The sequence below is a fragment of the Eretmochelys imbricata genome, chromosome 14 (assembly GCF_965152235.1).
Source record: "Eretmochelys imbricata isolate rEreImb1 chromosome 14, rEreImb1.hap1, whole genome shotgun sequence".
NCBI lineage: Eukaryota > Metazoa > Chordata > Testudines > Cheloniidae > Eretmochelys > Eretmochelys imbricata.
The window spans coordinates 27,098,323-27,385,304 of record NC_135585.1 but is presented as its reverse complement, the minus strand read 5'-3'; the positions used below and the strand labels follow the sequence as shown (position 1 = coordinate 27,385,304).

The window sequence follows — 286,982 nt, the reverse complement described above, 5'->3', positions numbered from 1 at the left end:
TTGTAAAGTTGAATGTGATAGTAACTAGACCCATTTTAAACCCTTCACCACACAAGACAAAGCCCGTAGGATTCATCATGAACTATTTATTTCTCCTCCCCTGGCTCCATGCAGCCACCAGCCACCTTGAAGCTTTCTCTCGTCTCTCCCAGGCTGTGCTCACTTGATTGCAGGAGCTCAGTGGAGGGTCCAGCTTTGCTCTTTCGCTTCCATTCTTTACCTCTTTGGGTGGCTGCATTTGCAAGTGAGCAGCCTGATGGAAGCACTGAGTCCTCTGTCTCGGCAGGCAGGCCCAGCCGCCAAAGCCAAAGACTCCCTGAGAACAGGGGGAGGTTCGCCTGAACTCTCAGGAGTGGAGGCTTGGCCCATAGGTTAGCGTTACCATATTTGAACTTTCAAAAAAGAGGACACTCCGAGGGTGGGGGGGGAGTGGTAGCCCTACCACCTATCTAATCCCTCCCACTTCCTGCCCCCTGACTGCCCTCTACAGAACCACCATCCCATCCAACCCCCCCAGCTCCTTGTCCCCTGATCACCCCCTCCCAGGACCCTGCCCTCTATCTAAGTCTTCCTTCTCCCTGTCTCCAACTGCCCCCTCCTTAGACCCCTCCACCCTAACTACCCCCTTGAACTCCACCCCCTACGTGTCCCCTGACTGCCCCGCCCCCTATCCGCACCCCCGCCCCCTGACAGACCCCTGGCTCTCCCACCCCCATCCAACCACTCCCTGTCCCCTGACTGCCCCCGCAGAACCCCCAACCCATCTCATCCCCCCTGCTCCCTGCCCCTGACTCCCCCCCGAACCTCCGCCCCATCCAAAACCTCCCGCTCCCTGTCCCTTGACTCCCCCGACCCCTCTTCATATGCCCACCCCCTGACAGGCTCCCCCCAGAACCCCTCATCCATCCAACCCCTCCTGCTCCCTGTCTCCTGACTGTCCCTTAGGACCCCATGCCCCTTCTCCAGCCCCCCGGCCCCCGTACCCTGCTGCTCAGAGCAGTGTGTCTGGGGTGCGGAGCCAGACACAGTGCTGTGCTCCCCTGCAGAGTGCGCAGCTCCCCCTCCGCCCCCAGAGTGCTGCATTGGGAGGGAAATCCCGGCCCTTTGGAGAGTTTTACAAATTCCTCCCTGAGGGCAATTTAAAAACCAAAACGCCGGACATGTCCGGGAAACTCCGGACACATGGTAACCCGACCACAGGGACTCCAGGATCTGCAGCTGCTACCACCTGTATGGTGAATCCTCCGACTCATCATCAAACAGCTCTTCCCCATTCTGCAACCTGGCCCCATGGTCTGACCGTGCAGGAGAACAGAAACCCTTTGGGACAGCAGGAGAGTCTTCTCAATGCCGCACTCTTTGCATGGCTTCCCGCGGTCATCGTGAAACACGACTACCCTGCCCCCAGGAGTGTCTCAAGGAGCTGCCGGCGCAGTCACTGGGCACCCGCTCCTAATGCTCTCGGGCAGTGGCATTGCAGAGGGAGCTGAGCAGACCATCCCTTCTGTGACTTCCTGAATTGCTGCCAGGATGGATTCTCCTCTGCGCTAGGGAGAGTCCCCGAGGACAAGCAGCTGTGGTGGGGGAGGGGGCAAGACAAACACTCCCCATGAGCCCTTGACTAGCAGGCAAGCAGGACTCTGGGAGCCAAGGCATCGGTGTGTCTTCCTGGGAGAACAGAGCTGGAGAGCAGAAAAGGGCATTGGAGGAATTGTAGAAAAGTCAGTGTCATGGCCGGGTCATGGGCAGCCAGACCTAGTGGTCAGAGGCAGAGTCCACACTCACAAGACAGGAGTCGAGAGTCAGCTGGGTCAGGACACTGGAAGGGCAGAAGCAAAGGACCAAATTGTGTTCAGCACCTCAAGTCAGATGCGTCACCCCGAGACCGGATGCCAGGGAATCAAGCCTGGGGAGTGGGAGCAGGAACAGCCAACACACGGTCCAGAGCCGGGGAGGAGCTCAGCTGTTCAGACAGCTTCTCGTTCCTGCTGCTGGTTTAAGGAGGTCCTGGGGGCCAATTAGCTGCTCTGGGACTCTGCCAATAGGAGCCTCAAAATGGGTCTGGACTTCGTCAGTCCTATGTAAGCAGTTTTTCGTAGGCTTCCAGGTGGCGTGCTGGAGGGTGGCTGCTCCCAGGAACCCTGCAGACCCGGGTTAATGACCCAGGGGTCAGGACAGTGAGTGATCTCTCCCCGCTCAAACCTCCTGCACAAAACAGTCTCCAGGGTCCCGGGCGCATCCTCTGAGAAGAAAGAAACACAGTCATGAGGACAAATAGGCTATAGAACAGGAGTCCCCTCTTTGTTGCAACAGCCCCAAGTGCCCAGAAGAATGGACGGTTCTTACCTCCAGGAAATGCCTGGGATCTTCCATCTAAGCCTCAATGGGACCCCTGTTGCTTGGTCTGACAGGAGGAGATTATGTGTCCCCACTGCTCCCTGCACCGGGCTGGCTGCAGCACACATCTGCGTAAGAGGCTGGGCCAGAGAGATGTTACAATCAGGGTCCAGGCAGCCCAGAAGGAGAACAGAGGGTCTGAAACCAGAAGGCGAAGCAAGCAAATCAGCGGATTCGACAGAGAAGTTTTCTACCCTACAGGGACATCAAAGAAGGTCTGTTAGGAAAGCTGAGATGTTAGTCTGGAAACTGCTTAGGCAAAGATTGTGACTTGTTAAGATTCAGTTTTAGTCACTACAAAGTGTGTTGTGTTTTGTTTCTCTCTTTGAAATGTGTCTCTTTCTCTTGCTTAGTATCACTTAAATCTCTTCTTTGTTACTATGCTTCCCAAACCACCTCAGTGTTGTGTGTTCGAGTGAAGTGTGATTCTCCAGCCTACCCAACAGGCTGAGCTATGCCCTGTCTCTCTGAAGGTAGAGAATAATTTCTGAGCGGTGCTGGGCCCAGAGTCCAAGGGCAGTTCACCAGACATCTCGTGGGAAGCCCAGAGACCAAAGGAGCAGGAGAGAATCCGGCCCCACTGACCCATGGGAACTTCCCACAGAAGAGCCTACACAGGGCTCTAGACACGGCCACTTTGGGTGTGTACCAGAGTTCACTCACCGCTAGATGCTGGCCATGCCTCGTGTCACCGCTTTCTCTCTGGGCTAGCAACCCCGCTGATACTCACTCTTGCAGTTTCTTGGCTGGGAACTCAGCCCTCCAACCAGGTGACTGTCCTTTACTCCACTCCTTCCTGGGTTGTGCTCCTTGCAAACAAAGTCCCAAAATGTCTTGAACAGAAACAAGGCCTTCCACCCTCATGGGGAGTTCTGCCTCAGACTGATTTCGGTTTGGGTTGCCCTTCTTGGGTTTCTCTGGTCTTCTATGTCCCCTTCCTTAGGGACCGTGGGAGAAGCCAGTCCTACCCTGGACTCCAGGGTTTGGCCCAAGGCCGTCTACTGAACAGCTCACTCTGCTTCTGGACTTTTGATGCTGTTTTCCCTTGTTTCCTCTCAGGTGGGGCTCACTTGATCATCAATTTGGCCTAGCCCCAGGCTAGGCAGCCATAGGCCAGGCCACCCTGTTAGACACCTCCTCCTTCAAATCCGGTCCAGCCCGGCTGACAGGTTTGCTGAGGGGAGGGGGAAACCCCATTGCTGATCAGAAGGAGGTCAGAGTCTGTTCTCTAGGAGCTGAAGGTCCGTTTGTCCTGCTGCGGGAAGTGGAGCTGGAGGGCGGAGATGTTAGGTGAAAGAGACTGCATGATGGAGTTGGAGACTGAGGGACGGGAGCCTCCTCCCAGAAACGCTCCCAGGAGAACAGGTTTGAGGAGGAGTTCTCTGGGGAGCCTCTTGCTTGGAAAAAAACAAGGGTGGCACATTGATGGAGATGTCTCTGTCCCAGGGATGGGGGAAGCTCCCAGCCAGGTTATGCAGCAGGGATCCCATTTCTCCCCCAAGAAACCCAGATGCCCAAAGAAGTCAATGGCTCTTACCTCCAAGAGGGAGCGGGGTCTTCCTTCTCAGCCTCTTTGAGAACTACCACTGCTTGGCTTCCTAGGACAAGGGACCTGTCCCCACTGCTCCCTAAGGTGGTTCAGCTTCTGACTGCACCCATCTGGGAGGCTGTCACACACCCCAGGGCCTAGAAGACACGGGCGGAGGAGGCTCCTCTTTATCTCAGACTCAGAGAGCCCAGAGAAGGGCCAAAGGAGGAATAAAGGGCAGGAGATGAAGCTAGCCCTGAGCCTCTGTCCCATCCTCACCTCTTCAAATGTGGAGCTTCCTGAGCTTCAATTGGGCACGCAGTCTGTAGCCTTGACCCAAAGGTCCTTCTGCGCCATATGGGGCAGGAAGATCTCTGCCTGGGAACACGGGGAATGGGATGGGGGTGAGATCAAGGAAAGAGGGGAGGGATGTGGGTGTGAGGGAAAGAGCTCCTGCCCCAGATGAAGGAATTTGGTGGGCCAAGGGAAGGACACAGCTCCACAGAGAGGGGAGAGAGTTTCTGTGAATGCCAGGGCCTCCATTTCCGCTTCCACTAGCTTGGCATTTACAGTGAGACAGAGCAGTACCTGCAGAAGGGAGCGGGACTTGCTGGACAGGGAGGGGAACCTTGAAGAGCGTCAGATGAGCCACAGCCCTTGCAGCGCCTCGGGCATCTGGTGCAAGTGCCGGATGATGTGAAGCTGGCCCATGACCTTGGCTGTGACATCCTCGTGCTGCAGGGGAACGAGAACATGTCAGAGACTGAGACACTCCCCAGGAATCAGGGAGGATGAAGGGCACCTGGAACCAGCACCATCATTTCCACCCAGCAGCTGCTCATGTCTGAGTGGTGGATTCACCCTCCTGACCCCCAGGATGGAGGCTTGCTGTCCTCTCTAGTGACCTCCAGTGCCAACCCCGCTCCTTCTCGGGTGAGCTCCTGCCACCTCCCCATCAGTGCCCGTGACAGCTGTTCCACCTCCAACCCACCTGGGGACACCGCTCAAGTTCGGAGAACCCTCTCCTCCACTGCCACCTCCATCCCCACCCAGGTAGGGCATGGAGGGGGCTCTAGAAGGGTGGCGGGAGGGATTCTGGCAGCAGTGAAGTGGGATGGGGAGAGCTTGAGACCTTTCCCCAACACACCCCAGTGACAAAAGCTGAAACCACAGGATGGCAGCCCTGTTGAACGGGGCAGGTCAGCAGCCCCTGCCAACTGAATCCTCCCAATCTCTCGAGAGCGGGTCCAGCCCTACCAGCAGCAAGACCAGCTTCCCATGCCCATGTGCCTCAGTCAGTCACCATCCCATCAGTCCTTGGCCTCCCAGGCTGCCAGGGATGGGAGCAACTCTCGATGGTGGCTGGGGTGACATGGACACTAGGCCATGGGGAAATGGGTGCAGCTCTGTGGGGCAGGAAAGGTTCCCAGAGGGCACTTAGGAGACTCTCCTGTCCTTCCCAGGAGTGATAGTAGAGCACCACATCCTAAGAACAGAAGTCCATGAAGTCCAGAAGTCCCCACTAGGCTCCTTGCTACTAGGCCAGCGCATGGCGAGAGGATGGGAAGGAGGCTCTGGGCCCCACCCCAAGCTTCTGAGTCGATTGCAGCTGCTTACCGTGTCCCCCATCAGTTGCTGGGCTTCCCCCAGGAGGGAGTAGACGAGCACCAGCCCAGCCTGGCTGACACGCAGCAGGGGGTCGTGGATGGCCAGCAAAGCTGTCTGCACAAAGGATCTTCTCTGCCCGACGGAGAAGAATTTTCCAAAGACCTAAAACCAAGAGGACATGAGGCTCGAGCAGATTGCCCAGAGCCAGCCTCCAAGTCCTGGCGGTACAATGGCGTCTCATGCCCCAAAGGGCGGGGAAGAGAGCTGCCGTGGCCAAGGCACTTCATTCCCCAGGAGGCTTTCAGGCTCCCAGGGCTCAGGGAAGCCCCTTTGTTAAAAGGTTGCAGATGCTGAGGGACCAAAGCCTCCAGTGGCTCTTTTGGGAAGGCAATTTATGGCAGGGGCCAGGATGGGCTGGAAATGGATCTCTAATGTGTGTGAGCAGGCCCAATCTGCTGTGCAGGGCACAGAGATGACAGGGGACCCTGTCTTGCTTCCAGCAGAGAGATCTCCTGCAGTTCAGCGACTAGAGGAGTGTGCATTTGTTCTTACGTGGGGAGGGGGTTGGAGCTGACAGACCAAAGGTCTCTTCCCCGAGCTAAGTGATTTCTCTAGTTGCTGGCTATGGTCTCTGCAACTCCTTGGTTTCTTCAAGGGGAATCCAACCTGCAGCCTGACAAGAACAAGGAGACTCTTGGCCCAGTCCCAGTGTGGGACCTTTAGCACCAGCGTGTCCCACTGGTTGCTGGATGAGGAACTCTGAACTGGAAATAAGGAGCGGGCTCTTTTCCTGTCTCCAGGAGGCATCCACTGCAGGGAACCCAGCCAGCTACACTCCCGGAGCTGTGTCATGCCCTGGCACAGTGCCCTTACCTCCCCCACTCTGGCTGTATTCTTGTAGCCCAACAGCCTGCTGTCCTGGTGCCAGTCGTAGCACCAGAGATCTTCCGCCTCATGTATGGTCAGGCCTGGAAGAGAGAGAGAGAGAGAGAGAGAGAGACTTTTCTCCTCCTTCTGGTTGCAGTTTCTGTGTCCTTCCAATCCCATTGGTGGCTGCACAGTGGAGTGGAGAAGAACAGAGGCAGAGAGAGACTTGTCCTCCAGCTGGGGTCAGTCTGAGAGAAATGGTCTGGGGTCCCATTATCAAACTGTGGTCACTCTCAGTCCCCTATTGGGTTCTGTGTCCCAGCTGGGTTCCTTACCCCTCTGTTGGAGCAGCAGTTGGTAAAGCCGGTAAGTCCCCTCCCTGGCCTGCCGGCTGATGTCCTTGTCTGGATCGCTGACAAATAGAGCCAGCTGGGCCACGTGGTGACCCATCCGAGGGAACTCGGCTGAGATCTAATGGAAGGGAGAGCAGAGGGGACTCCATCAGCATTTTCCTCTCAGCTCCCTGTCCGCCCTGGGCCAGAGGGCTCCTTCCCCTTAGCCCCTCTGCAGGAGATGCTGGGGGAGAGGAGCTTGAGATCGAGCCTTCATTTGCTCTGTTGCCAAGGGAGCCCAGGATACCAAGCAGGGGCTGGAGCATGGTCCCCTTAAAGGCCCAGGGACAACACTGAACCAGGACAAGAAGAACTTGACTCAAGCCTAGCTCAATCCTGCTCTGACTCTGCCTCCCCATGAAGAACCCTCCTAAGCCACAGCCCTGGCAGCAGCAGCAGATCCTGTAGCCCGCTGGAGCCAGCCCACCTCCACCTGGAGCCAGCAAGCTGGGCTCAGAGCTCACTTACGTCAAACTCAGGGAGGGTGACTGTGTATCTCAGCAGGGCTGTGCTGCTCCTGATAGCCCTGCCTCGCTCCTGGGACACCCTGGACACGACCCAGAGGTTGACATGCTGTGGGGAAAGGAGGCAGGTCAGACTCAGTGGCCAGCTGCTCCTGCTTTGCAAATGAGCCCCCCATGCCCCCAGCCCCAGGGGCCTGAGACATTCTGCGCAGGGGGGAATATCTGAGTCCTTGATGGCAGAGCTTTAGAAGGGGATTCTTTCCCCCAGGACGCAGCTTGTACCCTTCAGGTCACAACTTCTCTGCGTCTCTCTAGATGGGGACAATGTTCGGGGTCGGGGCTGGTCCCATCCTCCCAGAATTCCTGATTCCTGAACAGTTCACCAGAAAGAAGACTGAACCCTCGGCCCTTCCCTGCTACGCAAATCCTTGGGGGGATGTAGGGAGTGACTGAGAGTGCAATCCCCCCAGGAATTTCAGAGCAGATCAGAGGGAAGGGCTGATTCCCTGGGGCCCTCCTGTTTCTCTAGGAAGGAGCATGTGCCTCTTCTCTGAGAACTATCTCCCTAATCTCATGGGCTCTGTGTGTTGGAGGGGAGGGGGAAGGGTGGATTTTCAGACTCTCACTCCCCAAGACAGCCAGGAGCCCTGTGCTTAGTGCTCAGCAGAACCAGGCAGAGCTCTGCCTTGGAGTCCCAGCTCCTTCCTCTGTTCCTCAAAAAGGAAGGACCTGACACTACATTGCACTGACCCATCAACCAAGGACGGCCCACTGGGGACCCAGCTAGGAGGACAGAGTAGAAAATGGATCTTCCAGTCTCTCCTTACCAGTCCCCCAAAGAGTTACGGTGAAATGGGGCTCACCTCCAAGATGAAGTGGAGCCTGTCTGTGTCTGGGGACTCTGCCAGCAGGTTCCCCAGCATGGCATCCAGGACCTCTGGGATGACTTTGTGCAGAGTCTGCAAAGCATGGGTCAGACTTAGGGAACCTGGGCCTACACCTGCCACAGGATGGGAAGAGGGGTCTCTGGGAAGCACTGGGGAGACTCCCAAATACATCTCCCGGCCTCTCTCCTTCACATCCCACTGCAGGCAATTCGCAAGAATTGATGACCCCTGGACCTTTAATCCATGAGCTTAGCAGGTCTCTGCAGAGGGCCTTGTAGGGAGAAGAGTAGGAAACAGCCAAGTTGGATGGAAGCTGGGCTTCTGGGCAAAACACGGCTTATGAAAGAAAGAAAGAAAGAAAGAAAGAAAGAAATCCCCAAGGGAGGCGTAATCTCTTCCCTGCTGGAGGGAAGGATCCAAGCCTGCAGCTTGTTCCATCTCCACTACCCCACCCCTAAAGCTGGAGCTCCAGTGAATCAAGAGAGCAGGGACCAAGGACTACTCTGGAAGAGGAGGAGGATGGAGGAGGAGGAGGTACCTGGATGCCGGTGGTGTCCTTCTCCGTGCCCAGGGTGAAGACGGAGTGAAGGGCAGCTCGCAAGAGGTGGGTCTCTAGGGCTGGCTCCAGGGCAGGTTTCATGGTGCTGGCAAGAGAGAGGAGCTGCTATTAGACTGTGCAGTACGGGGGTGGGACTGTCGCCAACACAGACACCAAGCCACAGGGATAGAGGCACAGGCTGGCGAGAATGGAAACTGAGGCACTTAGCTAGGGAATGACAAGGCCAAGGCGTCCCAGACAGACAGTGGCAGGACAGGAATAACTGCTGTTCCCTGGAGCCTGCTGCCCCTCCTGTATCTGATCCCCGGAGTGAGCCCCTCCCCAAGGCCCCTGTCATGTTATGGGAGTGAAAAGAAGAGCCCCGCCAGGAGAGAGTGACCCTTCCCACGCCACCATCTCTGCCAGAGGCGCCACTCTTGGGAGGTGACCTGGGAGGGAGAGTGACGGTGACTCCCAGCTTTGGGCCTGAGCAGCACTGGGGTGAGGGGAGCCGGCGGGGTGGGGGGATGGGGCTGTCTCGGTACCAGAGGTTCCCCACTGCAGCCAGGGAGTGGGCGAGGACGGCGCTGGGTGACGAGTCATCGGGAAGCTCCTCGATGAGCTCCTGTGAGACGCGAAGGAGACAAAGGAGCGTGTGAGATTCAGGCCCGACTGACACCTCCCAATGACGAGATGACACAGCCAGTGCCCCACATGGCCAGCAGGATCCCCCACCACCTCCCGCTCCTCCAATTCCTTCCTGCCCATCAAACTTGTCCTCCTTCCCAGATTCCTGCAAAGCTCACTCCCAATCCCCTTCTCTCCTCCTCCCTGTCAAAACTGCCCCCATTCAGCCCCATCCTGATGACCGAGCTGGGACCATGTGATTCCTTGGCCCCCACTCTCAGCTGTCCTCCAGCCCCACAATTCCCCCCTTGCCCACAACTGACCAGTCTCACAATTTCTCCCTTCTCTTCTCCCAAGTCTTCAGCCCGAGGAATCCTTGTCCTTTGCTGCCCCCTCCAACACCACCCAGTCCCCACCCATGAGCCCGGCCATACCCCTGCCAAACCCATGTCTCTCCTCCCTCCAGCTGCCGTATGGCTTGTCTCACTCACCACAATCCTCTTCACCACAGCCGCCTTGCAGCAGCGCGGCTCCAGCGTGTCCTCCCCTCTCTCCTGTGCAGCCAGACATGCGGGGTAGATGGCCTGAAGGAACAGGAGCTGCTGCCCCTCATCCTGTACCCACCGGGAGTGGGGTATAGCAAGAGAGAACCTGTTAGCTAGGGACCTTCCTACCCCACCCAAACCAGCTCCAGGGCTCAGGCCTCAATGGGGGATTGTGGGGACCCGCCTATTGTCCAAATCCCCCACCACTCCTACACAAGCAGGATCAGGAAGTGGGACAGTGCCTGTGGGGGGAAACGACCTCGGCTGTTGTGGGACAAACACCCCCATCTTGGGGGTCCCACATCATGGGTGCAAAAGGGCCCCATTAGGGGTGGTGGATCATGAGGGACAAGACCGTCGGCAGGGGGTGGGGATGCTGGGAAGGGACAGGGCAATCTTGGTTCCAGCCCAGGTGGGGAACATTTGTACCTTATCTCTGCACTGGAGCTGCTCTCGGATGACCTTGAGAGCAGCTTCGTCTTTGGCCATGTGCACCCCTTCCTCCTGCTCCGAATCCCGGGGGGTCCCTGCACCAGGGAGGGAAGGACAGGGGCGTGGTGGGCAGAGCAGGATTCAAGACCCCCCTTCCCGACTCAGGCACCCAGGGCAGATCGGGCCCCAAACCTCCCTCTCAGGGATGCCTTCAGCCCCCAACAGCTTCAGAAGCCCAGAGCAGAGCCCCCCCTCCACTGGCCAGTACTGCAGGGGAGGTGCCGATTCCCCCGGCCCCGGAGCAGCAAGGACCAAAGTGGCAGCAGCTCTTCACACCCCCACCCCCAGGTCCCCGTGCGGAAGGGGCAGCTGTGTGACGGCTGCTGCTCTCAGTGGGGTTCGCGTGGCTCAGGCCAGACACCTCGGCTGGGGACCCCCCCCCCCCCAATATCACTGGGAGAGTGTCTGGGCCCAGGGTGTTCACATCCCGTCCTCAGCCCTCCCGGAGTCCAGCCTGGCTCCTCACCTGGAACAAAGCAGTGGCCTCCATCGGCCTGGCTGCTGCCAGAGGCCCAGGTGCTGCCGCTGTCCCCTGCTGAGCTGTCGGTGCTGGGACAGGGACCTTCCCCCTCCTGGCCGGCGGGGGCTGGAAGGGCCTCAGAGACCGGGCAGGGCGATGCCTCCTGATGGGAATGAGGGCTGGGCTCCTGGGGCCGCTGCTGCCCACACAACAAGCCCCAGAGCCACCCTGCCCGGCGCCCCTCCTGGGCTGGGTCCTGTCTGCCAAACCGCAGCCTGGGCCAGCTCCACTGGGGCCTGGTCGGGGCCTCTCCCAGCTCGGCGCCTGCGCCGGGAGCCGGGGTCCTTTTCCAGAAGGCCGGGCACTTCCGCCGTCTGGCCTGGACGGGACCTGCTTCCCCACCAGCAGGGATGCAGGGCTTGCTCTGCCCCTTGGGAAGATGGCAGCTGCTTCCCTCAGGCTCTGGGGCCACCTGCAGAGCCTTCCTCCGCAACATCCGCAGGAGCCTGGCCATCCTGGAACCGAGCAGGGAGCAGGGGTGAATCTGGGCTCAAGGCAGCCTTTCACTCATGGGCCTTTTCTGTCCCTCCTCCCCCCTGCTCCAACCACAGCAGCCCCCTCTGCCCCTACAGGAGTGCAGGGAGTGCCATCTACACACACGGGCAGGAGTTCATTGCATGATCTGCTCCCAACGTTCCCCCTCATAATCCCTGCTGCTGCAATATCCAGGAACTCTCATCCTTTTCGAGCAGTGGGGTCAGTCCCAAACACCACTGGTTCCTCAGGACAAGCAGCCCACTCCTCTCGTCCCAGGCCACTCTCCCACCCAGGCTAGAGAAGGAAGAGAACCCAGGAGTCTGGACTTCTCCTGGGAAACCATTCCCCACGTCAAAGTCACAAAGAGCCTAGGCACAGGAAGACCAGGGCCCTCCTCGTTCCCCATTGATTTCCAGGCTCAGCAGCTCACAGGGTCTGGCCCAGCTCCGAGACTCTCAGCCTGGGGAACGGTGTCCCACAAGGGAAGGGCTGGGAGCCCCATTGCTGGAACCTTTCCAAACACACTGGAGATGGCTCTGGAGAAGCCCCTGCCTGGCCTAAGAGTGAGGGGCTCTTGGGGGCTGTTTGCAAAGGAAATCCCCCTTTGGAGATAGTCTCTCCCCGTTTCTGCCTCTCCCCAAACAGAGAGGGGAAGCCACCGAGGAACCCGAATGCCACTCACTTGCTCTCAGTGATGGGATAATGGATGGCGGATGTTCAGGGTCAGCAGACGTCCCTCGCCCTCCTCCTCGCTCTCCAAGCCCAAGGCAGGCTGGAGAGGGTGGTGACCTCAGGAGTTACCCTGCCCAGCCAGCAGGCAGGGTGATGACACTCGGGCGATCGACTGGCTGTGAAAACAAGAGTCTGTCTGACTGCCAAGGGACAGAGAAACTCAGCCAGCAGCAGGGGGGTGCAGAACACGGCCCTAGGGCGGAGGTGACAGTGCCTCCAGGATCCTGACATCCCAGCACTTTACACACCTTCCTGGAGCCTCCCAAACCCACTGGGCTGTAGCCATGGGACCCCAACCCTACTGATGGCAAACGGACCTCAGCTACTAGCTCAGGGTCACACTGAGTGTCAGAGCCATGGATGGACCCCTTCACTAACCACTGCCGCACAATCCCTCCCACAGCTGGCAATTGCAACCAGGCCCTAATGTCTGCTCCCCCTGCCTTTGAGAGGGAGGGTCACTCCTGCTTCCATTGCTGCCTATTGATCTGTGGGACTTTGGGCAAGTTGCTCCCCCTCTCTATGGCTCTCTGGGACTCACATCCCTGAATGGGCTTTAAAAAAGACAATGGTTAAAGTTTGGCCCCAACTAGTTCTTGTTTCTCGAGACTAGCCATTTCAGCAAAGTTTAGAATTCTTGACATTCATCACCTGGAAACATCCCTTTCTCCTTCGCAGACGGCCTTAACATCCCTTATCTCACCCAGGCTCCCTGCTGCCTGGAGTTAGAGAATTGACACTGTTCCCATTGGACCTACCCAAGGTGTCACACAGCAAAGCGGTGACAGAGCCAGAAAGAGAAGAAAACAGTCCTGACTCCTGTTCGAACTAACAGACAACAACCCCCCGGAGGCAGGGATAAAGCCCAGGAAATCAGGTGTGAACATTTTCATGGAAACCGTTTTCTGTCAGAAAATCCATTCAGACGAAACCACTTTGTTTCTTGAAATCATAAGAAGTAGGATGAAATTTCTTTGCAAAAATATTTGTTTGCAAAACAAGAGCATCTCCTGTTTGTCACAGTGCATTCAACTGTCTCGTCGTACACAAAGGGGAGACACTATGATCTAGCAAAAAGAAAAAGGAGTACTTGTGGCACCTTAGACACTAACCAATTTATTTGAGCATAAGCTTTCGTGAGCTCCAGCTCACTTCACCGGATGCATCTGTAGCTGACGACAGCTGTAGCTCACGAAAGCTTATGCTCAAATAAATTGGTTAGTCTCTAAGGTGCCACAAGTCCTCCTGTTCTTTTTGCGAATACAGACTAACACGGCTGCTACTCTGAAACCAACTATGATCTTGAAAATTAGATGAGATGCTTCAGTCTGAGCAAAGTAGTTGCTGCTCTTCACAATTTCAAAAGAATAAAATACAAAACCAATAGAATATTAGGTCATAATCGGATATGGCTCAGTGTGATAGGACACCTCCTAGTCTGCACTGCTCCGAGTGACACTCTTCAGTGGATCCCCAGCATCCACCCATGGCGAGGTAGGTGGGAGAGGATTGTTATTCGTTCTTGAGAGAAGGAGAAACGAAGGCTGAGAAAGGAGCAGGGACTTGTCTTAGCTGATGCAGCCAGTCAGTAGCAGAGTTGCTCTCAAATGAGCTACAGACCAGCAATTGTTCATAGTAATTATTCAGCAAGTATTTGAGAAGAATTGGAATGTTGGAGAGGATCAAGAACTGCTCCGAGACAATGGATGGAGAGCAGCATCCACATTGGTCAAACATTTAAGTGGTTGTGACTTATTTGCTTGGTCATAAAAGAGAACAACAAAGACTAGAGTTTCCTCCCTGTCAATAGCCCCCTCCTCAGTCAATCAAGGTTGAGACTTTGAGGGGTGGGAGGCTAAGGGTTCTCAACAAATAGCCCAAAGAATGGCCCTGGTTACCACCGAGGGGATCACTCTCGGAGCACTATTCCAGTCTCACCTCTCTGTGTGGGCCTCCCACAACCCCCCTCCCATCCGGCCCTCGCTCCACACACAGAGCTCCTGGTGGTGGGAGGAGAGCAGAGGAAAAGGAAAAAGGAAGCAAGAAGAGAAAAGTAGGAGGGACAGAGAAAAAGGGAAAACAAAAAGGAGAAACCCCAATGTCCCCAGTAATTCTGAGGGACAAAGTCCTAGGTCAGAAATAAAATGCTGCCCCCACAATCTAATGTTTTCCTTTCCCAAAAATCAGCCGGCACCTGATGGATCAGACTGAACAGGTTCCAAACCTCTCCGAGGCTCTTACCTTCTATATAGGGACGTCTGCTTTCGAGTAAAACCACTAAAAGAAAAGGAGAAAACTCCGAAGAGGGTCCTCCTTGCTCTCACGAATGTGAAAGTGAATGCTCTCTCAGTCCTCCAGGAGAGACCTCGAGAAGGAGACGTGCTGAAGCAAAGCCACAGGGATCTCCAAGGTTGCCCCTGTCCTGCACCCCTGTCCTGCCTGGCTGATGTCAAGATCTCTCTGTGAGATCATCGCCTCCCCACCACCTTTGTCCAATAGGCTGAGGTCCTGCCAAAGGCCCTTGTGATGTCACTGCCACACCCACCGCTCCCTTGCAGTGCTGATGTCCTGCCCCTGTCCAGCCACACTGGGTGTTTGAGCTGCTTCCTCTGGATCATCCCACTCAATGACTCTTCCTTGTGCGGTGACACCGACTGCACAGTCGAACACAGAGGTTCTTCCCCAGGCCGCAATTAGGTTTTCACAAGTTAGTTGACTTTATGGCCAGAAGGAACCGTTACAGCATTTAATCTGATCCCCTGCGTATCCTAAGGCCTCCTGTATGTCAGAAGAGCTGGGCTTTTCTTTTACTCAGCGTTTTCCAGAAAGGCATCTAGTCTTTATTCAAAGTGATCAAGAGATGGAGAAGCCATCATTTCTCTTGGTTCTTTGTGCCAATGACGAACCACCCTCTTACAAAACTGGGTCTCATTGTCATTATACTTTTTCTGATTTCTGTTTCCATCCATGGGGTCTTGTCATGTCTCTGCTACATAAAAAGAGCCATTTACACTCAACATTTTCTCTCCATGAAGTCAAGCAACTCACTTCTCCTTCTTCTTTTGTATATACTAAACAGATTGAGCTTTTTCAATGTCTCATTAGAAGGAATCATCCCCATCACTCACTTACAAATCTTTTCTGTACCCTCTCCAATTGTTTTAACATAATCTTCAAAATGTGGACACAAGAACTGGATTCAACATTCCAACATCAGTCTCACCAATGCTCTTTCACTTCCCTTTCCATCCTCACTACTCTATCCAGCCAAGAATGGCTTTAACCTTTTTTAACACAGTTTCACACTGACAGATCATGTTGAGGAGCTCGTCCACTATGGCCCCGAAATCCTTTTCAGGGTCACTGCTTTCCATCGGATTGTCCCCCATTCTGTAGGGTGCCACCTGACTCCTTTGTTACTGGAGCTATGGGGTTGCATTTGGCTTTATTAAAACCTAATTCTTTAGTAAGTGTTTTAGAAGAACTAGCCCATTAGAGAGAGAATCGTGAATTACTCCAAGACAATGAATGGAGAAAAGCGGAAAGAGCAATCAAATACATGTTTGGTTACAGCCTATTTCCTTGGTCTTAAAAGAGGGTAACAAAGACCTGAGCCTCCTCCCTCACAATACCCCAAGCTCCCCCAATCAGCATTGAGACTCTGAGAAGCAGAAAGCTGAGAGTTCTCACCAGATGTCCCGGGTCACCACCGGAGGGAGTCACTCTTAGAGCACCATTCCAGCCACATGTCTTTGGGAGGGCCTCCCGCAATGAGAGTTGGAATGCAACCCCCACCCCCCTCCATCCCCAACTCCACATGCACAGACAGCTCCTGGTGGTGAAAGGAAAGCAGGGGAAAGGGACAAAGATGCAAGAGAAGACGAGAAAAGAGGGAGAGACAGGAAAAGGGAAAACAAAAAGGAGAAACCCCAACGTCCCCAGTAATTCTAAGGGACAAAGTCCTGGGTCGGAAATAAAATGCTGCCCCCACAATCGAGTCTTTTCCTTTCCTAAAAATCAGCCGGCACGTGATAGATCAGACTGAAGAGGTTCCAAACCTCTCCGAGGCTCTTACCTTTTCTATAGGGACGTCTGTTTTCGAGCAAAACCACTACAAGAAAAGGAGAAAACTCCGAAGAGGGTCCTCCTTGCGCTGACGAACGTGCAAGTGAATGCTCTCTCAGTCCTCCAGGAGAGACCTCGAGAAGGAGACGTGCTGAAGCAAAGCCACAGGGATCTCCGAGCTTGCCCCTGTCCTGCACCCCTGTCCTGCCTGGCTGATGTCAAGATCTCTCTGTGAGATCATCGCCTCCCCCCCACCTTTATCCAATAGGCTGAGGTCCTGCCAAAGGCCCTTGTGATGTCACTGCCACACCCACCCCTCCCTTGCAGTGCTGATGTCCTGCCCCTGTCCAGCCACACTGGATGTTTCAGCTGCTTCCCCTGGATCACCCCACGCGTTCATTGTGAGCGTTCATTGTTGGCTCAAGCCCAACACAGTAAAACATCGGAGGCTTCTCCCCATGCTACGCTCAGTTTTTCATACATGAGCAGACTTTATGGACAGAAGACACAATTAGTGCATGTCATCTCACCCCCTGCATATCACATGCTTTCTGGAGAGCATAGTAGCTAGTTTTTGACTACACACATTCCAGAAAGGCATCTCGTCTTCATTAGAAGACATCAAGAGGTGGGGAATTCCCACAACTTCCCTTTCTAGTTTGTTCCTTTGGTGATTCATCCTCACCGTTGAATATGTGTGCCCTCTTTCGAATACAAATTGGTCTCTTTTGAGTTTCCAGCCACTGTTATGCTTTTCTCGGCTAGATTAATGAGCCCTTTCATACCCGATATTTTCTCTCCGTGAAGTCACTTCAACACTTCAATGACGTCACCTCCCGATCTTTTTTATCATCTAAACAGGCTGAGCTCTTTCAATTGCTCATTTACAGGCATTTTTCTCCAGCCCACAAAACGTTTCATTGCTTTTTGCTGCCCCATCTCCAATATTTCCAAATCTTTTTTCAAAGGTGGACGCCAAAACTGAAGGCAGGACTCCATGATCCGTCTTCCTCATGGTGTGTCACCTCCCTATGCTCCTCACTGCTCTTTTCATACATCTAATGATGGCTTTAGCCCTGTTCACCACAGCATCCCCCTGGGTGCTCATGTTGAATGGCTTGCCTAGCATGGCCCTAAATCCTCTTCACACTCAGTGCTTTCCTGGATACACTTCCCCACTCTGTAGGTGTGGCCTGCATGCTTTGTCGCTAGCTATAGGACCCTTCCTTTGGTTCTTTTCCAACTTGTTTTCTTTGAATGGCTCCAGCTTCTCAAGGGATCCGATTGCTCTGTGTCACTGCCCTCTCCTCATCATTAATTACCACTCTGCTACTATTTTATCACCCACCAATGTTAGCAGCAGTGATTTTTTATTTGGGTTGCAGTTCTATTTGGGGGGAGGGATAGCTCAGTGGTTTGAGCATTGGCCTGCTAAACCCAGGGTTGTGGGTTCAATCCTTGAGGGGGCCATTTGGGTCAAAAATTGGGGATTGGTCCAGCTTTGAGCAGGGGGTTGGACTAGATGACCTCCTGAGGTCCCTTCCAACCCTGATATTCTAGGATTCATTGATATTTATTTTCAAGAATTAGTCCTTGAATTATTTTCAAGAATTAGTCCTTCGTATCCCTCGTGCTCAGAACCTGCTCCGCACAGCACAGCGAGAAAGGCCGCCCAGCCCAGCTGTGCCCTAGGGGCTAAGCACAGAACAAACGTAGGGAGCTTGTGTCATCCACAGCTTCTGAACAACATGTGGGGGTCATCAGCTTACAAATACACTCTAGACCGGTAGCGTAGACAGGCCCCAAATGTATCTAAATGTCCCGCCTTGAAAAACAGGAGAGAAAAAAACATAACCAGGAAGAGAAAACGGCAGATCTGCTGATAGTCAGTCCTGGGCCCTAGCCGTGTTTGTCCTGGCCTCTCTGCTTCAGCTCCAGTAACATCCCGAGTCGAGGTTTTCTTCTTCTCTGTGTCCTTTAACTTCACGTCACTGGAGAAGAAAGATTTTTTCTGACCAGCTGGCTCTAATGCATGGAGATGTCTTTCCAGAAGTCGTGCTCTGGCTCAGTCCCACGTAGCAGGTTTTCTGGAGGAAGCACTCGGTGACGTTCTAGGGCTTGTGTTACAAAGAAGATGGACAGAATGGTCCTTTCTGACCTTCAATTATTTCTTTCGCTAGGAGGATAACGCTGGACATTTTCTCTCATTCACTTTCCTTTGGAATAATTTCAATCCAGTCCAAAGGATTTCCTCTTCCATTCTGTCTTCAGCACCTTTCCTAGCAAACAGTTACTGTTCAAGCACAGGTTTCCAGTTTCAGGCTGTCCCAGGGTGAGATGGCCATGAAGGGGGTAGTAGCTCAACTGAACCTATCCCCAGGTGAAAGGAATAAGTGCAGGGGTCACATGAGAAGGAGCAGCATGTAACTAGGATCCAAGCCTGTTGGACGATATAAGAACAGCCTGTGCTCGGCCAGGAGAGAGACCCACAATGGGAGCAGGCCTGGGAGGGGCTTGGAATGTCCTTTCAAGTCAGTTTCGGTACACAGTAGGGGATGGAACAGCCAAGCTGCTAGGGTTGGGAGCTGAGCCTATCATTGTCACTACCATTGACCCCATATTAGAGATGTGGAAACTGAGGTCCAGAGAGGGGTCTGGCCTTAAACCTGAATCTGAGCCTGGGTTTAGTATGTGGTGTAGAATCTGTCGACTGTGTGGTTCTTCCATCTTCCTCAGAGACACCTGGTGCCGACTGCTGCTGGAGACAGGATTCTGGTCTAGTTGGGCCCTGGATTTGATCCAGCCTGGATCAGCGTCACTTTGTTGCAGTGACAAAATTGAGGCAGCAGACTGAGTAGCCCCATTATAGACACTAAACCAAAGCAAAATCGGAAGCGGATTTAAGCAACTTTTTACACATCAGTTTCATTTCTCTCCTCAGACAGACAAGGTTTAATTTCTGCCTACGTTCCCCACCCCTCCAAATCACCCAAAACAAGCCAATCTGCTTTGCGTCGGCAACGGTCCATGTCCGTCATGCCAGTGGCCGACCGCTAGTACAGCCGTAATACCACCGGACCCCCAAAAGACCCCCCTCAACAGCGCACCACCCCACCAGAAATGCCCCAAACATCACTGGCCAACAGCGGTGGTGCTGTGCATGCCACTCCCTCCCCCCACAACCCCCAAACCCAGCCTGGCCACTCCCCAGTCCTCCCCGGCCCCAACTTGGCCCAAGCTATGCTGCAGCCCCCCCCAGCTTTGCAACCCCCTGTCACCCACTGCCTGCGTCCCCTCTCCCCCATGCAGGTGCAACACCACCACCAGAAATGCACCAACAGAAAGATCACTGACCACAGCCCACTGTTATCAGCTCACCCAACCCCCCGAGCAGTCCAGGCAGGAGGCAGGCGGTGGGGAGAGAGTAGGCACTGCAGGGCCCGGACACACACACACGCATGCATGCAACACTCTCACCGCGAGGACCTCACTTAGGGAAGACGAACCCAACCCACAGCTGACTGAGCTAGATTCCAGGTTCCCTCCTTCATCTGTAATGCCCTATCGGGCTGACCTGTCGCACTGGCCTCTCCCCCATTGGCCCTGGGCACTGTCAGTCTCAGAGTCCTGGTTTCTTCCCCTCTCCTTGCTTTGGGTGTTGGGAGAGGGATTGGGCAACAGGGAGCCAATCATGTTCTCCGGCAGGACATTTCAAAAAAAAAAAAAAAAGCAGCCAAAAAAGCCCCCAAAGAAGCCACGTGAAAAACGCCCAGTTGGGGTTAAGCCACATCTTAGATCCCTGTGACACTGTCTGCAGGGAGCCATGGCTGCAGTGAATCCTCTGAAAAGCTTCCGAGATGAAGCAACTTGCTCCATCTGTCTGAGTTTTTATAAGGATCCCGTGTTTTTAGATTGCGGGCACAGTTTCTGCCAAGCCTGCATCGCCCAGTGCTGAGAGGGATCGGATACAGCTGTCTCCTGTCCTCAGTGCAGAGAGACCTTTCCCCAGAGGACCCTCAGGCCGAACAGACAACTGGGGAACTTTGTGGAAATAGCCAAGCAGCTGAGTTTCCAAACAGCAGCAGGAGAAGTTGGTGCAAGGCGCACCAGGAGCCTTTCAAACTCTTCTGTAACCAGGACCAAATGCTCATCTGTGTGATCTGCAGAGAGTCCCGGGCTCACCGTACTCACAGGGTGGTCCCCACAGAGGAGGCTTCCCAGGCCTACAAGGTAGGAAACTGCTGTGCAGGGTAATTACTTCGGTTTGGGCATGTTTGCAATTTTTATTACAATAGCTTCTAAAGGCACCGAGATCAGGGCCCTTGTTGTGCGAGGCTCTGTACAAACACACAGACTGTCTAAACCAGTGGTCCCCAAATTTTTCCCCTCAGGCTCTCCCTTACCCTGGCTATGGCCCCCCACCCGCAGCTGCGGTTAGGAGCTGTGAGTGGGGCCACAGTCAGAGGCTGGGGCCACAGCTGTGGGGGTGTCTTGGGGTTGGAAGTGGGGCTGGGCCGGGAGTCGGGGGCTCAAACTGGGTTTGGGAGCAGAGCCAGGGTCAAGACTGGGGCTGGGAGTGGAGCTGGGGTAGGAGCCAGGGCCAAGGGGGCCATAGTAGATCTGAGGGGCACTCCCTTCCTGCCCCTTGTGGGGGCTGGTCTTGGCCCTGCCATGCTCCCTCAAATGTTCCTCCATGCTCCAGTTTGGGGACCACTGATGTAAACAGTCAAGATAGACAAAGGCTGGGGATTCTGAAAGGTACTTAAGGTGTCTATACCCCAGATTTAAGTGGATAAATCTGGAGTTTAGGCACCTAAATGCCAGTTTTCAGCTCCACTGCAATCCCCAGAATTCCTGTAGGAGCCCAAAAAGAAAAGGAGTACTTGTGGCACCTTAGAGACTAACCAATTTATTTGAGCATAAGCTTTCGTGAGCTACAGCTCACTTCATCGGATGCATAAAAGTGGAAAATGCAGTGAGGATGTTTTTATACACACAGAGCATGAAAAAATGGGTGTTTATCACTTCAAAAGGTTTTCTCTCCCCCACCCCACTCTCCTGCTGGTAATAGCTTATCTAAAGTGATCACTCTCCTTACAATGTGTATGATAATCCACTTTTATGCATCCGATGAAGTGAGCTGCAGCTCACGAAAGCTTATGCTCAAATAAATTGGTTAGTCTCTAAGGTGCCACAAGTACTCCTTTTCTTTTTGCGAATACAGACTAACACGGCTGCTACTCTGAAACCTGTCATTATGGAGGAGCCCAGACTCACTCAGTGCCTGTGTATTCAGGGTACAACTTCTTTCAGTGCCTGTGTTTCTGTCTCTGGGCATGTGCACAGCTGCCCCCCATGGCATCTGGCTGCCTGTCTCCTGGCCACACCCAGAGCAATCCATGAGCTGGGGAAAACCAGGCATTCTGCTTCTCTCCTCTACGGGGCCTGATCTGGTGGGCATGCTCGGAGACAAATCAAAGGAGTGGGAGTGAAACAGAGGCACAGACGCGGCAGTGACTTAACCAAGCTCACAAAGCAGCTCAGTAGGAGAGCCAGGAATTAAACCCTGGCCTCCCCATGCCCATCCTAGTACCCTAGCCACTAGACCACACCGCCTCTCATCACTCCTGTCATGCAGTTCTCTACCGTCACATTACCAACATCTCAGCACAGCTGCAGACTGGAGGCGTAGCGCCCCAGCTTGAGCATTTCACAGCTGATGACCGCTGCTTTCAGGCGAGCCACAGGAAAATAACATATGGTCAGCAGTGTTCTCAAGGAGTTTGTTCTCTGCTACTTTCTGATGCATAAGGTGCCCTGAAAGATTTCTGTTTAAGAAACAAAGGTTAATCTGCGTAACTTTTTCCTCAAGGAAAAACCAGGATGATGAATTCCCGTTTTCCCGGGTTTGCTGAAGGATGGTCACTTCGCTGCTCCTGAAGCAGAAATCATGGGCAACGTGTATGACGGGCCAGGGGAGGCACAGCCCTGCGTGGCCCCCTCCACCCCCAGACTCCCTCTTGCTTCCTGCCGGGGATCTGCAGCTCTTCCCCCGTGGCTGGTCTGGGGGGGCCTCTGGCAGAAGGGGCCGGACTCGGGGTTAGCCTCCCTGAACCAGTGGCTCACGTCCTGCCCGTACAACCTTTGAAGTTTTGCAACATTCTAGGGCCCATGAAGTCCACGTGGATTGGAACCGTAAAAAGCCTGTTGGACAGAGCAATCCCCTCGGGGCAGAATCCGCTGTGCTGTACGCCACTCTAGCTGTAAGGACGAAGTGGGCTGTAGTAGTGCCACAATAAGATTAAAGGAAGAAAATGGCTGATTCCCAGGACCATGTTGAACAAGCCCTTTCCCCCATGCCGAACAATCGAGCACAATATTTATGCACCTTGTGAGTGTGTAGGATTTTTAACCAGGAGTCTCTTTCTCCCAAGTGTTTCTTTAGGCACTGGAGTTTAATGTACTATTTTTTTTAAAGTGTGTTAAACATTGTTACCAAAACTCCCTTCCCTTTAAGTTGCTCAGCTTTAACTCTCTGATGTCCAGCTTTCTTCGTATAGTTTTCTCTGTCATTGCCTGGGAGCAGGGCACCCTACCCTACACTGCTGCAAAATGGATACGACTTCAACCCTTTGCCCTGCAGCACTTGGAGGATTCGCTGGAGGCAAAGGGCTGTTCTAGACAGAGTCCCTAAGTCTCTATGTTAGGTCTGGTGCCCCCAAGGCCTCTCTCTTCCCTGGCAGCGTGACATATACAGCATAGAAGGAAAGTAAGCAGGGCTGACAATGGGGCCTGAGATGCCCAGTTGCCATGAAATGAATGGGAGCTGTGTTTTTAAATCCTCTCTGTGGCTCTGCAACACCTCACCCCCGGGGAATTACAGAAGAAGATCCTTCGAGCACATTTTCAAGAGCACCAACTGACTTTAGAGCCGAAGTCCCATTTGCAAAGGAGATTTAGGCCCGAATCCCCAAATGGAATTTAGGCCCGAATCCCCAGTGGAACCACGCCCACAGGAGAGCATGTGGGCACCCCGCAGCCCCGCAATCCTGCAGCCCAGAGATTAGGGCGCTCCTTGAGAGGTGGTAGATCCCATTTCAAATCCCTGCTCCCTCTGCGGCACAGGCTTGACTTGAACCAGGGGTCTCCCAAAGGCCAGCTGAGTGCTCTAACCACAGGGCTAACAGTTATGAGCGAGGTGGGTTTCCTTCCCCCGCCAGGCTTCTTGCAAAAAAAATGGCACAGGTGCTGGTCATCAAGAGAGGGCTCGCAGCTGAGAATCCCATGCCGAGGGAGGCGCCTAGGGTGCTGCCCAGATTCAGTCGCCGAACTCCCTGAGGGGGCCGGGGCTTAGCACACCCCCGGACCTTGGCATTTCCCACTGGCTGGCGTAAGCAGGGAGTCGCCTAGCATGCTGGCTTTTATGAAGCTCATTCCAAGGCGCATCTCTCTCCCCATTCATGGTGCAGATTGCCTGGGAGCCTGACTCTGGCTTTGTGAATCACAGTGACTTTCTAGGTGCCTAAGCGTTGGGTGTTGTGATGCTAAGTGTCAGCTTGCCTAAGTTTCTTTGTGAATCCAGCCCTGTTTTCATGAGGCTATTTTCCTACAAAAAAGGGGCAAATCACCTCTCCTCTGATCTTTTCTTCCTCTAGAGACCCTGCCCTATCAACTGAACTTTCTGATCTCCAAGGCAGAGAAAGAGGGTAAGTTTTCATAAGGATATTTTCCTACAACAATTATTAATTAAAATCTCCGGATTAATTTTTTAGAAGACACTTCTGAATTCAAACAAGAGAGGTTTCCACCAATACAGAGTCATGGATTCCAAGGTTAGAAGGAACCATTGTATCATAACGGCCAGACTGGGTCAGACCAAAGGTCCATCTAGCCCAGTATCCTGTCTTCCGACAGTGGCCAATGCCAGGTGCCCCAGAAGGAATGAACAGAACAGGGAATCATCCAGCCCATCGCCCATTCCCTGGTGGTATATTTGGTAATTAGATTTCACCAAGCCAGTAATAAATGTCAACTCCTGGATCACTATATTAGTATTACCATGGAGTCACAAACAGTCCCCTAGGATCTCCAGCCACTTTTACCAACCAGATAAACTGGACTTTGTGATAAAAGGTTATTAAAACGAAGAATCACATTATATTGGGTTACTCCCAACCCCAATGGGTCAGTCACTTATCCCAGGTCAATGGATACTCTTGATCTCACATCAAAGGCAATGCTGGCAGCAAATTTCTCTAGTAAACTAACTAAAGTTTTATTAGCTAAGAAAAGAAATGAAAGTTATTGAGAGTTTAAAGCAGGTAAAATACATTAACAGGTTTGTCAATCCAAAGTGACAGCAGAGATGTGGTATCTGCTAGTTTTCCATAAGTCTCTCAGGGTTACGCAAGATAACTTTGGGGATCTCTGTCTTGCATCTTTTCAGGTTTCAGAGTAGCAGCCGTGTTAGTCTGTATTCACAAAAAGAAGAGGAGTACTGGTGGCACCTTAGAGACTAACCAATTTATTTGAGCATAAACTTTCGTGAGCTACAGCTCACTTCATTGGATGCATTTAGTGGAAAACACAGTGAGGACATATATATACACACAGAGAACATGAGAAAAAAACCAAACCAAAAAACCAAACCTGTAAGGAGAGTGATCAATTAAGATGAGCTATTACCAGCAGGAGAGCGGGGTGGGGGGAAGGAGGGGGAAACTTTTTGTAGCGATAATCAAGGTGAGCCATTTCCAGCAGTTAACAAGAAGGGGGGAAACTTTTTGTAGTGATAATCTAGGTGGGCCATTTCAAGCAGTTAACAGGAACAACTGAGGAACAGTATGGGGGGGGAGTGGGGGGGAAGAAATAAACAAACATCGGGAAATAGTTTTACTTTGTTTCAGAGTAACAGCCGTGTTAGTCTGTATTCGCAAAAAGAAAAGGAGTACTTGTGGCACCTTAGAGACTAACCAATTTATTTGAGCATGAGCTTTCGTGAGCTACAGCTCACCCATCCATTCTAAGTCTCTATTCAAGCCTAAGTTAATTGTATCCAGTTTGCAAATTAATTCCAATTCGGCAGTTTCTCGTTGGAGTCTGTTTCTGAAGTTTTTTTGTTGTAATATAGCGACTTTCATGTCTGTAATCGCATGACCAGAGAGATTGAAGTGTTCTCCGACTGGTTTATGAATGTTATAATTCTTGACATCTGATTTGTGTTCATTTATTCTTTTACGTAGAGACTGTCCAGTTTGACCAATGTACATGGCAGAGGGGCATTGCTGGCACATTGCTTGCATCTGGAATGTTCTCTGAAAGTGTCCAAACAGCTCAGAGAGACAGAACCATTCCCTGGATCCATTCTCACAGCTGTATTCCCCGGAAAGCAATCTGGCAAGTAAAAAGAAAAGGAGTACTTGTGGCACCTTAGAGACTAACCAATTTATGGTGCCACAAGTACTCCTTTTCTTTTTGCGAATACAGACTAACACGGCTGTTACTCTGAAATCTGGCAAGTGTTTCCATCACAGCATGGGTTTTTCCTCTGATGACTAAACGCAGACTGGGTCTGTGGATTTCCCTTTGTCCAACACAATGACCAGTGCTTTGAAGGTAGCATGTTCTTCATTTACATTTCCAAGGCTCCAATCGCATTTGATGGGCAAACATAATTACCGGGATACATGCGATGTAAATTGCAATGTAACAGCAGACAACAATCCTTCCTTAGTTTTCATGAAGTTCACACATCAAGTAAATTCACAATTTTGATCTAGGTTTAATTAAGTAGAGGGATATACATAATGTAAAGGGATAGCATACAACGGGTTACAGATAAGTGAAGGCAATATCATTCCCATTTCCGTTGAACTAAATTAACTCTTGAGTGAATTAGTACATTTAACATTTCTTTGATAGTCACAAGTTAATGATGGTAATATAGTATGTAGTCCTGTTTATTTGCCTGAGATAGAATTTTGGGTTTTGTTTGCCCACTTGAATTTTGAGGTTTTAAAATAGAATTCAGAGTAACAGCCGTGTTAGTCTGTATTCGCAAAAAGAAAAGGAGTACTTGTGGCACCTTAGAGACTAACCAATTTATTTTAGCATGAGCTTTCGTGAGCTACAGCTCACTCACGAAAGCTCATGCTAAAATAAATAAAATAGAATTGTTTGTGTCTTATACCCTTATCAACATATGTGAACAAGGGGCTGGGGGGACACCACTGTGTGTTGCTTCTGCCTACAGACGGGGGTTTTTCAATACAAAGAGAAAAGATAAGAAATAGGGTTCCAGTGTTGCTGGATATGGCGGGAGTTTGATATACAGTGTATAATTGACGGCTGCCTGACTCCTCTCCCAAGACAAGGTCAAGTAACCAGTTGGGAGGGGCCAGGGAGATGGGGGAAGCTATAAGGAACACTAAAAACCAATGAAAAAGGTAACCCTGACCGGTGCATAACTTCACTCCCTACTCCTCCCACGGGGTACAAAAGAGGTGGTACCGAAGCCCCCAGACTCAAGACCCTCCAAAAAGGAATATGACCATAAATTGCAAGGGTGGTACCAGGGTTCAGGGTACTGGGGCGTACACCTCAGGTATAACTAAGCCCACTACAAAGGAGGAGGGAGAGGAAGCTCTGTTGGTGTAAAGAGCTGTGGTTATGCATTGTTGGCAGTTTGGACACTGGCTACCTGCTTTCTGTCTGCATGACAAGAACCAAGGGAGGGTAGGGGAAGCCCTAATAACACACAAGTGAATCGGCCTTGTCAAGGTTCCTCCCCCACTCTGAACTCTAGGGTACAGATGTGGGGACCTGCATGAAAAACCTTCTAAGCTTATCTTTACCAGCTTAGGTCAAAACTTCCCCAAGGTACAAAATATTCCACCCGTTGTCCTTGGACTGGCCGCTACCACCACCAAACTAATACTAGTTACTGGGGAAGAGCTGTTTGGACGCGTCCTTCCCCCCAAAATACTTCCCAAAACCTTGCACCCCACTTCCTGGACAAGGTTTGGTAAAAAGCCTCACCAATTTGCCTAGGTGACTACAGACCCAGATCCTTGGATCTTAAGAACAATGAATAATCCTCCCAACACTTGCACCCCCCCTTTCCTGGGAAATGTTGGATAAAAAGCCTCACCAATTTGCATAGGTGACCACAGACCCAAACCCTTGGATCTGAGAACAATGAAAAAGCATTCAGTTTCTTACAAGAAGACTTTTAATAAAAATAGAAGTAAATAGAAATGAAGAAATCCCCCCTGTAAAATCAGGATGGTAGATATCTTACAGGGTAATTAGATTCAAAAACATAGAGAACCCCTCTAGGCAAAACCTTAAGTTACAAAAAAGATACACAGACAGAAATAGTTATTCTATTCAGCACAATTCTTTTCTCAGCCATTTAAAGAAATCATAATCTAACACATACCTAGCTAGATTACTTACTAGAAGTTCTAAGACTCCATTCCTGGTCTATCCCCGGCAAAGACCAGCATAAGACAGACACAGACCCTTTGTTTCTCTCCCTCCTCCCAGCTTTTGAAAGTATCTTGTCTCCTCATTGGTCATTTTGGTCAGGTGCCAGCTAGGTTACCTTTAGCTTCTTAACCCTTTACAGGTGAGAGGAGCTTTCCCCTGGCCAGGAGGGATTTCAAAGGGGTTTACCCTTCCCTTTATTTTTATGACAGGCCTATTGCTCTGACCTGAGCTGGCCTGTCAGTGTCACAATTGCTACGTGACCAGAGGGAGTGACATTACTCAGGTATGCCTTCACAGGGATTAATAAACCCATGGCTGGCCTGGATCCGCCGACTCGAGCTCATGGGGCTTGGGCTCCGGGGCTGAAATATTGCTGTGTAGACATTCGGACCCAGGCTGGAGCCCGAGCTCTCGGATCCTACACAGCAATTTTTAGCCCCACAGTCCAAGCTCTGCAACCCCGAGTCAGATGACCCAGGCCTGCCGAAGCCATGCCACAGGGCTTTTATCCCCATGTAGACATACCCGAAGGGACTGGGACTCATGACACCCGGGTTATATACCTCAGAGCTGCTGTGTGACCTCTAGCCAGTCACTTCCCCTCTCTGTACACTCTGAAAAATGAGGATGATGATCCTAACCCAGCTTGATAAATCACTTTGAGATCTACAGCTAAATTGTATTGTAATCTCGATCTACAGGGTAACCAGGCACAGAGCAGGGAAGAATACCTGAAGAATGCAGCTGGGTGGAAAATGGGTTTCCCATCCTGCAAGACTTTTCAAGATTTGAGAGAGACAAAGAAGGTGAGGTATCATTTTTTATTGGACCAACTTCTGTTGGTGGATGGGACAAGCTTTTGTGCTTCACAGAGCTCTTCCTCTGGTCTGGAGAAGAGAACCATAGTGTCCATGATCAGTACAAGGTGGGACAGATTGTTATGCATAAGGGGATCACACATATTGTAGGAGACCACTTAAAATGAAGTGGGCAATTAACATGAAGTGGGCGATTAACACTCTGCAGAATAGGCAGCAGGGCCCATTGACTCCAAAGGAGCTACAGCCAATTTACACCTGCTGGGCGACCAATGTGAATTCAATATTTTTTAAAAGTCTTGCAGCGTTGCATCTGCAGCTCATTGAGCTTTTTGGTTTAGTGCTGTCTGTAGCAAGAGAAAAATTAATGTAATGGCTGAGAAAGAAAGAAAGAAAGAAAGAAAGAAAGAAAGAAAGAAAGAAAGAAAGAAAGAAAGATTTGGGCCATTCATCCCAACAGAAGTTGAAGATGAGATACTTGAAAACTGTGCAACACTGAATTCCTCCAAAGTTCTATCCCTAGAGGGACTGAACCATTCTCCGCCACCAATAAAAGTTACACTTGTAATTAAACCCATGGGGCAAAGAGCTAAGAAAGTGCAAACTGGTTCAGAACTTTTGAATCAGCTTCAGATCACATTGGCAGGCAAAAAATATGGATTTATAACTGTGTAATGGGCTAGATCCCCAGCTGATGTAAATTGACATCGCTCGACGGAAATCCAAGGCCCAGATTCCCAGTTGGCGTAAATAGGCCAAACTACCATGAACTCAATGGAAGTAAAAAGAAAAGGAGGACTTGTGGCACCTTAGAGACTAACCAATTTATTTGAGCATAAGCTTTCGTGAGCTACAGCTCACTTCATCGGATGGAAGTGGAAGTGTAACAATTTACACAAGCCTATGACCTGGCCCTTAGTTTTTAGTCTTCACCTCTGGGTACCTCTTGGTGACTGACTTCAGTCAGACAAGGCAGGCTGAGCTGTGGGTTCCTCTTGCAGAGGCACCCCAAGAGCTGCTGATACAATGCAGGAGGGAAAAAAAGTCTCTGCTCCCCCAGAAGTGATTACGTGATGTTAATAAAGGAACAGGCTATTCCAGGCCAGCTGAGATTCTGCTGCGACAAGGCTCTTCGCTATTGTGGATCATGTGTCTCTGTTAGAAATCGCTGTTTTAGTCCCTTCCAACCCTGAGATTCTATGATTCATTCATTCTATGATTCATTCTACAAACACCTTGGGACATGCTTTGGGCCTCTGCCCTGCCTTGTTTTTAGCCAAGGGTCCTTCCAGGGATGCTGCCATCAAGTGAGATAAAGGGCGGGTACTGTTCTCCCTCTGTGGGGTTAGAGTTGGGCAGGTTGTCAGGGTGGTTTGCTCCAGAGGTGAGATCAGAGCTGGGCGTAAAGCCTTGGAGACCGGATTCAACTGTTTAGCCCCAGAGTAGGGACATCCTGGGCTGTGACAATATCTGAACCCTGCACAAGATAGGATCAGCTCTAGAGCTGGGAGTTTTCAGTCTCTGATCCCATTTAGTCCTTCGTCTCCCAGCCAAGCCTGTCCAAGGAGGGGAGCAGGGAGCACCCCTCTGTGGAGTGGATCCCTGTCTACTAGGAACTTCAGAGAGACTCAGGAAATCCAGCAAAGGGACATGGAAACTGCTGCTGGATAATACAGTGATGGGGGCATGAGAGAGAGATGACCAAAGAATCCTGGTACTGGAGGATCAAAAGCATTGCACGTTGGGAAAAAATCCACAAAGACCAACAGACTACATTTTTGCTTTCAATTCTACATGTGAAGGTATTAATGTACAGACAAATTTAATAATAGAGATATGAATTGTAATTGGAACTTTTAAAGACTTTTATTATCAAACAGCTAGAGCCTGTCAGATTTCTTTTCAGCAGAATGTAAGAACTGAAATATAAGTTACAATTTGAATTCTTTAAGGAATTAAGTCTCAGTCTAGTCAGACATCTAGATCCAGTCAGAGAAAAAGAAGGTGGACAATGACTTTGCATCAGAAATCAGAAATGTTTGCAGGGTTCAGCAAGCAACAACTAATTTCTTTTCAGCTAAGAACTACTGTAAACTGGAAATTGCACATTGCAAACCAAAGAATATTGGGATTTGCAGATTTCAAAAAAATGAAACCAAATATCTGAGTATAGGAGATACTTTCCCTGAACATTTTTGTTTAGTTCAAAAACTCATTTTCCTACAAAAAACTCATTTTCCTACTACTACAAAAAAAATTCTAAATTTCCAAACATCTCTAATTTGGAATGGAGCTTTAAACAAGGAAGGGGAACACTAATACTGTTCAATAATACCATCATTTCAAAACCATTTTTTCTCTTGAAATTGGGTTTGTTTCTGTGTCAAAGGGATAATTACTGGAAGGTCAAAATTGAATAAGCAGCAGAGCTGATAGCCACAGTTGATATGTTATGCACACCAGCACCTTTAGGCTCAGAGTTGGACCACCAGTTAAAGCCAGTCTATCTCAATGTTGCCAAAAGACATACAGGAGGTAAATGGGACTAGAACCCATATTTCCAGGATTTCCTTGGAAGTTAACAAGATAGACACAGGACCAGGATTACAAAGGGTTTAAGCACCTAAAGAAGGAGCAAGGCGCCTTTGGGGATTTACAATAGCATCTGAGCAGGTTAGGTGCTATCTTTTAATGCTGGCCCACAGATAACACAGAAGCTTGGCTGGAATCAGGGAACCCTGGTGGCGATTGTACTCCCTGTGTTATGCTGGGGTCAGACTAGAGGGTCTGAATGGCCCTTTTGGCGTTATCACCTTTGTTTCTGTGCCCTTGCCTCTGAATCTCTGCTTCTGAGCTCTGCAGGGCTCCAGGGCGTGAGTCCTGCTAACCCTCAGGAAATAGATATGGATAAATCACCTTCCCGCAGCATCAGTCCTTTAATGTCAGTGCAGCTCAACGCCAGCTACTCACAGCTCGTCTGCAGAGAGCAATCGGTTTGAGCCTAGTTCAATCGCAGAATGAGGCTGAAAGGATTCTCAGATACCTGTGCCTTTAGCTTCTAGATTCTGCTATATAGATAGATAGTGACCAAAAAAATCCTAGTGCTGGATGACTGAATGTGTCTTCCGTTGGGAAAAAATCCACAAAGGCTAGCACAGGAAGTTTGCTATTTCAATTAAATGTGTTGGGGGATCAACATACAGGGAAGAATTAAGATGATAAATATGAATTACAATACGAACTGGTGAAGACCTTTCCCATCAGTTTAATCAAATACCTACTGCTGACTGGAATTTTTCCTCCCATTAGGAAAATTTTTACTTTTCACTGAAAACCCTAAATCCATTTCCCCCCACCACCACCCCAGTTTTTGGCAAATGAAAACTTTCTGCTGAAAACTGATTTTTTTTATTCCAAAACCAATATAGTTTGTTTTTTTAAGTTTTCATTTTTTTTTTTTTACAAAACAATCCCAAAATGTTTGAGAAAAGCAGACAGATTCTGAGATGTGTTATTTAGCTTAAAAACCAATCTCCATTAAAAAGAACACAGCTGAAAATTTCCAACCAGCCTCTATGCACAGAGCTTGGGGTAGAAAAATGACAGATGAGCTGCTATTTACGATGCTGGGTGAGTCAACATCATATTGCCCTGCAAAGTGAGAATCAGGCTGTGTTAGAATTTTAGTTGATCAGTTTCATACCCAAGTTGTGAGAATTGTTGGGTTTGGAGTGTGCTTTGTTCCATCCTTCATATTGCATTTTATCAAGCCACACCTTGGGCCAAATCCTCAGATGGCATAAAGTGACGAAGCTCCATTGACTTTAAAGGAGCTGACCTAATTTACACTAGTGTGGTAACGTGACTCATTGATTGTCAGAGGCGAGGAGCACTAACAACACCTACTCATTGTAAGTGATGAGTTCTGTGCACCTTTGACATTCATAGAATGAGATATTAGGGAAAGGGGAATCAGGGCCATTCCCTCTGTCGCTCTAATCCTGACCATTGTCTTTCTCATTCCCTCCACAGACATTGCACAGTGTACTGCGGAAGAAAATGTCCAACCAAACTGCCGTGACCGAGTTCCTTCTCCTGGGATTCTCTGACATTCGGGAGCTGCAGATTTTACACTTTGTGGTGTTTCTACTGCTTTACCTGATATCCCTGCTGGGGAACCTTCTCATCGTCACAGCCATAGCCCTTGACCGCCACCTTCACACCCCCATGTACTTCTTCCTGATGAATCTGTCCATCCTAGACCTCGGCTCCATCTCTGTCACCATCCCCAAATCCATGGCCAGTTCCCTCACGAACACCAGATCGATTTCTTATTCTGGATGTGTTGCCCAAGTCTTTCTCTTCTTCTTCTTCGCTTCAGCAGATTTTGCCTTACTGACCATCATGGCGTACGACCGATACGTCGCCATCTGCCAACCACTGCAGTATGAGACAGTGATGAACAGGACAGCATGTGTCCAAATGGCAGCCAGTGCCTGGATCACTGGTATTCTCTCCTCTGCACTGCACACTGGGATCACGTTTGAAATCTCCTTCTGTGGAGGCAACGCGGTGGATCAGTTCTTCTGTGAAATCCCCCAGCTCCTCAATCTCGCCTGCTCTGACTTGTACCTCATTGAAGTTGGGTTTCTCATCTTTAGTTCATTCTTAGGCTTAAGCTGCTTTCTTTTCATCATTGTGTCATATGTTCAGATCTTCAAAGCAGTGCTGAGAATCCCCTCTAAGCAGGGTGAGCATAAAGCCTTCTCCACCTGCCTCCCTCACCTCACCGTGGTGTCCTTGTTCTTTAGTACTGCTGCCTTTGCCTACCTGAAACCCACCTCCAGCTCAACCTCACGTCTGAATCTCATAGTGGCTGTTCTCTATTCTGTGTTGCCACCGATGATGAATCCGATCATCTACAGCATGAGAAACAAAGAGATCAAAGGTGCACTGAGTAAACAGATTGGTTGGAGGTTATTCACTAAGAACAAAATGTCCATATGTCTCCTTCGGTAGCAATTTCATTCTGTATTTCTTTATAAATAAAATCTGATGACATTATTGCCTCCATAAGAAAATACTGTGCACTCTGTTTATGCGGAATTGGGTATTTGCACTAGTACAGATACAGACAAACATGACTCAGGAAAAAAAGGAGTTTCTATAGGTTTACACCAATGTAAATAAGATTGGAATATATCATATACTGCTACCGATCACCATACTACCTGAGACCCTTGCCTATAAAATCAGTAGTCATAGCAGAGTCCCTGGTGAGGTCTTTGGCTCTTCTTATATTTTGGGATAAAAACTCAGATGGAGGTATCGATGCATTTGTTTTTTGTGTTTTTTGTTTGTTTGTTTGTCAGATTTTTAGCTTATTTTTGCTTAACTGGTGGATTGGTGGTTTGTTTTGTTTGTTTGTTTTAGGAGGTTTTGGAGGTGGAAAGGCCTGAGAAGATGGTGAGTGTTTGGTGAGATGGGATTTTCAATGTTTGTCCCTTCTTGGGAGTATCCATATGTCATCTCTTTGATGGGGTTTTCTGAGCGAACTAAAGGTTTGCTCCCCACAATGACAAAAGTGTGCAAAAGAGGATTATGCATGGCTTAGTTCCTACTGACATGATTATGTGTAGATTGTTGGGATATTATTGTATTATTAATGATATGTGTCATAAATATAAAGGGAAGGGTAACCACCTTTTTCTCCACAGTGCTATAAAATCCCTCCTGGCCAGAGGCAAAACCCTTTCACCTGTAAAGGGTTAAGAAGCTAAGATCACCTCGCTGGCACCTGACCAAAATGACCAATGAGGAGACAAGATACTTTCAAAGCTGGAGGGTGGAGGGAACAAAGGGTATGTCTGTCTTTGTGATGCTTTTGCCAGGAAGAGATCAGGAATGCAGCTCAGAACTCCTGTAAAAAGTTAGTAAGTAATCTAGCTAGAAATGCATTAGATTTCTTTTGTTTAATGGCTGGTAAAATAGCTGTGCTGAATGGAATGTATATTCCTGGTTTTGTGTCTTTTTGTAACTTAAGGTTTTGCCTAGAGGGATGCTCTATGTTTTGAATCTGATTACCCTGTAAGGTATTTACCATCCTGATTTTTAGAGAGGTCATTCTTTTACCTTTTCTTTCATTAAAATTCTTCTTTTAAGATCCTGATTTCTTTTTCTTTGTTCTTAAGATCCAAGGGTTTGGGTCTGTGTTCACCTGTATAAATTGGTGAGGATTTTGATCAAGCCTTTCCCAGGAAAGGGTGTGTAGGGCTTGGGGGGATATTTTGGGGGAAGACGTCTCCAAGTGGGCTCTTTCCCTCTTCTTTGTGTATCACGCTTGGTGGTGGCAGCATAGGGTTCAAGGACAAAGGCAAAGTTTGTACCATGAGGAAGTTTTTAACCTAAGCTGGTAAGAATAAGCTTAGGGGGTCTTTCATGCAGGTCCCCACATCTGTATCCTAGAGTTCAGAGTGGGGAAGGAATCTTGACAATATGTAAGGCATCTTTTTATTATTTTAACCTAAATGAGTCTAGCATCATAGAATATTAGGGTTGGAAGAGACCTCAGGAGGTCATCTAGTCCAATCTCCTGCTCAAAGCAGGACCAACGCCGACTAAATCACCCCAGTCAAGGCTTTGTCAAGCCAGGCCTTAAAAACCTCTAAGGATGGAGATTCCACCATCTTCCCAGGTAACCCTCCTAGTGAAATAGTGTTTCCTAATATCCCACCTCTACCTCCCCCACTGTAACTTGAGACCACTGCTCCTTGTTCTGTCATCTGCCACCACTGAGAACAGCCTAGCTCCATCCTCTTTGCAACACCCCTTCAGGTCGTTGAAGGCTGCTATCAAATCCCCCCTCTCTCTTCTCTTCTGCAGACTAAATAACCCCAGTTCCCTCAGTCTTTCCTCATAAGTCATGTGCCCCAGCCCACTAATCATTTTCGTTGCTCTCCAATGGACTCTCTCCAATTTGTCCACATCCGTTCTGTTGTGGGGATGTAAAAACAGTGTCATTCTTGCTATGGTGGAAAGACTGTTTTAAAGTAAGTGACATGAACACTGGTGTCTGGGGTCTTCTTGTCTTCTTGTCTGGGGTCATTTTGTTCTAGCCCTGGTGTAAGTGGACAAGTGCCATCACGTGCACTGATCTGGTGTTCCATACGCCTTCCCGTGTAGATGTACTCACACCCAAGCTGAGAAAGGATCTCAGAAGTTGGCCTGTTAGTAGTATTAGAATATCATCTTTGTGCATGGTTGTGTACACTTCATATATGACAGACAAAAGCAGAGTATGTGATTAGCCAGAGAGACAGACAGACAGGACCATTCCTTGTCCTAACCCACAATCTCATTGAGTGATAATGATAGATTTCTATTTGATTGTAAATTACATGAGCTAGCTAGCTAGTGTGACAAAGTTTCTCCTCTACCTTGGTGGGTCTTGCGCTTATTAGCGGATTTGTTTGCCTTTGAGCTTCATGGCAGCCCTCAGTTTGGCCGTTTTCATGAACCCACAGTCCAGGGCAACTCCTCCTGTGTCTGACCAGGAGTTGGGAGGTTTGGGGGGAACCCGGGCTCACCCTCGACTCCAGGGCCCTGTGGAATGCATCTGTCTAGAGTGCCTCCTGGAACAGCTGTGCGACAGCTACAACTCCCTGGGCTACTTCCCCATGGCCTCCTCCCAACACCTTCTTTATCCTCACCATAGGACCTTCCTCCTGGTGTCTGATAATGCTTGTATTCCTCAGTCCTCCCACAGTCCACATTCTCACTCCTAGCGCCTCTTGCTCCCAGCTCATTACACGTGCACCACAAACTGAAGTGAGCTTCTTTTGAAACCCAGGTGCCCTGATTAGCCTGCCTTAATTGATTCTAGCAGCTTCTTGATTAGAACACCTGCAGCCAATCAGCCTGTCTGTCTTAATTGTCTCCAGAAGGTTCCTGATTGTTCTGGTACCTTCCCTGTTACCTTACCCAGGGGAAAGGGACCTACTTAACCTGGGGCTAAGATATCTGCCTTCTACTACTCTCCTGTAGCCATCTGGCTCGACCCTGTCACACTAGATAATGAATAATCTATGGAAATTATTGTGCAAATTACTGTGCTTCTTTTCCTGCTAATGATTGTCTATGTCCAGATCATGATTTTCTTATAAGTACTCCTTATTACACATTATTTCGCAAAGATTTTGTATGACTATATCTTACTCCATCGCTCATTTACAAACAGCTCATCCTAACGCACTTAGTGTTTGAACTTTGATCTGTTTTGACCGGATATATTTTTAACATACTCTGGTTTGCTTGGAAGTATCACAGACAGGTCGGAAGATTCAGTGACTTTCGGCACCACACCGATGAATGGAGTAGAGAGAGAGAGATCAACATTGACAAGGACTTGCACAGAGAAAGGACGCTGTGCCACTGTCCATGTCATCAGTGTTAGGGGTATTCTGATGTGAGGCTCCCACAGTCACTCCAGTTGAAGCTGTTCCAGTCTGGAAAAATAATTAAAGAGTTATTGGAGCAGGGGGTCTGGACACGGGGTCTCCCAGGTGAGTGCTTTGACCACCAGGCTACAGGGTAATTCTCATGTGCTCTCTCTCCCTCTTTGACCCAATGATTCTTTAATGATTTAATCCAAAGTGGAACAGCTTGAACAGGAGAGGTTGAGGGAGCCCCACATGGGAATATCCCACAACCAAGTGATTAGGATACTCACCCAAAAGGTGGCAGATCCCCCTTCAGATCCCTTCTCCTTCATAGGCAGAGGGGGGACTTGAACTGGGGGTTTCCCCATGGCCAGGTAAGTACCCTAACCACTGGGCTAAAAGTGAAACAGGAGGGCCTTCTCCTTCTCACACAAAACACCGGAGGGGCCTGACCCAAGGAGAGGGTTCCCAGGTATGCATCACAAGCAGGGATAGGCGCCACCCAACAGGTCGACATAGGCAACTATCTCTGTGAGGGGGTGGAGCTTGGCACACCCGAGTCTAGTCATCATCTCCCAGTGGTCAGGTTAGGCACCTCCCCACCGCATCCTGGCAACTGTGGATCCCATTTAGGTGTTTACCTCTCCCCATTCACTGAACAGGGAGCCTGGGCTCCAAACACAGGCTTTAGGAATCATGGGGATTTTCTAAGTGCCTAAATGTTAGGTGCTGCAATGCTCATTGTTAGAATACCTAAAGGCAAGATTTTTAAAGGTATTTAGGTGCCTGGTGGGATTTTCAAAAGCATTTAGGTAGCTAAATCCAATTGAAATCAAAGGGTGTTTTGAAAGTCCTACTAGATGCTTAAATACCTTAAAAAAATCAGGCCCTAATTCCTTCTGTGAATCTAGCCCTGAGTGTCTGATATCCCCGAAGAGGCTTTAATAATATCATCCCAGAAGACTGAAGACAGATCCAAAAACCATATTTTTGAGCCCTTCCTAACACTGAAGGGCTTTGTAAACTGCAGCCGTATCCAGACATGGGTTCTACAAATGGCCCTGTCCCTTTAAAATGAGCCAGACACAGACCCCAGGACCAAAGACTCATGAGTTTGAGGTTTTAAAATATAAGGCTGCTCCCATCTCAGCTGAGATAGGGACCACCTCACCTCTAGATCATGCAGAACAATCTGGTCCCAGCAGGGTACACGAGAAAGGCTGATATTCATTGGATAGCTGACAGTCAGTGGTAACTGGGTAGCTTTGAAAATGAGGCCTCTTTGAAAATGCCAGCTGAGGGCTTTGTCAAGTGGAAAATGATCTTTTGTCAGATTTTACAAATGGCCCCTCTCTTCATCATTGGCCAAACAGAAACATCCATCCCTGAGCTTTGCAGTGTTCAACATCCAGCCTTGCCTTCATCACTGCCTAGGGGTGCACAGGGACCATTCCCCCGCTAGGCCGCTAGTGACTATGTTGGCATAAGCATCAAAGTTTGTGCCTTGTGATGGCTTCATGGTGGCCTTAAGAAATGGACTGGGGGTCTTTGTGTGGTTTCTAGAAGACGTGTCCCCAACACACAAACATCAGCATCACTGGAAATAGATTTGCATCCTTGTGCTCCATTACTATAGAGAGGTCCAGAAGTATGCAGAAAGGAATCCTCTGTCCTATATAGCAAGGGTCCCTCCACGGCAGGGTAGAAGCACATGCCCGGGGAGTGGAAAGTGAGGGAAGATCGCACAGCTGCCACCTGGGCTTCTATATGTACTACTGAAAAATGTCAGACTTCAGAACCTTGGGCTAATCATCTGGCCGCTTAGGGTTAGGGTGGTGCAAAGAAACTTAGGATACAAGGGGACAAGACAGAAATCTCTGTATATTAAGTCTGGGATATTCAAAGGGGTCTAAGGACATTAGTTGCCTAACTCCCATTGTGCAGTCAATGGGAGATGGGCACATAATTCCCTGAAGCCACTCTGAAAATCCCTGTCACAGCTCATGGCCCGCAGTGAAAGTTCACTGTACGGTTCCAGATTCTGCAGCACCCACAGCCCCTTGTGTCTGCTCTAATTGCACAGGATGCTGGAGAGTCGGTCACTGGTTCCTCCAGAGGGCCAAGCCCATTCCTGGGGTCTCTCCAAGGAAATCAGTGATTTTGCACCCAGGATACATTGGGTCCCTTCTGCTGAGCTGTTTTCTACTCTCTCCCCTGCTAATGCCCCCTGGGGATAATCACAGCTCTGTGCTCCTCACAGGGGTTTCCTAGGGGATGCCCCACTTGGCCTGATTGCTTTGGTTGCTCTCAGTAACTGAATCCCTGGGCTGATGTTATGTCCCTGGCACATCATGCTGGGTGCACCACGCTGCAGCAGGGCCTGGGAATAGATTGTGCCCCAATAAGGCAACCTGAGAGAGCAGGACTGTCCCTCGCCTTCAGCCCCTGAACATTTGAGAGGAGCTGAGGTCTCAGTTCACACCCCAGTTCCATGTGGAAGCTACAAACATTGTCGAGCAGGATGGGACAGGCTGGCTCGGGAGATAAGAGATGAAGTTGCTGCTTTCACCTCTAAGTCACCTGTCCAAACCCAGCCCCACTGAGCAGGAGCCCAGGGCTAAATGAGCAAAAGCATTTTGGTGCCTAAGTCCAAAATTTACATCCTCAAAAGCTCTGGAGTTATGGGTGCGTGTGTGCCTGCCTGCTGGCCGGCTGATGTGAGCACTGCGTAAGGGCTCTTGGACACGATTTGACCCTTTCTCTCTCCACTGTGTAATAACAGAGCTGATTACGACTCAATTGAGAGTCTTGTTGCAGACCCATAGAGCTAAAGCCACTAATAACCAGGTCTAAGCATGAGTCTTGCTTTAGGACAGTGTCTCTGGTGCATAAGGCTGCCCAGTCTGCACTATCAGTGAGGCTCCCCCAATAACAGCTGAAATCACTGAGAGCTGTGTTATGTGGCAGGACCTCAAGACATCCCAGAAGGTGCAGGAGGGCTGGCGGAGCAGAGGCAGGGCCAGAGCAAATGCCCGGACAGTGGAGAGAGCAAGGTGCCTTTCTTTCTGTCCAGCAGGGTGGGCGGTGAACGCCACAGATGCACCTCTGAACTCTGGGTCTTCACTGACCAAGGACAACAGCTGTGTGTGGGGTGCGGTGAAGGGATGGGCACGTTACTGGAATCTTTGACTGTGGGACTTAAGAACCTGAGGCAAAAGGACACTGCCCAACATACTCTGGGGTGGGTGTTTTGCTCATGGTTTATGTTATGAATCCTGCTTGCAGTGCTTTCCCAAGTTAATGCCAGGTTCCTTTCCCCCTTTTTACTGTCAGCAGGGTCAGGATGAGCTCCACCCTGACACCTGGTGGTGAGGTGTGGCAAGTTGTGGAAAAGAACTTCAGGGGCTGATCTCATTTGCATCGGCTCACCCACCCCGCCTAGCATGAGCCCATAGCTGCCCAAATGGTCACTTTGGCTGCTGTGGGATCCCCAGTGTTTCTGTTATTGGGGCAGGAAGAATAAATTGTTATTATCTTGATCATGTGAATCAAGGAGAATGGAACTGTACTTGGCCTTTTGTTATGACGGAGGGGTGTGACGCAGCAGGGAGGGGGGAGTGCTGACCTGGGAATGTGGCAGGGGAGTTTCACTGGGGATGGGATACCTGAGCGCCTGTAACCTGAGCCAGGACGGGGCGGGGGAGGTAACACCTCTACCCGGGAAACTGGACAAAGGCTGCAGAAGAGAGACTGCTGGGTGGGGGGGGGGGTTGTTTTCAGTTTGGTGCTGGGTGGTGGAACACAGGGAACCCCAGGGCTGGGGTCTAAGCTCCCTGCCCCCCAGAACGACTTGACTGAGGGGTCCTGGTTGTCCCCACAAGCTCTGTTTTAGACTGTGTTCCTATTGTCCAATAAACCTTCCGTTTTACTGGCTGGCTGAGAGTCACAGTGAATCCCAGGAAGAGGGGTGCAGGCCCCGGACTCCCCCACACTCCGTGACAAGGGGCTCACCATCAACGAAGTAGCACTCGGGACACGGGTAGACAAGGGACATGGGTTCCAAAACTCAGTGAATTGAGAGAGGTTGGGGACAGGTGTTAGTACCTGGTCTTGTGGGCCTTTTGAGAGGGCCTGAAACATCAATTGCACATTCCTCTTTCTCCACTGTGAAATATCAGAGCTACTTTTGGGTCTATTAGGAGTCTAACTACAGGTGCTGAGCTGAATTTGCTTTGGGGTTATGGTGCATCAGCACTGAGGTTCCCACTGCTACAAGATGAGGTCACTAAAGAGCTAAAATTACTGAGCACTGTGTTAAGTAGTGGGGAGCCTGAAGATATTTATTGCTGGACAGTGAGTGGAGTAGGACGGCAGGAGCTGCCTGCAGGATGGCTGGTGGAGTGGGACGGAGCAGAGCAGAGTGGCTCGCGGGACGGCTGGTAGAGCGGAGTGGAGCGAAGCCCTATGGAGCGGCGGAGCAGTCCGCTTCGGATCATGTAAGGTGCCCCTTACCACACACACACACCCCCACCCCAGGCTGGGGAGTAACACTCTGCAGATGACCTTTTGAACTCTAGGGCTGGGCATTTGGGTTCTTGGACTTTGGGTGATCTTTGGGTTGCTGGACTCAAGAGATGTTTGGGTTGTTGGAGTCAAGAACCAGAGGGAAAGGACATGGCCCAATCTGCTGGGGTGGGTCTTTGCTCATGGTTTGGTTGATGAACCCTAGTTGTGGTGTTTTCCCAATTTAATGCTGATGTCGTTTAGCTCATGTTATTAAAGATTTTCCGAGACTACACCGAGACTCTGTGCTTACGAGAGGGGAAGTATTGTCTCTTTGAGGCTCCCAGGGTTGTGTGTTAGATTTTCCCAGGTCACTGGGTGGGGGCTTGAGCCAATTTTGCGTTTGCTTTGTTGAGAGGGAACCCCTGTGTACTGAACCCGGCCCTTGCTGCTACCAACTCGGCCTGGCAGAAGGGTTACATTGTTAAAAGTTTCTTTGCTATACTCGGGCTCTGTGCTTGTGAGAGGGGAAGTGTTACCTCTAGAGGCGCCCAACGGGGGATGTGTAATTGTCCCAGGTTACTGGTTGGGGGCTCAAGCCGGTGTTGTGTTGCATTGTTGAAAAGGACCCCCTAGATATTGAACCCAGCCCTTGTTGCTGCCGACTCCAACTGGCAGAAGGGCTACACAGGTTTCTTAAAGGTGAAGGGAGAGGTTCTCAGTTGGTCTAAATCATTATAGCTGGGTAGGTGCGACCGCGCAGTGCTGCCGGCTGAGAGAGCAGCCTGAGGCAGAAGCCTCCAGCTCGCATGATATTCCAGGCAGGACTGAATCGCCATGAGACGAAACCTAAAGAAGAGAATGACCTGGAGTCTCTGGCTCCCATTTGGTGCTCTAAGAGGAGAAGCGCCATGTCTGTCCGGCCACCCCAATCCACCTCACCGAGGTCTGCCAGAGGCACCCAGGAGATGTACGCCGGCTACCAATCCACCATCTGCCGTGAAGGCAAGGAGCTGCTGCTGTGTAGCAATGCAGTACTGCGTCTGCCAGCAGCACCCAGGAGACGTATGGTGAGCTGAGCGGGCTCCAGGCTTGCCGTGGTATGGCGTCTGCATGGATAACCCAGGGAAAAAGGCGTGAAACGATTGTCTGCTGTTGCTTTCACAGAGGGAGGGAAGGAGGAAGGGGTGTCCTGACGACATGTACCCAGAATCACGTGCGACAATGTTTATGCCCATCAGGCATTGGGAGGTTAACCCAGAATTCCAATGGGCAGCGGAGACTGCGGGAACTATGGGATAGCTATCCACAGTGCACCGCTCTGTAAGTCGACGCAAGCCACGGTATTGACGACGCACTCCGCTGACTTAATGCATTTAGTGTGGATATACACAATCGACTGAATAAAATTAGTTTCTAAAAATTGACTTCTATAAAATCGACCTTATTTCGTAGTGTAGACATACCCTAAGAGAGTTAAGCATCTAACTCCCATTGTGCAGACAATGGGCACTGGGCACCTGTTTCCATGAAACCACTCTGAAAATCCCTGTCATAGCTCACATCCTGGAGCAAGTGTCCACTGTATTGTTCCAGATTCTGCAGCACCCACACCCCCTTGCTTCTGCTCTAATTACACAGGATGCTGCAAAGTCGGTTACAGGTTCCCCCAGAGGGCCAAGCCCATTCCTGGGGCCTCTCCATGGAAATCAGCAATTAGTACCCGGGATGCATGGTGCCCATTCTGTTGAGCTGTTTTCTACTCACTAGATATTACCTCACCCACCTTGTCTCTCTGTTCCCCGAAACAGCATCTTTAGAGAGCAGGACAGTCCCTGGTCTTCGCTTCCAGCACTGGACATATGAAAGGAGAGGAGGTCTCAGTTCACACCCCATGTCCACATGAATGCTATAGCCATCTCGGCGCAGGATGGGACATGCTGGCTTGGGAGATAACCGATGAAGCGGCTGCTTTCATGTCTAGGTCACCTATTCAACCCAGCCCCAGTAAGCAGTGCCCCAGTGTCCTCCCCTTCTGAGCTCCATGAAAAATTGGTTTTGTGCCTCATCTCCTTGGACACGTCATGAAAGCACCCACCAAACATCTCATCCATCCAAACTAGAACGTGTTAATCCCCTGTGAGCAGCCTCAGCAGAGACCATGGACCAGCCCAGACCTGAAGAGATCATCTCAAAATGGGAGAGGGTAGATCGGGCTCCCACTCCCCTTCACTACATGGTCTCTCCATGGAGATTGCGATAGCCATCAAAGGAGCCAATTGTTGCCAGTCAAAGTAAAGGTGGGTTCTGTAGCGATGGGCTTTAGTGTGGAATCAGAACCTCAGATCCTAAGCCCCCTTGCCTGAGCGTTGGGGAAGTGAGGATCCCAAGAAAGAGCCCAGTGTCTGAGCTGGGCTCATCTCAAATTAATTTGCAATTTCCTGATAGCAGGGAAGGCCCGGTCCTGATCCCACTGCAGTCACTAGCAATGCTCTCACTGACTTCAGCAGTTCCAGGGTTTGGTCACAGAGGTGCACGCCATGTGTTCATCAAAGCAAATTTCTCCAAGAAAATTTCTTCACTTCACAGGTTTTTGTTTCATTTTCCCCCATTCCATGGAGAGGTGGCCACATCAAGCAAAGGACATTTGTATGGATGGAAATGTAGGTGGGGAAAGAAATGAAGTGATCGAGTCCAGGGTTGCACAGTTAGGAACGCCGAAAGCTACAAACATGGGCTGCTCTTCCAAGCTGACTTACCCCAGTTCAAACAGAGAGACGTTAATGGCATCCCTGTGTGTTCCCCCACTGGTCATTGGTGCGGATACGCTCCCCCCAGGGAAACCAGGAGTGATTCCACTGGACACAGTGAGACTCATTCTTCTCGCCCTCAGCCTGGTATAAATAAAGAGTAACTCTAGTCAAGGAAATGAAGCTGTTTCTCCTCTTACTCACCCAGTGAGTAACTCAACAGAGTTAGGCCATGTCAACACTATGGACCTTACAGCTTTTACCTTTACCGCTGTGTCTACCCTTCGGATCTTACTACCTTTACCGCTTGTGTCTGTAAAACTTTTGTCGGTCGGGGTGGTTTTTTCACATCCCGACTGACAAGAGTGGTAGTGTAGACAAAGCTTAAGGTGAAGGCTTTTGGTTAACTTATTGTTAGTTATGTTAATTGAAGGATGAATTCACAGCCGTCAATCTCAATGAGGTCTGTGATTGATCCCGTCATTCGTACCTCACAGGTTAACAATACAAGGCAGCAGAAGGAAACTGGAAGTTATGGAGGGGCTTATAACTCCGGAAGCCCTTGGTCAAATGACAACAAATTTGGAACTCGAATGCTACCCCGGGCCTGCCCAAGGCACCCAAATTTCAAAGCTATCCGAGTAACCATTCAGCTTCTAGTGCACTTCCAGAAACTGAGCTTTAAACCATACGAAATGGCGGGAATGGAAATCTGCTAGCCCTCCTTCTGCATTGGCACAAGAGCACAATCCAACACGCAGACTTTCTTAAATTCCATTCTCATTTTGGGTCCCCCAAGATTTAGTGGGGGCCGTGCACTACCTTGGGAAAAATGAGACAGATTGAGACCAGTTTGACCTGCATCAGATCAATAGTTGGATCTCTAGCTTTGAGCAAAATAAACAAACCTAGAATCTTGTAACTGGGCTCATATCTCCACAACCCTTCACTCAAATGACCCCACATTTAGGTCACTAATCCTACCCTGCACCCTCCTAAGGCACACTAAATTTCAAAAGAATCTGATTAAGCATGTCTTCTGTTTTTTCTATTTCTTTTTCTTTTCTTTTTAAGAAAGGAGGACCTTTAAACAGAAGTCATGATGCAACCATAACTAGAAGGGCGTTGCTGTGATGGTAATAATATTCATCAGTTCATTTACTGGTTGGGTACCCATTTTGCAGGTTTCTATGAACCCTGCTATTGGAATATTCCAGGAGCATTGAGATGGGATTGTGATGTTCAGCAATGAGAATCTCAGAGACAGGAACAAAGGAAAAACTAGACATCATGGCACAGATATTTAGCTCATGTAACCTGGCCGAGTTCCATAGCACTCTGCCAATTTACATTCGCTGAGGAACTGGTCTAACTGACTTCAGTGGGGCTGGGGCTGATTTACACAACAGCTGTTTGGGGGTCTGGACCCTCTGAGTCCAAGGCAGCTAGAGGTGATTTACAGAAACTGGGGCACTGACCCATCCACTTCAGTGGAGCTACCCTGATTTGAACTTGCTGAGGATCGGAACCATTGATTCCAACAGGTCTCGGGCTGATTTCTACTCTCTGGCTCTTTGCATTTCATCAGTTTCTCTGACATGAATGTCTTGTGTAAATTACACATTTTTAAACAGTGCATCTGCAGCCAAAGGAGCCTTTTATTTTAATGTTGTCTGCCGGAAGGAAAACAGTGTTACTACTGAGAAAGAAAGAAAGAAAGAAAGAAAGAAAGAAAGAAAAAGACCTGGGCTATTCATCCCAATAAAAGTTGAAGATCAGATGCAGAAAATCTCCACAACACTGTCCCCAGTTCTGTCCCAAGTGGGAATGAATCGCTCTGTCACACTTACAAGTTATACTTGTAATTCATCCCAGTGGACGAAGAGCTAGGAAAGAGGAGCCTGGTTACGAATGTTTGACTCTTCTTTGGTTCAGTTTCACAGGCAAAGGATATGGGTTGGAAACTGCGTCATGGGCCAGATCCTCAGCTGGTGTAAATGGATGTAGCTCCCTGGAAGTCAATGAGTCAGATCCCAAGTGGTGTAAATAGCCCTCGCTACTATGAAGTCAGTGGAAGTGTACCAGTTTACACAAACTCAGGACCTGGTCCTTAGTTTTTAGTGTTTGTCTCTTAGTGAGGAACTTGAAGCAGCCAGGGCAGCCTGAGCTGTGGGTTCCTCTGGTGGCTGCATCCCAAGAGCTGCTGGTGCAATGCAGGAGAAAAACATCTCTGCTCCCCTAGAGGTGACTATGTGGAGTTAATGAAGGAACAGGCTATTCCAGGCCAACTGAGACTCTGGTGCCAAGAGGCTCTTAGCTATTGTAGATCCCATGTCTGTGCTACAAATATATGTTTTATTTTGCCATCCTGTGGGGACCCTCTTTCTCATCCAGCCCTGCCTTGTTTTTAGCTAAAGGTCCTTCAAGAGATGCTGTCATCATGTGAGATGCAGGGCAGGTGCTGTTCCTCCTCTGGGGGGTTAGGGTCAACTAGGGCAGGTTGTCAGGATGATTTGCTCCTGAGGTGAGAGCAGAGCTGGGCTCACAGCCCTGGAGACCAGATTCAGCTATTTAGCCCCAGAGCAGGGATATCTTGGGCTGTGACCTTGTTTGAAGCCGGCACAAACCAGGATCAGCTCGAGAGCTGGGAGTGTCTTTCAGCCCCTGATCCCATTTAGTCCATCACCTTTCACCCAAGCCTGCCCTAGGAGGGAAGCAGGGAGGACCCATCTGTGCTAGGAACTGCAGAGAGACCCCCACAACTCAGGACATCCAGCGAAGGGATGCGACAACAGCTGGTAGATACGACAGTGATGGGGGCATGACAGAGAGAACCAAACAATCCTGGCAGTGGGTGAATAGATAGATAGATAGATAATGACCAATGATTCCTAACACTGTAGGATCAAATGCATCGCAAATTGGAATAAAGACCAACAAAGTAAGTTTTCTATTTCAATTACATATGTTAGAGTATTAATATATGGGGCAAATTTAATATCAGAGATATGAATTGCAATTAGAACTCTTGAAGACTTTTACTATCAAATTATGCAGATATCTAGAGATGATCAGATTTTTTTTCCACCAGAAAAAATTGACTTTTCATTGAGGTTGTGAGAACCAAACAGTTTCAACCGAAAACTGTTGGAACCTGAAAATTTTTAGGCATAATGAAAACAAGTTTTCATTGTTATGGATATCAGAGATTTTCCATGAAAATATATTCAACTGAAAACTGAATTTTCCTTTGAAATAAAGTAGAAATTGTCTGACTACTCCTACCTGGAAACTTAGCTTTTTGCCAGGGTGGGGAACATGAATATTGTCCAATAACACCATAATTTCCAACCCCATTCCCTGTATTGCAACCATGTTTGTCTGTTTCAAAGGGGTAGCTGCAGGATGGTAAAACTGAGTAAGTAGCAAAGTTGGTCGCCCAGAGAATGTGTTTTAAACATACTAACCTCTCTAAACTAAAGCCCTGAGAGTCGAAGCTCCCAGACAAAGCCTGTCTCTCTTTATCATACCCAAGGACAGGCAGGAGGTTGATGGAACTAGAACCCAGATCTCCACTTCTACCATCATAGCCTCTGTCCCACACTGCTGCCTGCTAAACAAAAATACTGTCAACATGTGCACAGAACATGCACATAGGAAGACACAATCCATCCCCAAAAGAGTTCACATTCAAAGTACACAAGACAGACAAAGGGAAGGGGAGGAAAGAGAGGCAGCGGTGACTGCTCCATGGTCACAAAGTGACAGAGGCAAGACTAGAACCAAAGTCTCCTGACTCACACAGCACAGAAATAAAGTCACAGAGGGGAACCACACAACCTAGGAGCAACTGAGCGATGCGACCAGCCCACCATCACCCAGCAATGGGAGTGCAGCTGGGATCTGGTGCCATAAATCAACTTGTAAGTAGGCATCAGGCGGTATGTGGGATGTTGGGGTGGAATCATCACAGAAAAGCTGCCATGCGGGAAGCTGGGTGATTCTGTGCTGTATTTCTCAGTTAAGTGGGAATCAGACTGTGCTGGCATTTTAGTATTTTAGTTGAGTTGGCCAAGTTGTGAGCCTGCTGTCTGTAGCAATAGGGGCATAATTTTGGCTCAAATTGTTGGATTTGGATTGTACTTTGTTCCATCTTTCATCCTGCATTTGATCAAGCCACATCCTCATCTTGGGCCAGACCCTCAGATGGTGTAAACTGACCCAGCTCCAGTGACTTTAAGGGAGCGATGCCAATTTACACTCCTATCATAACGCACCAGAGTAGTGCCCTGGTTGTGAGCGGTGAGGAGCCCTCACTACTCCAGACAATGGAAGTGACAAGTGCTGTGCACCTTTGACATTCACACCATGAGATATCAGGGAGAGGGGAATCAGAGTCATTCCCTCTCTCGCTATAACCCTGACCATTGCTCTTGTCCTTCCCTCCACAGCCATCACACGATGAACTAAGAAAGAAAATGTCCAACCAAACCACCGTGACCGAGTTCCTTCTCCTGGGATTCTCTGATGTTCGAGAGCTGCAGATTTTGCACTTCATGGTGTTTCTAGTGCTTTACCTGGCAGCCCTGACAGGAAATCTTCTCATCATCATAGCCATAGCTCTTGACTACCACCTTCACACCCCCATGTACTTCTTCCTGATGAGTTTGTTCATCCTAGACCTCGGCTCCATCTCTGTCACCATCCCCAAATCTATGGCCAATTCCCTTATGAACACCAGGTCCATTTCCTATTCTGGATGTGTCACCCAAGTCTTTTTCTTCATCTTCTTTGCTGAAACCGACTTTGTCTTACTCACCATCATGGCATACGATCGATACGTCGCCATCTGCAAACCACTGCACTATGAGACTATAATGAACAGGAGAGCTTGTGTCCAAATGGCAGCCAGTGCCTGGATCAGTGTAATTCTCTATTCTTCATTGCATACTGGGTACACGTTTTCGATAACCTTCTGTGGAGGCAACATGGTGGATCAGTTCTTCTGTGAAATCCCCCAGCTACTCAAGCTTGCCTGCTCTAACTCGTACTTCAGTGAAGTTGGGGTTATTGCATTTGGTGTGTGTTTAACCCTAAGTTGTTTTGTTTTTATAATTGTGACATATGTTCAGATCTTGACCACGGTATTGAGAATCCCCTCTGAGCAGGGCCGACATAAAACCTTCTCCACATGCCTTCCTCACCTCATTGTAATTTCCATGTTTCTTTCCACTGCTGTCTTTGCTCACATGAAACCCATCTCCAGCTCTCCGTCAGCTCTGGATCTCGTGGTGGCTGTTCTCTATTCCGTGCTGCCGCCAGTGATGAATCCAATCATCTACAGCATGAGGAACAAGGAAATCAAAGCTTCCCTGAGGAAACTGACTGGGTGGAGGTTATTCAACAAAAATAAAATGTCTGCATTTCTCTGATGAACATGGTTTTATCTGTTTTTTTTACAAATACAATCAACTGATGACATTATTGTCCCCATAAGAATATGGTGTGTGATTTTTTTTTTGCAAAATGCTGTATGTATAGTGGTAAATCCACACTAACTCCTCTAAGTCAGTGGAGTTCTTCTAGGTTTATATCAGTATAAGTAAGATGAAAATCTATCTATCTCATGCTTTTATACTGCCACCCCTCACCATGTTATCTGAGTACCTTCCACATAAAATCAGTAGCCATTAGAAAGTACCCATTGGACTTCATGGACTCTCTGGTTCTTCTCCTTTTTGGGGGTCAAAACTTTGCTTGGAGTATGATGGCTTTTAGGTTTCTGTTTGCTGATGTGACAGAGTGGGATATGGCAGCATCAGATCATGAACTCTGTGTTTTGCTATCTGGGTAAATATTGACATGGTGACTGCAGAAGTCTGGGCTTGCTCAATAGCCGTCTATCATTCTTTGTTCATGGCAGCTCTCCTCCTACCTGAGAAAGGTGCCTGTTACTTTGCTGAAGGACTATCACTCAGAGAAATCAAGACTGAAGTCTGGGGCCTTTGATTTTTGTTGCCTTTCACCTACAGGCCCTGCTGCATGGAACAAGTCTTTTGCTGTATAGGGAGTCTGCAAGTGATGGGGGGGAGGGGGGGAGCATGGCTGGTGGGTCTGGAAGTCTTAATTTTAGCATATGACAAAGAGACAGGGGACCTATTTAAGTGCAGAGTCCTACCCTGTGTCAGGTGCCAGCCATAATCCCATGTAAGAAGGATTTGCAGGAGTTCGTTCTGTCTAATCTAATCTATCCATCTATCGTAGGATTCCACACTGTCACCCATCACCATGCTATCTGAGCACCTTCCACATAAAATCAGGAGCCATAGCAAAGCCCCTAGTAGACCGCGAGGAGCCAGAGACTCCATTCCTTTTTTTGTTCTTCCCCTCAGGGTAAAAAATATGATTGTGGTATCAGTGCAGTTGTTTGGTTCTTGCTTCTTTCTCAGATTTTTTAAATTTTATTTTAGGGGGTTTTTTTTGTTTTTTTTTTACTGGTGGATTGATTTGTTTCTTTATGAGGTGGGAGTGCCTGGGGACAGGAGCACTGGAAGCTCCCTAGAAGTGGGGGGGCCACCGACACCTGAACCAAGGTCCCACCCCCATACGGCCTCTTCCCCCGAGGACCCACCCTCGTGCCGCCTCTTCCCCCCAAGACCCTTCCCCACGCTTGCTCCTCTCTGCCCCCTCCCCACCATCGCTCACCCTTAAGGCCAGTAAAAAGTGGAGAACATAGCCCTCCCACTTTTAAAAGTGATGGGGCCATGGCCCCCTGCCCCTCCACCCCCATCTCCATTCTGGTTCCTCTGCCTGGGGAGATGCTGAGTGTTTGGGTAGACAGTGTTGTCAGTGTTTTCTCATTTATTGGGCGTGCCCGTATGTCATCTCCTTGATGGGGTTTTCCAAGCAACGGGTGAAGTAACATCTGTACTGGCCCAATTTCTGTTGTTGGGAGAGACAAATTTCCAAGCTTACACAGAGCTCTTCTTCAGGTCTGGGGAAGGTGTTCAGAATGTCACAGCTAAATACAAGTTTCAGAGTGGTAGCCGTGTTAGTCTGTATCAGCACGTTTTAAATTTTCATCCAGATTTGGGATAAAAATCAATTTCAAACTATTGGAATTTCCTCTACAATGAAAATTCCAACCAGCTCCAATTATGGCTGGGACTTCCAAAGATGCCAAAGGGACATAGGTGCAAAAATTCTATTAAAACTCTCTCAGGTTCCTTTGTTAAACCCAGCCTACGTCTTTACCTCCTTTGAAATCCCCAGCCTTAATAAGTAAAACACTTTCCAAAAGGTAGGGGGATACAAAGGTAAAAGTTAAAGTTTATTTACACTCCGATGATAAGACTGGTCTAGATACAAATATACAAAAATACAAATAAGTCAGGCATCAAGGGCAAGATATGTAAAGGTATTTAGGAACCTAGTGGGATTCTCAAAAGCATCTAGGTGTCTATCACCCATTAAAATGAACAGTTCCTATCAACAGTTATGTTTTGAGAACAAACAGTTAGCCAGTTTTTAATCAATTTACTATTGTTTTTGTGTAGTGTTATTTTTAAATAGTGTGATGTTACCCTGAATCAAACCTTTAGAAAAATGCAAGTCTATTACGTCAACACCATTGCCTTTAACAATCAGAAATGTCACAGTCAAATCAAGTTCATTTGATAAAAAAGATTCTGTGAAAACATATTGATCACCATTAATTGAACTTCTTTCTCCCTTGTAATTCCTTTTTGTTGAAAAATGACCATTTTCAAAAATGAAAATTTTTGTAAAGAACTGTTGATTTAGTGATTTTTTTACCACATTTAAATGGAAAACTTTATAAAAAAACTTGATTGAATTGTTTCCATTTACCAACATGTAGGACCCCCAAACTTAGAACCCTTAAAAAGGGAAATAAATTTGATTTTTTGAAATTCTTCACTAATAAAAAAAAAATCCACCATCGTTGTTCATCATTCTTTATTTCCTGCATGTTGTTCTTTAGTCTGCTGTTTAATAATTTTTCAGCTATTGAACCAAGGAACAGACACAATGTCGTGTGAGTTGGCCAACCAGTCATACATCACAGATAATGAAAATTCTGGAGTTGCTACAAATTTAAACTTAGGACAAACTTCTGAGTGCAGATTCAGTGTCACTAAGGTCTTGATCCTGCACACGCTTTATGCACAAGCTTTCTTTCCTAGTGTGAGTAGTCCCATTAGAGTCAAGTGGACTACTCAAAATAATATAATTTAGCACTTGAGTAAGGATCTCAGGATGGGGGCCTAAATGTGAATTGCTAAAAGTAATGTCTACATAGGGCCTGATCGAAAGGCCATTTAATTCAGTTGAAAGATGTTCATTCATGCCAATGGGACCTCTCGAGAGATTTTAAGGGACAGATTTTCAAAAGTATTTGTAGCTACCACTGAAATCAATGGGATTTTGGTGCCTCATCTGCTGAAGTGCTTTGGAAAAGCCCACTAAACAACTATCTGCATCTTTAGACACCTAAATATCTTTGAAAATATGCCCCTTAGGAGCTCACGTCCAGTAGATTTTCAATAAAAATTAGGCTCCTAGAAACCACATCTTTCATGGTGTTTAGGGGCCTATCTGAATCTTTAGGTGCCTAAATTCCTTTGCAAATCTGGCCCTTAGGCACTTCTGAACATTTTACCCAAATACAAAAATTGTAAATGTAAAACTGGAACCAGGATTAAAAGAACAACAACAAGGACGGTTACTACCAAAAGGAACATGAGCACAGGCTGAGAATCAGACCCAGTAACATCTAAGCCATTCAAAAACAACTTCATGGCCCACTGAATACCTTCCATAAAGTCTCCTTCACCTCTTTGTTTCTCAGACTGTCAATGAAGAGGTTGAACAGCGGAGTTACAATAGTATTCAAAGTGTTGACAGTCTTGTTCATGTCCAAGGCATTCTGTCTGGAAGGCCTGACATACAGGAAGATGGTGGAGCTGTACCATATAATCACAAGAGTGAGATAGGAAGAGCAAGTGGAAAAGGCTTTTGCTGGCCTTGGGCTGACGGGATTCTCAGTATGGTGGAGAGGGTGTAAATGTAGGAGACCAGAGTTATTGAACATAATCCCAGGATGATGATGATCGAGATGATAAAAGCTGCCATCTCAATCATGTAGGTGTCTGGGCAGGAGAGAATGATGAAGGAATCTATGCTGCAGAAGAAACAAGTAATGACATTAGTGCCACAGAAGGACAATCTAACTCTCAGGGATTCTGGGATAGAAATAGCCAGGAAACTACACACCCAGGAGCCAAGGGCCAGCTGAGCAGACAAGGTGCTGTTCATGATGGTGCTATAGTGCAATGGGTAGCAAATAGCCAGATAGCAGTCATAGGCCATGGCGGACAAGAGGAAATATTCTGTGCAGCCCAGGGAGAAAATGAAGTCCATCTGCAGGATGCAGCTACTAAAGGGGATGGTTCTGCTTTTCCCCAGGAAAATCGCAATGGTCTTGGGAACACAGGCTGTGCTGTATCATATCTCCAGCAAGGAGAGGTAGCAAAGGAAGAAGTACATGGGGGTGCGGAGTTGATGGCTGGCCCTCACTAGGACTAGGATGGCAACATTTCCTGCAACTGTCAGGACATACATCATGGTAAACACCACAGAAAGAGAGATCTGCAAATATTGACTACGGGGGAAGCCCAGAAGGATAAATTCCTATATCCTGGAGTAGATTTCCTTCTCTATTCCAGTCACAGGCTCCATCTGTCAAGATACAAAAGATCATAATTCAGGAGAAGCTTTGTTACATGGATTGTTAGACATCACAGGTACAATTTTCAAGGGTGCCTGTCAAGATTCCTTTCCCACTCTGAACTCTAGGGTACAGATGTGGGGACCTGCATGAAAGATCCCCTAAGCTTATTCTTACCAGCTGAGGTTAAAAAAATTCCACAAGGTACAAACTTTGCCTTGTCCTTGAACCCTATGCTGCCACCACCAAGCGTGTTACACAAACTACAGGGAAAGAGCCCACTTGGAGACTTCTTCCCCCAAAGTATCCCCCCAAGCCCTACACCCCCTTTCCTGGGAAAGGCTTGATCAAATCCTCACCAATTTGTACAGGTGAACACAGACCCAAACCCTTGGAACTTAAGAACAATGAAAAAGCAATCAGGTTCGGTTCTTAAAAGAAGAATTTTAATGAAAGAAAAGGTAAAAGAATCACCTCTGTAAAATCAGGATTGTAAATACCTTACAGGGTAATCAGATTCAAAACATAGAGCATCCCTCTAGGCAAAACCTTAAGTTACAAAAAGACACAAAACCAGGAATATACATTCCATTCAGCACAGCCTATTTTACCAGCCATTAAACAAAAGGAAATCTAACGCATTTCTAGCTAGAGTACTGACTAACTTTTTACAGGAGTTCTGAGCTGCATTCCTGATCTGTTCCCAGCAAAAGCATCACACAGACAGACAGACAGACCCTTTGTTCCTCCCCCTCCAGCTTTGAAAGTATCTTGTCTCCTCATTGGTCATTTTGGTCAGGTGCCAGCGAGGTTATCTTAACTTCTTAGCCCTCTACAGGTGAAAGGGTTTTGCCTCTGTCCAAGAGGGATTTTATAGCACTGAATGCAGAAAGGTGGTTACCCTTCCCTTTATATTTATGACAGTGCTTAAATGATATAGAAGCCTAAATCCCATTACAAAATCATGTAAGTTGCTTAGGAGCCTAAGAGCTAGAGTTTCAAAAGTGTTTAGATGTCAACGGTGCAGACTGTCAAAAATGCTTAAGCAGGTTAGGCACCTAATCTGGTTAGGGGTTTTTGAAAATCCCGCTGAGCATCTATCTGAAGCTTTAGACATCTTCATACTTTTGAAAATCTGGCTCTGAAAGATTAAAGCTCTTTTGAAAATTAGATGTAGGCTCTCAAGTCACCCAGGGCCAGATTTTAAATGGTATTTAGGCATGTAGTGGGATTTTCAAAAACACCAAGGCACCTAAAGTCATTGGTTTCATTGATTCATAGATTCCAAAGCCAGAAGGGACCATTGTGATCATCTAGTCTGACCTTCTGTATAACACAGGACATAGATCTTCTCCAAAATAATTTGTAGAGCAGATCTTTTAGAAAAACATCCAATCTTGATTGAAAAATTCTCAGTGATGGAGAATCCACCATGACCGTTAGTAAATTGCTCCAAAACTTAATTACTCTCACTCTATGTCTTATTTCCAGTCTGATTTTGCCTAGCTTAAACTTCCAGCCATTGTATGGTGTTATCCCTTTCTATGCTAGACTGAAGAGACCATGAAGGAATTTATAGACTGTGGTTTATTCACCCATTAACCTTCTTTTTGTTAAGCTAAATAGATTGAGCTCCTTGGGTCTGTCACTATAAGGCGTGCTTCCTAAACTTTTAATCATTCTCATGGCTCTTCTCTGAACCCTCTCCAATTGATCAACATCCTTTTTGAATTGTTGACACGAGAACTGGACGTAGTCTTTTTCCTCTTTATGCATCCAAGAATTGCATTAGTCCTTTTGGCACAGCATCACACTGGGAGCTCATGTTCAGCTGATTATCCACCATGACCGCCAAATCTTTTTCAGAATCACTGTTACCCACAATAGAGTTCCACATCCTGCAAGTATGTCCTACATGCTTTGTTCCTAGATGTAGACATTCACATTTAGCCATAGTAAAATCATAGTGTTTGCTTGCGCCCAGCTTACCAAGCGATCCAGATCGCTCTGTAACCCTGTCCTCTTCATTATTAACTACTTCCTCATTTTTGTGTCATTTGCAAACTTTATCAGTGATGAGTTTATGTCATCTTCCATGTCATGAAAAAATGTTAAATAGAGTTAGGATATGAACAGAACCCTCTTGGACCCCACTGGAAACATACCTGTTCCAAGACAATTCCCTTTAACAATTACATTTTGAGACCTAACCGTGAGCCAGCTTTTAGTCCATGTATTGTGTGCCATGTTATTTTTGTATCCTTCTAGTTGTTTAGTCAAAATGTCATGCAGCACCAAGTCAGATGCCATAGAGAAGTCTATTATATCAGCACTATTGCCTTTATCAATCACAATTGTAATGTCATCAAAAATGATACCAAGTTAGTTTGACAGGATCTATTTACCATAAACCCATGTTAAATGACATTAATTATATTACTTTATTTCTTTATTAATTGAGTCCCTTATCAGTGTAATGATGCTGGTTCTGGCGGGACCCAACAGAGAGTACCCATTCAGGACAAATTGCTTCAAGCAGGGCAGTTACAGCCCAAGGCTGGGGTTTCTGTGCACACCAACGCAAACCAAACCAGCCAGACAGAGAAGACTTTGCTTTTACCCCACTGGCTAACCACAAGTCACACAAGCAATTCCCTTAGACACCCCAGTTTCCCAGTATCACCACCAGTGCCACTCGTTATGGGGACAAATGGTGATGAAAACCAATAGCCCAGTAAAAGAAAAAAGGTTCTCTCGATCCCAAAGGACCAAGCCTCAAACCCAGGTCAATATACAAATCAGATCTGACCCACAAATCACGCAGTTGCCAATCCTTTAGAATCTAAAATCTAAAGGTTTATTCATAAAAAGAAAAGATATAGACGAGAGCTAGAATTGGTTCAATGGAATCAATGACATACAGTGATGGCAAAGTTCTTGGTTCAGGCTTGCAGCAGTGAGAGAATAAACTGCAGATTCAAATCAAGTCTCAGGAGAACATCCACAGCTGGGATGGATCTTTCAGTCCTTGGTTCAAAGCTTCAGTGTAGCAAAGTCCCTCCAGAGGGATGAAGCAGGACTGAAGACAAGATGGAGGAGCTGCAGCAGCTTTTTATAGTCTCTTGCCATGTGGTCTTTCTTTCTTTGTGCCAAAGAGAAGCTGTCCATCACCTGGCCTGGAAACACCTGAGAGTTCTGTCCATAGGCAGGTCCGTGCATACCTTGCTGAGTCCCAATGCGTGTCTGCCTTCTCTCAATGGGTCAAGTGTATATCTGGTGGTCCTTAATGGGCCACCAAGCAGGCTAGGCAGAGCTGACACCAGCTTGCCTGGGGTGTCACGGAGGAGCGTAGTATAAGTTTGAAATACAGACAGTATAGAGCCAATATTCATAACTTTAACAACAAAAATAATACACACAAATAGACAGCATAATCAGCACCAGCAAACCATAGCCTTGTTTTGACACCTTATTTGACTCCCTTTATACAAGATTTGGTGCCACTACAGGACTGGTTGCAACAATGATCTATACGGTCCCAGCTTATGTCAATAACCTCACAATCAGCCACTCCGTTATCTTGCCTGACAGGCCTATAATTACCTTGGTCCTCCCATTTACCCTTTTTCAATATTGGCACAACATTAGCTTTCTTCCAGTGTTTCAACAGTAAAGGCCCAGTGAGCTCCTCAGCTAGCATTTTTTACACTCCTGGATGCGGGTTATCTGGATCTGCTGATTTAAAAATGTCTAACTTTAGTAGCTTCTGTTTAACATCCTCCTGAGGAACTAGTGGGTTTGAGTGGGTGTTAGCCACCTCGATGCTTTTGAAAATCCCACTAGGTGCCTAAATACCTTTAAAAATCTGGCCCTTAGCTGCTGTGGAAAATTTTACCCCACCCCACACAGTGACCAAATTCATTTGGTCCACAGATTTTCTAACATCTGGAGAAATAAACGATACTTTGTATTGAATTCTGTTCTTCTCAGTCCTCCTGATGAGAAACAATCTCATCATCCATGGGAGTGGACGCTTCCTTCTGTATGCAAATAGCAGCAATAGGGAAATCCAGGACTCAGAGGGTGAAAACCAACACACCGAATCAGTTTTCCATCTCCACCCCAGTCTTGAATTCTGTAGGTTACAAGAGATGCTCAATGCATTAAAATGCATTATTGGATGTTCCTTGAATGTTCAAGTCAGAATCCTAGTGCCTGAATAATTATTACCACCTCCCCATCTCCCTAAGCCTCAATCAGCTACAACTTGCAACTAGAGTTTGTCAAGAAACAGGGCAAGGGAAGGGAAGGGGATCCTGATCATTTCATCATTTTTCCCATTGACATTGGAAATGTTGATGGCACTTTTGATCTACTACTTGTTCATTCAATCTTCAGCCAGTGCTATTCCTTGTCAAAAGTCCCTCCATGCTCTTAGCTGGGATTTTCAAAGGGGCTTAAGAGAGTTTGGTACCCAATACCCATTGAACTCCATTAGGTTATGGACACACGGCATGTAGAATTTCCCTTGATTCTGGATGTCCATATTTAAGGGATGATCTTGACTTGCACTCTGGAGAATCACTGATATGCAAATCCCATTTTAACAGATCTGCGGAATTTAGCATGAAGAAAAATAGGAAGAAAAATATCCCAGTTTCCCTGAAAATTTCCTTTCTTCTAATATTAAGGTAAATGGGTCAGTCTTGTCCTCTGCTATTTTCTCCTTCATGAATCTCTGCTGTGCTCTGCGGCAGGCAGGACTTGTCTTTGTTCCTCATAGGCTCTACGATGAACATTTTACATTGGTATATTCCAAGGCAGAGAATCCTAATCTCTAGTTCCAGCACAACATTGCCAAACTTGAACTCCTAATCTTTTCTCCTGGATCCTCCCTCATTTTCCATTCTCCAGCTCATTTCAGAACTCAGCTACCCTTCCCAATACACACCTTTGGAACGCTGGGGTTATTTATGTGTCTTCTTCTGAGTCCAGGACCATGATTTTTGTCTTTGGTGAAGATTTTCAGAGGCAAAGAGGGCAATTCCATGGCCCAACTCCCATTGAAAATCCTTTGACAATCTCCCCATTTGTATCGAACATTAAAACTGATTTTACATGTAACCCTTCTGCCCGCCAGAGTTGGCAGCAACAAGGGCCGGGTTCAGTATCTAGGGGTTCCATTCCAATAACACAATGCAAACCGGCTCGAGCCCCAACCCAGTGACCTGGGACAAATATATACCACCCCCGCTGGGCGCCTCCAAGAGGCAATACTTCCCCTCTCGCAAGCACATAGTCTGAGTGTAGCAAAAGCCTTTTAATAACAGAGAGAAAAATTGTGGCATTATGTTGGGGAAACACCACCAACAGGATTCATAACACAACCCATGAGCAAAAAAAACCCACCCCAAGCAAATTGGGGCATGCCCTTTTCCCTTTGGTTCTTGAGTCCAGCAACCCCAAATCACCCAAAGTCCCAAAAGTCCAATGCCCCAAAAGTCTCTGTCCCTGGTCAGGGCAGCCCCAGAGTTCGAAAGTTTATCTGCGGAGCTTTACCTCCCAACCTGGGTGGAAATGGGACGGGGTAAGAGGCACCTTACATGATCTGAAGCTGACCGCCCCATAGCTCCATAGCAGCGCTCCGCTCCGCCAGCCGCCCCACAAACTCCTTCACACAGCTGCGCTCCGCTCTGCCAGCCACCCCACGAACTCCTTCGCTCAGCTCCACGGCCCACAAGCAGCTCCTGCCATCCACAAACTGCTACGCATCAAACTGCTTCACCAGCCGGTCCGCAAGGCACTCCAGCTGTCCCACAAACTGCTCCACAATATATCTTCAGGCTCCCCCACTACTTAACACAACACTCAGTGATTTCAGCTCTTAGGTGAATTCAGCTTGTAGTAGGGGAGCCCCAGTGCTGGTGCACTATCAGCCCAAAATGAGCTCAGCAGCCTATAACTACACTTCTAATGAAATCAAAATTAGCTCTGATATTCCACAGTAGAGACAGAAAGAAGTGCAATTAGCATGTAATGCCCTCACCAAAGGACCCATACCACCAAGTACTAATACTTGTCCCCAGCCTCTCTTCATTCACACAGTTTTGGAACCCATGACCCTTGCCTAGCGAGTGCTACTTAGTTGATGGTGAATCCCTCCATCATAACAAAAGGCCACGTACAGTTCCAAGCACAGTTCCCATAATCATGGTAATAACAATTTATTCTTCCTGCCTCAATAACAGAGACACTGGGGATCCCACAGCAGCCAAAGTGACTTTGGGCAGCTATGGTCTCATTTTAGGCATGGTGGGTGTGCCTATGCAAATGAGATCGGCCCCTGAAGTTCTTTTCCACAACTTGCCACACCTCACCACCAGATGTCAGGGTGGAGCTCATCCTGACACTGCTTACATACATTTTGCCCAGGATCAAATTCTAACAACCAAGGGACAGACGTCATGGCTAGGCTTGGAAGGATTAGATTTTTATTGGTTAATGTTGGTAAATGTCGATTTCAACACACACACACACACAAACTGATGAAAATGTATTTCCATCTATAATACTCAAAATTTACAAATAGGCAAAGTAAGAAAAATACTGCGGGAGAACTTATTAGAGTCAAAATCCAGTGATTTAGACTTTTGAATTCGGCTTACAAATGGATTAGTGAATGAATAGTGAAAACAGGTATGATCTGTTGAATTAAGGATATTTACTTTCTATAGTTTAACACGTGATGTTGACAATTTGTGTTTTAATGGTTTATAGAGCTTTCACTTTTTGAATCTCAGTGTTAACTATCATTTGTCTGACAGTCTCCCACGCCCCACCCCCATAATTTTGTACAACTAGGAACACTGAAATAAATAAAAAGTGGAGAAAATGCTTAAAAATAAACAGTGACAGTACCCGTCAAAATTATAAAAAATAAAAATAAAATGCTGCCAAGCCTATCCATGAGATATTAACATACAAGTGAGACCAGAACAAGAATTTCATACAGAATTATGTACCAGACAGTGCTTAATTGACAATGCTCTTTAAGTATAATCCCTAGCTTTTGTGCAATGCTTTTCATTAGTAGATCTCAACGCATTTTACAACCGGAGTCAGGGTCATTGTCCCCATTTTACAAAAGAAGAAATTATAAACCATAATAAATGTATCTGATTTTGCAGTGCCGGACCTTAGAGGCACATTCCATGCTCAGCTGAGACGGAAATAAGACTTTGCCCTGAAGGATAAACGGTTGATTATCACTGTGCAATGGGATTTTCAAAGGAGTTCAAAGCAATTAAAAATTCAAATCTCATTGTGATTCAGTAGAATGTAAATGCCTGATTCCCACAGACTCTTTTAAAAATCGCACCCATAATGATTATCCTCCTTATGCTAATCTGAGCTAGTCTGGCGAAGATAATAATACTTTGTACTTATAAACCTCTTTACATCTTCAAATCAATGTCCAGTCCTAAGCTATTTTATTCTACAACAGGTTGAAAAGAACTCCCTTTGTAGCCATAACTTCAGTGTTGTTTGGAATGGGCCCAATGCCCCTCTGTAGTAAATAATTAATCATTATCAATCCTCTGCCATATGAGGAGAAAGTAGGGCAGAGGGGTAAAGGATCTTGCTTAGGGATGCATTGGAAGTCAGGGGAAAAGCCCGGAACAGAGACCAGGATCTCCTGCCTTCTAATACCCTAAACTTCATAGTTACAGAGGGCCTGATCCAATGACAGAGGAAGTCAAAGTTATTCTATTCATTCACTCTAGTAAACTTGGGAAGAAATTCATGGTGCTTTTTCACCTGTAGATTTCAAACCATTTTACCAAAGTGGGTGAATGGTATTATTTCATTTATTTACAGATGGGGAAACTGAGGCACAGACCGTTAATCTGACTTTCACACAGTAAATGAGTGACAGAGCTGGGACAAACTCCAACTCCTTATTTCCCATCTACCAGACCAGGCTACAGCTGAGATTTCAAAAGCTGCCTAAGGGATTATGGGACAAATTCTTGAAGGCTTGTAGGTGCGTAGTGGGATTTTTCAAAGCAGCTAGGTGTCTAATACCCATTGCAATCAAGGATTTTTAGGTGCCGAGATGCTTCTAAAAATCACATTAGGTGCCTAAAAACCATTAAAAATCTGGTTCTTAAACAAACAAATGCCCGTGAAAATGAATGAGGAGTGGGCATCCATGTGGCATTTGTGGCTATGGAAACCTAAGTCTACCTCTAAGAGAAATATCCAATCCATTTTTACATTCTTATCTATGCGACTCAATAAATTACAGCACCAGCGAGTGCCACAGATCTATCATATAGTTATTTTCTCTTCTGCATTCAAGAGTTGAAAAAGATGAGTGAAATTTAGAAAGTGAGAAAGTAAGTGAGAGAGAAGGAAGTATGTTACAGATGAACCAATTACTCACTGGGAAACCTATTCCTTCCAACCAGATATGGCCCAGTAGGTCACATTACCAAGTATACAAAAAATAGATCTTAATACAAGTGGTTTAAAGTATATTTCTGGGATCCTCTCTCTCTCTCTAGTGGACCTAACTTATTAGCTTTTGCTGACAGATCTAGCCAGAACAGACCCCCTTCACACATTATATTCTCTCCTTAGAATGAGGAGTTCTTGGATTCTGAGGAAAAAAATGCATTGCGAGCCATATTTTTCCTCCAGCTATAAATCAAACATTTAAAGGTTTCATACACAAAATCTTCCTACTTATTGCATAAATTTCTATATTGATTAGAATCTCATTGCATTACCATTTTGTCATCACCCTGCTGTCTTTTTCCCTTACCTGCTTCGTTTATGTATGGCAACTCAACAGGTCCAAGAAAGAAGATGAACTTATGTTCCTCAGAAGTGCTCTTGGGATTTGGTCTCGACAGAATTTCACTGTCTTCTCAAGAACGTGCCAAACCCCTGGCTTAGTAAGGACGGTGTCCTTGTTTAAAGAAGAGCATTGGAAGTTAGGAGACCTTGGTTCTGTGTCTCCATTGACTTGCTGATGGACCACTGTGAAATTGTTTAAGTTCTTTGTTCCTTAGTTTCTCCATTTGTAAAAGACAAAAGGTCAGATTTCTCAAGATATTTAGATGCCTATTGAAATTTCCAGAAGCACCTCAGAACCTACAACTCATTGATTTCTGTGGATGTTAGGTGCCTATGTCCTTTTAATAATCTTACTAGGTGACTAAATACTTTTTAAAATCTGGCCCTAAGTGGCTGCCCAAAGTTAGGCAACTACGTCCACATTTAGGCAACCTAATAGGTGGTCTAAGATACAGAAGTATAAAGCACCAGAGGCTAAAGACATTTAGACATTTGAAGATAGGCAGATAGGTACCTAGTGGGAATTTCAGAAGTACCGACGCAGGTTAAGCACATAACTCCAATTGAATTCAATGGGGTTTAGGTGCCTAGGCCTTTGAAAATCCCACTAGACACCTAATAACCTTTGAAAATCTGGTTCTAAGACACTTTGGTGCTTTTAAAATATTTGCCTCTAGTCTACACAAAAAGTTGTACTGACATAATGAAAGGTGTGATTTTATACCAATTTAGCTAAAAGAGTGCAACTTTGTGTGTGGACATTATATTGGTTTAAACCTCATGTATATCAATTTTCAGGTGCAAACTGAACTGATATAACCAGTTTTCAACCTAAGAGTCCACAAAGGCACAAAAGTTGCAGTGGGCTAAATAAAGATATTGAAGTTAAGTTGCTGTGTCTTCTCTGCATAGACAAGCCCTAGGGCCAGATTTTTAAAAGTATTTAGGCACCTAGTGGAATTTTCAAACCTTCTAGTTGCCTAACATCCATTGAAATCAATGTTTGAGGTACCAAGGTGCTTTTCAAAATCCCACTTGGTGCCTAAATACCTCAACTAATCTGGCCCTAAATCATTTTTGAAAATAGGATGGACAGTTAAATTTTCAAGTGCAGCTAATTGACTAAAGAGCCAATGAGATTGAAGCTCCTAAGTCATCTAGGTGCTTTAGGAAATTTTACCCTAAGGCTCCCTAGTGTGCTTGAATGTAATATAGTTTGAATTCTAGGGACTTCAATGGAAGTTAGACACAAGGTGCTTTTGAAGATCATGCTAGGCACCTGTTTGTCTCTTTAGCACCTTTATACCTTTGGGGAGCTCAGCCCTGGTGCTTAGCTATCCAGTTCCACCGGGTTGTCATTGTGCTCACGAAATCCTGAACTGCTCAGAGCATTTGCCGTCCACATGGGTGTGAAAATTACTGAGCAATATCAGGCATCATCCCGGTAAATACAATGGGAATTTGCTGGGCTCAGGACTGAATAAAATTTAAGTCAGGGGTAAAATAATTGCTGAAATTATGCACCTGATCTCCCTTCCCCTTCCAGAGATTTAGGCTGGGATTTTCAAAGGCGACTAAGGGAGTTAGGTTTCCAACTCCCATTTAAATTAATGAATTTTGGGTGCCTAAATTCCTTTAAGCACATTTGAAAATACCAGTCCACTTTGGCATGGACTTAATTGAGGCAGGACTGGCCCCTAAAGCAGAAGCTACTCCCCATAATAGTGCAATATATGTGAGAAGAGAATCAGGATCTGTGACTTTATGGCCCTCAACTCCGTGAGAGATTCATGATAACATCCCTAGGCTTGGCAACATGGACACCCCATTCTAAATGATAGGTCAGAGCTCCTAAATGTAAAGGAGCTGCAAAGATGAGAGCACGTGTGTTTGTGGCTAGAATACAGAAAATGTGACTTGTTCCAGTTCAGAGCCAGTGGGCAGATTCTGAACGCCTTAGGGTGAAAATCATCCTGTGCTGAGAAGTACTTACTTTACACCTAACCCTCACAGGATCACTTACGGAGGTCTTCAGTAGTGCACTGGGTGAAGTCGATTCCTCATCTCAGCATGGGACACAGGACCAAAGACATAGGTTGATAGAAATCTACAGCTGATATAGTGAGTTGATGACTTGTATGATATGAATTATTAAGTCTTTGCTCACATTGTGGTGGAGAAATATCAACATTGCATTTGTCACCAGTTTACACCCTGTTGTTGGAGTCTAAGGAAAGCATCTGTAACAGTGACCAGTGCCTGGTGTTGGAAGAGTCCTACACATGGGTCTAGTCTGGTGAAGAAATGTGGACAGGCCAGGGTAATACTTATGCTAAGCTCACTGGCTTCAGCCAAGTCTTTGCTTGACATGAGTGTTGCTTGCGAAATTCGTCCGTGTGGAGAGACTTCTTTAAACAATGCTTACAGCAGCTGGATAAGACAAAGGTGTTTTGTACTGTTTTGAAGGACATAGATAAAAGGGAGTTAATCAGTAAAATACATAAAAGGTATTGCCAAAAAGTCCCTGTATTGTGAAAAACAGAAAAGTCCCTATATTTGAGTGGTATGATCCAAGTAAATAAACCAATTGGAAAAGGGACATGATGACATGAAAGTAGCCTGGACAGAAAAAGTTTTGTAAACTGAAGCCTGCACATGTATATACTATGGGTAAGGTAAGACACAATGCTTAATGTTGATTGGATGGTCAGATAACGTGTAAAGTATAAATATGCTAGAGTGTAAGGGAATAGTCAGACCCTCGTAGGAAAAATCGACAGTGACTACGCCCCCAAGAGAAGGTAATTGGGCAATATCTTTTTCTGTATATCTGTCATTCATTGCTTTTATGGTAATTGTAACGTGCAGGGCCTTGCTTTTGGTTCAAAGAAAGGTTTGAATGAATAAACCTGACTGTCTCAGTCTCGAGTGTATGGTAATCGTCACCAAATGCTCGTCCTTCAGAAAGAGCTGTAAGAGGCCACATGCAGAAGCAGTTATGGGAACAGCCTGCCCATACTGGAAGTTTCTTCTGTTAGTACAAGCAAATGTGAACAAGAACAAATGTAATGCATGATAGCAACTGTGAGCTGAACAGAAAGTTCAGCCACCCATAGGATCATAAACTGTTCCTCAGAAAGTACCTCATGTGTGACTTTTTCATATGACCTCAGAAAGGATGTAAACATTCTGTGGAGAACTAATCATAAGGGAGTTTGCAAATCTACAAAATAACTCTTCCTCTCCCAAAGACCTTGTATTTTCCATCAATATCTGAAGCAACCACCGAACTTGATCTGAGGTTAGAAAATTATTTTAACTTTGTTAAAAGGGTATTATCTAGACCATCCCTGACAGTGTTTGTCTAACCTGCTCTTAAAAATCTCCAAAGATAGGGATTCCACAACTTCCCTAGACAATTTATTCCAGTGCTTTACTACCCTGACAATTCAGAAGTTTTTCTTCATATCCAACCTAAACTGCCCTTGTTGCAATTTAAGCCCGTTACTTCTTGTTCTATCTTCACAGGTTAATGAGAACAATTTACCTCCCTCGTCCCTGTAACAACCTTTCATGTACTTGAAAACTGTTATCATCTCCCCCCTCAGTCTTCTCGTCTCCAGACTAAACAAGTCCTTTCCCTCCCCGCCTCCCCCCCAATCTTCCCTCATAGGTCAAGTTTTCTAGACCTTTAATCATTTTTGTTGTTCTTCTCTGGACTTTCTCCAATTTGTCCACATCTTTCCTGAAATGTGGTGCCCAGAACTGGACACAATACGCCAGTTGAGGCCTAATCAGCGCGGAATAGAGCAGAAGAATTACTTCTTGTGTCTTCCTTACAACACTCCTGTTAATACATCCCAGAATGATGTTTGCTTTTGTTTTGAAACAGTGTTACACTATTGACTCATGTTTAGCTTGTGACCCACTATGGCCCCAAGATCCCTTTCCACAGTACTCCTCCCTGGGCAGTCATTTCCCATTGTGTATATGTGCAACTGATTGTTCCTCCCTAAGTGGAGTACTTTGCATTTGTCTTCACAGAATTTCATCCTATTTACTTCAGACCATTTCTCCAGTTTGTCCAGATCATTTTGAACTTTAATCCTATCCTATCTATCTAATCAATCGTCTTCTTACTGTCCAACTTGGTTCTGAGTGCTTACAATTCACTGCCTTACAAACGAGGTATTTTTTTAAAGGAATTCCATATTTTTAACATAATTTACTGTGAAAGGCATACAGTTCCCTGCAAGCCAATAAGGTCTCGTTGGTACAAGGAAAGTCTTGAAAGTAGGAGGAAAGTCTTGAAAAGATTAACTCTACCATTCAACTGAGATGAGTCCTTCTTTTTATGGAGAAAATAGAATATCACGGCTGTTTTCATCATTTTCATCATGGTAAAGGGCAGGCAAGTAGATTTTGTCAATCAGGTGTTTTAACTGTTCTGGAAATTTTGCTAGGTTCAGCTCTTTCCATCAGTGGAGACTGAATACAAAGAGCCAGATCCTCAGTTGGTCTAAATAATCGTAGCTCCATTGAGAGGTCTGCTGAGAGAAATTTGGAGACCCGGTAAATTATATTTTCCCCCTCCCATTTCACCCTAAATAGATAGTTTTGCCGGGGCACTGAGCTCAGGACCTCAGTACAATTGTTCCACCTTCCCTCTCTCATCAGCCTTGTCTACTGATAATTCACACCAGCTGAAGGTTTGCCCAGTGAGAAGATTTGCTGAATGATGAGTTGCAGTAAGTTCCATTGTTTAAAAATGTTCAGAAATTCTACTTATTTTCCTCACTTTACTCATGTGAGTGGAACCCTTGACTTCAAAGGAATCATTCATGTGAGTAAATTTAGGCATTTTTGTTTTATATATGTCTATATATACAAGTTTATTTATGTATTAACTGTTTGCAGAATCAGGGCATTAGATGTTATTCATAGGATGTTATTCATAACAAAATAAATGGTTTATATTGAAGAGGGAGAAAATATAATAGTTGATTGCCCGTGTTGATTAGACTTTGATACAAAATATTTAAGGCTGGGATTTTCAAAGGTGTCTGAGGGAGTTAGGCGCCCAACTCCATTACATTTCATAACTCCCTTCGGATCCTTTGCAAATTCAAATCCAAATAGGGAGGGGGACTAAATTTAGGTTATGAAAAATGAAAAATCAGAACACCCAAAACAAGCAATCAAACAAAAATTCAGAACATTCACTGTAAAAGTCATTGATAGATTTCAAGTTAGGGACAACTTTTTCAAAAGCGGCTTCTAATTCTGAATGCCTCAAATTTGAGACCTCAGCATTAATCCATCTGTGAAGGAAACTTTTGGCCAGCACTGGGATCCTGATATTTTTTTCAGAAGGTGTTTTAGAAACTCGGCATATTACAGTTTTGCTGTATTTGTGGGGCTTGCGGTCTGTTGTGTGGGAGTGAGGGTACCCGGGTTCTGTGCCGAGCTCTTTTAGGGATGCGTAGAATAGCTGTTGTATCAAAGGACCAGGAATCAGTACACTTGGGTTCTATTCCCATTCTTTGAGGGGGGTTAGGATCGTGGTTTGAGCAGAGCGGGGGCTGAGAATCAGGGCTCCTGGGTTCTATTAACGGTTCTGGTTGAGAAGTATGTTCGACTGACTAAACGGGGAGAAGAATTGCAGACTCCTGGCACAGCTGGTCAAAAATGTTTGAAATTCACAGTTTTGATGAAATTCTTCATCAGAATTTAAAATTCTGATAAAAAAGGGATGCATTTTTTTATTTATTTATTTTTTTTTAGGACAATTGCTTCCTTTGTTCTTTGGTCCTCTCTGTCCCTGAGCTTTGCTGTAATTGGCGCATTGCATGGCCTTGCACACCTCAGTCTCAATTGGTCAAAGGAGGTTGCAACTGACTCATTTTCAACTACTCAAAATGAATGCTGGTTTATAGATGTAAATGGTTATTTATGCTCCAAAATTGAGTAGCTGTCCTCTGAACTGCAACTTTGTATAACATCCCCACTCCAACTTGGGACTTCAGCAGGCTTAGAACCTGAGACTTTCTGCACAAAAAGAATTAAATGTCCTCTTGCATTGTAGGAAGGAAATTGACAGGTACAAATCTCATGTGTTCAGTATTGACCTAAGTCTGCTCCCACTGACTCAATGACAAAAATCCTATTGACTTCCTTCCTCGGGAGCAGAAATAGGCCTATACTGAGAACTTTTGAAAAGCTCACCCTATTTAGCAGGGATTTTCAAAAGAGACGATGGGGTTTTGTTCACTTCTAAAAGAATCACAGATTGTGCTGAATGCCTAACACCCATAGGTCTCATTTGAAAATGATTTGGCTCCTGAATAATTTACAGGAAAAATGTTGTTTTTTCTGTTGACATTTTTCAGGGTTTTGTCAAAAGGACAACCCTTGCCCCCCACACACACCCAGAAAACAACTTTTGATTTGAAAATTTTCAATTTAAAACAACAAAAATATCTATTAAAATAAAATCAATCTTGGGCTTTGGATGCTGACCGTGGAAAAAACATGTTTCATTGACAAAAACTAAAAATTGTGTTTTTCAAGGAACACCTGAAAATGGAATTTCTATCCTGAAAGTTTCTTTTTGGTCCAAAAGCCACTTTCCACTGGAAAAAAAGTTTCCACAGGAAAATTTAGGACAAGCTTAAATTCACCCTGTGAGCAGGAAGGCTCCAGAAATGTAATAGCAATAGGATATTTTCAGCCTTAATTAAAAGAGGCAGGAAATAATGGTTTATCTGCTCTTTCTGTGCATCAAAATCATCTGTAACCCACAAAGCCACAGTTGTGTTTAATCAGTTTAATTTCATGTCTTCATTTGTTTTGGCAGGTAAAACAGCTGACCGCACTGGAAAAGGGCTATCACACCAGTGTGAAGGAATTTATTCTCCTGGGATTCCCTGGGACCCAATATTTGCAGATCTCGCTCTTTGTGCTCTTCCTTGTCACAGGAAATGTGGCGATCATAGTCCTAGTGGCAACCAGCCGTCACCTTCGCACCCCAATGTACTTCCTTCTCTGCAATTTCTCCTTCCCGCAGGTATGGCAGACCACAGCTTGTATCCCAAAGACGCTTGCCAACCTTGTGTCCCAAAGCAAATCCATCTTCTTTGTCAGCTGTGTCCTACGGATGTATTTTGTTTTCTCCCTAGAATGCACAGAGATTTTCTCTTGGCTGTCATGGCCTACGGCTGCTATTTGGCTATATGCTATCCTTTGCTCTACAGCTCCATCCTGAACAGCACCTTGACTGCTCAGCTGGCTGTTGGCTCTTGGTTGTGTGGTTTCCTGGCTATTTCTGTCCCACCATTTCTGATCACCAGGTTGTCCTTCTGTGCCCTAGTGTCATCCATCACTTTTTTGGGGACCTAGCACCGTGGATAGTTCTTTCCTGCACAGATACCTACCTTATTGATCCGGTGGCCTTTATCATCTCCTTCATCTTCATCCTGGGCTCCTGTGTCATAACCTTGCTCTCCTACATTTACATCATCTCCACTGTACTGACAATCCCATCAGATAAGGAATGGAGAAGGGCCTTTTTAACTTGCTCTTCCCATCTCACAGTTGTGATTATCTGGTACGGTTCGACCATTTTCCTACATGTCAGCCCTTCCATGCAGAACTCATTGGAATTGACCAAAATAGTCACCATCTTGAATACTATTGTCACACCCCTGTTGAACCCTTTCATCTACACACTGAGGAACCCAGAGGTAAAAGAAGCCCTGAGACATGTATTCAGGGAAGCGATGTTTTTCAAAATGTGCTGGAGGTCATTGGCTGTCACAGAAAATGTGGTGAAAGAAAAATGAGTCTGCACATGGAAGATATACCAAAGTTGATAGGGTACTGAAAAAACAACAACAATCCCTGAGGGCCAGAAGTCTAAAGATAATTAGCTGCCCAACTCCAATGGAAATCAGTGTGAGTTAGGTGACTAAATACCTTTAACAATCTGGTCCTTAGTGTCTCACATCCTTGAACATTTACAGCCAGATTGTTAAATGTATTTAGGTGCCTAATGGGATTTTCTATGAGTTTTAAGGGCCTAGATACTTTTTAAAACCCCACTAAGCACCTAAATACCTTTCAAAATCCAGCCCTTATGCATTGTTATCCTCTTACTTTGTATTTAATTTAAAATGAAACAAAGTGCACATGTGCCAATTATTTATTTCTATTAAGGCCTGGCCTGTGGAGAGGATAGAGATATCGACAGGCTTGGCAGAATTCAATTTTTATTTTTTATAATTTTGACAGAGAATATCAAGGTTTATTTGTGAGCATTTTTTTTTAAAAAAAATTGTCTATTTGTATTTTCACACTTGTGGGAAATTACTGTGGCATGTCAGACAACAAGGTGGGTCACAGAATAATTATTGAATGACAACTGGTTTTTTGGACCTTTTTGTTGGGGGGGGGGGGCGGTTGACGTTCTGTGTGGCGAAACTGACATTTCCTGACATTTACTGATAAAAATTTAACCCTTCCAAACCGAGGTAAGATAAACCCACAGGAACCTCAAATCAAGACCCCAGTGGATTTTGAAGGGGATTCAGAATAAAGTTCCGTTTCCAGTTCCAGACTGGGTAAAAACCCAGATGGGTATTTTTGTAGGCTTCTTTTTTCCTTTGTTTTTAGTACACGGGCATTCCAAAATTTTGGAAAGATTGATTTCACACGGATTCTGCCGGTTTGGACTGAAAATATGTGAGAATAGCTTATAAAATTTTGATGATGTCAAAACTGAATCCAGAATCTTAGTCCTGATTCACCTTTAAAATCGCAGTGTGAGTGGAGGGGGATCCCCACCCCCCACTCCCTGATACCCCCTCACCCTCGCTGCGAGCATCTCAGCAAGGAGAGGAGACGTTGTTAGAAATCATGAGATTGGCTTTAAATAATAAATGTTGGGTTCTTTTGATTTGCTGTCTGGTTTTTGAGTCTGTAGGGTGCACTTCATGTTTTTATGCTTTTCTCTGTAACCATGAGTGTGCCCTGGTGGCAAGAGGACTGGACTGTAACTAGGAGAATGAAGTGAGCTGTAGCTCACGAAAGCTTATGCTCAAATAAATTGGTTAGTCTCTAAGGTGCCACAAGTCCTCCTTTTCTTAGTTCTATTCCTGGCTCTGCCATTGGCTTGGTGGATGACTTTGGGCAAGTAATGGTGTTAGGGGGCTGTATAGTCTGCAGTCAATCAGGAAGTGAGTGGGTGGGTGGGTGTGTGGGCAGGGGGAAATGGGAACTGTGGATGGGGAAATTGGAATCATGTTTGGCTAACGGCAGGAATGGGAAGAGGGAGACAGGTGTAAGGCTCTGTGGTATCAGAGCTGGGAAGAGGGACACTAAGGAAGGAAACTGGAATCATGCTTGCTGGAAGTTCACCCCAATAAACATCGAATTGTTTGCACCTTTGGACTTCGGGTATTGTTGCTCTCTGTTCATGCGAGAAGGACCAGGGAAGTAAGTGGGTGAAGGAATAAGCCCCCTAACAAATGGCTTCTCTCTGTGCCTCAGTTTCCACATCTGTAAAATGGGGATAATGATTCTCACCTCCTTTATATAGTGCTTTGTGATCTATGGATGAAAAGAACTACCACAGAGAGAGGGATAATGATTATGTAAAAGAAAATATGAAAGCTGATCTGTTGATTCAAGCAGTTGAGATTTGAAGAAAAACAACAAATATTGTGAGACAGACATTAAAAATCAAAAGAAGATCCTAGCCCCACTGACGTCAACGACAGAACTTAATTTCAGTGCAGCCAGGATTTCACCCTACATTGTCCAGAATTTTATCTTAACCCAACATTCAAACCCTTTGAGGCTTGCCTGCTGTCTTGGGCCAGACCTTCAACTGCCAATTTACAGTAGATTAGCATCCAGTCTACCAAATGGACTTAAAACATACGGATGTGCTATGTATAATTAATATCGCTTCATAAAATAACATGGAACTGGTTAAGATTTTGTGCCATCTGATTTACCTAATATTCACATAAAGATCATTGTAAGTGGTCACTCACTGATTCACATAAGCAGTGTCCATGTTTCCATTGAATCTTGAGCCCATTGAGTTTCGTGAGTGTAAATTCTAACGTTTCCATGCACTCACAGGTGTTAGAATCATGAAATGCCTCCGAAATGTGGTGCTTTTGTGGATAAATATCACTTTGGGCCTGGTGGAGGCTGTTTCAAAATGTTAAAGGTTATGAAAGTGATATGTACAAGGAAGATTATGTCCCCAAATCGTTCTCAACCAATTTAGTTTATTCTGTGAATTCTACTTTTGTGAGACACTATGCACTTGATTAGTCTGAATATATTTATTGTTGGAATACCTAGATAGTACGATAAATTAGATTAGATAGATAGTTGTGTCTGGGGACACAGAGAGAGAGAATTTTTGTTAACTGTGATCTCCATACAGTTAATACACCTTCATTTCCCCTGATACTTGAATAGAATTTTACTGATAGCTTTGGTTTCTCTTGGCAAACATGGATGTTTCAAATGGAATTTCTAGATTGTGCTTCACTGGACCATCGGAGCACCTGAAACAATTCGGGAAATATCATTTGATGGTTCACAAGATAAAAGAATAATTCAAGTTACTGATTTCACAACATACTCAACTCAGTGTACAGTGATAGCAAGACACAGAAACACAGCAATTAATGTGAATGAGGGACCTGATCACCTCATACGATATGATTTTTATTGTGCGCTTTTGTCTAATATGCAATATAAATCCCAGGCTCATGGTTTGAGGATCTGAGTATTTAAATTAAAGACTTATTTATCCTTCCTATGGAGTGATTATCAAGTTGGGATACAAGCTTGGGTACTGATGTTACAAAGGGACATTGGACCAAATTCACATCTGGTGTAACTCACTTGACTTTGGAGAATTTGCCCTAGTGTCTCACAGGAACAGAGTGGGTGGACAAAAAACTCCTTCAACATGAGTCCTATATAAATACAAAAGAGGGATACACATTACACTTTAAAGTAAGAGGACTGCAGTTACAGTGCAATGGCCCTCTGAGCTGAGCGGTGACTGCGCCTAAGGCTGTGACTTCCTCTGCCTCCATCAGAGGGGAAGGGCCCGTCCCCCTCCCTGCACCCAGATGGGTCCGGTGGCTGAGTTGAGAACCCAGCTCCCACCCCAGAGCAACCAGCTCAGGATGGCACGAACTCTCCTTCTGCTTGTGCTGGGTAAATGACCTCCCTCGGCCCGCATCCCTTTGTCTGTCTATCTGGAGATACCCCCGCCCAGCATCCCTCCATCCTTCTGCACCCCCATCCCCTCCCTGGAGCTCTCTTCTCTTCTCTTCTCTTCTCTTCTCTTCTCTTCTCTTCTCTTCTCTCTCCAGATTCTCTCCAGGCTGGGGTCCCCCGCAGTCCTTGCTGAGAGGCTCACAGCGAGGGTGAGGGGGTATCAGGGAGTGGGGGGTGGGGATCCCCCTCCTCTCACACTGTGATGTTTGAAATTGCAAGGAAGGGGGGATCCCCATCCCCTGGGTGGGTCAGGCTGCCCCGTTCACAGGTGCCTCCTATGAACCTGCCCCAGCAGCAGCTACGGTCCAGAGCCACTTCCGTGGGGGTGGAAGAGCGACCCCAGCTGATGCCTGCTTGTGGGGTCCATTTGGTGGGTCCCAGCTCTGGCTGTAGGGGAGAAGATGCCCCCATCCCTCTGGGCACTACCTCACTGACAGCCTCAGCAGCGAGAGAGAGGTCTGGAGGGGCCATGGAGACTGACCTCCCACCTCCCCATTACAATGAGTCCCCCCTGGCCAGAGGTCCGTGGGGGTGGGGCTGTGTGTGGAGGGGGGGGCTCTCTCTGCCCCAGCTCTGGGCTCCCACCCACAGAGGACTCAGGGCCGGGGGGACAGATCCAGCACCATCCAGCGGGACATTAAAAACAGGTTCTGCAGAGACCCCAGAGGAAACGCGATGGGTGGAAAAACTCCGCCCTCCCTTCCCCACATCTGGCCGAGCTTCCTCATGTCTCTCAGATGCCTTCTCGCTATTGAGAGGCAGGTGTGACAGTCAACTGACGGGTTCTCGCCCCTCTTTCACCACTGCCCCTGGATGGAGAGTGTGGGGTGAATACCCTGATGGGAAAGGGGTATCTTGGAGTTGAAACATTTGCATCCACAATCCTCCCCGCTTTTTGCACCATAAAGGGACAGGAAGGAGCAAGGGGCAGTTTGGAGAACCCCCTCCCCAGCCCCAGTTCAATGGGGGGACATGGCAGGATGTGTGGAGCGAAGAGTTTGCAGACAGTCCCTGGCTCCCGGGTGGGCGGGTGGCGAACTGTGCAGAAGGTCCCTGGGTTATAGAAGCTGGGGACGGGGAGCTGCCAGATGCTCCCTGGCTGGGGGGGTGAGGCGTTTGCAGACGCTCCCTGGCTGGGTTGGGTGGGGGTGAGGCGTTTGCAGACGCTCCCTGGCTGGGTTGGGTGGGGGTGAGGCGTTTGCAGACGCTCCCTGACTGGGTTGGGAGGGGGTGAGGCGTTTGCAGACGCTCCCTGGCTGGGTTGGGTGGGGGTGAGGCGTTTGCAGACGCTCCCTGGCTGGGTTGGGTGGGGGTGAGGCGTTTGCAGACGCTCCCTGGCTGGGTTGGGTGGGGGATGAGGCGTTTGCAGACGCTCCCTGGCTGGGTTGGGTGGGGGGTAAGGTGTTTGCAGACGCTCCCTGGCTGGGTTGGGTGGGGGTGAAGCGTTTGCAGACGCTCCCTGGCTGGGTTGGGTGGGGGGTGAGGTGTTTGCAGACGCTCCCTGGCTGGGTTGGGTGGGGGGTGAGGCGTTTGCAGACGCTCCCTGGCGGGGGCGGGGCTCGCGGGGACACTCTCCCTCCCAGCCTGGCTCAGGGCTTCGCTGCTCAGAACCGAGCGAGAAGGTACCGGGGGTGCGGATCGGGCCCCAGTCGAGCTCCCGCCCCTGGGGGGCCTGGCCCCAGCCCCCCCTTCCCCTCCGTGTCCAGGGCCCCCCACCCCCTGGTCTGGGCCCATCCCCCGACTCAGGGCTTCGCCCCTGCAGAGTCTCCCCGCCCTGGCTGCGGGGCCCTGCGTGCCGGGGCGGGTTTGGGGGTGTTTGGAGGGAGGTGACCCCGAAACGTTTCTGCTCCGGCCCCCCCCCCGATCCACCCCCCTTCCCGCGCTTCTCCCTGCGTGGGTTTCCCAGGGGCCATCCCGGTGGCGCCCGGCCGGTGTGACGACACAAATCTTAGCCCTCCCCTTTTGCACCGGGGGGCACCGGCCCTGACCTGCTCCCCACAGGCTCCTGGGGTCCGCTGGGTCCCATGAGGGGTCGGAGCTCCCCACCCCCGCCCACCCCGCCCTGCGGCTCCCTCGCACCCCAAGAAGCAGCTGCTGCAGCAGGAGCCGCCGCCTGTGAATCGGCCGAAGTTTCACGCCGACTCCCTTTCTCCGGGCGGGGAATTAGGCATCAGAGTTCAGTGCCGGGACCAACCGACCCGCCCCCGCGCCCCGCTGGAGCCCTGCCCTGGCCTCAGCCCTTTCCCAGCCTAGGGAGCGCACCCCGGAGAGGCGGTAAATACCTGCGGGGGGAACGTGGCCTGTCCTGTGGCTGGGAGTTGCAGGCAGATGAATTCAGGCGAGGAGGGAGGCTCACCTGTCTGGCAGGGAGGTGGCGGGGGGGGAATTAGCTGCTGGCCCAACTCCCCGGGGCTCCGGTGGATTCTACATCCTGGGCCATGTGTGAAGCCGGGCAGGAGGTTTGTCTAGAAATCTGCCTACGTTCCCCCCACGCCTCCCCCCCCGTCAGGTGATCCCAGTCTCCCCGTCCCACCTTCCAGCTGGGAATTCTCCAGGGGGCTGGAGTGGTGGCGAGCAGAAACGAGGCTCGGAGAGTGGGGTTGGGAGCCCCTCTCGCTCACGGCAGCTCTGGCGTTCCTCGCCCCCATCCCACCCTCAGCTCCCCACTCCTCCGCGGAGACTCCCTGCACGCCTCAGAGCCAGATTTCTGCTGCGGGAGAAATCAACCGGCTGCCGCCCTCTTACCCCGTCGTAAGGCAGCAAATCCAAGGCCCAGGCCAAACGGCTCGGGGGCATGGAACAAGAACGCCGGGAGCCCCTGGGCACGGCCAAGGGCTGGATTTCACCCCCGTTGGGGCGGGGGGTCTATGGCGACTGCTCCAGCCTGGGGTGAAAGCTGAGTAAATAGCAGGGCCGTGTCCCTGCCAAGAACGGCCAGGAGCTGGAGCCTGCTCCACAAACCTCTGCTTCTCTGCAGGGCGACAGTGGGGAGAAGGGCCTAGCCGGGTTAACAACCCCCCAGTGACCGAGCCGAGTCCCCTGCAACCCCTGTCGCTGTTCCAGGGCCCCCCTCCCAGGGGCTGGGGATAAAACCCAGCAGTCCTGGCTCCCAGCCCCCTCATTCTAACGCACGAGTCCCCCATCCCCCTTCATTCCGTCTGTCTGTCTGACCCCTGCACCTCTCCTTCCTTCCATCTGTCCATCCATCCCCATACATCCCCCTATGTTTCTCTCTCCATCCCCCAACTGCCAGCTGTACCCCAGTCCCTGTCTGCCCCTCCCTGCGGGGGGCTGGCAGAGTTGGAGCAGAGCCGTGACTCTGATCTCAGGAGCTTGGGCCTGTGGGACTCCCTGCCACAGGACCTGGCTGAGCAGAGGGGTGGGGCTGGGGTCTCAGAGGCATCGCCGAGTGTGTGTGTGTGTGGGGGGGGTGTCAGGGCACCCTGTGCCCATCAGTTTCCATGGGAACCCTGTATCTCACCCCCGACCTTCCCCTCACACAGATCCCCGACCCTGGAGCCGAGATGATGAGTTGCGGCCTCCTGACCAGCTCCAAGGAGCCGGGTGAGTCAGGGCTGCGGGGGATGGTGCATTGAGGGGGAGGGTGGCCCCATGGCTGACGTGGCTCCTCTCCCCGGTGCCCGTGGGGGGCCTGTGGCTGATGTCCCCCTCCCCGCAGTGCCCCTGCACCACAGCTCGGTGTCGGTGTTGATCCGAGGCTTTGTGGCGGACGTGGGCTGCGAACTGCTCTGCAGGAATGAGGAGCTGGGGCCCGTGGAGGCCGTGTTCAAATTCCCCGTGGACGCCGAGGCGGCTGTCGATGCCTTCTAGGCCCGGCTGCGGGGCCCTGCATCCAGGCCCAGCTCCAGGAGAAGAGACAGGTGCTGGGGGCGGGAGTCCCGGGGGGGAGAGAGGAGGGGACCGGCTGAGGGGATCTCGGGGTGACCCCATCTCTCCCAGCAGGTGCATGAGCTGTACAGGGATGTGCTGGTCGGTGGGGGCAGGGGATCTTGGGGGACAGGGATCTCGGGGTGACCCTGTCTCTCCCGGCAGGCACAGGAGCTGTACGGGGACGGGGCCACCCACTACGTCCTGCTGACCATGCTACACCCTCGCTACACGCCCCACAGTGAGACCCACAGATCCCCCTGTGCCTCTGCTACATGCCCCATGGTGAGACCCTCCTGTACCCCAGCTGTGTGCTTCCAACCATGCTGCACCCCTTTTACATGCCCCATGTTGAGACCAGACCTTTAGGTGCCCTAGATCCCGCATAGCTCCCTGTACCACATAGCCCCCAGAACCCCAGCTACACACCCCACTGTGAGTGACCCCCCAGCCTGTACCCCCTGAAACCTCCATAGCCCCTTCTACATACCCCACAGTGAAAGACCCATATAGCCCCCATAATGCCCCATAGGCCACTACTGTGTTCCCTGCGGTAAGTGCGCCCCCCCACCCCCCCAGGTCTGCAGTCCCTGCCCCAAGGAAAGTGTGGGCCCCTTACTGAATGAGGGAGGCAACCTAGTGACAGAGGATGTGGAAAAAGCTAATGTACTCAATGCTTTTTTTGCCTCTGTTTTCACTAACAAGGTCAGTTCCCAGACTGCTGCGCTGGGCATCACAAAATGGGGAAGAGATGGCCAGCCCTCTGTGGAGATAGAGGTGGTTAGGGACTATTTAGAAAAGCTGGACGTGCACAAGTCCATGGGGCCGGACGAGTTGCATCCGAGAGTGCTGAAGGAATTGGAGGCTGTGATTGCAGAGCCATTGGCCATTATCTTTGAAAACTCGTGGCGAACCGGGGAAGTCCCGGATGACTGGAAAAAGGCTAATGTAGTGCCAATCTTTAAAAAAGGGAAGAAGGAGGATCCTGGGAACTACAGGCCAGTCAGCCTCACCTCAGTCCCTGGAAAAATCATGGAGCAGGTCCTCAAAGAATCAATCTTGAAGTACTTGCATGAGAAGAAAGTGATCAGGAACAGCCAGCATGGATTCACCAAGGGAAGGTCATGCCTGACTAATCTAATCGCCTTTTATCATGAGATTACTGGTTCTGTGGATGAAGGGAAAGCAGTGGATGTATTGTTTCTTGACTTTAGCAAAGCTTTTGACACGGTCTCCCACAGTATTCTTGTCAGCAAGTTAAGGAAGTATGGGCTGGATGAATGCACTATAAGGTGGGTAGAAAGCTGGCTAGATTGTCGGGCTCAACGGGTAGTGATCAATGGCTCCATGTCTAGTTGGCAGCCGGTGTCAAGTGGAGTGCCCCAGGGGTCAGTCCTGGGGCCGGTTTTGTTCAATATCTTCATAAATGATCTGGAGGATGGTGTGGCTTGCACTCTCAGCAAATTTGCGGACGATACTAAACTGGGAGGAGTGGTAGATACGCTGGAGGGGAGGGATAGGATACAGAAGGACCTAGACAAATTGGAGGATTGGGCCAAAAGAAATCTGATGAGGTTCAATAAGGATAAGTGCAGGGTCCTGCACTTAGGACGGAAGAATCCAATGCACCGCTACAGACTAGGGACCGAATGGCTAGGCAGCAGTTCTGCGGAAAAGGACCTAGGCGTGACAGTGGACGAGAAGCTGGATATGAGTCAGCAGTGTGCCCTTGTTGCCAAGAAGGCCAATGGCATTTTGGGATGTATAAGTAGGGGCATAGCGAGCAGATCGAGGGACGTGATCATTCCCCTCTATTCGACATTGGTGAGGCCTCATCTGGAGTACTGTGTCCAGTTTTGGGCCCCACACTACAAGAAGGATGTGGATAAATTGGAGAGAGTCCAGCGAAGGGCAAGAAAAATGATTAGGGGTCTAGAACACATGACTTATGAGGAGAGGCTGAGGGAGCTGGGATTGTTTAGCCTGCAGAAGAGAAGAATGAGGGGGGATTTGATAGCTGCTTTCAAAAGCAGGGGTCGGAGGGGGACGGACGCCGGGCACTGGAGGCCAGCCTGAGCTCTGGGGTCGTCTGCTCCCTCACGGCCTACGTGGGGGTGGACGTGGAGCGGGGGCAGCTGGTGAGGTGGGATGTCCCGCTGGCAGGTAACCCCCAAAGCGGCTGGGGCTCCTGGCGCCAGGGGGGACCCAGCATGTGGGGGGAACTCGGGTAGGAGGGGGAACCTGGCACTGGGGGCGGTATGGGGAGGTGGGGGAAACCTGGCGCCAGGGAGGGATCCCAGCACAGGGGGATCCCAGTGTAAGAGGGGGGGACCCAGAAGGGGCATGCGCAGGCATCATGTTTATGGGGTAATGTCCCTTTGCCCCTCTCCCTGCCCCCCTGAGTCCCGGGGGCTGTGCTGCCCCCTCCCTCCTCCAGGGTGACGGCGACCACAATCCCCATACCTCCGGGGCATGGGGAGAGCAGGGGCACTAGCATGGTGAGACGGGGAGTAGCACCGCCCCCCACCCCAGCCGGAAGAGAGGGGTCTGTGCCAGACAGACAGACAGAAGTAGACAGGCATGCGGATACCCAGAGTCAGACAGGGACAGAGACCGAGAATCAGCCGACAGACCCAGACGGGGACAGGACGGAGAGACGCAGAGAGAGAAACAGACCCAGTCAGACAGACAGACCGACCCGGGCAGATGCAGGGACAGGAGGGGCGGGCACATTGCTGTCATGAGCAGACCTGGCTAGTAGGGGCCTCTCGCCCCCCAGCATCCTGCCCTCATCCATGGAGTGCAGCACCCACCCCTGCATCCCTTGGGGCTGGAGGAGGGGTCCTGGCTGGGGGGAGAAGAATGGGGCTCTGGGGACTGGATCTGGGGGTCACAGCCAGGGGGGAAGGGGCAAGAGCTGGAGATCCTGGCTGTGATGGAGCTGCGGGGAGAGGAGGATGGGGCTGGGTGTGGGGGAGTCCCAGCTCGGGGAAAGGGGCTGGGGGGTATGGAGGAGGGGTCCCAGCGGTGCGTTGGCTCTAAGTGTCTCGGGGGGGACGGAATTCTCTTCCCTCCCTTTGCTTCTCTGGGTCTGTTTTCGTGTCCGTCTGTCTCTGTGACTGTCCATCTACTCGCTAAATTTCGATTTCATCATGGACTATGTCATAAATATAAAGGGAAGGGTAAACCCCTTTGAAATCCCTCCTGGCCAGGGGAAAGCTCCTCTCACCTGTAAAGGGTTAAGAAGCTAAAGGTAACCTCGCTGGCACCTGACCAAAATGACCAATGAGGAGACAAGATACTTTCAAAAGCTGGGAGGAGGGAGAGAAACAAAGGGTCTGGGTCTGTCTGTATGCTGGTCTTTGCCAGGGATAGACCAGGAATGGAGTCTTAGAACTTTTAGTAAGTAATCTAGCTAGGTATGTGTTAGATTATGATTTCTTTAAATGGCTGAGAAAAGAATTGTGCTGAATAGAATAACTATTTCTGTCTGTGTATCTTTTTTGTAACTTAAGGTTTTGCCTAGAGGGGTTCTCTATGTTTTTGAATCTAATTACCCTGTAAGATATCTACCATCCTGATTTTACAGGGGGGATTTCTTTATTTCTATTTACTTCTATTTTCTATTAAAAGTCTTCTTGTAAAAAACTGAATGCTTTTTCATTGTTCTCAGATCCAAGGGTTTGGGTCTGTGGTCACCTATGCAAATTGGTGAGGCTTTTTATCCAACATTTCCCAGGAAAGGGGGGGTGCAAGTGTTGGGAGGATTGTTCATGTTTCTTAAGATCCAAGGGTCTGGGTCTGTAGTCACCTAGGCAAATTGGTGAGGCTTTTTACCAAACCTTGTCCAGGAAGTGGGGTGCAGGGTTTTGGGAAGTATTTTGGGGGGAAAGACGCGTCCAAACAGCTCTTCCCCAGTAACCAGTATTAGTTTGGTGGTGGTAGCGGCCAGTCCAAGGACAACGGGGGGGAATATTTTGTACCTTGGGGAAGTTTTGACCTAAGCTGGTAAAGATAAGCTTAGGAGGTTTTTTCATGCAGGTCCCCACATCTGTACCCTAGAGTTCAGAGTGGGGGAGGAACCTTGACAGACTATATGGAGGTGATAGACTGGGTCTCCATAGACCCCATCTGCGAGCGGCCGGCGAGCGGAGTGCGCCTGGACGAACCGAACCAGCGCAGCATCTTCGGGAGCTTGTCCCGTGACTTGACTGCGGCACGTGAGTACCTCTGCCACGCATGCCTGCAGCTCCCAAAGTCCAGCGCCGGCCATCTCCTCCCTTGCAAGCGCCTGTCCTGGCTCCGTGGCCTCCCAAAGCTCAGCCGGGGTGGCTCAACACAAGGGCAGACAGTCCTGCAATCAGGGGGCCCTACCGGAGACGGCACCCCAGAACGGTGAAGGGGGCTGGGAGTCAGGACTCCGGGGGTGGGCAAACGCCAGGGTGATGCTTCATCGGGTTAGAGACCCATATGCCCTGAAGGTCACGGAGCTGTGCAAGTCTTTAAAAACGACATAGAAAACGAAGGAAATTCCTGGGTGAAAAACCTTTGTGTCGCTGAGGGAGGGGGAATTCTTGGCTGTTTTTTTTAGTGTTGTGAAGCAAATTATCTCGAAAGAAAATGAATAAAAAAATAAGGAAACCCCCAGGCAAAAAACTCTGTGAAGGTGGAATTTGGGGTGTGAGTTTGTGTCAGTGAGCTGAGGGGGTGTGGGGGCGGCGGGGATCAGTAGTTTTTCGTATCAGGAATGTCTCTGAGCAGTTTTCTCTGAAATAAAGCCAGAGGGAAATTCCCAGGCAAAAAAACCTTTTGAAGCTGGGTCTGAGCTTGGAGGTTTGTACAGGCGAGTTCAGGGGCAAAAGTCTTTCTTGGCACCTTCTGGTTTATAAACGAAGAAACCCACGAAAGGCAGAAATTTTAAAGTTACCTTAAAACCTGCATTTGGAGAGTCTGGAAATACAAAGTGACTGTAGCCCAGATAACGTTAACTCTGCCCCGTAACCCTGGCCCATGCATGGCTATAATATCATATAAACTCTGTAACATCCCATCCCCCGCTACCCCTTTAGACTCTTGTGTCTCTCTCCGGCCATAGGTCTGTATCGCAGGTTGTAGTGGGGGATAGTCCCGGGGACAGACTGTGTTTGAGAAACACCGTGGGGTTGTGGAATTAATGCCTGGGCAGGAACAGTCACAGGGAGTTGGGTGCCCATCTCGGATTGAAAGTTAATTGTCATCCCATGGGTGCAAGAAGGGGCAGAGTTAAGGATGATTGTGGTGGGGTTAAGGGTGCAGAAGAGCAGGTTAAGGACACCCATAGAGGGACAGAGTTAAGGCCACACAGAGGGTGACCGTTAAGGCTGTTGGCTGTCCCCCAGCCTGGACAGGCCATGTCGCTGTTCTGTACCCACAACCCTGTGCCAGCCCCATCTCCCTGTGTCTCTCCCCAGAGCGGGCACCGGAGGAGTCTCCCTTGCTGAGGCTGGTGTCTCTGCAAAATGCCGACGTCTTGTGGAACCTGGACCCCTGGCTGGCTGCTGTGCTGGGGGTGAGCGAGACCGACGCCAGGGGGAGGATACCCAGTGTGGTGAGCGGGGGTGCAGAGGAGAGGGGAGAGATCTGGGGCAGATGCCATTGATTGGGCCTGTTCTCTGCTCCCAGATGAGATTAGGGGCGACCCATTCGGGGGGAGTCTGAGGGTGACTGGATTAAAGGACCCCTGAACCTGGAGCCCAGTGGGCGAGACGGGCCCAGATCGGGGGGCTGGGAACCCCCTAACAGGGTCGGAGCATTGGATCGTGGGGGCCCAGGGCCAGATGGAGGAGCCCAAGTTGGGCCCTGTCTCAGGCCATCTCTCTACTCCCTGGACATGGCACTGGGCATCTGGGTAGAGGGTCCACGGTGCTGGAGCGGGGGCTATAGGAACCCTCCGAGTCGGGGTGGGGGGATGGAGTAGGGGGTCCCTAGGGAAGGGGGAGGGCTGGGTGAGGGATGGAGGTCAGGGGAGGGGGCCAGGCTGGGCGCTGACTCAGGCTGTCTCTGTCCTGCCCCCCACAGGACGTGACCCCCAGCATCTGGGCCACGGTGCTGGCCATGGTCTGGCTGCACAACTGGGCCGTGGGGTAGCGTGACGAGTCGAGCTGCTGAAGGCCAGGACTGTGGTCTGGGTACAGGACTGAGCAGGTGAGAGGGGTCCTGGTGGGTGGGGGGCAGGGACAGTGTCCAAGGTCTCGACCCTGAGAGTCCCTGCCCCATGGGGCCCCTGAGCCTGGGCCCCAGGAACCTCCATCCTCACGGCCCAGAGCCATGAGCCTGCCCCCCATGTCCTATAGCCCAGCCCCCTTCAGGGCCCTGAGAGCCTGTGCCCCATGGGTCCCCATTCCTGAGATTCCTGCCCCCCAGGGCCCCACAGCCCAGCCCTCGAGAGCCCCCGTCCCCAGCCTCTCCCCATCCCAATCCCAGCACCCTTTCGGGGTTTCCATGCCCCCCTCCCAGCACCTTTACTTCCCAGCTTCCCAACCCCCACACCAGTCCCCCACGTGCTGTGAGCTCTGTTCCCTTTGCCCCCAGGCCCTCCCCTCGTTCCCCGGGCTGGTGTCTCTCCAGTGCCCCCCTCTCATTTCAGGGGCCCGGCTGAGCGAGTGCCTGGAAGCCGCCAACGCCCTGCTGGGCTGCAGCGTTGGCCCTGCCATCTTCGGGCTCTGAGCCCCCTCCAGGATCCCCGCACCCACTCCCCAAACTACCCTGGGCGTCCAACTGGGAGCCCGAGGGCCAGCAGGGGACATTGGGTGCAGACCCACCTGGGCGGCCTGTGCCCAGCTCGGAGCAAACCCCCAGCTGGGATCCCATCTCTGCCACCAGTTCGGATGCATCTGCCTCCCACTGGCTGAAGAGGAGCGAGGGCTGCCCCCCAGCTCCACCCCACTCCGACCCACTCTTGAGTAACCCCCACGCTGCTCACAGCTGCCGCCTCCTCTCTGCATTGTGGGGGAGTCCTCGGGATCGCCTGCATCAATGTTGCACATCTCTTCGCATTTTACAAATGACTGAGGGGTCCCTCTGTAAACAGCCCCTGGCCCCCACCCCAGAGGTGGCTGCATTGACCTCGCCCTGCATGAGCCATCCAGTGTCAACCTAGTCCCATCTGCATGGAGTTCAGCTACTGGACAGCCAGCCAGACCAACAGTATCTTTCCTTGTCCAAACACAACCTCACTTTGTCGTAATGGCAGTTTTCTCTTCGCTGGACAATCCTGAACGCAAACATGAGCACAGTGATTGGCTTAATTCTTCATTTCCTCTCTGCCTAGGTCTAGACTAGAGCTGGTCAGTCATTTTCCAGCTGAACAGTGCTGTGTTGGCAAGTGCAATTCTGTGGTGAAGGCTGAAAGGTGGAATCAGGCAGCAGATGGAGGAAGCTTGCCCCGTGCTGCGTGTTGTGAATCCCTCCCTGTTCACCAGCTGCTGAATTCTCTACCACAGGAAGAAATGCTTCAAAACCTGACCGTCCATCTTGATGGTTAATGCTCACGCTGTGTCCATCCTGGGCAGCACCGGGCCCTTCTCAGGACATCCTGGGACTCTAGCAAATGATGAAAGACCTCAGCTGGTTAATTCCCTGGAAAGAAAGTGCTGTTTTTATCAAGAAACTGCAGGAACATACGGAAGAAGCAAACAGTTTTCCCACTTCATGTTAACCAGCACTGACCCCCTTTGAACAGTTTTCACCATATGACTCTGTGCTGGGTGGTGTCCCTATTTCAGCCTTTCCGTGTCTGAGAAGGCAACTCAGCAAATTCAATTTACAGCCACATTGCGCAGCGACTCCAGGGAAGGATTAAGATACCAGGTAATGGATTAATTGCCTTAAGGCCTGAAAGAATGCTGCCGTGGGACTGAGATTTCCCCAAAGGCCAGACGGAATTCAGAGATCTTAATTCTCACTTCCCGCTATGAATAGTGGAACTTCAATACCAGCAGTGACACCCTGGTCTATTGAAATCAAAGGCGGTTTTGTCTTCGACTTCAACGGGCACAGTATTTCAGCCCATATTACGAAGCTTTTGCAAATTACGAGGCTTTTGCAAATTGAAAATCCCAACCTACTATCCTGTTCCAAACCCAATGAAGTCAGAGGAAAGGCTCTTTCAGAGAGAGCTGGGGAACCAACTCCCATTGAAAACTCCAGCCAGAGTGAGTCTTTCCAGTGGTCTTTAGATAAACTCCGTTGGTAGAAGCTGATTACCTAGCTCCCTTCGGCGCCTTTGGATATCCCAGCTTCCAGCTGACTCCAGTGGACTTTGAAGCAGACCCAGTCTGTATTTCTGAGCCTTTAGATAGATAGATAGATAGATAGATAGATAGATAAAAAATCCACACAAAGAATAACAAAATAAAATCACACAACCGTCTGTACTCCCACGTATGTGACCATAAACAGCCTCATGTACTGTAGCACACCCATTAATGTATGAACCCTCCAGCCTATAATGCCCCATCCGTTCCCGTCTGGTCCTGGCTCCTAGGTCCTCTCCTTGGCTCTGGCTGGGCTTGGCATGCTAGCGACTAGAGCAGGGGACTGGCCCATGGCGTTCCCGGGTTCTGTTTTGGTTCCTGGAGGCAAATGTGGCCTAGTGGGTTGAGTCGGGGGGACTGGGACTCAGGACTTCTGGCTTCTACTGTGTTAAAAGTATCACAGAGAAACCAAGACAAGAAACTGATGTAAACACGCTGAGCATAGCAGGAGTCACCCGTCAGTCTTATGGGGCCCCAGCAGGTCAGAGTCTTTCCAACGCTTCCACCAGCCCAGAAGGTCCTGTCCGTCGATGGGTCCGAGTCAGTTCAAGCTCATCCTTTCAGAGCAAAAGTCCTTTCTTTCTTTCCTCGTTTCTGGAAAAGCCAGCTTGACCCAATGTGTGCGAATCCCCGTGAGGGCGTGGAACTTCTGTTGAGCGGATCAGTCTGCGGTGGGGTGTCTACACTGCATTGTAAACCCAGGCTTGTGGACTCGGTGTTTCCAAGCCCGTGCTTGAGTGTCCACGCTGCATTGGAAGCCTGGGTTTACAATGCTGGGTCTGGGTTAGCTGTGCTAACATGTCTATACTGCACTGTGCAGACCTTCTGACTCGGGTCTGCGGCTTGACCCGCGTCCACACTGCACAATGACAGGGCTTGGACCCGAGTCTCAGTGGGAGTCGGGCTCTGACCCATCCCCCGAGCAGCATCCTAGGACCCTGGGACCCTGAGTGCTTCCTGCGCTGAGTCAGACTGACCTGTGTGCACGCAGAAGGGGGCCTTGGGCTCAGACATGAGTCAGAACCCGGGCATAGGGTGCAGTGTAGACATAGATGGTGAGTTGCTTTGCTTTACTCACTCCTCCCCTGGTATTTTTGGTTCCTGGAGGAGCTGGTATAGCCCCTTCCCATGGATTTATGTAAAATTCCTGGCCCACAATGATACATAAACTTAATACAGTGTGGTCCTCAAAATATTGATGGGGTGCGATATCGAAGACTGGCCTGCAGAGAGCATCCCAGTGATGCCCTGGATTGGGGAACATGGGTGCTGAGTTCGATTCTCAGCTCTGTCACTGAATCATAGCGTGATCTTGGGTAAGTCTCTTCATTGCTTTGTGCCTCAGTTTCCCCTTTGAAAAATAGGGATGAGGATGATATTCCCACTTCCAGTTGTGCTATGAGGATAACTCGAAAAATACTTGGGAGTCAGACATGACAGTGCTGGGTGCGGTATAATACCTAGGGTAGATACATGATGGGTAACATCTTGGTCAGTTACTGCAGCAGAAATAGTTCTGAGCAAGAAACTTCACTTATCAAATGTATATTTCACACCTCCTCTTGGAATAAATCCTTTAATCTTTGAGTCAGCGAGAGTAAACCTAGACCATCCCTGACAGGTGTTTGTCCAACCTGGTTTTAAAAACCTCCAGTGACGGGGATTTCACAACCTCCCTTGGAAGCCTGGTCCAGAGCTCGATTACCCTGAGAGAGAGAGAGAGAGAGTTTTCCTAATATCCAACCTGAATCTCCCTTGCTGCAGATTAAGCCCATTGCTGCTTCTCCTCCCTTCAGTGGCAATGGAGAAAAATGGATCACCGTCCTCTTCAGAACAGCCCTTCGCTTATTGGAAGCCTGTTGTCGGGTCCCCCTCAGTCTTCTGGTCTCAAGGCTAAACATGCCCAGTATTTTAACCTTTCCTCACAGGTCAGGTTTTCTAACTCTCTGGTCATTTTTGTTGCTCTCCTCTGGACTCTCTCCAGTGTGTCCACATCTTTCCTTAAGTGTGGTGCCAAGAACCGGCCACAGTACCCCAGCTACGGCCTCGCCAGGGCTGAGCAGAGCAGGACAGTTACCTCCCGCGTCTTACGTACGACCCTCCTGTTAATACAGCCCAGAATGCGACCAGTGCTAGGGCCTGTGTTACACACGAGGGAAGATGAGATGGTCCCATAGTTTCCAAGGCCAGAAGAGACCAGTGAGTCATCCCCTCCCGTCCAGTCCCTATAATGCTGCTTCCCTCTCATTCCTTATCCTTTGCTGCCCTCTGACGACTGCAAGAAGCAACCAGAATTTCATGGAGATCTGCTGTATTCTCCATCTTTTCTCTTTACCGGTTCACTTCCAAATGCTTCCCATTTGTCAGTCAAAACTCCTGAGCAGCAAGGGCTGGTTGGGGCGCTTGGACTGTGGATGGGATCGCAGCGCCCCAGGCACCCGCTGAGATTTGCCTTTGTATTAAGTCACCAGCAGGGAACACACGTAGGCCCCAATGCTGGTGAGACAGGGCCAATGGGAGGTTGGCCTTTGATCTCAGTGAGGACAGGTTTTGCCCTCACTGTCTATCTAGGTAGGTAAATGCCTCTGAGCACGGTCGTGTCTGAGCACACACAGGGATGAGATGAGTCCAGTGGAGCTACAGCCGGGTCACACCACCTGGGGATCTGCCCAGCGACTCAAATGGAGCGACGACTGATTGTGGGCCAGATCCTCAGCTGGAGCCAGAGTTTAAGGTTGATATTTTCCAATCCTGACAAGGTGATTTGGACACACAATTCCCATCACATTTAGTTTGAAAACATCAACCTAAGCGTCATGCTTAGTGCCACACAGGGAGTCTGGGGCAAAGCCAGGAACTGAGCTTGGAGTTCCGAGGGCCAGTCCAATGCCTCCAACACACGCTCAGCCGTCACCGTCACGCTGGGGTCCGTGGATGAGGGTCTCTGGCCTGTTCTATGCCCAGAACAGACTATATCACAGGGGTCCCTTCCGGCCTAGGAAGAGCTGGGAACCTATGAGTCTCCTGGCGAAACTGATCCGTGGCTGTTCAAAAGAATCGTTTAGCAAGAAGTGTCCTGCTCCTCAATGAAAATTGCAACCTCTGCTTCTCCCAAATGAACAGCTTTAGGAAGATGATTTGTGGCCAACATTTTCAAATTGGGGGACCTAAAATTAATAATAATAATTAGGCTGGAATTAGGCACCTAAATCCAACTGAATTTCAATGGGATTTGGACATCTAGCTTCTATAAAGCTGCTTTCAAAGTGCCAAACTTCGCTCTCATCTGGCACAACCATAGACCTCAGCCCCATCTGGCGAAACTGAAGCACAGAGAGGAGATGGGTCACACTTTCCAAAGCATCTAATCCTAGTATCCAGAGGGACAGGTTTTTAAAGGTATTTAGGTGCTTTGTGGAATTTTCACAAGTGCTTAAAGAAGTTAGATGCCTAACTCCCCTAGAAATGAAGAAAAATTGGGCATCCAGATCCCTTCGGCAGTTTGAAAATCTTAGCCTTAACGTCTCTGTTTTAGTCTGGGTGTGTTTTTCAGGATTGCTGGGCAGCCCTGGCTCCCAGACAGGTCACTGAGAAATGCAGGTGCCCAACACACCTACAAGTCTGGCCACTTTGATTAGTAAGGATTTTTGCTGGCTAACTTTAGGCACCTGAGTTTAAAAACTTTTGCTGAGGTGACTTGGTTGAGGTCGCAAAGAAAGTCAGGGCCAGCTCCGATATTAAAGCTGAGGTCTCTGGATCCCCATCACGTGCTCCAAACTATTCTTATGAATTATTCTTCTCCAGACTTACACCAGTGAGACCAAGGTTAGAAACTGACCTCTGGAGACAAATCAGGGTCTCAGGTACCCCAATGCATTAGCCCCACTTAAGTCACGGAAGGTGAATTCTGATTCACACTATGAATACCCAGAACTATAACAGAAGTTTAACATTTTTGGTGATATATTGTATGTGTATATGTGAGGAAGGGGGAATTTTTGGTAATATTTTTACGACCTCGCTATGTGCCTCGGTTTCCCCTCTATGGCACGTGGTTACCCAGTGCGGGGAAAAGGACTCCGTGTGTTTTCAGGAAAGGCTAAAAGACAGAGGAGTGTGCCTGTCAGCTCCATGTCTGGGTGGCATGAAGAGTCGTTAAGGAACTGGTTGAAAGTGACCCAGATGAACAAGGGGGCCAGCGAGACAATGCCAGGGCTGCCTGGATTTCCCCCCTTCTCGCAGGGAAGCTGAGCCAAGACACCCACCTGCCAGCTGGAGAACGGAGGACTGGGAAGGGGTGAGCTGGGGGTTCAGAGGTGACTTCCGGACGCTCTCTCTCCTGGGAACTGACTACAGAGGTTCGACAGACACAGCCTGGACATGGGGTTCACTGCGGCTGGGCGGGGCCCCGGGCTGACCAGAACGGACGACGTTTTCACCTTCATTTCTCTGTGCTAACCTAAGAGCTTCCAAGGCTGTGTCCACGTGACTAATAAACCCGGCTGTTTTGCACACACTACCCGAGTGTCACCGCGAATCCTGGGGGAGGCGCCCGGGTCCCTGCACAATGGACACGTCTCTCTCAGGAGTCTGGCTCCACTGGACAGAACTCACGGGATGAAGCAGGTGGGCTGGAGCCCCAGAGGGTCAGTCCAGGAAGTGGTGAGACCACGTGGCCTCCCTTGAAGGGAGAGTGAGACCTTTTGGGGGTCTGGCCCATCGAAGGGGATCCACCAAGGGACTGTTCCAAAGCTGGGGGCGCAGCACGGATCCTTTGGATCAGGGACAGTATGTGTGTGAGGGTGTTCCCCCTGCCGGAGGCTGTGGGATCTCCTGTGTATTTGTGTGTGTGTGTTTTGTTGTTGTCCCCTGCTGGAGGGAATGAGACCTGCTCAGTGTGTGGGTGCAGGTGCGTGCATCCCTGCTGTCCTCTTCTCTCGCTCGGGTGTAGGGGGATGTGCGTATTTCCCTTCTGCGCCCTCTCGGAAGGAAGGACACTTGTTCTGTGAGAGTGGGTGGGTGAGGGGGGAGAAGTGCAAGCTGCTTTGTGAGGCATGGAGACAGCTCAGTTCTGGCCTGGGCCTGGCCTGGCAGGGGCTGCCGGAGCTCAGAACTCCACAGAAATACCAGAGCTCTGAGGACGCAGGGCCTGGGCCAGGCTCCTTCGCCTGCGTGCTGCGGACAGGGCAGGAGCAGTGCAGGAGGAGAGCTGCCGGTCACAACTGTGGTGCATTGACTGAGCTCTGGTGGGGGGTGGACTTGGATCGCAGAGGGTCAGGACGGATGGAACTGTCAGCGCTGTGTGTTTGGGGCAGAGCAGCAATGACAGCTCCTTGCTGTGATGTATGGGCAGCGTCAGGACGGGCACAACAGGGGTATTGTCAGTCAGGGCTGAGATCCCTCAGCGGAGCTGTCAGGGAGTCAGGGCTGGGACCGCAGGGGGCTGCGGGTCGGGATGGAGGGGCAGCAGCACGGCTGTGTGTGTGTGAGCCCAGAGATGGAACGGGGTGGGGGAGAAGGGGGCTGTGGGTTAGGACCGAGGACATCGGCAGAGGTAGGGGTTGCAGGCAGGACAGCAATGCCCGTCAGTCACGGAGGCCTAGAAACCCGGAATTGCCTTTTGCTCAATGCCCCTGGGCTGTGACGCCTTTGCTAACCTCGTGGGAAACTGAGGTTTGTTTACATGTCTGTTTCACTGTAGCCCACCCCATCACATTCCCTCACTACCTGAGGGTCTGATGGAATTTATGAAGGGAGAGATCACCTGTCACGGGCACTGGGAATGAACGGCTTGACTCCTTTGGCTTTACCCATCGGGGCTATCTGCATAGAAACAGACTCGTCCCTTCCTTTGTCTAACTTTAATCAATGCCTCTGAGTTTCTGTTCTAATCAGCCCCACGAGACTGCCACCGAGACTGGCATTTCCCGGCAGTGTTGCCATTCTAATGGCCCGCGGCGGGACCCATTAAAGCAACGAGTAATTTTGTTTCTGCTGCTGGCCCGTAATTCCTCGAGAGGGTTGGCAGCTCGCCAGGCCGGGCCCAGCCCTGTGCTGGCCTGAGCCCTTCTCCGAGTGCTCATTAAGACATGCAAAGTTGTACTGACCAGTGTGTCCTCCTGTCGGTCTCCATACACTCACAGACACTGCAAGGCTCATTGGAGAGAGTTCTTTTTAGAAGGAGCTTTGCTAATAGGAATGGTTTTAATGAGCACAGAATGAAGCAGCCTTTTGGGTTGGTTTGTTTTTCTGTTTGTTTTTTTAAATATTTTTGTCCTAAGCAGAGCATCAGTGAAATTAATGTGTTTCAAATGAAATGGATCCAGGCTGTACAGCAGGTCACCATTGCCTCCTGCAGCACCCCTTGCAGCTGAGGGGGGCTTTGCTGGGTGCTGCCTCTGTCTTCCCCCCGGAGATCACGTTGACTTTAAGGCTAGTAGGGACCATCATGATCATCTGGTCTGCCCTCCTGCACATCGCAGGCCACAAAACCTCACCCACTCCTGGAATAGACCCCCAACCTCTGGCTGAGTTACTGAAGTCCTCAAATCTTGATTTAAAGACCTCAAGTGACAGACAATCCACCATTTACACTAGTTCAAGCCAGCAAGTGACCCCTGCCCCGCACTGCAGAGGAAGGCAAAAACCCCCCAGGCTCTCTGCCAGTCTGACCTTGGGAAAACCCCCCCAAAAACCTGCATGTTCCCACGTCAACTTTTGAATTAATCACACATGTATCTCTGTTAGTTAACGTCCATTCACCTTCGTTCATAGCACTGTCAGGGTGCTCACGGCAAGAGAATCTCTCCTGTCTCATGTCAAGGAGAATAAACACATGCAAAAAAAACAAAACAAAAAAAACAAACAAACCCAAACATTGACATAATATCCCCTCTATTAAGGTTGGATTTTAAAGGGGCTTTGAGAGGGAGATAGAGGCCCAGCTCCCCTGGAATTTCAGCTGGCCCCTGTGAGCCCCTTTGACAATCCTGGGCTCTATCATTTTCTTCACTAACTTGGTGTTTATATCCTGGGAGACAGTGGCTGGGGAGCTGGGAGCCTGCTGTCTATTTCCATGCCTAGCACTGACCAACTGGGTGACCCTGAGCAAATCACATGACTCCTCTGTGCCTCGGTTTCCCCATCTGCAAAAGGGGGTTAGCCAAGCTTCTCTTTCTTTGTAAGGACTTTGAACTCAAGAAAATTGCACTGGGTATGTGGGTGTGATGGGGTGTCCACCCCACACAAGCACTGAGTGGGTTAATGTGGGCTGGGAAGGGCCAATTAACCTTCAGTGCTGCACCTGGAGGGAAACCAGGGCTTGATAGGGCCTAATGGCAGTGAAGCCCAGCTGTGGGAGGAGCTGGGTGAGCATTATCAAGCCAGGAAGCCCATGCAGGAATGAGCTGCTGGGAGGCAGAATGTCTGCAGTTGTTCCTTGGAGAGAAAGAGAGTTGGCCTAGGACAAGAAGGAGATCCAGGGGGATAAAGAAGCCCTGGAGTTGTGCCCTGAGCCAGGGAGTCTGACAAGAGATCTAGAGGAGTGAAGTAGCAAAGGGGTGTGGAGGAAGCTCCAGGGGTGAACCCAGGGGAAGGCAAGGAGATAGAGTGCTGGGCTGCAGCAACCGGGTCTGAGATTGAGCAGGCTTAGCGTGCTAGTCAGAGGGTACCTGGGTCCCCCCACCGGCAAAGTGGCCTAGGACCTGGCGTTGGGACAGAAGCTGCCTGAGAAGGCAGATGGACAGCTTGTCGGCTGGGACTGCGTTACCCTGGGGTACCACATCGTGACCTGGCCGGAGGGCTGAGTCACAAGAAGGGAGCACCCTGAGTTATGGGGAAGGATAGTAATGTAAGCAACTAATGGAAGAGGGTACCATATGGGGAGAGAATTGATTCCCAGACCGAGCCAGGAGGAGGTGTCCCTGCATTGAGTCACTCCCTTCCCAGGGAGATCAGGCTGAGATTTCAAAAGTGCCGAGGGGATTTGGATGTCCACAACCAGCTGAATGGCAGTGAAAGTCTGTGTCTGTACTAAGGTCAGGGCTAGCTCATGCGCATTTACAGAGATGTCCTGGTCACTCCAATTTATGGTCCCCACACAGCTCTGCAGTATTTTTTGGGCCCTGCCTGCCTGCCTATGGGGGACTGACCCCTTCTTCTAGTCTCCTCCTACCTGAATCAGGTTCAAGTGGAGCTTGCCTTTTTGCGGGCCAGGATCTGGGGAGCCCTTGCCCCTCTGGATGGGGGAGCTGAGAACAGGCAGGCCTGGGGCATGCACCGAGGACACACTGCTGAGAAGGGGGGTGCTTGACACACCAGAAACCCTCCAGCCCTGGGGTGGGGGGAGAGGAACCCCCTCTGAAGTGAATGGGGGCAGTTCACATGCCTCAGAGCTGTGCTTTCAGGCTGTATTGAGCCCTCCTGGGTGTTCTCTTTCAGCTGAGAACCTCTCAGGGAGATGAGTGGGCCACTTCCTACCTCTCTGAGCCCAATCTGCTGCAGATAGATGGGTGGATCCTCTCTCCTTCATTCTCCCCCTGCTTCATACAGTAATGGAGTGCCAGGGTAGCTCTGCCCTAGCCAAGGTTGGGAAGCCCTTCTTGTTAAGTGGATGACTCCAAGTGCTCTAAAATTCACATGCTTATGCAGATTGTGTTAAAACTTGCCCTGGCAGTCCTGGTAGCAACTGCAAACATTGCGAGGCACTGCTATTGCACTAAACCAGTGGTTTTCAGCCTGTGGTCCACAGACCCCTTTGGGGTCCGTAGTCTGTGTAAGATTTCCAGAGGGGTGCATACCTTCCTTGGAAATTTTTTAGGAGTCTGCAATGAATAAAGTTTGAAAGTCACTTCACTATAACCAAAGTATGGGGAGGATCACTGCGGAATCACAGAGCAACCGTGTGGCTGAGGGGAAAGCTCGTGCCCTTCCATACCATTGCGTTCAGCAAAACTCAAACTTTGGGTAAGGTAAAAGCCCATGTCACCTTAACTCTGCCCTCAGTGCATGCTGCCCCTCCCCCATGACCATAATACACACGCTGCCTCTCTGCCTTGTCACGGCAATGGACGGGTATATCTACAGCTGCCTGGCCCTCAGTGCTGAGCCAGGACCTGTAAAATGTAACCAGACTTTTACAACTATGATGCTTCTCGGGGAGCCCAGGGCTGGGAGTCACCTTGTTACCCCCTGTCTCCAGCACGAGGGAGTCCTGCCTCTCCTGGCTGAGTGAGAGCTCCGGACACAACTGGCCGCTCAGACGCTCTCCTTTGGTCTCCACCAGCCCTGTAGCCTCACAATCGATGCACCCCAGCTCCTGAGTCCCTTCAAAGTGTCCCCTTCTGGTATCCACCCCGATCGCTGGGTTCCTTAGTTTCACCTTACCTCGTCCGCCCCCGGTCCTCTGTCACACAGCACTTGAGTTCAGTCACAGTAAAACAAAAGGGAATTTATTTAAGAAAGAACAGAGATACACACAGAAACAAGTATGTGTGACAGAAGCAAATGGCTACATAGAAAACAAAATCATAAAGCACAAACTAGGGCCTAAGCTTACTCATGGTCACCTTTCCTATCTAATAAAGTAGATTCTCACCCCAAAGTTCAGTCTGTCACAGGGATTGCAGGCCCCACGGAGCTAGGACCTGGTCTTTCATAAAGCACCCCTGCTCGGCCAGGTACCTCCTCAGTGAACGAGTGCAGTCTCTTTCTCCTGTCATGTACGGAATCAGTCTTTTGTCTTTATTCCCAGACAGGGCCGTCCCCTCACTGTTATTTTGTCTTTTTCGCTTCCACGGGGCTTTGATATTTATAGTGTCTTGTCTTTCCATTGATTGTTCTGGATCGGTAGACAATTGAGCGATACATTACATAATAGATGAGCCAGGGAGGGATGACAACTCCCTCCCAGTTAAATGGGCCATCACCGAGACACGATTCCCTGCTGACTAATTCTTACTCCAAGACCATAAGGGCAAAACTTTTAGTACAGCTACATTATTCCCTATATGTACACCTCACAATAATTGAGTAGCAGTACATTACAAGCTTTCAGTAGACACCTTGGATGCTACCCTTTATGGATAAACATGTTGAAAAAGATGTATTAGTTGTAGTGAGTTTGTCAGTTCTGAGACAGGAGTTGCTTGTAAACAGCAAACTCTTTGCCAGTTGGCACCAAGAGGCCCCTGTGTCGCAACAATCCCTTTGCTGTTGCATGCATGATACCAACTAACCCTATACTTTCCCTACCCGTCATTAAAGCTGCAGACCACTCTCACATCCTATCTCACTGCTGTCAATACCCATTCCAATATAGAATCATTTAGGTCAGTGGTTTTCAAGCTTTTTTTCATTTGCGGACCTCTAAAAATTTTGAATGGAGGTGCAAACCCCTTTGGAAACCTTAGACATAGTGTGCAGATCCCAGGTTGAAAACCACTGATTTAGGTTGTGTCAATAGCAGGGCACTGGGGTCATCTTGACCCGGGCAGTGAGGACGTCTCAAGGTTCCTTCCCACCCTGCATTTCTGTGATTCACATAGGAACTTAGAGTGGAGCAACTCCTAGCTTGTCAGCGGCAAGGAAAACACCCTTGGGGTTCACAATGCCTGAGATAGGTACTCAGGCTCCCTGGACAATGAACGGGGAGCTACAGAGCTAAAACTGGGAGTCACAAAAGCCAGCATGCTCTGCAGGCAGGCGCCTAAGGTAGCCCCTGGGAGATGCTAAGCACAGGAGTGTGTCCCAAACCCGCCCCCTCACAAAGTTCAGCACCTAAATCCTGGCTGGAGGGAGGTGCATCCTTCTGACTGGGGCTCTCAGCCCCTCTCTTTGAATCAGACACAGCTGCCCCATAACTCTGAGCCTCAGGGGGTACAGCACTCCCAAGGACATCGGAGACCCTGGATTCAGTCCACCTGCTCTAAAGGCGTGTTCATTATTTACAGTCAATCAATTATGACCCTACTTGGAGTGTAGCTTTTAGAAGGAGACTCCAGCCTTCCTGTAAAGTCTCCAGATGATGGCAACTCCACCACATCCCTTGGTAAATGGTTCAGAGTTGCTCCAAGACAGGGGTAGGCAACGTGTCCGTAGTAAAAATTGTGATGTCCATGGCAACTGGAATCTGGGTTGAATGACTGAAAGACATAACCCTTCCTGCAATGTCTGTCACCAAGTCCAGTAATTTTGTCAGGTGTCCGTCGCACAACATGGTGGTGCTGACCTGTGCTCCAAGAACAATTTGGGGATCTGGAAAACCAACCTTACAGTGAAAGACTCAAGAACCTCAAACTATGTAACTTAACAGGGAGACGGTGAGCAAAGCTTCCACAAAGAGTTGACTAGAAGTACCTACAGGGAGGGTATTGATGGTTGCCAGGGACTCTTCAGTCTCCTACACAAAGGCGAAATGAGAGCCAATGGCTGGCAACAGAAGGGAGACAAATTTGGGCGAGAAAGAAGGGGCACATTTTTAACAGTGAGGGCAATTGGCCATTGGAACAGTTTGTCCAGGGCTGTGGTGGATTCTGGGTCATTTGCAGTCTTTAAATCAGGGCTGGATGCCTCCTTCTAAAAGATCCTCTCTAGCTCCGGGACAAGCCATGGGTGTTGCCAGGGGTGGGCTCGGGCTAGAGGGGGTTCATCTCCTGCCAGATCTGAGTGAGCCTCCCGCTTGGTGAGAGCCCACTGGCTGCCCAGCAGGAGGACGTGCAGGGAGAGTCCCCGTGGCCCGGTGTGGTGCTTCAGGCAGAGTCCATCCTGAGCGTGCCCAGCGTGCCAGGCCTGTCCCTGGTGTGGGGAGTAAGATGGAGGGAGGGGAAGGGGAGGGGAGGGGGAAGGGGCTGCAGGGGAGGGAGGGAGACAGACACAGCCAGCTGCTGCCATCAGCACTGCCACACGGCTGCCTGTGCTCCCAGCCCCCCACCGCCCTTCCCTTTCCCCCTCCAAACCCCCATCATAGACCCCCCAATTAATCTCTTCCCACAGTGCCCCTCAACCCTTTCCCATAGCCCCCCAACCAACCCTCTGCCATAGACCCCCCAATACCCTGCTGCAGTTCCCAGCCAACATCCCCACCACAGACCCCCATATAACCCCCAACCCTCCCCACAGCTCCTGTTTAAACCCATCGAACCCCCTTTTACCCCATCCCCAAATAAACACATCCACCCACCCCCGGAGAAACACAAACCCCACAAAATCTCCTTCTGCCACATCCCCCACCCACCACACTACACCAACCCCCTTCTCCCCACATATATCCACCTCATGGCACACCCCTCCAACTACACACCCCCAGAAAACATCACCCTGACAGCACCCCCTCACCCCACCCAGACCTCCCCCCGCCGCTGCTCGTCATCCCCCCAGCCCCATTGCCTAATAAACCCACCTCTGAAAACCGTCCCTACGCCCCCATCCCCCGCCATCCTCAAACCACTTCCCTCCCCACACCTCCCTCTGTCTTCACCCCAGCCCCTCCTGCCACTGCTCCAGCACCCCGACTCCCCCCAGGGCCCTTTTGTGGCCCCCAACACCCAGGTCCATCTACCCTACCCATCAGCCCGAATGCCCCCAGCTCCTGGCTACACCAACTCCCCTCTCCCTTCTTCAGTCGCTCCGGTCCCCTGGGGCTCACCCCGGAACCCCCCACAGGGCCCCTCACCCCTTTACCCTGACATCCAGCATCCTACCTTCACCCGTATGTGGGGCTGGGGACCTTTTTCCCCCTCCTTAGCCCTCCCCTTCCTTGTCTCCTTGGGGTGGTCGGAGGTCTGAGCCCCACTCATTGGAATGAGCTGCCCAGCAAATCTGAGAGTGGGGAGAGCCAACAGACCAGAGCAGGGCGCCGGGCCCAGCCTCACAGCACACTGCTGTAGGGTGAGCGTGGGGCAGGCTGGCTCTCCAACCTCCCTCCCCTTCTTGCTGGGGCCTCATCTCCGCACCAGCCTGGGATAGAGACAGCGACCCCGACACCGGAGAGTGGGGCTGACCATTTCCCTGAGCTCCCCCAAAGGGTATCTTCACCAGCCCCCTAAGGCGATGGGCCTGAGGGGGGAGTTGCTGGCTGGAAAGCTCCAGCCTCTGCTATGCGGAAGATGTGACTAAAATGATCAGAATGGATTTTTTTAACCTTAAAATCTATGTATCTAGGAGCTCCTCTCCCCCCAGGAACAGCGGGTTAATGGGGAAGTGAGAGTCTTGCAGGGTGGAGAGGAGGTGTGTGCGCATGGGCGGGGCAGGGATTGTGAGTCTGGGCCCCTCTCTCTTTCCTCAGCTGAGTAGAAAGGAGCACAGTGCAAACCACCTCCAAAGGTTTTGAAAGAAAACTGAAAACAACAGAACATTTTTTTTTTTTTGAGAGAGAGAGAGAGAGAGAGAGAGAGAGAGAGGAAAAAAAAGGTGGGTGAGGTGTTATCTTTGATTGGTCCAACTTCTGTTGGTGGGAGAGACAAGCTTTCATGCTTACACAGAACTCTTCTTCAGTCTGGGAAATGTACTCGGTGTCACAGCTAAGTACAAGGTGGAACAGATAATTTATCATAAATAGTTCACACACATTTCAGGGGACCATTCAAGTTGAAATGTCCCATTTAGTCAGGGATTGGTACTGCTTTGAGCAGGGGGTTGGACTAGATGACCTCCTGAGGTCCCTTCCAACCCTGATATTCTATTATTCTATGATTAACACCTGTCAGGGTCCCTTCCCCATTCTCAACGCTGGGGTACAGATGTGGGGACCCACATGCAAGACCCCCTAAGCTTATTTTTACTAGCTTAGGTTAAAAACTTTCCCAAGGCACAAATTCCACCTTGTCCTTGAACAGTATGCTGCCACCACCAAGTGATTTAGACAAAGAATCAGGGAAAGGACCACTTGGAGTTCCTGTTCCCCCAAAATATCCCCCCTCAAGCCCTTACACCCCCTTTCCTAAGGAGGCTTGAGAACAATATCCTAACCAATTGGTACAAAGTGAACACAGACCCAAATCCCTGGATCTTTGGACACTGAAAAAAAAATCAATCAGTTCTTAAAAGAAGATTTTTTTTTTAAAAAAAAAGGGTAAAAATCCCCTCTGTAAAATCAGGTTGGAAGATAACTTTACAGGGTAACAAAAGATGAACAAAACACAGAGGAACCCCCTCGAGCCTTAGTTTCAAAGTTACAAAACAGGGATAAACTTCCCTCCAGCAAAGGGAAAATTCACAAGTTGAGAGACTGGTTTGGAATGGTTTGGAGGACATGGATTGAAGTCCGGTCCCTCTTAGTCCTAAGAGCGAAGGAACACAGAACCCAAAGAACTGAAAACAAAGCCTCCCCCCCGCCCAGATTTGAAAGTATCTTTTGTCCCCATTGGTTCCTTTGGTCAAGTGCCAACCAGGTTCCTCCTTACAGGTAAGGAGGAATTTTAGGCTACCCTTATGGTTATGACACACACACCACCAGTCATGGGAGGGAGGGTGGGAAATGCAACTGTGTGTGTGTGTGGGGGGGGGTTAGTTGGTTACAGTTTGTTGTAATAAGCCATAAATCTAGTGTCTCTATTCAGTTAATGATTTTTAGTGTCTTGCAAAGTTATGCATTTAAGTTCCCAGGCTCATCTTTTGACAGGGTTGTGCAGATTTCTTTTGAGAATGAGGACCGAGAGGTCAGATGTAGAGTGAAGGCTTTGTGAAAAGTATCATTAAACAATTACAATCCACACTCGATGGGGATCACATTCTGAAAGAAATCTTTCCTGAACCCCCACTTCTGGCTTTCAAACAACCCCCCGTCCTTTCCAACCTCACCATCAGAAGCAAGTTCCCCACAGATCAGGACACACCAACTCAAAGCCTCATCAGACCCTGCCAGAACAATAGATGCAAAAGCAGCAGACATATCTCCTCTGCTACAATGAGCAATACTTCCCCCAATACACCTTTCAAGATCCATGGGTCCTATCTGTGCCTATCATGACATGTGGTGTACCTCATCCAGTGAATCAAATGCCCAGACAACAGCTATGTGGGTGAAACCAGACAATCACTATGCTCTCAAATGAACTGACACAGAAAAATGATAAAAGACAAACACTGTATCACCTTTGGGTGAACACTTTTCACCAAGAGATCACTCTATAGCAGTCCTTTGAAATATGTTAACTACTTATGTTAAACAATCTGTTCCACCTTGTATTTAGCTGACACACTGAGTACATTTCCCAGACTATGTATCTGAGATCCTGACTGAGCCTGGAGCTGCTGACACCCCCTTCCCGCCTTTGTCTGAGGTGTGTCCCTCTCTGTCTTCCAGCCATTGCTCTGAGCAATGGGGCTGTGAATAAGAGGCATCTCTCCTCCCCCCCACTACCACCCAGGCTAGAGAGGAGTAGGGGAGGGGAAGGGAAAGGGAAAGGGGTGGTGGCTTCAAACGAGATAGGGGAATGTGGAGCTGATAATCCCCACCTCTTTAGCCCCCCCTCCCCCTTCCATCCATTCCCATGATCCCTTTCCAGTGTTTCTCCCCTCCCTCTGGCCTGACACGCCCCACCCCCCGGAACACTCTCCCTACCCTCAATCCTCTCCCCTACCACCCATCCCCATTTATCAGCAATTCATAGAGTTTAAGGACAGAAGAGACCATCATGTCACATGGTGGCCGTTATTTAATATAACAGCCCAAAACTCACTCCATAACATCTGCTACTATCCACCTTTCACTATGCAGCACAGAGGTCCTCATCTCTTCAGTGCTCTCTACTCAGCACTTACACACCGTTACACAGCTTCACCTCCCTTTCCATTGGTCCTTTGGCAACATAACTTCTCCTTTCTTGCCCCTCCACTTTGGCTGCTGTTCATTGGACAGCACAGCTGCACCTGTCCTCTCTGCCCTCTTGTGGCCCTAGACAGCATAACTGCATCTCTCCTCATTTCTTACCTACTGCTAGGTGTGTGCTGTTTCAAACTAAAGCCACTGGGAACAAAATCGTACAAAAAATGAATGCAACATTAGTGGCTACAAGAGCTCATACAGTGGCAGCAGCTCTCAAAGGCTTAGCAGGGGTTTCCCATCCATCCAGCGCCTTTCTGTTGATATGGGGTCTGTGTCCAATGGAAATGCACAGATTGAAGCTACCATGACAGATTCCCAGTGGCTCTCCAGGCTGAGATTCTCAGAGGCGTGTAAGGTGATGTGCATCCATCTCCCATTTCAAAGGGATTTGGGTGACTAGCTCTGTCAGGTCCCTTCTGAAATCCCTTCCACAGAGTCGGAGCCCTACAGTTCTCACTGGTGCCCAGCTCCCCGGCCTCTGGCCAAGCCCTGACATGCTCCCAGTGACTGAGCCAGCACTGCCGTGTTTGGCATCACAGGAGTTCTGCCCATTGGTAGGTGGTCGCCGCTTCCTCTCACCATAAGTTGCCTCACCCTCTGAGGAAAGGGCCCTGTGTGGAGCAGAGCTGCCTGGGGTACCTGGGGCTGACTAGACACTGTAGTCTCAGAACTAGCCCTGTTGGACATTGGGCTTCTTGCAGTTAGTTTTGGGGATGCTCATTGTAACAGGTCCCCTCCCTTTGAACTGCTCTGTGCAGCTGGTGGAAGCAGAGCAGCTGGTGCCCTGCAGGGCCATGAGCAGAGTCCCTCGTCAGTGACCGTTTGACAGACCCGACCCCCGGAATGGCCTCAGTTCTATGGGTGCCCTGGCAAACCCCCAGCTGGGCCTGGACAGTCCCAGTGGACCTGGCGTGTGAGTCTACCTCTTTGTTTGCCCAACCTCCCTGCCTCCAAGGGCCCGGTGAGCCTGGAGCTGTTGCTTTCCCGGAGCTGGTCACAGCCGGGTGTAGCCCAGATAAGAGCTATAAAGCTGTTCCTGGTGAAGTGTCCAGAGGTCACTGCTGGGGCCTGGTTGCTTGCCTCCGGCCTCTGTGAGTTCAGTGAAGATGGTTGGTTTGCAGAGGGTTATGACGGTAATATGCACAAGTTCAGGGGTGGCAGATTTCCCAGGCTTACATTCCCAACTCTGCTGCACAAGGAGTTACTATTTTTATTGTCCAAACATTTATTTTGATCAAGAATGGCTTTTTTAAAGATCTAAACAATTGGTTACAATTTTGTCTCCATTCTGCCTAGTGCCCATAACTCCATGATGGGAACATGGTTATGGCCACCTCCCTCCCTGGTCCTTCCACTGAGGTGGACAACACTGAGTGCTGAGATTTTCACTAGGACTTTTCAACTTAATTTTAATGGGGGATGATTGCTGAAATCACCCAGACAGCCTGAGGTTTTCAAAGCTAAGTTTTTATCTCAGAGTCTCTGCACGTTTTTGCAAAAGCCACATTTACTGACTGCTTTCCTCAAAGCTTCCTTGACCTCTCTGTTTCTCAGGCTGTAGATGAGGGGGTTTACCAGGGGAGTGAGGACCATATAGCAAAGAGGGAGCACTTTGTTTAGGTCTCTCAGTGTATCACGTTTCGGTAGCATGTAGACAATCATTAGGGTTCCATAGAAAATTGTCACCACAATGAGGTGAGAGGAGCAGGTGGAAAAGGCCTTTTGCCTACTGGTGGTGGAGGGGATTCTGGATGCTGGCAATGATACACACGTAGGATGTCAGGGTTAGTAGGAATGGAGGCAGGGTGAATACACAGGACACTAACCAGTGTGTGTCACTGCAGGAGAGCTCTATAGGTGGGATGACATCACAATAGAAATGGTCAATGTCATTCGGGCCACAGAATGTTAACTGTGATAGGAATAAAACAAAGATAGTACTAGCCAAACAAGCTTTAACCAGGACCCAGCAGCCAACTAGAGGAAAAACCGAGTATTCATAAGAGTTGAATAGTGCAGTGGTTTACATATTGCTAAATACCGATCATAAGACATCGCTGCTAGGAGACAGCATTCTGTAGCTGCCAGAGCACAAAAGAAATACAGTTGTGTGATGCAGCCACTGACTGAGATGGTTCTGTCCCCAGTCAGGAGACTGGCTAGCATCCAGGGCAGGATGGTTGTGGTGTTGCAGATCTCCAAGCAGGACAAATTCCCCAGGAAGAAGTACATGGGGGTGTGAAGGTGCTGATCAGCCACAACGAGCACCACAATGAGGGTGTTCCCAACCACGGTTGCCATGTAGATCACTAGGAACATCAGGAAGAGAAGAATTTGCAGGTCAGGGAGATCCCCGAATCCCAGGAGGAAGAATTCAGTGATGGCTGTTTGGTTTCTGCAGTCTGCCATTGGTTGAGTCTCAGAACAATAAATCTGTGCGACTGAATTGGAAGGACACAGAGTTAAAAGTTAATTAAATCTCATGAATTAAGTCCATAAATATTCAGAAACTCCCCTTCCTCTCCTGGTTACAGGTTGAAATTTTAAGACTAAATTTAGATTTCAGAGCAAAGTGCCAGGAAACTGAGTCTGAGGACAGAACATTGCTCTGATGGGGAAGAGGGTGTTCGACACGGATACCAGTGACTACCATAACAGCCCATTTGTCTCGTAGCCAAATACTCATATGACAGATCAGATCATTTCTTTGTCTATCTGACATACCAGAGCTTAACAATGATGCTTAACTGCTGTATTTCATTTCTGGCAATGGCCAGAATCATGCCATGTCTTATGAGTCAAAATCAAACATCAACTAAAATCTTGGACTGAGATTTTTCAATGTGGTCTAGAGTTCTTAGGCACCGTCCTGTGTTAGATTTATTTCCATGAATTCTAACAATATATCCGGGTATATTCAGCATTTCAGTGCCCTGTAGGAGAAGGAATAATATTCACCCCCTCACAAGAGATCAGTTCATGCCATAAATTATGAAGTGGAGTAAATTCTCCCTTTTAGTGCGTGTGGTGGTGATGGTAACGTGGTGAGGGACGGGCAGTGCCTTTTCTGTTTCCCAACAGTAGCTATGTAGCAGTCATAAAATACAGTTCTTTGGAGGGTGGATCTTAGGAAGGGGTAAAACCAGGCTGATGTGCAACCCTAACTGGGGAGTGACCCTCCCCACTCCATAATGAGTGTGGGATGATAATACACGAACAGGAAAGACCCTGGGGTGGGGCGGGGGAGGGGGGAAAAGATGCTGTCCCTAAACTCAGAGTCTAGAAACAATCTGGCATGTGTGATCTGGGTTAGTAAGACTCTATCACTACTCGCCACCCATTGGGGCACACACTGAGCCAGATCCTCAGCTGGTGTAAATCAAGGTAGCTCCATTTCTGTCATTGGGACAGTTCCTCAACTGAGGACCTGTCACAAGTCATGAATCTCATGCTCCATCTCTGTGAAAAGGTGCTATGAACACTGACTGGCGCTGCAGCGGGAAGGAGAGGCTAAAACTCTTAATATTCACCTGAGGAAGAGCTCTGTGTAGCTCAAAAGCTTCTCTCATTCACCAACAGGAGTTGGTCCAATAAAAGATATTACCTCACCCACCTTGTTCCTCTAATATTCACAAAGCACATTCATGCCCCTGTGTCAAGGTTCCTTCCCCACTCTGAATTCTAGGGTACAGATGTGGGGACCTGCATGATAAACCCCCTAAGCTTATTTTTACCAGCCTAGGTTAAAACTTCCCCAAGGTACAAACTATTTTACCGTTTGCCCTTGGACTTTATTGCTGCCACCACCAAGCGTCTAATAAATATATAACAGGGAAAGACCCTCTTGGAAACGTCTTTCCCCCCAAAAAATCCTCCCAAACCCTAAACCCCCTTTCCTGGGGAAGCCTTGATAAAAATCCTCACCAATTTGCATAGGTGAACACAGACCCAAACCCTTGGATCTTAAGAACAATGAAAACCCAATCAGGTTCTCAAAAGAAGAATTTTAATTGAAGAAAAAGTAAAAATCACCTCTGTAAAATCAGGATGGTAAATACCTTACAGGGTAATCAGATTCAAAACAGAGAATCCCTCTCGGCAAAACACAAAAACAGGAATATTGATTGACTGGGAATTGGTCTTGCTTTGAGCAGGGGGTTGGACTAGATGACCTCCTGAGGTCCTTTGCAACACTGATATTCTATGATTCTATGAATATACATTCCATTCAGCACAGCTTATTTTATCAGCCATTTAAACAAAACAGAATCTAACGCATATCTAGCTAGATTACTTACTAAGTTCTAAGACTCCATTCCTTTTCTGTTCCCGGCAAAAACATCACACAGATGGAGAGAACCTTTGTTTCTCCCCCGCTCCAGCTTTGAAAGTATCTTGTCTCCTCATTGGTCATTTTGGTCAGGTGCCAGCGAGGTTATCCTAGCTTCTTAACCCTTTACAGGTGAAAGGGTTTTTCCTCTGGCCAGGAGGCATTTGAAAGGTATTTACCCTTCCCTTTATATTTATGACATGCCCCCCAAATCACAGATAGGGTGAAACGCTGGCTGTGATTTCTTCCTGGAGCTCTAGGAGAAAACAGAGTTAATAAGACACATGCACCTCTAAATGTACTACCAAGTATAAAAAGACTAACAATATTTTCCACATGTCAAGGACGATCTTAAGCAGTTGATTCTGGGAAACTTTCACGGGAGAGTGCATCAGCCACTTTGTTAGAAGCTCCTGAGATGTGTTGGATGTCGAAATCAAAATCTTGGAGAGCTAAACTCCACCGAATATGTTTTTGTTATTTCCCGTGGCGGTATGAAGCCACCGTAGCACAGCATGGTCGGTTTGCAGGTGGAAACGCCGTCCCCAAACACATGGGAGTAGCTTTTCCAGAGCGTAGACAATGGCGTAACATACTTTTTCACTGACTGACCAGTTGCTTTCCCACTCAGACAGCTTCTTGCTGAGAAACACTACAGAGTGGAATTCTTGATCCGGTCCTTCTTGCATTAAAACTGCTCCCACACCACGCTAGGATGCATCTGTGGTTACTAGGAATGGTTTGTCAAAGTCTGGGGCCCTTAGTACAGGGTCAGACATGAGTGTCGCTTTAAGCTGGTTAAAGGCCTTCTGACACTCTTTGGTCCACTGAACGGCATTTGGCTGTTCCTTTTTGGTTAGGTCTGTCAGTGGGGCGGCAATTTGGCTGTATTGGGGTACAAATTGCCTGTAATATCCGGCCAAACCTAAGAAGGATTGGACCTGTTTCTTTGACTTTGGGACAGGCCATTTTTGGATAGCATCCACTTTGGCTTGTAGGGGGTTGATAGTTCCTTGACCCACCTGGTGTCCAAGGTGAGTCACTCTGTTTAGGCCTATTTGACACTTCTTAGCCTTAACAGTTAGTCCTGCCTCCCTTATGCGCTCAAAAACTTTTTGTAGATGTTCCAGGTGTTCTGTCCACGAATCCGAAAATATGGCCACATCGTCAAGGTAGGCAATTGCATAGTCTCCTAATCCTGCTAGGAGACCATCTACAAGTCTTTGGAAGGTGGCGGGTGCATTTCGCAGCCCGAAAGGGAGTACATTAAATTCATACAGCCCGAGATGTGTGGTGAAGGCTGACCTTTCCTTGGCAGATTCATCTGGCGGTACCTGCTAGTACCCCTTGGTTAAGTCCATGGTAGAGATGAACTGGGCCCGTCCCAGTTTCTCTAATAGTTCATCTGTGCGTGGCATTGGATAGTTGTCTGGGCGAGTTACAGCATTTAGCTTACGGTAGTCCACGCAAAAACATATCTCCCCATCTGGTTTGGGAACTAGAACCACTGGAGATGCCCAGGCACTGCCAGAGGGGCGGATTACCCCCATCTGTAGCATATCCTGGATCTCCCATTCTATAGCAGTTTTAGCTTGAGGAGACACCTGGTAAGGTTGGACCCTAATTGGGTGAGCATTACCTGTGTCAATGGAGTGGTATGCCCGTTCAGTCAGTCCTGGGATGGCTGAGAATGTTGGTGTGTAACTAGTGCACAGCTCCTATCTGCTGTCGCTGCATACGCCCAAGGGTCATGGAGAGGTTCACCTCTTCCACACCACCAGCACTTTTCCCTTCGTAGTAGACACCTTCAGGCCACTCAGCGTCGTCTCCTCCCTGGGCTGTAATGCTTAGGGCTCTGAACCGCTGATGGGAATGCTCGGGTGTTAGCCGAATTCTGACTCTCACCTTGGTTTTAAACAGTTCATACTGGTTCATGTGTTCCTTAGGCATTTCAGCCGCCACCTCAGCTAAGGGTCCACTGAGCTGCGGACTCAGCTCTACCATGTATTGGTCTGTAGAGATGCTGTACCCCAGGCAAGCCCTTTCGAAGTTTTCTAGGAAGGCCTCGGTATCATCGCCTGCCTTGTAGGTGGGGAATTTCCTGGGATGGGAAGTGGTACCTGGAGAAGGATTGCTATTCTGCTGAGCATTTGCCTTCTCCATCTCCAGTGTATGCTTCCTCTCTTTTTCCTTTTCCTCCATTTCTTTTTCCCTTGCCTCCATAGCTCTCCTGTGGGCAGCTCCCTTTCCTCCTCAGCATGCTTCCTTTCTTTATCCTTTGCCTCCATAGCTGTCCTGTGGGCAGCCTCTTTGGCTGTTTGTTTTGGGCTTTGTCATGTTTGCCTCTCTGTTTTTAACTAACTTTACACCCGAGAGTTAGAAATAAAACAAACAAAAAACTTGGCTTGTAAAATTTTGCTGTGCTGTAACCAGATACCTATGTTCTCTGATAGTGATTGTCAGCCTACAGAAAAATCCTTAAAAAAAACCCTAACACCTTTGTTTCCAGGCAAATAGACAGAAAACCCCTCTAGTTGCTCTTAGGTAAAAGAAAAAAACTTCTTCAGGTCTGTGAAGACTTGTGAATTTCCCTGCAGGAGGTTAACTACCTTGCCTTTAGGTAGAGAAAACTCCAGCTCACAAAAGACAATTCCCTTTTGTCTCTGCTCTGACCCCCAAGCAGAGACAAAAAATCCTCTTACTGTTTGCAGCTTAAAACCTGCTTTCCAGGAGCCCAAAGGAAAATTTCCTTTTTAAAATCTGTGCTTCTTGTTCAAAAAAATCTCAAATTGATCTCAAAATGCTTTCAAGTTAATTCCACTGCTCTGCCACCATGTAAAGGTTCCTTCCCCACTCTGAACTCTAGGGTACAGATGTGGGGACTTGCATAAAAAAACCCCTAAGCTTATTTTTACCAGCTTAGCTTAAAACTTCCCCAAGGTTTTGGAAGCAGCAAATCAAGTGAATAGTTTTAAAAAAGTAAAAAAAACACAGCGCGCTTCTCTCCAAGGGGAGCTTGAACAGGGCCTCCAGCCCCAGCAGGAGAAAGCATCTGCAACAGCCCTGGGGACCCAGCACAGTGAGCTCCCCTGGGGCAGCAGCAGCCTGGCCTGAGGGGAGAGATGGGGAGAGAGACACAGCAGGGGAGAGTAATGGGATAGTTCTGGTTTTGCACCGTGCAACAAGGGAGAGCTCAGCTGAGCACCCAGGGCAGGCAGGGTGTTAGGGCAAGGGGCTGACAAAGGAGGAACTAGAGAGTGCCTGAATCCTGTACAATCCTCTAGTAAAGCTCAAATCTTGACCGCCTCAGGAAGCAAAGCATGGCTCGGAAAACTCTCCTCCCATTGCAAAGCCATTCCAGAGTTGTTAAATGACTCTCTAACCGGCTCTGTTGATCGTCTGGTGGAACTGCCCATGCACCGTTTACACCACCAGCTTACTGCGCTTTCGTAGAGTCAGGTGACGGTGGGCTGGCCTTAGCTTCTGGTGAAGTTGCCGCCGATCTCGCCTGTTCCTTTTGCGCCTCTGACATGCCGTGGGTCGGGGTGTTTCTGGGGCTCTTCCTTCCAGCCCGCCCCTCTGGGTTTTTGGATGGCACTTCAGGTAAGAGATTCCATCTTCCTTCTGGACTGTTCAGTGGGGCTGGAGTCCTAAGCAGAAAAGGGGAGGGGGAGGTGTGTTGTCTGGGGGTTAGAGAAGGTAGAGCTGGGGCGGGGGGGGGTGCATGGTGGGGGGGCAGCTGCAGGGCCCATGTGTTCCCAACACCTCCGCATGCCCCTTTCTTCAGGCCCTGTCCCGCCCAGGGGCTCTGGAACAATTTGTACAGTGAGGGGGCAGAGAGCCACTGAGCCAAACTGTAAACCCTGGATAGGATGGAAACCGCTTCAAGCCGGGGGGACGGGGGGCGGCAGCCCCACTAGGTCCAGCACTGGTGGTCCTGCCCATGTTGATTTTACAGAAAATGTTTGTGGGCTTTTTTGTCCAGTTTTTTTATTTTTATTTATTTATTTGCAAATCCCCAGCTGCTGGCTGAGCAGGTGAAACTTAGAGACGCAGAGAATAGGGATGGAGGGAAGAGCGCATGGAAAGAACATACAGAGGAGGGGGGAGAGGGATTTTTTTGTAAACTTTCTTTGAATGCAGTTGAGCAGCTGGAGACAGAGAGGATTGGCCAGCGCCTTGCATCCAGCCAGCCCCACTTGATCACAAGCAGAGAATCCCCTGGCAAGCCCCAGGTTAGGGAACTGGGGGTGCGGGGTGGGGCAGGTTTGAAGCGTGTGTCTTCTCGAGCAGGGGGAGTCGACCTTGGGTTTTAAGGTCTTGGGGCTGGGGGGAGCATGTCCTCACTGCAGAGTTAACTGGAGTTATGGACACTGGGGGTTATAATCTGCTTGCAGAGATGTGCTGTGTAAATGCATGAGATGAAATCAGATCTGGTGCCGGCGTGAGAGGTGTGCATGGCGTGATGGGGGGTGTGTGTGTGAGTATGAGAAGCAGCCCTTGTTAATTGCACGCTGCCCATTCATGGCAGGGAAATCCCAGCACTCACCTCTAGATCTTTCTGTGATCTACCTACAGGAAGGAGCAGGTGGATGGGACACCCCTTCATTCCCTGTCTCAGGATCTTCCCAGGCCTTCCTCACCTCTGACTCCGCTCTCCCGGTTGATTGTTAGGGCTGAGCTCTGGCTCTTTGTCCGGCCAAGCCCCAGCAGAAAATGCACAAGCCCCATGCCTGTAGAACGAATTGTAAGAAGCTTGGGGTCACATTCTTTTAGATCAAAACCCCCTTTGTTCTGCCACAGCAAATATCTCAAACTTTTTGGTAGCAAGTTGTTCGTTTAAAATCATTTTGTTTAAGAAGAGTGCTACCTCTCTTCGAGCCAGCATTGTTGATGTTCCTGGAGATGTTTTGCTCAGTCATGGAATGTCGGGGGTTTAAAAAACGCCATGGTTTGCTACGAAAGAGCTCTAAAAGGCTTGAGCAGGTTTTGCAAAATAATGCCCAGAGTTCGGCTCCTAAATCCAGGCATAAATGGGCAGCGCCCTGCAAATCTGCAGAGATCCGCTTCGTAGCCGTGGATCGTGTGCAGAAACAAATGTTGTACCAGCACAGGGCTCTATAAACGTGGCCTGATGCACAAGAGTGTGAGACCTTCTCGCTCTAAGTGCAGCTGCTGAAGGCCTGGCACTTCAGTGTCCTTACAGGACCAAGAATGGATGGAAAGACATGAGAATGATTGCATTGCACGCTTCCCGTTGTGCTGCCCTGCAGCAGAATGGCATGAAGTGCAATGGGTGGGGAGTGGAGGGTTGTCAAGGGGAGAGGTAACTTCAGGCACAAGACCACTGATGTTCCCGGGGTACCCATGGCCTCTACCTCCACAGGGGGTAGAGCTAAAGAGCCTAACGATGCATTAATTAGAGGATTCCCTACAATTAGTTCCCTGTGACTTAGGCAAATATTCCTCATTCCCACTGTTGGCAACTCCCCGATCTTTGTCATGCATCTCACAGTATTTGGTGTTTGATTTTCTAAAAGCCCCAGAGCCTGGAGTCCTGTGATAAGCACATCCATTTGTTTAAACCAAAATATGGGGTTTATGTAGGACGACTTGAAAAAAGTGACTTCCCCTGCTCCCTTCTCTTCCCCGACCCCCACCCCCCTGCTCAAAACTCAAAAGATGAAAAAGCAGACCCGACCGCAAATTTATTATTTTTAAATATTTCATGATTTTTAAGGCAACCTGCTGAGATTTGAAGGCTGTGGGTTGGCAAAACTCTGCAAGATACAATAAAGTGGCATTCCAAGAGGACAGAGTTAAGGTTATATGGGGGAACCGGCACCTATAACTGAGCTCCTCCTGGTTAGCAGAGCTCTGTGGTTCGTTTTCCGCTGTAGTGCTAAGATTCTTTCCTAGTGTTACATGGGGAAGATCTCAGCTGAGCATTTCCTGGTTTTCTAACAGCTGAGTTTGGGGCAGTGACACCCCGGAAGGGCCTGGGGAGCAGAACTGCCTGTTGGTCAGCAAAAACAGGGTGGATCTGATTTTAAATCAAATTGATTTAAATCACTAGTCAGGACGACTCGATTTAATCATGGATTTCTACATAAAAGTGTATTCTTGTTGGTTGTTATAACCTTAATACATGTTCTTCACAACTCAGAGATAGATGTAGGTTTCATTTTTAGAAGGTAGACACTATACATTTTTAAAGGGTGATTTATTCTGAAAACTTTTCAGATGAGTTTTACAGCTATCTCAGAAAATGAATGATTGTTTGGTTATTTCATTTACCCAAGGTTATTGAAGCAGATAATTCCCCTCGCAATGACTTCATAAATATCTCCAATTCAACAGGTTAATCGTTAATATTTGGAGGATTTTCTTGCCAGGCTGTATATCACCTCTCTATATTTATTTATTTATTTGAAAACATTTTTGCTGTTAACAAGCATGTTACCTCTGGAGACACAAATCCACAGTTTGAGAACTGCAAAATCAAGCATCTCTGATGGTATCTTCTAGACTGAGCACTGAATCCCATTGGGTAGATAGAAAGATTAACCTACACAATCTATACAGAAGCCTGTGGAACCCCATAAGATTGGGTCCTTAATCCATGAAGTATTGGAACTCATTTACAAAACTTTTCTTAAACATTACATGAATATATTGTCTCATACTATAGAATTAGAATTTATCCTCCCTATTCCATGATGAGAGATCTTTGAGCTAGAATGTATCTTAATTAAAACTATCTTTAGACAGCTTTTGGAGGGGCAAAAACCATTTTATCAAAAAAATCCAATTTTTTTTATTTTTTTTTTTTAAATCATTGATTTTTATCCACCCTGTTTGCAAGTGAATAGCAAAGCTGGTCCCAGCAGGGAACCAGAGTGTCCAAATTCTTAGCTGATGGGAGAGCCTGTCTGTGAGCATCTGTAAAGCATCTCACTTCAACAGTGACTGGTTGAACGATTTATTGTAGGGGACGCCCTTTCTCAGACCCTTTCCCTTTATTGTCTCCCAACCCCTCACGTCAGTCCCTGACCCAGGATTGCCAAGCCAAACTCAAATACTACTTGTTTGAAATCTCACAGCTTGCCATGATTACCTAATTGTACAGGTGGCTGAGCCCGTTTTCCACAGGGTCAGTCTGAGTTCAAGTCAATGCCGCAGGGCATTTCAAGCTGCTGTCCTGTCTGGTCCAGCCCAGGGGACAATATCTGATGCTTCCAGGAAAAGCGAGAACCCGCTGTAACATACATGGCTAGTTTTACTATACTGTAAATGCAGGTGGGGAATTAATTACTGACCTCGGTGACGTTCAGGCTATGTCCTGAAGCATGGGATTGGGCCAGAGGGGCAGCTAGCGCTGGACACAGTGTGTAGGGTCTCGGAGTGGGAAGTTCCTTGGAGAATTCCACTGGATGGGAGACTCAGCTGTGAGGGGGGGGGGGGCAGGAGCATCTCATAAACCCAAGATTGGAATAACTGAAGTATTGTTCCTTTTACATGGAGCCTCAGCTCTCTGGAACCTCTGCAAACGCTTTAACCACATCTTTAACTCCATCTGTAGGAGTAGCCTTGGATCGCAGTGGGAGGGCTCAGGTGCGTAAGTGTTTGCAGGGTGGGCGCTCAGGGCAGTCCCTGACACGAGGACAAAGTCGATGTGATGTGCCACTGTCTGGATTTGGGAGCCTGCCTGCACACCAAATTCTCTAGGCGCTGGGTGCATGACTGCAAGGCACTGGGCTGGGGAAAATCAGCCCCGGGTGGTTATTTTGAGTAGAAAACCAGAGCCACTTCTGGGGTCTTTCAGCTTCTAATGCCCTTTCTCTTCTGCAGCTGGATGTAAGCCTATGATAAAATCCTTCTCAATGCAAAGGCAGTGCCATAAATCACTGGACTGGGTGCAGGAATCAGTAGGCGACGTTCTCTGGCCTGGGTTATGCCAGGGCTCAGACTAAATTATTCTTCCCAAAACTTTTAAAAGCTGAGCCCCCTCCTCAAGGCAAAGAAACCAATCGTGCCCCTCACCCATCAGCAATGTGTTAGTGACCCCACCCCCCATTTTCCTGTATACATCTTCAAATCCCACCCTTCCCACCATGGCTAGCCCTTCCCCACGCTTCAGGAGACGCTGGAGGAGATGATCCTAACCGTCCCCTCTAACCTTAAGAACCTGAGGGACCCCATCTTGGAGCATCTTAAAAATCCCAGTTCCCATACTCTGGAACAGGGCTGCTTTGCCGGACTCACCTTTCTCCCTCCGTCAGGTTGGCTGATGGGGATAATGAGCCTGAAGATCTCATTCCCGCTGCTCTGAGTGCTGCCCATGTGCACTCGACCCAACTCAGCTCTTCCTGTACCCCAGGAACGTCTTCATCTTCTGGGATCCTCATGGCAGCAGTGGGATGATTTAACGGAGTCCTTTAGTCATGGGGCCTTTCTCTCTCTTTTGTTTCAGAGCCAGCATCCTGGAATCGTCTCATGGTGCGTGGAGTGGTGGGGGTGCTGGTCTCACTATACCTATGCGAGTTTTGGAAAGGTAGAGGGAAAGTGTTTGCCTACTCGCAACTCGTCCTCAGGAAGCTGCTGACTCATCCCTCCCAGTAGCCTGGAAGTCCGCAGGATTCCCAGGAATCTGAGCTCCCCGCAGTGTGTGACAGGGACAGGGCCCAGGCCCAGGGAACCAGAAACAGGAATCGAGACCCAGCCCTGGAGAATGGGGAAGGAGATCTGTTTGCGAATTTGTATCCAGTCTGCTGAATTGTTCACGTCCAGACCCTTCCCCCAGTTCTTAAAAAGTCGAAGCATTTCATTTAGACACTTTCCAAACAAACCATTTTGATTTTTCAGTTTGAAACTATTTTTTATTTAAAAATGTCCTTCACTTTTATTTTAAAAATTCAAAAGTTATAACCCTTGAAATGTTCCTGGGTCTTTTTTTTTTAAAAAAAAGCGTTTTGGTTCATCAAAAATTTGGAAAAATGTTAGTTTTGTTCAACCTGAAACCGTTTTTTTTCCATCTCTTTTTTGGAATTGCCAGTGACCAAAAAATTCTGTTTGCCCAGCTCGAGGGGCGGGTGAGGATTTTGGCGGTTATATGGTGGGTCTCTAAGTCCCCTTGTTGCTCAAAGTTTTCTTACTGCAACAAATTAATTTGGGATGAGGGCAGGATGGGCAAAAGCTTTCTAAAAGTGTGGGGGGGCAGGGCTGCTGGCACAAACACTGTGGCCCACCCCCTGTTCCACCCCTTCTCCTTGAGGTCCTGCCCCCTCAAACTGCCCTTTTCCCTGAGGCCCTCCCTCACACCGCCTTTCTCCCTGAGCTCCCACTTCATGCCGCCCCTTGCCCCCAAAACACTGCCCTCCCCACTCCCTTCTCTCCCCCATCATCCAGTCGCTCACACTTATGGCCAGTAAAAAGTGGTGGGCCCTGGTCACCCCTGTTCCGGCACCCCTGGATGAGAGTGGGAGAGGATGAAGAACTCCTTTCAAATATAACTCCCCCCCACCCTCAGAAAAGCACAATTTGCCAGCAACAGCAAAACATGCACCTCACCAACCCGGGCCAGTCACGCTGTGTTGTGTGTGACATTCCCGTCCTGGGGCGGTTTATGTCTTGGAGAATGTGAACCCTGCCGGCCTGGGTGTTTCTCTGCGTAATGTGACCTCAGTGCTCCTGATGAGAGCCATTGTTTGTAAATGTTTCAGTAGCAGACATATTTATCATTCATGTACAGACAGACATTTATTCACAATTAGAACTGGTCAAAAATAGGGAGGGTGGAGAGGGTCATGAAAATTGAAGAAGAAACCACTTCCCCCCCCATATTCTTCCAACTTATTTGGAAATGTTTTTAATGACCAAATTTTTGTTTTGTTTTGGTGGGAAAAACTCCATGTTCTCTCTCAAGTGGGCAGAGAAATCCCAAATGTTTTTTTTAAAGAGGGAACTTTTTTCAAATGATCAATGTAATCCAAAGTGGCATTTTTAGTTCAAAGGTTGCATTGTCAGTGTAAAACCCTTTTGAACCAGCTCTGTTACTGTATAACAAGATGAGTTTATTTTTCATGATGCATGGTTTGGGCCAGGTTCCAAGGGGCATTTCAGTTTTTGCACAGCTCTTCTCTTCTTGCATCTGCACCTCTCATAAGCTGTGACCTTAATCTTGGGCCTGGAAACACTTAAGCGCATGTTTAACTTTAATTACTGCTGTGAATAATTCCATTTCAATGGGACAACTCTGAGATCGGCTTTACACTAAGGCCCTATATCGGTGTACCTATGTCATTTATTTAATTTTCTTTCTTTTATACGTGAAAGATCTTGAGAGGTTAAAGCAGGTAAAATACATGAACAGGTTCAGACAGTCCAAGTTTGTCCGTGCAAAGTGACAGCAGAGATGTGGGATCTGCTAGTTTTCCATAAGTCTCTCAGGGTTACCCAGGATAACTTTGGGGATCTCTGTCTTGCATGGGGAATGTTCCCTGAAAGTGTCCAAACAGCTCAGAGATACACAACCATTCCCTGGATCCATTCTTCTAGCTGTCTTCCCCAGAAAGCAGTCTGGCAAGCTCATTGCTAAGTTATCTGTCAAAACACTAGAGTTTTCAGGTGCCTAAGTAGCCCCTGGAATCATGGTGAAATTATCCTCCCCGCCACCACCAAAATTGGAAATGGTGCCCCGGAGTGCACGGTACCCTACCGTGCTTCCCCCATAGGAACTGCATGAACAGGCAACTCTGCAAGTTCTCTTCATGCCTCTGCAAGTGACCCCCATGCCTCTCCATTTCCTTGGCCGCATGTATCCTGTCCCCATGCCTGCGGCGAATCCAGAAAAAGAGGGAAAAGCTCACCACTGCGACCACCTGAGGGCGGTGTTGGGTTGAGATCAGCTGGTCAAAGCAGGCAATAGGGACAGAATCTGAGACTTGAAGCTCCTCGAGCGACCTCTGACCTTTCTAGACCTGCCCTTCAATCAGACACAGCGATTGTAAAGTTGAATGTGATAGTAACTAGACCCATTTTAAACCCTTCACCACACAAGACAAAGCCCGTAGGATTCATCATGAACTATTTATTTCTCCTCCCCTGGCTCCATGTCGCCACCAGCCACCTTGAAGCTTTCTCTCGTCTCTCCCAGGCTGTGCTCACTTGATTGCAGGAGCTCAGTGGAGGGTCCAGCTTTGCTCTTTCGCTTCCATTCTTTACCTCTTTGGGTGGCTGCATTTGCAAGTGAGCAGCCTGATGGAAGCACTGAGTCCTCTGTCTCGGCAGGCAGGCCCAGCCGCGAAAGCCAAAGACTCCCTGAGAACAGGGGGAGGTTCGCCTGAACTCTCAGGAGTGGAGGCTTGGCCCATAGGTTAGGGTTACCATATTTGAACTTTCAAAAAAGAGGACACTCCGAGGGTGGGGGGGGAGTGGTAGCCCTGCCACCTATCTACTCCCTCCCACTTCCTGCCCCCTGACTGCCCTCTACAGAACCACCATCCCATCCAACCCCCCCAGCTCCTTGTCCCCTGATCACCCCCTCCCAGGACCCTGCCCTCTATCTAAGTCTTCCTTCTCCCTGTCTCCAACTGCCCCCTTCTTAGACCCCTCCACCCTAACTGCCCCCCTTGAACTCCACCCCCAACCTGTCCCCTGACTGCCCCGCCCCCTATCCGCACCCCCGCACCCTGACAGACCCCTGGCTCTCCCACACCCATCCAACCACTCCCTGTCCCCTGACTGCCCCCGCAGAACCCCCAACCCATCTAATCCCCCCTGCTCCCTGCCCCTGACTCCCCCCCGAACCTCCGCCCCATCCAACCCCTCCCGCTCCCTGTCCCTTGACTCCCCCGACCCCTCTTCATATGCCCACCCCCTGACAGGCTCCCCCCAGAACCCCTCATCCATCCAACCCCTCCTGCTCCCTGTCTCCTGACTGTCCCTTAGGACCCCATGCCCCTTCTCCAGCCCCCCCGGCCCCCGTACCCTGCTGCTCAGAGCAGTGTGTCTGGGGTGCGGAGCCAGACACAGTGCCGTGCTCCCCCGCAGAGCGCGCAGCTCCCCCTCCGCCCCCAGAGTGCTGCACTGGGAGGGAAATCCCGGCCCTTTGGAGAGTTTTACAAATTCCTCCCTGAGGGCAATTTAAAAACCAAAACGCCGGACATGTCCGGGAAACTCCGGACGCATGGTAACCCGACCACAGGGACTCCAGGATCTTCAGCCGCTACCACCTGTATGATGAATCCTCTGACTCATCACCAACCAGCTCTTCCCCATTCTGCAACCTGGCCCCATGGTCTGACCGTGCAGGAGAACAGAAACCCTTTGGGACAGCAGGAGAGTCTTCTCAATGCCGCACTCTTCGCATGGCTTCCTGAGGTCATCGTGAAACACGACTACCCTGCCCCCAGGAGTGTCTCAAGGAGCTGCCGGCGCAGTCACTGGGCACCCACTCGTAATGCTCTCGGGCAGTGGCATTGCAGAGGGAGCTGAGCAGACCGTCCCTTCTGTGACTTCCTGAATTGCTGCCAGGACGGATTCTCCTCTGCACTAGGGAGAGTCCCCGAGGACAAGCAGCTGTGGTGGGGGAGGGGGCAAGACAAACACTCCCCATGAGCCCTTGACTAGCAGGCAAGCAGGACTCTGGGAGCCAAGGCATCGGTGTGTCTTGCTGGGAGAACAGAGCTGGAGAGCAGAAAAGGGCATTGGAGGAATTGTAGAAAAGTCAGTGTCATGGCTGGGTCATGGGCAGCCAGACCTAGTGGTCAGAGGCAGAGTCCACACTCACAAGACAGGAGTCGAGAGTCAGCTGGGTCAGGACACTGGAAGGGCAGAAGCAAAGGACCAAATTGTGTTCAGCACCTCAAGTCAGATGCGTCACCCCGAGACCAGATGCCAGGAAATCAAGCCTGGGGAGTGGGAGCAGGAACAGCCAACACACGGTCCAGAGCCGGGGAGGAGCTCAGCTGTTCAGACAGCTTCTTGTTCCTGCTGCTGGTTTAAGGAGGTCCCGGGGGCCAATTAGCTGCTCTGTGACTCTGCCAATAGGAGCCTCAAAATGGGTCTGGACTTCGTCAGTCCTACGTAAGCAGTTTTTCGTAGGCTTCCAGGTGGCGTGCTGGAGGGTGGCTGCTCCCAGGAACCCTGCAGACCCGGGTTAATGACCCAGGGGTCAGGACAGTGAGTGATCTCTCCCCGCTCAAACCTCCTGCACAAAACAGTCTCCAGGGTCCCGGGCGCATCCTCTGAGAAGAAAGAAACACAGTCATGAGGACAAATAGGCTATAGAACAGGAGTCCCCTCTTTGTTGCAACAGCCCCAAGTCCCCAGAAGAATGGACGGTTCTTACCTCCAGGAAATGCCTGGGATCTTCCATCTAAGCCTCAATGGGACCCCTGTTGCTTGGTCTGATAGGAGGAGATTATGTGTCCCTACTGCTCCCTGCACTGGGCTGGCTGCAGCACACATCTGTGTGAGAGGCTGGGCCAGAGAGATGTTACAATCAGGGTCCAGGCAGCCCAGAAGGAGAACAGAGGGTCTGAAACCAGAAGACGAAGCAATCAAATCAGCGGATTCGACAGAGAAGTTTTCTACCCTACAGGGACATCAAAGAAGGTCTGTTAGGAAAGCTGAGATGTTAGTCTGGAAACTGCTTAGGCAAAGATTGTGACTTGTTAAGATTCAGTTTTAGTCACTACAAAGTGTGTTGTGTTTTGTTTCTCTCTTTGAAATGGGCCTCTTTCTCTTGCTTAGTATCACTTAAATCTCTTCTTTGTTACTATGCTTCCCAAACCACCTCAGTGTTGTGTGTTCGAGTGAAGTGTGATTCTCCAGCCTACCCAACACGCTGAGCTATGCCCTGTCTCTCTGAAGGTAGAGAATAATTTCTGAGCGGTGCTGGGCCCAGAGTCCAAGGGCAGTTCACCAGACATCTCGTGGGAAGCCCAGAGACCAAAGGAGCAGGAGAGAATCCGGCCCCACTGACCCATGGGAACTTCCCACAGAAGAGCCTACACAGGGCTCTAGACATGGCCACTTTGGGTGTTTACCAGAGTTCACTCACCGCTAGATGGTGGCCATGCCTCGTGTCACCGCTTTCTCTCTGGGCTAGCAACCCCGCTCATACTCACTCTTGCAGTTTGTCGGCTGGGAACTCAGCCCTCCAACCAGGTGACTGTCCTTTACTCCACTCCTTCCTGGGTTGTGCTCCTTGCAAACAAAGTCCCAAAATCTCTTGAACAGAAACAAGGCCTTCCACCCTCATGGGGAGTTCTGCCTCAGACTGATTTCAGTTCGGGTTGCCCTTCTTGGGTTTCTCTGGTCTTCTATGTCCCCTTCCTTAGGGACGGTGGGAGAAGCCAGTCCTACCCTGGACTCCAGGGTTTGGCCCAAGGCCGTCTACTGAACAGCTCACTCTGCTTCTGGACTTTTGATGCTGTTTTCCCTTGTTTCCTCTCAGGTGGGGCTCACTTGATCATCAATTTGGCCTAGCCCCAGGCTAGGCAGCCATAGGCCAGGCCACCCTGTTAGACACCTCCTCCTTCAAATCCGGTCCAGCGCGGCTGACAGGTTTGCTGAGGGGAGGGGGAAACCCCATTGCTGATCAGAAGGAGGTCAGAGTCTGTTCTCTAGGAGCTGAAGGTCCGTTTGTCCTGCTGCGGGAAGTGGAGCTGGAGGGCGGAGATGTTAGGTGAAAGAGACTGCATGATGGAGTTGGAGACTGAGGGACGGGAGCCTCCTCCCAGAAACCCTGCCAGGAGAAGAGGTTTGAGGAGGAGTTCTCTGGGGAGCCTCTTGCTTGGAAAAAAACAAGGGTGGCACATTGATGGAGATGTCTCTGTCCCAGGGATGGGGGAAGCTCCCAGCCAGGCTATGCAGCAGGGATCCCATTTCTCCCCCAAGAAACCCAGATGCCCAAAGAAGTCAATGGCTCTTACCTCCAAGAGGGAGCGGGGTCTTCCTTCTCAGCCTCTTTGAGAACTACCACTGCTTGGCTTCCTAGGACAAGGGACCTGTCCCCACTGCTCCCTAAGGTGGTTCAGCTTCTGACTGCACCCATCTGGGAGGCTGTCACACACCCTAGGGCCTAGAAGACACGGGCGGAGGAGGCTCCTCTTTATCTCAGACTCAGAGAGCCCAGAGAAGGGCCAAAGGAGGAATAAAGGGCAGGAGATGAAGCTAGCCCTGAGCCTCTGTCCCATCCTCACCTCTTCAAATGTGGAGCTTCCTGAGCTTCAATTGGGCATGCAGTCTGTAGCCTTGACCCAAAGGTCCTTCTGCGCCATATGGGGCAGGAAGATCTCTGCCTGGGAACACGGGGAATGGGATGGGGGTGAGATCAAGGAAAGAGGGGAGGGATATGGGTGTGAGGGAAAGAGCTCCTGCCCCAGATGAAGGAATTTGGGGGGCCAAGGGAAGGACACAGCTCCACAGAGAGGGGAGAGAGTTTCTGTGAATGCCAGGGCCTCCATTTCCGCTTCCACTAGCCTGGCATTTACAGTGAGACAGAGCAGTACCTGCAGCAGGGAGCGGGACTTGCTGGACAGGGAGGGGAACCTTGAAGAGTGTCAGATGAGCCACAGCCCTTGCAGCGCCTCGGGCATCTGGTGCAAGTGCCGGATGATGTGAAGCTGGCCCATGACCTTGGCTGTGACATCCTCGTGCTGCAGGGGAACGAGAACATGTCAGAGACTGAGACACTCCCCAGGAATCAGGGAGGATGAAGGGCACCTGGAACCAGCACCATCATTTCCACCCAGCAGCTGCTCATGTCTGAGTGGTAGATTCACCCTCCTGACCCCCAGGATGGAGGCTTGCTGTCCTCTCTAGTGACCTCCAGTGCCAACCCCTCTCCTTGTCGGGTGAGCTCCTGCCACCTCCCCATCAGTGCCCGTGACAGCTGTTCCACCTCCAACCCACCTGGGGACACCGCTCAAGTTCGGAGAACCCTCTCCTCCACCCCTACCTCCATCCCCACCCAGGTAGGGCATGGAGGGGGCTCTAGAAGGGTGGCGGGAGGGATTCTGGCAGCAGTGAAGTGGGATGGGGAGAGCTTGAGACCTTTCCCCAACACACCCCAGTGACAAAAGCTGAAACCACAGGATGGCAGCCCTGTTGAACGGGGCAGGTCAGCAGCCCCTGCCAACTGAATCCTCCCAATCTCTCGAGAGCGGGTCCAGCCCTACCAGCAGCAAGACCAGCTTCCCATGCCCATGTGCCTCAGTCAGTCACCATCCCATCAGTCCTTGGCCTCCCAGGCTGCCAGGGATGGGAGCAACTCTCGATGGTGGCTGGGGTGACATGGACACTAGGCCATGGGGAAATGGGTGCAGCTCTGTGGGGCAGGAAAGGTTCCCAGAGGGCACTTAGGAGACTCTCCTGTTCTTCCCAGGAGTGATAGCAGAGCACCACAGCCTAAGAACAGAAGTCCATGAAGTCCAGAAGTCCCCACTAGGCTCCTTGCTACTAGGCCAGCGCATGGCGAGAGGATGGGAAGGAGGCTCTGGGCCCCACCCCAAGCTTCTGAGTCGATTGCAGCTGCTTACCGTGTCCCCCATCAGTTGCTGGGCTTCCCCCAGGAGGGAGTAGACGAGCACCAGCCCAGCCTGGCTGACACGCAGCAGGGGGTCGTGGATGGCCAGCAAAGCTGTCTGCACAAAGGATCTTCTCTGCCCGACGGAGAAGAATTTTCCAAAGACCTAAAACCAAGAGGACATGAGGCTCGAGCAGATTGCCCAGAGCCAGCCTCCAAGTCCTGGCGGTACAATGGCGTCTCATGCCCCAAAGGGCGGGGAAGAGAGCTGCCGTGGCCAAGGCAGTTCATTCCCCAGGAGGCTTTCAGGCTCCCAGGGCTCAGGGAAGCCCCTTTGTTAAAAGGTTGCAGATGCTGAGGGACCAAAGCCTCCAGTGGCTCTTTCGGGAAGGCAATTTATGGCAGGGGCCAGGATGGGCTGGAAATGGATCTCTAATGTGTGTGAGCAGGCCCAATCTGCTGTGCAGGGCACAGAGATGACAGGGGACCCTGTCTTGCTTCCAGCAGAGAGATCTCCTGCACTTCAGCGACTAGAGGAGTGTGCATTTGTTCTTACGTGGGGAGGGGGTTGGAGCTGACAGACCAAAGGTCTCTTCCCCGAGCTAAGTGATTTCTCTAGTTGCTGGCTATGGCCCCTGCAACTCCTTGGTTTCTTCAAGGGGAATCCAACCTGCAGCCTGACAAGAACAAGGAGACTCTTGGCCCAGTCCCAGTGTGGGACCTTTAGCACCAGCGTGTCCCACTGGTTGCTGGATGAGGAACTCTGAACTGGAAATAAGGAGCGGGCTCTTTTCCTGTCTCCAGGAGGCATCCACTGCAGGGAACCCAGCCAGCTACACTCCCGGAGCTGTGTCATGCCCTGGCACAGTGCCCTTACCTCCCCCACTCTGGCTGTATTCTTGTAGCCCAACAGCCTGCTGTCCTGGTGCCAGTCGTAGCACCAGAGATCTTCCGCCTCATGTATGGTCAGGCCTGGAAGAAAGAGAGAGAGAGAGACTTTTCTCCTCATTCTGGTTGCAGTTTCTGTGTCCTTCCAATCCCATTGGTGGCTGCACAGTGGAGTGGAGAAGAACAGAGGCAGAGAGAGACTTGTCCTCCAGCTGGGGTCAGTCTGAGAGAAATGGTCTGGGGTCCCATTATCAACCTGTGGTCACTCTCAGTACCCTATTGGGTTCCGTGTCCCAGCTGGGTTCCTTACCCCTCTGTTGGAGCAGCAGTTGGTAAAGCCGGTAAGTCCCCTCCCTGGCCTGCCGGCTGATGTCCTTGTCTGGATCGCTGACAAATAGAGCCAGCTGGGCCACATGGTGCCCCATCCGAGGGAACTCGGCTGAGATCTAATGGAAGGGAGAGCAGAGGGGACTCCATCAGCATTTTCCTCTCAGCTCCCTGTGAGCCCTGGGCCAGAGGGCTCCTTCCCCTTAGCCCCTCTGCAGGAGATGCTGGGGGAGAGGAGCTTGAGATCGAGCCTTCATTTGCTCTGTTGCCAAGGGAGCCCGGGATGCCAAGCAGGGGCTGGAGCATGGTCCCCTTAAAGGCCCAGGGACAACACTGAACCAGGACAAGAAGAACTTGACTCAAGCCTAGCTCAATCCTGCTCTGACTCTGCCTCCCCATGAAGAACCCTCCTAAGCCACAGCCCTGGCAGCAGCAGCAGATCCTGTAGCCCGCTGGAGCCAGCCCACCTCCGCCTGGAGCCAGCAAGCTGGGCTCAGAGCTCACTTACGTCAAACTCAGGGAGGGTGACTGTGTATCTCAGCAGGGCTGTGCTGCTCCTGATAGCCCTGGCTCGCTCCTGGGACACCCTGGACACGACCCAGAGGTTGACATGCTGTGGGGAAAGGAGGCAGGTCAGACTCAGTGGCCAGCTGCTCCTGCTTTGCAAATGAGCCCCCCACGCCCCCAGCCCCAGGGGCCTGAGACATTCTGCGCAGGGGGGAATATCTGAGTCCTTGATGGCAGAGCTTTAGAAGGGGATTCTTTCCCCCAGGATGCAGCTTGTACCCTTCAGGTCACCACTTCTCCGCGTTCTCTAGATTGGGACAATGTTCGGGGTCGGGATTGGTCCCATCCTCCCAGAATTCCTGATTCCTGAACAGTTCACCAGAAAGAAGACTGAACCCTCGGCCCTTCCCTACTACACAAATCCTTGGGGGGATGTAGGGAGTGACTGAGAGCACAATCCCCCCAGGAATTTCAGAGCAGATCAGAGGGAAGGGCTGATTCCCTGGGGCCCTCCTGTTTCTCTAGGAAGGAGCATGTGCCTCTTCTCTGAGAACTATCTCCCTAATCTCATGGGCTCTGTGTGTTGGAGGGGAGGGGGAAGGGTGGATTTTCAGACTCTCACTCCCCAAGACAGACAGGAGCCCTGTGCTCAGTGCTCAGCAGAACCAGGCAGAGCTCTGGCTTGGAGTCCCAGCTCCTTCCTCTGTTCCTCAAGAAGGAAGGACCTGACACTACATTGCACTGACCCACCAACCAAGGACGGCCCACTGGGGACCCAGCTAGGAGGACAGAGTAGAAAATGGATCTTCCAGTCTCTCCTCACCAGTCCCCCAAAGAGTTACAGTGAAATGGGGCTCACCTCCAAGATGAAGTGGAGCCTGTCTGTGTCTGGGGACTCTGCCAGCAGGTTCCCCAGCATGGCATCCAGGACCTCTGGGATGACTTTGTGCAGAGTCTGCAAAGCATGGGTCAGAGTTAGGGAACCTGGGCCTACACCTGCCACAGGATGGGAAGAGGGGTCTCTGGGAAGCACTGGGGAGACTCCCAAACACATCTCCCAGCCTCTCTCCTTCACATCCCACTGCAGGCAATTCGCAAGAATTGATGACCCCTGGACCTTTAATCCATGAGCTTAGCAGGTCTCTGCAGAGGGACTTGTAGGCAGAAGAGTAGGAAACAGCCAAGTTGGATGGAAGCTGGGCTTCTGGGCAAAACACGGCTTATGAAAGAAAGAAAGAAAGAAAGAAAGAAAGAAAGAAAGAAAGAAAGAAAGAAAGAAAGAAAGAAAGAAAGAAAGAAAGAAAGAAAGAAATCCCCAAGGGAGGCGTAATCTCTTCCCTGGTGGAGGGAAGGATCCAAGCCTGCAGCTTGTTCCATCTCCACTACCCCACCCCTAAAGCTGGAGCTCCAGTGAATCAAGAGAGCAGGGACCAAGGACTACTCTGGAAGAGGAGGAGGATGGAGGAGGAGGAGGAGGTACCTGGATGCCGGTGGTGTCCTTCTCCGTGCCCAGGGTGAAGACGGAGTGAAGGGCAGCTCGCAAGAGGTGGGTCTCTAGGGCTGGCTCCAGGGCAGGTTTCATGGTGCTGGCAAGAGAGAGGAGCTGCTATTAGACTGTGCAGTACGGGGGTGGGACTGTTGCCAACACATACACCAAGCTACAGGGATAGAGGCACAGGCTGGCAAGAATGGAAACTGAGGCACTTAGCTAGGGAATGACAAGGCCAAGGCGTCCCAGACAGACAGTGGCAGGACAGGAATAGCTGCTGTTCCCTGGAGCCTGCTGCCCCTCCTGTATCTGATCCCCGGAGTGAGCCCCTCCCCAAGACCCCTGTCATGTTATGGGAGTGAAAAGAAAAGCCCCGCCAGGAGAGAGTGACCCTTCCCACCCCACCATCTCTGCCAGAGGCGCCACTCTTGGGAGGTGACCTGGGAGGGAGAGTGACGGTGACTCCCAGCCTTGGGCCTGAGCAGCACTGGGGTGAGGGGAGCCGGCGGGGTGGGGGGATGGGGCTGTCTCGGTACCAGAGGTTCCCCACTGCAGCCAGGGAGTGGGCGAGGACGGCGCTGGGTGACGAGTCATAGGGAAGCTCCTCGATGAGCTCCTGTGAGACGCGAAGGAGACAAAGGAGCGTGTGAGATTCAGGCCCGACTGACACCTCCCAATGACGAGATGACACAGCCAGTGCCCCACATGGCCAGCAGGATCCCCCACCACCTCCCGCTCCTCCAATTCCTTCCTGCCCATCAAACTTGTCCTCCTTCCCAGATTCCTGCAAAGCTCACTCCCAATCCCCTTCTCTCCTCCTCCCTGTCAAAACTGCCCCCATTCAGCCCCATCCTGATGACCGAGCTGGGACCATGTGATTCCTTGGCCCCCACTCTCAGCTGTCCTCCAGCCCCACAATTCCCCCCCTGCCCACTACTGACCAATCTCACAATTTCTCCCTTCTCTTCTCCCAAGTCTTCAGCCCCAGCAATCCTTGTCCTCTGCTGCCCCCTCCAACACCACCCAGTCCCCACCCATGAGCCCGGCCATACCCCTGCCAAACCCATGTCTCTCTCCTCCCTCCAGCTGCCGTATGGCTTGTCTCACTCACCACAATCCTCTTCACCACAGCCGCCTTGCAGCAGCGCGGCTCCAGCGTGTCCTCCCCTCTCTCCCGTGCAGCCAGACATGCGGGGTAGATGGCCTGAAGGAACAGGAGCTGCTGCCCCTCATCCTGTACCCACCGGGAGTGGGGTATAGCAAGAGAGAACCTGTTAGCTAGGGACCTTCCTACCCCACCCAAACCAGCTCCAGGGCTCAGGCCTCAATGGGGGATTGTGGGGACCCGCCTATTGTCCAAATCCCCCACCACTCCTACACAAGCAGGATCAGGAAGTGGGACAGTGCCTGTGGGGGGAAACGACCTCGGCTGTTGTGGGACAAACACCCCCATCTTGGGGGTCCCACATCATGGGTGTAAAAGGGCCCCATTAGGGGTGGTGGATCATGAGGGACAAGACCCTCGGCAGGGGGTGGGGATGCTGGGAAGGGACAGGGCAATCTTGGTTCAAGCCCAGGTGGGGAACATTTCTACCTTATCTCTGCACTGGAGCTGCTCTCGGATGACCTTGAGAGCAGCTTCATCTTTGGCCATGTGCACCCCTTCCTCCTGCTCCGAATCCCGGGGGGTCCCTGCACCAGGGAGGGAAGGACAGGGGCGTGGTGGGCAGAGCAGGATTCCAGACCCCCCTTCCCACCTCGGGCACCCAGGGCAGATCGGGCCCCAAACCTCCCTCTCAGTGATGCCTTCAGGCCCCAACAGCTTCAGAAGCCCAGAGCAGAGCCCCCGCCTCCACTGGCCAGGACTCCAGGGCACGTGTCTGTTCCCCCAGCCCCGGAGCAGCAAGGACCAAAGTGGCAGCAGCTCTTCACGCCCCCACCCCCAGGTCCCCGTGCTGAAGGGGCAGCTGTGTGACGGCTGCTGCTGTCCGTGGGGTTCCCGTGGCTCAGGCCAGACACCTGGGATGGGGACCCCCCCCATATCCCTGGGAGAGCGTCTGGGCCCAGGGTGTTCACATCCCGTCCTCAACCCTCCCTCAGCCCAGCCTGGCTCCTCACCTGGAACAAAGCAGTGGCCTCCATCGGCCTGGCTGCTGCCAGAGGCCCAGGTGCTGCCGCTGTCCCATGCTGAGCTGCCGGTGCTGGGACAGGGACCTTCCCCCTCCTGGCCGGCGGGGGCTGGAAGGGCCTCAGAGACCGGGCAGGGCGATGCCTCCTGATGGGAAGGAGGGCTGGGCTCCTGGGGCCGCTGCTGCCCACACAACAAGCCCCAGAGCCACCCTGCCCGGCGCCCCTCCTGGGCTGGGTCCTGTCTGCAAAACCGCAGCCTGGGCCAGCTCCACTGGGGCCTGGTCGGGGCCTCTCCCAGCTCGGCGCCTGCGCCGGGAGCCGGGGTCCTTTTCCAGAAGGCCGGGCACTTCCGCCGTCTGGCCTGGACGGGAGCTGCTTCCCCGCCAGCGGGGACGCAGGGCTTGCTCTGCCCCTTGGGAAGTCGGCAGCTGCTTCCCTCAGGCTCTGGGGCCACCTGCAGAGCCTTCCTCCTGAACATCCGCAGGAGCCTGGCCATCCTGGAACCGAGTGGGAGCAGGGGTGAGACTGGGCTCAAGGCAGCCTTTCACTCCTGGGCCTTTTCCGTCACTCCTCCTCCCTGCTCCAACCACAGCAGCCCCTTCTGCCCCCACAGGAGTGCAGGGAGTGCCATCTACACACACGGGCAGGAGTTCATTGCATGATCTGCTCCCAACGTTCCCCCTCGTGATCCCTGCTGCTGCAACAGCCAGGAAGTCTCATCCTTTTCCAGCAATGGGGTCAGTCCTTAAGACCATCGGTTCCTCTGGACAAGCAGTCCCCTCCTGTCGTCCCAGGCCACTCTCCCACCCAGGCTAGAGAAGGAACAGAACCTAGGAGTCTGGACTTCTCCTGGGAAACCATTCCCCACGTCAAAGTCACAAAGACCCTAGGCACAGGAAGACCAGGGCCCTCCTTGTTCCCCCTTGATTTCCAGACTCAGCAGCTCACAGGGTCTGGCCCAGCTCCGAGACTCTCAGCCTGGGGAACGGTGTCCCACAAGGGAAGGGCTGGGAGCCCCATTGCTGGAACCTTTCCAAACACACGGGAGACGGCTCTGGAGAAGCCCCTGCCTGGCCTAAGAATGAGGGGCTCTTGGGGGCTGTTTGCAAAGGAAATCTCCCCATTTCTGCCTCTCCCTAGACAGACAGGGGAAGCCACCGAGGAACCCGAATGCCACTCACTTGCTCTCAGTGATGGGATGATGGATGGCGGATGTTCAGGGTCAGCAGACTTCCCACGCCCTCCTCCTCACTCTCCAAGCCCAAGGCAGGCTGGAGAGGGTGGTGACCTCAGGAGTTACCCTGCCCAGCCAGCAGGCAGGGTGATGACACTAGGGCGATCGACTAGCTGTGAAAACAAGAGTCTGTCTTATTGCCAAGGGATGGAGAAACTCAGCCAGCAGCAGGGGGGTGCAGAACACTGCCCTAGGGCGGAGGTGACAGCACCTCCAGGATCCTGACATCCCAGCACTTTACACACCTTCCTGGAGCCTCCCAAACCCACTGAGCTGTAGCCATGGGACCCTAACCCTACTGATGGCAAACGGGCCTCAGCTAGGAGCACAGGGTCACACTGAGTGTCAGAGCCATGGATGGAGCCCTTCACTAACCACTGCCGCACACTCCCTCCACAGCTGGCTATTGCAACCAGGCCCTAATGGCTGGTCCCATGCCTTTGAGAGGGAGGGTCACTCCTGCTTCCATTGCTGCCTATTGATCTGTGGGACTTTGGGCAAGTTGCTCCCCCTCTCCATGGCTCTCTGGGACTCACATCCCTGAATGGGCTTTAAAAAAAACAATGGTTAAAGTTTGGCCACAATTAGTTCTTGTTTCTCCAGACTAGCCATATCAGCAAAGTTTAGAATTCTTGACATTCAGCACCTGGAAACATCCCTTTCTCCTTCGCAGATGGCCTTAACATCCCTTATCTCACCCAGGCTCCCTGCTGCCTGGAATTAGAGAATTGACCCTATTCCCACTGGACCTACCCAAGGTGTCACACAGCAAAGCGTGACGGAGCCAGAAAGAGAAGACAACAATCCTGACTCCCGTTCTAACTAACAGACAACAACCCCCCGGAGGCAGGGATAAAGCCCAGGAAATAAGATGTGAACATTTTCATGGAAACCGTTTTCTGTCTGAAAATCCATTCAGATAAAACCACTTTGTTTCTTGAAATCATAAGAAGTAGGATGAAAATTCTTTGCAAAAATATGTGTTTGCAAAACAAGAGCATCTCCTGTTTGTCACAGTGCATTCAACTGTCTCGTCGTACACAAAGGGGAGACACTATGATCTGGCAAAAAGAAAAAGGAGTACTTGTGGCACCTTAGAGACTAACCAATTTATTTGAGCATAAGCTTTCGTGAGCTCCAGCTCACTTCATTGGATGCATCTGTAGCTCACGACAGCTGTAGCTCACGAAAGCTTATGCTCAAATAAATTGGTTAGTCTCTAAGGTGCCACAAGTCCTCCTGTTCTTTTTTGCAAATACAGACTAACACGGCTGCTACTCTGAAACCAACTATGATCTAGAAAATTAGATGAGATGCTTCAGTCTGAGCTAAGTAGTTGCTGCTCTTCACAATTTCAAAAGAATAAAATACAAATAAAAGAGAATATTAGGTCATAATCTGATATGGCTCAGTGTGATCGGACACCTCCTAGTCTGTACTGCTCCGAGTGACAGTGGATCCCCAGCATCCACCCATGGCGAGGTAGGTGTGAGAGGATTGTTATTCGTACTTGACAGAAGGAGAAACGAAGGCTGAGAAAGGAGCAGGGACTTGTCTTAGCTGATGCTGCCAGTCAGTAGCAGAATTGCTCTCAAATGAGCTACAGACCAGCAATTGTTCATAGTAATTATGCAGCAAGTATTTGAGAAGAATTGGATTGTTCTAGAGGATATTGAACTGCTCCGAGACAATGAATGGAGAGCAGCATCCACATTGGTCAGACATATAACTGGTCGTGACTTATTTGCTTGGTCATAAAAGAGAACAACAAAGACCAGAGTTTCCTCCCTGTCAATAGCTCCCTCCTCAGCCAATCAAGGTTGAGACTTTGAGGGGTGGGAGGCTAAGGGTTCTCATCAAATAGCCCAAAGAATGGCCCTGGTCACCACCGAGGCGATCATTCTTGGAGCCCTATTCCAGTCTCACCTCTCTGTGAGGGCCTTCCACAACCCCGCCCCCCCCGGCCCCCGCTCCACACACAGAGCTCCTGGTTGTGGGAGGAGAGCAGAGGAAAATGACAAAGGAAGCAAGAAGAGAAAGGTAGGAGGGACAGAGGAAAAGGGAAAACAAAAAGGAGAAAAACCAACGTCCCCAGTGATTCTAAGGGACAAAGTCCTAGGTCGGAAATAAAATACTTCACCCACAATCTAATGTTTTCCTTTCCTAAAAATCAACCGGCACCTGCTGGATCAGACTGAAGAGGTTCCAAACCTCTCCGAGGCTCTTACCTTCTATACAGGGATGTCTGTTTTTGAGCAAAACCACGACAAGAAAAGGAGAAAACTCCAAAGAGTGTCCTCCTTGCGCTCACGAATGTGAAAGTGAATGCTCTCTCAGTCCTCCAGGAGAGACCTCGAGAAGGAGACGTGCTGAAGCAAAGCCACAGGGATCTCCGAGCTTGCCCCTGTCCTGCACCCCTGTCCTGCCTGGCTGATGTCAAGATCTCTCTGTGAGATCATCACCTCCCCGCCACCTTTGTCCAATAGGCTGAGGTCCTGCCAAAGGCCCTTGTGATGTCACTGCCACACCCACCCCTCGCTTGCAGTGCTGATGTCCTGCCCCTGTCCAGCTACATTGGATGTTTCAGCCGCTTCCCCTGGATCACCCCACGCAATGAGCTTTCATTGTGGGCTCAAGTCGAACAAAGTAAAACATCACAGGCTTCTCCCCGTGCTACGCTCAGTTTTTCATAAATTAGCAGACTTTATGGACAGAAGAGACAATTAGAGCATGTCATCTGACCCCTGCATATCACATGCTTTCTGGAGAGCATAGGAGCTAGTTTTTGACTACACACGTTCCAGAAAGGCATCTAGTCTTCATTAGAAGACATCAAGAGGTGGGGAATTCCCACCACTTCCCTTTCTAGTTTGTTCCTTTGGTGATTCATCCTCACGGTTGAATATGTGTGCCCTCTTTCTAATATGAATTGGTCTCTTTTGAGTTTCCAGCCACTGGGTCTTGTTATTCTTTTCTCTGCTAGATTAATGAGCCCTTTCATACCCAATATTTTCTCTCCATGAAGTCACTTCAACACTTCAATGACGCCACCTCCCGATCTTTTTTATCATCTAAACAGGCTGAGCTCTTTCAATAGCTTATTCGCAGGCATTTTTCTCCAGCCCTCAAAACGTTTCATTGCTTTTTGCAGCCCCATCTCCAATATTTCCAAATCTTTTTTCAAAGGTGGATGCCAAAACTGCATGCAGGATTCCATGATCAGTCTTCCTCATGGTTTCAGAGTAACAGCCGTGTTAGTCTGTATTCGCAAAAAGAAAAGGAGTACTTGTGGCACCTTAGAGACTAACCAATTTATTTGAGCATAAGCTTTCGTGAGCTACAGCTCACTTCATCAGATGCATACTGTGGAAAGTGTAGAAGATATTTTTATATACATACAAAGCATGAAAAAATACCTCCTCCCACCCCACTCTCCTGCTACTAATAGCTTATCTAAAGTGATCACTCTCCTTATAATGTGTATGATAATCAAATTGGGCCATTTCCAGCACAAATCCAGGTTTTCTCACACACACCCCCACCGCACACACACAAACCCACTCTCCTGCTGGGAATAGCTTATCTAAAGTGAACACTCTCCTTACAATGTGTATGATAATTAAGGTGGGCCATTTCCAGCACAAATCCAATTTTTTTCATGCTTTGTGTGTATATAAAAAGATCTTCTACACTTTCCACAGTATGCATCCGATGAAGTGAGCTCTAGCTCACAAAAGCTTATGCTCAAATAAATTGGTTAGTCTCTAAGGTGCCCCAAGTACTCCTTTTCTTCCTCATGGTGTGTCACCTCCCTATGCTCCTCACTGCTCTTTTCATACATCTAATGATGGCTTTAGCCCTCTTCACCACAGCATCACCCTGGGTGCTCATGTTGAATGGCTTGCCTAGCATGGCCCCAAAATCCTCTTCACAGTCAGTGCTTTCCTGGATACACTTCCCCACTCTGTAGGTGTGGCCTGCATGCTTTGTCGCTAGCTATAGGACCCTTCCTTTGGTTCTTTTCCAACTTGTTTTCTTTGAATGGCTCCACTTTATCAAGGGATCCGATTGCTCTGTGTCACTGCCCTCTCCTCATCATTAATTACCACTCTGCTACTATTTTATCACCCACCAACGTTAGCAGCAGTGATATTTTATTTGGGTTGCAGTTCATTGATATTTATTTTCAAGAATTAGTCCTTGAGAGCCTCTTCATATCCCTCGTGCCCATAATCTGCTCCACACAGCACAGGGAGAAAAGGCCGCCCAGCCCAGCTGTGCCCTAGGGGCTAAGCACAGAACAAATGTAGGAGCTTGTGTCATCCATAGCTTCTGAACAACATGTGGGGGTCATCAGCTTACAAAGACACTCTAGACCGGTGGCATAGACAGGCCCCAAATGTATCTAAGTGTCCCGCCTTGAAAAAGAGAAGACAAAAAAACATAACCTTGAGTAGCTTTATTTTATAGTCGTGGAAACTGAGGCACACAGAAGCAAAGAGATTCGCTCATGGTCAAAAAGTCAGGAATAGAAAATGGCCAATCTGCTGATAGTTAGTCCTGGGCCCTAGCCGTGTTTGTCCTGGCCTCTCTGCTTCAGCTCCAGTAACAACCCGAGTGGAGGTTTTCTTCTTCTCCGTGTCCTTTAACTTCACGTCACTGGAGAAGAAAGATTGCTTCTGACCAGCTGGCTCTAATGCTTAAAAACCTTCATTTTTTTCTTTCGCTAGGAGGATAACGCTGGACGTTTTCTCTCATTCACTTTCCTTTGGAATAATTTTAATCCAGTCCAAAGGATTTCCTTTTCCATTGTGTCTTCAGCACCTTTCCTAGCAAACAGTTCCTGTTCGAGCACAGGTTTCCAGTTTCAGGCTGTCCCAGGGTGAGATGGCCATGAAAGGGGTAGTAGCTCAACTGAACCTATCCCCAGGTGAAGGGAATAAGTGCAGGGGTCACATGGGAAGGAGCAGCATGTAACTAGGATCCAGGCCTGTTGGGCGATATAAGAACAGCCTGTGCTCAGCCAGGAGAGAGACCCGCAATGGGAGCAGGCCTGGGAGGGGCTTGGATAGTCCTTTCAAGTCAGTTTTGGTACACAGCAGGGGATGGAACAGCCAAGCTGCTAGGGTTGGGAGCTGGGCCTCCTGGCAGTGTCCAGGAACGAAAGCACAGAACCTGCCAGGAAGGGAGTCCCCACAGAGGGACACCGTAATCTCCCAGGGAGGGAAAAGGCTCTCACTGCCATTTCTTAACCTCATGGGGTGTTCTCCTGCTCTGCCAACCCCACCCCTATTTCAGCATCTCCAGGTGCCTGAGGAAGCAGGCACCAGAGGCCATCCTGCAGCTGGGACAGAGATGGAGGTTGATGACCTACCTGCCCGTGGTAACCATGGTGCAGGACAGCCCTCAGGACATGCGAATGCAGCTCCAGATCTGCAGAATGCACCTTCCCTTTGCTGGCACGAGACCTTGCAGGTTGCGGGAGGTGAGACAGGCACTAACTTTTGGTAACCCTCAGTGGGATCAGAGGGTAATGGTTTGTAGAAAGTGGTGTTGGAGAGCTTTACAAAAACTAGGCAAGCCATTTACAACACACACTTTGTTTCTCTACAAAAGAAAAAGGACACTAAACTATCTAAACTACTACATGCCACAAGGGGCCACAACAGTGGTTCCCTTAACCCACCCAGCAATATTGTTAATGTCTCCAACTATACTCTTAGCCCAGCAGAAGAATCTGTCCTATCTCGGGGCCTCTCCTTCTGCCCCTCCACCCCCACGAATATGATACCGTTCTGTGGTGACCTAGAATCCTATTTTCGATGTCTCCGACTCAAGGAATATTTCTCACACCTCTGAACAACATACTAACCCACAGAGAGCTTCCTACCAAGACGACAAAAAGAAGGATTCTGGGTGGACTCCTCCTGAAGGTCGAAACAACAGACTGGACTTCTACAGAGAGTGCTTCCGCCGACGTGCACGGGCTGAAATTGTGGAAAGCAACATCACTTGCCCCATAACCTCAGCCGTGCAGAACACAACGCCATCCACAGCCTCAGAAACAGCTCAGACATCATAATCAAAAAGGCTGACAAAGGAGGTGCTGTCGTCATCATGAATAGGTCAGAATATAAACAAGAAGCTGCTAGGCAGGTCTCCAACACCACTTTCTACAAGCCATTACCCTCTGATCCCACTGCGGGTTACCAAAAGAAACTACACCATCTGCTCAAGAAACTCCCTGAAAAAGCACAAGAACAAATCCGCACAGACATACCCCTAGAATCCCGACCTGGGATATTCTATCTGCTACCCAAGATCCATAAACCTGGAAATCCTGGACGCCCCATCATCTCAGGCATTGGCACCCTGACAGCAGGATTGTCTGGCTATGTAGACTCTCTCCTCAGGCCCTATGCTACCAGCACTCCCAGCTATCTTCCAGACACCACTGACTTCCTGAGGAAACTACAATCCATCGGTGATCTTCCTGAAAACACCATCCTGGCCACTATGGATGTAGAAGCCCTCTACACCAACATTCCACACAAAGATGGACTACAAGCCGTCAAGAACAGTATCCCCGATAATGTCACGGCAAACCTGGTGGCTGAACTTTGTGACTTTGTCCTCACCCATAACTCTTTCACATTTGGGGACAATGTATACCTTCAAGTCAGCCGGATTGCTATGGGTACCCGCATGGCCCCACAGTATGCCCGCGTTTTTATGGCTGACTTAGAATAACGCTTCCTCAGCTCTCGTCCCCTAATGCCCTTACTCTACTTGGGCTACACTGATGACACCTTCATCATCTGGACCCATGGAAAAGAAGCCCTTGAGGAATTCCACCATGATTTCAACAATTTGCGTCCCACCATCATCCTCAGCCTGGACCAGTCCACACAAGAGATCCACTTCCTGGACACTACGGTGCTAATAAGCGATGGTCACATAAACACCACCCTATACTGGAAACCTATTGACCGCTATACTTACCTACATGCCTCCAGCTTCCAACCAGGAGACACCACACGATCCATTGTCTACAGCCAAACTCTACGATGCAACCGCATTTGCTCCAACCCCTCAGGCAGAGACAAATATCTACAAGATCTCTTGCAAGCATTCTTACAACTACAATACACACCTGCTGAAGTGAAGAAACAGATTGACAGAGCCAGAAGAGTACCCAGAAGTTACCTACTACAGGACAGGCCCAACAAAGAAAATAACAGAACGCCACTAGCCATCACCTTCAGCCCCCAAATAAAACCTCTCCAATGCATCATCAAGGATCTACAACCTATCCTGAAGGACACCCCATCACTCTCACAGATCTTTGGAGACAGGCCAGTCCTTGTGTACAGACAGCCCCCCAACCTGAAGCAAATACTCACCAGCAACCACACACCACACAACAGAACCACTAACCCAGGATCCTATCCTTGCAACAAAGCCCGTTGCCAACTGTGTCCACATATCTATTCAGGGGACACCATCATAGGGCCTAATCACATCAGCCACACTATCAGAGGCTCGTTCACCTGCACATCTACCAATGTGATATATGCCATCATGTGCAGCAATGCCCCTCTGCCATGTACATTGGCCAAACTGGACAGTCTCTACATAAAAGAATAAATGGACACAAATCAGACGTCAAGTATTATAACATTCAAAAACCAGTCGGAGAACACTTCAATCTCTCTGGTCACTCGAACTCAGACCTAAAAGGGGCAATTCTTCAACAACAAAAAACTTCAAAAACAGACTCCAAGGAGAGACTGCTGAATTGGAATTAATTTGCAAACTGGATACAATTAATTTAGGCTTGAAGAAAGACTGGGAGTGGATGTGTCATTACACAAAGTAAAACTATTTCCCCTTGTTTATTTCCCCCCCTACCGTTCTTGCCAACTGCTGGAAATGGCCCACCTTGATTATCACTACAAAAGGTTTTCTTCACCCTCCGCCCCCTCCCCCACCCACCTCTGCTCTCCTCCTGGTAATAGCTCACCTTTCCTGATCACTCTTGTTACAGTCTGTATGGTAACACCAATTCTTTCATGTTCTTTATGTATATAAAATCTCCACACTGTATTTTCCATTGCATGCATCCAACGAAGTGAGCTGTAGCTCATGAAAGCTTACGCTCAAATGTCTTTGTTAGTCTCTAAGGTGCCACAAGTCCTCCTTTTCTTTTTGCGGATACAGACTAACATGGCTGCTACTCTGAAACAGTGTTAGTCTTGCAGATGCAGACTAACACGGCTGCTACTCTGCCATGCCTCCACCCACTTTAACCCAAAACAAACTCAGGTTTTGGGTCAAAGGGGGTAGAGGCATGGAAGAGAGTATATAGTGAACAAAAGATTGATTTTAAAAGCATCAGAACAATATTGTGAAAACAGGAAATTCCTAGTCTTGACAATCTTTCACGAAAAACCCTTGCATTCCAAAAATAGTCACTTTTCTACAGACAATCCTTCCTTTGGAAAAGATTTTCAACCATGTCTAGAAATTGCTCCCAGGTCAGTGTCTCTCTGAGCGTGGGCTGCACTCATTTGCCCTCACCTTCCCCTGGGGATGTGTATGAAGCACTAGTTAGAGGGGTACAGAGGAGGTATAAATAAAGATGATTAGGTCTTGACGAATACACATGTGGAGGGTGTGGGGGGAGAGAGACATCACTGATTGTATTGTCCTGAAGCAGTGCACAGCTTCCAAAGATTTGGTGAATGCTTCTCTGGGGGTCTGATTCTGCAAACCAACTTCCAGGAGCATCAGATGTGCATCTGACAAGGCCCTGTTCCCTCCTCATGTCCAGGCCACTTGGCCAGTGGCTTGGCATGAGTAACTCTGATGCTGGACTGCCATTTTCCTACTTCTGCCTCTATGTGCGTTGAGAGCAGCTGCACTGCTGCACATCCAAGTGGCTAAAGAACCATCAACAGGCTTCACTCTTCTTCACTCTCTGGTCACGCAATTACAGACATGAAAGTTGTGATATTACAAGAGAAAAACTTCAGAAACAGACTCCAACCAGAGACTGCTGAATTGGAATTCATTTGCAAATTGGATAAAATTAATTTAGGCTTGAATAGAGACTGGGAGTGGTTGAGTCATTATGCAAGATGACCTATTTCTCCTTGTTTATTCCTTCCCCCTCCCCCCCACTGTTCCTCAGACATGCTTGTTAAACCCTGGATTTGTGCTGGAAATGGCCCACCTTGATTATCATACACATTGTAAGGAGAGTGATCACTTTAGATAAGCTATTACCAGCAGGAGAGTGGGGTGGGGGAGAGAAAATCTTTTGAAGTGATAAACACCCATTTTTTCATGGTCTGTGTGTATAAAAACATCCTCACTGTATTTTTCACTTTATGCATCTGATGAAGTGAGCTGTAGCTCACGAAAGCTTATGCTCAAATAAATTGGTTAGTCTCTAAGGTGCCACAAGTCCTCCTTTTCTTTTTGCGAATACAGACGAACAGGGCTGCTACTCTGAAACCTGACAACACAGAGTGCTGTCAGTTGCACAAAGATAAAATGGAGAAATTTTGTGTGTGTTTAACCTCTTTCAATAAGTGGGCTCTTAAATGTTGCAAACAATTTCTAGCTCAACCAGAAGTTCAGGGCTTGAGGTAGGAGTCTCCCAGGCATTGTCTTCACTGCAAAAGGTATTTACATGGAGATAGCTAACTTGATGTAAAATCCGAGTGGAGACAAGGCACAGGTGGCTTTAACCTCTGTGTCACTTGCCCAGGTAAATACCAGGCTGAGCGTATAGCATTCCTGGACTAGCTACATCAAGGTAAAAGACACCTCTCCCTCACCTCTACTAGTACTTTACATTGAGTTCGCCAGCTGAGTGTAAACACATACGTTTTGAGCTGGGAGGTTGATTTTTTTTTGTTTTGTTTTGCTGCTTTTTGGTGGCGGGGCGGGGGAGGGCACTGAAGCCATAATAGTGACATTCTCTAGCCTGTGTTATTTGTATTACTGTAGCACATAGGAGCCCCAGTCAGGGATCAGGACCCGATTGTGCTAAGTGCTGTACAAAATAGTACAAAAGACAGTCCCTGCCCCAAACAGTTGACAGTCTAAGTATAAGACAAGAGACAGATGGAGACAGACAGACAGGGGAGTGCAAGGAAATAATGAGAGTGTATCGGTCGGTATGATAGGCAGTGGTCTCAGCACCCCAGGAGACAGGCTGTTGAATTTTTGGTAGAAACCAGGGCAAAGAAGAGCTTTGATTTGGGAATTGGAGGTGGATAATGAGGTAGGTTTGCAAATGTTTAAGGGGCTCTCCTTCCGAGCATGAAGGGCATGTGGCAGAAAGCATGAAGGTGGTTGTCTGAAAATTTAACAAGTGGGTGTTGCTGGCGGCATGGACCGCTTGGAGGTGGGAGTCAACACCTTGGTAGAGTGAATGAGAGATGTCCGGTTGGGAGAGGACAGTATGTGAAGGGCCTTGAAAGAGAAGACAAGCAGCTTCTGTTTGATGCAATAGAGAAGGGGGAGCCAGTGGAGGGATGCAAAGAGGGGTGACATGGTGAAAGCAGTGGGCTCAGAGAATGATCCTTGCAGCTTGCAGCAATATTCTGAATGGAGATGAGCTGGGGAAGAGGGAAAAGAGAAGCATGTGGCGGTAACTGAGATGTGATGTAATCAAAGCCTGGATGGGAATTTTAGCTGTGTGGATGGAGAGGAAAGGCTGTATCTTAGAGACGTTATGCAGGAAAACACCACAAGACTTAAGCACAGCCCTGGATGTGAGGACCTAGAGCAGAGGTGGGCAAAGTACGGCCCGCGGGCCACATCCAGCCTGTGGGACTGTCCTGCCCGGCCCCTGAGCTCCCAGCAGGGGAGGCTTGCCCCAGGTCTCTCCCCGCTGTCCCCTCGCCCCTGCGGCCTCACCTCACTGTGCCGCTGGTGCTCTGGCCTGCTGCTCCTACCGGGCAGCGTGGCTGCAAGCTCCTGCTGCTCTGAGCAGCGTGGTAAGCGGGTGGGGGGTTGGATGGATAAGGGGCAGTCAGGGGACAGGGGGCAGTTGGATGGGGTGGAGGTTCGGGGGGGGCGGTCAGGGGATGGGGAATAGGGGGGGTTGGATAGGTGTGGGAATCCCGGGGTGGGAGGGGGCTGTCAGGGAGCAGGGGTGTGGACAGGGGTTGTGGCACTCAGGGACAGGGGTTGGTTAGGGGATGGGGTCCCAGAGGGGGCAGTTAGAGATGGGGGTCAGTCAGGGGGCAGGAAGTGGGAGGAGGTGGATGGGGGTGGGGGCCAGGCTACTTGGGGAGTCACAGCCTTCCCTACCCGGCCCTCCATGCCGTTTTGCAACCCCGATGTGGCCCTTGGGCCAAAAAGTTTGCCCACCCCTGACCTAGAGAGAGGTGTGAGTGGAAGATGACAGGTTATGGGCCTGAGTGACAGGCAGGATGCTGGCGTTGTCCACAGCGATGGAGAAAGGAGGTAATAGAGAGGGCTTGGACAGGAGAGGAGAGACAGAGAGCTCTGCTCTAGCCATGTTGGGCTTGAGCTGACAGCTAGGTAGGCACAAGGAGATGTCCCAGAGACAGGCTGAGGTGTTCATTTGGCCAGCAGGAGATGGGGCTGGTGCAGAGAGGCAAATGGGTGAGTTGTCAGCATGGAGAGGGGAGTTGAATTTGTGTTTACAGAGGAGACAACCCAGAGAGGAGGGGCAGAGGGAGAAGAGAACAGAAGAGGGAGGCTGGCCATAAATCATGTCACATTTACTGGTTTGTTTGTTTGTTTTTTTTCTCAAGACCTCCCCCATCCTTGTCACACACTGTTACACCAAAACAAACCAGTAAGGACCCTCCCCGCCCCATGTGTTTATATACTATTTGGTCAGCCCCAGGGGACCAAGGACAGAGCCTATGGAAGGGCCCTGGGGAGCTGGCAGGAGGGGGAAGCAGCAATCAGAGGGGTCGGGGGTGGGGGGAGCAGGGGAGGGCAGAGGGAGGACAAGGTTTCAGGAGGAGGGCGGGCAGGGTGGGCAGGCCAGGGAGGGCGAGGACTGAGCCCCGATCGGAGCTTTGCCCGGGGCCGGGTGGGACGCCGCTCGGGCACCCGGCCAGCCCGGGAGAGAGGGGGAAGGTTTGTGGGGAGCGGAGCGGCCGGGAGTCGAGGGGTTAAATGGAGGCGGGGATGAGGGCGGGGATCGCCGCTGTTACGGTGACCCCCGGGCAGGGACGTTTCCGCTGTTCAGACCCACGTGGGAATGAAGCTGGCGCGGGGGTCACAGGGAAGCCGGTCGCTCTTCGGTCGCTCTGCGGCTTCGAACTCTCCGGGCGGGATCCGCTGCGAGCCCGCCTGGCTGCTGGGACCTCAGCTCCTCCCCAGGCTGCGGCGCCGAGCGCTCTTCCCGCGGGTGAGACTCCGGGTCCCAGGGGTCCCTGCCCGGGCCGCAGGTGGGTGGGTGGGTGGGTGCTGCTGGCTGCTCGGCGGTGGCTGGCTCGCTCGCTGCGAGGCGGGGTTTGCGGGCCGGTTCCAGCCACCGCCGGACTGGGGCGAGGGGGGACCGCGGGCCCGAATGGGGAGGGGGAGGGGCCAGGGCTCGGGCCCGAATGGGGGGCAGGGCTCGGGCCCAAATGGGGAGGGGGAGGGACCGGAGCTCGAAAGAGTGGCGGGGCTCAGGCTCGGGTCTGGGGACTGCATGGGGGGCGGGGCTCCGAAGGGGGGGCGGGGCTTGGGCGGTGCCTGGGGACCGTGTGGGGAGGGCAGCGCAGTGGCAGGGGCCGGTCCTTGGCCGAAGGGCTGGGACTCTGGGCCAAAGGGGGATGATTCGGGGGGCAGGCCCCGGGCCGAAGAGCGGGGGGGGGGTTCAGGAGAGCCCCCCCTGGAAGGGAAAGGAGGGGCTGGGCAGAGGAGCGCTGGACACTGGTTCAAGTCCCGCCCTTCAAGGAGGGGGCTGGGCCAGGGACAAGGCTGTTTCGATCCCCAGCCCCTCCCCTTCTGATATCTGACCCACACTTACTTCCAGGAGGATTGTGTCTGTGAGGAGGGTCTTCTCCCCCACCCCCCAGCTGGGTGCCTGTCACGGGTGGGAGGGGCCCGTAGGACATCAGGTCTCTGAGGCCCTGGGGGCAGAGAGGCCGATAGGAGTTAAGGGGTTTTAATCATCATGGCACCGCCTCTGGCAGGGGGTTGGGCTGCTGGGCAGGGAACAAGAAACCACAAATGGCCTCCCCCACCGCTGACCTGTCCTGCTTGGTCCGTCTCGGGTTCAGATCGGCTGGAGAGTCTGGAGCAGGGACGGGGAGCCAGGGCCAGGACCTCTGCCTCGGCTTTGCTGCTGCCAAATCGGACCCACTCAGACTGAGAGGAGCCGACCCCAGCCCAGCACCTGCAGCAGCGTCTGTGGCCTGAGTGTCGCTGAGAGCGACAATGGGGCCAGCAGCTGGGTTGCTGAGAGCGAAGAGCCGCTGTAGGAGTTGTGTGTTAATGGCAATGGACACCTGGAGACTGGAGGGAACCCAGGTAATGGGGCATCTCTGCCTGGGGGCAGGCTGGAGAGAGACACTGAGACTGCCTGGGGTGCTGGAAGGGGGCGTGGCCCTCCCACTTTTTGTCACTGGCCCCACCCCTCCCCCTCCTCTTCCCCCTGAGGTCCCCCCACCCCACCTCTGGCTGGCAGCTGGAGTCCAGGCAGTTGCAGGGAGCCGTGGATGACCCTCCACTTGCCTGGGGTGGGGGGCTGAGAGCAGCCCCAGGTCCGTATTCCTCCCCCCAGGCTCCCTGCCCAGAGCAGGGGGAGGGTCTGTAGTTCCCCACAGCTGCGTCTTACCATGGCCCGGCTGCTGCTCTGAGGCCCTGCTACCCAGCCAGAGCCGGATCTTGGTAACAGCCCCAGGGTAGCTCTAGGGAGACATGGACCCTCCGTCTGCCCTTGGTGGGGGGGTCTGCCTGACCCTCTGGGCTCCCCTCCCAGAGCGTCTGAGGGAAGGAGCAATCGACAGAACGGTGCATGTTCCAGGGCAGCTCCAGCCCTGGTGCTGTCAGTGAGACGTGTCCTCCCAGCCCTGCCTGACGGGTCTTTCTGTTTCAGACCCTCCTTGGAACTGCAAGAAAAGTCCAACCCGTAGAGTTGTGGTTGCACTGATAGTTGTATCGTCTCCTTTGATCGCTGCCATCATTGCTCTGGCAGGTGAGTTCCCAGCTTCCGCCCCGCTCCCTTCCCCTCCATCTACGATCTCCGTGCATCCCATTCCCCCGTGACCTACCACGGTCGCTCTCTCCTCCCGGCCTGTCCGGCTTCTGCCCCTGGGACAGAGGATTCCTGGGGGATCTTCCTCACCGACCCTCCTCCTGCTCCCTCCCAGACCCCTGCACCTGGGCAATCTCTGTGTCGGGACGATCTGACTGACATTAGCCCCTCAGCCCATCTCTGAGCAGTTTGGACCCAAGTCGCCTTTGCCATGCGCCATGAAACAGTCCCTGTCCAGGGTGTCCAATGGGACAGGGTGCAGCGCATCCCTGAGCCCTTTGCCTTCCCTGTGTTGCTCTGAGGTTACCAGCCTGGCCTTCCTGGATCTTCAGGTCACGCCTGTGGCCGAGCGGCAGGTGCTGCAGTGTTACTGAAATGAGCCGTAGAAGTCAGTCAAGACCCCTCCACCAGTGCAGTGTGGAAACCCCCCAATCGCTGAGCTTGGCCATGAAGGGTCCCTTAGCACCATTCACACCCCCGGGCTGCACAGACAGACAGCGTGTGCTCGTGCAGAGGGTGTCTGTTTGCCGTGCACATGAACCCTGCTGTATCCCCCCGTCGTCGGGGGCAGGGCATGCTGGAGACTGTCGGGGATGGGATTTCTCTACTGCCCTGGGATCTGATCACTGGGCCCCAAGGGGGTTTAGCAGCTGGCAGAGGGGATTGAATCCAGGTCTGTCTGCATTAGGAATCCTCTGTGCCGATGTCATGACATCCGTGAAGTTGAATTGGTGCAAACCGCTAAAGGAGACGCACTGCACTGGTGCACAAAGGAGCTTGCCTTGGTGCAGTTCCCTGCAGGAAGTTACCAGAGCGAGCCGCACTGCTCCAGCGCATCTCCAGGAGGTGTTTGCCCTGATGTCACTGCATCACTGTGATTATACTGGTGCAGATTGCTCTGATATAGATGGGCCCTGAATCCCAGCTCCCTGCTGTAATGGCAGGCTATTGCAATGGGCAGCATTGGCTCTCACTGTGTAAGGTGGGAATCTGTGAGCTTAGGGTTGGTTACACACCTGCAGGTGCAGGGAGCTCTGCAGAACATGTGGCATCTGACCTGGAGATGGATGGTGGAGACAGCCTGTGCCATCAACGGTTAGTCACTGACTTCTCTGCTCAGTTCAGTAGGGCAGGGGTGTGGGCTACCATGCACTGGACAGTTAAATCTACAGGGTCAGACATGCCTTGTGCGTGAGGCGAACACATGCTCCTTTTCTGATCATCGCTGCCACGTTTCCTAACTCTTCCCGACTCAGAGTGTCTGTTCCTCGCTGAGCGCCAGCCACATGAGAAGGCTTGAAAACCAGCTACCGAGTTACTGTGGTGCAAACAAAAGTGACGTGCTCAAAAACATCTGGAGGGGTTTGAGTCTGACTCCTCTCAACTAAACAGATCTTTCAAATCCTCTTTGGTGTCACTTATGGGTGACCCCACTGCTGCTCTTTCATGGCTCTGAAAGGGTTACACTGCCGTGAGGGCTTCCAGAAAGTGCCTTTCTTGCTGCTGTGTTTGGGGAGAGAAAAGTCTGCAGGTAGGAGGTGAATTAAGTTCCATCATTCCTGGCCCACAGTGCAACAGGTCGCTTCCGGTTGCTGTGCTTTCTGGCGCCCCCTTGTGGCTTTCATGGCCCTGCGTGAAAGTTCCCAAGTTCTTCTCAGTTGTTCACCTGCTGTTTGTTGCGAGGTTGAACGTCCAGCTGTTGATCTTGTGCCTGGGGTGAAATGCTCTGAGCCGTGTCAGTCCCTCGCAGGCTGGGAGTGTCCCTGGAATCCTTCTTGCCAGGCAAATTTACAGTGACAAACGTCTCCATCCCCCTGCGTCTGATTGCCATGGTCCAGCCCCAGCTGGGGGTCCCAATGGGCTTGGCAAGCCGGTCAACTGACTGCCTGTTTGGCCACAGTCAAATACTCCAGCGAGAGCCCTGGGGGTAGGAGGCAGCCTGCCTTTCGGATTGCGTCTTGGAGCCTCACTTGTGTTTTCCGGAACCTGGTTTCATTGTTTTGCCTTTTTTTTCTGAGCTAAAATAACTCAGTGAAGTACATTTTTTAAAAAAAATAGGTAGATCCGTATCTATCGAAAGCTAAACCTACTGGAGAGAATGACGTCTTGCTCTTTTTTGTTCCTGGCGGGAGGTAACCAATTCTGATAAATTGGTATTTTAAAATATCTGACCACTCTTTGACAGATTTGACTGGTCAGTTGACCAATTTTTGTACCAGTCAAATGCCCAATTCTAGTTGTAACTCTTACCCTCCATGTGACTGTCTCATTCTCAGTGCTGACATCTCAGCTTTCATCAGCTGATCTGTGCCCCCCTGCTGGCCCCTCGTGCCCGGACGGCTGGATGGGATACCGAGGGAAATGCTACTATTTCTCAGAGACGGAAGGGAGCTGGACCGACAGCCGGAGCCGCTGCTGTGCACCGGGTGCCTCCCTGGCTGGGATCGACAGTGAGCAGGAAATGGTGAGAGACTCTCGAATTGCCATACACTGATCTTGGCACAGTGGTGGCTGCTGCAGTAGGACCTGGGCTCTGCCCCGTGGGGTGAGGAGCAGCTCTGAGCCCTCCCGTGCTGGGAGGCCAGAGTGAATGAACTTCCAGCTGCTGAACGCCAGCCCTGGCTGGGCCCAGGTCCCTACTGTCTGTGTGTGATCACAGGGATTGCCCATTCTCAGCTGCCCCACTCCCCAAATAGGGAGACAGCTTCTGTCTAGGGCAGGGCTGGCTCAGGCATCTCCTGGCCTGCTGGCTGCTGGAGTGGGACTGAGAACCCAGCCCGTGCTCCTGTTGTGGGGATGGGAAAGGAGCAGCCAGCCGAGGAGGCGGGGGAGGAGGGGATCCTCTCCCATTGACTTCAGCTTGACTCGCTCCCACTTCAGCTTGACTCGCTCCCTCCTCCTGCCTTGCTGTGGTGAGTGGGGGCTGATCTGTGAGAAGAGACGTCTCTGCAGAGAGCTCAGACCCAGCAGCTGCCCCAGCCCAGGGGGACTTGGGGTGTGGGTGACTGGGAGCACAGGGGTGGGGCTGCTCTGTGCAGGGGGAGGGTTAATACTGCCTGGGTGATCTTGTACTTTGCAAAAGGCAGGGGAACACCCCCCCCCAAAAAAAAATAAACTGAGCACTCTTCAATATGGGGGGAGGGATAGCTCAGTGGTCTGAGCATTGGCCTGCTAAACCCAGGGTTGTGAGTTCAATTCTTGAGGGGGCCATTTAGGGATATGGGGCAAAAATCTGTTGGATGATTTAATTGGGGATGGGGGTGGGACTAGAAGATTTCCTGAGGTCCCTTCCAACCCTGATACTCTATGAATATGAGACTGGGATTCTCTGTGGCACAGAGCCCTGGAGGGGTGCGGGGGGGGAAGCACTGGAGCTGGGGCTGATACCTGCTGTCCCTCGGCTTTCTTGAAGGTTTCTCGTGATAAAGCATAAGGGTGTCCAGGACCACTGGATCGGCCTCTGGAGGGAACAGGGTCAGCCCTGGAAATGGACCAATGGCACGAGATTCAACCACCTGTGAGTCTCTCTCACCCCTCTGTACTAATTCCCTGGGCTTGGGATTCTGGTGTCTGAGCTATTTGAGCTCAGGTAGATCCACCATTCAGTGCTAGTGAAACAACCAGACACGACCCTGGTCCGTTCACGTCCTGCGTGTATCGGAGACCGATGGGAGCCGGCATGTCCCTGAAATCTTGGCTCCTCCCCGCAGTACGGTGCTGGGCCGGAGACAGAGCCCGCCATAGCCAGAGATGCCCTCGCAGCGCGCTGGGATTTCAGCTGGGACACTCGCTGTTCTCCCCCAGCCCTCTTCAGCAAGGTCTCTGGGGTGTCTGACCCCGCCCCGGGGAAAGGAGGCAGCAGGGAGCTCAGGTTAACAGTGGCTGCTAGAGAGGGCAGCATGCCGAGCACTGCATTGCAGGTGCAGGTCCCGCTGGGGATTGCAGCCGGCAGGTTTGAGTGACTTGGCTGGTGAGGCCTCTGAATCCGCAACAAGGCACCGATGTTAAAGGAGCCTGCGGTTCACAGGTGCTGGACGCCTGGGGCTCCCACGGGAACGGGGTACAGTAGTGATGGCTGCCCAGCCAACACCCCGCGATGGGTTTCAGTGGGCTCCAAGTGTGATCACAAAACCAGCGCTGCTTGGACCCTGGGACTTCAGGACTAGAAGCATGAGCCTCTGCCATAGGAGCGAAACAATCCACTTCTTTAACTGAAACCCCCCCCATTGATAAAGCTCTTTTGCAGACCAGCCATTAGAGGGGGATGGAGACCCCCCCACTTCTCTGGTCTGGGTTACTTCAGTACTTTGAAAAATCAGGCTCTTTTGGCGCTGGGTCAGGGCTTCCCAATGGACAGTTCCCATTCTGCTGTATTGGACCCAACCTTTGGATCCCACCTGCTTCCAGCCTCACTGGGTCTGAAGAGCTACCAGACACTGTCCTGAGTTCGGGCCTCTGTGGCACTCTCCTGGGGTACAGACTCCCTGTCTGGTATGCTCCTTAGGATGTGGGACCCTGCAGTTCAGCTGCTGTAGGATCCAAAACCAGTGCTGAACCCTCCCAAATCTCCCGAGAGGCATGTTGTCCCTAGAGCTCCACCCTCCACACCAGATGAACTCTGGGAGAGTCATGTGAGGGTTACAAACAAGGAACACATGCCTTTACAAAGCAACTTCTTCAACACTCTCTTTTTCCCCCATCCCCAATGGAAAGCTCAAGAGTTATAGATCAACGGAAAAGGAAACCCCTGAATGCAATTTCTTCTTTCAGTGTCATCTTGGTTCTGCTCCATGTGTTTCAAGGAGGCGAGATCCCTCCTTTCCCCCGCCTTTCCTGCTCAGTCATCTGGTTCTGGTGATGGTCTGCCCCTCTTGTTAGAGGGCCGGTCCCTTTTGACAATCAGTCTAACAAATTCTCTCTGTCCTGCTGGGGACTGTCCATTCTCCAGCACCCCTGTGGGCTGCTCAGCATAGAGGGTCAGGAACAGTCAGCGGTTCTGCAAAGCCCCCGCTGTCCTGAGCTCTGCTTCTGAGGGGCTGGGAGAGTAGCTGCTCCGCACTCAGGCCTGCACTGTGGAGAACGGCTCCCCTGGCTGGGACTGGTGTGAAATGCCTGGCCTCTGCCTGACTGCAGCTCCCTGGCTTCTGTGTTGCAGGTTTCACTTAAGAGGAGGAGGTGACTGCGCGTATCTGAACGACGAGAAAGGGGTCAGCAGCTCACGGTGCTACATGGGAAGACGGTGGATCTGTAGCAAACCTGAGGTGTATGTGATGGTGTCATAAATATAAAGGGAAAGGTACACACCTTTAAAATCCCTCCTGGCCAGAGGAAAAACCCTTTCACCTGTAAAGGGTTAAGAAGCTAGGATAACCTCGCTGGCACCTGACCAAAATGACCAATGAGGAGACAAGATACTTTCAAAAGCTGGAAAGAGGGAGAACATCAAAGGGGTCTGTGTCTGTCTGGGTGAGGCTTTTGCCAGGGACAGAACAGGAATGGAGTCTTAGAACTTAGTAAGTAATCTAGCTAGATATGCGTTAGCTTATGATTTCTTTAAATGGCTGATAAAATAAGTTGTGCTGAATAGAATGAATATTCCTGTCTGTGTGTCTTTTTGTAACCTAAGGTTTTGCCTAGAGGGATTCTCTATGTTTTGAATCTAATTACCCTGTAAGGTATTTACCGTCCTGATCTTACAGAGGTGATCCTTTTCTTTTTACTGTTTCTTCTATTAAAATGTTTCTTTTCAAGAACTGAATGCTTTTGTCATTGCCCTAAGATCCAAGGGCTTGGGTCTGTGGTCACCTATGCAAATTGGTGAGGATTTTTACCAAACCTTCCCCAGGAAGTGGGGTGCAAGGTTTTGGGGAGGATTTTGGGGGGAAAGACGTTTCCAAACAACACTTTCCCAGAAACCCTGTTAAACGTTTGGTGGTGGCAGTGGAAGTCCAAGGGTAAAATAGTTTGTACCTTGGGGAAGTTTTCCTAAGCTGGTAAAGTAAGCTTAGGAGGTTTTCATGCAGGTCCCCAAATTTGTACCCTAGAGTTCAAAGTGGGGAAGGAACCTTGACAGATGGGAAAAGAGACTGCACTCGAAAGGGGCTCAAAATGAGACTCCTAGAAGTGACACTTATACAACTCACACCTACTTGAACGAGCCAAGATCTCAAAATCAGGCAGTGGGGCCCTCAAGCAATAAGTGTGTCTCATTTAAACTCCGTATGTGCCTTCTGCTTTTGAACCTTTTAAACTCAGGGTCACGTTGTCAAGCTTTTCTCTGCAGCTGAGAGGGAGTGATCTCATGAGAAGGAGTCTTACCTCATTTCCCCAGCATATGGCAAAGGGAAGGCCTTGTTCGTTTAGACTCCAGAACAGCATTTCTCAAGTGCAGCCACCAGCTGATTGTTTGCAGCCACAAGAGCCTCCAAAGTGCCCCAACAATTGCTCAGATGTTAAGTATTAAAGGTGTCTTCTAAATGCCATAAATCCTAATGCGCGCTCCCTTTTAAATAGTACCATGCCGGCAGAGCTGAGCTACATAGGTGTGGTTTTCTTTCAAGTCACAAAGTGTATTCTTTGGCTAAGAACATAAGAACGGCCATACTGGGTCAGAGCAAAGGTCCATCCAGCCCAGTATCCTGTCTGCCGACAGCGGCCAACGCCAGGTGCCTCAGAGGGAGGGAACCTAACAGGCAATGATCAAATGATCTGTCTCCCGCCATCCATCTCCACCCTCTGACAAACAGAGGCTAGGGACACCATTCCTTACCCATCCTAGCTAATAGCCATTCATGGACTTAACTTCCATGAATTTATCCAGTTCTCTTTTAAACCCTGTTATAGTCCTAGCCTTCACAACCTCCTCAGGCAAGGAGTTCCACAGGTTGACTGTGCGCTGTGTGAGGAAGAACTGCCTTTTATTTGTTTTAAACCTGGTGCCCATTAATTTCCTTTGGTGGCCCCTAATTCTTGTGTTATGGGAACAAGTAAATAGCTTTTCCTTAGTCACTTTCTCCGCACCACTCATGATTTTATAGACCTCTAACCACTGTGTTTACATCTCATGTTATTGTAGCTCTGTAAGTGGCTATGGGCCATCTCACTGCGTGGTGTTTGGGCAGGTTGCGATTGTTCATGGGGGTGGGGAGGGAGGTGAAAAAGTTAAAATGTGACTGGGTATCAGAAAGTATTTCAGATAATCTAGTGCCAAAAAATGACCTTGAATGTGACAGCAGGTGTCTCCTCTGGGACCTTCTGCTAAGAAAAGCAAAACATAGAAAGAAAAAAAAACACTTCAGCACCAGGGGGAAAGGCAGTTTCCTGTGTTTCCGAAGCCATCTGATTCCATTTCTGAACAAGCTGCAGTGTGAGAGAGAAATTCATCAAATTGAAATGTATGTCGTGCAACGTCCCTACAGCACTTGTGCAAGGAAGTTGAACCAAATTACTACGGTGAGCTTCAGAGGTGCAAGCTGTTAAATGATGCAAAAACCAAGCTGAAAAGACAACAGCAACGGCTCAGATTTTGTTGTTACTGTTATCATTATTATTACTGGGCTACGTTGATTGGGTTTTTTTGTCTGTGAAAGAAACTTTGGACATATTGGCAGATACATTCTTTCGTTATTAGTCATTATCCTTTCTATTATATAAAGCATTTTTAAATTTAGTTCAGAATTCTTGTACAGCCGTCCACCTTTGACCAAAAAAGCAAAAGAACAACAAAAAAGACAAGACTGTGCAAAGCACTGGTTTGTTCTGTGCTTAGGTCCAGTAAAGATAAGACACAACTGTACCTTATATTTATTTTTGAGTCTGCAAAAAATCCCTATGTAAATATGCACATGTAATTTATTTTTTGTTTTTCCTACAGTTAGTTCAGTATTGTCAGAGCCTCATTCTGAGGCTGCCAAAAATTTGTGAGAACCCCGGTTCTAGAAAGTGTTAGAAAACAAAATCCTATGTAACCATTACTTTCCAGTATTTGCAAAAAGAAAAGGAGGACTTGTGGCACCTTAGAGACTAACCAATTTATTTGAGCATAAGCTTTCGTGAGCTACAGCTCACTTCATCGGATGCATTCAGTGGAAAATACAATGGGGAGATTTATATACACACAGAACATGAAACAATGGGTGTTACCAGTATTTATTCACTCTCGCTTGCATCTCTGCTCTTTGATAATAAACTCATTCCTGTTCTCTGTATATCTAAGTGCTGGGTTCTCAGTAGAGTGGTTGGCCTGAATTGAATCTTACAAGCTGCTGTGGACCGCGCCTGTGGGATTAGAGTCACAGTTCTGCGTGTGCTCCGGGGAACGGGCTGAGCACTCCCGAGGGACGCTCAGAGGCTTTGGGAGTGTCTATCACTAACCTGTACACAGAGAGCGAGGCCTGCAGGGGGCTGGAAGGTCAGGCTTGTGCTGCCAGGGGTGGTGGTTTGAGAGAGCTGACCCATGGCAGGCCTGGACAAGGCTCCCCCAAAGGTGCCTCGTTTGCCTGCTATGAATCACTCAAACGGGCAGCCGTCCCCGGCTCATTCCACCCCTGCACCCCCCAGGTACAACCCACACAAGGCATTCGACCAGGGCGAGGAGAACACCTGCAATGCCCTGTCACCTGACGTGCTGAATTTGCCTCTGAGCCCATTTTCCCTTCCAGCTTGGGACTCCTTGTTGAGCCAGACATGCTTGCCAGCTGAAAACACAGACCCAGGTCTGGGCCACACCCCTAACGCTGCAGACTTTCACCCAAAACTGCTCAGCAGGTCACCTGTCTCCAGCACCCAGCTCCCAATGGGATCCAAACCCCAAATAAATCCGTTTTACTCTGTATAAAGTTTATACAGGGTAAACTCAAATTGTCCACCCTCTATAACACTGATAGGGAGAGATGCCCAGCTGTTTGCTCCCCCAGCTATTAATTACTTACTCTGGGTTAATTAAAAAACAAAAGTGATTACATTAAATATAAAAAGTAGGATTTAAATGGTTTCAAGTAATAACAGACAGAACAAATAAGTTACCAAGAAAAATAAAACAAAACACGCAAGTCTAAGCCTAATACATTAAGAAACGGAATACAGATAAATCTCACCCTGAGAGATGTTCCAATAAGCTTCTTTCCCAGACTGGACTCCCTCCAGTCTGGGCCCAATCCTTTCCCCTGGTACAGCCTTGTTCCAGCTCAGGTGGTAATTTGGGGATTTCTTATGACTGGCAGCCCCCTTTGTTCTGTTCCACCCCCTTTGATATCTTTGGCACAAGGCGGGAATCCTCTCACGGTCTCTCTGGGTTTCCACCCCTCCTTCTAAATGGAAAAGCACCAGGTTAAAGATGGATTCAAGTATCATGTGACATGTTCTCATGTCCTGAGAGCCCCCCTCCATTCTTTCAGGACTGGCCCGCACGTATGCAGTGAAGGCTTGCAGGTGAACAGAGCCATCTACGGTCAGTTGTCCTAGCTAATGGGAGCCATCAAGATTCTAAGCCACCATTAATGGCCCACACTTTGCATAACTACAGTAGGACCTCAGAGTGATATCTCATATTCCTAATTTCAGATACAAGAATGACACATTCATCCAAATAGGATGAACACACTCAGTAGATTTGTAAGGTCTCATTACAAAACCTATAGAGACCTTTTGCATAAAGCATATTCCAGTTACATCATATTCACACTTAAACATTTTTATAAAGCTTATGAAGTGCAATGTCACAGGGTCAATACCCTCAGAGGATATCTGCAGATAGAGGCTTCCCTGGCAGGTGGAAAGGCCTCAACTGCCCTGCTTCCCATGGCCAGAAGGCATTGTAGTGCAGCTATTCTCAGCTTACCTGGGCCTATGTGGAGCGGAATGTACATTAGAGCAGCCCCAAGGCTGCTCTGACTTAGAGCTGGTCAGCACAAAGCCTGACGATCATTTGTCTACTCTCCGATCAGCACGGGCTGCCAGTGAGTTGGCCACCCAGGAAGCCTGGCCCTTCCCCTTGTCCCTGAGGTCCCGCCACTCCCCTTCTGCCCCCCTCCCTCTCCTTCTACCTACCTCTCCCCCGCAGGAGCCCAAAGCACCCTCACCTCAGCCCACAGCCCCAGCACTGGACGGCAGAGGTTGGGGGGCGAGACCCCAGCCCCGGGGCACTGCAACCTCAGTGACCACAGCCACATGATACCTGCTGCCCATGCTGATCACACTGTCTGGTTTGAAGAGATTTGATGTACGTTACCCCATTGTTCCCGTATCGTGTCCGAATCCCAGAGCTGTTGACATGAAGACACCACTGGAAACGGAACATTCATTCATTCCTAAATCTGCTCAAAGTTTGTAAGTGCAAAGAAGAAAGGAATAATAAAATATATATAAGAGAACCCCTGAGATGCCTAGCTCTCTAAACAGTGAGAGGTGAGGAAGCCCCTCTCGTGTGGGTGCATCGTAGGTGCCATATGCACACCCAGCACTTCTCAAATCTGAGATGTTCTAATCCACATCCATCTCCTTGCCCTCCCATTCTTCCATCTCCTCCACCTCCATCTCCTCCATGTCACTGCTGTCAGGGTCGTCCTGGGGCTCCGTCGGAGCCCTGGCTTTTGGGATATCTGCTGCTCCATAGAAATCCCTGGCAGCATCTCCCATTGGCAGCTGCAATGTGATATTCACAGCAAAGTATAAAGCATGGTTGAAATCTACAAGCGCAGAGCCCCACGGCTGGGTTAGAGGCCAAGTGCACAGAGGTTTGTGCTGCTCATGCAGGTGGAGGGATGAAGGCAAAAACATCAAACTAGGAACCGAATTGGACAACCATTTCACTGTAGACAAAGATCTCATGCGCCTCAATCCCGACCAGCAGCTCCCTGCTAGCCCAGTTTTGTCAATACTCCTCAGTCCCACCCCAGAGCCCCCTGCGGTCCGGCCTTAGGTGACCCCAGACAGCTCTCTTGATTCTCTTCACTCCTTCTGTGGCAGATACAGGATACACAGCGGGGCGGTGTGCGGGTTTCCTTGGCACTCACTTCGAGTGAGCTCCATAACTCAAGGCTTCACCGTTCATTAGTAACACGCCAATTGCAACCCCACACCAGCCAAACCCATTCGCAGCGCCAGCAGGGCTTCCTTTCTGTTCCTTACCCGCCTTACAATTCTTGTACTGATCCCCGTCTTCTCTAATTTAGCTAAGAATTTCCCACGTGATACCGTATCAAATGCTTTACTGAAGTCCAAGTATATTAGATCTGCTGCATTTCCCTTCTCTAAACAACCAGTTCTCAGCTCAAAGAAAGAGCTCAGGTTAGTCTGGCCCCATCTACCTTTGGTTACATCCCCTTTTCCATTTACCTCTGTTGGAGACCCCAGGGCATGGCCACTAGTTAAGTTGAGGGGATGGAAGGCCATAAGGGTCGAGGAGGTCTCCCTGCTAAAGGCCTAAGGGCTTCTTCTCAACCCCCCTTAATAGAATTTAGGCCTGGCTGGTTTGAGTAAGCTCTCTTGCTCTTAAAACAATGTTGCAGCCGCAGACAATGCCCCATAGTGTAAGGTTTGCTGACACCAAGTTAAAGATAATAGGAGAGAGAGCTACAAGGCCAGACAGGATGTGCTGGTTCTTTAAGTTGCTAGGAATGCTTGTTAGAGGTTGCAGGAAATAAACATTGTTCTAACCCATATAAGAAAGGCAGAGTATTTGTGCAAAGTTTTGATTGGCTGATGTGTAGTGCAGTAGCGTTAAGGAATATAAAAGTGTGTGTAATGACCTGCTCTGATGTGCAGGATTTGAGATTCTATTCTCCCTGTACCTTGTTTGCAGATGCAAATAAACTTTTCTGCTTCTCCACCCCGTTGTGATTATTGAGTGACGCACACCGGGTAACGAACCCCCCCCGCTGTTGTTCGCCTCTGGCACTGGGTGCCGGCAACAGCTTTTGGAGTCCCAACGTGGGGTGACCAGGATGCTATTTAGCCTTGCCCAGATCCCTTCTGGAGGTCGAGGATTGCAGCGACAACCGACGCCTAGCACACACCGGTGAGTTCATTGGGGGCCTCAGAGGAGACGCAGTTTGATTGACCCCGGAGGGCACGACGGTGCAACGCACTCACATAGTGGAGAAGCAGCTGTGGGAGACGGTGAGGAACCGGTTCCTTGGATATAGGGGAGGAGCAGCTGCGGGCGATGTTGGGGAACCGGTCCCTTGGATAAGGTAGGAACCTTTTGAAATCCGGATTATATGCTCTGTTGGAACCTGGGGACGCCCAGAGTTACCCTGTAGGTATGGGACAGGAACAGAGCACCGGAGGTACAGTACGATGCACGCCCCTAGAGTGTATTTTAGTAAATTGGAAGATATTTGGATCAGATCCAATGGCTAAGGGTAAATTGAAGCAATTTTGTATGGTTGACTGGCCTCAGTACCAATTAGAGGACCAAGAACAGTGGCCTCCCGGAGGATCACTAAATCATAATACAATCCTCCAGTTACTCCTGTTCTGTCAGCGAACGGCGAAGTAGAATAAGCATTTGTATGCTTACTTGTTTATAACCTTATAGTCTCGTACTGATATTTTACAATGCTGTAATTTAACCCCGATTGGCCCTGTAGGAATTAATGTCAGTCCCCGGATCCCCACCCCAAATGTAATGGCAGATCCGGTGTCTCCTTCGGCCCCTACACCCACACAGAGCGAGACTCAAAGTAAGATTCCTAGTGAAGCTCATAGTGAGGTTCAGGCTCCATCTGCTGGATTATACCCGTTACTTACCAAGACTAAAATCGCCCCTAATGCAATAGAAAGGACAAGCTCTTACCATGCAGGTCTATACTCATGCACCTTTTAATCCTATGGACCTGGCCGCTTTCAAAGCACAGGCTGGAGAATTTTCTATCAACCCAAGCAAGTTGGTATCGGTTTTTGAGGGATGTCTTAGCAGCTACAAGCCAGGCTGGGATGATTGTAATGTCCTTCTGCAAACATTATTGACTGAGGTTAAACAAGAACAGGTCATAGCTAAAGCAAGGAAAAAAGCAAAAAGGCGATATGACCAAGACCGTAACAACGTCCCGATCCCAGATAATCAAGTTCCTATAAAAAATCCTAGGTGGGACCCAAATGACAATCAGGCTATGACCCACCTCACCTCCTCTAAGGAGCTGCTACTGTATAGACTCCGTCACGCAGCTGTCAGACGGAATAATTAAACTAAACCATAGAAGGTAGTGCAGGATCCAAAGGAAAGCCCTGGAGCTTTTTTGCAGCGCATTCGAAACACGACCCAACAGTATACCAATGCAGATCCTAATAATCCACAAACTGAGGCAGTTATTAAAGGAGTATTTACAAGTAGGGCAGCCCCGACATTAAGAGAAAGCTACAGAAAAAGGAGGATTTGATAAGTATGACCATGGCACAGATTTTGGAAGCAGCAAATCAAGTGCATAGTTTAAAAAAAGTAAAAAAAACACAGCACGCTTCTCTCCAAGGGGAGCTTGAACAGGGCCTCCAGCCCCAGCAGGAGGAAGCGTCTGCAACAGCCCCCGGGACCCAGCACAGAGACACCCCCGACCCCAGTGAGCTCCCCTGGGGCAGCAGCAGCCTGAGGGGAGAGAGGGAGAGAGACACAGCAGGGGAGAGTAGTGGGATAGTTCTGGTTTTGCACCGTGCAGCTAGGGAGAGCTCAGCTGAGCACCCAGGGCAGGCAGGGTGTTAGGCAGCAGGCAAGGGGCTGACAAAGGAGGAACTAGAGAGTGCCTGAATCCTGTACAATCCTCTAGTAAAGCTCAAATCTTGACCGCCTCAGGAAGCAAAGCATGGCTCGGAAAACTCTCCTCCCATTGCAAAGCCATTCCAGAGTTGTTAAATGAATCTCTAACCGGCTCTGTTGATCGTCTGGTGGAACTGCCCATGCACCGTTTACACCACCAGCTTACTGCGCTTTCCTAGAGTCAGGTGATGGTGGGCTGGCCTTAGTTTTTGGTTAAGTTGCCGCCGATCTCGCCCGTTCCTTTTGCGCCTCTGACATGCCGTGGGTCGGAGTGTTTCTGGGGCTCTTCCTTCCAGCCCGCCCCTCTGGGTTTTTGGATGGCACTTCAGGTAAGAGATTCCATCTCCCTTCTGGACTGTTCAGTGAGGCTGGAGTCCTAAGCAGAAAAGGGGAGGGGGAGGTGTGTTGTCTGGGGGTTAGAGAAGGTAGAGCTGGGGCGGGGGGGGTGCATGGCGGGGGGGCAGCTGCAGGGCCCATGTGTTCCCAACACCTCCGCATGCCCCTTTCTTCAGGCCCTGTCCCGCCCAGGGGCGCTGGAACAATTTGTACAGTGAGGGGGCAGAGAGCCACTGAGCCAAACTGTAAACCCTGGATAGGATGGAAACCGCTTCAAGCCGGGGGAGGGGGGCGGCAGCCCCGCTAGGTCCAGCACTGGTGGTTCTGCCCATGTCGATTTTACAGAAAATATTTGTGGGCTTTTTTGTCCAGTTTTTTTTATTTTTATTTATTTATTTGCAAATCCCCAGCTGCTGGCTGAGCAGGTGAAACTTAGAGACGCAGAGAATAGGGATGGAGGGAAGAGCGCATGGAAAGAACATACAGAGGAGGGGGGAGAGGGATTATTTTGTAAACTTTCTTTGAATGCAGTTGAGCAGCTGGAGACAGAGAGGATTGGCCAGCGCCTTGCATGCAGCCAGCCCCACTTGATCACAAGCAGAGAATCCCCTGGCAAGCCCCAGGTTAGGGAACTGGGGGTGCGGGGTGGGGCAGGTTTGAAGCGTGTGTCTTCTCGAGCAGGGGGAGTCGACCTTGGGTTTTAAGGTCTTGGGGCTGGGGGGAGCATGTCCTCACTGCAGAGTTAACTGGAGTTATGGACACTGGGGGTTATAATCTGCTTGCAGAGATGTGCTGTGTAAATGCATGAGATGAAATCAGATCTGGTGCCGGCGTGAGAGGTGTGCATGGCGTGATGGGGGGTGTGTGTGTGAGTATGAGAAGCAGCCCTTGTTAATTGCACGCTGCCCATTCATGGCAGGGAAATCCCAGCACTCACCAATAGATCTTTCTGTGATCTACCTACAGGAAGGAGCAGGTGGATGGGCCCCCCCTTCATTCCCTGTCTCAGGATCTTCCCAGGCCTTCCTCACCTCTGACTCCGCTCTCCCGGTTGATTGTTAGGGCTGAGCTCTGGCTCTTTGTCCGGCCAAGCCCCAGCAGAAAATGCACAAGCCCCATGCCTGTAGAACGAATTGTAAGAAGCTTGGGGTCACATTCTTTTAGATCAAAACCCCCTTTGTTCTGCTACAGCAAATATCTCAAACTTTTTGGTAGCAAGTTATTCGTTTAAAATCATTTTGTTTAAGAAGAGTCCTACCTCTCTTCGAGCCAGCATTGTTGATGTTCCTGGAGATGTTTTGCTCAGTCATGGAATGTCAGGGGTTTAAAAAACGCCATGATTTGCTTCGAAAAAGCTCTAAAAGTCTTGAGCAGGTTTTGCAAAATAATGCCCAGAGTTCGGCTCCTAAATCCAGAGGCAGCGCCCTGCAAATCTGCAGAGATCCGCTTCGTAGCCGTGGATCGTGTGCAGAAACAAATGTTGTACCCGCACAGGGCTCTATAAACGTGGCCTGATGCACAAGAGTGTGAGACCTTCTCGCTCTAACTGCAGCTGCTGAAGGCCTGGCACTTCAGTGTCCTTACAGGACCAAGAATGGACGGAAGGACATGAGAATGATTGCATTGCACGATTCCCGTTGTGCTGCCCTGCAGCAGAATTGCATGAAGTACAATGGGTGGGGAGTGGAGGGTTGTCAAGGGGAGAGGTACCTTCAGGCACAAGACCACTGATGTTCCCGGGGTACCCATGGCCTCTACCTCCACAGGGGGAAGAGCTAAAGAGCCTAACGATGCATTAATTAGAGGATTCCCTACAATTAGTTCCCTGTGACTTAGGCAAATATTCCTCATTCCCACTGTTGGCAACTCCCCTGATCTTTGTCATGCATCTCACGGTATTTGGTGTTTGATTTTCTAAAAGCCCCAAAGCCTGGAGTCCTGTGATAAGCACATTAATTTGTTTAAACCAAAATATGGGGTTTATGTAGGACGACTTGAAAAAATGACTTCCCCTGCTCCCTTCTCTTCCCCGACCCCACCCCCCACCCCGGCTCAAAACTCAAAAGATGAAAAAGCAGACCCCACCACAAATTTATTATTTTTAAAGATTTCATGATTTTTAAGGCAACCTGCTGAGATTTGAAGGCTGTGGGTTGGCAAAACTCTGCAAGATACAATAAAGTGGCATTCCAAGAGGACAGAGTTAAGGTTATATGGGAGAGCCGGCACCTATAACTGAGCTCCTCCTGGTTAGCAGAGCTCTGTGGTTCGTTTTCCGCTGTAGTGCTCAGATTCTTTCCTAGTGTTACATGGGGAAGATCTCAGCTGAGCATTTCCTGGTTTTCTAACAGCTGAGTTTGGGGCAGTGACACCCCGGAAGGGCCTGGGGAGCAGAACTGCCTGTTGGTCAGCAAAAACAGGGTGGATTTGATTTTAAATCAAATTGATTTAAATCACTAGTCAGGACGACTCGATTTAATCATGGATTTCTACATAAAAGTGTATTCTTGTTGGTTGTTATAACCTTAATACATGTTCTTCACAACTCAGAGATAGATGTAGGTTTCATTTTTAGAAGGTACACACTATACATTTTTAAAGGGTGATTTATTCTGAAAACTTTTCAGATGAGTTTTACAGCTATCTCAGAAAATGAATGATTGTTTGGTTATTTCATTTACCCAAGGTTATTGAAGCAGATAGTTCCCCTCCCAATGACTTCATAAATATCTCCAATTCAACAGGTTAATCGTTAATATTTGGAGGATTTTCTTGCCAGGCTGTATATCACCTCTCCATATTTATTTATTTATTTGAAAACATTTTTGCTGTTAACAAGCATGTTACCTCTGGAGACACAAATCCACAGTTTGAGAACTGCAAAACTAAGCATCTCTGATGGTATCTTCTAGACTGAGCACTGAATCCCATTGGGTAGATAGAAAGATTAACCTACATAATCTATACAGAAGCCTGTGGAACCCATAAGATTGGGTCCTTAATCCATGAAGTATTGGAACTCATTTACAAAACTTTTCTTAAACATTACATGAATATATTGTCTCATACTATAGAATTAGAATTTATCCTCCCTATTCCATGATGAGAGATCTTTGAGCTAGAATGTATCTTAATTAAAACTATCTTTAGATAGCTTTTTGAGGGACAAAAACCATTTTATCAAAAAAATCCAATTTTCTGATTTTTTTTTTAAATCATTGATTTTTATCCACCCTGTTTGCAAGTGAATAGCAAAGCTGGTCCCAGCAGGGAACCAGAGTGTCCAAATTCTTAGCTGGTGGGAGAGCCTGTCTGTGAGCATCTGTAAAGCATCTCACTTCAACAGTGACTGGTTGAACGATTTATTGTAAGGGACGCCCTTTCTCAGACCCTTTCCCTTTATTGTCTCCCAACCCCTCACGTCAGTCCCTGACCCAGGATTGCCAAGCCAAACTCAAATACTACTTGTTTGAAATCTCACAGCTCGCCAAGATTACCTAATTGTCCAGGTGGCTGAGTCCGTTTTCCACAGGGTCAGTCTGAGTTCAAGTCAATGCCGCAGGGCATTTCAAGCTGCTGTCCTGTCTGGTCCAGCCCAGGGGACAATATCTGATGCTTCTAGGAAAAGCGAGAACCCGCTGTAACATACATGGCTAGTTTTACTATACTGTAAATGCAGGTGGGGAATTAATTACTGACCTCGGTGGCGTTCAGGCTATGTCCTGAAGCATGGGATTGGGCCAGAGGGACAGCTAGCGCTGGACACAGTGTGTAGGGTCTCGGAGTGGGAAGTTCCTTGGAGAATTCCACTGGGTGGGAGACTCAGCTGTGAAGGGAGGGGGGGGCAGGAGCATCTCATAAACCCAAGATTGGAATAACTGAAGTATTGTTCCTTTTACATGGAGCCTCAGCTCTCTGGAACCTCTGCAAACACTTTAACCACATCTTTAACTCCATCTGTAGGAGTAGCCTTGGATCGCAGTGGGAGGGCTCAGGTGCGTAAGTGTTTGCAGGGTGGGCGCTCAGGGCAGTCCCTAACACGAGGACAAAGTCGATGTGATGTGCCACTGTCTGGATTTGGGAGCCTGCCTGCACATCAAATTCTCTAGGCGTTGGGTGCATGACTGCAAGGCACTGGGCTGGGGAAAATCAGCCCCGGGTGGTTATTTTGAGTAGAAAACCAGAGCCACTTCTGGGGTCTTTCAGCTTCTAATGCCCTTTCTCTTCTGCAGCTGGATGTAAGCCTATGATAAAATCCTTCTCAATGCCAAGGCAGTGCCATAAATCACTGGACTGGGTGCAGGAATCAGTAGGCGACGTTCTCTGGCCTGGGTTATGCCAGGGCTCAGACTAAATTATTCTTCCCAAAACTTTTAAAAGCTGAGCCCCCTCCTCAAGGCAAAGAAACCAATCGTGCCCCTCACTCATCAGCAATGTGTTAGTGACCCCACCCCCCATTTTCCTGTATACATCTTCAAATCCCACCCTTCCCACCATGGCTAGCCCTTCCCCAAGCTTCAGGAGACGCTGGAGGAGATGATCCTAACCGTCCCCTCTAACCTTAAGAACCTGAGGGACCCCATCTTGGAGCATCTTAAAAATCCCAGTTCCCAGACTCTGGAACAGGGCTGCTTTGCCGGGCTCACCTTTCTCCCTCCGTCAGGTTGGCCGATGGGGATAATGAGCCTGGAGATCTCATTCCCGCTGCTCTGAGTGCTGCCCATGTTCACTCGACCCAACTCAGCTCTTCCTGTACCCCAGGAACGTCTTCATCTTCTGGGATCCTCATGGCAGCAGTGGGATGATTTAACGGAGTCCCTTAGTCATGGGGCCTTTCTCTCTCTTTTGTTTCAGAGCCAGCGTCCTGGAATTGTCTCATGGTGCGTGGAGTGGTGGGGGTGCTGGTCTCACTATACCTATGCGAGTTTTGGAAAGGTAGAGGGAAAGTGTTTGCCTACTCGCAACTCGTCCTCAGGAAGCTGCTGACTCATCCCTCCCAGTAGCCTGGAAGTCCGCAGGATTCCCAGGAATCTGAGCTCCCCGCAGTGTGTGACAGGGACGGGGCCCAGGCCCAGGGAACCAGAAACAGGAATCGAGACCCAGCCCTGGAGAATGGGGAAGGAGATCTGTTTGCGAATTTGTATCCAGTCTGCTGAATTGTTCACGTCCAGACCCTCCCCCCAGTTCTTAAAAAGTCGAAGCATTTCATTTAGACACTTTCCAAACAAACCATTTTGATTTTTCAGTTTGAAACTATGTTTTATTTAAAAATGTCCTTCACTTTTATTTTAAAAATTCAAAAGTTATAACCCTTGAAATGTTCCTGGGTCTTTTTTTTTTAAAAAAAAGCTTTTTGGTTCATCAAAAATTTGGAAAAATGTTAGTTTTGTTCAACCTGAAACCGTTTTTTTTTCCATCTCTTTTTTGGAATTGCCAGTGACCAAAAAATTCTGTTTGCCCAGCTCGAGGGGCGGGTGAGGATTTTGGCGGTTATATGGTGGGTCTCTTAGTCCCCTTGTTGCTCAAAGTTTTCTTACTGCAACAAATTAATTTGGGATGAGGGCAGGATGGGCAAAAGCTTTCTAAAAGTGTGTGTGGGGGGGCTGCTGGCACACTGTGGCCCACCCCCTGTTCCACCCCTTCTCCTTGAGGTCCTGCCCCCTCAAACTGCCCTTTTCCCTGAGGCCCTCCCTCACACCGCCTTTCTCCCTGAGCTCCCACTTCATGCCGCCCCTTGCCCCCAAAACACTGCCCTCCCCACTCCCTTCTCTCCCCCATCATCCAGTCGCTCACACTTATGGCCAGTAAAAAGTGGTGGGCCCTGGTCTCCCCTGTTCCGGCACCCCTGGATGAGAGTGGGAGAGGATGAAGAACTCCTTTCAAATATAACTCCCCCCCACCCTCAGAAAAGCACAATTTGCCAGCAACAGCAAAACATGCACCTAACCAACCCGGGCCAGTCACGCTGTGTTGTGTGTGACATTTCCATCCTGGGGCGGTTTATGTCTTGGAGAATGTGAACCCTGCCGGCCTGGGTGTTTCTCTGCGTAATGTGACCTCAGTGCTCCTGATGAGAGCCATTGTTTGTAAATGTTTCAGTAGCAGACATATTTATCATTCATGTACAGACAGACATTTATTCACAATTAGAACTGGTCAAAAATAGGGAGGGTGGAGAGGGTCATGAAAATTGAAGAAGAAACCACTTCCCCCCCCCCATATTCTTCCAACTTATTTGGAAATGTTTTTAATGATCAAATTTTTGTTTAGTTTTGGTGGGAAAAACTCCATGTTCTCTCTCAAGTGGGCAGAGAAATCCCAAATGTTTTTTTTAAAGAGGGAACTTTTTTCAAATGATCAATGTAATCCAAAGTGGCATTTTTAGTTCAAAGGTTGCATTGTCAGTGTAAAACCCTTTTGAACCAGCTCTGTTACTGTATAACAAAATGAGTTTATTTTTCATGATGCATTGTTTGGGCCAGGTTCCAAGTGGCATTTCAGTTTTTGCACAGCTCTTCTCTTCTTGCATCTGCACCTCTCATAAGCTGTGACCTTAATCTTGGGCCTGGAAACACTTAAGTGCATGTTTAACTTTAATTACTGATGTGAATAATTCCATTTGAATGGGACAACTCTGAGATCGGCTTTACACTAAGGCCCTATATCGGTGTACCTATGTCATTTATTTAATTTTCTTTCTTTTATATTCTTGAGAAAGTTCTTGAGAGGTTAAAGCAGGTAAAATACATGAACAGGTTCGGACAGTCCAAGTTTGTCCGTGCAAAGTGACAGCAGAGATGTGGGATCTGCTAGTTTTCCATAAGTCTCTCAGGGTTACCCAGGATAACTTTGGGGATCTCTGTCTTGCATAGGGAATGTTCCCTGAAAGTGTCCAAACAGCTCAGAGCTACAGAACCATTCCCTGGATCCATTCTTCTAGCTGTCATCCCCAGAAAGCAGTCTGGCAAGCTCATTGCTAAGTTATCTGTCAAAACACTAGAGTTTTCAGGTGCCTAAGTAGCCCCTGGAATCATGGTGAAATTATCCTCCCCGCCACCACCAAAATTGGAAATGGTGCCCCGGAGTGCACGGTACCCTACCGTGCTTCCCCCATAGGAACTGCATGAACAGGCAACTCTGCAAGTTCTCTTCATGCCTCTGCAAGTGACCCCCATGCCTCTCCATTTCCTTGGCCACATGTATCCTGTCCCCATGCCTGCGGCGAATCCAGAAAAAGAGGGAAAAGCTCACCACTGCGACCACCTGAGGGCGGTGTTGGGTTGAGATCAGCTGGTCAAAGCAGGCAATAGGGACAGAATCTGAGACTTGAAGCTCCTCGAGCGACCTCTGACCTTTCTAGACCTGCCCTTCAATCAGACACAGCGATTGTAAAGTTGAATGTGATAGTAACTAGACCCATTTTAAACCCTTCACCACACAAGACAAAGCCCGTAGGATTCATCATGAACTATTTATTTCTCCTCCCCTGGCTCCATGCAGCCACCAGCCACCTTGAAGCTTTCTCTCATCTCTCCCAGGCTGTGCTCACTTGATTGCAGGAGCTCAGTGGAGGGTCCAGCTTTGCTCTTTCGCTTCCATTCTTTACCTCTTTGGGTGGCTGCATTTGCAAGTGAGCAGCCTGATGGAAGCACTGAGTCCTCTGTCTCGGCAGGCAGGCCCAGCCGCCAAAGCCAAAGACTCCCTGAGAACAGGGGAAGGTTCGCCTGAACTCTCAGGAGTGCAGGCTTGGCCCATAGGTTAGGGTTACCATATTTGAACTTTCAAAAAAGAGGACACTCCGAGGGTGGGGGGGGAGTGGTAGCCCTACCACCTATCTAATCCCTCCCACTTCCTGCCCCCTGACTGCCCTGTACAGAACCACCATCCCATCCAACCCCCCCAGCTCCTTGTCCCCTGATCACCCCCTCCCAGGACCCTGCCCTCTATCTAAGTCTTCCTTCTCCCTGTCTCCAACTGCCCCCTCCTTAGACCCCTCCACCCTAACTACCCCCTTGAACTCCACCCCCTACGTGTCCCCTGACTGCCCCGCCCCCTATCCGCACCCCCGCCCCCTGACAGACCCCTGGCTCTCCCACCCCCATCCAACCACTCCCTGTCCCCTGACTGCCCCCGCAGAACCCCCAACCCATCTCATCCCCCCTGCTCCCTGCCCCTGACTCCCCCCCGAACCTCCGCCCCATCCAAAACCTCCCGCTCCCTGTCCCTTGACTCCCCCAACCCCTCTTCATATGCCCACCCCCTGACAGGCTCCCCCCAGAACCCCTCATCCATCCAACCCCTCCTGCTCCCTGTCTCCTGACTGTCCCTTAGGACCCCATGCCCCTTCTCCAGCCCCCCGGCCCCCGTACCCTGCTGCTCAGAGCAGTGTGTCTGGGGTGCGGAGCCAGACACAGTGCCGTGCTCCCCTGCAGAGTGCGCAGCTCCCCCTCCGCCCCCAGAGTGCTGCATTGGGAGGGAAATCCCGGCCCTTTGGAGAGTTTTACAAATTCCTCCCTGAGGGCAATTTAAAAACCAAAACGCCGGACATGTCCGGGAAACTCCGGACACATGGTAACCCGACCACAGGGACTCCAGGATCTGCAGCTGCTACCACCTGTATGGTGAATCCTCCGACTCATCATCAAACAGCTCTTCCCCATTCTGCAACCTGGCCCCATGGTCTGACCGTGCAGGAGAACAGAAACCCTTTGGGACAGCAGGAGAGTCTTCTCAATGCCGCACTCTTCGCATGGTTTCCCGCGGCCACCGTGAAACACGACTACCCTGTCCCCAGGAGTGTCTCAAGGAGCTGCCGGCGCAGTCACTGGGCACCCACTCGTAATGCTCTCGGGCAGTGGCATTGCAGAGGGAGCTGAGCAGACCATCCCTTCTGTGACTTCCTGAATTGCTGCCAGGACGGATTCTCCTCTGCGCTAGGGAGAGTCCCCGAGGACAAGCAGCTGTGGTGGGGGAGGGGGCAAGACAAACACTCCCCATGAGCCCTTGACTAGCAGGCAAGCAGGACTCTGGGAGCCAAGGCATCGGTGTGTCTTGCTGGGAGAACAGAGCTGGAGAGCAGAAAAGGGCATTGGAGGAATTGTAGAAAAGTCAGTGTCATGGCCGGGTCATGGGCAGCCAGACCTAGTGGTCAGAGGCAGAGTCCACACTCACAAGACAGGAGTCGAGAGTCAGCTGGGTCAGGACACTGGAAGGGCAGAAGCAAAAGACCAAATTGTGTTCAGCACCTCAAGTCAGATGCGTCACCCCGAGACCGGATGCCAGGAAATCAAGCCTGGGGAGTGGGAGCAGGAACAGCCAACACACGGTCCAGAGCCGGGGAGGAGCTCGGGTGTTCAGACAGCTTCTTGTTCCTGCTGCTGGTTTAAGGAGGTCCTGGGGGCCAATTAGCTGCTCTGGGACTCTGCCAATAGGAGCCTCAAAATGGGTCTGGACTTCGTCAGTCCTATGTAAGCAGTTTTTCGTAGGCTTCCAGGTGGCGTGCTGGAGGGTGGCTGCTCCCAGGAACCCTGCAGACCCGGGTTAATGACCCAGGGGTCAGGACAGTGAGTTATCAAACCTCCTGCACAAAACAGTCTCCAGGGTCCCGGGCGCATCCTCTGAGAAGAAAGAAACACAGTCATGAGGACAAATAGGCTATAGAACAGGAGTCCCCTCTTTGTTGCAACAGCCCCAAGTGCCCAGAAGAATGGACGGTTCTTACCTCCAGGAAATGCCTGGGATCTTCCATCTAAGCCTCAATGGGACCCCTGTTGCTTGGTCTGACAGGAGGAGATTATGTGTCCCCACTGCTCCCTGCACTGGGCTGGCTGCAGCACACATCTGTGTGAGAGGCTGGGCCAGAGAGATGTTACAATCAGGGTCCAGGCAGCCCAGAAGGAGAACAGAGGGTCTGAAACCAGAAGACGAAGCAAGCAAATCAGCGGATTCGACAGAGAAGTTTTCTACCCTACAGGGACATCAAAGAAGGTCTGTTAGGAAAGCTGAGATGTTAGTCTGGAAACTGCTTAGGCAAAGATTGTGACTTGTTAAGATTCAGTTTTAGTCACTACAAAGTGTGTTGTGTTTTGTTTCTCTCTTTGAAATGGGTCTCTTTCTCTTGCTTAGTATCACTTAAATCTCTTCTTTGTTACTATGCTTCCCAAACCACCTCAGTGTTGTGTGTTCGAGTGAAGTGTGATTCTCCAGCCTACCCAACAGGCTGAGCTATGCCCTGTCTCTCTGAAGGTAGAGAATAATTTCTGAGCGGTGCTGGGCCCAGAGTCCAAGGGCAGTTCACCAGACATCTCGTGGGAAGCCCAGAGACCAAAGGAGCAGGAGAGAATCCGGCCCCACTGACCCATGGGAACTTCCCACAGAAGAGCCTACACAGGGCTATAGACACGGCCACTTTGGGTGTGTACCAGAGTTCACTCACCGCTAGATGCTGGCCATGCCTCGTGTCACCGCTTTCTCTCTGGGCTAGCAACCCCGCTGATACTCACTCTTGCAGTTTCTTGGCTGGGAACTCAGCCCTCCAACCAGGTGACTGTCCTTTACTCCACTCCTTCCTGGGTTGTGCTCCTTGCAAACAAAGTCCCAAAATGTCTTGAACAGAAACAAGGCCTTCCACCCTCATGGGGAGTTCTGCCTCAGACTGATTTCGGTTCGGGTTGCCCTTCTTGGGTTTCTCTGGTCTTCTATGTCCCCTTCCTTAGGGACGGTGGGAGAAGCCAGTCCTACCCTGGACTCCAGGGTTTGGCCCAAGGCCGTCTACTGAACAGCTCACTCTGCTTCTGGACTTTTGATGCTGTTTTCCCTTGTTTCCTCTCAGGTGGGGCTCACTTGATCATCAATTTGGCCTAGCCCCAGGCTAGGCAGCCATAGGCCAGGCCACCCTGTTAGACACCTCCTCCTTCAAATCCGGTCCAGCCCGGCTGACAGGTTTGCTGAGGGGAGGGGGAAACCCCATTGCTGATCAGAAGGAGGTCAGAGTCTGTTCTCTAGGAGCTGAAGGTCCGTTTGTCCTGCTGCGGGAAGTGGAGCTGGAGGGCGGAGATGTTAGGTGAAAGAGACTGCATGATGGAGTTGGAGACTGAGGGACGGGAGCCTCCTCCCAGAAACGCTCCCAGGAGAACAGGTTTGAGGAGGAGTTCTCTGGGGAGCCTCTTGCTTGGAAAAAAACAAGGGTGGCACATTGATGGAGATGTCTCTGTCCCAGGGACGGGGGAAGCTCCCAGCCAGGTTATGCAGCAGGGATCCCATTTCTCCCCCAAGAAACCCAGATGCCCAAAGAAGTCAATGGCTCTTACCTCCAAGAGGGAGCGGGGTCTTCCTTCTCAGCCTCTTTGAGAACTACCACTGCTTGGCTTCCTAGGACAAGGGACCTGTCCCCACTGCTCCCTAAGGTGGTTCAGCTTCTGACTGCACCCATCTGGGAGGCTGTCACACACCCCAGGGCCTAGAAGACACGGGCGGAGGAGGCTCCTCTTTATCTCAGACTCAGAGAGCCCAGAGAAGGGCCAAAGGAGGAATAAAGGGCAGGAGATGAAGCTAGCCCTGAGCCTCTGTCCCATCCTCTCCTCTTCAAATGTGGAGCTTCCTGAGCTTCAATTGGGCACGCAGTCTGTAGCCTTGACCCAAAGGTCCTTCTGCGCCATATGGGGCAGGAAGATCTCTGCCTGGGAACACGGGGAATGGGATGGGGGTGAGATCAAGGAAAGAGGGGAGGGATGTGGGTGTGAGGGAAAGAGCTCCTGCCCCAGATGAAGGAATTTGGTGGGCCAAGGGAAGGACACAGCTCCACAGAGAGGGGAGAGAGTTTCTGTGAATGCCAGGGCCTCCATTTCCGCTTCCACTAGCCTGGCATTTACAGTGAGACAGAGCAGTACCTGCAGCAGGGAGCGGGACTTGCTGGACAGGGAGGGGAACCTTGAAGAGCGTCAGATGAGCCACAGCCCTTGCAGCGCCTCGGGCATCTGGTGCAAGTGCCGGATGATGTGAAGCTGGCCCATGACCTTGGCTGTGACATCCTCGTGCTGCAGGGGAACGAGAACATGTCAGAGACTGAGACACTCCCCAGGAATCAGGGAGGATGAAGGGCACCTGGAATCAGCACCATCATTTCCACCCAGCAGCTGCTCATGTCTGAGTGGTGGATTCACCCTCCTGACCCCCAGGATGGAGGCTTGCTGTCCTCTCTAGTGACCTCCAGTGCCAACCCCGCTCCTTCTCGGGTGAGCTCCTGCCACCTCCCCATCAGTGCCCGTGACAGCTGTTCCACCTCCAACCCACCTGGGGACACCGCTCAAGTTCGGAGAACCCTCTCCTCCATCCCCACCTCCATCCCCACCCAGGTAGGGCATGGAGGGGGCTCTAGAAGGGTGGCGGGAGGGATTCTGGCAGCAGTGAAGTGGGATGGGGAGAGCTTGAGACCTTTCCCCAACACACCCCAGTGACAAAAGCTGAAACCACAGGATGGCAGCCCTGTTGAACGGGGCAGGTCAGCAGCCCCTGCCAACTGAATCCTCCCAATCTCTCGAGAGCGGGTCCAGCCCTACCAGCAGCAAGACCAGCTTCCCATGCCCATGTGCCTCAGTCAGTCACCATCCCATCAGTCCTTGGCCTCCCAGGCTGCCAGGGATGGGAGCAACTCTCGATGGTGGCTGGGGTGACATGGACACTAGGCCATGGGGAAATGGGTGCAGCTCTGTGGGGCAGGAAAGGTTCCCAGAGGGCACTTAGGAGACTCTCCTGTCCTTCCCAGGAGTGATAGCAGAGCACCACATCCTAAGAACAGAAGTCCATGAAGTCCAGAAGTCCCCACTAGGCTCCTTGCTACTAGGCCAGCGCATGGCGAGAGGATGGGAAGGAGGCTCTGGGCCCCACCCCAAGCTTCTGAGTCGATTGCAGCTGCTTACCGTGTCCCCCATCAGTTGCTGGGCTTCCCCCAGGAGGGAGTAGACGAGCACCAGCCCAGCGTGGCTGACACGCAGCAGGGGGTCGTGGATGGCCAGCAAAGCTGTCTGCACAAAGGATCTTCTCTGCCCGACGGAGAAGAATTTTCCAAAGACCTAAAACCAAGAGGACATGAGGCTCGAGCAGATTGCCCAGAGCCAGCCTCCAAGTCCTGGCGGTACAATGGCGTCTCATGCCCCAAAGGGTGGGGAAGAGAGCTGCCGTGGCCAAGGCACTTCATTCCCCAGGAGGCTTTCAGGCTCCCAGGGCTCAGGGAAGCACCTTTGTTAAAAGGTTGCAGATGCTGAGGGACCAAAGCCTCCAGTGGCTCTTTTGGGAAGGCAATTTATGGCAGGGGCCAGGATGGGCTGGAAATGGATCTCTAATGTGTGTGAGCAGGCCCAATCTGCTGTGCAGGGCACAGAGATGACAGGGGACCCTGTCTTGCTTCCAGCAGAGAGATCTCCTGCACTTCAGCGACTAGAGGAGTGTGCATTTGTTCTTACGTGGGGAGGGGGTTGGAGCTGACAGACCAAAGGTCTCTTCCCCGAGCTAAGTGATTTCTCTAGTTGCTGGCTATGGTCTCTGCAACTCCTTGGTTTCTTCAAGGGGAATCCAACCTGCAGCCTGACAAGAACAAGGAGACTCTTGGCCCAGTCCCAGTGTGGGACCTTTAGCACCAGCGTGTCCCACTGGTTGCTGGATGAGGAACTCTGAACTGGAAATAAGGAGCGGGCTCTTTTCCTGTCTCCAGGAGGCATCCACTGCAGGGAACCCAGCCAGCTACACTCCCGGAGCTGTGTCATGCCCTGGCACAGTGCCCTTACCTCCCCCACTCTGGCTGTATTCTTGTAGCCCAACAGCCTGCTGTCCTGGTGCCAGTCGTAGCACCAGAGATCTTCCGCCTCATGTATGGTCAGGCCTGGAAGAGAGAGAGAGAGAGAGAGAGAGACTTTTCTCCTCATTCTGGTTGCAGTTTCTGTGTCCTTCCAATCCCATTGGTGGCTGCACAGTGGAGTGGAGAAGAACAGAGGCAGAGAGAGACTTGTCCTCCAGCTGGGGTCAGTCTGAGAGAAATGGTCTGGGGTCCCATTATCAACCTGTGGTCACTCTCAGTCCCCTATTGGGTTCTGTGTCCCAGCTGGGTTCCTTACCCCTCTGTTGGAGCAGCAGTTGGTAAAGCCGGTAAGTCCCCTCCCTGGCCTGCCGGCTGATGTCCTTGTCTGGATCGCTGACAAATAGAGCCAGCTGGGCCACGTGGTGACCCATCCGAGGGAACTCGGCTGAGATCTAATGGAAGGGAGAGCAGAGGGGACTCCATCAGCATTTTCCTCTCAGCTCCCTGTCCGCCCTGGGCCAGAGGGCTCCTTCCCCTTAGCCCCTCTGCAGGAGATGCTGGGGGAGAGGAGCTTGAGATCGAGCCTTCATTTGCTCTGTTGCCAAGGGAGCCCGGGATGCCAAGCAGGGGCTGGAGCATGGTCCCCTTAAAGGCCCAGGGACAACACTGAACCAGGACAAGAAGAACTTGACTCAAGCCTAGCTCAATCCTGCTCTGACTCTGCCTCCCCATGAAGAACCCTCCTAAGCCACAGCCCTGGCAGCAGCAGCAGATCCTGTAGCCCGCTGGAGCCAGCCCACCTCCGCCTGGAGCCAGCAAGCTGGGCTCAGAGCTCACTTACGTCAAACTCAGGGAGGGTGACTGTGTATCTCAGCAGGGCTGTGCTGCTCCTGATAGCCCTGCCTCGCTCCTGGGACACCCTGGACACGACCCAGAGGTTGACATGCTGTGGGGAAAGGAGGCAGGTCACACTCAGTGGCCAGCTGCTCCTGCTTTGCAAATGAGCCCCCCACGCCCCCAGCCCCAGGGGCCTGAGACATTCTGCGCAGGGGGGAATATCTGAGTCCTTGATGGCAGAGCTTTAGAAGGGGATTCTTTCCCCCAGGACGCAGCTTGTACCCTTCAGGTCACAACTTCTCTGCGTCTCTCTAGATGGGGACAATGTTCGGGGTCGGGGCTGGTCCCATCCTCCCAGAATTCCTGATTCCTGAACAGTTCACCAGAAAAAAGACTGAACCCTCGGCCCTTCCCTGCTACGCAAATCCTTGGGGGGATGTAGGGAGTGACTGAGAGCGCAATCCCCCCAGGAATTTCAGAGCAGATCAGAGGGAAGGGCTGATTCCCTGGGGCCCTCCTGTTTCTCTAGGAAGGAGCATGTGCCTCTTCTCTGAGAACTATCTCCCTAATCTCATGGGCTCTGTGTGTTGGAGGGGAGGGGGAAGGGTGGATTTTCAGACTCTCACTCCCCAAGACAGCCAGGAGCCCTGTGCTTAGTGCTCAGCAGAACCAGGCAGAGCTCTGCCTTGGAGTCCCAGCTCCTTCCTCTGTTCCTCAAAAAGGAAGGACCTGACACTACATTGCACTGACCCATCAACCAAGAACGGCCCACTGGGGACCCAGCTAGGAGGACAGAGTAGAAAATGGATCTTCCAGTCTCTCCTTACCAGTCCCCCAAAGAGTTACGGTGAAATGGGGCTCACCTCCAAGATGAAGTGGAGCCTGTCTGTGTCTGGGGACTCTGCCAGCAGGTTCCCCAGCATGGCATCCAGGACCTCTGGGATGACTTTGTGCAGAGTCTGCAAAGCATGGGTCAGACTTAGGGAACCTGGGCCTACACCTGCCACAGGATGGGAAGAGGGGTCTCTGGGAAGCACTGGGGAGACTCCCAAATACATCTCCCAGCCTCTCTCCTTCACATCCCACTGCAGGCAATTCGCAAGAATTGATGACCCCTGGACCTTTAATCCATGAGCTTAGCAGGTCTCTGCAGAGGGCCTTGTAGGCAGAAGAATAGGAAACAGCCAAGTTGGATGGAAGCTGGGCTTCTGGGCAAAACACGGCTTATGAAAGAAAGAAAGAAAGAAAGAAAGAAAGAAAGAAAGAAAGAAAGAAAGAAAGAAAGAAAGAAAGAAAGAAAGAAATCCCCAAGGGAGGCGTAATCTCTTCCCTGGTGGAGGGAAGGATCCAAGCCTGCAGCTTGTTCCATCTCCACTACCCCACCCCTAAAGCTGGAGCTCCAGTGAATCAAGAGAGCAGGGACCAAGGACTACTCTGGAAGAGGAGGAGGATGGAGGAGGAGGAGGTACCTGGATGCCGGTGGTGTCCTTCTCCGTGCCCAGGGTGAAGACGGAGTGAAGGGCAGCTCGCAAGAGGTGGGTCTCTAGGGCTGGCTCCAGGGCAGGTTTCATGGTGCTGGCAAGAGAGAGGAGCTGCTATTAGACTGTGCAGTACGGGGGTGGGACTGTCGCCAACACAGACACCAAGCCACAGGGATAGAGGCACAGGCTGGCAAGAATGGAAACTGAGGCACTTAGCTAGGGAATGACAAGGCCAAGGCGTCCCAGACAGACAGTGGCAGGACAGGAATAACTGCTGTTCCCTGGAGCCTGCTGCCCCTCCTGTATCTGATCCCCGGAGTGAGCCCCTCCCCAAGGCCCCTGTCATGTTATGGGAGTGAAAAGAAGAGCCCCGCCAGGAGAGAATGACCCTTCCCACCCCACCATCTCTGCCAGAGGCGCCACTCTTGGGAGGTGACCTGGGAGGGAGAGTGACGGTGACTCCCAGCTTTGGGCCTGAGCAGCACTGGGGTGAGGGGAGCCGGCGGGGTGGGGGGATGGGGCTGTCTCGGTACCAGAGGTTCCCCACTGCAGCCAGGGAGTGGGCGAGGACGGCGCTGGGTGACGAGTCATCGGGAAGCTCCTCGATGAGCTCCTGTGAGATGCGAAGGAGACAAAGGAGCGTGTGAGATTCAGGCCCGACTGACACCTCCCAATGACGAGATGACACAGCCAGTGCCCCACATGGCCAGCAGGATCCCCCACCACCTCCCGCTCCTCCAATTCCTTCCTGCCCATCAAACTTGTCCTCCTTCCCAGATTCCTGCAAAGCTCACTCCCAATCCCCTTCTCTCCTCCTCCCTGTCAAAACTGCCCCCATTCAGCCCCATCCTGATGACCGAGCTGGGACCATGTGATTCCTTGGCCCCCACTCTCAGCTGTCCTCCAGCCCCACAATTCCCCCCTTGCCCACAACTGACCAGTCTCACAATTTCTCCCTTCTCTTCTCCCAAGTCTTCAGCCCGAGGAATCCTTGTCCTTTGCTGCCCCCTCCAACACCACCCAGTCCCCACCCATGAGCCCGGCCATACCCCTGCCAAACCCATGTCTCTCCTCCCTCCAGCTGCCGTATGGCTTGTCTCACTCACCACAATCCTCTTCACCACAGCCGCCTTGCAGCAGCGCGGCTCCAGCGTGTCCTCCCCTCTCTCCTGTGCAGCCAGACATGCGGGGTAGATGGCCTGAAGGAACAGGAGCTGCTGCCCCTCATCCTGTACCCACCGGGAGTGGGGTATAGCAAGAGAGAACTTGTTAGCTAGGGACCTTCCTACCCCACCCAAACCAGCTCCAGGGCTCAGGCCTCAATGGGGGATTGTGGGGACCCGCCAATTGTCCAAATCCCCCACCACTCCTACACAAGCAGGATCAGGAAGTGGGACAGTGCCTGTGGGGGGAAACGACCTCGGCTGTTGTGGGACAAACACCCCCATCTTGGGGGTCCCACATCATGGGTGCAAAAGGGCCCCATTAGGGGTGGTGGATCATGAGGGACAAGACCGTCGGCAGGGGGTGGGGATGCTGGGAAGGGACAGGGCAATCTTGGTTCCAGCCCAGGTGGGGAACATTTGTACCTTATCTCCGCACTGGAGCTGCTCTCGGATGACCTTGAGAGCAGCTTCGTCTTTGGCCATGTGCACCCCTTCCTCCTGCTCCGAATCCCGGGGGGTCCCTGCACCAGGGAGGGAAGGACAGGGGCGTGGTGGGCAGAGCAGGATTCAAGACCCCCCTTCCCGACTCAGGCACCCAGGGCAGATCGGGCCCCAAACCTCCCTCTCAGGGATGCCTTCAGCCCCCAACAGCTTCAGAAGCCCAGAGCAGAGCCCCTCCTCCACTGGCCAGGACTGCAGGGGAGGTGCCGATTCCCCCGGCCCCGGAGCAGCAAGGACCAAAGTGGCAGCAGCTCTTCACACCCCCACCCCCAGGTCCCCGTGCGGAAGGGGCAGCTGTGTGACGGCTGCTGCTCTCAGTGGGGTTCGCGTGGCTCAGGCCAGACACCTCGGCTGGGGACCCCCCCCCCAATATCACTGGGAGAGTGTCTGGGCCCAGGGTGTTCACATCCCGTCCTCAGCCCTCCCGGAGTCCAGCCTGGCTCCTCACCTGGAACAAAGCAGTGGCCTCCATCGGCCTGGCTGCTGCCAGAGGCCCAGGTGCTGCCGCTGTCCCCTGCTGAGCTGTCGGTGCTGGGACAGGGACCTTCCCCCTCCTGGCCGGCGGGGGCTGGAAGGGCCTCAGAGACCGGGCAGGGCGATGCCTCCTGATGGGAAGGAGGGCTGGGCTCCTGGGGCCGCTGCTGCCCACACAACAAGCCCCAGAGCCACCCTGCCCGGCGCCCCTCCTGGGCTGGGTCCTGTCTGCCAAACCGCAGCCTGGGCCAGCTCCGCTGGGGCCTGGTCGGGGCCTCTCCCAGCTCGGCGCCTGCGCCGGGAGCCGGGGTCCTTTTCCAGAAGGCCGGGCACTTCCGCCGTCTGGCCTGGACGGGAGCTGCTTCCCCGCCAGCGGGGACGCAGGGATTGCTCTGCCCCTTGGGAAGATGGCAGCTGCTTCCCTCAGGCTCTGGGGCCACCTGCAGAGCCTTCCTCCTGAACATCCGCAGGAGCCTGGCCATCCTGGAACCGAGCAGGGAGCAGGGGTGAATCTGGGCTCAAGGCAGCCTTTCACTCATGGGCCTTTTCTGTCCCTCCTCCCCCCTGCTCCAACCACAGCAGCCCCCTCTGCCCCTACAGGAGTGCAGGGAGTGCCATCTACACACACAAGCAGGAGTTCATTGCATGATCTGCTCCCAACGTTCCCCCTCATAATCCCTGCTGCTGCAATATCCAGGAACTCTCATCCTTTTCGAGCAGTGGGGTCAGTCCCAAACACCACTGGTTCCTCAGGACAAGCAGCCCACTCCTGTCGTCCCAGGCCACTCTCCCACCCAGGCTAGAGAAGGAAGAGAACCCAGGAGTCTGGACTTCTCCTGGGAAACCATTTCCCACGTCAAAGTCACAAAGAGCCTAGGCACAGGAAGACCAGGGCCCTCCTCGTTCCCCATTGATTTCCAGGCTCAGCAGCTCACAGGGAGACTCTCAGCCTGGGGAACAGTGTCCCACAAGGGAAGGGCTGGGAGCCCCATTGCTGGAACCTTTCCAAACACACTGGAGATGGCTCCGGAGAAGCCCCTGCCTGGCCTAAGAGTGAGGGGCTCTTGGGGGCTGTTTGCAAAGGAAATCCCCCTTTGGAGATAGTCTCTCCCCGTTTCTGCCTCTCCCCAAACAGAGAGGGGAAGCCACCGAGGAACCCGAATGCCACTCACTTGCTCTCAGTGATGGGATAATGGATGGCGGATGTTCAGGGTCAGCAGACGTCCCTCGCCCTCCTCCTCGCTCTCCAAGCCCAAGGCAGGCTGGAGAGGGTGGTGACCTCAGGAGTTACCCTGCCCAGCCAGCAGGCAGGGTGATGACACTCGGGCGATCGACTGGCTGTGAAAACAAGAGTCTGTCTGACTGCCAAGGGACAGAGAAACTCAGCCAGCAGCAGGGGGGTGCAGAACACGGCCCTAGGGCGGAGGTGACAGTGCCTCCAGGATCCTGACATCCCAGCACTTTACACACCTTCCTGGAGCCTCCCAAACCCACTGGGCTGTAGCCATGGGACCCCAACCCTACTGATGGCAAACGGACCTCAGCTACTAGCTCAGGGTCACACTGAGTGTCAGAGCCATGGATGGACCCCTTCACTAACCACTGCCGCACAATCCCTCCCACAGCTGGCAATTGCAACCAGGCCCTAATGTCTGCTCCCCCTGCCTTTGAGAGGGAGGGTCACTCCTGCTTCCATTGCTGCCTATTGATCTGTGGGACTTTGGGCAAGTTGCTCCCCCTCTCTATGGCTCTCTGGGACTCACATCCCTGAATGGGCTTTAAAAAAGACAATGGTTAAAGTTTGGCCCCAACTAGTTCTTGTTTCTCGAGACTAGCCATTTCAGCAAAGTTTAGAATTCTTGACATTCATCACCTGGAAACATCCCTTTCTCCTTCGCAGACGGCCTTAACATCCCTTATCTCACCCAGGCTCCCTGCTGCCTGGAGTTAGAGAATTGACACTGTTCCCATTGGACCTACCCAAGGTGTCACACAGCAAAGCGGTGACAGAGCCAGAAAGAGAAGACAACAGTCCTGACTCCTGTTCGAACTAACAGACAACAACCCCCCGGAGGCAGGGATAAAGCCCAGGAAATCAGGTGTGAACATTTTCATGGAAACCGTTTTCTGTCAGAAAATCCATTCAGACGAAACCACTTTGTTTCTTGAAATCATAAGAAGTAGGATGAAATTTCTTTGCAAAAATATTTGTTTGCAAAACAAGAGCATCTCCTGTTTGTCACAGTGCATTCAACTGTCTCGTCGTACACAAAGGGGAGACACTATGATCTAGCAAAAAGAAAAAGGAGTACTTGTGGCACCTTAGACACTAACGAATTTATTTGAGCATAAGCTTTCGTGAGCTCCAGCTCACTTCACCGGATGCATCTGTAGCTGACGACAGCTGTAGCTCACGAAAGCTTATGCTCAAATAAATTGGTTAGTCTCTAAGGTGCCACAAGTCCTCCTGTTCTTTTTGCGAATACAGACTAACACGGCTGCTACTCTGAAACCAACTATGATCTTGAAAATTAGATGAGATGCTTCAGTCTGAGCAAAGTAGTTGCTGCTCTTCACAATTTCAAAAGAATAAAATACAAAACCAATAGAATATTAGGTCATAATCGGATATGGCTCAGTGTGATAGGACACCTCCTAGTCTGCACTGCTCCAAGTGACACTCTTCAGTGGATCCCCAGCATCCACCCATGGCGAGGTAGGTGGGAGAGGATTGTTATTCGTTCTTGAGAGAAGGAGAAACGAAGGCTGAGAAAGGAGCAGGGACTTGTCTTAGCTGATGCAGCCAGTCAGTAGCAGAGTTGCTCTCAAATGAGCTACAGACCAGCAATTGTTCATAGTAATTATTCAGCAAGTATTTGAGAAGAATTGGAATGTTGGAGAGGATCAAGAACTGCTCCGAGACAATGAATGGAGAGCAGCATCCACATTGGTCAAACATTTAAGTGGTTGTGACTTATTTGCTTGGTCATAAAAGAGAACAACAAAGACTAGAGTTTCCTCCCTGTCAATAGCCCCCTCCTCAGTCAATCAAGGTTGAGACTTTGAGGGGTGGGAGGCTAAGGGTTCTCAACAAATAGCCCAAAGAATGGCCCTGGTTACCACCGAGGGGATCACTCTCGGAGCACTATTCCAGTCTCACCTCTCTGTGTGGGCCTCCCACAACCCCCCTCCCATCCGGCCCTCGCTCCACACACAGAGCTCCTGGTGGTGGGAGGAGAGCAGAGGAAAAGGAAAAAGGAAGCAAGAAGAGAAAAGTAGGAGGGACAGAGAAAAAGGGAAAACAAAAAGGAGAAACCCCAATGTCCCCAGTAATTCTGAGGGACAAAGTCCTAGGTCAGAAATAAAATGCTGCCCCCACAATCTAATGTTTTCCTTTCCCAAAAATCAGCCGGCACCTGATGGATCAGACTGAACAGGTTCCAAACCTCTCCGAGGCTCTTACCTTCTATATAGGGACGTCTGCTTTCGAGTAAAACCACTAAAAGAAAAGGAGAAAACTCCGAAGAGGGTCCTCCTTGCTCTCACGAATGTGAAAGTGAATGCTCTCTCAGTCCTCCAGGAGAGACCTCGAGAAGGAGACGTGCTGAAGCAAAGCCACAGGGATCTCCAAGGTTGCCCCTGTCCTGCACCCCTGTCCTGCCTGGCTGATGTCAAGATCTCTCTGTGAGATCATCGCCTCCCCACCACCTTTGTCCAATAGGCTGAGGTCCTGCCAAAGGCCCTTGTGATGTCACTGCCACACCCACCGCTCCCTTGCAGTGCTGATGTCCTGCCGCTGTCCAGCCACACTGGGTGTTTGAGCTGCTTCCTCTGGATCATCCCACTCAATGACTCTTCCTTGTGCGGTGACACCGACTGCACAGTCGAACACAGAGGTTCTTCCCCAGGCCGCAATTAGGTTTTCACAAGTTAGTTGACTTTATGGCCAGAAGGAACCGTTACAGCATTTAATCTGATCCCCTGCGTATCCTAAGGCCTCCTGTATGTCAGAAGAGCTGGGCTTTTCTTTTACTCAGCGTTTTCCAGAAAGGCATCTAGTCTTTATTCAAAGTGATCAAGAGATGGAGAAGCCATCATTTCTCTTGGTTCTTTGTGCCAATGACGAACCACCCTCTTACAAAACTGGGTCTCATTGTCATTATACTTTTTCTGATTTCTGTTTCCATCCATGGGGTCTTGTCATGTCTCTGCTACATAAAAAGAGCCATTTACACTCAACATTTTCTCTCCATGAAGTCAAGCAACTCACTTCTCCTTCTTCTTTTGTATATACTAAACAGATTGAGCTTTTTCAATGTCTCATTAGAAGGAATCATCCCCATCACTCACTTACAAATCTTTTCTGTACCCTCTCCAATTGTTTTAACATAATCTTCAAAATGTGGACACAAGAACTGGATTCAACATTCCAACATCAGTCTCACCAATGCTCTTTCACTTCCCTTTCCATCCTCACTACTCTATCCAGCCAAGAATGGCTTTAACCTTTTTTAACACAGTTTCACACTGACAGATCATGTTGAGGAGCTCGTCCACTATGGCCCCGAAATCCTTTTCAGGGTCACTGCTTTCCATCGGATTGTCCCCCATTCTGTAGGGTGCCACCTGACTCCTTTGTTACTGGAGCTATGGGGTTGCATTTGGCTTTATTAAAACCTAATTCTTTAGTAAGTGTTTTAGAAGAACTAGCCCATTAGAGAGAGAATCGTGAATTACTCCAAGACAATGAATGGAGAAAAGCGGAAAGAGCAATCAAATACATGTTTGGTTACAGCCTATTTCCTTGGTCTGAAAAGAGGGTAACAAAGACCTGAGCCTCCTCCCTCACAATAGCCCCAAGCTCCCCCAATCAGCATTGAGACTCTGAGAAGCAGAAAGCTGAGAGTTCTCACCAGATGTCCCGGGCCACCACCGGAGGGAGTCACTCTTAGAGCACCATTCCAGCCACATGTCTTTGGGAGGGCCTCCCGCAATGAGAGTTGGAATGCAACCCCCACCCCCCTCCATCCCCAACTCCACATGCACAGACAGCTCCTGGTGGTGAAAGGAAAGCAGGGGAAAGGGACAAAGATGCAAGAGAAGACGAGAAAAGAGGGAGAGACAGGAAAAGGGAAAACAAAAAGGAGAAACCCCAACGTCCCCAGTAATTCTAAGGGACAAAGTCCTGGGTCGGAAATAAAATGCTGCCCCCACAATCGAGTCTTTTCCTTTCCTAAAAATCAGCCGGCACGTGATAGATCAGACTGAAGAGGTTCCAAACCTCTCCGAGGCTCTTACCTTTTCTATAGGGACGTCTGTTTTCGAGCAAAACCACTACAAGAAAAGGAGAAAACTCCGAAGAGGGTCCTCCTTGCGCTGACGAACGTGCAAGTGAATGCTCTCTCAGTCCTCCAGGAGAGACCTCGAGAAGGAGACGTGCTGAAGCAAAGCCACAGGGATCTCCGAGCTTGCCCCTGTCCTGCACCCCTGTCCTGCCTGGCTGATGTCAAGATCTCTCTGTGAGATCATCGCCTCCCCACCACCTTTGTCCAATAGGCTGAGGTCCTGCCAAAGGCCCTTGTGATGTCACTGCCACACCCACCCCTCCCTTGCAGTGCTGATGTTCTGCCCCTGTCCAGCCACACTGGATGTTTCAGCTGCTTCCCCTGGATCACCCCACGCGTTCATTGTGAGCGTTCATTGTTGGCTCAAGCCCAACACAGTAAAACATCAGAGGCTTCTCCCCATTCTACGCTCAGTTTTTCATACATGAGCAGACTTTATGGACAGAAGACACAATTAGTGCATGTCATCTCACCCCCTGCATATCACATGCTTTCTGGAGAGCATAGTAGCTAGTTTTTGACTACACACATTCCAGAAAGGCATCTCGTCTTCATTAGAAGACATCAAGAGGTGGGGAATTCCCACAACTTCCCTTTCTAGTTTGTTCCTTTGGTGATTCATCCTCACCGTTGAATATGTGTGCCCTCTTTCGAATACAAATTGGTCTCTTTTGAGTTTCCAGCCACTGTTATGCTTTTCTCGGCTAGATTAATGAGCCCTTTCATACCCGATATTTTCTCTCCATGAAGTCACTTCAACACTTCAATGACGTCACCTCCCGATCTTTTTTATCATCTAAACAGGCTGAGCTCTTTCAATTGCTCATTTACAGGCATTTTTCTCCAGCCCACAAAACGTTTCATTGCTTTTTGCTGCCCCATCTCCAATATTTCCAAATCTTTTTTCAAAGGTGGACGCCAAAACTGAAGGCAGGACTCCATGATCCGTCTTCCTCATGGTGTGTCACCTCCCTATGCTCCTCACTGCTCTTTTCATACATCTAATGATGGCTTTAGCCCTGTTCACCACAGCATCCCCCTGGGTGCTCATGTTGAATGGCTTGCCTAGCATGGCCCTAAATCCTCTTCACACTCAGTGCTTTCCTGGATACACTTCCCCACTCTGTAGGTGTGGCCTGCATGCTTTGTCGCTAGCTATAGGACCCTTCCTTTGGTTCTTTTCCAACTTGTTTTCTTTGAATGGCTCCAGCTTCTCAAGGGATCCGATTGCTCTGTGTCACTGCCCTCTCCTCATCATTAATTACCACTCTGCTACTATTTTATCACCCACCAATGTTAGCAGCAGTGATTTTTTATTTGGGTTGCAGTTCTATTTGGGGGGAGGGATAGCTCAGTGGTTTGAGCATTGGCCTGCTAAACCCAGGGTTGTGGGTTCAATCCTTGAGGGGGCCATTTGGGTCAAAAATTGGGGATTGGTCCAGCTTTGAGCAGGGGGTTGGACTAGATGACCTCCTGAGGTCCCTTCCAACCCTGATATTCTAGGATTCATTGATATTTATTTTCAAGAATTAGTCCTTGAATTATTTTCAAGAATTAGTCCTTCGTATCCCTCGTGCTCAGAACCTGCTCCGCACAGCACAGCGAGAAAAGGCCGCCCAGCCCAGCTGTGCCCTAGGGGCTAAGCACAGAACAAACGTAGGGAGCTTGTGTCATCCACAGCTTCTGAACAACATGTGGGGGTCATCAGCTTACAAATACACTCTAGACCGGTAGCGTAGACAGGCCCCAAATGTATCTAAATGTCCCGCCTTGAAAAACAGGAGAGAAAAAAACATAACCAGGAAGAGAAAACGGCAGATCTGCTGATAGTCAGTCCTGGGCCCTAGCCGTGTTTGTCCTGGCCTCTCTGCTTCAGCTCCAGTAACATCCCGAGTCGAGGTTTTCTTCTTCTCTGTGTCCTTTAACTTCACGTCACTGGAGAAGAAAGATTTTTTCTGACCAGCTGGCTCTAATGCATGGAGATGTCTTTCCAGAAGTCGTGCTCTGGCTCAGTCCCACGTAGCAGGTTTTCTGGAGGAAGCACTCGGTGACGTTCTAGGGCTTGTGTTACAAAGAAGATGGACAGAATGGTCCTTTCTGACCTTCAATTATTTCTTTCGCTAGGAGGATAACGCTGGACATTTTCTCTCATTCACTTTCCTTTGGAATAATTTCAATCCAGTCCAAAGGATTTCCTCTTCCATTCTGTCTTCAGCACCTTTCCTAGCAAACAGTTACTGTTCAAGCACAGGTTTCCAGTTTCAGGCTGTCCCAGGGTGAGATGGCCATGAAGGGGGTAGTAGCTCAACTGAACCTATCCCCAGGTGAAAGGAATAAGTGCAGGGGTCACATGAGAAGGAGCAGCATGTAACTAGGATCCAAGCCTGTTGGACGATATAAGAACAGCCTGTGCTTGGCCAGGAGAGAGACCCACAATGGGAGCAGGCCTGGGAGGGGCTTGGATAGTCCTTTCAAGTCAGTTTCGGTACACAGTAGGGGATGGAACAGCCAAGCTGCTAGGGTTGGGAGCTGAGCCTATCATTGTCACTACCATTGACCCCATATTAGAGATGTGGAAACTGAGGTCCAGAGAGGGGTCTGGCCTTAAACCTGAATCTGAGCCTGGGTTTAGTATGTGGTGTAGAATCTGTCGACTGTGTGGTTCTTCCATCTTCCTCAGAGACACCTGGTGCCGACTGCTGCTGGAGACAGGATTCTGGTCTAGTTGGGCCCTGGATTTGATCCAGCCTGGATCAGCGTCACTTTGTTGCAGTGACAAAATTGAGGCAGCAGACTGAGTAGCCCCATTATAGACACTAAACCAAAGCAAAATTGGAAGCGGATTTAAGCAACTTTTTACACATCAGTTTCATTTCTCTCCTCAGACAGACAAGGTTTAATTTCTGCCTACGTTCCCCACCCCTCCAAATCACCCAAAACAAGCCAATCTGCTTTGGGTCGGCAACGGTCCATGTCCGTCATGCCAGTGGCCGACCGCTAGTACAGCCGTAATACCACCGGACCCCCAAAAGACCCCCCTCAACAGCGCACCACCCCACCAGAAATGCCCCAAACATCACTGGCCAACAGCGGTGGTGCTGTGCACGCCACTCCCTCCCCCCACAACCCCCAAACCCAGCCTGGCCACTCCCCAGTCCTCCCCGGCCCCAACTTGGCCCAAGCTATGCTGCAGCCCCCCCCAGCTTTGCAACCCCCTGTCACCCACTGCCTGCGTCCCCTCTCCCCCATGCAGGTGCAACACCACCACCAGAAATGCACCAACAGAAAGATCACTGACCACAGCCCACTGTTATCAGCTCACCCAACCCCCCGAGCAGTCCAGGCAGGAGGCAGGCGGTGGGGAGAGAGTAGGCACTGCAGGGCCCGGACACACACACACGCATGCATGCAACACTCTCACCGCGAGGACCTCACTTAGGGAAGACGAACCCAACCCACAGCTGACTGAGCTAGATTCCAGGTTCCCTCCTTCATCTGTAATGCCCTATCGGGCTGACCTGTCGCACTGGCCTCTCCCCCATTGGCCCTGGGCACTGTCAGTCTCAGAGTCCTGGTTTCTTCCCCTCTCCTTGCTTTGGGTGTTGGGAGAGGGATTGGGCAACAGGGAGCCAATCATGTTCTCCGGCAGGACATTTCAAAAAAAAAAAAAAAAGCAGCCAAAAAAGCCCCCAAAGAAGCCACGTGAAAAACGCCCAGTTGGGGTTAAGCCACATCTTAGATCCCTGTGACACTGTCTGCAGGGAGCCACGGCTGCAGTGAATCCTCTGAAAAGCTTCCGAGATGAAGCAACTTGCTCCATCTGTCTGAGTTTTTATAAGGATCCCGTGTTTTTAGATTGCGGGCACAGTTTCTGCCAAGCCTGCATCGCCCAGTGCTGAGAGGGATCGGATACAGCTGTCTCCTGTCCTCAGTGCAGAGAGACCTTTCCCCAGAGGACCCTCAGGCCGAACAGACAACTGGGGAACTTTGTGGAAATAGCCAAGCAGCTGAGTTTCCAAACAGCAGCAGGAGAAGTTGGTGCAAGGTGCACCAGGAGCCTTTCAAACTCTTCTGTAACCAGGACCAAATGCTCATCTGTGTGATCTGCAGAGAGTCCCGGGCTCACCGTACTCACAGGGTGGTCCCCACAGAGGAGGCTTCCCAGGCCTACAAGGTAGGAAACTGCTGTGCAGGGTAATTACTTCGGTTTGGGCATGTTTGCAATTTTTATTACAATAGCTTCTAAAGGCACCGAGATCAGGGCCCTTGTTGTGCGAGGCTCTGTACAAACACACAGACTGTCTAAACCAGTGGTCCCCAAATTTTTCCCCTCAGGCTCTCCCTTACCCTGGCTATGGCCCCCCACCCGCAGCTGCGGTTAGGAGCTGTGAGTGGGGCCACAGTCAGAGGCTGGGGCCACAGCTGTGGGGGTGTCTTGGGGTTGGAAGTGGGGCTGGGCCGGGAGTCGGGGGCTCAAACTGGGTTTGGGAGCAGAGCCAGGGTCAAGACTGGGGCTGGGAGTGGAGCTGGGGTAGGAGCCAGGGCCAAGGGGGCCATAGTAGATCTGAGGGGCACTCCCTTCCTGCCCCTTGTGGGGGCTGGTCTTGGCCCTGCCATGCTCCCTCAAATGTTCCTCCATGCTCCAGTTTGGGGACCACTGATGTAAACAGTCAAGATAGACAAAGGCTGGGGATTCTGAAAGGTACTTAAGGTGTCTATACCCCAGATTTAAGTGGATAAATCTGGAGTTTAGGCACCTAAATGCCAGTTTTCGGCTCCACTGCAATCCCCAGAATTCCTGTAGGAGCCCAAAAAGAAAAGGAGTACTTGTGGCACCTTAGAGACTAACCAATTTATTTGAGCATAAGCTTTCGTGAGCTACAGCTCACTTCATCGGATGCATAAAAGTGGAAAATGCAGTGAGGATGTTTTTATACACACAGAGCATGAAAAAATGGGTGTTTATCACTTCAAAAGGTTTTCTCTCCCCCACCCCACTCTCCTGCTGGTAATAGCTTATCTAAAGTGATCACTCTCCTTACAATGTGTATGATAATCCACTTTTATGCATCCGATGAAGTGAGCTGCAGCTCACGAAAGCTTATGCTCAAATAAATTGGTTAGTCTCTAAGGTGCCACAAGTACTCCTTTTCTTTTTGCGAATACAGACTAACACGGCTGCTACTCTGAAACCTGTCATTATGGAGGAGCCCAGACTCACTCAGTGCCTGTGTATTCAGGGTACAACTTCTTTCAGTGCCTGTGTTTCTGTCTCTGGGCATGTGCACAGCTGCCCCCCATGGCATCTGGCTGCCTGTCTCCTGGCCACACCCAGAGCAATCCATGAGCTGGGGAAAACCAGGCATTCTGCTTCTCTCCTCTACGGGGCCTGATCTGGTGGGCATGCTCGGAGACAAATCAAAGGAGTGGGAGGGAAACAGAGGCACAGACGCGGCAGTGACTTAACCAAGCTCACAAAGCAGCTCAGTAGGAGAGCCAGGAATTAAACCCTGGCCTCCCCATGCCCATCCTAGTACCCTAGCCACTAGACCACACCGCCTCTCATCACTCCTGTCATGCAGTTCTCTACCGTCACATTACCAACATCTCAGCACAGCTGCAGACTGGAGGCGTAGCGCCCCAGCTTGAGCATTTCACAGCTGATGACCGCTGCTTTCAGGCGAGCCACAGGAAAATAACATATGGTCAGCAGTGTTCTCAAGGAGTTTGTTCTCTGCTACTTTCTGATGCATAAGGTGCCCTGAAAGATTTCTGTTTAAGAAACAAAGGTTAATCTGCGTAACTTTTTCCTCAAGGAAAAACCAGGATGATGAATTCCCGTTTTCCCGGGTTTGCTGAAGGATGGTCACTTCGCTGCTCCTGAAGCAGAAATCATGGGCAACGGGTATGACGGGCCAGGGGAGGCACAGCCCTGCGTGGCCCCCTCCACCCCCAGACTCCCTCTTGCTTCCTGCCGGGGATCTGCAGCTCTTCCCCCGTGGCTGGTCTGGGGGGGCCTCTGGCAGAAGGGGCCGGACTGGGGGTTAGCCTCCCTGAACCAGTGGCTCACGTCCTGCCCGTACAACCTTTGAAGTTTTGCAACATTCTAGGGCCCATGAAGCCCACGTGGATTGGAACCGTAAAAAGCCTGTTGGACAGAGCAATCCCCTCGGGGCAGAATCCGCTGTGCTGTACGCCGCGCTAGCTGTAAGGACGAAGTGGGCTGTAGTAGTGCCACAATAAGATTAAAGGAAGAAAATGGCTGATTCCCAGGACCATGTTGAACAAGCCCTTTCCCCCATGCTGAACAATCGAGCACAATATTTATGCACCTTGTGAGTGTGTAGGATTTTTAACCAGGAGTCTCTTTCTCCCAAGTGTTTCTTTAGGCACTGGAGTTTAATGTACTTTTTTTTTTAAAGTGTGTTAAACATTGTTACCAAAACTCCCTTCCCTTTAAGTTGCTCAGCTTTAACTCTCTGATGTCCAGCTTTCTTCGTATAGTTTTCTCTGTCATTGCCTGGGAGCAGGGCACCCTACCCTACACTGCTGCAAAATGGATACGACTTCAACCCTTTGCCCTGCAGCACTTGGAGGATTCGCTGGAGGCAAAGGGCTGTTCTAGACAGAGTCCCTAAGTCTCTATGTTAGGTCTGGTGCCCCCAAGGCCTCTCTCTTCCCTGGCAGCGTGACATATACAGCATAGAAGGAAAGTAAGCAGGGCTGACAATGGGGCCTGAGATGCCCAGTTGCCATGAAATGAATGGGAGCTGTGTTTTTAAATCCTCTCTGTGGCTCTGCAACACCTCACCCCCGGGGAATTACAGAAGAAGATCCTTCGAGCACATTTTCAAGAGCACCAACTGACTTTAGAGCCGAAGTCCCATTTGCAAAGGAGATTTAGGCCCGAATCCCCAAATGGAATTTAGGCCCGAATCCCCAGTGGAACCACGCCCACAGGAGAGCATGTGGGCACCCCGCAGCCCCGCAATCCTGCAGCCCAGAGATTAGGGCGCTCCTTGAGAGGTGGTAGATCCCATTTCAAATCCCTGCTCCCTCTGCGGCACAGGCTTGACTTGAACCAGGGGTCTCCCAAAGGCCAGCTGAGTGCTCTAACCACAGGGCTAACAGTTATGAGCGAGGTGGGTTTCCTTCCCCCGCCAGGCTTCTTGCAAAAAAAATGGCACAGGTGCTGGTCATCAAGAGAGGGCTCGCAGCTGAGAATCCCACGCCGAGGGAGGCGCCTACGGTGCTGCCCAGATTCAGTCGCCGAACTCCCTGAGGGGGCCGGGGCTTAGCACACCCCCGGACCTTGGCATTTCCCACTGGCTGGCGTAAGCAGGGAGTCGCCTAGCATGCTGGCTTTTATGAAGCTCATTCCAAGGCGCATCTCTCTCCCCATTCATGGTGCAGATTGCCTGGGAGCCTGACTCTGGCTTTGTGAATCACAGTGACTTTCTAGGTGCCTAAGCGTTGGGTGTTGTGATGCTAAGTGTCAGCTTGCCTAAGTTTCTTTGTGAATCCAGCCCTGTTTTCATGAGGCTATTTTCCTACAGAAAAGGGGCAAATCACCTCTCCTCTGATCTTTTCTTCCTCTAGAGACCCTGCCCTATCAACTGAACTTTCTGATCTCCAAGGCAGAGAAAGAGGGTAAGTTTTCATAAGGATATTTTCCTACAACAATTATTAATTAAAATCTCCGGATTAATTTTTTAGAAGACACTTCTGAATTCAAACAAGAGAGGTTTCCACCAATACAGAGTCATGGATTCCAAGGTTAGAAGGAACCATTGTATCATAACGGCCAGACTGCGTCAGACCAAAGGTCCATCTAGCCCAGTATCCTGTCTTCCGACAGTGGCCAATGCCAGGTGCCCCAGAAGGAATGAACAGAACAGGGAATCATCCAGCCCATCGCCCATTCCCTGGTGGTATATTTGGTAATTAGATTTCACCAAGCCAGTAATAAATGTCAACTCCTGGATCACTATATTAGTATTACCATGGAGTCACAAACAGTCCCCGAGGATCTCCAGCCACTTTTACCAACCAGATAAACTGGACTTTGTGATAAAAGGTTATTAAAACGAAGAATCACATTATATTGGGTTACTCCCAACCCCAATGGGTCAGTCACTTATCCCAGGTCAATGGATACTCTTGATCTCACATCAAAGGCAATGCTGGCAGCAAATTTCTCTAGTAAACTAACTAAAGTTTTATTAGCTAAGAAAAGAAATGAAAGTTATTGAGAGTTTAAAGCAGGTAAAATACATTAACAGGTTTGTCAATCCAAAGTGACAGCAGAGATGTGGTATCTGCTAGTTTTCCATAAGTCTCTCAGGGTTACGCAAGATAACTTTGGGGATCTCTGTCTTGCATCTTTTCAGGTTTCAGAGTAGCAGCCGTGTTAGTCTGTATTCACAAAAAGAAGAGGAGTACTGGTGGCACCTTAGAGACTAACCAATTTATTTGAGCATAAACTTTCGTGAGCTACAGCTCACTTCATTGGATGCATTTAGTGGAAAACACAGTGAGGACATATATATACACACAGAGAACATGAGAAAAAAACCAAACCAAAAAACCAAACCTGTAAGGAGAGTGATCAATTAAGATGAGCTATTACCAGCAGGAGAGCGGGGTGGGGGGAAGGAGGGGGAAACTTTTTGTAGCGATAATCAAGGTGAGCCATTTCCAGCAGTTAACAAGAAGGGGGGAAACTTTTTGTAGTGATAATCTAGGTGGGCCATTTCAAGCAGTTAACAGGAACAACTGAGGAACAGTATGGGGGGGGGAGTGGGGGGGAAGAAATAAACAAACATCGGGAAATAGTTTTACTTTGTTTCAGAGTAACAGCCGTGTTAGTCTGTATTCGCAAAAAGAAAAGGAGTACTTGTGGCACCTTAGAGACTAACCAATTTATTTGAGCATGAGCTTTCGTGAGCTACAGCTCACCCATCCATTCTAAGTCTCTATTCAAGCCTAAGTTAATTGTATCCAGTTTGCAAATTAATTCCAATTCGGCAGTTTCTCGTTGGAGTCTGTTTCTGAAGTTTTTTTGTTGTAATATAGCGACTTTCATGTCTGTAATCGCATGACCAGAGAGATTGAAGTGTTCTCCGACTGGTTTATGAATGTTATAATTCTTGACATCTGATTTGTGTCCATTTATTCTTTTACGTAGAGACTGTCCAGTTTGACCAATGTACATGGCAGAGGGGCATTGCTGGCACATTGCTTGCATCTGGAATGTTCTCTGAAAGTGTCCAAACAGCTCAGAGAGACAGAACCATTCCCTGGATCCATTCTCACAGCTGTATTCCCCGGAAAGCAATCTGGCAAGTAAAAAGAAAAGGAGTACTTGTGGCACCTTAGAGACTAACCAATTTATGGTGCCACAAGTACTCCTTTTCTTTTTGCGAATACAGACTAACACGGCTGTTACTCTGAAATCTGGCAAGTGTTTCCATCACAGCATGGGTTTTTCCTCTGATGACTAAACGCAGACTGGGTCTGTGGATTTCCCTTTGTCCAACACAATGACCAGTGCTTTGAAGGTAGCATGTTCTTCATTTACATTTCCAAGGCTCCAATCGCATTTGATGGGCAAACATAATTACCGGGATACATGCGATGTAAATTGCAATGTAACAGCAGACAACAATCCTTCCTTAGTTTTCATGAAGTTCACACATCAAGTAAATTCACAATTTTGATCTAGGTTTAATTAAGTAGAGGGATATACATAATGTAAAGGGATAGCATACAACGGGTTACAGATAAGTGAAGGCAATATCATTCCCATTTCCGTTGAACTAAATTAACTCTTGAGTGAATTAGTACATTTAACATTTCTTTGATAGTCACAAGTTAATGATGGTAATATAGTATGTAGTCCTGTTTATTTGCCTGAGATAGAATTTTGGGTTTTGTTTGCCCACTTGAATTTTGAGGTTTTAAAATAGAATTCAGAGTAACAGCCGTGTTAGTCTGTATTCGCAAAAAGAAAAGGAGTACTTGTGGCACCTTAGAGACTAACCAATTTATTTTAGCATGAGCTTTCGTGAGCTACAGCTCACTCACGAAAGCTCATGCTAAAATAAATAAAATAGAATTGTTTGTGTCTTATACCCTTATCAACATATGTGAACAAGGGGCTGGGGGGACACCACTGTGTGTTGCTTCTGCCTACAGACGGGGGTTTTTCAATACAAAGAGAAAAGATAAGAAATAGGGTTCCAGTGTTGCTGGATATGGCGGGAGTTTGATATACAGTGTATAATTGACGGCTGCCTGACTCCTCTCCCAAGACAAGGTCAAGTAACCAGTTGGGAGGGGCCAGGGAGATGGGGGAAGCTATAAGGAACACTAAAAACCAATGAAAAAGGTAACCCTGACCGGTGCATAACTTCACTCCCTACTCCTCCCACGGGGTACAAAAGAGGTGGTACCGAAGCCCCCAGACTCAAGACCCTCCAAAAAGGAATATGACCATAAATTGCAAGGGTGGTACCAGGGTTCAGGGTACTGGGGCGTACACCTCAGGTATAACTAAGCCCACTACAAAGGAGGAGGGAGAGGAAGCTCTGTTGGTGTAAAGAGCTGTGGTTATGCATTGTTGGCAGTTTGGACACTGGCTACCTGCTTTCTGTCTGCATGACAAGAACCAAGGGAGGGTAGGGGAAGCCCTAATAACACACAAGTGAATCGGCCTTGTCAAGGTTCCTCCCCCACTCTGAACTCTAGGGTACAGATGTGGGGACCTGCATGAAAAACCTTCTAAGCTTATCTTTACCAGCTTAGGTCAAAACTTCCCCAAGGTACAAAATATTCCACCCGTTGTCCTTGGACTGGCCGCTACCACCACCAAACTAATACTAGTTACTGGGGAAGAGCTGTTTGGACGCGTCCTTCCCCCCAAAATACTTCCCAAAACCTTGCACCCCACTTCCTGGACAAGGTTTGGTAAAAAGCCTCACCAATTTGCCTAGGTGACTACAGACCCAGATCCTTGGATCTTAAGAACAATGAATAATCCTCCCAACACTTGCACCCCCCCTTTCCTGGGAAATGTTGGATAAAAAGCCTCACCAATTTGCATAGGTGACCACAGACCCAAACCCTTGGATCTGAGAACAATGAAAAAGCATTCAGTTTCTTACAAGAAGACTTTTAATAAAAATAGAAGTAAATAGAAATGAAGAAATCCCCCCTGTAAAATCAGGATGGTAGATATCTTACAGGGTAATTAGATTCAAAAACATAGAGAACCCCTCTAGGCAAAACCTTACGTTACAAAAAAGATACACAGACAGAAATAGTTATTCTATTCAGCACAATTCTTTTCTCAGCCATTTAAAGAAATCATAATCTAACACATACCTAGCTAGATTACTTACTAGAAGTTCTAAGACTCCATTCCTGGTCTATCCCCGGCAAAGACCAGCATAAGACAGACCCAGACCCTTTGTTTCTCTCCCTCCTCCCAGCTTTTGAAAGTATCTTGTCTCCTCATTGGTCATTTTGGTCAGGTGCCAGCGAGGTTACCTTTAGCTTCTTAACCCTTTACAGGTGAGAGGAGCTTTCCCCTGGCCAGGAGGGATTTCAAAGGGGTTTACCCTTCCCTTTATTTTTATGACAGGCCTATTGCTCTGACCTGAGCTGGCCTGTCAGTGTCACAATTGCTACGTGACCAGAGGGAGTGACATTACTCAGGTATGCCTTCACAGGGATTAATAAACCCATGGCTGGCCTGGATCCGCCGACTCGAGCTCATGGGGCTTGGGCTCCGGGGCTGAAATATTGCTGTGTAGACATTCGGACCCAGGCTGGAGCCCGAGCTCTCGGATCCTACACAGCAATTTTTAGCCCCACAGTCCAAGCTCTGCAACCCCGAGTCAGATGACCCAGGCCTGCCGAAGCCATGCCACAGGGCTTTTATCCCCATGTAGACATACCCGAAGGGACTGGGACTCATGACACCCGGGTTATATACCTCAGAGCTGCTGTGTGACCTCTAGCCAGTCACTTCCCCTCTCTGTACACTCTGAAAAATGAGGATGATGATCCTAACCCAGCTTGATAAATCACTTTGAGATCTACAGCTAAATTGTATTGTAATCTCGATCTACAGGGTAACCAGGCACAGAGCAGGGAAGAATACCTGAAGAATGCAGCTGGGTGGAAAATGGGTTTCCCATCCTGCAAGACTTTTCAAGATTTGAGAGAGACAAAGAAGGTGAGGTATCATTTTTTATTGGACCAACTTCTGTTGGTGGATGGGACAAGCTTTTGTGCTTCACAGAGCTCTTCCTCTGGTCTGGAGAAGAGAACCATAGTGTCCATGATCAGTACAAGGTGGGACAGATTGTTATGCATAAGGGGATCACACATATTGTAGGAGACCACTTAAAATGAAGTGGGCAATTAACATGAAGTGGGCGATTAACACTCTGCAGAATAGGCAGCAGGGCCCATTGACTCCAAAGGAGCTACAGCCAATTTACACCTGCTGGGCGACCAATGTGAATTCAATATTTTTTAAAAGTCTTGCAGCGTTGCATCTGCAGCTCATTGAGCTTTTTGGTTTAGTGCTGTCTGTAGCAAGAGAAAAATTAATGTAATGGCTGAGAAAGAAAGAAAGAAAGAAAGAAAGAAAGAAAGAAAGAAAGAAAGAAAGAAAGAAAGAAAGAAAGAAAGAAAGATTTGGGCCATTCATCCCAACAGAAGTTGAAGATGAGATACTTGAAAACTGTGCAACACTGAATTCCTCCAAAGTTCTATCCCTAGAGGGACTGAACCATTCTCCGCCACCAATAAAAGTTACACTTGTAATTAAACCCATGGGGCAAAGAGCTAAGAAAGTGCAAACTGGTTCAGAACTTTTGAATCAGCTTCAGATCACATTGGCAGGCAAAAAATATGGATTTATAACTGTGTAATGGGCTAGATCCCCAGCTGATGTAAATTGACATCGCTCGACGGAAATCCAAGGCCCAGATTCCCAGTTGGCGTAAATAGGCCAAACTACCATGAACTCAATGGAAGTAAAAAGAAAAGGAGGACTTGTGGCACCTTAGAGACTAACCAATTTATTTGAGCATAAGCTTTCGTGAGCTACAGCTCACTTCATCGGATGGAAGTGGAAGTGTAACAATTTACACAAGCCTATGACCTGGCCCTTAGTTTTTAGTCTTCACCTCTGGGTACCTCTTGGTGACTGACTTCAGTCAGACAAGGCAGGCTGAGCTGTGGGTTCCTTTTGCAGAGGCACCCCAAGAGCTGCTGATACAATGCAGGAGGGAAAAAAAGTCTCTGCTCCCCCAGAAGTGATTACGTGATGTTAATGAAGGAACAGGCTATTCCAGGCCAGCTGAGATTCTGCTGCGACAAGGCTCTTCGCTATTGTGGATCATGTGTCTCTGTTAGAAATCGCTGTTTTAGTCCCTTCCAACCCTGAGATTCTATGATTCATTCATTCTATGATTCATTCTACAAACACCTTGGGACATGCTTTGGGCCTCTGCCCTGCCTTGTTTTTAGCCAAGGGTCCTTCCAGGGATGCTGCCATCAAGTGAGATAAAGGGCGGGTACTGTTCTCCCTCTGTGGGGTTAGAGTTGGGCAGGTTGTCAGGGTGGTTTGCTCCAGAGGTGAGATCAGAGCTGGGCGTAAAGCCTTGGAGACCGGATTCAACTGTTTAGCCCCAGAGTAGGGACATCCTGGGCTGTGACAATATCTGAACCCTGCACAAGATAGGATCAGCTCTAGAGCTGGGAGTTTTCAGTCTCTGATCCCATTTAGTCCTTCGTCTCCCAGCCAAGCCTGTCCAAGGAGGGGAGCAGGGAGCACCCCTCTGTGGAGTGGATCCCTGTCTACTAGGAACTTCAGAGAGACTCAGGAAATCCAGCAAAGGGACATGGAAACTGCTGCTGGATAATACAGTGATGGGGGCATGAGAGAGAGATGACCAAAGAATCCTGGTACTGGAGGATCAAAAGCATTGCACGTTGGGAAAAAATCCACAAAGACCAACAGACTACATTTTTGCTTTCAATTCTACATGTGAAGGTATTAATGTACAGACAAATTTAATAATAGAGATATGAATTGTAATTGGAACTTTTAAAGACTTTTATTATCAAACAGCTAGAGCCTGTCAGATTTCTTTTCAGCAGAATGTAAGAACTGAAATATAAGTTACAATTTGAATTCTTTAAGGAATTAAGTCTCAGTCTAGTCAGACATCTAGATCCAGTCAGAGAAAAAGAAGGTGGACAATGACTTTGCATCAGAAATCAGAAATGTTTGCAGGGTTCAGCAAGCAACAACTAATTTCTTTTCAGCTAAGAACTACTGTAAACTGGAAATTGCACATTGCAAACCAAAGAATATTGGGATTTGCAGATTTCAAAAAAATGAAACCAAATATCTGAGTATAGGAGATACTTTCCCTGAACATTTTTGTTTAGTTCAAAAACTCATTTTCCTACAAAAAACTCATTTTCCTACTACTACAAAAAAAATTCTAAATTTCCAAACATCTCTAATTTGGAATGGAGCTTTAAACAAGGGAGGGGAACACTAATACTGTTCAATAATACCATCATTTCAAAACCATTTTTTCTCTTGAAATTGGGTTTGTTTCTGTGTCAAAGGGATAATTACTGGAAGGTCAAAATTGAATAAGCAGCAGAGCTGATAGCCACAGTTGATATGTTATGCACACCAGCACCTTTAGGCTCAGAGTTGGACCACCAGTTAAAGCCAGTCTATCTCAATGTTGCCAAAAGACATACAGGAGGTAAATGGGACTAGAACCCATATTTCCAGGATTTCCTTGGAAGTTAACAAGATAGACACAGGACCAGGATTACAAAGGGTTTAAGCACCTAAAGAAGGAGCAAGGCGCCTTTGGGGATTTACAATAGCATCTGAGCAGGTTAGGTGCTATCTTTTAATGCTGGCCCACAGATAACACAGAAGCTTGGCTGGAATCAGGGAACCCTGGTGGCGATTGTACTCCCTGTGTTATGCTGGGGTCAGACTAGAGGGTCTGAATGGCCCTTTTGGCGTTATCACCTTTGTTTCTGTGCCCTTGCCTCTGAATCTCTGCTTCTGAGCTCTGCAGGGCTCCAGGGCGTGAGTCCTGCTAACCCTCAGGAAATAGATATGGATAAATCACCTTCCCGCAGCATCAGTCCTTTAATGTCAGTGCAGCTCAACGCCAGCTACTCACAGCTCGTCTGCAGAGAGCAATCGGTTTGAGCCTAGTTCAATCGCAGAATGAGGCTGAAAGGATTCTCAGATACCTGTGCCTTTAGCTTCTAGATTCTGCTATATAGATAGATAGTGACCAAAAAAATCCTAGTGCTGGATGACTGAATGTGTCTTCCGTTGGGAAAAAATCCACAAAGGCTAGCACAGGAAGTTTGCTATTTCAATTAAATGTGTTGGGGGATCAACATACAGGGAAGAATTAAGATGATAAATATGAATTACAATACGAACTGGTGAAGACCTTTCCCATCAGTTTAATCAAATACCTACTGCTGACTGGAATTTTTCCTCCCATTAGGAAAATTTTTACTTTTCACTGAAAACCCTAAATCCATTTCCCCCCACCACCACCCCAGTTTTTGGCAAATGAAAACTTTCTGCTGAAAACTGATTTTTTTTATTCCAAAACCAATATAGTTTGTTTTTTTAAGTTTTCATTTTTTTTTTTTACAAAACAATCCCAAAATGTTTGAGAAAACCAGACAGATTCTGAGATGTGTTATTTAGCTTAAAAACCAATCTCCATTAAAAAGAACACAGCTGAAAATTTCCAACCAGCCTCTATGCACAGAGCTTGGGGTAGAAAAATGACAGATGAGCTGCTATTTACGATGCTGGGTGAGTTAACATCATATTGCCCTGCAAAGTGAGAATCAGGCTGTGTTAGAATTTTAGTTGATCAGTTTCATACCCAAGTTGTGAGAATTGTTGGGTTTGGAGTGTGCTTTGTTCCATCCTTCATATTGCATTTTATCAAGCCACACCGTGGGCCAAATCCTCAGATGACATAAAGTGACGAAGCTCCATTGACTTTAAAGGAGCTGACCTAATTTACACTAGTGTGGTAACGTGACTCATTGATTGTCAGAGGCGAGGAGCACTAACAACACCTACTCATTGTAAGTGATGAGTTCTGTGCACCTTTGACATTCATAGAATGAGATATTAGGGAAAGGGGAATCAGGGCCATTCCCTCTGTCGCTCTAATCCTGACCATTGTCTTTCTCATTCCCTCCACAGACATTGCACAGTGTACTGCGGAAGAAAATGTCCAACCAAACTGCCGAGACCGAGTTCCTTCTCCTGGGATTCTCTGACATTCGGGAGCTGCAGATTTTACACTTTGTGGTGTTTCTACTGCTTTACCTGATATCCCTGCTGGGGAACCTTCTCATCGTCACAGCCATAGCCCTTGACCGCCACCTTCACACCCCCATGTACTTCTTCCTGATGAATCTGTCCATCCTAGACCTCGGCTCCATCTCTGTCACCATCCCCAAATCCATGGCCAGTTCCCTCACGAACACCAGATCGATTTCTTATTCTGGATGTGTTGCCCAAGTCTTTCTCTTCTTCTTCTTCGCTTCAGCAGATTTTGCCTTACTGACCATCATGGCGTACGACCGATACGTCGCCATCTGCCAACCACTGCAGTATGAGACAGTGATGAACAGGACAGCATGTGTCCAAATGGCAGCCAGTGCCTGGATCACTGGTATTCTCTCCTCTGCACTGCACACTGGGATCACGTTTGAAATCTCCTTCTGTGGAGGCAACGCGGTGGATCAGTTCTTCTGTGAAATCCCCCAGCTCCTCAATCTCGCCTGCTCTGACTTGTACCTCATTGAAGTTGGGTTTCTCATCTTTAGTTCATTCTTAGGCTTAAGCTGCTTTCTTTTCATCATTGTGTCATATGTTCAGATCTTCAAAGCAGTGCTGAGAATCCCCTCTAAGCAGGGTGAGCATAAAGCCTTCTCCACCTGCCTCCCTCACCTCACCGTGGTGTCCTTGTTCTTTAGTACTGCTGCCTTTGCCTACCTGAAACCCACCTCCAGCTCAACCTCACGTCTGAATCTCATAGTGGCTGTTCTCTATTCTGTGTTGCCACCGATGATGAATCCGATCATCTACAGCATGAGAAACAAAGAGATCAAAGGTGCACTGAGTAAACAGATTGGTTGGAGGTTATTCACTAAGAACAAAATGTCCATATGTCTCCTTCGGTAGCAATTTCATTCTGTATTTCTTTATAAATAAAATCTGATGACATTATTGCCTCCATAAGAAAATACTGTGCACTCTGTTTATGCGGAATTGGGTATTTGCACTAGTACAGATACAGACAAACATGACTCAGGAAAAAAAGGAGTTTCTATAGGTTTACACTAATGTAAATAAGATTGGAATATATCATATACTGCTACCGATCACCATACTACCTGAGACCCTTGCCTATAAAATCAGTAGCCATAGCAGAGTCCCTGGTGAGGTCTTTGGCTCTTCTTATATTTTGGGATAAAAACTCAGATGGAAGTATCAATGCATTTGTTTTTTGTGTTTTTTGTTTGTTTGTTTGTCAGATTTTTAGCTTATTTTTGCTTAACTGGTGGATTGGTGGTTTGGTTTGTTTGTTTGTTTTAGGAGGTTTTGGAGGTGGAAAGGCCTGAGAAGATGGTGAGTGTTTGGTGAGATGGGATTTTCAATGTTTGTCCCTTCTTGGGAGTATCCATATGTCATCTCTTTGATGGGGTTTTCTGAGCGAACTAAAGGTTTGCTCCCCACAATGACAAAAGTGTGCAAAAGAGGATTATGCATGGCTTAGTTCCTACTGACATGATTATGTGTAGATTGTTGGGATATTATTGTATTATTAATGATATGTGTCATAAATATAAAGGGAAGGGTAACCACCTTTTTCTCCACAGTGCTATAAAATCCCTCCTGGCCAGAGGCAAAACCCTTTCACCTGTAAAGGGTTAAGAAGCTAAGATCACCTCGCTGGCACCTGACCAAAATGACCAATGAGGAGACAAGATACTTTCAAAGCTGGAGGGTGGAGGGAACAAAGGGTATGTCTGTCTTTGTGATGCTTTTACCAGGAAGAGATCAGGAATGCAGCTCAGAACTCCTGTAAAAAGTTAGTAAGTAATCTAGCTAGAAATGCATTAGATTTCTTTTGTTTAATGGCTGGTAAAATAGCTGTGCTGAATGGAATGTATATTCCTGGTTTTGTGTCTTTTTGTAACTTAAGGTTTTGCCTAGAGGGATGCTCTATGTTTTGAATCTGATTACCCTGTAAGGTATTTACCATCCTGATTTTTAGAGAGGTCATTCTTTTACCTTTTCTTTCATTAAAATTCTTCTTTTAAGATCCTGATTTCTTTTTCTTTGTTCTTAAGATCCAAGGGTTTGGGTCTGTGTTCACCTGTATAAATTGGTGAGGATTTTGATCAAGCCTTTCCCAGGAAAGGGTGTGTAGGGCTTGGGGGGATATTTTGGGGGAAGACGTCTCCAAGTGGGCTCTTTCCCTCTTCTTTGTGTATCACGCTTGGTGGTGGCAGCATAGGGTTCAAGGACAAAGGCAAAGTTTGTACCATGAGGAAGTTTTTAACCTAAGCTGGTAAGAATAAGCTTAGGGGGTCTTTCATGCAGGTCCCCACATCTGTACCCTAGAGTTCAGAGTGGGGAAGGAATCTTGACAATATGTAAGGCATCTTTTTATTATTTTAACCTAAATGAGTCTAGCATCATAGAATATTAGGGTTAGAAGAGACCTCAGGAGGTCATCTAGTCCAATCTCCTGCTCAAAGCAGGACCAACGCCGACTAAATCACCCCAGTCAAGGCTTTGTCAAGCCAGGCCTTAAAAACCTCTAAGGATGGAGATTCCACCACCTTCCCAGGTAACCCTCCTACTGAAATAGTGTTTCCTAATATCCCACCTCTACCTCCCCCACTGTAACTTGAGACCACTGCTCCTTGTTCTGTCATCTGCCACCACTGAGAACAGCCTAGCTCCATCCTCTTTGCAACACCCCTTCAGGTAGTTGAAGGCTGCTATCAAATCCCCCCTCTCTCTTCTCTTCTGCAGACTAAATAACCCCAGTTCCCTCAGTCTTTCCTCATAAGTCATGTGCCCCAGCCCACTAATCATTTTCGTTGCTCTCCAATGGACTCTCTCCAATTTGTCCACATCCGTTCTGTTGTGGGGATGTAAAAACAGTGTCATTCTTGCTATGGTGGAAAGACTGTTTTAAAGTAAGTGACATGAACACTGGTGTCTGGGGTCTTCTTGTCTTCTTGTCTGGGGTCATTTTGTTCTAGCCCTGGTGTAAGTGGACAAGTGCCATCACGTGCACTGATCTGGTGTTCCATACGCCTTCCCATGTAGATGTACTCACACCCAAGCTGAGAAAGGATCTCAGAAGTTGGCCTGTTAGTAGTATTAGAATATCATCTTTGTGCATGGTTGTGTACACTTCATATATGACAGACAAAAGCAGAGTATGTGATTAGCCAGAGAGACAGACAGACAGGACCATTCCTTGTCCTAACCCACAATCTCATTGAGTGATAATGATAGATTTCTATTTGATTGTAAATTACATGAGCTAGCTAGCTAGTGTGACAAAGTTTCTCCTCTACCTTGGTGGGTCTTGCGCTTATTAGCGGATTTGTTTGCCTTTGAGCTTCATGGCAGCCCTCAGTTTGGCCGTTTTCATGAACCCACAGTCCAGGGCAACTCCTCCTGTGTCTGACCAGGAGTTGGGAGGTTTGGGGGGAACCCGGGCTCACCCTCGACTCCAGGGCCCTGTGGAATGCAGCTGTCTAGAGTGCCTCCTGGAACAGCTGTGCGACAGCTACAACTCCCTGGGCTACTTCCCCATGGCCTCCTCCCAACACCTTCTTTATCCTCACCATAGGACCTTCCTCCTGGTGTCTGATAATGCTTGTATTCCTCAGTCCTCCCACAGTCCACATTCTCACTCCTAGTGCCTCTTGCTCCCAGCTCGTTACACGTGCACCACAAACTGAAGTGAGCTTCTTTTGAAACCCAGGTGCCCTGATTAGCCTGCCTTAATTGATTCTAGCAGCTTCTTGATTAGAACACCTGCAGCCAATCAGCCTGTCTGTCTTAATTGTCTCCAGAAGGTTCCTGATTGTTCTGGTACCTTCCCTGTTACCTTACCCAGGGGAAAGGGACCTACTTAACCTGGGGCTAATATATCTGCCTTCTACTACTCTCCTGTAGCCATCTGGCTCGACCCTGTCACACTAGATAATGAATAATCTATGGAAATTATTGTGCAAATTACTGTGCTTCTTTTCCTGCTAATGATTGTCTATGTCCAGATCATGATTTTCTTATAAGTACTCCTTATTACACATTATTTCACAAAGATTTTGTATGACTATATCTTACTCCATCGCTCATTTACAAACAGCTCATCCTAACGCAGTTAGTGTTTGAACTTTGATCTGTTTTGACCGGATATATTTTTAACATACTCTGGTTTGCTTGGAAGTATCACAGACAGGTCGGAAGATTCAGTGACTTTCGGCACCACACCGATGAATGGAGTAGAGAGAGAGAGATCAACATTGACAAGGACTTGCACAGAGAAAGGACGCTGTGCCACTGTCCATGTCATCAGTGTTAGGGGTATTCTGATGTGAGGCTCCCACAGTCACTCCAGTTGAAGCTGTTCCAGTCTGGAAAAATAATTAAAGAGTTATTGGAGCAGGGGGTCTGGACACGGGGTCTCCCAGGTGAGTGCTTTGACCACCAGGCTACAGGGTAATTCTCATGTGCTCTCTCTCCCTCTTTGACCCAATGATTCTTTAATGATTTAATCCAAAGTGGAACAGCTTGAACAGGAGAGGTTGAGGGAGCCCCACATGGGAATATCCCACAACCAAGTGATTAGGATACTCACCCAAAAGGTGGCAGATCCCCGTTCAGATCCCTTCTCCTTCATAGGCAGAGGGGGGACTTGAACTGGGGGTTTCCCCATGGCCAGGTAAGTACCCTAACCACTGGGCTAAAAGTGAAACAGGAGGGCCTTCTCCTTCTCACACAAAACACCGGAGGGGCCTGACCCAAGGAGAGGGTTCCCAGGTATGCATCACAAGCAGGGATAGGCGCCACCCAACAGGTCGACATAGGCAACTATCTCTGTGAGGGGGTGGAGCTTGGCATGCCCGAGTCTAGTCATCATCTCCCAGTGGTCAGGTTAGGCACCTCCCCACCGCATGCTGGCAACTGTGGATCCCATTTAGGTGTTTACCTCTCCCCATTCACTGAACAGGGAGCCTGGGCTCCAAACACAGGCTTTAGGAATCATGGGGATTTTCTAAGTGCCTAAATGTTAGGTGCTGCAATGCTCATCGTTAGAATACCTAAAGGCAAGATTTTTAAAGGTATTTAGGTGCCTGGTGGGATTTTCAAAAGCATTTAGGTAGCTAAATCCAATTGAAATCAAAGGGTGTTTTGAAAGTCCTACTAGATGCTTAAATACCTTAAAAAAATCAGGCCCTAATTCCTTCTGTGAATCTAGCCCTGAGTGTCTGATATCCCAGAAGAGGCTTTAACAATATCATCCCAGAAGACTGAAGACAGATCCAAAAACCGTATTTTTGAGCCCTTCCTAACACTGAAGGGCTTTGTAAACTGCAGCCGTATCCAGACATGGGTTCTACAAATGGCCCTGTCCCTTTAAAATGAGCCAGACACAGACCCCAGGACCAAAGACTCATGAGTTTGAGGTTTTAAAATATAAGGCTGCTCCCATCTCAGCTGAGATAGGGACCACCTCACCTCTAGATCATGCAGAACAATCTGGTCCCAGCAGGGTACACGAGAAAGGTTGATATTCATTGGATAGCTGACAGTCAGTGGTAACTGGGTAGCTTTGAAAATGAGGCCTCTTTGAAAATGCCAGCTGAGGGCTTTGTCAAGTCAAAATGATCTATTGTCAGATTTTACAAATGGCCCCTCTCTTCATCATTGGCCAAACAGAAACATCCATCCCTGAGCTTTGCAGTGTTCAACATCCAGCCTTGCCTTCATCACTGCCTAGGGGTGCACAGGGACCATTCCCCCGCTAGGCCGCTAGTGACTATGTTGGCATAAGCATCAAAGTTTGTGCCTTGTGATGGCTTCATGGTGGCCTTAAGAAATGGACTGGGGGTCTTTGTGTGGTTTCTAGAAGACGTGTCCCCAACACACAAACATCAGCATCACTGGAAATAGATTTGCATCCTTGTGCTCCATTACTATAGAGAGGTCCAGAAGTATGCAGAAAGGAATCCTCTGTCCTATATAGCAAGGGTCCCTCCACGGCAGGGTAGAAGCACATGTCTGGGGAGTGGAAAGTGAGGGAAGATCGCACAGCTGCCACCTGGGCTTCTATATGTACTACTGAAAAATGTCAGACTTCAGAACCTTGGGCTAATCATCTGGCCGCTTAGGGTTAGGGTGGTGCAAAGAAACTTAGGATACAAGGGGACAAGACAGAAATCTCTGTATATTAAGTCTGGGATATTCAAAGGGGTCTAAGGACATTAGTTGCCTAACTCCCATTGTGCAGTCAATGGGAGATGGGCACATAATTCCCTGAAGCCACTCTGAAAATCCCTGTCACAGCTCATGGCCCGCAGTGAAAGTTCACTGTACGGTTCCAGATTCTGCAGCACCCACAGCCCCTTGTGTCTGCTCTAATTGCACAGGATGCTGGAGAGTCGGTCACTGGTTCCTCCAGAGGGCCAAGCCCATTCCTGGGGTCTCTCCAAGGAAATCAGTGATTTTGCACCCAGGATACATTGGGTCCCTTCTGCTGAGCTGTTTTCTACTCTCTCCCCTGCTAATGCCCCCTGGGGATAATCACAGCTCTGTGCTCCTCACAGGGGTTTCCTAGGGGATGTCCCACTTGGTCTGATTGCTTTGGTTGCTCTCAGTAACTGAATCCCTGGGCTGATGTTATGTCCCTGGCACACCATGCTGGGTGCACCACGCTGCGGCAGGGCCTGGGAATAGATTGTGCCCCAATAAGGCAACTTGAGAGAGCAGGACTGTCCCTCGCCTTCAGCCCCTGAACATTTGAGAGGAGCTGAGGTCTCAGTTCACACCCCATTTCCATGTGGAAGCTACAAACATTGTCGAGCAGGATGGGACAGGCTGGCTCGGGAGATAAGAGATGAAGTTGCTGCTTTCACCTCTAAGTCACCTGTCCAAACCCAGCCCCATTGAGCAGGAGCCCAGGGCTAAATGAGCAAAAGCATTTTGGTGCCTAAGTCCAAAATTTACATCCTCAAAAGCTCTGGAGTTATGGGTGCGTGTGTGCCTGCCTGCTGGCCGGCTGATGTGAGCACTGCGTAAGGGCTCTTGGACACGATTTGACCCTTTCTCTCTCCACTGTGTAATAACAGAGCTGATTACGACTCAATGGAGAGTTTTGTTGCAGACCCATAGAGCCAAAGCCACTAATAACCAGGTCTAAGCATGAGTCTTGCTTTAGGACAGTGTCTCTGGTGCACAAGGCTGCCCAGTCTGCACTATCAGTGAGGATCCCCCAATAACAGCTGAAATCACTGAGAGCTGTGTTATGTGGCAAGACCTCAAGACATCCCAGAAGGTGCAGGAGGGCTGGCGGAGCAGAGGCAGGGGCCAGAGCAAATGCCCGGACAGTGGAGAGAGCAAGGTGCCTTTCTTTCCGTCCAGCAGGGTGGGCGGTGAACGCCACAGATGCACCTCTGAACTCTGGGTCTTCACTGACCAAGGACAACAGCTGTGCGTGGGGTGCGGTGAAGGGATGGGCACGTTACTGGAATCTTTGACTGTGGGACTTAAGAACCTGAGGCAAAAGGACACTGCCCAACATACTCTGGGGTGGGTGTTTTGCTCATGGTTTATGTTATGAATCCTGCTTGCAGTGCTTTCCCAAGTTAATGCCAGGTTCCTTTCCCCCTTTTTACTGTCAGCAGGGTCAGGATGAGCTCCACCCTGACACCTGGTGGTGAGGTGTGGCAAGTTGTGGAAAAGAACTTCAGGGGCTGATCTCATTTGCATCGGCTCACCCACCCCGCCTAGCATGAGCCCATAGCTGCCCAAATGGTCACTTTGGCTGCTGTGGGATCCCCAGTGTTTCTGTTATTGGGGCAGGAAGAATAAATTGTTATTATCTTGATTATGTGACTCAAGGAGAATGGAACTGTACTTGGCCTTTTGTTATGACGGAGGGGTGTGACACAGCAGGGAGGGGGGAGTGCTGACCTGGGAATGTGGCAGGGGAGTTTCACTGGGGATGGGATACCTGAGCGCCTGTAACCTGAGCCAGGATGGGGAGGGGGAGGTAACACCTCTACCTGGGAAACTGGACAAAGGCTGCAGGAGAGAGACTGCTGGGTGGGGGGGGGGGTTGTTTTCAGTTTGGTGCTGGGTGGTGGAACACAGGGAACCCCAGGGCTGGGGTCTAAGCTCCCGGCCCCCAGAACGACTTGACTGAGGGGTCCTGGTTGTCCCCACAAGCTCTGTTTTAGACTGTGTTCCGATTGTCCAATAAACCTTCCGTTTTACTGGCTGGCTGAGAGTCTCAGTGAATCCCAGGAAGAGGGGTGCAGGCCCCGGACTCCCCCACACTCCGTGACAAGGGGCTCACCATCAACGAAGTAGCACTCGGGACAAGGGTAGACAAGGGACATGGGTTCCAAAACTCAGTGAATTGAGAGAGGTTGGGGACAGGTGTTAGTACCTGGTCTTGTGGGCCTTTTGAGATGGCCTGAAACATCAATTGCACATTCCTCTTTCTCCACTGTGAAATATCAGAGCTACTTTTGGGTCTATTAGGAGTCTAACTACAGGTGCTGAGCTGAATTTGCTTTGGGGTTATGGTGCATCAGCACTGAGGTTCCCACTGCTACAAGATGAGGTCACTAAAGAGCTAAAATTACTGAGCACTGTGTTAAGTAGTGGGGAGCCTGAAGATATTTATTGCTGGGCAGTGAGTGGAGTAGGACGGCAGGAGCTGCCTGCAGGATGGCTGGTGGAGTGGGACGGAGCAGAGCAGAGTGGCTCGCGGGACGGCTGGTAGAGCGTAGTGGAGCGAAGCCCTATGGAGTGGCGGGGCAGTCCGCTTCGGATCATGTACGGTGCCCCTTACCACACACACACACCCCCACCCCAGGCTGGGGAGTAACACTCTGCAGATGACCTTTCGAACTCTGGGGCTGGGCGTTTGGGTTCTTGGACTTTGGGTGATCTTTGGGTTGCTGGACTCAAGAGATGTTTGGGTTGTTGGACTCAAGAACCAGAGGGAAAGGACATGGCCCAATCTGCTGGGGTGGGTCTTTGCTCATGGTTTGGTTGATGAACCCTAGTTGTGGTGTTTTCCCAATTTAATGCTGATGTCGTTTAGCTCATGTTATTAAAGATTTTCTGCGACACCGAGACTCTGTGCTTACGAGAGGGGAAGTATTGTCTCTTTGAGGCTCCCAGGGTTGTGTGTTAGATTTTCCCAGGGCACTGGGTGGGGGCTTGAGCCAGTTTTGCGTTTGCTTTGTTGAGAGGGAACCCCTGTGTTCTGAACCGGGCCCTTGCTGCTACCAACTCGGCCTGGCAGAAGGGTTACATTGTTAAAAGTTTCTTTGCTACACTTGGGCTCTGTGCTTGTGAGAGGGGAAGTGTTATCTCTAGAGGCGCCCAATGGGGGATGTGTAATTGTCCCAGGTCACTAGTTGGGGGCTCAAGCCGGTGTTGTGTTGCATTGTTGAAAAGGACCCCCTAGATATTGAACCCGGCCCTTGTTGCTGCCAACTCCAACTGGCAGAAGGGTTACACAGGTTTCTTAAAAGTGAAGGGAGAGGTTCTCAGTTGGTCTAAATCATTATAGCTGGGTAGGTGTGACTGCACGGTGCTGCGGGCTGGGAGAGCAGCCTGAGGCAGAAGCCTCCAGCTCGCATGATATTCCAGGCAGGACTGAATCTCCATGAGACGAAACCTAAAGAAGAGAATGACCTGGAGTCTCTGGCTCCCATTCGGTGTTCTAAGAGGAGGAGCGCCATGTCTGTCCAGCCGCCCCAGTCCACCTCACCGAGGTCTGCCAGGAGCACCCAGGAGACGTACGCCGGCTACCAATCCTACTGCACCATCTGCCGTGAAGGCAAGGAGTTGCTGCTGTGTAGCAATGCGGTACCGCGTCTGCCAGCAGCACCCAGGACATGTACGGTGAGCTGAGCGGGCTCCAGGCTTGCCGTGGTATGGCGTCTGCATGGATAACCCAGGAAAAAAGGCGTGAAACGATTGTCTGCTGTTGCTTTCACAGAGGGAGGGAAGGAGGGGGGGGGCGGTCCTGACGACATGTACCCAGAATCACGTGCGACAATGTTTTTGCTCCTTCAGGCATTGGGAGCTTAACCCAGAATTCCAATGGGAAGCGGAGACTGCGGGAACTATGGGATAGCTACCCACAGTGCACCGCTCTGTAAGTCAACGCAATCACGGTATTGACGACGCACTCCGCTGACTTAATGCATTTAGTGTGGATATACGCAATCCACTGAATAAAATCGGTTTCTAAAAATTGACTTCTATAAAATCGACCTTATTTCGTAGTGTAGACATACTCTAAGAGAGTTAAGCATCTAACTCCCATTGTGCAGACAATGGGCACTGGGCACCTGTTTCCCTGAAACCACTCTGAAAATCCCTCTCATAGCTCACATCCTGGAGCAAGTGTCCACTGTATTGTTCCAGATTCTGCAGCACCCACACCCCTTTGCTTCTGCTCTAATTGCACAGGATGCTGCAGAGTCGGTTACAGGTCCCCCCAGAGGGCCAAGCCCATTCCTGGGGCCTCTCCATGGAAATCAGCAATTAGTACCAAGGATGCATGGTGCCCATTCTGTTGAGCTGTTTTCTACTTACTAGATATTACCTCGCCCACCTTGTCTCTCTGTTCCCGGAAAAGCCATCTTTAGAGAGCAGGACAGTCCCTGGTCTTCGCTTCCAGCACTGGACATGTGAAAGGAGAGGAGGTCTCAGTTCACACCCCATGTCCACATGAATGCTATAGCCATCTCGGCGCAGGATGGGACATGCTGGCTTGGGAGATAACCGATGAAGTGGCTGCTTTCATGTCTAGGTCACCTATTCAACCCAGCCCCAGTGAGCAGTGCCCCAGTGTCCTCCCCTTCTGAGCTCCATGAAAAACTGGTTTTGTGCCTCATCTCCTTGGACACGTCATGAAAGCACCCACCAAACATCTCATCCATCCAAACTAGAACGCATTAATCCCCTGTGAGCAGCCTCAGCAGAGACCATGGACCAGCGCGGACCTGAAGAGATCATCTCAAAATGGGAGAGGGTAGATCGGGCTCCCAGTCCCCTTCACTACATGGTCTCCCCATGGAGATTGCGATAGCCATCAAAGAAGCCAGTTGTTGCCAGTCAAAGTAAAGGTGGGTTCTGTAGGGATGGGCTTTAGTGTGGAACCAGAACCTCAGATCCTAAGCCCCCTCACCTGAGCTTTGGGGAAGTGAGGATCCCAAGAAGGAGCCCAGTGTCTGAGCTTGGCCCATCTCAAATTAATTTGCAATTTCCTGATAGAAATAGTCTTCTTCTGTCAGCCACACAACCCTCAGCTCTGACATAGCAGGGAAGGCCCGGTCCTGATCCCACTGCAGTCACGAGCAATGCTCCCACTGACTTCAGCAGTTCCAGAGGTGGATCATAGAGGTGCACGCCATGTGTTCATTAGAGCAGATTTCTCCAAGGAAATTTCTTCACTTCACAGGGTTTTTTTTCATTTTTTCCCCATTCCACGGAGAGGTGGCCACGTCAAGCAAAGGATATTTGTATGGATGGAAATGTAGGTGGGGAAGAAAATGAAGTGACCTAGTCCAGGGTTGCACAGTTAGGAACGGAGAGAGCTACAAACATGGGCTGGGGCTTCCAAGCTGTCTTATCCCAGTTCAAACAGAGAGATGTTAATGGCATCCCTGTGTGTTCCCCCACTGGTCATTGGTGTGGATACGCTCTCCCCATGGAAACCAGGAGTGATTCCACTGGACTCAGTAAGACTCATTCTTCTCTCCCTCAGCCTGGTGTAAATAAAGAGTAACTCTAGTTCAGAAAATGGAGCTGTTTCTCCTCTTACTCACCCAGTGAGTAACTCAACAGAGTTAGGCCATGTCAACACTATGGACCTTACAGCTTTTCCTTTTACCGCCGTGTCTACCCTTCGGATCTTACTACCTTTACCGCTTGGGTCGGTCAAACTTTTGTTGGTCGGGGTGGTTTTTTCACATCCCGACCGACAAAATTGGTAGTGTAGACAAAGCTTAAGGTGGGGGCTTTTGGTTAACTTATTGTTAGTTATGTTAATTGAAGGATGAATTCACAGCCGTCAATCTCCATGTGGTCTGTGATTGATCCAGCCATTAGTACCTCGCAGTTTAACAATACAAGGCAGCAGAAGGAAACTGGAAGTTATAGACAACAAATTTGGAACTCGAATGCTACCCCGGGCCTGCCTGAGGCACCCAAATTTCAAAGCTATCCGAGTAACCATTCAGCTTCTAGTGCACTTCCAGAAACTGAGCTTTAAACCATACGAAATGGCGGGAATGGAAATCCGCTAGCCCTCCTTCTGCATTGGCACAAGCGCACAATCCAACACGCAGACTTTCTTAAATTGCATTCTCATTTCGGGTCCCCCAAGATTTAGTGGGGGCCGTGCACTACCTTGGGTAAAATGAGACAGATTGAGACCATTTTGAGCTGCATCACATCAATAGTTTGATCTCTAGCTTTGAGCAAAATAAACAAAACCTAGAAACTTGTAACTGGGCTCATATCTCCACAACCCTCTCTCAGATGACCCCACATTTAGGTCACTAATCCTACCCTGCACCCTCCTAAGGCACATTAAGTTTCAAAAGAATCTGACTTAGCTTCTCTTCTGTTTTTTCCTTTTTTTTTAAAAAAAAGAGGACCTTTAAACAGAAGTCATGGTGCAACCTTAACTAGAAGGGCGTTGCTGTGATGGTAATAAAATTCATCAGTTCATTTACTGGTTGGGTACCCATCTTACAGGTTTCTATGAACCCTGCTATTGGAATATTCCAGGAGCATTGAGATGGGATTGTGATGTTCAGCAATGAAAATCTCAGAGACAGGAACAAACAAAAAACTCGACATCACGGCACAGATATTTAGCTCAAGTAACCTGGCCGAGTTCCATAGCACTCTGCCAAATTACATTCACTGAGGAACTGGTCTAATTGACTTCAGTGGGGCTGGGGCTGATTTACACAACAGCTGTTTGGGGGTCTGGACCCTTTGAGTCCAAGGCAGCTAGAGGTGATTTACAGAAACTGGGGCACTGACCCATTCACTTCAGTGGAGCTACCCTGATTTGAACTTGCTGAGGATCGGAACCACTGATTCCAATCGGTCTGGGGCTGATTTCTACTCTCTGGCTCTTTGTATTTCATCAGTTTCTCTGACATGAATGTCTCGTGTAAATTACACATTTTTAAACAGTGCATCTGTAGCCAAAGCAGCCTTTTATTTTAATGTTGTCTGCCGGAAGGAAAACAATGTTACTACTAAGAAAGAAAGGAAGAAAGGAAGAAAGGAAAAGACCTGGGCTATTCATCCCAATAAAAGTTGAAGATCAGATGCAGAAAATCTCTACAACACTGTCCCCAGTTCTGTCCCAAGTGGGAATGAATCGCTCTGTCACCCTTACAAGTTATACTTGTAATTCATCCCAGTGGACAAAGAGCTAGGAAAGAGGAGCCTGGTTACGAATGTTTGACTCTTCTTTGGTTCAGTTTCACAGGCAAAGGATATGGGTTGGAAACTGTGTCATGGGCCAGATCCCCAGCTGGTGTAAATGGATGTAGCTCCCTGGAAGTCAATGAGTCAGATCCCCAAATGGTGTAAATAGCCCTCAATACTCTGAAGTCAGTGGAAGTGTATCAACTTACACCAGCCCAGGACCTGGTCCTTAGTTTTTAGTGTTTGTCTCTTAGTGAGGAACTTGAAGCAGCCAGGGCAGCCTGAGCTGTGGGTTCCTCTGGTGGCTGCATCCCAAGAGCTGCTGGTGCAATGCAGGAGAAAAACATCTCTGCTCCCCTAGAGGTGACTATGTGGAGTTAATGAAGGAACAGGCTATTCCAGGCGAACTGAGACTCTGGTGCCAAGAGGCTCTTAGCTATTGTAGATCCCATGTCTGTGCTACAAATATATGTTTTATTTTGCCATCCTGTGGGGACCCCCTTTTTGATCCAGCCCTGCCTTGTTTTTAGCTAAAGGTCCTTCAAGAGATGCTGTCATCATGTGAGATGCAGGGCAGGTGCTGTTCCCCCTCTGGGGAGTTAGGGTCAACTAGGGCAGGTTGTCAGGATGGTTTGCTCCTGAGGTGAGAGCAGAGCTGGGCTCACAGCTTTGGAGACCGGATTCAGCTATTTAGCCCCAGAGCAGGGATATCTTGGGCTGTGACCTTATTTGAAGCTGTCACAAACCAGGATCAGCTCGAGAGCTGGGACTGTCTTTCAGTCCCTGATCCCATTTAGTCCATCACCTTTCACCCAAGCTGCCCTAGGAGGGAAGCAGGGAGCGCCCATCTGTGCTAGGAACTGCAGAGAGACCCCTGCAACTCAGGACATCCAGCGAAGGGATCTGACAACAGCTGGTGGATATGACAGTGATGGGGGCATGAGAGAGAGAGAGAGAGAGAACCAAACAATCCTGGCAGTGGGTGAATAGATAGATAGATAGATAGATAGATAGATAATGACCAATGATTCCTAACACAGTCGGATCAAATGCATCGCAAATTGGAATAAAGACCAACAAAGTAAGTTTTCTATTTCAATTACATATGTTAGAGTATTAATATATGGGGCAAATTTAATATCACAAATATGAATTGCAATTAGACCTCTTGAAGACTTTTACTATCAAATTATGCAGATATCTAGAGATGATCAGATTTTTTTTCCACCAGAAAAAATTGACTTTTCATTGAGGTTGTGAGAACCAAACAGTTTCAGCCGAAAACTGTTGGAACCTGAAAATTTTTTGGCATAATGAAAACAAGTTTTCATTGTTATGGATATCAGAGATTTTCCATGAAAATATATTCAACTGAAAACTGAATTTTCCTTTGAAATAAAGTAGAAATTGTCTGACTACTCCTACCTGGAAACTTAGCTTAGTCGAAGCTCCCAGACAAAGGCTGTCTCTCTTTATCCTACCCAAGGACAGGCAGGAGGCTGATGGAACTAGAACCCAGATCTCCACTTCTACCATCATAGCCTCTGTTCCACACTGCTGCCTGCTAAACAAAAATACTGTCAACATGTGCACAGAACATGCACATAGGAAGACACAATCCATCCCCAAAAGAGTTCACATTCAAAGTACACAAGACAGTCAAAGGGAAGGGGAGGAAAGAGAGGCAGCAGTGACTGCTCCATGGTCACAAAGTGACAGAGGCAAGACTAGAACCAAAGTCTCCTGACTCACACAGCACAGAAATAAAGTCACAGAGGGGAACCACACAACCTAGCAGCAACTGAGCGATGCGACCAGCCCATCATCACCCAGCAATGGGAGTGCAGCTGGGATCTGGTGCCATAAATCAACGTGTAAGTAGGCATCAGGCGGTATGTGGGATGTTGGGGTGGAATCATCACAGAAAAGCTGCCATGCGGGAAGCTGGGTGATTCTGTGCTGTATTTCTCAGTTAAGTGGGAATCAGACTGTGCTGGCATTTTAGTATTTTAGTTGGCCAAGTTGTGAGCCTGCTGTCTATAGCAATAGGGGCATAATTTTGGCTCAGATTGTTGGATTTGGGTTGTACTTTGTTCCATCTTTCATCCTGCATTTGATCAAGCCACATCTTGGGCCAGATCCTCAGATGGTGTAAACTGACCCAGCTCCAGTGACTTTAAGGGAGTGATGCCAATTTACACTCCTGTAATAACGCACCAGAGTAGTGCCCTGGTTGTGAGCAGTGAGGAGCCCTCACTACTCCAGACAATGGAAGTGACAAGTGCTGTGCACCTTTGACATTCACACCATGAGATATCATGGAGAGGGGAATCAGAGTCATTCCCTCTCTCACTATAACCCTGACCATTGCTCTTGTCCTTCCCTCCACAGCCATCACACAATGAACTAAGAAAGATAATGTTCAACCGAACCACCGTGACCGAGTTCCTTCTCCTGGGATTCTCTGATGTTCGAGAGCTGCAGATTTTGCACTTCATGGTGTTTCTAGTGCTTTACCTGGCAGCCCTGACAGGGAACCTTCTCATCATCATAGCCATAGCTCTTGACCACCACCTTCACACCCCCATGTACTTCTTCCTGATGAGTTTGTCCATCCTAGACCTCGGCTCCATCTCTGTCACCATCCCCAAATCTATGACCAATTCCCTTATGAACAACAGGTCCATTTCCTATTCTGGATGTGTCGCCCAAGTCTTTTTCCTCATCTTCTTTGCTGTAGCCGACTTTGCCTTACTCACCATCATGGCGTACGATCGATATGTCGCCATCTGCAAACCACTGCACTATGAGACTATAATGAACAGGAGAGCTTGTGTCCAAATGGCAGCCAGTGCCTGGATCAGTGTAATTCTCTATTCTTCAATGCATACCGGGAACACGTTTTCGATAACCTTCTGTGGAGGCAACATGATGGATCAGTTCTTCTGTGAAATCCCCCAGCTACTCAAGCTCGCCTGCTCTAACTCGTACTTCAATGAAGTTGGGATTATTGGATTTAGTGTGTGTTTAACCGTAAGTTGCTTTGTTTTTATAATTGTGACATATGTTCAGATCTTGACCACGGTATTGAGAATCCCCTCTGAGCAGGGCCGACATAAAACCTTCTCCACATGCCTTCCGCACCTCATTGTAATTTCCATGTTTCTTTCCACTGTTGTCTTTGCCTACATGAAACCCATCTCCAGCTCGCCGTCAGCTCTGGATCTCGTGGTGGCTGTTCTCTATTCCGTGCTGCCGCCAGTGAGGAATCCGATCATCTACAGCATAAGGAACAAGGAAATCAAAGCTTCCCTGAGGAAACTGACTGGGTGGAGGTTATTCAACTAGAATAAAATGTCTGCGTTTCTCTTATGAACATGGTTTTATCTGTGGTTTTTTTATAAATACAATCAACTGACGACATTATTGTCCCCATAAGAATATGGTGTGTGATTTTTTTTATGCAAAATGCTGTCTGTATAGTGGTAAATCCACACTAACTCCACTCAGTCAGTGGAGTTCTTCCAGGTTTATACCAGTATAAGTAAGATGAAAATCTATCTATCTCCTGCTTTTATACTGCCACCCCTCACCATGTTATCTGAGTACCTTCCACACAAAATCAGTAGCCATTAGAAAGTACCCAGTGGACTTCATGGAGTCTCTGGTTCTTCTTCTTTTTTGGGGTCAAAGCTTTGCTTGGGGTATGATGGCTTTTGGGTGTCTGTTTGCTGATGTGACAGAGTGGGATACGGCAGCATCAGATCATGAACTCTGTCTTCTGCTCTCTGGGTAAATATTGATATGGTGACTGCAGAAGTCTGGGCTTGCTCAATAGCCGTCTATCGCTCTTTGTTCATGGCAGCTCTCCTCCTACCTGAGAAAGGTGCCTGTTACTTTGCTGAAGGACTATCACTCAGAGAAATCAAGACTGACTTTTTTTGCTTTCACCTACAGGCCCTGCAGCATGGAACAAGTCTTTTGCTGTATAGGGAGTCTGCAAGTGATGCGCCGGAGGGAGGGGTGGGGGGCATGGCTGGTGGGTCTGGAAGTCTTAATTTTAGCACATGACAAAGAGACAGGGGACCTATTTAAGTGCAGAATCCTACCCTGTGTCAGCTGCCAACCATAATCCCATGTAAGAAGGACTTGCAGGAGTTCCTTCTATCTAATCTAATCTAATCTGTCTATCTATCTCAGCATTCCACACTGTCACACATCACCATGCTATCTGAGCACCTTCCGCCTAAAATCAGGAGCCATAGCAAAGCCCCTAGTAGACCCTGAGGAGCCAGAGACTCCATTCCTTTTTTTGTTCTTCCCCTCAGGGTAAAAAATATGATTGTGGTATCAGTGCAATTGTTTGGTTCCTGCTTCTTTCTCAGATTTTTTTATTTTATTTTAGGGTTGTTTTTTTTTTTTTTCCTGTGGATTGATTTGTTTCTTTATGAGGTGGGAGTGCCTGGGCACAGGAGCACCGGAAGCTCCCTAGAAGTCGGCGGGGGGGGGGGCACCGACACCTGATCCCAGGCCCCACTCCCACACGGCCTCTTTCCTCGAGGCCCTGGCCTCGTGCCACCTCTTCCCCCTAAGGCCCTTCCCCATGCTTGCTCTTCTCTGCCCCCTCCCCACCATCGCTCACCCTTAAGGCCAGTAAAAAGTGGGAGCACACAGCCCTCCCACTTTTAAGAGTGATGGATCCAGGGCCCCCTGCCCCCCCCATCTCCATTCTGGTTCCTCTGCCTGGGGAGATGCTGAATGTTTGGGTAGACAGTGTTGTCAGTATTTTCTCATTTATTGGGCATGCCCGTATGTCATCGCCTTGATGGGGTTTTCCGAGCAATGGGTGAAGTAACATCCTGTATTGGCCCAATTTCTGTAGTTGGGAAAGACAAATTTCCAAGCTTACACAGAGCTCTTCTTCGGGTCTGGGAAAGGTGTCACAGCTAAATACAAGTTTCAGAGCGGTAGCCGTATTAGTCTGTATCAGCACGTTTTAAATTTTCATCCAGATTTGGGATAAAAACCAATTTCAAAATATTGGAATTTCCTCTACAATGAAAATTCCAACCAGCTCTAATTAGGGCTGGGACTTCCAAAGATGCCAAAGGGACATAGGTGCAAAAATTCTATTAAAACTCTCTCAGGTTCCTTTGGTAAACCCAGCCTACGTCTTTACGCTCCTTTGAAATCCCCAGCCTTAATAAGTAAAACACTTTCCAAAAGGTAGGGGGATACAAAGGTAAAAGTTAAAGTTTATTTACACTCTGATGATAAGACTGGTCTAGATACAAATATACAAAAATACAAATAAGTCAGGCATCAAGGGCAAGATATGTAAAAGTATTTAGGAACCTAGTGGGATTCTCAAAAGCATCTAGGTGTCTATCACCCATTAAAATCAACAGTCCCCATCAACAGTTATGTTTTGAGAACTATCAGTTAGCCAGTTTTTAATCAATTTACTATTGGTTTTGTGTTGTGTTTTTTTTTAAATAGTGCGATGTAACCCTGAATCAAACCTTTAGAAAAATGCAAGTTTATTACATAAACACCATTGTCTTTATCTATCAGAAATGTCACAGTTAAATTAAGTTCATTTGATAAAAAACATTCTGTGGAAACATATTGATCACCATTAATTGAACTTCTTTCTCCCTTGTAATTCCTTTTTGTTGAAAAAGACCATTTTCAAAAATGAAAATTTTTGTACAGAACTGTTGACTTAGTGAATTTTTGTTTTCTTTTTTTAATTAATTTTTTCATTTCAATTTTTGACAACATTTATAAAAACTTTATAAACTTTATAAAAAACGTTATTGACTTATTTCCATTTACCAACATGTAGGACCCCCAAACTTAGAACCCTTAAAAAGGGAAATAAGTTTGATTTTTTGAAATTCTTCACTAATTAAAAAAAAAATCCACCATCGTTGTTCATCATTCTGTATTTCCTGTATGTTGTTCTTTAGTCAACTGTTTAATAATTTTTCAGCTATTGAATCAGGAAACAGACACAATGTTGTGTGAGTTGGCCAACCAGTTATAGATCACAGATAATGAAAACTCTGGAGTTGCTACAAATTTAAACTTAGAACAAACTTCTGAGTGCAGATTCTGTGTCACTAAGGTCTTGATCCTGCACAAGCTTTATGCACAAGCTTTCTTTCCTAGTGTGAGTAGTCCCATTAGAATCAACTGGACGACTCAAAAAAATATAATTTAGCACTTGAGTAAGGATCTCAGGATGGGGGCTGTCAAGGTTCCTTCCCCACTCTGAACTCTAGGGTACAGATGTGGGGACCTGCATGAAAACCTCCTAAGCTTACTTTTACCAGCTTAGGTTAAAACTTCCACAAGGTACAAATTAATTTTACCCTTTCCCCTTGCATTTTGACTGCCACCACCAAACTTTATCTGGGTTCCTGAAAGAACAAAGTTTGGACACGTCTTTCCCCCCAAAGTCCTCCCAACCCTTGCACCCCACTTCCTGGGGCAGGTTTGGTAAAAATCCTCACCAGTTTGCATAGGTGACCACAGACCCAAACCCTTGGATCTTAGAACAATGAAAAAACATTCAGTTTCCTTACAAGAAGACTTTTAATAGAAGTAAAAAAAAAAATCATCTCTGTAAAAGCAGGATGGTGAATACCTTACAGGGTAATTAGATTCAAAACATAGAGAATCCCTCTAGGCAAAACCTTCAGTTACAAAAAAGACACACAGACAGGAATATTCATTCTATTCAGCACAGCTATTTTCTCAGCCATTTAAAGAAATCATAATCTAACACATACCTAGCTAGATTACTTACTAAATTCTAAGACTCCATTCCTGTTCTGTCTCTGGGAAAAGCATCACACAGACAGACACAGACTCTTTGTTTTTCTCCCTCCTCCCAGCTTTTGAAAATATCTTGTCTCCTCATTGGTCATTTTGGTCAGGTGCCAGCAAGGTTACCTTTAGCTTCTTAACCTTTTACAGGTGAGAGGATTTTTCCTCTGGCCAGGAGGGATTTTAAAGGGGTTTACCCTTCCCTTTATATTTATGACAGGGGCCTAAATGTGAATTGCTAAAAGTAATGTCCACATAGGGCCTGATCGAAAGGCCATTTAATTCAGTTGAAAGATGTTCATTGATGCCAATGGGCTGTTGATGAAATCTCTCGATAGATTTTAAGGGACAGATTTTCAAAAGTATTTGTAGCTACCACTGAAATCAATGGGATTTTGTGCCTCATCTGCTGAAGTGCTTTTGAAAAGCCCACTAAAAAACTATCTGCATCTTTAGATACCTAAATATCTTCGAAAATATGCCCCTTAGGAGCTCACGTCCAGTAGATTTTCAATAAAAATTAAGCTCCTAGAAGCTAGATCTTTAATCATATTTAGAGGCCTATCTGAATCTTTAGGTGACTAAATCCCTTTGCAAATCTGGCCCTTAGGCACTTCTGAACATTTTACTCAAATACAAAAGTTGTCAATGTAAAACTGGAACCAGGATTAAAAGAACAACAACAAGGACAGTTACTACCAAAGGGAACATGAGCACAGGCTGAGAATCAGACCCAGTAACATCTAAGCCATTCAAAAACAACTTCATGTCCCACTGAATACCTTCCATAAAGCCTCCTTCACCTCTTTGTTTCTCAGACTGTCAAAGAAGAGGTTTAACAGCGGAGTTACAATAGTATTCAAAGTGTTGACAGTCTTGTTCATGTCCAAGGCATTCAGTCTGGAAGGCCTGACATACAGGAAGATGGTGGAGCTGTACCATATAATCACAAGAGTGAGGGGGGAAGAGCAAGTGGAAAAGGCCTTTTGCTGGCCTTGGGCTGACGGGATTCTCAGTATGGTGGAGAGGGTGTAAATGTAGGAGACCAGAGTTATTGAACATAATCCCAGGATGACGATGATCGAGATGATAAAAGCTGCCATCTCAGTCACGTAGGTGTCTGGGCAGGAGAGAATGATGAAGGAATCTATGCTGCAGGAGAAACAAGTAACGACATTAGTGCCACAGAAGGACAACCTAACTCTCAGAGATTCTGGGATAGAAATAGCCAGGAAACTACACACCCAGGAGCCAAGGGCCAGCTGAGCAGACAAGGTGCTGTTCATGATGGTGCTATAGTGCAGTGGGTAGCAAATAGCCAGATAGCAGTCATAGGCCATGGCAGAGAAGAGGAAATATTCTGTGCCGCCCAGGGAGAAAATGAAGTCCATCTGCAGGATGCAGCTACTAAAGGGGACGGTTCTGTTTTTCCCCAGGAAAATCGCAGTGATCTTGGGAACACAGGCTGTGCTGTATCATATCTCCAGCAAGGAGAGGTTGCAAAGGAAGACATACATGGGGGTGCGGAGTTGATAGCTGGCCCTCACTAGGACTAGGATGGCAACATTTTCTGCAACTGTCAGGACATACATCATGGCAAACACCACAAAAAGAGAGATCTGCAAATATTGACTACGTGGGAAGCCCAGAAGGATAAATTCTTATATCCTGGACTGGTTTTCCTTCTCTATTCCAGTCACAGGCTCCATCTGTGAAGACACAAGAGACCATAATTCAGGAGAAGCTTTGTTACATGGATTGTTAGACATCACAAGTACAGTTTTCATTGGTGCCTGTCAAGATTCCTTCTTCACTCTGAACTCCAGGGTACAGCTGTGGGGACCTGCATGAAAGACCCCTAAGCTTATTCTTACCAGCTTAGGTTAAAAACTTCCACAACGTGCAAACTTTGCCTTGTCCTTGAACCCTATGCTGCCACCACCAAGCGTGTTACACAAAGAACAGAGAAAGAGCCCACTTGGAGATGTTTTCCCCCAAAATATCTCCCCAAGCCCTACACCCCCTTTCCTGGGGAAGGCTTGATAAAAATCCTCATTAATTTGTACAGGTGAACACAGAGCCAATCCCTTGGAACTTAAGAACAATGAAAAAGCAATCAGGTTCTTAAAAGAAGAATTTTAATGAAAGAAAAGGTAAAAGAATCACCTCTGTAAAATCAGGATGGTAAATACCTTACAGCGTAATCAGATTCAAAACATGGAGAATCCCTCTAGGCAAAACCTTAAGTTACAAAAAGACACAAAAACAGGAATATACATTACATCTAGCACAGCCTATTTTACCAGCCATTAAACAAAAGGAAATCTGACGCATTTCTAGCTAGAGTACTGACTAACTTTTTACAGGAGTTCTGAGCTGCATTCCTGATCTGTTCCCAGCAAAAGCATCACACAGACAGACAGACAGACCCTTTGTTCCTCCCGCTCCAGCTTTGAAAGTATCTTGTCTCCTCATTGGTCATTTTGGTCAGGTGCCAGCGAGGTTATCTTAACTTCTTAGCCCTTTACAGGTGAAACGGTTTTGCCTCTGTCAAAGAGGGATTTTATAGCATTGTATACAGAAAGGTGGTTACCCTTCCCTTTATATTTATGATAGTGCCTACATGATATAGAAGCCTAAATCTCATTACAAAATCATGTAAGTTGCTTAGGAGCCTAAGAGCTAGAGTTTCAAAAGTGTTTAGATGTCAACGGTGCAAACTGACAAAAATGCTTAAGCAGGTTAGGCACCTAATCTGGTGAGGGGTTTTTGAAAATCCCACTCAGCATCTATCTGAAGCTTTAGACATCTTCATACTTTTGAAAATCTGGCTCTGAAAGATTAAAACTCTTGAAAATTGGATGTAGTCTCTCAAGTCACCCAGGGCCAGATTTTAAATGGTATTTAGGCATGTAGTGGGATTTTCAAAAACACCAAGGCACCTAAACTGATTGAGTTCATTGATTCATAGATTCCAAAGCCAGAAGGGACCATTGTGATCATCTAGTCTGACTTTCTGTATAACACAGGACATAGATCTTCTCCAAAATAATTTGTAGAGCAGATCTTTTAGAAAAACATCCAATCTTGATTGAAAAATTCTCAGTGATGGAGAATCCACCGTGACCGTTAGTAAATTGCTCCAAAAGTTAATTACTCTCACTGTACGCCATATTTCCAGTCTGATTTTGCCTAGCTTAAACTTCCAACCATTGTATGGTGTTATCCCTTTCTATGCTAGACTGAAGAGACCATGAAGGAATTTATAGACTGTGGTTTATTCACCCATTAACCTTCTTTTTGTTAAGCTAAATAGATTGAGCTCCTTGGGTCTGTCACTATAAGGCGTGCTTCCTAAACTTTTAGTCATTCTCATGGCTCTTCTCTGAACCCTCTCCAATTGATCAACATCCTTTTTGAATTGTTGACACGAGAACTGGACATAGTCTTTTTCCTGTTTATGCATCCAAGAATTGCATTAGTCCTTTTGGCACAGCATCACACTGGGAGCTCATGTTCAGCTGATTATCCACCATGACCGCCAAATCTTTTTCCGAATCACTGTTTCCCACAATAGAGTTCCACGTCCTGCAAGTATGTCCTACATGCTTTGTTCCTAGATGTAGACATTCACATTTAGCCATAGTAAAATCATATTGTTTGCTTGCGCCCAGCTTACCAAGGGATCCAGATCGCTCTGTAACCCTGTCCTCTTCATTATTAACTACTTCCTCATTTTTGTGTCATTTGCAAACTTTATCAGTGATGAGTTTATGTCATCTTCCATGTGATGAAAAAATGTTTAATAGCGTTAGGATATGAACAGAACCCTCTTGGACCCCACTGGAAACATACCTGTTCCATAACGATTCCCTTTAACAATTACATTTTGAGACCTAACCGTGAGCCAGCTTTTAGTCCATGTATTGTGTGCCATGTTATTTTTGTATCCTTCTAGTTGTTTAGTCAAAACGTCAGGCAGTACCAAGTCAAATGCCATAGAGAAGTCTATTATATCAGCACTATTGCCTTTATCAATCACAATTGTAATGTCATCAAAAATGATACCAAGTTAGTTTGACAGGATCTATTTACCATAAACCCACGTTAAATGACATTAATTATATTACTTTATTTCTTTATTAATTGAGTCCCTTATCAGTGTAACGATGCTGGTTCTGGCGGGACCCAACGGAGAGCGCCCATTCAGGACAAATTGCTTCAAGCAGGGCAGTTACAGCCCAAGGCTGGGGTTTCTGTGCACACCAAGGAAACCAAACCAGCCAGACAGAGAAGACTTTGGCTAACCACAAGTCACACAAGCAATTCCCTTAGACACCCCAGTTTCCCAGTATCACCACCAGTGCCACATGTTATGAGGACAAATGGTGATGAAAACCAAGACCCCAGTAAAGGGAAAAAGGTTCTCTCCATCCCAAAGGACCAAGCCCCAGACCCAGGTCAATATACAAATCAGATCTGACCCACAAATCACGCTGTTGCCAATCCTTTAGATCTAAAATCGAAAGGTTTATTCATGAAAGGAAAACGATATAGATGAAAGCTACAATTGGTTCAATGGAATCAATGACATACAGTGATGGCAAAGTTCTTGGTTCAGGCTTGCAGCAGTGAGAGAATAAACTGCAGGTTCAAATCAAGTCTCTGGAGGACATCCACAGCTGGGATGGGTCTTTCAGTCCTTGGTTCAGAGCTTCAGTGTGCAGCAAAGTTCCTCCAGACGTAAGAAGCAGAATTGAAGACCAGATGGAGGAGCTGCAGCAGCTTTTTATAGTCTCTTGTCATTTGGCCTCCGCTTTCTTTGTCCTCAAGACAAGCTGCCCAGCACATGGCATAGAAAAACCTCAGCGTTCTGTCCATAGGCAGGGTCCCTGCATACCTTGCTGACTCAGGAGGTGAAAACCAACGCACCGAATCAGTTCTCCATCTCTACCCCAGTCTTGATTTCTGTAGGTCACAAGAGATACCCATGGAGTTAAACAGTTAAAATACATTACTGGATGTTCCTTGAATGTTCAAGTCAGAATCCTAATGCCTGAACAATTATTACCACCTCCCCTATCTCCCGAAGCCTCAATCAGCTACTACTTGCAACTAGAGTTTGTCAAGAAACAGAGCAAGGGAAGGGAAGGGGATCCTGATCATTTCATCATTTTTCCCATTGACATTGGAAATGTTGATGGCACTTTTGATCTACTACTTGTTCATTCAATCTTCAGCCAGTGCTATTCCTTGTCAAAAGTCCCTCCATGATGTTAGCTGGGATTTTCAAAGGGGCTTAAGAGAGTTTGGTACCCAATACCCATTGAACTCCATTAGGTTATGGACACACAGCATGTAGAATTTCCCTTGATTTTGGATGTCCATATTTAAGGGATGATCTTGACTTGCACTCTGGAGAATCACTGATATGCAAATCCCATTTTAACAGATCTACGGAATTTAGCATGAAGAAGAAGAGGAAGAAAAATATCCCAGTTTCCCTGAACATTTCCTTTCTTCTAATATTAAGGTAAATGGGTCAGTCTTGTCCTCTACTATTTTCTCCTTCATGAATCTCTTCTGTGCTCTGCGGCAGGCAGGACTTGTCTTTGTTCCTCAAAGGCTCTACGATGAACATTTTACATTGGTATATTCCAAGGCAGAGAATCCTAATCTCTAGTTCCAGCACAACATTGCCAAACTTGAACTCCTAATCTTTTCTCCTAGATCCTCCCTCATTTTCCATTCTCTAGCTCATTTCAGAACTCAGCTACCCTTCCCAATACACACCTTTGGAACATTGGGGTTATTTATGTGTCTTCTTCTGAGTCCAGGACCATGATTTTTGTCTTTGGTGAAGATTTTCAGAGGCAAAGTGGGCAATTCTGTGGCCCAACTCCCATTGAAAATCCTTTGACAATCTCCCCCTTTGTACTGAACATTAAAACTGATTGTACATTTTGCCCAGGATCAAATTCTAACAACCAAGGAACAGACATCATGACTAGTCTTGGAAGGATTAGATTTGTATTGGTGAACGTTGGTAAATGTCGATTTCACCACACACACACGCAAACTGATGAAAATGTATTTTCATCGATAATACTCAAAATGTACAGATAGGCAAAGTAAGAAAAATACTGCGGGAGAACTTATTAGAGTCAAAATCCGGTGATTTAGACTTCTGATTTTGGCTTACAAATGGATTAGTGAATGAATAGTGAAAACAGGTATGATCTGTTGAATTAAGGATATTTACTTTCTATAGTTTAACACGTGATGTTGACAATTTGTGTTTTAATGGTTTATAGAGCTTTCACTTTTTGAATCTCAGCGTTAACTATCATTTGTCTGACAGTCTCCCACGCCCCACTCCCATAATTTTGTACAACTATGAACACTGAAATAAATAAAAAGTGGAGAAAATGCTTAAAAATAAACAGTGACAGTACCCATCAAAATTATAAATAATAAAAATAAAATGCTGCCAAGCCTATCCATGACATATTAACATACAAGTGAGACCAGAACAAGAATTTCATGCAGAATTATGTACCAGACAGTGCTTAATTGACAATGCTCATTAAGTATAATCCCTAGCTTTTGTGCAATGCTTTTCATCAGTAGATCTCAACACATTTTACAACCGGAGTCAGGGTCATTGTCCCCATTTTACAAAAGAAGAAATTATAAACCAAAATAAATGTATCTGATTTTGCAGTGCTGGACCTTAGAGGCACATTCCATGCTCAGCTGAGATGGAAATAAGACTTTGCCCTGAAGGATAAACGGTTGATTATTACTGTGCAAGGGGATTTTCAAAGGAGTTCAAAACAATTAAAAATTCAAATCTCATTGTGATTCAGTGGAATGTAAATGCCTGATTCCCACAGACTCTTTTAAAAATCGCACCCATAATGATTATCCTCCTTATGCTAATCTGAGCTAGTCTGGCAAAGATAATAATACCTTGTACTTATAAACATCTTTACATCTTCAAATCACTGTCCAGTCCTAAGCTATTTTATTCTACAACAGGTTGAAAAGAACTGCCTTTGTAGCCATAACTTCAGTGTTGTTTGGAATGGGCCCAATGCCCCTCTGTAGTAAATAATTAAGCATTATCAATCCTCTGCCATCTGAGGAGAAATTGGGGCAGAGGGGTAAAGGATCTTGCTTAGGGATGCATCGGAAGTCAGGGGAAAAGCCCGGAACAGAGACCAGGATCTCCTGCCTTCTAATACCCTAAACTTCATAGTTACAGAGGGCCTGATCCAATGACAGAGGAAGTCAAAGTTATTCTATTCATTCACTCTAGTAGACTTGGGAAGAAATTCGTGGTGCTTTTTCACCTGTAGATTTCAAACCATTTTACCAAGGTGGGTGAGTAGTATTATTTCATTTATTTACAGATGGGGAAACTGAGGCACAGAGAGTTAATCTGACTTTCACACAGTAAATGAGTGACAGAGCTGGGACAAACTCCAACTCCTTATTTCCCATCTACCAGACCAGGCTACAGCTGACAGTTCAAAAGCTGCCTAAGGGATTATGGGGCAAATTCTTAAAGGCTTTTAGGTGCGTAGTGGGATTTTTCAAAGCAGCTAGGTGTCTAATACCCATTGCAATCAAGGATTTTTAGGTGCCAGGATGCTTCTAAAAATCTCATGAGGTGCCTAAAAACCTTTAAAAATCTGGTTTTTAAACAAAGAAATACCCGTGAAAATTAATGAGGAGTGGGCGTCCATGTGGCATTTGTAGCTATGAAAACCTAAAGTCTACCTCTAAGAGAAATATCCAATCCATTTTTACATTCTTATCTATGCGACTCAATAAATTACAGCAGCAGTGAGTTCCACAGATCTATCATATAGTTATTTTCTCTTCTGCATTCAAGAGTTGAAAAAGATGAGTGAAATTAAGAAAGTGAGAAAGTAAGTGAGAGAGAAGGAAATATGTTACAGATGAACCAATTACTCACTGGGAAACCTATTCCTTCCAACCAGATATGGCCCACTAGGTCACATTACCAAGTATACAAAAAATAGGTCTTAATACAAGTGGTTTAAAGTATATTTCTGGGATCCTCTCCCTCTCTCTCTCTCTCTCTCTCTCTCTAGTGGACCTAACTTATTAGCTTTTGCTGACAGAACTAGCCAGAACAGACTCCCTTCACACATTATATTCTCTCCTTAGAATGAGGCGTTCTTGGATTCTGAGGAAAAAAATGCATTGTGAGCCATATTTTTTCCTCCAGCTATAAATCAAACATTTAAAGGTTTCATACACAAAATCCTCCTACTTATTGCATAAATTTCTATATTGATTAGAATCTCATTGCATTACCATTTTGTCATCACCCTGCTGTCTTTTTCCCTTACCTGCTTTGTTTATGTATGGCAACTCAACAGGTCCAAGAAAGAAGACGAATTTATGTTCCTCAGAAGTGCTCTTGGGATTTGGTCTCAACAGAATTTCACTGTCTTCTCAAGAATGTGCCAAACCCCTGGCTTAGTAAGGACGGTGTCTTTGTTTAAAGAAGAGCACTGGAAGTCAGGAGACCTTGGTTCTGTGTCTCCATTGACTTGCTGATGGACCACTGTGAAATTGTTTAAGTTCTTTGTTCCTCAGTTTCTCCGTTTGTAAAAGACAAAAGGCCAGATTTCTCAAGGTATTTAGATGCCTATTGAAATTTCCAGAAGCACCTTGGAACCTACAACTCATTGATTTCTGTGGATGTTAGGTGCTTATGTCCTTTTAATAATCTCACTAGGTGACTAAATACTTTTTCAAATCTGGCCCTAAGTGGCTGCCCAAAGTTAGGCAACTACGTCCACATTTAGACAACCTAATAGGTGATCTAAGATACAGAAGTATAAAGCACCATAGGCTGAAGACATTCAGACGTCTGAAGATAGGCAGATAGGCACCTAGTGGGAATTTCAGAAGTACCTACGCAGGTTAAGCACATAACTCCAATTGAATTCAATGGGGTTTAGGGGCCTAGGCTTTGAAAATCCCACTAGACACCTAATAACCTTTGAAAATCTGGTTCTAAGACACTTTGGTGCTTTTGAAATATTTGCCTCTAGTCTACACAAAAAGTTGTACTGACATAATGAAAGGTGTGATTTTATACCAATTTAGCTAAAAGAGTGCAACTTTGTGTGTGGATATTATATTGGTTTAAACCTCATGTATACCAGTTTTCAGGTGCAAATTGAACTGATATAACCAGTTTTCAACCTAAGAGTCCACAAAGGCACAAAAGTGGCAGTGGCCTAAATAAACATATTGAAGTTAAGTTGCTGTGTCTTCTCTGTATAGACAAGCCCTAGGGCCAGATTTTTAAAAGTATTTAGGCACCTAGTGGAATTTTCAAACCTTCTAGTTGCCTAACATCCATTGAAATCAATGTTTTAGATATCAAGGTGCCTAAATACCTGTCATAAATATAAAGGGAAGGGTAAACGCCTTTAAAATCCCTCCTGGCCAGAGGAAAACTCCTCTCACCTGTAAAGGGTTAAGAAGCTAAAGGTAACCTCGCTGGCACCTGACCAAAATGACCAATGAGGTCAAGTTTCCACAACTTCCCTAGACAATTTATTCCAGTGCTTTACTATCCTGACAATTCAGAAGTTTTTCCTAATATCCAACCTAAATTGCCCTTGTTGCAATTTAAGCCCGTTACTTCTTGTTCTATCTTCACAGGTTAAGGAGAACAATTTACCTCCCACCTCCTTGTAACAACCTTTCATGTACTTGAAAACTGTTATCACGTCCCCCCTCAGTCTTCTTGTCTCCAGACTAAACAAGCCCTTTCCCTCTCCCCCTCCCCCCAGTCTTCCCTCATAGGTCATGTTTTCTAGACCTTTAATCATTTTTGTTGTTCTTCTCTGGACTTTCTCCAATTTGTCCACATCTTTCCTGAAATGTGGTGCCCAGAACTGGACACAATACGCCAGTTGAGGCCTAATCAGCGCAGAATAGAGCAGAAGAATTACTTCTTGTGTCTTGCTTACAACACTCCTGTTAATACATCCCAGAATGATATTTGCTCTTTGTTTTGAAACAGTGTTACGCTACTGACTCATGTTTAGCTTGTGACCCACTATGGCCCCAAGATCCCTTTCCACAGTACTCCTCCCTGGGCAGTCATTTCCCATTGTGTATATGTGCAACTGATTGTTTCTTCCTAAGTGAAGTACTTTGCATTTGTCCTCATGGAATTTAATCCTATTTACTTCAGACCATTTCTCCAGTTTGTCCAGATCATTTTGAACTTTAATCCTATCCTATCTATCTAATCAATCGTCATCTTAGTGTCCAACTTGGTTCTGAGTGCTTACAGTTCACTACCTGACAAACGAGGTATTTTTTTAAAGGAATTCCATATTTTTAACATAATTTACTGTGAAAGGCATACAGTTCCCTGCAAGCCAATAAGGTCTCGTTGGTACAAGGAAAGTCTTGAAAAGATTAACTCTACCATTCAGCTGAGATGAGTCCTTCTTTTTATGGAGAAAATAGAATATCACGGCTGTTTTTCATCATTTTCATCGTGATAAAGGGCAGGCAAGTAGATTTTGTCAATCAGGTGCTTTAACTGTTCTGGATATTTGCTCTTTCCATCAGTGGAGACTGAATACAAAGAGCCAGATCCTCAGCTGGTCTAAATAATCGTAGCTCCATTGAGAGGTCTGCTGAGAGAAATTTGGAGGCCCGGTAAATTATGTTTTCCCCCTCCCACTTCACCCTAAATAGATAGTTTTGCAGGGGCACTGAGCTCAGGACCTCAGTACAATTGTTCCACCTTCCCTCTCTCATCAGCCCTGTCTATTGATAATTCACACCAGCTGAAGGTTTGTCCAGTGAGAAGATTTGCTGAATGATGAGTTGCAGTAAGTTCCATTGTTTAAAAATGTTTAAAAATTTTACTTATTTTCCTCACTTTACTCATGTGAGTGGAACCCTTGACTTCAAAGGAATCATTCATGTGAGTAAATTTAGGCATTTTTATTTTATATATGTCTATATATGCAAGTTTATTTATGTATTAACTGTTTGCAGAATCAGGGCATTAGATGTTATTCATAGGATATTATTCATAACAAAATAAATGGTTTATATTGAAGAGGGAGAAAATATAATTGTTGATTGCCCGTGTTGATTAGACTTCGATACAAAATATTTAAGGCTGGGATTTTCAAAGGTGTCTGAGGGAATTAGGCACCCAACTCCATTACATTTCATAACTCCTTTCGGATGCTTTGCAAATTCAAATCCAAATAGAGAGGGGGACTAAATTTAGGTTATGAAAAATCAGAACACCCAAAACAAGCAATCAAACAAAAATTCAGAACATTCACTGTAAAAGTCATTGACAGATTTCAAGGTAGGGACAACTTTTTCAAAAGTGGCTTCTAATTCTGAATGCCTCAAATTTGAGACCTCAGCATTAATCCATCTGTGAAGGAAACTTTTGGCCAGCTCTGGGAACCTGATATTTTTTTCTGAAGGTGTTTTAGAAACTCGGCATATTACAGTTTTGCTGTATTTGTGGGGCTTGCGGTCTGTTGTGTGGGAGTGAGGGTACCTGGATTCTGTGCTGAGCTCTATTAGGGATGCGTAGAATAGCTGTTGTATCAAAGGACCAGGAATCAGTACACTTGGGTTCTATTCCCATTCTTTGAGGGGAGTTAGGATTGTGGTTTGAGCAGAGCGGGGGCTGAGAATCAGGGCTCCTGGGTTCTATTAACGGTTCTGGTTGAGAAGTATGTTCGAATGACTAAACGGGGAGAAGAATTGCAGACTCCTGGCATAGCTGGTCAAAAATGTTTGAAATTCACAGTTTTGAGGAAATTGTTCATCAGAATTTAAAATTCTGATAAAAAAGGGATGCATTTTTTGATTTATTTTTTTTTTTTTTAGGAAAATTGCTTCCTTTTGTTCTTTGGTCCTCTCTGGCCCTGAGCTTTGCTGTAATTGGTGCATTGCATGACCTTGCACACCTCAGTCTCAATTGGTCAAAGGAGGTTGCAACTGACTCATTTTCAACCACCCAAAATGAATGCTGGTTTATAGATGTAAATGGTTATTTATGCTCCAAAATTGAGTAGCTGTCCTCTGAACTGCAACTTTGTATAACATCCCCATTCCAACCTGGGACTTCAGCAGGCTTAGAACCTGCAACTTTCTGCACAAAAAGAATTAAAGGTCCTCTTGCATTGTAGGAAGGAAATTGACAGGTACAAATCTCATGTGTTCAGTATTGACCTAAGTTTGCTCCCACTGACTCAATGACAAAAATCCTATTGACTTCCTTCCTCGGGAGCAGAAATAGGCCTATAATGAGAACTTTTGAAAAGCTCACCCTATTTAGCAGGGATTTTCAAAAGAGACGATGGGGTTTTGTTCACTTCTAAAAGAATCACAGATTATGCTGAATGCCTAACACCCATAGGTCTCATTTGAAAATGATTTGGCTCCTGAATCCTGAAGAATTTACAGGAAAAATGTTGTTTTTTCTGTTGAAATTTTTCAGGGTTTTGTCAAAAGGACAACCCCCACACACACCCAGAAAACAACTTTGTCTTTGAAAATTTTCAATTTAAAACAACAAAAATATCAATTAAAATAAAATCAATCTTGGGCTTTGGATGCTGACCGTGGAAAAAACATGTTTCATTGACAAAAACTAAAAATTGTGTTTTTCAAGGAACACCAGAAAATGGAATTTCTATCCTGAAAGTTTCTTTTTGGTCCAAAAGCCACTTTCCACTGGAAAAAAAGTTTCCACAGGAAAATTTAGGACAAGCTTAAATTCACCCTGTGAGCAGGAAGGCTCCAGAAATGTAATAGCAATAGGATATTTTCAGCCTTAATTAAAAGAGGCAGGAAATAATGGTTTATCTGCTCTTTCTGTGCATCAAAATCATCTGTAACCCACAAAGCCATGGTTGTGTTTAATCAGTTTAATTTCATGTCTTCATTTGTTTTGGCAGGTAAAACAGCTGACCGCACTGGAAAAGGGCTATCACACCAGTGTGAAGGAATTTATTCTCCTGGGATTCCCTGGGACCTAATATTTGCAGATCTCGCTCTTTGTGCTCTTCCTTGTCACAGGAAATGTGGCGATCATAGTCCTAGTTGCAACCAGCCATCACCTTCGCACCCCAATGTACTTCCTTCTCTGCAATTTCTCCTTCCCGCAGGTATGGCAGACCACAGCTTGTATCCCAAAGACGCTTGCCAACCTTGTGTCGCAAAGCAAATCCATCTTCTTCGTCAGCTGTGTCCTACGGATGTATTTTGTTTTCTCCCTAGGATGCACAGAGATTTTTCTCTTGGCTGTCATGGTCTACGACTGCCATGTGGCTATATGATATCCTTTGCTCTACAGCTCCATCCTGAACAGCACCTTGACTGCTCAGCTGGCTGTTGGCTCTTGGTTGTGTGCTTTCCTGGCTATTTGTGTCCCAGCATTTCTGATCACCTGGTTGTCCTTCTGTACCCTAGTGTCATCAATCACTTCTCTGGGGACCTAGCACCGTGGATAGTTCTTTCCTGCACAGATACCTACCTTATTGATCTGGTGGCCTTTATCATCTCCTTCATTGTCATCCTGGGCTCCTGTGTCATAACCCTGCTCTCCTACATTTACATCATCTCCACTGTACTGACAATCCCATCACATAAGGAATGGAGAAGGGCCTTTTTAACTTGCTCTACCCATCTCACAGTTGTGATTATCTGGTACGGTTCGACCATTTTCCTACATGTCAGCCCTTCCATGCAGAACTCATTGGAATTGACCAAAATAGTCACCGTCTTGAATACTCTTGTCACACCCCTGTTGAACCCTTTCATCTACACACTGAGGAACCCAGAGGTAAAAGAAGCCCTGAGACATGTATTCAGGGAAGCGATGTTTTTCAAAATGTGCTGGAGGTCATTGGCTGTCACAGAAAATGTGGTGAAAGAAAAATGAGTCTGCACATGGAAGATATACCAAAGTTGATAGGGTACTGAAAAAACAACAACAATCCCTGAGGGCCAGAAGTCTAAAGATAATTAGCTGCCCAACTCCAATGGAAATCAGTGTGAGTTAGGCACCTAAATACCTTTAACAATCTGGTCCTTAGTGTCTCACATCCTTGAACATTTACAGCCAGATTGTTAAATGTATTTAGGTGCCTAATGGGATTTTCTATGAGTTTTAAGGGCCTAGATACTTTTTAAAACCCCATTAGGCACCTAAATACCTTTCAAAATCCAGCCCTTATGCATTGTTATCCTCTTACTTTGTATTTAATTTAAAATGAAACAAATTGCACATGTGCCAATTATTTATTTCTATTAAAGCCTGGCCTGTGGAGAGGATAGAGATATCGATAGGCTTGGCAGAATTCAATTTTTATTTTTTATAATTTTGACAGAGAATATCAAGGTTTATTTGTAAGCATTTTTTAAAAAAAATATTGTCTCTTTCTATTTTCACACTTGTGGGAAATTACTGTGGCGTGTCAGACAACAAGGTGGGTCAGAGAATAATTATTTAATGACAACTGGTTTTTTGGACCTTTTTTTTGGGGGGGGGGCAGTTGACGTTCTGTGTGGCGAAACTGGCATTTCCTGACATTTCCTGATAAAAATTTAACCCTTCCAAACCGAGGTAAGATAAACCCACAGGAACCTCAAATCAAGACCCCAGTGGATTTTGAAGGGGATTCAGAATAAAGTTCCGGTTCCAGTTCCAGACTGGGTAAAAACCCAGATGGGTATTTTTGTAGGCTTCTTTTTTTCTTTGTTTTTAGTACACAGGCATTCCAAAATTTTGGAAAGATTGATTTCACACGGATTCTGCCGGTTTGGACTGAAAATATGTGAGAATAGCTTACAAAATTTTGATGATGTGAAAACTGAATCCAGAATCTTAGTCCTGATTCACCTTTAAAATCACAGTGTGAGTGGAGGGGGATCCCCACCCCCCACTCCCTGATACCCCCTCACCCTCGCTGCGAGCATCTCAGCAAGGAGAGGAGACGTTGTTAGAAATCATGAGATTGGCTTTAAATAATACATGTTGGGTTCTTTTGATTTGCTGTCTGGTTTTTGAGTCTGTAGGGTGCACTTCATGTTTTTATGCTTTTCTCTGTAACCATGAGTGTGCCCTGGTGGCAAGAGGACTGGACTGTAACTAGGAGAATGAAGTGAGCTGTAGCTCACGAAAGCTTATGCTCAAATAAATTGGTTAGTCTCTAAGGTGCCACAAGTCCTCCTTTTCTTAGTTCTATTCCTGGCTCTGCCATTGGCTTGGTGGATGACTTTGGGCAAGTAATGGTGTTAGGGGGCTGTATAGTCTGCAGTCAATCAGGAAGTGAGTGGGTGGGTGGGTGTGTGGGCAGGGGGAAATGGGAACTGTGGATGGGAAAATTGGAATCATGTTTGGCTAACGGCAGGAATGGGAAGAGGGAGACAGGTGTAAGGCTCTGTGGTATCAGAGCTGGGAAGAGGGACACTAAGGAAGGAAACTGAAATCATGCTTGCTGGAAGTTCACCCCAATAAACATCGAATTGTTTGCACCTTTGGACTTCGGGTATTGTTGCTCTCTGTTCATGCGAGAAGGACCAGGGAAGTAAGTGGGTGAAGGAATAAGCCCCCTAACAAATGGCTTCTCTCTGTGCCTCAGTTTCCACATCTGTAAAATGGGGATAATGATTCTCACCTCCTTTATATAGTGCTTTGTGATCTATGGATGAAAAGAACTACCGAAGAGAGAGGGATAATGATTATGTAAAAGAAAATATGAAAGCTGATCTGTTGATTCAAGCAGTTGAGATTTGAAGAAAAACAACAAATATTGTGAGACAGACATTAAAAATCATAAGAAGATCCTAGCCCCACTGACGTCAACGACAGAACTTAATTTCAGTGCGGCCAGGATTTCACCCTACATTGTCCAGAATTTTATCTTAACCCAACATTCAAACCCTTTGAGGCTTGCCTGCTGTCTTGGGCCAGACCTTCAACTGCCAATTTACAGTAGATTAGCATCCAGTCTACCAAATGTACTTAAAACATACGGATGTGCTATGTATAATTAATATCGCTTCATAAAATAACATGGAACTGGTTAAGATTTTGTGCCATCTGATTTACCTAATATTCACATAAAGATCATTGTAAGTGGTCACTCACTGATTCACATAAGCAGTGTCCATGTTTCCATTGAATCTTGAGCCCACTGAGTTTCGTGAGTGTAAATTCTAACGTTTCCATGCACTCACAGGTGTTAGAATCATGAAATGCCTCCGAAATGTGGTGCTTTTGTGGATAAATATCACTTTGGGCCTGGTGGAGGCTGTTTCAAAATGTTAAAGGTTATGAAAGTGATATGTACAAGGAAGATTATGTCCCCAAATCGTTCTCAACCAATTTAGTTTATTCTGTGAATTCTACTTTTGTGAGACACTATGCACTTGATTAGTCTGAATATATTTATTGTTGGAATACCTAGATAGTACGATAAATTAGATTAGATAGATAGTTGTGTCTGGGGACACAGAGAGAGAGAATTTTTGTTAACTGTGATCTCCATACAGTTAATACACCTTCATTTCCCCTGATACTTGAATAGAATTTTACTGGTAGCTTTGGTTTCTCTTGGCAAACATGGATGTTTCAAATGGAATTTCTAGATTGTGCTTCACTGGACCATCGGAGCACCTGAAACAATTCGGGAAATATCATTTGATGGTTCACAAGATAAAAGAATAATTCAAGTTAGTGATTTCACAACATACTCAACTCAGCGTACAGTGATAGCAAGACACAGAAACACAGCAATTAATGTGAATGAGGGACCTGATCACCTCATACAATATGATTTTTATTGTGCGCTTTTTGTCTAATATGCAATATAAATCCCAGGCTCATGGTTTGAGGATCTGAGTATTTAAATTAAAGACTTATTTATCCTTCCTATGGAGTGATTATCAAGTTGGGATACAAGCTTGGGTACTGATGTTACAAAGGGACATGGACCAAATTCACATCTGGTGTAACTCACTTGACTTTGGAGAATTTGCCCTAGCGTCTCACAGGAACAGAGTGGGTGGACAAAAAACTCCTTCAACATGAGTCCTATATAAAAACAAAAGAGGGATACACATTACACTTTAAAGTAAGAGGACTGCAGTTACAGTGCAATGGCCCTCTGAGCTGAGCGGTGACTGCGCCTAAGGCTGTGACTTCCTCTGCCTCCATCAGAGGGGAAGGGCCCGTCCCCCTCCCTGCACCCAGACGGGTCCGGTGGCTGAGTTGAGAACCCAGCTCCCACCCCAGAGCAACCAGCTCAGGATGGCACGAACTCTCCTTCTGCTTGTGCTGGGTAAATGACCTCCCTCAGCCCGCATCCCTTTGTCTGTCTATCTGGAGATACCCCTGCCCAGCATCCCTCCATCCCTCTGCACCCCCATCCCCTCCCTGGAGCTCTCTTCTCTTCTCTTCTCTTCTCTCTCCAGATTCTCCCCAGGCCGGAGTCCCCCGGAGTCCTTGCTGAGAGGCTCACAGCGAGGGTGAGGGGGTATCAGGGAGTGGGGGGTGGGGATCCCCCTCCTCTCACACTGTGATGTTTGAAATTGCAAGGAAGGGGGAATCCCCATCCCCTGGGTGGGTCAGGCTGCCCCGTTCACAGGTGCCTCCTATGAACCTGCCCCAGCAGCAGCTATGGTCCAGAGCCACTTCCGTGGGGGTGGAAGAGCGACCCCAGCTGATGCCTGCTTGTGGGGTCCATTTGGTGGGTCCCAGCTCTGGCTGTAGGGGAGAAGATGCCCCCATCCCCCTGGGCACTACCTCACTGACAGCCTCAGCAGCGAGAGAGAGGTCTGGAGGGGCCATGGAGACTGACCTTCCACCTCCCCATTACAATGAGTCCCCCCTGGCCAGAGGTCCGTGGGGGTGGGGCTGTGTGTGGAGGGGGGGCCTCTCTCTGCCCCAGCTCTGGGCTCCCACCCACAGAGGACTCAGGGCCGGGGGGACAGATCCAGCACCATCCAGCGGGACATTAAAAACAGGTTCTGCAGAGACCCCAGAGGAAACGCGGTGGGTGGAAAAACTCCCCCCTCCCTTCCCCACATCTGGCCGAGCTTCCTCATGTCTCTCAGATGCCTTCTCGCTATTGAGAGGCAGGTGTGACAGTCAACTGACGGGTTCTCGCCCCTCTTTCACCACTGCCCCTGGATGGAGAGTGTGGGGTGAATACCCTGATGGGAAAGGGGTATCTTGGAGTTGAAACATTTGCATCCACAATCCTCCCCGCTTTTTGCACCATAAAGGGGCAGGAAGGAGCAAGGGTCAGTTTGGAGAACCCCCTCCCCAGCCCCAGTTCAATGGGGGGACATGGCAGGATGTGTGGAGCGAAGAGTTTGCAGACAGTCCCTGGCTCCCGGGTGGGCGGGCGGCGAACTGTGCAGACGGTCCCTGGGTTATAGAAGCTGGGGACGGGGAGCTGGCAGATGCTCCCTGGCTGGGGGGGGTGAGGCGTTTGCAGACGCTCCCTGGCTGGGTTGGGTGGGGGGTGAGGTGTTTGCAGACGCTCCCTGGCTGGGTTGGGTGGAGGGTGAGGCGTTTGTAGACGCTCCCTGGCTGGGTTGGGTGGGGGGGTGAGGTGTTTGTAGACGCTCCCTGGCTGGGTTGGGTGGGGGTGAGGCGTTTGCAGACGCTCCCTGGCTGGGTTGGGTGGGGGGTGAGGCGTTTGCAGACGCTCCCTGGCTGGGTTGGGTGGGGGGTGAGGTGTTTGCAGACGCTCCCTGGCTGGGTTGGGTGGGGGGTGAGGCGTTTGCAGACGCTCCCTGGCGGGGGCGGGGCTCGCGGGGACACTCTCCCTCCCAGCCTGGCTCAGGGCTTCGCTGCTCAGAACCGAGCGAGAAGGTACCGGGGGTGCGGATCGGGCCCCAGTCGAGTCCCCTCCCCTGGGGGGCCTGGCCCCCCCTTCCCCTCCCTGTCCAGGGCCCCCCACCCACTGGTCTGGGCCCATCCCCCGACTCAGGGCTTCGCCCCTGCAGAGTCTCCCCGCCCTGGCTGCGGGGCCCTGCGTGCCGGGGCGGGTTTGGGGGTGTTTGGAGGGAGGTGACCCCGAAACGTTTCTGCTCCGGCCCCCCGCCCCGATCCACCCTCCCTTCCCGCGCTTCTCCCTGCGTGGGTTTCCCAGGGGCCATCCCCGTGGCGCCCGGCCGGTGTGACGACACAAATCTCAGCCCTCCCCTTTTGCACCGGGGGGCACCGGCCCTGACCTGCTCCCCACAGGCTCCTGGGGTCTGCTGGGTCCCATGAGGGGTCGGAGCTCCCCACCCCCGCCCACCCCGCCCTGCGGCTCCCTCGCACCCCAAGAAGCAGCTGCTGCAGCAGGAGCCGCCGCCTGTGAATCGGCCGAAGTTTCACGCCGACTCCCTTCCTCGGGGCGGGGAATTAGGCATCAGAGTTCAGTGCCGGGACCAACCGACCCGCCCCCGCGCCCCGCTGGAGCCCTGCCCTGGCCTCAGCCCTTTCCCAGCCTAGGGAGCGCAGCCCAGAGAGGCGGTAAATACCTGCGGGGGGAACGTGGCCTGGCCTGTGGCTGGGAGTTGCAGGCAGATGAATTCAGGCGAGGAGGGAGGCTCACCTGTCTGGCGGGGAGGGGGGGGGAATTAGCTGCTGGCCCAACTCCCCGGGGCTCCGGTGGATTCTCCATCGTGGGCCATGTGTGAAGCCGGGCAGGAGGTTTGTCTAGAAATCTGCCTACGTTCCCCCCCCCCCCCCGCCCCCCAGGTGATCCCAGTCTCCCCGTCCCACCTTCCAGCTGGGAATTCTCCAGGGGGCTGGAGTGGTGGCGAGCAGAAACGAGGCTCGGAGAGTGGGGTTGGGAGCCCCTCTCGCTCACGGCAGCTCTGGCGTTCCTCGCCCCCATCCCACCCTCAGCTCCCCGCTCCTCCACGGAGACTCCCTGCACGCCTCAGAGCCAGATTTCTGCTGCGGGAGAAATCAACCGGCTGCCGCCCTCTTACCCCGTCGTAAGGCAGCAAATCCAAGACCCAGGCCAAACGGCTCGGGGGCATGGAACAAGAATGCCGGGAGCCCCTGGGCACGGCCAAGGGCCGCATTTCACCCCCGTTGGGGCGGGGGGGTCTATGGCGACTGCTCCAGCCTGGGGTGAAAGCTGAGTAAATAGCAGGGCCATGTCCCTGCCAAGAACGGCCAGGAGCTGGAGCCTGCTCCACAAACCTCTGCTTCTCTGCAGGGCGACAGTGGGGAGAAGGGCCTAGCCAGGTTAACAACCCCCCAGTGACCGAGCCGAGTCCCCTGCAACCCCTGTCGCTGTTCCAGGGCCCCCCTCCCAGGGGCTGGGGATAAAACCCAGCAGTCCTGGCTCCCAGCCCCCTCATTCTAACGCACGAGTCCCCCATCCCCCTTCATTCCGTCTGTCCGTCTGACCCCTGCACCTCTCCTTCCTTCCATCTGTCCATCCATCCCCATACATCCCCCTATGTTTCTCTCTCCATCCCCCAACTGCCAGCTGTACCCCAGTCCCTGCCTGCCCCTCCCTGCGGGGGGCTGGCAGAGTTGGAGCAGAGCCGTGACTCTGATCTCAGGAGCTTGGGCCTGTGGGACTCCCTGCCACAGGACCTGGCTGAGCAGAGGGGTGGGGCTGGGGTCTCAGAGCCATCGCCGAGTGTGTGTGTGTGGGGGGGGGGGGTGTCAGGGCACCCTGTGCCCATCAGTTTCCATGGGAACCCTGTATCTCACCCCCCGACCTTCCCCTCACACAGATCCCCGACCCTGGAGCCGAGATGATGAGTTGCGGCCTCCTGACCAGCTCCAAGGAGCCGGGTGAGTCAGGGCTGCGGGGGACGGTGCATTGAGGGGGAGGGTGGCCCCATGGCTGACGTGGCTCCTCCCCCCGGTGCCCGTGGGGGGCCTGTGGCTGATGTCCCCCTCCCCCCAGTGCCCCTGCACCACAGCTCGGTGTCAGTGTTGATCCGAGGCTTTGTGGCGGACGTGGGCTGCCAGCTGCTCTGCAGGAATGAGAAGCTGGGGCCCGTGGAGGCCGTGTTCAAATTCCCTGTGGACGCCGAGGCGGCTGTCGACGCCTTCTAGGCCCGGCTGCGGGGGCCTGCATCCAGGCCCAGCTCCAGGAGAAGAGACAGGTGCTGGGGGCGGGGGTCCCGGGGGGGAGAGAGGAGGGGACCGGGCTGAGGGGATCTCGGGGTGACCCCATCTCTCCCAGCAGGTGCATGAGCTGTACAGGGATGTGCTGGTCGGGGGGGGGCAGGGGATCTTGGGGGACAGGGATCTCGGGGTGACCCTCTCTCTCCCGGCAGGCACAGGAGCTGTACGGGGACGGGGCCACCCGCTACGTGCTGCTGACCATGCTACACCCTCGCTTCACGCCCCACAGTGAGACCCACAGATCCCCCTGCGCCTCTGCTACATGCCCCACTGTGAGACCCACGATCCCCCTGTCCCCACTCCGCGCCCTCCAGTGAGACCCACAGATCCCCTACCCCCATCACTGTGACACCAACAGACCCCCGTCCCCCCCGCACACGCCCCATGGTGAGACCCTCCTGTACCCCAGCTGTGTGCTTCCAACCATGCTGCACCCCTTTTACATGCCCCATGTTGAGACCAGACCTTTAGGTGCCCTAGATCCCACATAGCTCCCTGTACCACATAGCCCCCAGAACCCCAGCTACACACCCCACTGTGAGTGACCCCCCAGCCTGTACCCCCTGAAACCTCCATAGCCCCTTCTACATACCCCACAGTGAAAGACCCATATAGCCCCCATAATTCCCCATAGGCCACTACTGTGTTCCCTGCGGTAAGTGCGCCCCCTCCCCCAGGTCTGCAGTCACCGCCCCAGGGTATATGACCCACCCCAGCCATCCTGAAATTCCCTGATATTCAAGCCCAATACCCCCCAAAAAACTCATACCCCCCATCTTCCCCCCACTCTCCCAGCCCCCTGGCCCTCACCCCGTGTCTCTCTCTGCAGGGTAGGATGGGGAGAACATCACCCAGGAGGTCCCACGGGTCCTCCAGGGGGAGCTGCCCTACACCCTGAGCCGAAGCGCCATGCTGCAGTCGCCCCATGGCATCGACCACGTGCTCTCCAACTGCCCCCTCACCCCCCTGAGCTATACAGCCGGGAACTTAGCCACTGCCTAGGTAAGGGCTCACCTGGACACCTGGGTCCCAGCCATCCCTGCTGGGAGGAGGGTGCTGGGGGTGGGGCAGGGGGAGGGTTCTGGGCTGAGGGGTGGGTTCCAGGGAACGGGGCTGTGGGTGGGGGGAAGGTCCCGGGGGTGAGAGATGTGGTGTAGGGCGCGGGGTGGGTCCCGAAAGGGGGAGCATGGGCCAGACTCTTTGGGTGATTGAGGGGGTGGGGGATCGAGTGACAGCAACGGATCTGGGGAATTTCCCAGAAATCTGCCAGTTTGGGGATGAAATCCCTGGCAGTTGCTGGGCTCTGTAAGTCTTTAGTGTCTGGGATTTTCCCTCTCCTTGTTTCTCAATGGAAGTAAATGGAGGTGGGGGGACCAGGAAAATGTCACCCCCAAATTGGAAAGATTTAGACTCCCCAAAATGTCAAACGTTTGCAATTTTTCACCAGGAAAAGCCAAGTTCCCACATTGGCCTTTGGGGTTGTTTTTTCTTCTCTTTTCTCCACCTAACCCGGGTGGCCCAGCCAGCGTTCCCAGGGTCTGCCCCTCACCCTGTCTCCATTGGGGGGTGCCGAGCCGGGCGCGAGAGCCAGCGGGACCTTGCCTCCCCCTGGAATCGTGTGGACGTGACTGTGTGTCTGTCGCCCCCCAGGTGTCGCTGGCCCTGGCCCCCCCGTGGGACAGGGAGTTGGAGCTGCTGGTGTATTACACGGAGCCACCCAAACCCAGCGCGGTGCTGGAGGCCGGGCTGCCCGGAGCCGAGCCAGGTGCGGGAGGGGATCCTGAACCCTACTACCCCTGGGCGGGGGCGCAGAGGGGGATGCATAGGGTGGGAATCTGGGGAGGGTGAGGTAGGTGCTGAGCGGTGACATAGGATCGGGGGGGGCATGGTGCAATGAGGGGGATGATGGGGGAATGGGGAGTCCTAGGGCTGCTGTAGGTGGGTGCTGGGGAAATCTGGAGGCAGGTGAGGGTGGGGGGACAGGAGCGGGGGGTCTTGGCAGGACGGGGTGTCTGGGAGCAGGCGGGCACTGGGGAGCACTGCAGGTTTGGGAGGCATGGGGGAGAACTGGGGATGGGAGAGCAGGCCCTGGGGGGCTGGGTACGGGGGTGGGGGGGATTTAAGGGGAGAGGGGGTGGGGGAGGGACAGAGCAGTGCGGGTGGGTCTCTGGGGACAGTCATGGGGCTCTGAGGGGGTGGCTCACAGGGTCTCGACCCCATGCCCACCCTATTTGGGGGCTGGCCCCCATCTCCCCGCAGGCTCCCTGATGGGCGACCCGGCCGTGATGATGACCCTGCTGCCCAGAGTGCCCGAGGTGGTGCCGGCCCAGAGCCAGCCGGGGAGTTCGTCCTCCTGCTGGGCCGCTCCGGCAGCACGGCCTGCCCCATGGACGCAGAGACCTGTCCCGCCAGCGCATCAACAGCACCAAGGGACGGCCAGGCGGGAGGCTGCGCTAGATGGGCCCGTGGGGCCGTGCCGGGGGAGCAGCCCAGGCTGGCTGGGCCCGTGGGGCTGACTCTCCATCCGTCTGTCTGTCCCCAGGAGACCCTGGTCCTGCTGTTGAAGAGTTTGCCCCTGGGCTGTTATTTCAACATCTGTGGCTTTGGGTCTGAATTCGAGTCCTTCTACCCGTGAGTCCGAAGGGCAGGGAGGGGGCTGGCTGGGTTAGGGGGCAAGGCTGGTTAGCTGACACAGGGTGTCTCTTGGTTAGGGGTCAGGGTGTGTCTGTGGGTTGGGGTCAGGGTGTGTCTGTTTGTGGGGGGCAGGGGGTGTCGGTGGGTGAGGGGGCAGGGCTGGCTGGGGGCAGGGTGTCCCTGGCTCCGGCTGTCCCAGCCCCAGACCTGTCGGCGCCCCCCGCAGGCAGAGCGTGGAGAATACCCAGCAGACCAAGGCCGAGTCCCTGCAGAGCCTCCAGCTGCTCCAGGCTAACCTGGGGGGCACCGAGATCTTGGAGCCGCTACGAGCCATTTACCGCAGCCCCTGCCGGGACGGGCACCCACGCCAGGTACCGGGGCGCTGGGGCCAGCCGGAGGGGCATCCTGGGGCGGGCCTGGAGGGTGATTGTGGGGCCGAGGAATGACGGGGGGGGTCTCAGAGAGGGATGCGGGCCTGCGGGGACAGACTCACAGACTTTGAGGACAGAAGGGACTGTCCTGATCATCTCATCAGGCCCCAGCTCCTCGCTCCCCCCGGGGACAGCCCCACCCCTCAGGCTGAGTCACCGGCACCCCCAAACCCTGAGTTACAGGCTTCAGATCACAGCGACTCCCCCCAGTTGCTCCGGTTCAAACCAGTGAGTGCCCCAGGCTGCTGAGGGAGACCAACCCCCTCAGGTCTCTGCCAGTCTGAGCCAGGGGAAAATCCCTTCCCCACCCCAAACGTGGGAGTCAGCTTGCCCGGAGGATGGGTGCGAGACCCCCCCAGCCAGCCCCCTGGGAAGGATTCTCTGCAATAACTCTGAGCATCCCCCCACTCCCAGTGCCCCGCTGCCGCCCATGGGGTGTTTGCTCCCAGCTGTAGCTCTGGGCCATACGACATTACAGACCCCTCTTTGCCCACCTTCCCCCCCACACTCCCCTCAGAGGCTGTTCAAGGGGGAGATCCTGGGAGAGGGGATCGGAGCGGGGCTGGGGGCCCTGGGGGGCAGCCGAGCGGGGCCAAGGGGTTGCTCGGAGTGGGCCTGGGGCTCTGGGCCAGATGGGGGGCCACTGCCCCTGGGGGTGTGAGCAGGGCCTGGCAGGTAGCAACTGGGGGGGAGGTACCTCTGTATAGAACTGGGAGGGGCAGCGCTCTGTGCTGTGCCCAGCTCTGGGGGGTGCCCTGCAGCCGGGAGGGGCAGGGAGGTCACTGGTGGGGGGTCAGGAGGGAGCTCCTGGAAAAGTGGCCACAGCAGTCGGTGGGTTCTTGTCTCCAGGGGCCGGTGAACAGGTGATGGTTTGGGGTCATGCCTCGGGGTTGGGGGTCACAGAGATAGGGGAGGTCAGCAGTCCCCGTCTGTCAGCCCCTCAGGGGAGATCTCTGGGAGGGGAGGGATGAGGCTTGGGGGGTCTCTGGGAAGGTCAGTGGGGCAGACTCTCCAGGGGGCTGCTCCCGTTCCCAACAGGGAGGGGGTGTCTCTGAGGGGGTTGGGGTCCCCGGCTCTGACAGCGTCTCTCCCCCGCTCAGCTGTTCGTGTTTACGGACGGGGAGGTAGAGAACACCCAGGACATAATCGCAGAGGACCCACAGGTAACTGGGGGTGCCTAACCCCCCCCAGCCCTGCCCCCATTAGCATTGCCATCATGTGGACCCCCACCACCATAGTACCCAACATCTGCCCAACCCTTTGCCTCACCCTGCCTCCCAGCCCCGCCAGCATGGGGAGCCCCCCAAGTCCAGCCAGCCCTACTGGCCCCTTTCCAACTGCCCTGCCCCCACCCAGCACTAGATGGGCCCCACCAGCTCTGCCCCTCCCCCTCTGGTCTCTGCCCCCTCCCCCCCCCGCCCCAGGTGCTTCTCCTTCGGCATCGGGGATGGGGCCTCCACGGCTCTGATCAAAGGCATTGCTCGGGCAGTCGGGGGCAGCGCCGAGTTCATCACCGGCCAGGACCGTGTGCAGCCCAAGGTGAGAACCCAGCAATCCTGGCTCCCAGCTCCCCCACTCTAGCCTACTAGACCCCACTCCCGTCCAGAGCTGGGGACAGGACCCAGGAGTCCTGGCCCACCATGTGTGTGCCGGTCCCCCGCCAGGTGCCACAGTCTCTGAAGTGGGCCCTGCAGCTGGTGGTGACCGGGATCTCACTGAGCTGGGATCTGCCCCCTGGGATCCAGGCGGAGCTGCTGCACTGGGACCCCGAGGTGATCTTTGCTGGGCAGCGGTGGCTTGTCTACGCCCAGCTCCGCGGGCAGCCCCAGGTGGGAGAGCGAGGTCCCCCGAACTGGGGTGCCCCCAGGGCTCGGGGTCAGTGACTGAGGCAGGAGCCCCACAGTCCCCTCCTGGGCGATAACTCTGGCCCCTAACGATGGCCATTGGCTGGAGCTCCCTGTGCTACCCCAGCCCCATTGTTCTGAATGGGGAGAGTTCACTCCGACCCCTAACGATAGCCATTGGGCTGCAGGTCTCTGTGCTACCCTAGCCTCATTGATTTCAGTTGGGATTGTTAACTCTGACCCCTAACGATGGGCATTGGGCCAGGGTTCTCTGTGTTACCCCAGCCCAATTGATCTGTGTTGGAATTGATAAATCTGACCCCTACCAATGGCCATTGGGCTGTGGGTCTCTGTACCAGCCTGGCTGCATTGATTTCATGGCAGGTCTACACTATAAGTTTTCATCGGTGCAGCTGCACCGCTGTAGCACGTCTGGTGAAGACGCTCTAAGCCGACGGGAGAAGCTCTCCTGCCGACGTAGCACTGTCTGCACGGGGGGCTAAGGTCAGTGTAACTACGCCACTCATGGGTGTGGATTTTTCATGCCCCTGAGCGATGTAATTCTACCAAAGTATGTAGTGTAAACGAGACCTCAGTGGGGATCGATAACTCTGACCTCTAATGATAGCCACTGGGCTGGAAGTCTCTGTGCTACCCCAGCCCCATTGAGCTCAATGGGGATTGTTATCTCTGGACCCTAATGACGGCCATTGGGCTTACTAAGCCAGCCTCCCAACTGGTGTTCATTGGGTGTGTTTGCCCCCTTTGTTCTGTAAGCTGGGTCTGAGGGGTCCCAGGGCATCTTCTCCCCCCTTGCATTCCACCTCTGACCACCTTTCTTTCCCCGCAGCCCCCAGACATTCCCATGGGGGGCATCACCCTGCAGTACCACATCCAGGACCAGACCTAGAAGGAGACGCCGCAGTTCTCCCTGCAGCCACAGGATGGAGACAGGTGACAGCAATGCTCCCCTGGCTCCCATCCCCCACCCCAGGCAGCTGTGTCCTGCCCCCCCACATCCTCACCCCAGCAGAACAGAGACAGGATGGGAGCAGCCCTTCTTCTGTGACCACTAGACCGCACTCCCTTCCCGGGGCCAGGGTAGAACCCAGGAGTCCTGGCACCCACCCACCCCCATCCCGCTAGACCCTGCTCCCCTCTCCGTAGCGGCTGGAACCCAGGTGTCCAGGCTGACCCCATGAATCTCTCTCCCTGGCACAGGCTGCCCGTTCACCGGCTGGCCGCCAAGTCGCTGCTACTGGAGCTGGAGGGGGCCATGGGCGCAGGGTGGGAGGGGGACGGGCGCCGGGCACTGAAGGCCAGCCTGAGCTCGGGGGTCGTCTGCTCCCTCACGGCCTACGTGGGGGTGGACATGGAGCGGGGGCAGCTGGTGAGGTGGGATGTCCCGCTGGCAGGTAACCCCCAAAGGGGCTGGGGCTCCTGGCGCCAGGGGGGGACCCAGCATGTGGGGGGAACTCAGGTGGGAGGGGGAACCTGGCACTGGGGGCGGTACGAGGAGGTGGGGGGAACCTGGCGCCAGGGAGGGATCCCAGCACAGGGGGATCCTAGTGTAAGGGGGGGGGACCCAGAAGGGGCATGTGGGGGGGCATCATGTTTATGGGGTAATGTCCCTTTGCCCCTCTCCCTGACTCCCAGGGGCTGTGCTGCCCCCTCCCTCCTCCAGGGTGACGGCGACCCCAATCCCCATACCTCCGGGGCATGGGGAGAGCAGGGGCACTAGCATGGTGAGATGGGGAGTAGCACCGCCCCCCCCCCAGCCGGAAGAGACGGGTCTGTGCCAGACAGACGGACAGAAGTAGACAGGCATGCGGATACCCAGAGTCAGACAGGGACAGAGACCGAGAATCAGCCGACAGACCCAGACGGGGACAGGACAGAGAGACGCAGAGAGAGAAACAGACCCAGTCAGACAGACAGACCGACCCGGGCAGATGCAGGGACAGGAGGGGCGGGCACATTGCTGTCATGAGCAGACCTGGCTAGTAGGGGCCTCTCGCCCCCCAGCATCCTGCCCTCATCCATGGAGTGCAGCACCCACCCCTGTATCCTTTGGGGCTGGAGGAGGGGTCCTGGCTGAGGGGAGAAGAATGGGGCTGTGTGGACTGGATCTGGGGGTCACAGCCAGGGGGGAAGGGGCAAGAGCTGGGAGATCCTGGCTGTGATGGAGCTGCGGGGAGAGGAGGATGGGGCTGGGTGTGGGGGAGTCCCAGCTCGGGGAAAGGGGCTGGGGGGTATGGAGGAGGGGTCCCAGCGGTGCGTTGGCTCTAAGTGTCTGGCGGGGGGACGGAATTCTCTTCCCTCCCTTTGCTTCTCTGGGTCTGTTTTCGTGTCCGTCTGTCTCTGTGTCTCTCCATCTACTCGCTAAATTTCGATTTCATCATGGACTATATGGAGCTGATAGACTGGGTCTCGATAGACCCCATCTGCGAGCGGCCGGCGAGCAGAGTGCGCCTGGACGAACCGAACCAGCGCAGCGTCTTCGGGCGCTTGTCCCGTGACTTGGCTGCGGCACGTGAGTACCTCTGCCACGCATGCCTGCAGCTCCCAAAGTCCAGCGCCGGCCATCTCCTCCCTCGCAAGCGCCTGTCCTGGCTCCGTGGCCTCCCAAAGCTCAGCCGTGGGGGCCCAACACAAGGGCAGACAGTCCTGCAATCAGGGGGCCCCACCGGAGACGGCACCCCAGAACGGTGAAGGGGGCTGGGAGTCAGGACTCCGGGGGTGGGCAAACGCCAGGGTGACGCTTCATCGGGTTAGAGACCCATATGCCCTGAAGGTCACGGAGCTGTGCAAGTCTTTAAAAACGACATAGAAAACGAAGGAAATTCCTGGGTGAGAAACCTTTGTGTCGCTGAGGGAGGGGGAATTCTTGGCTGTTTTTTTTTTAGTGTCATGAAGCAAATTATCTCGAAAGAAAATGAATAAAAAAATAAGGAAACCCCCAGGCAAAAAACTCTGTGAAGGTGGAATTTGGGGTGTGAGTTTGTGTCAGTGAGCTAAGGGGGTGTGGGGGGGCGGGGATCAGTAGTTTTTTGTAACAGGAATGTCTCTGAGTAGTTTTCTCTGAAATAAAGCCAGAGGGAAATTCCCAGGCAAAAAACACCTTGTGAAGCTGGGTCTGAGCTTGGAGGTTTGTACAGGCGAGTTCAGGGGCAAAAGTCTTTCTTGGCACCTTCTGGTTTATAAACGAAGAAACCCACAAAAAGCAGAAATTTTAAAGTTACCTTAAAACCTGCATTTGGAGAGTCTGGAAATACAAAGTGACTGTAGCCCAGATAACGTTAACTCTGCCCCATAACCCTGGCCCATGCATGGCTATAATATCATATAGACTCTGTAACATCCCATCCCCCGCTACCCCTTTAGACTCTTGTGTCTCTCTGTGGACGTAGGTCTGTATCACAGGTTGTAGTGGGGGATGGTTTCGGGGTCAGACTGTATTTGAGAAACACCGTGGGGTTGTGGAATTAATGCCTGGGCAGGAACATTCACAGGGAGTTGGGTGCCCATCTCGGATTGAAAGTTAATTGTCATCCCATGGGTGCAAGAAGGGGCAGAGTTAAGGATGACTGTGGTGGAGTTAAGGGTGCAGAAGAGCAGGTTAAGGACACCCATGGAGGGACAGAGTTAAGGCCACACAGAGGGTGACCGTTAAGGCTGTTGTCTGTCCCCCAGCCTGGACAGGCCATGTTGCTGTTCTGTACCCACAACCCTGTGCCAGCCCCATCTCCCTGTGTCTCTCCCCAGAGCGGGCACCGGAGGAGCCTCCCTTGCTGAGGCTGGTGTCTCTGCAAAATGCCGACGTCTTGTGGAACCTGGACCCCTGGCTGGCTGCTGTGCTGGGGGTGAGCGAGACCGACGCCAGGGGGAGGATACCCAGTGCGGTGAGCGGGGGTGCAGAGGAGAGGGGAGAGATCTGGGGCAGGTGCCATTGATTGGGCCTGTTCTCTGCTCCCAGATGAGATTGGTGGCGACCCATTCGGGGGGGGAGTCTGAGGGTGACTGGACTAAAGGACCCCTGAACCTGGAGCCCAGTGGGTGAGACAGGCTCAGATCAGGGGGCTGGGAACCCCCTAACGGGGTCGGAGCATTGGATCGAGGGGGCCCAGTTCCAGATGGAGGCGCCCAAGTTGGGCCCTGTCTCAGGCCATCTCTCTACTCCCTGGACATGGCACTGGGCATCTGGGTAGAGGGTCCACGGTGCTGGAGCGGGGGCTATAGGAACCCTCCGAGTCGGGGTGGGGGGATGGAGTAGGGGGTCCCTAGGGAAGAGGGAGGGCTGGGTGAGGGATGGAGGTCAGGGGAGGGGGCCAGGCTGGGCACTTACTCAGGCTGTCTCTATCCTGCCCCACACAGGACGTGACCCCCAGCATCTGGGCCACGGTGCTGGCCATGGTCTGGCTGCACGACTGGGCCGTGGGGTAGCGTGACGAGTCGAGCTGCTGGAGGCCAAGGCTGTGGTCTGGGTGCAGGACTGAGCAGGTGAGAGGGTGCCTGGTGGGTGGGGGGCAGGGACAGTGTCCAAGGTCTCGACCCTGAAAGTCCCTGCCCCATGGGGCCCCTGAGCCTGAGCCCCAGGAACCTCCATCCTCACGGCCCAGAGCCATGAGCCTGCCCCCCATGTCCTATAGCCCAGCCCCTTCAGGGCCCTGAGAGCCTGTGCCCCATGGGTCCCCATTCCTGAGATTCCTGCCCCCCAGGGCCCCACAGCCCAGCCCTCGAGAGCCCCCATCCCCAGCCTCTCCCCATCCCAATCCCAGCACCCTTCCGGGGTTTCCATGCCCCGCCCCCCAGCACCTTTACTTCCCAGCTTCCCAACCCCCACACCAGTCCCCCACGTGCTGTGAGATCTGTTCCCTTTGCCCCCAGGCCCTCCCCTCGTTCCCCGGGCTGGTGTCTCTCCAGTGCCCCCCTCTCATTTCAGGGGCCCAGCTGAACGAGTGCCTGGAAGCCGCCAACGCCCTGCTGGGCTGCAGCATTGGCCCTGCCATCTTCGGGCTCTGAGCCCCCTCCAGGATCCCCGCACCCACTTCCCAAACTACCCTGGGCGTCCAACTGGGAGCCAGAGGGCCAGCCGGGGACACTGGGTGCAGACCCACCTGGCCGGCCTGTGCCCAGCCCGGAGCAAACCCCCAGCTGGGATCCCACCACTGCCACCAATTCGGATGCATCTGCTTCCCACTGGCTGAAGAGGAGCGATGGCTGCCCCCCAGTTCCACCCCACTCTGACCCACTCTTGAGTAACCCCCACGCTGCTCACAGCCGCCGCCTCCTCTCTGCATTGTGGGGGAGTCCTCGGGATTGCCTGCATCAATGTCGCACATCTCTTCCCTTTTTACAAATGATTGAGGGGTCCCTCTGTAAACAGTCCCCGGCCCCCACCCCAGAGGTGGCTGCACTAACCTCGCCCTGCATCAGCCATCCAGTGTCAACCTAGTCCCATCTGCACGGAGTTCAGCTACTGGACAGCCAGCCAGACCAACAGGATCTTTGCTTGTCCAAACATGACCTCCTTTTGTCGTAATGGCAGTTTTCTCTTCGCTAGACAATCCTGAACGCACACACGAGCACAGTGATTGGCTTAATTCTTCATTTCCTCTCTGCCTTAGTCCAGACTAGAGCTGGTCAGACATTTTCCAGCTGAACAGTGCTGTGTTGGCAAGTGCAATTCCGTGGTGAAGGCTGAAAGGTGGAATCAGGCAGCAGATGGAGGAAGCTTGCCCCGTGCTGCGTGTTGTGAATCCCTCCCCGTTCACCAGCTGCTGAATTCTCTACCACAGGAAGAAATGCTTCAAAACCTGACCGTCCATCTCGACGGTTAATGCTCACGCTGTGTCCATCCTGGGCAGCACCGGGCCCTTCTCAGGACATCCTGGGACTCAAGCAAACAATGAAAGAACTCAGCTGGTTAATTCCCTGGAAAGAAAGTGCTGTTTTTATCAAGAAACTGCAGAAACATACGGAAGAAGCAAACAGTTTTCCCACTTCGTGTTAGCCAGTACTGACCTCCTTTGAACAGCTTTCAGCATATGACTCTGTGCTGGGTGGTGTCCCTATATCAGCCTTTCCGTGTCTGAGAAGGCAACTCAATAAATTCAATTTACAGCCACATTGCGCAGCGACTCCAGGGAAGGATTAAGATACCAGGTAATGGATTAATTGCCTTAAGGCCTGAAGGAATGCTGCCCTGGGACGGAGATTTCCCCAAAGGCCAGACGGAATTCAGAGATCTTAATTCTCACTTCCCACTGTGAATAGTGGAACTTCAATACCAGCGGTGACACCCTGGTCCATTGAAATCAAAGGCGGTTTTGTCTTCGACTGCAACGGGCACAGTATTTCAGCCCATATTACGAGGCTTTTGCAAATTAAACCCTGTGGCTAGGATTTTGGAAGAAGTGGTTGAGGCACCCTGTTCCAGGGGATTTGTCCTCTTTGAAAATCCCAACCTACTATCCTGTTCCAAACCCAATGAAGTCAGAGGAAAGGCTCTTTTCAATGGGAGCTGTTCCCCAGCTCTCTCTGAAACTCCAGCCGGAGTAAGTCTTTCCAGTGGTCTTTAGATAAACTCCGTTGGTAGCAGCTGATTGCCTAGCTCCCTTCGGCGCCTTTGGATATCCCAGATTGTAGCGGACTCCAGTGGACTTTGAAGCAGAGCCGGTCTGTATACCTGAGCCTTTAGATAGATAGAAAATCCACACACAGAATAACAAAATAAAAGCATACGACCATCTGTACTCACACATATGTGACCATAAACAGCCTCACGTACTGTAGCACACCCATTAATGTATGAACCCTCCAGCCTGTAATGCCCCATCTGTTCCTGTCTGGTCCTGGGTCCGAGGTCCTCTCCTTGGCTCTGGCTGGGCTTGGCATGCTAGCGACTAGAGCAGGGGACTGGCCCATGGCGCTCCCGGGTTCTGTTTTGGTTCCTGGAGGCAAATGTGGCCTAGTGGGTTGAGTAGGGGGGACTGGGACTCAGGACTTCTGGCTTCTACTGTGGTAAAAGCATCACAGAGAAACCATAATAAAGACAAGAAACCGATGTAAACACACTGAGCATAGCAGGAGTCACCTGTCAGTCTTATGGGGCCCCAGCAGGTCAGAGTCTTTCCAATGCTTCCGCCAGCCCAGAAGGTCCTGTCCATAGATGGGTCCGAGTCAGTTCAAGCTCATCCCTTCAGAGCAAAAGTCCTTTCTTTGTTTCCTCGTTTCTGGAAAAGCCAGCTTGACCCAATGTGTGCGAACCCCCCTGAGGGCGTGGAACTTCTGTTGAGCGGATCAGTCTGCGGTGGGGTGTCTACACTGCATTGTAAACCCAGGCTTGTGGACTCGGTGTTTCCAAGCCCGTGCTTGAGTGTCCACGCTTCATTGGAAGCCTGGGTTTACAGTGCTGGACCTGGGTCTTGGTTAGCTGGGCATAGGGTGCAGTATAGACATAGATGGTGAGTTGCTTTGCTTTACTCACCCCTCCCCTGGTATTTTTGGTTCCTGGAGGAGCTGGCATAGCCCTCCCCCATGGAGTTATGTACAATTCCTGGCCCACAATGATACATAAACTTAATACAGTGTGGTCACCAAAATATTGATGGGGTGCGCTATCTAAGACTGGCCTGCAGAGAGTATCCCAGTGATGCACTGGATTGGGGAACATGGGTGCTGAGTTCAATTCTCAGCTCTATCACCTAATTATAGCGTGACCTTGGGTAAGTCACTTCATTGGTTTGTGCCTCAGTTTCCCCTTTGAAAAATAGGGATGAGGATGATATTCCCACTTACAGCTGTGCTATGAGGATAACTTGAAAAATACTTGGGAGTCAGTTACGACAGTGCTGGGTGCGGTATAATGCCTAGGGTAGATACATGAAGGGTAACATCTTGGTCAGTTATTGCAGCAGAAATAGTTCTGAGCAAGAAACTTCGCTTATCAAATGTATATTTCACACCTCCTCTTGGAATAAATCCTTTAATCTTTGAGTCAGCGAGAGTAAACCTAGACCATCCCTGACAGGTGTTTGTCCAACCTGGTTTTAAAAACCTCCAGTGACGGGGATTTCACAACCTCCCTTGGAAGCCTGGTCCAGAGCTCGATTACCCTGAGAGAGAGAGAGAGAGTTTTCCTAATATCCAACCTGAATCTCCCTTGCTGCAGATTAAGCCCATTGCTGCTTCTCCTCCCTTCAGTGGCAATGGAGAAAAATGGATCACCGTCCTCTTCAGAACAGCCCTTCGCTTATTGGAAGCCTGTTGGCAGGTTCCCCTCAGTCTTCTGGTCTCAAGGCTAAACATGCCCAGTATTTTAACCTTTCCTCACAGGTCAGCTTTTCTAACTCTTTGGTCATTTTTGTTGCTCTCCTCTGGACTCTCTCCAGTGTGTCCACATCTTTCCTTAAATGTGGTGCCAAGAACCGGACACAGTACCCCAGCTGCGGCCTCGCCAGGGCTGAGCAGAGCAGGACGGTTACCTCCCGCATCTTAGACACGACCCTCCTGTTAATACAGCCCAGAATGCGACCAGTGCTAGGGCCTGTGTTACACACGAGGGAAGATGAGATGGTCCCATAGTTTCCAAGGCCAGAAGAGACCAGTGAGTCATCCCTTCCCGTCCAGTCCCTATAATGCTGCTTCCCTCTCATTCCTTATCCTTTGCTGCCCTCTGGCGACTGCATGAAGCAGCCAGAATTTCATGGAGATCTGCTGTATTCTCCATCTTTTCTCTTTACCGGTTCACTTCCAAATGCTTCCCATTTGTCAGTCAAAACTCCTGAGCAGCAAGGGCTGGTTGGGGCGCTTGGACTGTGGATGGGATCGCAGCGCCCCAGGCACCCGCTGAGATTTGCCTTTGTATTAAATCACCAGCAGGGAACACACGTAGGCCCCAATGCTGGTGAGACAGGGCCAATGGGAGGTTGGCCTTTGATCTCAGTGAGGACAGGTTTTGCCCTCACTGTCTATCTAGGTAGGTAAATGCCTCTGAGCACTGTCGTGTCTGAGCACACACAGGGATGAGATGAGTCCAGTGTCGCTACGGCCGGGTCACACCACATGGGGATCTGCCCAGCGACTCCAATGGAGCGACGACTGATTGTGGGCCAGATCCTCAGCTAGAACCAGAGTTTAAGGTTGATATTTTCCAATCCTGACAAGGTGATTTGGACACACAATTCCCATCACATTTAGTTTGAAAACATCAACCTACGCGACGCGCTCAGTGCCACACAGGGAGTCTGGGGCAAAGCCAGGAACTGAGCTGGGAGTTCCGAGGGCCAGTCCAATGCCTCCAACACACGCTCAGCCGTCACCGTCACGCTGGGGTCCGTGGGTGAGGGTCTCTGGCCTGTTCTATGCCCAGAACAGACTATATCCCAGGGGTCCCTTCCGGCCTTGGAACAGCTGGGAACCTATGCGTCTCCTAGCGAAACTGATCCATGGCTGTTCAAAAGAATCGTTTAGCACTAAGCGTCCTGCTCCTCAATGAAAATTGCAACCTCTGCTTTTCCCAAATGAACAGCTTTAGGAAGATTGATTTGTGGCCAACATTTTCAAATTGGGGGACCTAAAATTAATAATAATTAGGCTGGAATTAGGCACCTAAATCCGACTGAATTTCAATGGGATTTGGACATCTAGCTTCTATAAAGGTGCTTTCAAAGTGCCAAACTTCGCTCTCATCTGGCCCAACCGTAGACCTCAGCCCCATTTGGCGAAACTGAGGCACAGGGAGGAGATGAGTCACACTTTCCAAAGCATCTAATCCTAGTATCCAGAGGGATGGGTTTTTAAAGGTATTTAGGTGCTTTGTGGAATTTTCACAAGTGCTTAAAGAAGTTAGATGTCTAACTCCCCTAGAAATGAAGAGAAATTGGGCATCCAGATCCCTTCGGCAGTTTGAAAATCTTAGCCTTAACATCTCTGTTTTAGTCTGGGTGTGTTTTTTCAGGATTGCTGGGCAGCCCTGGCTCCCAGAGAGGTCACTGAGAAATGCCGGTGCCCAGCACACCTACAAGTCTGGCCACTTTGATTAGTAGGGATTTTTGCTGGCTAACTTTAGTCACCTGAGTTTGAAAACTTTTGCCTAAGTGATTTGGCTGAGGTCGCAAAGACAGTCAGGGCCAGCTCCGATATTAAAATTAAGGTCTCTGGATCCCCATCACATGCTCCAAACTATTCTTATGAATTCTTCTTCTTCTCCAAATTTACACCAGTGAGACCAAGGTTAGAAACTGACCTCTGGAGACAAATCAGGGTCTCAGGTGCTCCAGTGCATTAGCCCCACTTAAGTCACAGAGGGTGAATTCTGATTCACACCATGAAGACCCAGAACTGTAACAGAAGTTTAACATTTTTGGTGATATATTGCTCTGTGTGTATGTGTATATGTGAGGAAGGGGGAATTTTTGGTTATATTTTTATGACCTCACTATGTGCCTCGGTTTCCCATCTATGGCACGTGGTTACCCAGTGCGTGGAAAAGGACTCCGTGTGTTTTCAGGAAAGGCTAAAAGACAGAGGAGTGTGCCTGTCAGCTCCCTGTCTGGGTGGCACGAAGAGTCTTTAAGGAACTGGTTGAAACTGACCCAGATGAACAAGGGGGCCAGGGAAACAATGCCAGCGCTGCCTGGATTTCCCCCCTTCTCGCAGGGAAGCTGAGCCAAGACATCCACCTGCCAGCTGGAGAAGGGAGGACTGGGAAGGGGTGAGCTGGGGGGTCAGAGGTGACTTCCGGACGCTCTCTCTCCTGGGAACTGACTACAGAGGTTCGACAGACACACAGACACAGCCTGGACATGGGGTTCACTGCGACTGGGCGGGACCCCGGGCTGACCAGAAAGGATGATGTTTTCACTTTCATTTCTCTGTGCTAACCTAAGAGCTTCCTAGGCTGTGTCCACGTGACTGATAAACCCGGCTGTTTTGCACACGCTGCCCGAATGTCACCGCGAATCCTGGGGGAGGCGCCCAGGTCCCTGCACAGTGGACACGTCTCTCTCAGGAGTCTGGCTCCGCTGGACAGAGCTCACGGGATGAAGCAGGGGGGCTGGAGCCCCAGAGGGTCAGTCCAGGAGGTGGTGAGACCACGTGGCCTCCCTTGAACAGAGAGTGAGACCCTTTGGGGGTCTGGTCCATCGAAGGGGATCCGCCAAGGGCCTGTTCCAAAGCTGGGGGCACAGCATGGATCCTGTGGATCTGGGACAGTATGTGTGTGAGGGTGTTCCCCCTGCCGGAGGCTGTGGGATCTCCTGTGTATTTGTTTCAGAGTAACAGCCGTGTTAGTCTGTATTTGCAAAAAGAAAAGGAGTACTTGTGGCACCTTAGAGACATGTGATGCATACTGTGAAGTGAGCTGTAGCTCAGGAAAGCTTATGCTCAGATAAATTGGTTAGTCTCTAAGGTGCCACAAGTCCTCCTTTTCTTTCTGTGTATTTGTGTGTGTGTGTTTTGTTGTTGTCCCCTGCTGGAGGGAATGAGACCTGCTCAGTGTGTGGGAGCAGGTGCGTGCATCCCTGCTGTCCTCTTCTCTCGCTCGGGTGTAGGGGGATGTGCGTATTTCCCTTCTGCGCCCTCTCGGAAGGAAGGACACTTGTTCTGTGAGAGTGGGTGGGTGAGGGGGAAGAAGTGCAAGCTGCTTTGTGAGGCATGGAGACAGCTCAGTTCTGGCCTGGGCCTGGCCTGGCAGGGGCTGCCGGAGCTCAGAACTCCACAGAAATACCAGAGCTCTGAGGACGCAGGGCCTGGGCCAGGCTCCTTCGCCTGCGTGCTGCGGACAGGGCAGGAGCAGTGCAGGAGGAGAGCTGCCGGTCACAACTGTGGTGCATTGACTGAGCTCTGGTGGGGGGTGGACTTGGATCGCAGAGGGTCAGGAGGGACGGGAACTGTCAGCGCTGTGTGTTTGGGGCAGGGCAGCAATGACAGCTCCTTGCTGTGATGTATGGGCAGCGTCAGGACGGGCACAACAGGGGTATTGTCAGTCAGGGCTGAGATCCCTCAGCAGAGCTGTCAGGGAGTCAGGGCTGGGACCGCAGGGGGCGGCGGGTCGGGATGGAGGGGCAGCAGCACAGCTGTGTGTGTGTGAGCCCAGAGATGGAACGGGGTGGGGGGGAGAAGGGGGCTGTGGGTTAGGACCGAGGACATCGGCAGAGGTAGGGGTAGCGGGCAGGACAGCAATGCCCGTCAGTCACTGAGGCCTAGAAACCTGGAATTGCCTTTTGCTCAATGCCCCTGGGCTGTGACGCCTTTGCTAACCTCGTGGGAAACTGAGGTTTGTTTACATGTCTGTTTCACTGCACCCCCACCCCCACCCCCCCAGCAAGCCCCTCACATTCCCTTACTACCTGAGGGTCTGATGGAATTTACGAAGGGGGGGATCACCTGTCACAGGCACTGGGAATGAACGTCTTGACTCCTTTGGCTTTACCCATCAGGGTAAACAGAAACAGGCCTGCATAGAAACAGGCCTGTCCCTTCCTTTGTCTAACTTTAATCAATGCCTCTGAGTTTCTGTTCTAATCAGCCCCCACGAGACTGCCACCTAGACTGGCATTTCCCCCAGTGTTGCCATTCTAATGGCCCGCGGCGGGACCCATTAAAGCAACGAGTAACTTTGTTTCTGCTGCTGGCCCATAACTCCTCAAGAGGGTTGTCAGCTCGCCAGGCTGGGCCCAGCCCTGTGCTGGGCTGAGCCCTTCTCCGAGTGCTCATTAAGACAAGCAAAGTTGTAATGACCAGCGTGTCCTCCTGTCGGTCTTGGTACACTCACAGACGCTGCAAGGCTAATTGGAGAGAGTTCTTTTTAGAAGGAGCTTTGCTAACAGGAATGGTTTTAATGAGCACAGAATGAAGCAGCCTTTTGGGTTGGTTTGTTTTTCTGTTTGTTTTTTTTAAATATTTTTGTCCTAAGCAGAGCGTCAGTGAAATTAATGTGTTTCAAATGAAATGGATCCAGGCTGTACAGCAGGTCACCATCGCCTCCTGCAGCACCCCTTGCAGCTGAGGGGGGCTTTGCTGGGTGCTGCTTCTGTCTTCCTCCCGGAGATCACGTTGACTTTAAGGCTAGTAGGGACCATCATGATCATCTGGTCTGCCCTCCTGCACATCGCAGGCCACAGAACCTCACCCACTCCTGGAATAGACCCCCAACCTCTGGCTGAGTTACTGAAGTCCTCAAATCTTGATTTAAAGACCTCAAGTGACAGACAATCCACCATTTACACTAGTTCAAGCCAGGAAGTGACCCCTGCCCCGCACTGCAGAGGAAGGCAAAAACCCCCCAGGCTCTCTGCCAGTCTGACCTTGGGAAACCCCCCCAAAAACCTGCATGTTCCCACGTCAACTTTTGAATTAATCACACATGTATCTCTGTTAGTTAACGTCCATTCACCTTAGTTCATAGCACTGTCAGGGTACTCACGGCAAGAGAATCTCTCCTGTCTTATGTCAAGGAGAATAAACACATGCAAAAAAAAAAAAAAACAAACCCAAACATTGACATAATATCCCCTCTATTAGGGTTGCATTTTAAAAGGGCTTTGAGAGGGATATAGAGGCCCAGCTCCCCTGGAATTTCAGCTGGCCCCCGTGAGGCCCTTTGACAATCCTGGGCTCTATCATTTTCTTCACTAACTTGGTGTTTATATCCTGGGAGGCAGTAGCTGGGGAGCTGGGAGCCTGCTGTCTATTTCCATGCCTACCACTGACCAGCTGGGTGACCCTGAGCAAATCACATGACTCCTCCGTGCCTCAGTTTCCCCATCTGCAAAAGAGGGTTAGCCATGCTTCTCTTTCTTGTAAGGACTTTGAACTCAAGAAAATTGCACTGGGTATGTGGGTGTGATGGGGTGTCCACCCCACAGAAGCCCTGAGTGGGTTAATGTGGGCTGGGAGGGGCCAATTAACCTTCGATGCTGCACCTGGAGGGAAACCAGGGCTTGATAGGGCCTAATGGCAGGTGAAGCCCAGCTGTGGGAGGAGCTGGGCGAGCATTATCAAGCCGGGAAGCCCATGCAGGAACGAGCTGCTGGGAGGCAGGATGTCTGTAGTTGTTCCTTGGAGAGAAAGGGAGTTGGCCTGGGACAAGGAGGAGATCCAGGGGGATAAAGAAGCCCTGGAGTTGTGCCCTGAGCCAGGGAGTCTGACAAGAGATCTAGAGGAGTGAAGTAGCAAAGGGGCATGGAGGAAACTCCAGGGGTGAACCCAGGGGAAGGCAAGGAGATAGAGCGCTGGGCTGCAGCAACCAGGTCTGAGACTGAGCAGGCCTAGCTTGCAAGTCAGAGGGTGCCTGGGTCCCCCCACCGGTAAAGTGGCTCAGGACCTGGCGTTGGGACAGAAGCTGCCTGAGAAGGCAGATGGATAGCTTGTCGGCTGGGACTGCGTTACCCTGAGGTGCCACATAGTGACCTGGCCGGAGGGCTGAGTCACAAGAAGGGAGCACCCTGAGTTATAGGGAGGGGTAACAATGTGAGCAACTCATGGAAGAGGGCACCAGATGGGGAGAGAACTGATTCCCAGATGAGCTAGGAGGAGGTGTGTCTGCGTTGAGTCACTCCCTTCCCAGGGAGATCAGGCTGAGATTTCAGAAGTGCTGAGGGGATTTGGATGTCCACAACCAGCTGAATGGCAGTGAAAGTCTGTGTGTGTCTGTACTGAGGTCAGGGCTAGCTCATGCGCATTTACAGAGATGTCCTGGTCACTCCAATTTATGGTCCCCACACAGCTCTGCAGTATTTTTTTTGGCCCTGCCTGCCTGCCTGCCTATGGGGGTCTGACCCCTTCTTCTAGTCTCCTCCTACCTGAATCAGGTTCAGGTGGAGCTAGCCTTTCTGTGGGCCAGGATCAGGGGAGCCCTTGCACCTCTGGATGGGGGAGCTGAGAACAGGCAGGTTTGGGGCATGTACCAAGGACACACTGCTGAGAAGGAGGGTGCTTGACACACCAGAAACTCTCCAGCCCTGGGGTGGGGGGAGGGGAACCCCCCCTAAAGTGAACAGGGGCAGTTCGCGTGCCTCAGAGCTGTGCTTTCAGGCTGTATTGAGCCCTCCTGGGTGTTCTCTTTCAGCTGAGAACCTCTCAGGGAGATGAGTGGGCCACTTCCCACCTCTCTGAGCCCAATCTGCTGCAGATAGATGGGTGGATCCTCTCTCCTTCATTCTCCCCCTGCTTCATACAGTAATGGAGTGCCAGGGTAGCTCTGCCCTAGCCAAGGTTGGGAAGCCCTTCTTGTTAAGTGGATGACTCCAAGTGCTCTAAAATTCACATGCTTATGCAGATTGTGTTAAAACTTGCCATGGCAGTCCTGGTAGCAACTGCAAACATTGCGAGGCACTGCTATTGCACTAAACCAGTGGTTTTCAGCCTGTGGTCCACAGACCCCTTGGGGGTCCGTAGTCTGCGTAAGATTTCCAGAGGGGTGCATACCTTCCTTGGAAATTTTTTAGGAGTCTGCAATGAATAAAGGTTGAAAGCCACTTCACTATAACCAAAGTATGGGGAGGAACACTGCGGAATCACAGAGCAACCATGCGGCTAAGGGGAAAGCTTGTGCCCTTGCATACCATTGCATTCAGCAAAACTCAAACTTCAGGTAAGGTAAAAGCCCAAGTCACCTTAACTCTGCCCTCAGTGCGTGCTGCCCCTCCCCCATGACCATAATACACACGCTGCCTCTCTGCCTTGTCACGGCAATGGATGGGTATATCTAGAGCTGCCTGGCCCTCAGTGCTGAGCCAGGCCCTGTAAAATGTAACCAGACTTTTACAACTATGATGCTTCTCGGGGTGCCCAGGGCTGGGAGTCACCTTGTTACCCCCTGCCTCCAGCACGAGGGAGTCCTGCCTGTGCTGGCTGAGTGAGAGCTCCGGACACAACTGGCCGCTCAGACGCTCTCCTTTGGTCTCCACCAGCCCTGCAGCCTCACAGTCGATGCACCCCAGCTCCTGAGTCCCTTCAAAGAGTCCCCTTCTGGCATCCACCCCGATCGCTGGGTTCCTTAGTTTCACCTTACCGCCCCCGGTCCTCTGTCACACAGCACTTGAGTTCAGTCACAGTAAAACAAAAGGGAATTTATTTAATAAAGAACAGAGATTCACACAGAAACAAGAGTGAGTGACAGAAGCAAATGGCTACATACAAAACAAAATCATAAAGCACAAACTAGGGCCTAAGCTTACTCATGGTCACCTTTCCTATCTAATAAAGTAGATTCTCACCCCAAAGTTCAGTCTGTCACAGGGATTGCAGGCCCCACGGAGCTAGGACCTGGTCTTTCATAAAGTACCCCTGCTCAGCCAGGTACCTCCTCAGTGAACGAGTGCAGTCTCTTTCTCCTGTCATGTACGGAATCAGTCTTTTGTCTTTATTCCCAGACAGGGCCATCCCCTCCCTGTCATTTCGTCTTTTTTGCTTCCACGGGGTTTTGATGTTTATAGTGTCTTTGGCTTTCCGTTGATTGTTCTGGGTTGGTAGACAATTGAGCGAAACGTTACATAATAGATGAGCCAGGGAGGGATGACAACTCCCTCCCAGTTAAATGGGCCATCACCGAGACAGGATTCCCTGCTGACTAACTCTTACTCCAAGACCATAAGGGCAAAACTTTTAGTACAGCTGCATTATTCCCTATATGTACACTTCGCAATAATTGAGTAGCAGTACATTACAAGCTTTCAGTAGACACCTTGGATGCTACCCTTTATGGATAAACACGTTGAAAAAGATGTATTAGTTGTAGTGAGTTTGTCAGTTCTGAGACAGGAGTTGCTTGTAAACAGCAAACTCTTTGCCAGTTGGCACCAAGGGGCCCCTGTGTCACAACAATCCCTTCGCTGTTGCATGCATGATACCAACTAACCCTATGCTTTCCCTACCCATCATTAAAGCCGCAGACCACTCTCACATCCTTTCTCACTGCTGTCAGTACCCATTCCAATACAGAATCATTTAGGTCAGTAGTTTTCAAGCTTTTTTCATTTGCGGACCTCTAAAAAATTTTGAATGGAGGTGCAAACCCCTTTGGAAACCTTAGACATAGTGTGCGGATCCCAGGTTGAAAACCACTGATTTAGGTTGTGTCAATAGCAGGGCACTGGGGTCATCTTGCGCCGGGCAGTGAGGACCTCTCAAGGTTCCTTCCCACCCTGCATTTCTGTGATTCACACAGGAACGTAGAGTGGAGCAACTCCAAGCTTGTCAGCAGCAAGGAAAACACCCTTGGGGTTCACAATGCCTGAGACAGATACTCAGGCTCCCTGGACAATGAATGGGGAGCGACAGGACTAAGACTGGGAGTCACAAAAGCCAGCGTGCTCTGCAGGCAGGCGCCTAAGGTAGCCCCTGGGAGATGCTAAGAGGAGTGTGTTCCAAACCTGCCCCCTCAAAAAGTTCAGCACCTAAATCCTGGGCTGGAGGGAGGTGCATACTTCTGACTGGGGCTCTCAGCCCCTCTCTTTGAATCAGACACAGCTGCCCCATAACTCTGAGCCTCAGGGGTTACAGCACTCCCCAAGGACATCCCTGCTCTAAAGGCGTGTTCATTATTTAAAGTCAATCAATTATGACCCTACTTGGAGTGTAGCTTTTAGAAGGAGACTCCAGCCTTCCTGTAAAGTCCCCAGATGATGGCAACTCCACCACATCCCTTGGTAAATGGTTCAGAGTTGTGATGTCCATGGCAATTGGAATCTGGGTTGAATGACTGAAAGACATAATCCTTCCTGCAATGTCTGTCACTAAGTCCAGTAATTTTGTCAAGTGTCCCTCGCACAACATGGTGGTGCTGACCTGTGCTCCAAGAACGATTTGGGGATCTGGAAAAGCAACCTTACAGTGAAAGACTCAAGCACCTCAAACTATGTAACTGAACAGGGAGAAGGTGAGCACAGCTTCCACAAAGAGTTGACTTGAAGTACCTACAGGGAGGGGTTGATGGTTGCCAGGGACTCTTTAGTCTCCTAGACACAGGCGAAATGAGAGCCAATGGCTGGCAGCAGAAGGGAGACAAATTTGGGTGAGAAAGAAGGGGCACATTTTTAACAGTGAGGGCAATTGGCCATTGGAACAGTTTGTCCAGGGCTGTGGTGGATTCTGGGTCATTTGCAGTCTTTAAATCAGGGCTGGATGCCTCCTTCTAAAAGATCCTCTCTAGCTCCGGGACAAGCCAGGGGTGTTGCCAGGGGTGGGCTTGGGCTAGAGGGGGTTCACCCCCTGCCAGATCTGAGCGAGCCTCCTGCTTGGTGAGAGCCCGCTGGCTGCCCAGCAGGAGGACGTGAAGGGAGAGTCCCCGTGGCCCGGTGTGGTGCGTCAGGCAGAGTCCATCCTGAGCGTGCCCAGCGTGCCAGGCCTGTCCCCGGTGTGGGGAGTAAGATGGAGGGAGGGGAGGGGAGGGGAGGGGAAGGGGCTGCAGGGGAGGGAGGGAGACAGACACAGCCAGCTGCTGCCATCGGCACTGCCACACGGCTGCCTGTGCTCCCAGCCCCCCACCGCCCTTCCCTTTCCCCTCCAAACCCTCATCATAGACCCCCCAATTAATCCCTTCCCACAGTGCCCCTCAACCCTCTCCCATAGCTCCCCAACCAACCCTCTGCCATAGACCCCCCAATACCCTCCTGCAGTTCCCAGCCAACACCCCCACCACAGACCCCTATATAACCCCCAACCCTCCCCACAGCTCCTGTTTAAATCCATCCAACCCCTTTTACCCCATCCCCAAATAAACACATCCACACACCCCCGGAGAAACACAAACCCCACAAAACCTCCTTCTGCCACATCCCCCACCCACCACACTACACCAACCCCCTTCTCCCCACATATATCCACCTCATGGCACACCCCTCCAACTAAACACCCCCAGAAAACATCACCCTGACAGCACCCCCTCACCCCACCCAGACCTCCCCCCGCCGCTGCTCGTCATCCCCCCAGCCCCATTGCCTAATAAACCCACCTCTGAAAACCGTCCCTACGCCCCCATCCCCCACCATCCTCAAACCACTTCCCTCCCCACACCTCCCTCTGTCTTCACCCCAGCCCCTCCTGCCACTGCTCCAGCACCCCGACTCCCCCCAGGGCCCTTTTGTGGCCCCCAACACCCCGGTCCATCTACCCTACCCATCAGCCCGAATGCCCCCAGCTCCTGGCTACACCAACTCCCCTCTCCCTTCTTCAGTCGCTCCGGTCCCCTGGGGCTCACCCCGGAACCCCCCACAGGGCCCCTCACCCCTTTACCCTGACATCCAGCATCCTACCTTCACCCGTATGTGGGGCTGGGGACCTTTTTCCCCCTCCTTAGCCCTCCCCTTCCTTGTCCCCTTGGGGTGGTCGGAGGTCTGAGCCCCACTCATTGGAATGAGCCGCCCAGCAAATCTGAGAGTGGGGAGAGCCAACAGACCAGAGCAGGGCACCGGGCCCAGCCCCACAGGACGCTGCTGTGGGGTGAGCGTGGGGCAGGCTGGCTCTCCAACCTCCCTCCCCTCCTTGCTGGGGCCTCATCACCGCACCAGGCTGGGATAGAGACAGCCACCCCGACACCGGAGAGTGGGGCCTGACCATTTCCCTGAGCTCCCCCAAAGGGTATCTTCACCAGCCCCCTAGGGCGATGGGCCTGAGGGGGGAATCACTGGCTGGAAAGCTCCAGCCTCTGCTATGCGGGAGATGTGACTAAAATGATCAGAATGGATTTTTTTCACCTTAAAATCTATGTATCTAGGAGCTCCTATCCCCCCTCCTCTCCCCTCTTTCTTTCCTCAGCTGAGTAGAAAGGAGCACAGTGCAAACCACCTCCAAAGATTTTGACAGAAAACTGAAAACAACAGAACTTTTTTTTTTTGAGAGAGAGAGAGAGAGAGAGAGAGAGAGAGAAGGTGGGTGAGGTGTTATCTTTGATTGGTCCAACTTCTGTTGGTGGGAGAGACAAGCTTTCATGCTTACACAGAACTCTTCTTCAGTCTGGGAAATGTACTCGGTATCACAGCTAAGTACAAGGTGGAACAGATAGTCTATCATAGTTCACACACATTTCAGGGGACCATTCAAGTTGAAATGTCCCATTTAGTTGGGGATCGGTCCTGAGTTGAGCAGGGGGTTGGACGAGATGACCTCCTGAGCTCCCTTCCAACCCTGAGAGGCTATGATTGGGGACAAAACTGTGTGAGCGAACACACTGCAATGTCACTCCAAGCGACAAAAGTCTCCTGTTTTTGCGGCAAAATAAAACCGCCTCAACGAGAGGCGTAGAGCTTTTTGTGGCAACGTTTTGGCAATAAACTGTCAGTGTGGACACCACACTCAATGATCTTTCCCAGTGTTGTTCCTCGCTGTGAGCAGACTGTCTCCAGGGCAAGAAGCTTCACAGCTTCCACCTTCCTGGGTCTGACCTCGGATCATTCAGCATCCCCTTCCTCACCGTGTGCCTCCCGCAGTGAGTCCGCACAGGCGGGGCTCCTGCAGAAGCCAGAGGGCCCTGCACCCCAACTCTGCCGTCAAACGTAACTCTCAGCCAGCCAGTAAAACAGACGGTTTATTAGACGACAGGAACACGGTCTAAAAGAGAGTTTGTTGGTACAGAGAATAGGACCCCTCAGTCAGGTCTATCTTGGGGGGCAGGGAAGCCAGACCACGTCTGCGCCTCCCTCCGTTTCCCCAGCCAGCTCCAAACTGAAACTCTCCAGCCCCTCCTCTGGCCTTTGTCTCTTTCCCTGGCCAGGAGGACACCTGGTCTCTTTGTTCTCTGACACCTTCAGTTGGCACTTTGAGGGGAGGGGCCCAGGCCATCAGTGGCCAGGAGACAGGGAATTAGCCAGTGTCTATGCTGAAGGTATGACACTGGCCCTCTGGGGCTCTGCAACTATCATACCCCCTTATCCCCCCACCAAGATACTTAAGAAATGCATAGGGGAAACTGAGGCACCCACAGAGGATTCAGAGAAAACATAAAGAACAGTCTCACTTCGTCACAGTGCTACATAAAATAAAACCCTTAATAATAATAAAAACTTTTTTTGTTCTACACATAAAAGCACACAACTCATATTTTAATATCCATAGTCTTAAACTTTCTGATGCGATGGATGTGCCCTCTCTCCACCACCGCAGCAGCCCCCAAGCTGGGGTTGGGAAGAAGTGGGGTTCTCTCCCCCACCACAGTAGCCCCTGAATTCGAGCTGGAAAGGACGGGGGGTGGGGCGGGGGGCTCTCCCTTGCCAAAGCAGCCACAGAGCTGCAGCTGGGAAGGAAGGGATACTTTCAAATCTGGGGGCGGTGGAGAGGCTTTGTTTGTGTTTGTGTGTGTGTGTGCGTGTTCTCTTGGGAAGCAGAGAAGCATCAGGTCAGAAAACCCCTCCTCCATTATAGTCTCCAAAAAAAGTCTCTCATATTACAAAAATTGTAAGTAAAAGCCAGGCAAGGCATGTTAGATTATCTTTTGTTTTCGCTTGTGCATTTTTCCTTGGCTGGAGGGAGGTTTATTTCTGTTTTTTGTAATTTTGAAACTAAGCCTAGAGGAAGTTCTGATGGGTTTTTGAATCTTTTGTAACCCTGTAAAGTTATCTTCCATCCTAATTTTACAGAGGTAATTTTTACCTTTTTGTTTTTAAATAAAATCCTTCTTTTAAGAACCTGACTGATTTTTCCCTTGTCCTAAAACCCAGGGGTTTGGGTCTGTACTCACTTTGTAACCAATTGGTTAGGATATTGTTCTCAAGCCTCCCCAGGAAAGGATATTTTGGGGGGAATAGGAACTCCAAATGGTCCTTTCCCTGATTCTTCGTTAAATCACTTGGTGGTGGGAGCATACCGTCCCAGGGCAAAGAATTTGTGCCTTGGGGAAGTTTTAACCTAAGCTGGTAGAAATAAGCTCAGAGGGCTTTCATGCGGGTCCCCACATCTGTACCCCAGAGTTCAGAGTGGTGAAGGAACCTTAACGGGGGGAGGGGGGTGCAGGCTCTGGGGTGGGACAGGGAAGGGGATGAGGAGTTTGGGGTGCAGACAGGGTGCCCTGGGGCAAGGGCCAGAGAGAAGGATTCCCCCAGCCCTCTCCATGCAGGCAGCAAAGAGCTCCAGGGGTGGGCCCCCTACATTCCCCCCCACATCCCCCTCCCGCACAACACTCACCTCACACCACTGTCACTGCACTTGCTCCTAGGGCCCCTCTCAGGTACAGGAAGCCCACTCGTCTCCCCCGTGGTGGGTGTCACCGACGGGGGAAAGCCTTGGTGGGGGTGGGGCTGCCCTTGTCCAGCGTGGAGCAGGAGCGGTGACTGCAGGCGGGGGGACCCCCTGTGCTGGTGGAGGGTCCCGCCAGAAAATGAAAGGGTCTGAGGGGGAAGAGCAAGCTCAGGGTCAGTCTGCCCTGGCAGTGGTAATTGGGGGGCACTAGGGCCCTGCGATGGCAGGTGATGCAGGAAGGCAGCATGGAGCTGCATGGGAGAGACAGGGATGCTCTGGGCTGGGCGGGGGAGGTGCACAGGAGCAGCAAGTGGGGGCCAGGGGACACTCGGGGGAGGCACATGGGGGTGGCAGGCGGGGCCAAGGGAGAGACTCGGCCCCGAACGCGGGTGGATCCGGGAGCCCAGGCCCTCAAGGTTACTGGAGCCCAGGCACCATGGGCCCATACAACTTGCCGCCCCTGTCCCCATGGCCATGGCGGCAGCGGGTTGCTGGGGCGGCAGCATGCTCTCCAGGAACCCGCCAGCCTTCCCTATCAGCTCCGCAGCAGCAGAGCCCGGACTGGAGCAAGGGAAACGCAGAATCTTTCCCTCAGGGCTGTCCAGGGTGACCAGATGCCCCGTTTTTATCGGGACAGTCCCATTTCAGGGGACTTTTTCTTATATAGGCACCAATTACCCCCCACCCCCTGCCCCGTTTTTTCACAGTTGCTATATCTGGTCACCCCAGGGCTGGCGCATTGAGAGCAGAAGTCCCTCTGGCAGTTAATGTTGCTCTAAACAAAGCGGGCGAGGGGTGTGCAGCTTCTTGACACACCATGTAAAGTGATCAGTTTGTAGGGAGGCATAAAGCCCTACACTGATTGCTCTGAGAAGATTCCCCCGAGCAATTGGGGAAGGCAGGACTTTATTCCTTACCTCTTGTAACAGGGCAACAAAGGGTTAAGGAGCTGCTGTGGCCTCAGCCAGCCCCACTCCAACACACCTGCAGGGCAAGCACAGACTGGGGGGAGGATTTAAAAGGGAGCAGGAAAGCTCCCTTGTGGGTAGACTGGGCAAGAGGTGGAGGGAGAGAGGCTGTCTGGGTCTTTGGAAGCACTAGGATCTGGAGAGAGGTCTCTGGATCCTCAGGATGTGCAGGTTAGGAGACATGTGGTTCCTGCCTAGGCCACATAGGGGCACCGTTTAGGGGGGAGCAGGGGAGGGCTCTTGCCCCCATGTTTTGGCCCAGAGGCCTGCTCACAGATGAAGGCCCAGATGAAGCTCCTAGCTTCAGCACAGCTTGAGTGTGATAAGTTCTGTGCTGCTCCCAGCTTCCCCCTTTGAGCCTGGGAGTTTGTTTAGCTGTAGCTCACGAAAGCTCATGCTCAAATAAACTGGTTAGTCTCTAAGGTGCCACAAGTACTCCTTTTCTTTTTGCGAATACAGACTAACACAGCTGTTACTCTGAAACCTGTTTATAAACAGAGGCAGGGTGATTAAGATCACAAAAGGCTTGTCATTCAATTCAATTAAGGATCACTGGATGATCCTGAAAGCATTGCCAGGCAGGCCAGTTAAAAGATAGGAAACAAAGGTTCGGAATAAATAATCTGTTGTCAGACTGGAGAGAGGTAAATAGTGGCGTCTCCCAAAGGCCTGGATGGGGACCAGTGCTGTTCAGCATATTCCTCCATGATCTGGAAAAAGGGATAAAGAGTGAGGTGGCAATATTTGTGGATGATATGAAATTACACAAGATAGTGAAGTCCAAGACTGACTGCAAAGAGTTACAAAGGAATCTCCCAAAACTGGGTAACTGGGCAACACGATGGCAAATGAAATTCAGTGTTGATAAATGTGAAGTAATCCAAATGGCAAAATATAATCCCAATTATACATACAAAATGACAGGATCTAAATTAGCTGTTAGCTGGCAAGAAAGGGATCTTGGAGTCCTCGTGGCTAGGTTCTGTGAAAACATCAGCTTAATATGCACCGCTAATAAAAAAAAAGCGAACAACATGTTGGGAATTATTATTGGGGCTCTGCCTCAGCCTGCAGCGCTCTTGCTGGGCTTGGTAACCCTCTCTGGGTGCATGTATGCCCCCTTCTTCGGGGCCAGTAGAGGAACCCTCTCCCACCTTGACACAGGTAGCAGCCCAGGCCTCTGTACTCAACAGCTACGTCTGCTCTTTTCTCTTTGCTGCAGGTTTCCCTGGGCACATCCTACCTTTCTTCTCAAGTTCCCTTCTCAGCTTTCCTTGCGGCTTTCAACTTCCTACCTAGTTCTCATTCCAGTTCATAGCCCAGCTGAGCTTTATCACTGCTGAACTCTGGTTCTTTTGGGACCAATACATGGTCCCTCTGAGATAGGACTCATTCTGTAATCAGTTGAGCTAAGCCCCAGGCTCTGCAGCCCAGGGGAAAGCACTCTCCTTTCCCTGTTACACACCTGCTCTGCCCAGCCCTGCTCTTATTGGGTTGAGGGGGTGAGTCTTGCCCACATACTCAGTGTTTAGCTGATGGCCATATTTGGGCTGGGGAAGAAATTTTCCTCCAGGGCAGGTTGGCAGAGTCCCTGGGGGGTTTTCACCTTCCTCTGCAGTATAGGGCACGGTTCACTTGCTGGAGGATTCTCTGCACCTTAAAGTCTTTAAACCATTATTTGAGGACTTCAATAGTTCAGACACAGCTTAGGGGTTTATTCCAAGTGTGGATGGGTGAGATTCTGAGGCCTGGATTGTGCGGGAGGTCAGACTAGATGATCATAATGGTCCCTTCTGACCTTAAAATCTATGAGTCCATGAGTTCAGACCTCTCCACTTCAGACCTGGTTTCCAGACGGGCTAAGTTCACAAAGGCTCGACTGGCTGCAGTTGGAATTTTCTTGGTTCTGGTGATTCTGACATTCAGGCCCTTCATCATTCAGAGGCTGACAGGTTTGTTGAGAGGATAGTGAAACCCCATTGCTGATCAGAAGGAGGTCAGAGTCCATTCTCTAGGAGCTGAAGGTTCATTTGTCCTGCTGCGGGAAGTGGAGCTGGAGAGCGGAGATGTTATGTGAATGAGACTGCATGATGGAGTTGGAGACTGAGGGATGGGAGCCTCCTCCCAGAAATGCTCCCACGAGATCGGGTTTGAGGACATCTCTGGGGAGGCTCTTGCGAGGAAAAAAACAAGGGTGGCTCATTGATGGAGATGTCTCTGTCCCTGGGATGGGGGAAGCTCCCAGCCAGGCTATGCAGCAGGGATCCCATTTCTCCCCCAAGAAACCCATATGCCCAAAGAAGTCAATGGCTCTTAACTCCATGAGGGAGCGGGCTCTTCCCTCTCAGCCTCTTTGAGAACTACCACTGCTTGGTTTCATAGGAAAAGGTGAAGTGTCCCCACTGCTCCCTGAGGTGGCTCAGCTTCTGACTGCACCCATCTGGGAGGCTGTCACACACCCCGGGGCCTAGAAGACATGGGGGGAGGAAGCTCCTCTTCATGTCAGACTCTGAGAGCCCAGAGAAGGGCCAAAGGAAGAATAAAGGGAAGGAGATGAAGCTAGCCCGGAGCCTCTGTCCCATCCTCACCTCCTCAAATGTGGAGCTTCCTGAGCTTCAGTTGGGCAGACAGTCTGTAGCCCTGACCCAAAGTTCCTTCTGCGCCATATGGGGCAGGAAGATCTCTGCCTGGGAGCATGGGGAATGGGATGGGGGTGAGATCAAGGAAAGAGGGGAGGGGTATGGGTGTGAAGGAAAGAGCTCCTGCCTCAGATGAAGGAATTTGGGGGGCCGAGGGAAGGACCAAGGTCCACAGAGAGGGGAGAGAGTTTCTGTGAGTGCCAGGGGCCTCCATTTCCACTTCCACTAGCCCCCCATTTACAGTGAGACAGAGCAGTACCTGCAGCAGGGAGCGGGACTTGCTGGACAGGGAGGGGAACTTTTAAGAGCATCAGATGAGCCACAGCCCTTGCAGTGCCTCGGGCATCTGGTGCAAGTGCCGGATGACGTGAAGCTGGCCCATGACCTTGGCTGTGACATCCTCGTGCTGCAAGGGAACGAGAACATGTCAAAGACTGAGACACTCCCCAGGAATGTGGGAGGATTAAGTGCACATGGAACCAGCACCTGGTCCCTGAGCTCCCACTTCATGCCTCCCCTTACCTCCAAAACCCCGCCCCCCCCGCCCCAGCTCCCTTCTCTCCCCACTCATCCAGTCGCTCACACTTATGGCCAGTAAAAAGTGGTGGGCCCTGGTCCTCCCTGTTCCGGCACCCCTGGAGGAGAGTGGGAGAGGATGAAGAACTCCTTTCAAATATAACCCCCCACACCTCCCCCCGACCTCAAAAAAGCACAATTTGCCAGCAACTGCAAAACACGCACCTAACCTATCCGGGCCAGTCACGTTGTGTTGTGTGTGACATTCCCGTCCTGGGGCGGTTTATGTCTTTGAGAATGTGAACCCTGCAGGGCTGGGTGTTTCTCTACTTAATGTGACCTCAGTGCTCCTGATGAAAGCCATTGTTTGTAAATGTTTCAGTTGCAGACATATTTATCATTCATGTACATACAGACATTTATTCATAATTAGAACTGGTCAAAAATAGCAAGGATGGAGAGGTTCATGAAAATTGAAGAAGAAACCACCCCCCCCCCGCCATATTCTTCAAACTTATTTGCAAATGTTTTTAATGATCAAATTTTTGTTTAGTTTTGGTGGGAAAAACTCCACCTTCTCTCTCAAGTGGGCAGAGAAATCCAAAATGGTTTTTTTTCAAAAGGGAACTTTGTTCAAATGAACAATGTAATCCAAAGTGGCATTTTTAGTTAAAAGGTTGCATTGTCAGTGTAAAACCCTTTTGAACCAGCTCTATTACTGTATAACAGGATGAGTTTATTTTTCATGATGCATTGTTTGGGCCAAGTTCCAAGTGATATTTCAGTCTTTGCACAGCTCCTCTCTTCTTGCGTCTGCACCTCTCATAAGCTGTGGCCTTAATCTCGGCTTAACACTTACATACAGGTTTAACTTTAATTAGTGCTGTGAATAATTCCATTTCAATGGGACAACTCTGAGGTCGGGTTTACGCTACGGCCCTATATCGGTGTACTACGTCATTTATTTAATTTTCTTTCTTCTATATATGAAAGTTCTTGAGAGGTTAAAGCAGGTAAAATACATGAACAGGTTGGGACAGTCCAAGTTTGTCCGTGCAAAGTGACAGCAGAGATGTGGGATCTGCTAGTTTTCCATAAGTCTCTCAGGGTTACCCAGGATAACTTTGGGGATCTCTGTCTTGCATGGGGAATGTTCCCTGAAAGTGTCCAAACAGCTCAGAGATACAGAACCGTTCCCTGGATCCATTCTTCTAGCTGTCTTCCCCAGAAAGCAGTCTGGCAAGCTCATTGCTAAGTTATCTGTCAAAACACTAGAGTTTTCAGGTGCCTAAGTAGCCCCTGGAATCATGGTGAAATTATCCTCCCCGCCACCACCAAAATTGGAAATGGTGCCCCGGAGTGCACGGTACCCTACCGTGCTTCCCCCATAGGAACTGCATGAACAGGCAACTCTGCAAGTTCTCTGCATGCCTCTGCAAGTGACCCCCATGCCTCTCCATTTCCTTGGCCACATGTATCCTGTCCCCATGCCTGCGGCGAATCCAGAAAAAGAGGGAAAAGCTCACCACTGCGACCACCTGAGGGCGGTGTTGGGTTGAGATCAGCTGGTCAAAGCAGGCAATAGGGACAGAATCTGAGATAGAAGCTCCTCGAGGGACCTCTGACCTTTCCAGACCTGCCCTTCAATCACACACAGCGATTGTAAAGTTGAATGTGATAGTAACTAGACCCATTTTAAACCCCTCACCACACAAGACAAAGCCCTTAGGATTCATCATGAACTATTTATTTCTCCTCCCCTGGCTCCCTGCAGCCACCAGCCACCTTGGCTACTTTCCCTCGTCTCTCCCAGGCTGGGCTCACTTGATTGCAGGAGCTCAGCGGATGGTCCAGCTTTGCTCTTTCGCTTCCATTCTTCACGTCTTTGGACAGCTGCATTTGCAACTGAGCAGCCGGATGGAAACACTGAGTCCTCTGTCTCGGCAGGCAGGCCCAGCCGCCAAAGCCAAAGACTCCCTGAGAACAGGGGGAGGTTTGCCTGAATTCTCAGGAGTGGAGGCTGGGCCAATAGGGTAGGGTTACCATGTTTGAACTTTCAAAAAAGAGGACACTCCAATGGGGGGGGGAGGGAGTGGTAGCCCTGCCCCCAATCTCCTCCCTACCACTTCCTGCCCCCCACAGAACTGCCAACCCATCCAACCCCCCCTGCTCCTTGTCCCCTGATCGCCCCCTTCCAGGACTCTGCCCTCTATCTAAGCCTTCCTTCTCCCTGTCTCCAACTGCCCCCTCCTTAGACCCCTCCACCCTAACTGCCCCCCAGAAGTCCACCCCTTACCTGTCCCCTTACTGCCCCGCCCCCTATCCGCACCCCTGCCCCCTGACAGACCCCCAGGTCTCCCACATCTATCCAACCACTCCCTGTTTCCTGACTGCCCCCGCAGAACCCCTGACCCATCTAACCCTCCCTGCTCCCTGCCCCTGATTTCCTCCCCAAACCTCCTCCTCATCCAACCCCCTGCTCCCTGTCCCTTGACTCCCCCAAACCCTCTCCCTGTGCCGACCCCCTGACAGGCTCCCCCTAGAACCCCTGACCCATCCAACCCCTTGTGCTCCCTGTCCCCTGACTGTCCCTTGGGACCCCATGCCCCTTCTCCAGCCCTCCGGCCCCCTTAGCCTGCTGCTCAGAGCAGTGTGTCTGGGGTGTGGAGCCAGACACAGTGCCGCGCTCCCCTGCAGAGCATGCAGCTCCCCGCCCCCAGCCTCCAGAGTGCTGCATTGGGAGGGAAATCCTGGACCTTTGGAGAGTTTGACAAATTCCTCCCTGAGGGCGATTGAAAACCCAAAAAGCCGGACATGTCCGGGAAAATCTGGACGCATGGTAACCCGACCAGAGGAACTCCAGGATCTGCAGCTGTTGCACCTGTATGGTGAATCCTCCGACTCATCACCAAACAGCTCTTCCACCCGGCCCCACGGTCTGACCGTGCAGGAGAAGAGAAACCATTTGGGACAGCAGAAGAGTCTCCTCAATGCCGCACTCTTTGCTTGGCTTCCCGCGGTCACCGTGAAACACGACTACCCTGCCCCAGGAGTCTCTCAAGGAGCTGCCGGCGCAGTCACTGGGCACCCACTCCTAATGGTCTCGGGCAGTGGCATTGCAGAGGGAGCTGAGCAGACCGTCCCTTCTGTGACTTTCTGAATTGCTGCCAGGACGGATTCTCCTCTGCGCTTGGGAGAGTCCCTGAGGAAAAGAAGCTGTGGTGGGGGAGGGGGCAAGACAAGCATTCCCCCTGAGCCCTTGACTAGCAGGCAAGCAGGACTCTGGGAGCCAAGGCATCGGTGTGTCTTGCTGGGAGAGCAGAGCTGGAGAGCAGAAAAGGCATTGAAGGAATTGAAGAAAAGTCAGTGTCATGGCTGGGTCATGGGCAGCCAGACCTAGTGGTCAGAAGCAAAAGACCAAATTGTGTTCAGAACCTCAAGTCAGGTGAGTCACCCCGAGTCCGGATGCCAGGAAATCAAGCCTGGGGAGTGGGAGCAGGAACAGCCAACACACAGTCCAGAGCCGGGGAGGAGCGCGGCTGTTCAGACAGCTTCTTGTTCCTGTTGCTGATTTAAGGAGGTCCCGGGGGGCCGATAAGCTGCTCTGGGACTCTGCCAATAGGAGCCTCAAACTGGGTCTGGACTTCGTAAGTCCGAGCTAAGCAGTTTTTCGTAGGCTTCCAGGTGGCGTGCTGGAGGCTGGCTGCTCCCAGGAACCCTGCAGACCCGGGTTAATGACCCAGGGGTCAGGACAGTGAGTGATCTCTCCCCGCTCAAACCTCCTGCACAAAACAGTCTCCAGGGTCCCGGACACATCCTCTGAGAAGAAAAAAACACAGTCATGAGGACAAATAGGCTATGGAACAGGAGCCCCCTCTTTCTTGCAACAGCCCCAAGTGCCCAGAAGAGTGGACGGTTCTTACCTCCAGGAGATGCCTGGGATCTTCCATCTAAGCCTCAATGGGACCCATGTTGCTTGGTCTGACAGGAGGAGATCATGTGTCCCCACTGCTCCCTGCACTGGGCTGGCTGCAGCACACATCTGTGTAAGAGGCTGGGCCAGAGAGATGTTACAATCAGGGTCCAGGCACCCCAGAAGGAGAAGAGAGGGTCTGAAACCAGAAGACGAAGCAATCAAATCAGCGGATTCGACAGAGAAGTTTTCTACCCTACAGGGACATCAAAGAAGGTCTGTTAGGAAAGCTGAGATGTTAGTCTGGAAACTGCTAAGCCAAAGATTGTGACTTGTTAAGATTCAGTTTTAGTCACTACAAAGTGTGTTGTGTTTTGTTTTGTTTGTCTGTTTGAAATTTGTCTCTTTCTCTTCTTAGTATCACTTAAATCTCTTCTTTGTCACTATGCTTCCCAAACCACCTCAGTGTTGTGTGTTCGAGTGAAGTGTGAGTCTCCAGCCTACCCAACAGGCTGAGCTGTGCCCTGTCTCTCTGAAGGTAGCAAATAATTTATGACCGGTGCTGGGACCAGAGTTCAAGGGCAGTTCACCAGACATCTCCTGTGAAGCCCAAAGAGACCAAAGGAGCAGGAGAGATTCCGGCCCCACTGACCCATGGGAACTTCCCACAGAAGAGGCTACACAGGGCTCCAGACACAGCCACTTTGGGTGTGTACAAGAGTTCACTCACCGCTAGATGCTGACCAGGCCTCGTGTCACCGCTTTCTCGCTGGGCTAGCAACCCCGCTGATGCTCACTCTTGCACTTTGTTGGCTGGGAACTCAGCCCTCCAACCAGGTGATTGTCCTTTACTCCATTCCTTCCTGGGTCGTGCTCCTTGCAAACAATGTCCAAAAATGTCTTGAACAGAAACAAGGCCTTCCACCCTCGTGGGGAGTTCTGCCTCAGCCTGATTTCGGTTGGGCCTGCCCTTCTTGGGTTTCTAGGGTCTTTTATGTCCCCTTCCTTAGTGACGGTGAGAGAAGCCAGTCCTACCCTGGACTCCAGGTTTTGGCCCAACGCCGTCTACTGAACAGCTCGCTCTGCTTCTGTACTTTTGCTGCTGTTTTCCCTTGTTTCCTCTTAGGTGGGGCTCACTTGTGGTCATCAATTTGGCCTAGCCCCAGGCTAGGCAGCCATAGGCCAAGCCACCCTGTTAGATACCCTCCTCCTTCAAATCCGGTCCAGCCCAGCTAACAGGTTGGCTGAGGGGATGGTGAAACCCCATTGCTGAACAGAAGGAGGTCAGAGTCTGTTCTCTAGGAGCTGAAGGTCCATTTGTCCTGCTGCGGAAAGTGGAGCTGGAGAGCAGAGATGTTAGGTGAAAGAGACTGCATGATGGAGTTGGAGACTGAAGGACTGGAGCCTCCTCCCAGAAACGCTCCCAGGAGAACAGGTTTGAGGAGTTCTCTGGGAGCCTCTTGCTAGGAAAAAAACAAGGGTGGCACATTGTTGGAGATTTTTCTGTCCCAGGGATGCTGGAAGCTCCCAGCCAGGCTATGCAGCAGGGATCCCATTTCTCCCCCAAGAAACCCATATGCCCAAAGAAGTCAATGGCTCTTACCTCCATGAGGGAGCGGGCTCTTCCCTCTCAGCCTCTTTGAGAACTACCACTGCTTGGTTTCCTAGGACAAGGGACCTGTCCCCACTGCTCCCTGAGGTGGCTCAGCTTCTGACTGCACCCATCTGGGAGGCTGTCACACACCCCAGGGCCTAGAAGACATGTGGGGGAGGAGGCTCCTCTTCATGTCAGACTCTGAGAGCCCAGAGAAGGGCCAAAGGAAGAATAAAGGGAAGGAGATGAAGCTAGCCCGGAGCCTCTGTCCCATCCTCACCTCCTCAAATGTGGAGCTTCCTGAGCTTCAGTTGGGCAGACAGTCTGTAGCCCTGACCCAAAGTTCCTTCTGCGCCATATGGGGCAGGAAGATCTCTGCCTGGGAGCACAGGGAATGGGATGGGGGTGAGATCAAGGAAAGAGGGGAGGGATGTGGGTGTGAGGGAAAGAGCTCCTGCCCCAGATGAAGGAATTTGGGGGGCCGAGGGAAGGACCAAGGTCCACAGAGAGGGGAGAGAGTTTCTGTGAGTGCCAGGGGCCTCCATTTCTGCTTCCACTAGCTCCCCATTTACAGTGAGACAGAGCAGTACCTGCAGCAGGGAGTGGGACTTGCTGAACAGGGAGGGGAACTTTTAAGAGTATCAGATGAGCCACAGTCCTTGCAACGCCTCGGGCATCTGGTGCAAGTGCCGGATGATGTGAAGCTGGCCCATGACCTTGGCTGGGACATCCTCGTGCTGCAGGGGAACGAGAACATGTCAAAGACTGATACACTCCCCAGGAATCAGGGAGGATGAAAGGCACCTGGAACCAGCGCCATCATTTCCACCCAGCAGCTGCTCATGTCTGAGTGGTGGATTCACCCTCCTGACCCCCAGGATGGAGGCTTGCTGTCCTCTCTAGTGACCTCCAGTGCCAACCCCCCTCCTTGTCGGGTGAGCTCCTGCCACCTCCCCATCAGTGCCCCTGACAGCTGTTCCACCTCCAACCCAGCTGGGGACACCGCTCAAATTCGGAGAACCCTCTCCTCCACCCCCACCTCCATCCCCACCCAGGTAGGGCAGAGAGGGGGCTCTAGAAGGGTGGCGGGGGGCGGGAGGGATTCTGGCAGCAGTGAAGTGGGATGGGGAGAGCTTGAGACCTTTCCCCAAGTCACCTCAGTGACAAAAGTTGATGGCAGCCCTGGTGAACGGGGCAGGTCAGCAGCCCCTGCTGACTGAATCCTCCCAATCTCTTGAGAGTGGGTCCAGCCCTACCAGCAGGAAGACCAGCTTCCCACGCCCATGTGCCTCAGCCCTTCCTGCTCAGTTGACATCACCAGTCAGTCCTTGGCCTCCCAGGCTGCCAGGGATGGGAGCAACTCTCGATGGTGGCTTGGGTGACATGGACACATGGGGAAATGGGTGCAGCTCTGTGGGGCAGGAAAGGTTCACAGAGGGCACTTAGGGGACTCTCCTGTCCTTCCCAAGAGTGATAGCAGAGCACCACAGCCTAAGAACAGAAGTCCGTGAAGTCCAGAAGTCCCCACTAGGCTCCTTGCTACCAGACCAGCAAATGCCGATAGGATGGGAACAGGGCCCTGGGCCCCACCCCAAGCTCCTCAGTCGATTGCAGCTGCTTACTGTGTCCCCCATCAGTTGCTGGGCTTCCCCCAGGAGGGAGTAGACAAGCACCAGCCCAGCCTGGCTGACACGCAGCAGGGGGTCGTGGATGGCCAGCATTCCTGTCCGCAGGAAGGATCTTCTCTGCTCGACAGAGAAAAATTTTCCAAAGACCTAAAATCAAGAGGACACGAGGATCATGCAGATTGCCCAGAGCCATCCTCTAAGTCCTGGCAGTACAATGGTGTCTAGTGCCCCAAAGGGCGGGGAAGAGAGCTGCTGTGGCCAAGGCACTTCATTCCCCAGGAGGCTTTCAGAGTCCCAGGGTCCAGGGAAGCCCCTTTATTAATAGGTCGCAGATGCTGAGGGACCAAAGCCTCCAGTGGCTCTTTCGGGAAGGCAATTTATGGTAGGGGCCAGGATGGGCTGGAAATGGATCTCTAATGTGTGTGAGCAGGCCCACTCTGCTGTGCAGGGCACAGAGACGACAGGGGACCCTATCTTGCTTCCAGCAGAGAGATCTCCTGCACCTCAGTGGCTAGAGGAGTTTGTGTGTGCTGTTGTCGGGGGGAGGGGTTTGGAGCTGACAGACCAGAGGTCTCTTCCCCCAGCTAAGTAATTTCTCTAATTGCTGGCTATGGCCTCTGCAGCTCCCTGGTTTCTTCAAGGGGAATCCAACCTGCAGCCTGACAAGGACAAGGAGACTCATGGCCCAGTCCCCGTCCCAGACGCTCCTCAGAGACTTTTCTTCCGCTGCAGCAATTCAGCTTGTGGGAGGCGGGACAAGCTCACACAGTCTCTCTCACAGGGCGTCTGTGGAGGAGCGTTCTGTAGATGCTCTTGTCCATCCAGGAGCCATTCCAAGGCCTCCTCTGTGATATTGTGGAAATCACCCATTTCACCTTTGACTCCAGTCTGGGGGCACTGTGTTACAGTGTGTTCGAAGGTTTGGATATTCTCACCACAGTTGTGAGACGGGGGTGGGAGGTGTCTTTGATTTTCTACTTGTGCAGCAAGTAGCCGCAACTTGGCTCAGTGACAATGTGCTTCTTTGGAACAGTGGCTGAGGTCCAGATACTCTGCCATTCCCCGGCCAGGTCTGGAGACATGAGGGGGGCCCATGTGGTCCATATTGGCTCTGGAGCTCACTATGTCCCCTACCCAGTTCCCAGGTTGGGGCATTCTGCTTCCTGACCGGCAATGGAATTGGGCAAACCCCACCTCCTTTCTCTGCTTCTACAGGGTGCAGGGAATTCAACAAGGGTCTGATCAAGCAATCGTGACTGACTGAGCCAGTGCTCTCCTCTCAGACACTTGGGGATGAGCCAGGGGGACAAGGAGCAGAGAGACACCCAGAGCCATAATCCTATCTTAACTCACCCACGGGGGATTCTCCTCAAATCACGGCAACTAGCGAGGTTCCAATGTGGGACCTTTAGCACCAGCCTGTCCCACTGGTTGCTGGATGAGGAACTCTGAGCTGGAAATAAGGAGTGGGCTCTTTTCCTGTCTCCAGGAGGCATCCACTACAGAGAACCCAGCCAGCCACACTCCCCGAGCTGTGTCATGCCCTGGCACAGTGCCCTTACCTCCCCCACTCTGGCTGTGTTCTTGTAGCCCAACAGCCTGCTGTCCTGGTGCCAGTCATAGCACCAGAGATCTTCCGCCTCATGTATGGTCAGGCCTGGAAGAGAGAGAGAGAGAGAGAGAGAGAGACTTTTCTCCTCATTCTGGTTGCAGTTTCTGTGTCCTTCCAATCCCATTGGTGGCTGCACAGTGGAGTGGAGAAGAACAGAGGCAGAGAGAGACTTGTCCTCCAGCTGGGGTCAGTCTGAGAGAAATGGTCTGGGGTCCCATTATCAACCTGTGGTCACTCTCAGTCCCCTATTGGGTTCCGTCTCCCAGCTGGGTTCCTTACCCCTCTGTTGGAGCAGCAGCTGGTAGAGCCGGTAAGTCCCCTCCCTGGCCTGCCGGCTGATGTCCTTGTCTGGATCGCTGACAAATAGAGCCAACTGGGCCACATGGTGACCCATCCGAGGGAACTCGGCTGAGATCTAATGGAAGGGAGAGCAGAGGGGACTCCATCAGCATTTTCCTCTCAACTCCCTGTCCCCCGTGGGCCAGAGGGCTCCTTCCTCTTAGCCCCTCTGCAGGAGATGCTGGGGGAGAGGAGCTTGAGATCGACCCTTCATTTGCTCTGCTGCCAAGGGAGCCCGCACCTGCTTTGGGATGCCAAGCCGGGGCTGGAGCATGGTCCCCTTAAAGGCCCAGGGACAACACTGAACCAGGACAAGAAGAACTTGATTCAAGCCTAGCTCAGTCCTGCTCTGACTCTGCCTCCCCATGAAGAACCCTCCTAAGCCACAGCCCCGGCAGCAGCAGCAGCAGATCATGCAGCCCACTGGAGCCAGCCCGCCTCCCCCTGGAGCCAGCAAGCTGGGCTCGGAGCTCACTTACGTCAAACTCAGGGAGGGTGACTGTGTATCTCAGCAGGGCTGTGCTGCTCCTGATAGCCCTGGCTCGCTCCTGGGACACCCTGGACACGACCCAGAGGTTGACATGCTGTGGGGAAAGGAGGCAGGTCAGACTCAGTGACCAGCTGCACCTGCTTTGCAAATGAGCCCCATGCCCCCAGCCCCAGGGACCTGAGACATTCTGCGCAGGGGGGAATAGCTGAGTCATTGATGGCAGAGCTTTAGAAGGGGATTCTTTCCCCCAGGACGCAGCTTGTATCCTTCAGGTCACAACTTCTCAGCGTCTCTCTAGATTGGGACAATGTTCGGGGTCAGGGCTGGTCCCATCCTCCCAGAACTCCTCATTCCTGAACAGTTCACCAGAAAGGAGACTGAACCCTCGGCCCTTCCCTGCTACACAAATCCTTGGGGAGTGACTGAGAGCTCAATCCCCCCAGGAATTTCAGAGCAGATCAGAGGGAAGGGCTGATTCCCTGGGCTCCTCCTGTTTCTCTAGGAAGGAGCATGTGCCTCTGCTCTGAGAACCATCTCCCGAATCTCATGGGCTCTGTGTGTTGGAGGGGTGGGGGAAGGGTGGGTTTTCAGACTCTCACTCCCCAAGACAGCCAGGAGCCCGGTGCTTAGTGCTCAGCAGAACCAGGCAGAGCTCTGGCTTGAAGTCCCAGCTCCTTCCTCTGTCCCTCAAGAAGGAAGGACCTGACACTACATTGCACTGACCTCCCCAACCAAGGACGGCCCACTGGGGACCCAGCTAGGAAGACAGAGTAGAAAATGCATCTTCCAGTCTCTCCTTACCAGTCCCCCAAAGAGTTACAGTAAAATGGGGCTCACCTCCAAGATGAAGTGGAGCCTATCTGTGTCTGGGGACTCTGCCAGCAGGTTCCCCAGCATGGCATCCAGGACCTCTGGGATGACTTTGTGCAGAGCCTGCAAAGCATGGGTCAGAGTTAGGGAACCTGGGCCTACACCTGCCACAGGATGGGAAGAGGGGTCTCTGGGAAGCACTGGGGAGACTCCCAAACACATCTCCTGGCCTCTCTCCTTCACATCGCACTGCAGGCAATTTGCAAAAATTGATGACCCCTGGACCTTTGATCCATGAGCTTAGCAGGTCTCTGCAGAGGGCCTTGTAGGCAGAAGAGTATGAAACAGCCAAGTTGCTATGGATGGAAGCTGGGCTTCTGGGCAAAACACGGCTTATGAAAGAAAGAAAGAAAGAAAGAAAGAAAGAAAGAAAGAAAGAAAGAAAGAAAGAAAGAAAGAAATCCCCCAGGGAGGGGTAATCTCTTCCCTGCTGGAGGGAAGGATCTAACACTGCAGCTTGTTCCATCTCCGCTACCCCACCCCTAAAGCTGGAGCTCCAGCGACTCAAGGGAGCAGGGACCAAGGACTGCTCTGGAAGAGGAGGAGGATGGAGGAGGAGGAGGAGGTACCTGGATGCCGGTGGCGTCCTTCTCTGTGCCCAGCGTGAAGACAGAGTGAAGGGCAGCTTGCAAGAGGTGGGTCTCTAGGGCTGGCTCCAGGGCAGGTTTCATGGTGCTGGCAAGAGAGAGGAGCTGGTATTAGACTGTGCAGTACAGGGGTGGGACTGTCGCCAACACGGACACCAAGCCACAGGGATAGAGGCACAGGCTGCCGAGAATGGAAATTGAGGCACTTAGCTAGGGAATGACAAGGCCAAGGCGTCACAGACAGACAGTGGCAGGACAGGAATAGCTCCTGTTCCCTGGAGCCTGCTGCCCCTCCTGTATCTGAGCCCAGGAGTGAGACCCTCCCCAAGGTCCCTGTCATGGAGAGAGTGAACCTTCCCACCCCACCATCTCTGCCAGAGGCGCCACTCTTGGGAGGTGACCTGGGAGGGAGAGTGACGGTGACTCCCAGCCTTGGGCCTGAGCAGCACTGGGATGAGGGGAGCTGGCGGGGTGGGGGGTGGGGCTGTCTCGATACCAGAGGTAGCCCACTGCAGCCAGGGAGTGGGCGAGGACGGCGCTGGGTGACGAGTCATCGGGAAGCTCCTCGATGAGCTCCTGTGAGACGCAAAGGATACAAAGGAGCGTGTGAGATTCAGGCCCGACTGACACCTCCCAGTGAGGAGATGACACAGCCAGTGCCCCACATGGCCAGCAGAATCCCCCACCACCTCCCGCTCCTCCCATTCCTTCCTGCCCATCAGACTTGTCCCCCTTCCCGGATTCCTGCCCAGCTCACTCCCAATCCCCTTCTCTCCTCCTCCCTGTCAAAACTGCCCCCATTCAGCCCCATCCTGACGACCGAGCTGGAACCATGTGATTCCTTCTCCCCAACTCTCAGCTGCCCTCCAGCCCCACAATTCCCACCCTGCCCACTACTGACCAATCTCACAATTTCTCCCTTCTCTTCTCCCAAGTCTTCAGCCCCAGCAATCCTTGTCCTCTGCTGCCCCCTCCAACACCACCCAGTCCCCACCCATTAGCCCGGCCATACCCCTGCCAATCCCATGTCTCCCTCCTCCTTCCAGCTGCCGTATGGCGTGTCTCACTCACCAGGATCCTCTTCACCACAGCCGCCTTGCAGCAGCGTGGCTCCAGCGTGTCCTCCCCTCTCTCCCGTGCAGCCAGACATGCGGGGTAGATGGCCTGAAGGAAGAGGAGCTGCTGCCCCTCGTCCTGGACCCACTGGGAGTGGGGTATAGCGAGAGAGAACCTGTTAGCTAGGGACCTTCCTGCACCACCCAAACCAGCTCCAGGGCTCAGGCCTCAATGGGGGATTGTGGGGACCCGCCTATTGTCCAAATCCCCCACCACTCCTACACAAGCAGGATCAGGAAGTGGGACAGTGCCTGTGGGGGGAGACGGCCTGGGCTGTTGTGGGACAAACACCCCCATCTTGGGGGTCCCACATCATGGATGTAAAAGGGCCCTATTAGGGGTGGTGGATCAGGAGGGACAAGACCCTCGGCAGGGGGTGGGGATGGTGGGAAGGGACAGGGCAATCTTGGTTCCAGCCCAGGTGGGGAACATTTGTACCTTATCTCTGCACTGGAGCTGCTCTCGGATGAGCTTGAGAGCAGCTTCATCTTTGGCCATGTCCACCCCTTCCTCCTGCTCCGAATCCAGGGGGGTCCCTGCACCAGGGAGGGAAGGACAGGGGCGTGGTGGGCAGAGCAGGATTCAAGACCCCCCTTCCCACTTCAGGCACCCAGGGCAGATCGGGCCCCAAACCTCCCTCTCAGGGATGCCTTCAGCTCCCAACAGCTTCAGCAGCCCAGAGCAGAGCCCCCCCTCCACTGGCCAGGACTTCAGGGGAGGTGCCAATTCCCCCGGCCCCGGACCAGCAAGGACCAAAGTGGCAGCAGCTCTTCACGCCCCCAGCCCCAGTTCCCAGTGCGGAAGGGGCAGCTGTGTGATGGCTGCTGCTCTCAGTGGGGTTCCCGTGGCTCAGGCCAGACATCTGGGGTGGGGACCCCCCCCATATCCCTGGGAGAGCGTCTGGGCCCAGGGTGTTCACATCCCGTCCTCACCCCTCCCGGAGCCCAGCCTTGCTCCTCACCTGGAACAAAGCAGTGGCCTCCATCGGCCTGGCTGCTGCCAGAGGCCCAGGTGCTGCCGCTGTCCCCTGCTGAGCTGCCGGTGCTGGGACAGGGACCTTCCCCCTCCTGGCCGGCAGGGGCTGGAAGGGCCTCAGTGAGCGGGCAGGGCGATGCCTCCTGATGGGAAGGAGGGCTGGGCTCCTGGGGCCGCTGCTGCCCACACAACAAGCCCCAGAGCCACCCTGCCCGGCGCCCCTCCTGGGCTGGGTCCTGTCTGCCAAACCGCAGCCTGGGCCAGCTCCACTGGGGCCTGGTCGGGGCCTCTCCCAGCTCGGCGCCTGCGCCGGGACCTGGGTTCCTTTTCCAGAAGGCCGGGCACTTCCGCCGTCTGGCCTGGACGGGACCTGCTTCCCCGCCAGCGGGGATGCAGGGCTTGCTCTGCCCCTTGGGAAGGTGGCAGCTGCTTCCCTCAGGCTCTGGGGCCACCTGCAGAGCCTTCCTCCTGAACATCCGCAGGAGCCTGGCCATCCTGGAACCGAGCGGGGAGCAGGGGTGAGTCTGGGCTCAAGGCAGCCTTCCACTCATGGGCCTTTTCCGTCCCTCCTCCTCCCTGCTCCAACCACAGGTGCCCCCTCTGCCCCTACAGGAGTGCAGGGAGTGCCATCTACACACACAAGCAGGAGTTCATTGCACGATCTGCTCCCAACGTTCCCCCTCGTAATCCCTGCTGCTGCAATATCCAGGAACTCTCATCCTTTTCGAGCAGTGGGGTCAGTCCCAAACACCACCGGTTCCTCTGGACAAGCAGCCCGCTCCCGTCGTCCCAGGCCACTCTCCCACCCAGGCTAGAGAAGGAAGAGAACCCAGGAGTCTGGACTTCTCCTGGGAAACCATTCCCCACGTCAAAGTCACAAAGAGCCTAGGCACAGGAAGACCAGGGCCCTCCTCGTTCCCCATTGATTTCCCCAGCCTGGGGAACAGTGTCCCACAAGGGAAGGACTAGGAGCCCCCTTGCTGGAACCTTTCCAAACACACTGGAGACGGCTCTGGAGAAGCCCCTGCCTGGCCTAAGAGTGAGGGGCTCTTGGGGGCTGTTTGCAAAGGAAATCCCCCTTTGGAGATAGTCTCTCCCCGTTTCTGCCTCTCCCCAGACAGACAGGGGAAGCCACCGAGGAACCCGAATGCCACTCACTTGCTCTCAGTGATGGGATAATGGATGGCGGATGTTCAGGGTCAGCAGACGTCCCTCGCCCTCCTCCTCACTCTCCAAGCCCAAGGCAGGCTGGAGAGGGTGGTGACCTGAGGAGCTACCCTGCCCAGCCAGCAGGCAGGGTGATGACACGAGGGTGATCGACTGGCTGTGAAAACAAGAATCTGTCTTATTGCCAAGGGACAGAGAAACTCAGCCAGCAGCAGGGGGGTGCAGAACACGGCCCTAGGGCGGAGGTGACAGCACCTCCGGGATCCTGACATCCCAGCACTTTACACACCTTCCTGGAGCCTCCCAAAACCACTGGGCTGTAGCCATGGGACCCCAACCCTACTGATGGCAAACGGACCTCAGCTACTAGCTCAGGGTCACACTGAGTGTCAGAGCCATGGATGGACCCCTTCACTAACCACTGCCGCACACTCCCTCCCACAGCTGGCAATTGCAACCAGGCCCTAATGTCTGGTCCCCCTGACTTTGAGAGGGAGTGTCACTCCTGCTTCCATTGCTGTCTATTGATCTGTGTGACTTTGGGCAAGTTGCTCCCCCTCTCTATGGCTCTCTGGGACTCACATCCCTGAATGGGCTTTAAAAAAGACAATGGTTAAAGTTTGGCCCCAACTAGTTCTTGTTTCTCGAGACTAGCCATTTTAGCGAAGTTTAGAATTCTTGACATTCATCACCTGGAAACACCCCTTTCTCCTTCGCAGACGGCCTTAACATCCCTTATCTCACCCAGGCTCCCTGCTGCCTGGAGTAAGAGAATTGACCCTGTTCCCATTGGACCTACCCAAGGTGTCACACAGCAAAGTGGTGACAGAGCCAGAAAGAGAAGACGACAGTCCTGACTCCTGTTCGAACTAACAGACAACAACCCCCCGGAGGCAGGGATAAAGCCCAGGAAATCAGGTGTGAACATTTTCATGGAAACCGTTTTCTGTCAGAAAATCCATTCAGACGAAACCACTTTGTTTCTTGAAATCATAAGAAGTAGGATGAAATTTGTTTGCAAAAATATTTGTTTGCAAAACAAGAGCATCTCCTGTTTGTCACAGTGCATTCAACTGTCTCGTTGTACACAAAGGGGAGACACTATGATCTAGCAAAAAGAAAAAGGAGTACTTGTGGCACCTTAGAGACTAACCAATTTATTTGAGCATAAGCTTTCGTGAGCTCCAGCTCACTTCATCGGATGCATCTGTAGCTCATGACAGCTGTAGCTCACGAAAGCTTATGCTCAAATAAATTGCTTAGTCTCTAAGGTGCCACAAGTCCTCCTGTTCTTTTTGCGAATACAGACTAACACGGCTGTTACTCTGAAACCAACTATGAACTAGAAAATTAGATGAGATGCTTCAGTCTGAGCAAAGTAGTTGCTGCTCTTCACAATTTCAAAAGAATAAAATACAAAACCAATAGAATATTAGGTCATAATCGGATATGGCTCAGTGTGATAGGACACCTCCTATTCTGCACTGCTCCGAGTGACACTCTTCAGTGGATCCCCAGCATCCACCCATGGCGAGGTAGGTGGGAGAGGATTGTTATTCGTTCTTGACAGAAGGAGAAACGAAGGCTGAGAAAGGAGCAGGGACTTGTCTTAGCTGATGCAGCCAGTCAGTAGCAGAGTTGCTCTCAAATGAGCTACAGACCAACAATTGTTCATAGTAATTATTCAGCAAGTATTTGAGAAGAATTGGAATGTTGGAGAGGATCACGAACTGCTCCGAGACAATGAATGGAGAGCAGCATCCACATTGGTCAAACATGTAACTGGTTGTGACTTATTTGCTTGGTCATAAAAGAGAACAACAAAGACTAGAGTTTCCTCCCTGTCAATAGCCCCCTCCTCAGCCAATCAAGGTTGAGACTTTGAGGGGTGGGAGGCTAAGGGTTCTCAACAAATAGCCCAAAGAATGGCCCTGGTTACCACCGAGGCGATCACTCTCAGAGCACTATTCCAGTCTCACCTCTCTGTGTGGGCCTCCCACAACCCCGCCCCCCCTCGTCCGGCCCCCGCTCCGCACACAGAGCTCCTGGTGATGGGAGGAGAGCAGAGGAAAAGGAAAAAGGAAGCAAGAAGAGAAAAGTAGGAGGGACAGAGAAAAAGGGAAAACAAAAAGGAGAAACCCCAATGTCCCCAGTGATTCTAAGGGACAAAGTC

General features: G+C 50.2%; 4 protein-coding genes and 2 pseudogenes across 4 annotated transcripts; all 6 read left to right on the top strand.

The window, feature by feature from the left end:
• The first annotated feature begins 32,506 nt into the window (after positions 1-32,506).
• Positions 32,507-33,466, top strand: LOC144274309 (olfactory receptor 14A16-like). Its single transcript, XM_077833045.1, has one exon. The coding sequence runs from the start codon at positions 32,507-32,509 to the stop codon at positions 33,464-33,466; it is 960 nt and encodes a 319-aa protein (XP_077689171.1).
• A 15,150-nt stretch (positions 33,467-48,616) lies between these two features.
• Positions 48,617-49,570, top strand: LOC144275240 (olfactory receptor 14A16-like). The gene has a single exon (XM_077834421.1). The coding sequence runs from the start codon at positions 48,617-48,619 to the stop codon at positions 49,568-49,570; it is 954 nt and encodes a 317-aa protein (XP_077690547.1).
• Positions 49,571-65,414: 15,844 nt separating this feature from the next.
• LOC144274939 (olfactory receptor 6F1-like) lies at positions 65,415-74,826 on the top strand (annotated as a pseudogene).
• Positions 74,827-77,519: 2,693 nt separating this feature from the next.
• LOC144274938 (von Willebrand factor A domain-containing protein 5A-like) lies at positions 77,520-249,241 on the top strand (annotated as a pseudogene).
• Positions 197,754-198,713, top strand: LOC144274439 (olfactory receptor 14A16-like). Its single transcript, XM_077833270.1, has one exon. It carries the CDS (start codon positions 197,754-197,756, stop codon positions 198,711-198,713), a length of 960 nt encoding a protein of 319 aa, XP_077689396.1.
• LOC144274247 (olfactory receptor 14A16-like) lies at positions 213,684-214,613 on the top strand. Its single transcript, XM_077832906.1, has one exon. The coding sequence runs from the start codon at positions 213,684-213,686 to the stop codon at positions 214,611-214,613; it is 930 nt and encodes a 309-aa protein (XP_077689032.1).
• Positions 249,242-286,982: the final 37,741 nt, after the last annotated feature.

Bases quoted from the DNA above. Each gene is read 5' to 3' on its own strand.
- LOC144274309 (XM_077833045.1), top strand. From the start codon at position 32,507: ATGTCCAACCAAACTGCCGTGACCGAGTTCCTTCTCCTGGGATTCTCT.
- LOC144275240 (XM_077834421.1), top strand. From the start codon at position 48,617: ATGTCCAACCAAACCACCGTGACCGAGTTCCTTCTCCTGGGATTCTCT.
- LOC144274439 (XM_077833270.1), top strand. From the start codon at position 197,754: ATGTCCAACCAAACTGCCGAGACCGAGTTCCTTCTCCTGGGATTCTCT.
- LOC144274247 (XM_077832906.1), top strand. From the start codon at position 213,684: ATGTTCAACCGAACCACCGTGACCGAGTTCCTTCTCCTGGGATTCTCT.